At 41.2% G+C, this 288,358-nt stretch overlaps 1 protein-coding gene across 4 annotated transcripts; it reads right to left on the bottom strand.

The window, feature by feature from the left end:
- Positions 1–54,992: 54,992 nt before the first annotated feature.
- ADGRG6 (adhesion G protein-coupled receptor G6) lies at positions 54,993–251,034 on the bottom strand. Of its 4 annotated transcripts, XM_061624020.1 has the most exons (28): positions 250,356–251,034; positions 247,597–247,692; positions 230,842–230,939; positions 187,993–188,334; positions 172,965–173,588; positions 168,915–168,983; positions 166,536–166,616; positions 157,570–157,655; positions 155,157–155,209; positions 155,003–155,062; positions 153,088–153,183; positions 132,919–133,061; positions 131,632–131,746; positions 123,800–123,861; positions 122,453–122,660; positions 120,984–121,149; positions 119,352–119,492; positions 112,311–112,439; positions 105,986–106,031; positions 95,560–95,666; positions 88,110–88,237; positions 86,196–86,464; positions 79,440–79,539; positions 75,309–75,592; positions 72,452–72,553; positions 68,578–68,730; positions 65,672–65,718; positions 58,271–58,358 (listed from the first exon to the last, which is right to left on the bottom strand). In XM_061624020.1, the coding sequence occupies exons 2-27, from the start codon at positions 247,635–247,637 to the stop codon at positions 65,705–65,707; spliced, it is 3,717 nt and encodes a 1,238-aa protein (XP_061480004.1). In that variant the 5' UTR covers positions 247,638–247,692; positions 250,356–251,034; the 3' UTR covers positions 58,271–58,358; positions 65,672–65,704. The 4 variants fall into 4 exon arrangements, with proteins under 4 accessions (XP_061480001.1, XP_061480003.1, XP_061480002.1 ...); XM_061624017.1 differs by lacking the exon at positions 65,672–65,718 and having other exon boundaries at positions 54,993–58,358; positions 250,356–251,033; XM_061624019.1 differs by lacking the exons at positions 65,672–65,718; positions 153,088–153,183 and having other exon boundaries at positions 54,993–58,358; positions 250,356–251,033.
- Positions 251,035–288,358: the final 37,324 nt, after the last annotated feature.

The raw sequence follows: 288,358 nt of genomic DNA, 5'->3' as shown, positions 1-288,358 counted from the left end.
ATTTTGGTTAATGTCTGTGCCAAGGTATTGATAATCCTTGACAAGTTCAATGTCCTCATTGTCAGCTGTAAAGTTACATAAATCTTCTCTTGTCATTACTTTAGTCTTTTTGACATTCAGCTGCAGTCCTGCTTTTGTGCTTTCCTCTGAAACTTTCATCAGGATTCATTTCAAATCATTATTAGCTTCTGCTAGTAGTATGATATTATTTGCATATCTTAAATTACTGATATTTCTCCCTCCAGTTTTCACACCTCCTTCATCTTGGTCCAATCCTGCTTTCTGTATGATATGTTCTGCGTATAGATTAAATAAATAGGGTGATAAAATACACCCCTGTCTCACACCGTTTCCGAATGAAAACCAGTCGGTTTCTCCATATTCTGTCCTTACAGTAGCCTCTTGTCCAGAGTATAGGTTGCGTATCAGGACGATCAGATGCCGTGGCACCCCCATTTCTTTTAAAGCATTCCATAGTTTTTCATGATCTACACAGTCAAAGGCTTTACTGTAATTTATAAAGCACAGGGTGATTTTCTTCTGAAATTCCTTAGTCCGTTCTATTATCCAATGTATGTTTGCAATATGATCTCTGGTACCTCTTCCCTTTCTAAATCCAGCTTGGACGTCTGGCATTTCTCGCTCCATATATGGTAAGAGCCTTTGTTGTAGAATCTTGAGCATTACTTTACTTGCATGGGATATTAAGGCAATAGTTTGATAATTACTGCATTCTCTGGGATCCCCTTTCTTTGGAATTGGGATGTATATGGAACACTTCCAGTTTGTGGGCCATTGTTTAGTTTTCCATATTTCTTGACAGATTTTTGTCAAAATTTGGACAGATTCCGTCTCAGTAGCTTGTAGCAACTCTATTGGTATGCCATCTATTCCTGGTGATTTGTTTCTTCCAAGTATTTTAAGAGCAGCTTTCACCTCACATTCTAAAATTTCTGGTTCCTCATCATACAGTTCTTCCATGAATGAATCTGACATCCTGGCATCTCTTTTATAGAGTTCTTCAGTGTATTGCTTCCATCTTATTTCATCCCAATCAGTCAGTGTTGTTCCCCTGTTGATTGTTGAACATCCCTACTCTTGGTTTAAATTTCCCTTTCATTCCTCTAATCTTTTGGAACAGGGCTCTTGTTCTACCCTTTTTGTTGTCCTCTTCTATTTCTATACAGTAACTATTGTAATAGTTCTCTTTGTCCCTACATACTAGTCGCTGTATTGTTGCATTTAGGGTTCTGACCGTGTTTCTATCTCCTTTTGCTTTTGCTTTCCTTCTCTCTTTAACCATTTGAAGAGTTTCTTCAGTCATCCATTGAGGTCTTTCTCTCTTTTTAACTAGATGTATTGTCTTTTTGCATTCTTCCCTGATAATGTCTCTGACGTCATTCCATAGTTCTTCTGGTTCCCTGTCAACTAAGTTTAAAGTCTTACACCTGTTTCTTATTTGATCTTTATATGCTTCTGGTATGTTATTTAAATTGTATTTTGGTGTTATGATTACTTTGTTCTTCTTCTTTAGCTTTACTGTGGTTTTCGATATGACCAGTTTATGATCTGAACCGCAGTCTGCTCCTGGTCTTGTTTTTGCACAAAGTATGGAACTTCTCCATCTTCTGCTACCAATTATATAATCAATTTGATTCCTATATTGACCATTTGGTGATGTCCACGTGTACAGTCATCTTTTTGGTTGTTCAAAAAATGTGTTCACAAGAAACAAATTATTGGCTTCACAGAATTCAATATGTCTTTCTCCTGCTTCATTTCTGTCTCTGGAATTCCGTCCCCTTAAATATTAGACAGGCGCCATCTCTGCTATCTTTTCGGCATCTGTTGAAGACCTTCCCCTTTCAACAAGCCTTTTAGGTTGAGACCTTGTCCCAGTCTGCATCTGTGTTGGAATTGCTTTGTAATATGTTTTTAAACTTTTTTTTAATAAACAATATATTTACCCTTTTTTAAAAAAGATGTCTTGAAAGCTTTAAAAAATGTTTTTAAAGATGTTTTGTTTTAATGTATTTTAAAGTCTGTTTTTATGATGTTTTAAAGTGTTTTTTGTGCTTTTGTTGCCCCCCTTGGCTCCTGCTGGGAGGAAGGGTGGGATATAAATAAACAAACAATCAAAGAAACAAACAAATAAATAATTCTATCGAGACCTGGTCACACACACCCCGACTATGTTATCCATGAGTAACTGTGAGCAAGTGTAGCATAAAGCTTGTTGCAAACATCTGGAGGGTGAGGCAGCAGGATCAAGGAATACTTTCAAATGACTGAAAGATGCATTACCTCTGCGAAGAAGTGAGTGAAATGGTCACTGAGACACCTATGGCTATTGTCATGACAACTTGTCTAGAAGTAAGCAAGAACATATGTTCTTTTACCACTAAAATAGGGGTAGGGAATGTGGTGGACTACAACTCCCATTATCCCTCCCAGCATCACCATTGGTCATGCTGGATTGCGCTGACAACAACACTGAGTCCCAGGTCACACTCTCCCCCCATTCTAAAATAAGCCACTTTCACAATCACCTTCTGAAAGCTATGATTATTAGGAACGTCTATTTATGTTTAGATTTGAAAATTTAATCTCATTAAACAAGAAGTTTATAGGATATAGTCAGTAGTGTAGTGGCAAATTCAGAAGTGCAGGGTCCCTTCATGATAACTACAGCCATGCGCCCTCACAGCCACGCCCCTTCTAAGATTATACAACTTTCTACGATTATACAATAATTTGATCAGGCTTGAATTCCACTTTCTGCTTCTCTATCCTTGTTAATGCCTCCTCTCACAACAACAAATGTCCCTAGGAGCTAATCAGCATGAAAGGGGAGTGTGTTAGCTACTGAGAAAAGTCTTCTCAGTAGCTGACTCACATCCTTTCACTCTGATTGGCTCCTATCTAAGAAACACGATAGAACAGTCTTTTCAGTGGCCAACACACTCCCCTTTCATCCTGATTGGCTCATAAGATGCTAGAGACATAGGGACCCTGCTGGGATCTGGCTCCCCCAAAAGTAAAGGGTCTTAGACCCCCTGAGACACTGGATAACTACACCCCTGCTTACAAGCCCCACTGAACTCGTCAGTGGGACTCATTGTGGAGTCACTGGGACAGCTCATTGCCTTTCATCCCATTGTGCTTCTCTCAGCGCTTTCAAATGGGGGTATTGACTGGCCGTGAGTCCTTTCGCCCAACTTAATTCCCTTCACCCAACAAAACACGGCAGGTCTTCCACACTGGCCAAGAATAGGCAGGGAAGTGGCAGCAGGTGAAGCATCTTCGGGTGAGCTGCTTGAGTCACCAGCAGCTGTTTGACTAGTTTTAGGACACGTGTTTCCATTTTATGTTATGGTTGTATTGTTCAAATACCTTTTCATAAGCTGCGCTGCCAACACTGCTTGCAGCCATGCAATACAGAAATGTGGAAAGTAAAGGTTGTCCCTGCTGTCCAGGAGATCAGTTGGCAACAGTGGAACAACCAAGAAGAGCAAATGTGAATTCTTGTTCCCTAACGAAAGGCAGTGTGACCAAGTAGCCAAGAAACTGCAGCTGTGAGCAAGGAAGCCCCTGAATCGAATCTTTCCTCTGCCACCAATGTCCTAAATGGGCTTAAGTAAGCTACTGCTCTCTCAGCCCACCAGCTATGTGGGGGTTGACATTCCCTGACCTACTTTACGGGGTTGTTGTAACAATTCCTGTAATCATGTCTGTAAAAAGCACATTCAAAAGCAAGGAGGCTCTCTGCAGAGGTTGTTGGACTACAACTCCCATCATCCCTGACCATCAGCCATGCCGGCTAGGACGCAGGGGAGCTGGAGTGCCACAACATGTGGAGGGCACCACGTTGGCTAGACACAATGATTGCTTCATATTATTGTGTACACAGATTTCCTGCTTTAAGGTTTGGTAGGGCCCAGTCGCAATGGTTGTTGCCTTGACATCCTAGTGAGGCAATCCACACGATTGCCTTCATGCCTGAACTGCCTTGGCCTTCAGAGAGTCTGGTGGTTTGAGAACGAGGACAGAGACGGAGACACCCCCTCTTGGACAGCAAGAGCAGCTGGATCATTACCATACGACGGGGTCAGGGCATGTGCTTGCTCTCCCTGGTGGGAAGTTTGCAGGCAGGTGCTAGCCACTGCCAGCAATCTATTGCATCGAACAGGGCTTGGATGAGGTGGGTTTCCACGGCCCTCTGATTTGCTTTTGATGAGTCTCTCTCTTCCTCCGTGGGATTCAAGCTGAGTGGAGATGCTGAGGCCAGCTGGGCGGTCCTCTCCAACCACATCCAAAAAGGGGACAAAAGGCAACCACCAAGACCAGCCTTTTACTAACATCTGAAAGAAATGTCACACCCGGAAACTAGGAGCTGATCTGGGCTAAGTGGGGAGGGAAGCCATTTGGAAACTACTAGTCTGATTGATTTTTTTTTTAAAAGATGATTAATCAATAAGCCACTCTCTGGAGTAGCTCTCTTGGACTTCTCCCCATCCCCAACAATACTGAGGGGCTCCTCTGCACTCCTCAGTCAATCCTCAGGGGCCAGGCGAAGGAAGCCAGCCTGCACTGGCCACCACACAAGGCCACCCATCCCCAGCTGTGGAGGGGGAGATTTGTGCTACTGCTCCTTGTGATCCTCCTGCCTCCCTCCCCACCCCCTTCTTCTCCCCATTGGTAAGATCAGTGCTGAGTTAAGCCCCAGAGCTGGAGGAAAAAAGTTCCCGCCAGGACAGTAGCTCAGACTCTATGTGGTGTGGCACCTCCTCTTCCTTCTCCATGGTCTGAGTGTGCTCTGAGGCTGACGCAGAAGCCTCTGCTGTATCGATCAACTGGGGAGAGGCTGCTCCTCTCCTGCCTTCTCCTTCTCTGCGGTGTGGGGGTGGTAGATTGGAGGCGGCCAGCAGGGGGCTGCCTGCAGAAAAAGTAATGGGATGGCATCTCCCTGCATCCCCCCAGCAATACACACCTGAATCTATTATTTTAATAGTACTATGCTTCAATCTAATTTACTAAGAAAGCAATCCTAACTATGGGAAGCCAGCTTAAAGTAGACCAGATCCACACCCCGTTCAGGAGTGATGGTATTGCTGGCTGAGCCGGCCCAAGCCTGGCAGAGAAAAAGCAAACCTTTAAAATAGAGTTTGACTTACACCAACCTTTTTGCTGGTGTAAGTTCTGCCAGGTTGCCAGGTCACATGTCTGAGCTAAATAGAGTTAGGATCTAGCATGTGGATCACATCATACATTTAAATAATGTTTAGTGCACATTTAAAACACGTGACTTCTTCCAAAGAATCCTGGGTACTGTAGTTTGTTAATGATGCTGGGAGATGTAGTTCTATGAAGTGTAAACTATAACTCCCAGAATTCTTTAGGGTTTAAACGTGCATTAAATGTATGGGGTGGATGCGACGTAGGTTTTGTCCTGCCCAGTCCCACTCCTGCCACACCCCTTTGGGAGGTCTTGCCCTAGTCTCAGCTGATCCCTGGCTGACTTGAGGTCCTGATGCCGATGCATCTGTGGCTGAGCCAGAGTTAGGGACTTCCCTTGGCTGAGCCAGAGATCCACTAGATCCTAACTTGTTCATCCCACTGGATCTTGGGTTTGGATCACTTCTTAATCCTTTACATAATAACACAATACTGTGTTCTTCTTTACTTCTCAGTTTTTATATACTCAGTGTACAAGTAACTTGCATTAAAGTCTTGAGCTTGCTGCATAGTTATGTCTCTTAATTTCCTTGCTGTCTGGTGCAAATTCTATTTTTAACATTGCTAACATAGTTTCTTGGAACTGAGGAACTCATCTGTACAGCCAGATAAGTTGGGAGGGAGAAGGCAATTTCTGTTTTATGAGTGCATTTGAGAATTGGTATTTGCTCCACTCACCATTTCAGTATAAAATGTTCAGTTTGATTGAGCGCTATATAGAAATTGTACATTTCAGTAATTGGCCAGCTGGGACTCAACTTCATTCAGCCAAGTTTCTAGAACTAGTCACAAAAATGAATGGTTGATGAATTTCAAAATGTGTTTATTTCCAATGATCTAAAAAGCCACATGTTCAGAAATAACATGAAGTACAGGGTTTCTGAGAAGTAATAGTTCAGTCACCTGCTTGCATTCTGAATACATGATTAAATATACTGTCACATCAACCTGCTGCCTGTAGAAAACTAGTTTGTCAGGAGGAAAGGAACCAACCCAAATTTATTTATTTATTATACTTGTATACTGCCCCATAGCTGAAGCTCTCTGGGCGGTTTACAGTAACTAAAAACAAATACAATTTAAAATACATCTTTTAAAAAACAATTTAAAACACAATTTAAAAATTTTAAAACAATATAAAACACATGCTAAAATGCCTGGGAGAAGAGGAAAGTCTTGACCTGGCACCGAAAAGATAACAGTGTTGGCGCCAGGTGCACCTCGTCAGGGAGATCATTCCATAATTTGGGGGCCACCACTGAGAAGGCCCTCTCACTTGTTGCCAACCTCCGAGCTTCCCTTGGAGTAGGCACCCGGAGGAGGGCCTTTGATTTTGAACGTAGCGTACGGATGGGTTCGTATCGGGAGAGGCGTTCCATCAGGTGTTGTGGTCCCAAGCAGTGTAAGGCTTTATAGGTCAAAACCAGCACCTTGAATCGAGCTCGGAAACATACAGGCAGCCAGTGCAAGCGGGCCAGAATTGGTTTTATATGTTTGAAATTGTGTTTGCATTTTTACAGTTTGTAGGGCAGTACAGTATCTCAGAGAGGAGATCAGGTCTCCTGTTTCCCTGGTGCATTCACTATAGCCACCCAATTTCCCCGCTTTTAAAAGTTTGATAGAAAAACATCAGTTTGATAGAAAAACATTGATAGAAAAAACATTTTTTGCCTGTTAGTGAATGCAATTCTGCGAGGATTACTATATGGTATTTCTCAATGCGTAACTCAGATCTGCACCTGCTTTTGAAAAGGTTGTCTGGGTCTGATCTTCTCTCTGTAGAAAAGACAACAAATCTTGGACCCCCATTTTTAGTAGTATCCTGCACTGACATGTGCAAACACATGTTAACTATTGATGCAGCTGTAAGCAAGTTAAATTCACACAACACCAATAGCCATAACCATCAAAATGCCTTCATCTTCAGACAACATACTCTATGTACAGTTTAGCACAGGAGCTAACAGCATGAGCTAGAGGTTCCTCTTTCATATCTCATTTCAGCCATGAATGCACATCTTATTATAAGAAACATTTTAATGTATTTTACCTAAAGACACGAGACTACCTTCTGAGTAACCATGCACAGAGACATTTTACAAACAACATAAAATATTAAAAATTCATTTTTTTAAAAAAAACATTAATAATAATGATTGTTTTATTATATTGGTGCATCATTATAACTTACATTAAACTGACATTGTTAGGTGTCTTGGGTTCACTGAGGAAAGGCATTGTATACATGTTTTGAATAAATAATTAGCAGCAACATTTATCAGAGCAGCATGATGAGACATAAGGAGAGGTGGATGAATGCATTTCAGAGGCTTACACTGTTAGCCTCACCTGTTTCGTGATTTAGATGTTCAAATATTATCAATTCCCTCAGAACAACAACTGTGACCCATTCCTAATTTCTGCAACAGACATAAATAGGTGGGTTGGAACCACTACTTTTTAGGGAAGACTCCTCCCTCTATCAACTAGCGATGAGCTCAGTTTCTGCAATAATTGGATTTGCCATTGTATTATTATTTCTGAAATTCTCTGTCTTTGCAGAGAGAATTTTGAAGTAGCAACTCTCTGCGCCTGGTTTCCAATTAATTCTCCTTTTCCCTCCAATTCATTTAAAAAAAATTGCTTTGAAATCATCAGTAGTGTGAGCGATATCGATCTACTTTCTATGTGTGGTCTTCAAATGTGTATTCCTTTCGCTAATGTCAGTGATGTGTTGATTGTAACTGACAGACAGAAAGCAGCACAGGGAAATGAAGTGATTGTAAGCAGCAGGGGAGAAGACACAAACTTGATTACCTTAATCTGCTCTGCAAATGCATTTGAAAAGAACTGTAAACAGCCAATAATCTAATATTTCAGAGGAGATAGGAAAAAATGAAACGATATTGGAGGAAAAAAGAATCAAATAGTTAACAACCAGTAGGAGACCACACTTAAAAACTGAATGTAAAAAAGGAGAGGATTCCATCCTTACCATCAACAGAGTATGTGAAAAAAAAAACATGGCTAAAATTCAGAAGTTAGATTAACTCCAGTCCTATGCTTACTGTTTCTATGTATGGAATCCAAAGACCTCTTTTCTAAACTGCTGGAGCCTAACAGACCTAGAATATAGTAGGTGTGGGGGGTTTCCTATTTGTAAACCTAATGGCGTTCCTGCCTGAAGCGGGTGCGTGTTTGCCGCCACCTGACTTCTAGAAGGCTCGGGAACTTTTTAGTGATTTCCAAAGATGGTCAGCTGGGGTTTACTGACCAATGGGACATGAGGCAGGAGTGGGGTATAAAAGCCCACTCCTGCCTTTGAACCTTGACTCTTTTTGCCTTGCGGCACCCGCCCCCCCCTTGTTAGTATGGGCTTTGCTAGTCACCAGTTGGGGCTGAGTAGGATTTTTTTTTTAGGGATTTTGATTTCAGAATCCCTTTGGTTTTGCCTACTCCATACTGCTGGGTTGATTCGATTGGCTTTTTGGGGGGTTGTGGATGTCTGGATCCATTTCAATCGGCTTCAGGCCGGGACATGGGACTGAAACGGCCTTGGTCGCCTTGGTAGATGATATGAGGAGAGCGTTGGACAGGGGTGAATGCACCTTCCTTGTCCTCCTGGACCTCTCAGCGGCTTTTGATACCGTTGACCATGGTATCCTCCTGGGCCGCCTGAAGAGGTTAGGTATAGGGGGAACTGTATTACAGTGGTTCCGCTCCTTCCTCTCTGGGAGATACCAGAGAGTGGCACTGGGGGCTTTTGGGGTGGGTTAGGTTTTATTATTATTGGTTGAGATTTTTATATTTTAATGTAACTATATGTTTTAATTTTGTACATTGCCCAGAATGGCTGGATTGCCAGTCAGATGGGCAACTAATAAATAAATAAATAAAATAAATAAATAGCAAATGGCTGGAATGGAATTTGGGAAGGTGGGGACAAAGTAGGAGAAGGAGGCATGTTGTTAAAGGGCACTCCCTAGGGAACTACCAGTGCTGAATGACTGGTGGGGATCTGGGCGTGTCCTTGTGGGACCAGCTTGCGCAGAATGGTGAACACCTGTATGACAGGGCCAGGCTGCGGAGGTTGGAAACACATACTTGGCTCTTCTAGCAAGGAGGGACAAGTTTTCCTACATCCTTGGCTGGGGAGTCACAGTCTGTTGAGACTGATATGCCCAGGAGACTGGAAGGAATACTCCCTTTCAGTCAGGTTTATCCTCACCTGTCCAAAGTAAGTTCAATTTGGATATTTGGATGTAATTGGCTGAAGTTTAATATTTGTTATATTTTAATAAATATAACATTATTCCATTGCGGTGTCATGAGTCTTCTTTGGTGTAGTGGCAAAGGAGTCTTAAATTAAAGTGGGGAAATTTGTGACAGTACCCAGGAAAAGGGATGGAAGAATCTGTCAATTTCAGTCTGTTTCTCATTTTCCCCAAATCCTAAATTAAATTCTCTACATTTCTGCAGCAAGTTTTGGATTCTTTTTTAAAAAATCCTCATGAAATTTCTTTTAAATTTTAATGTGAATTTCTCCTAGTGAACACATTTTTGTATGCAGTTTATGTATGCATAAACAATTTTGCAAGTACTTTCTCTTACTAGAATTTTCATAAATATTGTTATGGGTTTGGGGTTGAGATGTATGATTTCTGTGGGTCCCCTTTCAGCCTCTGATTTCAAACCCTGCACCTGGGGGTGAGAAACCTGCTGTGCTGGCCAGATGAGTTTTCTGTGTCAGTCTAATAGAGTTGTCAGGTGAGTTAATGGGCCTATCAAGTGCCCATTAACTGGGCCAGGGAGATCCTATTGTTATTGGAACTCTTCAGGAGAGCCCTCCCCCCCTTCCTGAGGCCAAGGAGAGGTTTGTGTTTTTTTTAGTGGAGTCGGAGGAAAGGCTGGGGAATGGAGGCAGGCAGAGAGGCTGGCTCTCTGCACCATGACTTTGGGGTGCCTCCTGTAAGCCTGATGGAAAATGCAAGATCTGTTGGACTGCTGATGTCTTGAACCCCTCCATCCTAAGCTCAGGTTGGAATGTGTGTAAATAATAAACCATATTTCATAAAGACACCACAGTCTCCACTGACCTTCTTTCCAAGGAAACCAAACCCCTGGGTGAGCGCAGGGACCCCTGGAAATCTCTCACCACTTGGAGATTGGGGTGGCGCGCAATAATATATTCATTTTTATGCATATTACACACATGTTTGTAAACCTTGTGGTGTTGGGGTGTTGGTTATGACCTATAAGGCCCTATACGGTTTTGGTCCAGGCTATCTGAAGGACCGTATGACCCTGGTTGACTCTAAGATCTTCAGGGGAGGCCCTTCTCTTGATCCTGCCACCCACACAGGTATGTCTGGTGGGAATACAGGAGAGGGCCTTCTCGGTGGCTGCCCCAAGGCTCTGGAACTCCCTTCTCAGGGAGGTTAGACTGGCTCCATCTTTGCTGTTCTTCAGGTGAAAACCTTTCCATTCCAACAGGCTTCTGAGAACTGACTGCAAGGGGTTTAAATAGTGTGCTGTTCTACTTATCCTTATCTTTGGGTTTTTTTTAATAGATATGTTTTAAATGGCTTTAGTTCTATAGATAGTTTAATTATATTTTAACAGTAACTTTTTGTATGTTTTTAGCTATGTTTTTATCTGTATTTGTTTTAATTTTTGTAAGTTCACCTTCCCAGTTTTGGGAAAAAGGGATATAAATGAATAATAATAAATAAATAATAACTGCATCGCAAAATTTCGATAAGGGTGAATTTCAAAGGATTGCTGTGTTTCGGTTCTCGTATTGTTTCCAGAAAGTGCGAATTTGACAGATTCAGCTTCAAATGTGAACTGAATTGAATTTATGCACCATCCCTATCCACACAGCGTATAGTTATGAGTTTGGGCTGTCTTAATACTGTGAATTGGTTTCTATCACTATAATTTTTCCCAATATGTTACTTGGTGGCGATCAGGAATTTGACAAAATTACTTCATGCTTATCAATAACTATGAGTGCTTTCCTAAATGGGCAATTTACCTGCAATGATGGGGCTAGGAGCATTTGCTCAACAGCTGCATATGTGAGGAACAGTCAGCTTACAGACTGAATTTGATGAGGAGAGGAGTCCAGTGAAACTGGGGCAAGCTCTTGGGTAGGGTTGTGTGTGTATATAGAGTAAGTAGGTTTGCCTCCATATGTTTATATATAAATGATAATAATTAATAATTATAAAGCCACAAGAGTGGCTGTATACTATAGCCAGCGTGGATTTTTCACAATCCACAATGTTAAATTGAAAATACCCCCCATGCCATTCTGATGCTTCCCATAAGCTCATTTCAAAACAGAACCTTACAAAATTTGTAGTCCTGAACTCAGAAACACTTGCTTAACAATCCTCTAAATTTTCATGAATTAATTAAAAATCAGCCATGTTCACAGAGTACCTGTAATCCTATAACTTGCCCCATACTCTGAACTTCATCTTCTGCAGTTTAAAAGTTAAAAAAAATGCCTGGCTGATTTTTAATTAATTTAAGAAATTTTGCATTGAACTGAATGATAGTGTCGGGCATGCTCAGTAAGAACCAATTGTCAGTGTTCTAAAAGCCAGACCCACAGCTGCTTGGCTTGGCTAATCAGGGACCACACCCACAACAGACTTTGATTTCACTCCTGGGAAGTGTAGTTAGTGAAGGGTGCTGAGAGGAGACTCCTATTCCACTGACAGAGCTCCAGTGGCCAGAGTGGTTTAACAGTCAGCCACTCTGATTGAAGCTCTATGAGGGGAACACGGCATCTCCTAGCAACTCTCAGCACCCTTCATTAACTACACTTCCCAGGATTCTATGACAGAAGCCATGACTGTCCAAAGTGAAATAAAGGTCTGGTGTGGATGTGGCCAGGGACAGCTTTGGTTTAAATTTGAGTGGGAGGCTACATGTGCCTGTGGTAGAATAAAAAGGCTGGGGAAAAGCTGAAAAGCAATGATACTGTTCACAATGTTTTCCTTTTGGAAAGGAAAGGGGCTTCCCCTCTGCCCAGTGCCCACCCACCCAATCTCCTCTCCTCCCCCTCCATCTACCCTCCCTGCCCCTCCCCTGGGTCTGTGTTGGACTACAACCTGGGAGACCAAGGTTTGAATCCCCACACAGCCATGAAGCTCACTGGGTGACCTTGGGCCAGTCACTGCCTCTCAGCCTCAGAGGAAGGCAGTGGTAAAACCACCTCTGAATACTGTTTACCATGAAAACCCTATTCATAGAGTTGCCATAAGTTGGGATCAACTTGAAGGCAGTCCATTTCCATTTTCAAACATGATTACACAGAAATAAATCCCATTGAACTCAAAAAGTATGCAAATGAGCAAACCCACCCTCCCTTTTTCTCCCTTCTATCCCTCCCTCTTGCCCCTTCCCTCCCCCTTCCTTTACTCCTCCCTCCCCATCTCCATCCCTTTCCAATGCCCTCCTTCCCCTTCCCCCTCCTCCCTTCCCTTTCCTCCTCTCCATGGTCAGTTTTACTGATCTTAAGCATGATTGCACAGGAGTAAATATTATTGAACTCTATAAGCATGCAAATGATCAAATCTGCCCTCCCCTCCCCTTTCCTTTACACCCCTCCAATCCACTCCTTCCCCTTTCCCCTCTCCCTCCTCCCCCATGGTCAGTTTTCCTATCCTAACCATGATTGCATAGAAGTAAATCCCATTGAACTCAATAAGCATGCAAATGATCAGACCTGCCTTTCCCCTCCTTCCCCTCTCCTCTCCCTTCCTCCTCCCCTCTCCTCTTCTTTCTTCCTCCTCCCCTGCCCACTCCAGCCCTCCTTCCCTCCACCCCGGTCAGTTTTACCTATCCTAAGCATGATTGCATGGGAGTAAATCCCACTGAACTCAATAAACATGCAAATGATCAAACATGCCCTTCCCCTTCCCTCCTGCCTGCTCCCATCCCCCTCTTCCCCTCTGCCCTTCCTCCACTCCCTCCTCCTCCTTGTCCGCTCCCCATCCCCTGTGGTCAGTTTCACCTATCCTAAGCATGATTGCAGGGGAGTAAATCCCTCTGAACTCAATAAGCATGCAAACGATCAATCCATTCTCAGCAAACTTGCACAGGATCCCATTTCTTTCCTTCCAGATTAAAAAGCAGAGAAATTCACTAATAGGCAAAAAAACTTGCAGTTTAAGAACGTACCTATAGCTATTTCCATCAAATTTTAAAAACCAGGGAAATTGGGTGGCTATAGTGAATGCACCAGGGGAGCATGGGACCTGACCTCCTCTCTGAGATATTGTACCGCCCTACAAATTTGTCAAAATGCAAACACCATTTGGGTTGGTCTTTCACCGTCCAATCCACTTCCTGTGTAGCTTGGAAGAATTTGTTAACGTGCCTCTGAGCATATGGTGAGTGGTGGCAACACCTGCAATCAGCCCAAATAATAGAAAAAAGACATGTGCTGTGCTGATCTTGTTTTAGCAGGGAATAAGCAACATTATTAAAACAGTTGATATCGTTCCGATAGTCACTTTAAATATGTCTGATTATTTTGCAATTTTAGTGATGTTTCCTGTAGGAAATCATTTTCTTTTGTTTCTATTTCTGTGAATTTGTGATGTACAGCAACACTTTGCAAAATTTACAATAAAAAACTTCAAAAATAATTGTGGAATAATGGCACTGACTATTCTGCAAAATAATCTCCAGTATACACTTGGAGTGTCTCAGTTAGCACAAGATAAAACAGTGGGAGTTGAAATATATTCTAGCAAAACGCTAGGGGTGTGCTCTATGTTTTTAATTGACCATGCCCACCTTGCCTTAAATGAAGTGGTTTAAACTTAGCAGGCTGAAAATATGCATCCTCTTTTTTCCAACAGCTAGAGTTATTGCTGAAGTAGCAACATATTGTAATCAGTCTGATTTTACATCAAACTGCAGTCAGATTCAACTGTTAATGCACCCAAAATAGAAATAGAACATAACCTCCAACTTGAAACACAAAAGGCTGTCTTCACCATTATATCACATCAACCAATAAAGAGGCTTTGAAAATAATAAAAATAAATTTGACACAGATTTCTAGGATGAATAATGAGGGAAACAAAATTTTCTAGATTAGATTCTCTGTAGAAATATTAGTAACAGAGGAAAGAAGCAAAGTAAGAAGTACATCAACAAACATAAAAAATATAATTCTCCATCTTTGGAGATGGCAGGTGTTGCCACCACTCACCATATGCTCAGAGGCACATGTGACCAAATTCTTCCAAGCTACACAGGAAGTGGATTGGACTGTGAAAGATTAACCCAAATTGTGTTTACATTTTGACAAATTTGTAGGGCAGTACAATATCTCAGAGAGGAGGTCAGGACTCCTGTTCCCCTGGTGCATTCATTATAGCTGCCCAATTTCCCTGCTTTTTAAAGTTTGATAGAAATATCTGTGGGCTATAGGTATGTTCTTAAACTGCAAGGTTTTTTGCCTATTCATGAATATGTTTACAATTAATTCTAATTATATTTGTAATGAAAGCAGATATTACAAATAAATCACATAAGTTTCCATTGCCTTCTTCTTCAAAGGAAAGTAAAACCTGTATTGCTGCTCCTGGAATCTTCTTATCACCCACAGAAGTGGAGTTAACTAGACAGAAGTGTGGTACAAGCCGCACATCAGAATTGCTAACTACAGGTTACCTGGATGAGGCAGTGGGGTGATGAGGTCAGGGCCATGCGGACTTCCTCGCAGGAGTGCTGGCTTGGCTCTACCAGTATGTCCACACAGCCCTGACCCCAACCCTGTTTAAGTAAGCTGCAGCAACACAGGTGTCAGGAGGGCGGGTAACCACCAACAAACTGGTTGCTACATTGGAGTTGTCTTTCACACATTTTTTTTTAAAAAAAACCTTGGTCTGGGAGAACATATATTTCCTGTGGCAGCCAGGACTGTATCTATGCTTGCTGAATGCAAACTGGATTTACTAAATTTATACAAATAAAACCCTGAAAGAAGTAGGATTCTCCATACTCAAAATACTTCTAACAAATTACCTCATGCTATTTTTTACTTCAGGGAAAATTCCTTTCCAACTCCAGATGTGAATGAGGAAAGAGGGGGAAAGGGGGTCTGCCAAGCCTTCCCACACATTAGTTTAACCCATCCAAAATACCTTTTTCAAGCTGCAGCCTACAGCTTCAGAGGAAAGGAGGAAAGCCCAACATTTCCATGGTAAATGTTTTGCATTATAGTCATAGGTATATCTTGTATGTGTAAAGGAAGATAGCGTTGCTTGCTAATTGAAACGCACTTTCAGATTGGATGCAATGCTTAATTTGTATTATAACCACCTCTTTCAAAACAGCCAGTTTCCAAAAGAGAACTGTCTATATAGAAAGCATCTGCCACATTCTCATTCCTGTCTCTTTTGCCGGTGCTCTTGCACTAGCACGCTAATGAGCTCCTTAAATTCTGGCAAATTTTCTTTAAACTAGCAGAATGAGAAGCTGTTGTGTTTGTTGGCAGATTCTAAGCACATACATATTGTATCTTTATGCTGTAGGATGATGTCAGCCCCAGCACCCTCTGTAGCAAATGCAGTGGAGACAGTTAAATTTTGGTGCAACAGCACCATGGTGAATGTAGAACAGACGAAACTTTGGCTATGGCTTGGCCGCATGAAGATGCCATCTGGATGTCAGATCTCCTAAAGTTTGATATTATACAGCCACAAGAGTGGCTGTAGACTACAGCCAGCATGGAATTTTCACATTCTGCGATGTTAAATTGAAAATACCTCACTGTTTTATCTTGTGCAAACTGAGACACTCCTCATGTCCACAGACTATTCTGTGGAATAGTCAGTGCCATTACTCCACAATTGTTTTTGGAGAATTATTTTAGTATAAATTATGCAAAGTGTGGCTGTACTTCACATATTCACAGACACAGAAGCAAAAGAAAATGATTTACTATTTACTAAAACTTCAAAGTAAATCAAACATATTTAAAGTGACTATCTGAATTATATCAACTGTCTTAATATTGTTGCTTCCTCCCTGTTAAAACAAGATCAGCACATGGTTTGTTTCTGTTATTTGGGCTGATTGCAGGTGTTGCCACCATGGACCATATGCTCAGAGGCACATGTTCCCAAATTCTTCCAAACTACACAGGAAGTGAATTGGACTGTGAAACATCAACCCAAATAGTGTTTACATTTTTACAAAATTGTAGGGCAGTACAATATCTCAGAGAGGAGGTCAGGTCTTCTGTTTCCCTGGTGCATTCACTATAGGTGCCCAATTTCCCTGCTTTTAAAAGTTTGATAGAAATGTCTGTTGGCTATAGGTATGATCTTAAACCAGAACGGTTTTTTGCCTATTAGTGAATATTAATTAATTAAATCTAATCATGAAAGTAATTATTAATCTAGTCTTCAAAATAATAAGCCAAACAATAAAATACATTTGTGTTTTTTATATGGTACCATCAGGCATAGTTTTTCATTTTCAAAGCAATTAATCATGAAGGTTATATGCTGCCTCCAAGATAAAAGGCAGCATATCTTTGAATACCAGTTGCTGGGGCCATTTGATTACATGACCTCCTTGTGGGCTTCCTAGAGGCATTTGGCTGGCCACTAGATAGTCCTAAGAGCCCTGCTGGATCAGACCAACATTCTAAAAATGACCAGAAACTGCTATCAGGTTGTTTCATTCATTCATTCATTCATTCATTCATTCATTTATACATACATACATACATACATACATACATACATACCCCACCTTTCTTTTCATGACTGAAACCCAAGGTGGCTTACATATGGTTCCCAGGCGGACTCCCATCCAGGCACTGACCAGACCTGATCCTGCTTAGATTCAGCAGAGAGCTGGCCTTATGTGTCTTCAGACCATAGCCTGGGACCAAATGATTGGGACCAAATGATTTTTGAAATCATATATGGAAGATAAGAACATAAAAACATAAGAAGAGCCTGCTGGATCAGGCCAGTGGCCCATCTAGTCCAGCATCCTGTTCTCACAGTGGCCAACCAGGTGCCTGGGGGAAGCCCGCAAGCAGGACCTGAGTGCAAGAACACTCTCCCCTCCTGAGGCTTCCGGCAACTGGTTTTCAGAAGCATGCTGCCTCTGACTAGGGTGGCACAGCACAGCCATCATGGCTAGTAGCCATTGATAGCCCTGTCCTCCATGAATTTGTCTAATCTTCTTTTAAAGCCATCCAAGCTGGTGGCCATTACTGCATCTTGTGGGAGCAAATTCCATAGTTTAACTATGCGCTGAGTAAAGAAGTACTTCCTTTTGTCTGTCCTGAATCTTCCAACATTCAGCTTCTTTGAATGTCCACGAGTTCTAGTATTATGAGAGAGGGAGAAGAACTTTTCTCTATCCACTTTCTCAATGCCATGCATAATTTTATACACTTCTATCATGTCTCCTCTGACCCGCCTTTTCTCTAAACTAAAAAGCCCCAAATGCTGCAACCTTTCCTCGTAAGGGAGTCGCTCCATCCCCTTGATCATTCTGGTTGCCCTCTTCTGAACCTTTTCCAACTCTATAATATCCTTTTTGAGATGAGGCGACCAGAACTGTACACAGTATTCCAAATGCGGCCGCACCATAGATTTATACAACGGCATTATGATATCGGCTGTTTTATTTTCAATACCTTTCCTAATTATTGCTAGCATGGAATTTGCCTTTTTCAAAGCTGCCGCACACTGGGTCGACATTTTCATCATGCTGTCCACTACAACCCCGAGGTCTCTCTCCTGGTCGGTCACCGCCAGTTCAGACCCCATGAGCGTATATGTGAAATTAAGATTTTTTGCTCCAATATGCATAATTTTACACTTGTTTATATTGAATTGCATTTGCCATTTTTCTGCCCATTCACTCAGTTTGGAGAGGTCTTTTTGGAGCTCTTCGCAATCCCTTTTTGTTTTAACAACCCTGAACAATTTAGTGTCGTCAGCAAACTTGGCCACCTCACTGCTCACCCCTAATTCTAGGTCATTAATGAACAAGTTGAAAAGTACAGGTCCCAATACCGATCCTTGAGGGACTCCACTTTCTACAGCCCTCCATTGGGAGAACTGTCCGTTTATTCCTACTCTCTGCTTTCTGCTTCTTAACCAATTCCTTATCCACAAGAGGACCTCTCCTCTTATTCCATGACTGCTAAGCTTCCTCAGAAGCCTTTGGTGAGGTACCTTGTCAAACGCTTGTTGAAAGTCTAAGTACACTATGTCCACTGGATCACCTCTATCTATATGCTTGTTGACACTCTCAAAGAATTCTAATAGGTTACTGAGACAGGACTTTCCCTTGCAGAAGCCATGCTGGCTCTGCTTCAGCAAGGCTTGTTCTTCTATGTGCTTAGTTAATCTAGCTTTAATAATACTTTCTACCAGTTTTCCAGGGACAGAAGTTAAGCTAACTGGCCTGTAATTTCCGGGATCCCCTCTGGATCCCTTTTTGAAGATTGGCGTTACATTTGCCACTTTCCAGTCCTCAGGCACGGAGGAGGTCCCGAGGGACAAGTTACATATTTTAGTTAGCAGATCAGCAATTTCACCTTTGAGTTCTTTGAGAACTCTCGGGTGGATGCTATCCAGGCCCGGTGATTTGTCAGTTTTTATATTGTCCATTAAGCTTAGAACTTCCTCTCTCGTTACCACTATTTGTCTTAGTTCCTCAGAATCCCTTCCTGCAAATGTTAGTTCAGGTTCAGGGATCTGCCCTATATCTTCCACTGTGAAGACAGATGCAAAGAATTCATTTAGCTTCTCTGCAATCTCCTTATCGTTCTTTAGTACACCTTTGACTCCCTTATCATCCAAGGGTCCAATTGTCTCCCTAGATGGTCTCCTGCTTTGAATGTATTTATAGAATTTTTTGTTGTTGGTTTTTATGTTCTTAGCAATGTGCTCCTCGAATTCTTTTTTAGCATCCCTTATTGTCTTCTTGCATTTCTTTTGCCAGAGTTTGTGTTCTTTTTTATTTTCTTCATTCGGACAAGACTTCCATTTTCTGAAGGAAGACTTTTTGCCTCTAAGAGCTTCCTTGACTTTGCTCGTTAACCATGCTGGCATCCTCTTGGCCCTGGCGGTACCTTTTCTGATCTGCGGTATGCACTCCAGTTGAGCTTCTAATATAGTGTTTTTAAACAACTTCCAAGCATTTTCGAGTGATGTGACCCTCTGGACTTTGTTTTTCAGCTTTCTTTTTACCAATCCCCAAATTTTTGTGAAGTTTCCTCTTTTGAAGTCAAATGTGACCGTGTTGGATTTTCTTGGCAATTGGCCATTTACATGTATGTTTAATTTAATAGCACTGTGGTCACCGCTCCCAATCGTTTCAACAACACTTACATCTCACACCAGGTCCCGGTCCCCACTGACGATTAAGTCCAGGGTTGCCATCCCTGTGGTCGGTTCCATGACCAACTGGTCTAGGGCATAGTCATTTAGAATATCTAGAAACTTTGCTTCTTTGTCATGACTGGAACACATATGCGGCCAGTCTATGTCTGGGTAGTTGAAGTCACCCATTACTACCACATTTCCTAGTTTGGATGCTTCCTCAATTTCATATCTCATCTCAAGGTCTCCCTGAGCATTTTGATCAGGGGGACGATAGATCGTTCCCAGTATTAAGTCCCTCCTGGGGCACGGTATCACCACCCACAACGATTCTGTGGAGGAGTCTGCCTCTTTTGGGGTTTCGAGCTTGCTGGATTCAATGCCTTCTTTGACGTATAGAGCGACTCCGCCACCAATACGTCCTTCCCTGTCCTTCCGATATAGTTTATATCCAGGGATAACCGTATCCCACTGGTTTTCTCCATTCCACCAGGTCTCCGTTATGCTCACTATATCAATGCTCTTCTCTAAGACCAAGCACTCCAGTTCTCCCATCTTGGTTCGGAGGCTCCTAGCATTAGCGTACAGGCACTTGTAAGCAGTGTCTCTCTTCAAGTGTCTTTGGCACTTGTGGTTAGGCCTGTGGTAATTTTGCTCTTCTGAATTTATATCCTGTGCCCCTGCTCTCACAATGCCTACTTCTAGGCCTACCCCTTTTAAAATTTCATCATTTCTTTGGTTTTTATCCCAGGGGGGAGGTTTATTCCGAACTGGACCTTTCTCAGCTCCTGTTGGGTTTCCCCCCTCAGTCAGTTTAAAAGCTGCTCTACTACCTTTTTAATTTTAAGTGCCAGCAGTCTGGTTCCATTCTGGTTCAAGTGGAGCCCGTCCCTTTTGTACAGGCCCGGCTTGTCCCAAAATGTTCCCCAGTGCCTAACAAATCTGAACCCTTCCACCTGACACCATCGTCTCATCCACGCATTGAGACTGCGAAGCTGGGCCTGTCTGGCTGGTCCTGCGCGTGGAACTGGTAGCATTTCAGAGAAAGCCACCTTGGAGGTCCTGGCTTTCAGCATCCTACCTAGCAACCTAAATTTTGCTTCCAGGACCTCACGGCTGCATTTCCCCATGTCGTTGGTGCCAACGTGCACCACGACCACTGACTCCTTCCCAGCACTGTCTACCAAACTGGCGACATCCGCAACCTTCGCACCAGGCAGGCAAAACACCTTGCGGTCTACACGCCCATCACACACCCCACTGTCTATGTTCCTAATGATCGAATCACCCACTACAAGGATCCCTCCACCCCCTGGAGATATATCCTCGGCACGAGAGGATAGCTGCTCATCCCCCAAGGAATGGGTCCCTTCTAAGGGATCGTTTCCCTCTTCCTCAGCTGGATGCTCTCCTTCCCCGAGACCATTGTTCTCCATGATAGCAGGAGAGCTATCATCGTTGGAGTGGGACACAGCTATAACGTCCCTGAAGGCCTCCTCCACACACCTCTCTGCCTCTCTCAGCTTTTCCAGGTCCGCCACCTTGGCCTCAAGGAAATGAAGTCGTTCCCGGAGAGCCAGGAGCTCATTGCACCGAGAGCACACCCACGACTTCTGTCCAACAGGCAGATAGTCGTACATGCTGCAGGCGGTGCAAAACACTGGAAAGCCCCCACACCCCTGCTGGCTTCTTACCTGCATAGTTTTGTTTAAGGTTTATTACGTCAATGGGTTGGAGACTGCGGTTTAGTTGAGGTCAGGGAACAGACGGGCAGAGTGGGGGGCCCTGGCCTCCTCGCCCTGCTGCCGAACTCTCTCTGCTGCTTAACTCGCCTTGACGCTTTGTCAGCTGGGGCTCCCTCTAGCTCGTGGAGCAGGCTGCCTCGCTAGGGTGCTCTGACTTTATATGTGTGGCTGGTTCCTCCCAGCTACTGCTGCCACCCAATGATGTGTTACTTGAGGCTGATGGCTATCAGCTGGGGCTTAACTCTTTAGTATTCTCTCAGGATTCCTTCCTTCCTGAGCGAGGGGCGGGGCTGTTTAAGCTTTTGGCTGCTTTTAATCTAATCAAGGGGCTGCGCCTTCCAGGCAAGTCTTTTGTGTTTGTTGTTTTCCCACCTAGAACAGCCTGACCTTTCTTTAACCTAGAGAAATAGAGCTTCTGGTTGTGTATCAGGAAGGCTGAAGCTGCCCTTTTTAGCAAGGACTGAGCTGACTCTCTCCCTGTATGTGTCGGTGGAGTTTCCTTTTCCCCCTTCTCTCCGACTGGAATTTAGCCTTGTTTACAGTGTCCCCTGAAGCTTTCCTGCTAGGGTGGTGTTGAAAACTAGCTTTCTATGGGCTTCCTTCTCCTAGGATCTGTCTCCTAAGATATAGGTTCTTTCAGGATTTGGCTCCTAGCTCAGGGTGACCTTGGGCTGCCCTTATTACTTATTACTCTGAGCTGTTTTACTTCAATTAAATAATGGAATAAATGGGAGCTACTTACCCTGTTTTCGCTCTGCTGCTTAACTCGCCTTGACGCTTTGTCAGCTGGGGCCTTGACGCTTCGTCAGCTGGGGCTCCCTCTAGCTCGTGGAGCAGGCTCCCTCGCTAGGGTGCTCTGACTTTATCTCCCTTTCAGGATTTTTTAGACTGCTGTATTTTTTTAAAAAGTTCTCATTTGCACCCAGTGATGTTATAATATATTTTATTTATTTATTAATTAGATTTATATCCCACCCTTCCTCCCAGTAGGAGCCCAGGGTGGCAAACAAAAGCACTGAAAACACTCTAAAACACCATAAAAACAGACTTTAAAGTACATTAAAACAAAACACCCTTAAAAACATATTTAAACAAAACATCTTTAAAAACATCCTTTAAAAAAAAAAGCTTTAAAAACATCTTTTAAAAAAAACTTTAAAATGTATTAAAAAGCAATTCCAACACAGATACAGACTGGGATAAGGGTTTCTACTTAAAAGGCTTGTTGAAAGAGGAAGGTCTTCGGTAGGTATCAAAAAGATAACAGAGATGGTGCCTGTCTCATATTTAAAGAGAGGGAATTCCAAAAGTACCTCTACACTAAAGGTCAGCTTCCTAAGTTGTGTGGAACAGACCTCCTGATAAGATGGTGTCTGCAGGAGGCCCTCACCTGCAGAGCACAGTGATCAACTGGGTATATAAGGGGTAAGACAGTCTGTCAGGTATCCTGGTCCCAAGCTGTATAACATTTTGTACACCAAAACCAGCACCTCGAACTTAGCCCAGTAGCTAATAGGTAGCCAGTGCAATTCATTCAGCAGTAGGGTAACATGTTGGTCATATCCTGTACTAGTCAACAGCCTTGCCACTGCATTTTGCACCAGATGCAGCTTCCGGACCAACCTCAAGGGTAGCCCCACATAGAGCACATTACAGTAATCCTACCTGGAGGTTACCAGTGCATGGACAACAGTGGTCAGGCTTATCCTGGTCCAGAAAAGCCCGCAGCTGTCTTATCAGCTGAAGCTAGTAAAAGGTACTCCTAGCCACTGAAGTCACCTGGGCCTCTAGCAACAAAGATGGATCTAGGAGCACTGCTAGACTATGGACCTGCTCTTTCAGAGGGAGCACAACCCTATCCAAAGCAGGAAACTGACCAATTATCCAAACTTGGGAACCACCAACCCACAGTGTCTCCATCTTGCTAGGATTCAGATTCAGTTTATTGGCCCTCATCTAGCCCACCACCGAGTCCAGGCACTGGTCCAGGGCTTGCACAGTCTCACCCAATTCAGATATTATGGAGAAATAGAGCTGGGTATCGTCAGTGTACTGCTGACACCTTGCTCTTGATGACCGCTCCCAAGGGCTTCATATAGATGTTAAACAGCATGAGGGACAAGATGGATGGAATAGATGGATGGTTCTCCTGCTTTCTTTTACCCCCCCAAAATCTAGCAGAGCTGAGGGGGTCCTGAGCAGAGCTTGGAAGTAGCTAGCTACAAATAACAAGTTACTTGTAATTTATTACCTTTTTGAGTAACGAATGGGTAACTTCATTACATTTTGCTGGTAATAGAACGAGTAGTAATTTCATTACTTTTGAGCTGTAACTGTAATGTTTCCAGAGTTACTTTTGGGCATTACTTGGGGTGCGGGGGCAGGGGAAGTCTTCTGCTCCTCTGATCTGTGGATGAAAATCATGTGCTTCAAATTGGGCTTCTGTGCAGCATTGCTCTTCCCTCGTGCTCTTTGGGTGCTTAGGAGGCAATGAGATAGGAGGTGGAGAGTGAGACTGGGTGGAGAAAACAATTGTTTAAAAATGGACAGGAGTGGAAGGAGAAAAGAGTCAGAGAGCAAGGAGACTGTAGAAAAATGGACATGAGGAACTGGCTGCGGAGGTGAGAGACGATGATGACATGTGTGTCTGTGGGGCGCACAAAGCTCTAGGTGGCTTCTGCCTCCTTCCCCACCTCTCCTTTCTTACCAGCGGAGAGAGGCGAGAGCCAAAAACCAGGGCTTCAGGGTGAGCAAGGGACAGGCAGAAGTTGCAGCAGCAAGCAACCAGGGTCCTAAAGAGCTGCTGTTTCCAGTTTTCTTTCCTACCCTTCCCTTCTTGTGAGGAAGATATTTCCTGGAAGCTCTTTTGTGCAAATCCTCCTCCCCATGGCAAATGCAAAGAGTTTCAAACAGGCACTTGTTAAAAAAATTGTATAGCTGACTTACAGTACAATATATACAAGTCTATTCAGAAGTAAGTCTCTTTATGTTTAATGGAGCTTACTCCCATTTGCGAGAGAAAAAACATGACCCTTTATAGTACAAAGATGTATCAATCTGGTTAAGGCAAGTAAAATTTGATGCATGTAATACAAGGACTAATCTGCAATCCAGTACTTGTCTACATAGAAGTAAGTTCCATTGGCTTTAATGGGACTTACTCCCAGGCAAGTGTGTATTGTGTACACACTTACCTGGGAGTAAGTCCGATTGAACCCAATAAAGCTTACTTCTGAGTAGACATGTATTGCATTGCAGCCTTAGTTTCCTTATTTCCCATTTTAATTTTGCCTTCTGTATCCTCCCCTCTAGGATGCACACCTTAACGTGATGAGGGGGTTTGAGAGTGTTGAAGAAGCTAAGAGCAATGCCATCAGGAGTCTAGACCAAGAGGCTAGACTCCTAGCAGGGGCACTCAAGGCGGAATGGTCAAAGCTGAGACACCAGACTAAGATGCATCCAAACTCAGAGGAAGGCAATGGTAAACCACCTCTGAATACCTCTTACCACGCAAACCCTATGAACAGATTATCCAAAATACAACACGAGATAGTACTGGAGATGAGACCCCCAGGTCTGAAGGCACTCAACAAGCTACTGGGGAAGAACAAAGGACAAGTCCGAGTAGAGCTGTGATTAATGACTCCACTGGGCCAAAGCAGAAAAGAAATCCAGAAGTTGATGCACACAGATGTAAAAGGAGAGTCCGGAATTGTACAACGCACACAGTAGGAACATGGAACGTGAGAAGCATGAACCAGGGAAAGTTAGAAATTGTCAAGCAAGAAATGGAACGCATCAACATTACAATACTTCGCATGAGTGAATTACAATGAACAGAAATGGGACATTTTCAATCAGGCAACTACAAAATATTTTATGCAGGAAATGAGAAATTAAGAAGACATGGGGTTGCTTTGATAGTGAGAAGTGATGTAGCTAAAGCAATTACGAGCTACAACGCAAGGTCTGAGCGAGTGATATCAATGAGATTTAATGGAAAACCTATTATCATAACCATCATCCAAGACTATGCTCCAACGGCAAACACAGAAGAGGAATTGGAGATATTTTACGCAGAAGTACAGGAAGAAATTGATCACACACCAAAACAAGATGTGTTGATAATCATGTGGGACTGGAATGCAAAAGTAGGGAACAGAGAAGAACTAGGAATTGTGGGGAAATGGGGCTTAGGAGACAGAAATGAAGCAGGAGAAAGACTTAATGAATAGGTGCCGAAAACATAGCAGAGATGGCCCCTGTCTAATATTTAAGGGGACGGAACTCTAGAGGCAGAAATGAAGCAGGAGAAAGACTTATTGAATTCTGTGAAGCCAATAATTTGTTTCTTGCGAACACATTTTTTGAACAACCGAAAAGATGACTGTACACGTGGACATCACCAAATGGTCAATATAGGAAACAAATTGATTATATAATTGGTAGCAGAAGATGGAGAAGTTCCATACTTTCTGTGAAAACAAGACCAGGAGCAGACTGCGGTACAGATCATAAACTGGTCATATCGAAAACCAGAGTAAAGCTAAAGAAGAAGAACAAAGCAATCATAACACCAAAATACAATTTAAATAACATCCCAGAAGCATATAAAGATCAAATAAGGAACAGGTGTAAGATGAAGGAGGTGTAAAAATTGGAGGGAGAAATTTAAGATATGCAGATGATACCATACTACTAGCAGAAACCAGTAATGATTTGAAACGAATGCTGAGGAAAGTTAAAGAGGAAAGCACAAAAGCAGGATTACAGCTGAACGTCAAGAAGACTAAAGTAATGACAACAGAAGATTTATGTAACTTTAAAGTTGACAGTGAGGACATTGAACTTGTCAAGGATTATCAATACCTTGGTACAGTCATTAACCAAACTGGAGACAATAGTGAAGAAATCAGAAGGCTAGGACTGGGGAGGGCAGCTATGAGAGAACTAGAAAAGGTCCTCAAATGCAAAGATGTATCACTGAACACCAAAGTCAGGATCATTCAGACCATGGTATTCCTGATCTCTATGTATAGATGTGAAAGTTGGACAGTGAAAAAAGCAGATAAGAGGAAAAATCCACTCATTTGAAATGTGGTGTTGGAGGAGAGCTTCGCGCATACCATGGATTGCAAAAAAGACAAATAATTGGGAGTTAGAAGAAATTAAACCAGAAGTATCATTAGAAGCTAAAATGATGAAACTGAGGTTATTATACTTTGGACACATCATGAGAAGACATGATTCACTAGAAAGGACCATAATGTTGGGAAAAACAGAAGGGAGTAGAAAAAGAGGAAGACCAAATGAGAGATGGATTGATTCCATAAAGGAAGCTACAGACCTGAACTTACAAGATCTGAACAGGGTGGTTCATGACAGATAATAATAATAATAATAATAATAATAATAATAATAATAATAATAATAATAATAATTTTAATTTATAAGTCGCCTATCTGGCCAATGGCCACTCTAGGCGACGTACAACTCAATTAAAATACATCATAATAAATACAGTACAACAATAAAACAGTAAAACAGTGACAGTTCAGAGTAGCAGGCAATTAGTCAAAAAGATTAACCCTCCCCGGAAGTCCCGAAGGCCTGTCTGAAAAGCCAGGTCTTCAAGGCCTGGCGGAATACATTCAGGGAAGGAGCATGCCGAAGATCATATGGGAGGGAGTTCCAGAGAGTGGGGGCCGCCACTGAGAAGGCCCTCTCTCTAGTCCCCACCAGCCTAGCTGTTTTAGTTGGTGGGACTGAGAGAAGGCCCTGTGTGGCTGATCTTGTCGGGCGGCATAATTTGTGGCGTTGGAGGCGCTCCATCAGATAAACTGGGCCGAGACTGTGTAGGGCTTTAAAGGTTAATACCAACACCTTGAATTGGGCCCGGAAAACAACTGGGAGCCATTGCAGATCGAACAGCACTGGGGTGATGTGCTCCCGGCAACGACAGTTTGTAAGTAGTCGAGCTGCCGCATTTTGTATAAGTTGTAGTTTCCGGACCGTTTTCAAGGGTAGCCCCACGTAGAGCGCATTACAGTAGTCCAAACGAGAGGTGACCAGGGCATGTACCACCAATGGGAGCTGATGAACAGGGATGTAGGGTTGCAGTCTACTTATGAGGTGTAATTGATACCAAGCTGCCCGGCTCACTGCCGAAATCTGAGCCTCCATGGACAGCTTGGAATCAAGGACAACCCCTAGGCTGCGGACTTGGTCCTTTAGGGGCAGTTTCACCCCATCGAACATCAAGTCAATATCTCCCAACCTTCCCTTGTCCCCCACGAGTAGCACCTCGGTCTTATCAGGATTCAGCTTCAACCTGTTCCTTCCCATCCATCCACTGACGGATTCCAGACACTTGGACATGGTCTCCACAGCCAACTCTGGTGAGGATTTAAACGAGAGATAGAGCTGAGTGTCATCCGCATACTGGTGACACTGCAGCCCAAATCTCCTAATGATAGTCCCCAGCGGCTTCATATAGATATTAAATAGCATGGGAGAGAGGATAGAGCCCTGTGGCACACCACAATCGAGAGGCCAAGGGTCTGAAACCTCCTCCCCCAATGCTACCTGTTGATGCCTATCGGAGAGAAAGGAATGGAACCACTGCAATACAGTGCCTCCTATTCCCAATCCCTCCAGGCGATGTAGAAGGATACTGTGGTCAACAGTATCAAAAGCCGCTGAGAGATCGAGGAGGACAAGAAAGGTGAATTCTCCCCTATCTAATGCCCTCCTCATATCATCCACCAGAGCGACCAAGGCTGTTTCAGTTCCATGTCCAGTCCTGAAACCCGATTGGTATGGATCCAAATAATCCGTTTCATCCAAGTGTGTCGACAACTGATTAGCCACCACTCGCTCAATGACCTTGCCCAAGAATGGTAAATTCGAAATTGGGCGAAAGTTATTCAAAACCTGGGGATCCAAGGAGGACTTCTTTAAGATGGGCTTTACAATTGCCTCCTTGAGGGCTAATGGCATTACACCCTCCTTCAAGGATGCATTGACCACCGCCTTGATCCCCTCGCCCAGTTTTTATTTGCAGCTCACGAGGAGCCACAATGGACAAGGATCATTTAGACAGGTGGTAGGCTTCACAGTCGAGAGCACCTTGTCCACATCCTCAGAAGGGAGAGGCTGAAATCGATCCCATTTGACTGGCTTGCAACTGGCCAACTCTGATTCATTCACTGCATCCATGGCGTACGGGATCGAGCTCCGTAAATGTTTGATTTTGTCAGCAAAGTGCTTTGCTAATTTGTCACAGGAGGCCTTGGACTGTTTCAAGGGTTCCTGAGCAACTGGACCGACCAGGCTTCAGACCACTTGGAACAACCTCCTGGGACAGCACTCTGCTGACGCAATAGAGGCAGCAAAGAACCTCTTCTTTTCTGCCTTTATTGCCACTTGGTAGGCAGTTACTGCTGCTCTAACCTGTGTCCGGACATCTTCGGAACGGGATTTCCACCATCGGTGTTCTAGTCGTCTCACCTCCCATCTCAGATTACGCAACCGTGGTGTATACCATGGTGCTAACTGAGTTCTATTCAGGGGGAGAGGACGTTTCGGAGCCACCCGGTCCAATGCCCTGGTGATTCCCTCGTTCCACTCTATCACCAGGGCATCGACCGGGCGGCCTTCAGCAGGTTCCAATTCCCCAAGCGCAGTCAGGAATCCTCCAGATGCTACTGGAGGTCACTGATTCATAGGGTCACCATAAGTCAAAATCGACTGGAAGGCTCATAACAACAACAACTTCTGTATCTTCACAACAGCCCTGTGAAGAAGGTTAGGCTGAGAGTTAGGGATGGGCACAAGGCAATAAATAAGCAAAACCAATGATGAGTAAAAACACTTATGCTCAGAGTATTTTTGTCGCTCTTTGTCAAGGCTTTGTGTGTGGGTTTTTATGTCTACTGTCTCATAACTTCTTTTTGCCCGAGAATGTTGTATTTCATACTGTTACAGATGTTTTTTTTAAATGTCCAAATTCTGTGGTTGTTGTTTTTACTTGAGTTCTTTGCATGGTTTAGGGGTGGCATTGCAGGAGATCAGGCTCTTATGGACAGCCATGGGGCAGGTAGAAATTAAATGGAGTAAGCCTTTTTTTGTATGAAAATACTATTATGGGGAAAGCGTCACCTGTTAACATTCTGTCTGTCAGACTTCTTATTACTTGTGTGCGCCCGCCTCCCCAGATTTATTTTTGATTTGTGAATGCCATGACCATTGCCATTCCCTCCCCCGTTTATCTTTGCAACAACCCTGTGAGGTAGCTTAGGCTGAGACAATATATGTACATAAGCAGCAGTTGGTAGCTGTAGTTGGTACAGCATTAATAAAGTATAGCCCCTGAAATGCTGAAATGTATTCTGGTGGAGTCCAATCCTATATATGTCTACTCCAAATTAAGCCTCATTGAGTTAAATGGATAAGTATATAGGATTGCAGATTAATTTTCACCTCTGAAAGGAACGCACTGTCAGACATAGAATTGAAAAGACATGCTTTTGTGGATGTGTTTGAAACAGATGGGTAGCTGGGAAGGGCATTGTGTTAATCTAATTGAGTCTTCAACATAGTGCCCTCCAGCTGTTGTTGGACTACAACCCCCATCAGTCTCAGATAACATAACGACGCTGAAGTTGGTTCCTAGTTCCCAGTTCCTTATTTGCTTGAAAGTTAAAAACATTAAAAAAGACAAGTTCACAGCTGCAATAACTCCAAGCCAAAGTTAACATGTCTCTGAACCCCAAAATATGTGTTGGGGTACCCCATTTCATATATTGCTGTGATCTGGAGACTCTCCCCATCAACAATAACAATAAATTTATTCAGTCAAAATTATCAGGCTTCTGAAATGCTCATAAATGATTAATGGTATCATAAAATCATAAAAAAGAAGTAACTGGGTGTGCCTACCCCACAATCTGTTCTGAGCCAGGACAACTCATACACCCCAGGGAAGGAGAGGGTGTCCTCTACCAGATGCCAGTGTGTCCCGCCTGGCCCAGAGCTTTTGCTGGGTGCAGGGCAGGGATAAGGGCATCTATGCACAACCCAAAGCCACAAAAATATGCAGAAAACAATAAGAAACTGGTGGTGCCCACCCAAAAATCTGCACTGTGCCAGGCAATAGTGCAGTGGCAATTTCATAAGTGCAGGGTCCCTTCATGATAGTCTCAGCCAAAGCCAGACCTCCTTCCCTCCTTATTTTGCTCCTGGGTTGAGAATGACGTCCTTGTTAATGCCTTCTCCCACAACAACTGATGTCCCTAGGAAACAATGAGTATGAAAGGGGAGAGTATTAGCTACTGAAAAGAGTCTTCTCAGTGGGAGACTCACGTCCTTTCACTCTGATTGTTTCCAATCATCAGAAAAGGACAAGGAAGCATATTAGAAGACTCTTGTCAGTGGCTAACACACTCCCCTTTCATGCTGATCAGCTCATATGATGCTGGAGACGTAGGGACCCTGCTCCCAAAAAAGTAAGGGGTCTAGGACTCTCTGAGCCCCTGGACAACTACACTCCTGCTGCCAGGAGAAATTATACATCCTAAGATGCCAGTACTTCCCACCTGGCCTATAGTTTCTGCTGGGTGCTGGGCACTCATAAGGTCATATATGGAGAACTAAAATAATGAAGAGTAAGTAGAGAAAAATATGTAATTTGGGGTGACCACTCCAAAATCTGCTGTGGGCCATGAAACATCATTCACCTGAGCAAAGGGGAGAGTGTCCTCAATGAGATGCCACTGCATCCTGCCTGGAATGGATTTTCTTGTGGACACACGAAACAGATATGTGCATCTATGCACAACAAGCAATGTAGAATGTATATAAGGAACTGCGGGTTCCCACCCCAAAACATGCTTTGGCCTCTACAAGTCATACATACATGCATGCAGGAGAGGGTTCCCACCCAGTTCAGAGCTTCTTTTATATGTATGGAACAGGCAAGGACATATATGTATTAGAAAAATAGCAAATATGTAGAGGAAAGAAAATAAGAAACTGGAGTGCCCACCCTAAAAGATGATTTGGGGCACCACATATACTTCCATTCATCTGGGAGGGTGTGTTCTATGAGATGCCATCCATGCATACTTTGGAGTGTCATCTATGAAATTGCATCTTCTTCAAGAAATCATTGTTTGTTGACCCTGCCACAAGTCCTTCTGTCACCAACATCAATGGCTTTTAAAAATAAAAATTAAGGTATAACAAAGTAAGTAACAGGGAAGACCAATACAATTTTTAAAAAATCCACATAGATCATAAGCACTGGCCGTAAGCACTGGCATAGCATAGAGGACACCCTATCATTTTAAGAACATAAGAAGAGCCTGCTGGATCAGGCCAGTGGCCCATCTAGTCCAGCATCCTGTTCTCACAGTGGCCAACCAGGTGCCTGGGGGAAGCCCGCAAGCAGGACCCGAGTGCAAGAACACTCTCCCCTCCTGAGGCTTCCGGCAACTGGTTTTCAGAAGCATGCTGCCTCTGACTAGGGTGGCACAGCACAGCCATCATGGCTAGTAGCCATTGATAGCCCTGTCCTCCATGAATTTGTCTAATCTTCTTTTAAAGCCGTCCAAGCTGGTGGCCATTACTGCATCTTGTGGGAGCAAATTCCATAGTTTAACTATGCGCTGAGTAAAGAAGTACTTCCTTTTGTCTGTCCTGAATCTTCCAACATTCAGCTTCTTTGAATGTCCACGAGTTCTAGTATTATGAGAGAGGGAGAGGAACTTTTCTCTATCCACTTTCTCAATGCCATGCATACTTTTATACACTTCTATCATGTCTCCTCTGACCCGCCTTTTCTCTAAACTAAAAAGCCCCAAATGCTGCAACCTTTCCTCGTAAGGGAGTCGCTCCATCCCCTTGATCATTCTGGTTGCCCTCTTCTGAACCTTTTCCAACTCTATAATATCCTTTTTGAGATGAGGCGACCAGAACTGTACACAGTATTCCAAATGCGGCCGCACCATAGATTTATACAACGGCATTATGATATCGGCTGTTTTATTTTCAATACCTTTCCTAATTATTGCTAGCATGGAATTTGCCTTTTTCACAGCTGCCGCACACTGGGTCGACATTTTCATCGTGCTGTCCACTACAACCCCGAGGTCTCTCTCCTGGTCGGTCACCGCCAGTTCAGACCCCATGAGCGTATATGTGAAATTCATATTTTTTGCTCCAATATGCATAATTTTACACTTGTTTATATTGAATTGCATTTGCCATTTTTCCGCCCATTCACTCAGTTTGGAGAGGTCTTTTTGGAGCTCTTCGCAATCCCTTTTTGTTTTAACAACCCTGAACAATTTAGTGTCGTCAGCAAACTTGGCCACTTCACTGCTCACTCCTAATTCTAGGTCATTAATGAACAAGTTGAAAAGTACAGGTCCCAATACCGATCCTTGAGGGACTCCACTTTCTACAGCCCTCCATTGGGAGAACTGTCCGTTGATTCCTACTCTCTGCTTTCTGGTTCTTAACCAATTTCTTATCCCCAAGAGGACCTCTCCTCTTATTCCATGACTGCTAAGCTTCCTCAGAAGCCTTTTCTGGGGTGTCTGATTTGTCTTGGCCCAGAGAAGACTTTGTGGTGAACACTCCTGGATATTTATTCTTTTCTTTGCTTTTTGTCTCTTTTGGTTGTGCATAGATGCCCTTATACATTCCCTGAATCCAACAGAAACTCTGGGCCAGGTGGGAAGTATTGGCATCTTGTAGAAGATATCCTCCCCTTTCCTTGGGTTTATGATTTATCCTAACCCAGAGCAGATTGTGGGGTGGGCACCCTCAGTATCTTATTTTTTTTCTGTGTCTTTTTGTCAGTTTTGGTTGTGCATAGATGCCCTTATCCCTGCCCTGCGCCCAGCAAACATTGTGGGCCAGGCGGGAAGTACTGGCATCTCATAGAGGACACCCTCCCCTTTTCTGGGGTGTATGATTTGTCCTGGCCCAGAGCAGATTTTGCGGTGGGCACCCTCAGTTACTTATTTTTTTTATTTTATGACATCATTATGCATTTATTAACATTTCAGAAGCCTGATCATTTTGAATGAATAAATTTGTTGTTATTCTTGACAGGGAGAGTCCCCAGATCACAGCGCTATATGATATGGGGTACTCCAACATATATTTTAGGGTTCAGAGACATGTTAACTTTCCTATGGAGTTGCTGTAGCTGTGAACCTTTCTTGTTTTTTAGTGTTTTGATTTTTGAACTTTCAAGCAAATAAGGAACTGGGAACTAGGAACCAACTTCAGCATCGTGACAACATAACCAATTATCAGGGATGATGGAAATTGTAGTCCTACAGCATCTGGAGGGCACCACGTTGGCTGTCCCTGGTCAGTAAGGCCCCACAAGTAACTTTCTTTGTTGCAATACATACAAGAACATAAGAGCCTGCTGGATCCAACCAGTGGCCCATCTAGCCTAGCATCCTGTTCTCACAGTGGCCTGTCAGATGCCCTAAAGGGAAGCCCATAAGCAGGACCTGAGTGCACGAGGAGCACTCTCCTCACTTGTATTTCCAGCAACTGTTTTGTACACCGCCCAGAGAGCTACCACCTATGGGCGGTTTAAAAATGAAATGAAATAAAATGAAATGAAATAAATAAATAACTGATATTCAGAAGCATACTGTCTCTGACAGGGGAAGTAGAACAAAGCCATCATTGCTAGGTGCCGCTGATAGCTTTATCCTCCATGAATTTGTCTAATCCTCTTTTAAAGTCATCCAAGCTGGTGCCAATAACTGCTTCTTGTGGTAGTAAATTCCATAGTTTCATTATATGCTGGGCAAGACCACATTTTAATTGCAGGAGAAGGGATAACGTTTATGCTGGTGGATTACTTTTGATATGTGCATTTTCTGTTTATCTACGTTATGTCTCTTAAGTTCTGCTTCTGACAGTTCCATTGTTCATACATGTCTACCCAATGAGTTCAATGGGACTTACTTCCTGGTAAGCGTGTATATAATTAAGTTACCTCTCAGTTATACTGTTGACCAAAAAATTTACAAAGGCAACTAGTAAAGTACTAAAGTTTGCATTTTCTTTGATGATAAAGGATTGCCATATTGATCAAAATGTGTTTTAGTTGAAAGGGGTGCTGCGTTGTTTTTTGCAGCACAACACAGGCATACCTTCAAGCGCTGCAGTAGAATGCCTGTTCAGTACTGGTGGCGATGTAATCTGTAAAAAGACATTCCTTGTCTGACTTGCTCTTTGAGCATCCTGTTCTTTTGAGACATAACAGAAATGTATTGTAAAAGCAGCATTTCAAGGGTAAAATTTGATTTCAAGTAAATTATATGTGTGTTGGGGTATCACCATTGCTGGGGGTGGGGTGGGGGGATGTGAGATTCTGTTATGCTATTCTGTTAATCTTACAGATATTTTTTTTATTCTACTACATCTGTGTGTATGTTCTTATTTTTAATGTTGTTTTAAGCTACTTAGATGTGCAGCAGCCAAGGCCAGCACCTTGTAGGCAATTTTTTTAAAGTAACTAAAATTTAATTGTAGTGATTACTTTTGAGTAAAAGTAAAGTAATCAGTTACTTTCAGAGCAATTGTAATTGTAATGGTAATTACTCCTTTTTTGGGCCATGCAACTGTAACTGTAATTTATTACTTTTTACAAGTAATCTTCCAAGCTCTGGCCCTGCTATGAAACTTGGCTTTTTATATACTTTCTTTTCTACGGGAAGGTGTTTTCCCATGGTCTTTTCTCATGAATTCATTCCCACAGATTTGTCATAAACATTCTCATGGGACAGTCTTACAAACACCTTTCCATTCTAATAATTTTCTGTTTTATAAACATAGATGTTCTCAGAGATTAATATCAATTCATAGGCGAATTGGCCAGGTTACTGCCAGCCATTCAGAAAATCTTATTAAGGTTTTTCTTGTTCTCTTCATTGTTTATTTTCTAAATTAGACTTGTTTATTTTGCATCTACTATCTTGACTGTATGCCCAGACTTCCTGGAGAGGGAGAATGGGAAACACACTTGTCTTTTATAATGCTTTTTCTCCAACTGTGGGCAATTTCAAACTACTCCTGTTTTACTGTTTGGCTCCCATACCTATAACAGACTTCATACACTGGTTCAACAATTCCTAAGGATCTTCTAAGCAAATCCAAGCATGTGCAAATGATTTCAGCACATTATATGCATATTTTAAGCCATTATCTGGGTCTTTCCATTACAGGATGACAGTCCAAACAGTACTGCATGAAACTGGAAATGCAGCCCATTGTAGGCAAACCTCAGCCTTCCTGTGGCGAGGGTGGATAGGCACGTGAAAGTAGGTCTCTTTCACGTCATGGATGAAGGTGCCAATTTGGTGTGCATTAACGAGACCTAGGTGGGTGAGCTGGGAGGAGTTGATCTGACCCAACTTTGTCCACCTAGATAGTCTATGCAACACCAGCACAGACTGCAGGGATGGGGGAGGAGTTGCTGTGGTCTACAGAACGTCCATCTCTGTCACCAGGAAACCACTCTGTCTTGGAGCTAGTTGTGAGGGCCCGCACCTGGTGTTGGGCCAAGGAGACAATAAACTAGGGCTGCTGCTGGTGTACCATCCACCCTGCTGCCCAGCAGCTTCTCTGACTGAGCTGGTGGAGGCTGTCTCAGCTGTGGTATTGGAGGAGCCCAGAACAATAGTGCTGGGTGATTTCAATGTCCATGCTGAGGCTGCCTCTAGTGTTCCAGCTTGGGACTTCATGGCCTCCATGATGACCATGGGGCTGTCTCAAGTTGTCACCAGCCCTATGCATAGGGCAGGGCAAATCCTCAACTTGGTTTTTGCTCCAGATGGAGGAAGGGGTGGTCTGGAGATGAAAGGGGTAGATGTCACTCCATTCTCATGGTGAAACCACTTCCTGGTGAAGTTTAGACTTATGGCTCTGATCTTCCCCTACATAGATAAAGATGATGCACAGATAAAGATGGTCCACCTCCGGAGACTAATAGAATCCACTGGATTCCTGAATGTCCTGTAGGAGTTCTCAGTAGATAGAGCAGGTGACTCTGTTGAAGCCCTTGTCATTCTGTGGAACAGCAAATGATGTTGGCTCTTAACACAGTTGCTGCTGAGCACCCTCTCCAGCATTGTGGAGCCCAGTTTGCACCTTGGTACACCAGTGAACTAAGGGCAATGAAACAGTCTGGAAGATGGCTAGAGTGCAAGTGGCGAAAGATGTGCTGTGAAGCTGATTGGGCATGAGTAAAACATCATAACCATGCCTACTGTGCGGTGGTGAGGGAGACCAAGAAGGCCCACTTTGCTGCCACCATCACATTCTCAAGTAGCCTTCCAGTGGAGCTGTTCCATATTGTCAGGGATCTGTTGACATTAACTCCAGGAAATGGAGTTTTATACCCCTCAGACAATGAATTGTTTGCAAGGCACTTTGAGGGTAAAGTTGCTCACTTCCGTAGCAATCTTGATGCCTCATACATATCTACTGTAGTCCCCAGTGAGGTGTCCAGTGCAGCGTCTGCTGAAACTTCTTGGGAATGTTTTCAGTTGATGCAGCCTGATTATGTGGGCAAGGTGGTTGCAATGATACAACCAGCAATATGTTCTCTCCACCCTTGCTCTTCATAACTTATTAAAGTTTGCCGAGGGGGGTTGACCGAGTGGATCCAGGCTGTGGTTGACACATTGTTGCAGGAAGGAGTGGTTCCAGCCGCTCTGAAAGAGGCGGTGATCTGATTGCTCTTGAACAAGTCCATTGGTTTGTGATGACCACCGCCCTGTCGCAAGTACCCCCTTCTTAGGGAAGGTGATTAAGAGGGTTGTGTGCAGCAATTGCAAGTACTCTTGGATGAAACAGATTATCTTGACCCATTCCAGTTTAGGTTCAGGCCTGGTTAGGGGACTGAATTGGCCTTAGTCGCCCTGATGGATGACCTTTATCAGGAGAAAGACAGGGGGAGTCCGACCCTGTTATTATTACTTGATCTTTCAGTGGCTTTTGATACCATGGACCATGGTATCCTTCTGGGCCAACTTGGTGAGATGGGTATTGGAGGCACTGTTTTACAGTGGTTCCAGTCCTATCTCCAGGTTTTTTAAAAAAGAGAACAGCACTGGGTGATTGGGCAATTGTACTGTGGGGCGCCACAGGGTACCATCATGTCCCCCGTGCTGTTTAACATCTATATGAAGCCCTTGGGAGCGGTCATCAGGAGATTTGGGGCAAGGTGTCAGCAATACACTGATGATACCGAGCTCTACTTCTCTGTAACATCTGAATCAGGAGAGGCCATGCAAGCCCTGGACCACTGCCTAGACTCAGTGGTGAGCTGGATGAGGGCCAGTAAACTGAGTCTGAATCCTAGCAAGATGGAGACCCTGTGGGTTGTTAGTTCCCGAGTTTGGATAATTGGTCAGCTGCCTGCTTTGGATGGGGTCGTACTCCCTCTGAAAGAGCAGGTTTGTAGTCCAGGGGTGCTTCTGGATCTATCTCAGAGCTTGGAAAAGTTACTTTTTTGAACCACAACTCCCATCAGCCCCAGCCAGCATGGGCACTGGATTGGGCTGATGGGAGTTGTAGTTCAAAAAAGTAACTTTTCCAAGCTCTGATCTATCTTTGTCACTAAAGGCCCAGGTGACTTCAGTGGCTAGGTGTGCCTTTTACCAGCTTCAGCTGATAAGACAGCTCAGGGCTTTTCTGGACCGGGATAGCCTGACCATTGTTGTCCATGCACTGGTAACCTCCAGGCAAGTTTATTGTAATGTGCTCTATGTGGGGCTCCCTTGCGATTGGTCCAGAAGCTGCAGCAGTGGCAAGACTGCTGACTGGTGCAGGGTATTGACAACACATCACCCCAAAATAATTGCACTGGCTACCTATTCGCTACTGGGCTAATTTCAAGGTTCTAGTTTTGGTGTACAAAACCCTATATAGCTTTGGGTTAGGATACCTGAAAGACTGTCTTATTCCTTATATACCCAGTTGATCACTGTGCTCTGCAGGTGAGGGCCTCCCGCAGATACCATCTTATCAGGAGGTCTATTCTGCACAACATAGGAAATGGACTTTTAATGTAGTGGCACCTACCTTTTGGACTTGTCTCACTTTAAATATTAGACAGGCACCATCTCTGTTACCTTTTTGGCACCTACTGAAGACATTCCTCTTTCAACAAGCCTTTTAAGTACAGACCTTATCCCAGTTTGTGTCTGTGTTGGAAATGCTTTTTAATGTTTTTAACCTTTTTTAAAAAAAAGATAAATGATTTTAAAGCTTTTAAAAATGTTTTTAAAGATGTTTTGTTTCTAATGGTTGTTTTGTTTTAATATATTTTAAAGTCTGTTTTTATGATGTGTTAAAGTGTTTTTAGTGCTTTTGTTTGCCGCCCTGGGCTCCTACTGGGAGAGGGCGGGATATAAATGTGATAAATAATAAATAATATACAAAGTCAATTGATGCCAGGAATTCCTGAGGGTGGAGCATCTCCCTGATAGTTGCCAGGGACTCCACCTTGATCTTTCTGTAACTAACTTCTTGATGTATTTCAGGTGGAGGATAGCCCTCCATGGACTGTTGTACTTTGCAACCACGAAGAAGGTGGAGTAAATTCCTGAGAAGCGCTCCCTTGGAGGAACTGGCTCAATTGCTTGCATGTCCAGGAGATGTTGATCTGCTTCTGAGATGGTTGTCCGCTTGAGGAGCAATGCTAAACAGGAGAAGAAAGGAGCTGGTGGGCAGAGGTGACACAAAGTCGAAGTGGTAGCCAAACCAAAGGGACTGGTGTACCTAGCAGTCAGTGGTGAGGGATGACCAGGTCTCCAAAAACTGAAGAAATCTGGCTCCCACCAATGGCAGAATGCCATTGTTGCTGCTGCTGCTGCTGTTGCTTGCAACCAGGCTTGGAGGAGACAGAGGAAGAACAGAACTTCCCCATTGCCCCTGACCCAGAGTGTGGGTGGTATCTATTCCCTGACCAGCCATAACAGGAGGACTTGAATCTGGCCCCTCCTTGAGGAAAGGGCTGCTAAGAGAAATGAGGATATCAGTGATAGGATGGTTAAGGAGAAAAATGATGGTAGGTATGCCAGTCTGCCAATATTGGCTTCTGTTTCTCTTTTGGGTCCACCAGAACTTCCTTCAGGGCAACATCCTTGGACAACTGAGGACTTATGTAAAGCTTCATAGATAAATTGATCCACACTACAGTGTCCACATCCCAATGACAGAGCCATAAAATTCTATGGGCCACCAGGCCAGACTCCATTGAGCATGCTGAAAACTGGACTGAGTCAAGGGTAGTGTCAGCAATGAAAGTTGCTGCTCGATGGAGTTTGGACAGGATTTTCCAAATTCTATCTGGGCCCTGATGCAGGTCATCAAGGAAATCATTGATCCAGAGCATGGAAGCCCTCAAAAATACTGACACCACACATAAGGCATGGATACAGAGAGCTGTGGCTTCATGAGGTCTCTGAAGACCAAAGTCCATACGGTGCTCTGAAGAGTCTTTAAGATGTGCCTCGCCTTCCCTCGGAAGGAAAGACACAAGGTAAGCAATGGGGAAGTCAACCCCAGGGTCCTTCAGAAGAGCCATAAATGGCTCCTTAAGGTTGCAGAAACATTAAGCGAACAGCCTGACTACTGGGCAATAAAACTACTTCAGTCCAGTTTATTACACAACAGCCAACCAGGCTTTTTGCATATACATCAAAAGAAAGAGACACAGTAAAAGCATTAAAACAATGATTACAATAAATAAATAAATAAATAAATAATCCAGGAATATAAGCACATAACAGTACTGCAGAAATTGATAATTAACAATAATGATAAAATAGCTCTAACTCTAGGTATTATTATCCAAAGGTTAAAAGCGTTTCTCCTCACTAAAGCTAATTTAAAATACTTAGCAGCCTGATATGACAAATAATATTGCCTATGACACATAATGACATATGGCATAATATAATATTGCCACCCTGTGCTCCTACTGGGAGAAAGGGCAGGATATAAATAAATAAATGTCAGTTCTTGCTAATAAAAACACAATTTTGTTCTTCAAAGTATCATCACTGATATTAACAAGGGGATCAAGGTATCGATGTCTTAAATCTGAATATAATGAGCATTTTAGAAAAATGAATCAAATTGCTTCTTGGCCTTTTGGCTAAGATCGAGTGTAGTGAAATGAGAAGGAAGCGAGGAAGTTTGATGAGTATGGAGAGGGATATCCCATTTTGACTGCAGGACCTTCTTGAAAAGTCCTGGAACTGGAATCCCTGATGAAGAAGATTGAGGCTCCTTGAGAATGGGAGTGCTCCTAGAAAAAGGGGCCTGTGGATTCGAAGTTGAATCCGTGAGCTACAAGGACACAATGGAAGCAGGAGACAATGAACTGGCTCAAACAGGCGATGAGCAGAAGCTACTAGAGGGGTGGAGGAGGTAAGTTCTCATCATCACTCTATTTCCCTTCCTCCAAATCCTGATCAGGAGTCGAAAGATGAAGACCTGACTGGATGCAGGTGATGAAATACAAAGGGACTGTTGGAGGCAGTCCCAGAGGAACAGCAGGCACCTCATGTTGAAAGTGGCAAGACCGTATAACTGGTGGTGGCTGATGAGGTGGCACTGGTGGAGGCACCTGAGGCACAGGAGGATGGTGACCACAAGGGGTAGCTGATGGAGCTGAGGAAGGAGACAAATTAGGAAGAGGCTGTGGAACCAACACATGCTGGAGGGGTAGAATCAGTAGTCCTGGAAATAAGGTCCCCAGTAAAGCATCCCTAACTGGGACAAGAGGTCAAAGGGCTGAAGTTGCAGAGACAGTTGCAATGGTGCTGGAAGCTGCAAAACTGACCGTAGGGAGTATGGCCACCAAAGAAGTAGTATGTGGAGGTGGTGGTGCTGGGGGTGGGGATCAGACGATAGCTCAAAACCATGAATATCCCCTTCAGAAGCCACAGGGGAATCAAACAGTTCAATCAAATGGGGGTCTCCTGATGGTCATCCTCGGAAAGCTGTTGCTTGCTCCGTAGCACTTAGACAGTGAGGACAGGTTCTACCTACCATAGAGCAGTCCTCTCCTAGGCAATGTGCCCTCCTGGAGGCCCTTGCCTCCTTAGCTGTCATCTTGGTCTTGGCTTGTTCCTCAGTAGATGTTTAGTCTTTCTCTTTGCCTTCTTATGCTGCTCAGCTGCAGCTGCTGGCAGAGTGGGCACCACAGCCTGTTGAGCAGGGGTCGACGTAGGTGTAAACAACCTGGACTCCTTGGGAGGGGAGGTGGAAGCAGGAGCAACAGCAGCCATGAGCTCAACTCACGCTCACACACTGCCGGGGTGGGAAAAGAATATCAGGAAGAGCAAGTCCAGCTCAACACTCTCTCTTGCACACAGGTGGGATGTGGAGGAACAATATAGCAAAACAAAACAAAATTGGCAAGATAGGGTGCTGATTCGGCCTCAAACCCTACTTCACTTCCAAACCCGCATGTAGGGAAGATGGTAAGAAAGCAGAAAGAATAGAGAGATCAAAGGAAAAAAGGCAAAGTTATATTAATATATTGATCCAATTAACTTCCAATCAACTTATTCACTTAACTCATGATTAATATATGTATACAAATTCCGATTAATGGCCAATCAATATGTAAAATTTAATGCAATTAAATCACTTAACTAATATCCACAAAGAAGAAAAAGGGTGCAGACAGAGAGGACAAAAATCCAGAGAAGCAGAAGATCAGCAATGAGGTGGATGAGAGAAAAAACAAGCCTGCCAAAATCACTCGCCAAAATCCGCAGTTGCAGGGGGGAGGAGGGATAGAGAAAACAGAGAGGGGGAAGAAAAAAACCCAAGGCTAAAACAGGGAACAACACCTCATTTCCAGGCAAAGAAAAAAAAAACACAGGCTGTTGGAAAGGCAATGAAGGAGGGAACGGTGAGGAAAAAAAGCTCACTCTGACATCTGCTGAACGGCCACAGCTGCAGGTGTGTGTGTGTTTGTGTGTGAAAGAATGACAAAGAAGTTTAGAAAAAACAGTTGCAGGATGGCAAAAAGCAAAGAAACAACTGAAGGATGTTTTAGAGAACACTCATCAGATAAAAGATACTGGAAAAAATGGAAGCGGAATCAGTTCTAAAACAGTAGCAAGAGAGAGAATGAAGGAAGCACTGCCTGGTGGCAACAGGCTGGAAAGAAGGACTGGGGTTTCATGAGCCCATGCGAGAGTTTGGCTCCTTCCTCTGAAGTCCTGAATTTCCTGTCTGTGGCCACCAGGTGGCAGCCATGATCCATGTGAAGGGTCATCATCCTTAGAGAAAGCAGAAGTCATAAAAATGATGCCAAAGGTGGTGCAGATGTCAGGGGAAGCAACGGCACATAGCACAATAAAAAAGGGAGTAAATCACATTCTAAATGCTTAAAAAGAGTTAGTTGATACTATAAAAAAATTAAATTGGTTCATCTCTAATACAACACCCCCCCCCCCCGTGAATTGCCTCCACAATTGATGCCAGGGACTCAATTTTGAAATGCTGATACTTCACAAGTGTGTTCAGGAATTTGAGGTCTAAGATGGCCCTCCACAAGTGGACTTTCTTTGGCACCATGAATAAGATGGAGTGAACTCCTGAGTAATATTTGTTGGAGTTTATGGGCTCTATCACTGCTATATCCACAAGGTGATGAATGGCCTGGCCTCCATCACTGCCTGTCTCTCTGGAGAGCTGGACAGAGGAGAGAAGAGAAACCTGCATGGAGCAAGCTGTTGAAATTCTATGTTGCAACCATGAATCACTCTCACCCAGGAGTCCTTTGTTGTCTGTTGCCACGCCTCTGAAAAATGAAGTCTGCCACCTTCCAGAATGGTGTCAATATTGGCATTGCTGATGACACCCTCTTCCTGCAGCCAAAGACTGGCCTGAATGATATGCAGACTGGTTCTGGGAGCAGCCATGGAAATGCTGCTTATTCCAGAAACCTCTTGATGAATGGAAATCATGGCACCTCTCTCCGGGCCATGCTCCATGAAAGGGCTGGAAGGAGGAATACAGCATTAGCCTCAAAGAAGCCCTCCAATAATCTTTTTTAGTCTTCCACTTATCCTTAGCCTCCACCAACACAGCCTTGAGGACCTCAGCACCAAACAGCATGGTACCTGTGAATGGAGCTATCAAAAGGTTGTTGCGGGTCATATTGTCATCATCCCAATGATTGAGCCAAAGAGTCTGCCAAGCCACCAGTCCTGCAGACATGGCACGGGCGGCAAACTGAGTCACATCATGAGTACTATCAGCCATGAAGGCAGTTGTCCTGTGTCACTTCACCAAGGTTTTTCGCAATTTCACTGGGTCAGGTTGAGGATCACTGAGAAGTGTCAAGCCAGAGCATGGAAATTCTAGCAAACAAAGATGCAGCACATGAAGCCCCAATGGAGTTGGCAGTGGCATCATGAGTCGTCTGGAGAGCAAAAGCATCCTTGAATGGAGAGTCCCCTTCTTGGGGAAGCAGAGACTAAACTAGAAATTGATGCATCCACTGCTGGGACTTTCAACAGGCTCATGAACTCAGGATCCAATGATTATTTGTTGGCGAAGGCTGTCACTCAGTGGGCATTAAGTGGACGTGCCAATTTGTCCTTTGCCATCTTGTCCAGGGAAACAGGAACTGGAATTGAGTGAACAGAAGAGTTGAGTGCCTTCAAAACCTAGGCACCTTTTACTGGAAAAGACGATGGAAAGAATACTCCTCCTATTCAAACTCATCACTCCACTCATCATCATCTCCTGCAGGTGTGATAAAAGGATTGAGTGGGTCAGCCCCAACATCCAGGTTACAGAGGACTCTGCACCTGGGAACATAAAAAAGATTGGGAGAAGAAACCCTTCACTTGTCAGTCTGAGGAAGTGAGTGAACAGGCTGTAGTGGAGTGGGAGTGGGCCTCTTCAACTCTGAAGAAATTGAGCATAACAGTGTGTCTTTAAATTGAGAATATCCAAAGTTGAGAGGAGACCCAGATATGAAGCATAAACCAGAGGCAAGGAAGACTATCAAATTGAAAGATAGCCCTGGAATAGACAATGGTCCTGGCTGAACTGAGCAGAAAATGGCCGAGGCTGCTCAGGTTAGGTTGGAGGCTGGACAGGAAAATGTACAGGCATGGGTAATTCACAAGCTAGAAGCAAAGGAGCAAGTGGAGACTGGACTGAGAAGCCATCAAAATCTTCATCTGAGAAAACAGCATGTGAGTGGAAGAGAGCTACCAATCTCTCTGGGTGTGGTCATCAGGAGTTTTGGAGTGCGTTGTCATCAGTATGCTGATGACACGCAGCTCTACTTCTCCTGTTCATCTTTTTCAGGTGAGGCTGTCAAGGTGCTGAACCGATGCCTGGCTGCGGTAATGGACTGGATGAGAGCGAATAAATTGAAGCTCAATCCAGATAAGACTGAGATGCTGTTAGTGGGTGGTTCCCCTGCCCAGATGGGAGAGGCTCAACCTGCTCTGAACGGGGTTGCACTCCCCCTGAAGGAGCAGGTCCGTAGTTTGGGAGTTCTTTTACAACCATTCCTGTCACTAGAGGCACAAGTAGCCTTGGTGGCACGGAATGCTTTCTATCAACTTCGGTTGGTGGCCCAACTACGCCCCTATCTGGATAGGGAAAACCTTGCTTCAGTTGTCCATGCACTGGTAACCTCAAAATTGGACTACTGCAATGCACTCTACGTGGGGCTGCCTTTGAAGACAGTTCGGAAGCTGCAGCTCGTGCAAAATGCAGCAGCCAGATTGTTAACAGGGACTCGGAGGTGTGAACATATAACTCCGATTCTGGCTCGCTTGCACTGGCTGCCTATATGCTTCCGGGCTCAATTCAAAGTGCTGGTTTTGACTTATAAAGCCTTACACGACTTGGGACCACAATACCTGGTGGAACGCCTCTCCCGATATGAACCTACCCATACCCTGCGTTCAACATCGAAGGGTCTCCTTCGGGGGCCCACCCAGAGAGAAGCCCGGAAGGTAACAACAAGAAAACGGGCTTTCTCTGTGGTGGCCCCCAAACTATGGAACTCTCTCCCTGATGAGGTACGCCTGGTGCCAACATTGCTGTCCTTCCGGCGCCAGGTAAAACCCTTTTTGTTCTCCCAGGCATTTTAACAACATTTTTAACATTTATTTTTAACACCTACATTTGCACTTACACTCTTAATATTTTAGTAATTTTAATTACTTAACATCTTAACATCTTAATACTTTTAATTGATTTAATAAGCTTTTAATATTTTTAGGCTTGTGTTGTAGTTGTTTATATGTTTAATTATGTTCTACTACTTTTGATATACTGTTTTTAAGTTGTTTATATATGTTTTACCTGTATATTGGATGTTTTTATGTTGTGCACCGCCCAGAGAGCTACGGCTATTGGGCAGTATAGAAATAAATAAATAAATATCCTTCTCTGATAACAGTTCCTCTCCCTTGCAATCTCAGAAACAGGATTCCCCCCGTCCTGGGGTGCAAGAGTGCCCATATAGTGGGCCCGCCTGGCAGCAGTCTGCTTTGTAGAAAGTATAGACTTTGTGGTGCATTTAGAAGGCACTTGCTTAGATGTTTTTTGCTTGGTTACCTTGGGACCAGACATGGGGTCAGAAAGTAAGGTATGAGATGTTATAGGCTGAGTTTGAGATGTTGTAGGCTGTGCCGCTTTGCAGGACTATTCATTAAGAGTCAGAGGTTGAGCTGGACCAGCCATGGTATACAAGCACACAGTAGAAGGGTGTGGTATCCAAAAATCAACACACGCACAAGGATTGGGGGTGTGGTAGATGGATAGAGACCAAAGGTACATGCACACAGTGGAGGGTTGAGGTGATGACTCAAGTGATGGAGGAGCTTCTAAGACAAAATACTGGAAACTGCACCAGAATATAGGGTTGGTTTAACTATCACCCCTTGTCCAAGATAGGAAGGGGGGAAATGACTGTGGAATAGAAGGATATAAAAGCAAGCAAGCAAACAAACAAACATAGCCTGGAAGCTCTAGGAAAAAAGGCAGGGAAAAATTGAATTCAAAATGGTGGATGGAGGACAGACAGGACAGAAAGACAACACAAAATGGTGACCAGAACAAAAATAATGGCAAAACAGGGCTAAAGGGGGAGACAGAAGGGCGAGGGAAAGCCTCACAGACAGGAGAGAACTGGCTGCAAAGCTACTTTCGCCGACAGTTAAAAACTTTCTTATTTCAGCAAGCCTTTGATTCCGAAGGCGGCCAAGGATAGGCCCAAAAGGATGTTATATTGTTCTTGCCAGTTTATTTTTTAATTATTCTGATTTTATGATTGTTTTTTAATTATTAGAAACAGTTTAATGCTATTTTAAACTAGAGTTCATTTTTAATTATATCTGTTTATACTTATTCATTTATGTATTATATGCTTTTATTTTTGATAGGTTTTTAATTGTATGTGTCTTTTATCTGGAAGCCACCGTGAGTTCCAATTTGGAAAAATGGCGGGGTATAAAATAAAGTTGTTAATAATAATAACAATAATAATAATAATAATAATAATAATAATACTGGGGAACATGGAAGCTGCAGACATGAGCTTTGGATGAGATAGGAAGGAGCTGCAGTCACAAGATCTGCCAAAGCTTAGAGTAACAGCCATAAGGAAGGGAAGTTGCAGCTGTGAGCTTCAAGTGGGAAGGCAGGAGCTGCAGCTGTGAGCTTCAAGCAGGAAGACAGGAGTTGCAGCTGTGAGCTCTGCTGGTGAGAAAGGGCTGCAGCTGCAAGGGTAAGGAAGAGAGCCTCACACACACACAAGCACTCTCTCTCTCTCTGATAAAACAAGGCAGGAATCTTTTCTAACTGTATAGGTGCCAAAGAGAAAGCAGATACACTTATGTCCAAGGCAAACACAAGACAAGGAACACACTCAAATTGAATGAGGGCAGCTGAAGCAAAGGTAAGGAGAGGTAAGGGTGAGCAGATCCACCTCGGGCAAAGGCAGGAATAGACTGGAAGGAGCAACTTAAGTCTTGACTCTGGTGCATTCCTGCCTTTGGATGCTAGGTGGTGCTATGGCCCACCTGATGGCACGCTATTTGGGGAAAACGTGGGGCTCAATCTCATAAATATTGCCCTTAAACAAGTGACAACCACCTGCAATAAAAAAAATCTTCTCATCACAAAGTTGATCAAATTTTCAAATTTGAGGTAAAAATTCTGCATCAATGCCTATATTTTCAACATGAAATTTTGATAAATTTTGAAATATTTCAGAATCATTTTTCAACTCTGTTCTAAATTTCACCAGCTATTTGCCACATTTCCCAGCAATGCCAAGTAGTATTTATACTCTGTCATGTTACTTGCAGATCCCTAATAAACTTGGTTCCTGGTTCCAGAGACAATGCCAGTCCATGTATTTACCCTTTTGGATTCTTCCAGATAGCTGCATCATCATTTTCCTTGAGTTCTGGATTGTGGTAGAGACTAGGAAGATAATGCAGTGGTTCTATAGTGGAAAGTAATCAAGTAGGTGTGATCATTGTTATGGTATATGTTCTACAGCATACAATAAACTTGATGTGATCTTAACCATCATGTTTTGTATATCTTGTCATTTCTAGATAATGGGATGTATTCCACTAAGTCCCACTCAGAGTCATGTCTATTAACGTCAAGGGGTCTACACTGAGTAAGACTAGCATTGAATACCACCCTGTGCAGAAATAACCTTAAACAAATAGATAAATGTCAATATGGGGTGAAGGAGGCATAACATTTTTGGAGCAATTCTGGCACTGGAAGCATCCACATTGTGTCTAACCCAAACTTGTATTTCCATCCTAGGACTGATCTATAGAAAAACTCCAGTTCTGTAAGATTGAAGTTTGTTGTTGTTATGTGCCTTGAAGTCGATTACGACCCTATGAATCAGCAACCTCCAAGATCATCTGTTGTGAACCACCCTGTTCAGATCTTGTAAGTTCAGGTCTGTGGCTTCCTTTATGGAATCTCTCATTTGGCCTTCCTCTTTTTCTACTTCCTTCTGTTTTTCCCAGCATTATTGTCTTTTCTAGTCAATCATGTCTTCTCATTATGTGTCCAAATATGATAACATAAGTTTTATCATTTTAGCTTCCAATGATAGTTCTGGTTTAATTTGTTCTAACACCCAATTATTTGTCTTTTTCGCAGTCCATGGTATGCGCAAAGCTCTCCTCCAACACCTCATTTCAAATGAGTAGATTTTTCTCTTATCTGTTTTTTTCACTATCCAACTTTCACATCCATACACAGAGAGCGGAAATACCATGGTCTGAATGATCCTGACTTTAGTGTTCAGTGATAAATCTTTACATTTGAGGACCTTCTCTAGTTCTCTCATAGCTGCCCTCCCCAGTCCTATCCTTCTTCTGATTTCTCGACTATTGTCCCCATTTTGGTTAATGACTGTGCCAAGGTATTGATAATCCTTGACAAGTTCAATGTCCTCATTGTCAACGTTAAAGTTACATAAATCTTCTGTTGTCATTACTTTAGTCTTTTTGACGTTCATCTGTATTCCTGCTTTTGTGCTTTCCTCTTTAACTTTTATCAGCATTCATTTCAAATCATTACTGGTTTCTGCTAGTAGTATGGTATCATCTGCATATCTTAAATTATTGATATTTCTCCTCCAATTTTCACACCTCCATCTTGGTCCAGTCCTGCTTTCCGTATATTTTCTGTGTACAGATTAAACAAATAGGGTGATAAAATACATCTCTGTCTCACACCATATTCTGTCCTTACAGTAGCCTCTCGTCCAGAGTATAGGTTGTGCATCATTGTCCAGAGCATAGGTTGTCCAGAGTATAGGTTGTGCTGTGGCACCCCCATTTCTTTTAAGATTGAAGTAGGAGCTGGCTGTGCAGAGAGCTGACTGGCTGGTCCCTGTGATGTCACCAAGAAATCTCCCTCTCCATCCCTTCAGCAGTTTTGCATTGTAAAAAGAGTTCCCTCTAAATAAATAAATAAATAAGATGATGGATATGATCATTCATGCAGCACTTTCAAAAATAACAAAGAAAAGCCTACATTAGGGAGTGGAGAGAGACAAGATCCAACAGCTGAGCCAGTATTCAATTGCTGGTATACTTATCTATCATGTCAGCTGTAAAGCTGGGTTTACCCCATGGCTAAAAGCCACACTGTGAGTTTTTGTTCTTATCTTACACTTGTACCCCTGAAAATAATAATATAGTGCTCTACTGGTGGTCCCAAATGTCCAAACTCACACAAATGAATTCCAAAATAAGCATACAGAGTTAAAATTTGCTTTATGTTGTAGTGTACATTTAATGACATCTGAGTTCACAATCTGTTCACAATTTATAGTTGCATAAATAAAATAAACCAATTTTCTTGAATGTTACAGTGCTTTACAAACAGCAGCACCATACTGCCCTCTGATGGCTAGTTCTAGGCATGATAGCCAACTATGCTTCTTTCCCCTCTTTTTTCCTGAGGGAAGCATGTTGGGAACTACTGCTATGTAGGAATAGCCATATAGCCAATTGCTAAGATCACACCATGATTCTGAACTTGGGTGTGTGAGTGTGTGTGGAAGGAACAGATTTCTAAATACCATTATAATTATTAACTTGAGTAGTCAAAAACCAACTTTTAGTTCCATTTGGAAAGAAATAAACATTTAAGACGTTTCGGAAAAATGGAAAATACATGTTTTATGATGAAGGGCTGTTCAGACACGAGATGTTTGAGGTAGAGGTGTATCCATCCTGTTGCATGCCACAGCAATCTCCGAGTAGTGAGAGATCTCCCGGGATCCCTGCGCTTGTGCAAGGTTTGGTTTCCTTAGAAAGAAGGTCAGCGGAGACTCTGGTGTCTTTTAGGAAACAATGGTTTTTACATTTTATTTACACACATTCCAACCTGAGCTTAAGATGGAGGGGTTCATAGCATTTGCAGTCCTGTAGATCTTGCTCTTCCATCAGGCTTACAGGAGGCATGTTAAACCCATGGTGCATGGACCCAGCCTGTCTGCATGTCTGCAGTTCCCAGCCTTTCCTCAGCCTCAACTAAAAACACAAGCTTCCCTTTTGGCCCCAGGAGGAGGGGGCTCTCCTGAAAAGTTTCAATAACAATAGGATCTCCCTGGCCCATTTGCCAGTTAATAGGCACTTGATAGACCCATTAGCCCACCTGGCCACTCTACTAGACTAACAAAGGAGACTCATCTGACTAACAGAGCAGACCTCTCAGCCTCAGAGCCCATCTCCAGGTGCAGGGTTCCAAATCAGAGGCTGGAAAGGGGACTCGTAGAAATCATCCATCTCAACCCCAAACCTATAACACTACTATTGGGCTGTAGGATCATAGCAACATAAGAATTGCCTTAATGTATCAAACCAAAGGTCTACCTATTCCAGCATTCGGTCTCCAACAAAGGCAAGGCAAGAGCCTTTGGGAAGCTCACAAGTAGGAAATTAAGGTTATGATCATGACCTGCAGCTTGTCTTTAGAATCTGCACTAGGATGATGCACCAGGACGATAATGGCCCAGGCACCAATTTCCAGTGCACAAGCACTGACAGGCAGAGAAGGAGGGAGGAAGTGCCTAGTGGGTGCTGCCGCTGCTCTTGGCCGCGCTTGCTGGGCTACAGGAGTTGCTGGCAAGCAGCAGGCTTCTGAGGTGGGAAAGGAGGGGTGGGAAGAAGGGAGGCTTTCACTTGAACACCAGAAGAGGCACCAATGCTGCCTAGTGCAACACAGCATGCCACAACTCGCATGAGTAATGTGAGGTAAAGCGGGTGGGCACTCCCTAGTGCTGGGCAGTGGCAGCAGCAGCACCTCTTTCCTTCTCCTCAGATTTGCAAGCAAAAGCCTTCCTCCTTCCCCACCTTAGAGGCTTGTGGCCTGCTGGTAACTCCTGCAGGAGAAGGAAGAGGCATTGCCACTGCCTGGTGCAGCATGAGCGAGCACCCACCTCCTTTGCCTCGAGTCACTCACTCGAGTTGTGTTGTGCTAGGCAGAAGCAGCAGTGGCTTCTCTGCCTCTTCTTCCGGTGTGCAAGTGAAAGCCTCCCTCCTTCCCACCATGACAATATAAAAACTGACAAATCACCGGGCCCGGACGGCATCCACCCGAGAGTTCTCAAAGAACTCAAAGGTGAAATTGCTGATCTGCTAACTAAAATATGTAATTGTCCCTCGGGTCCTCCTCCGTGCCTGAGGACTGGAAAGTGGCAAATGTAACGCCAATCTTCAAAAAGGGATCCAGAGGAGATCCCGGAAATTACAGGCCAGTTAGCTTAACTTCTGTCCCTGGAAAACTGGTAGAAAGTATTATTAAAGCTAGATTAACTAAGCACATAGAAGAACAAGCCTTGCTGAAGCAGAGCCAGCATGGCTTCTGCAAGGGAAAGTCCTGTCTCAGTAACCTATTAGAATTCTTTGAGAGTGTCAACAAGCATATAGATAGAGGTGATCCAGTGGACATAGTGTACTTTTTCAAAAAGCGTTTGACAAGGTACCTCACCAAAGGCTTCTGAGGAAGCTTAGCAGTCATGGAATAAGAGGAGAGGTCCTCTTGTGGATAAGGAATTGGTTAAGAACCAGAAAGCAGAGAGTAGGAATCAACGGACAGTTCTCCCAATGGAGGGCTGTAGAAAGTGGAGTCCCTCAAGGATCGGTATTGCGACCTGTACTTTTCAACTTGTTCATTAATGACCTAGAATTAGGACTGAGCAGTGAAGTGGCCAAGTTTGCTGACGACACTAAATTGTTCAGGGTTGTTAAAACAAAAAGGGATTGCGAAGAGCTCCAAAAAGACCTCTCCAAACTGAGTGAATGGGTGGAAAAATGGCAAATGCAATTCAATATAAACAAGTGTAAAATTATGCATATTGGAGCAAAAAATATGAATTTCACATATACGCTCATGGGGTCTGAACTGGCAGTGACCGACCAGGAGAGAGACCTCGGGGTTGTAGTGGACAGCACGATGAAAATGCCGACCCAGTGTGCGGCAGCTGTGAAAAAGGCAAATTCCATGCTAGCGATAATTAGGAAAGGTATTGAAAATAAAACAGCCGATATCATAATGCCATTGTATAAATCTATGGTGCGGCCGCATTTGGAATACTGTGTACAGTTCTGGTCGCCTCATCTCAAAAAGGATATTATAGAGTTGGAAAAGGTTCAGAAGAGGGCAACCAGAATGATCAAGGGGATGGAGCGACTCCCTTACGAGGAAAGGTTGCAGCATTTGGGGCTTTTTAGTTTAAAGAAAAGGCGGGTCAGAGGAGACATGATAGAAGTGTATAAAATTATGCATGGCATTGAGAAAGTGGATAGAGAAAAGTTCTTCTCCCTCTCTCATAATACTAGAACTCGTGGACATTCAAAGAAGCTGAATGTTGGAAGATTCAGGACAGACAAAAGGAAGTACTTCTTTACGCAGCGCATAGTTAAACTATGGAATTTGCTCCCACAAGATGCAGTAATGGCCACCAGCTTGGACGGCTTTAAAAGATTAGACAAATTCATGGAGGACAGGGCTATCAATGGCTACTAGCCGTGATGGTCGTGCTCTGCCACCCTAGTCAGAGGCAGCATGCTTCTGAAAACCAGTTGCCGGAAGCCTCAGGAGGGGAGAGTGTTCTTGCACTCGGGTCCTGCTTGCGGGCTTCCCCCAGGCACCTGGTTGGCCACTGTGAGAACAGGATGCTGGACTAGATGGGCCACTGGCTTGATCCAGCAGGCTCTTCTTATGTTCTTATGTTTAACCTATCGTAGGGTGGGGGAAGAGAGGAGGAAGCTTGGCAGGAGGGGGAGGAGGAAGCTTGGTGACTCATTGTGGGAGACCTGTTTGGGAGTCCATGTGTGTGTTCGGGAGTCCGGGGGTGTGGGGAGCTGGAAGTCCCTGGGTGTTTATCTCTCTGCGTTGGGGCTGCTTGTGTGTGGGGAGGTGCCAGTGGTGTGGGGCGTTTGGAGGTGTTGGGGTGGGGTTGGTGCACAAAGTGCACAGGGGCAAAGCCCCGTGTGTGTGTGTGTGCCATTACTGGAGAAATAGCACTACTTACTTCCAGTGGTGCAGTTACGGCTAGATCTCAGGGCCAAAAAATTGGGCTCTGCAGCTCAGGGTCCGCTCAAATGATCTCTTAGAGAGCAGCGGATGATGGAGGCAGCAGCACACAGACTCACCATCTGCACCTAGGCAAACATGGGGATGCTGACACTGGTTGGTGCAGTATCTTTTCTTATTATTTTAAAGCACATTTTATAGTCTGGGTGGACAGCCATGTACATAGTTACAGATGGAATCCTGCTTGTATAAATTGTTTAAATTATTATTTCTGTAATTATTCTGTCATTTCTATTGTAATTTACATTGTAATGTGTTTGATGGGGGAAGTCTTTTGTCAGATCAAGTGAAAGGTGGTTTAACTGTACTGGGGGACTTTAACAGCTGAGGAGGGGTTGGAGATACAACTCTCAGTATGCAAAAGAAGGATAGAAGATAGGCATATCCTGGTTCATGGTTGCAGGTTTAGAATGCTTAGTTAGACAGTGTAGTTGACTGGACAGAGTAGTTGGCTGGGGTTAGACTGGGAGGACAGGCACAAAAAGTGAATAACTGGCTGGGCATTAGTCAGTCAGGGTCAGTCCATGTTGGTTGGTGCTTGCTGTTTGTGGACAGCCAGAAAAAGAAGGCAGCAGAGGAAGAGCGTCGAGGAAGAATAAGACCTGAGAGGAAGGCAGAGTGGCTTGGTGGCCAAAGACTTGCTGGGGTAGCTGACTCACTTGGCCTAGGCTGAAGAACCTATCTACAGTGCTGCAGGGGATGAAAGTGAGAGGAAAATTTGAATGCTAGGCTCTGGTGTCTGGTAGGAGAGCCAGAGAAAGATTCCAGGACAGGACAGCAGGAACAGACCTGCACTTCAGTAGGTCAGTAGGGGTTGAAAGGAAGGCTTCCAGAAAGTCTTCAGTTATAGTATTGCTGAGGCTTAACTGGAGTGGAGTAAATATAAGGGCAAACTGGAAAAACTTTTAATAGGGTAACTATAACTAACTGCTTCCTCAAAGCAGTCTTAGTTTCATAACAGTAGTGTATTTAAAGTAGTGTATTTAAAGCTGCTGGTATTTAAAGTGACAGTAATAAGTTACCAAAATGTATATCCATTTGGAGACAGAACTGTATTAAAGTAACCACATATGCTTGTGCACTAAATAATCTTGTAATAAACATTAATCCCTTTGTTAAATAGAGTAACTGTATCGGACTGACTTTGTACCATGCCTATATCCCACAGTTTTCAGGGTTATTGGTAAGTTAAGAATGCAAAGGGTATAAGTGATTAAGTGGTGGCAGCAATACAGGTTTAGGAAAACCACTGGAGCAGAAGTTGGATTTTGCTAATTTGCTCCCCAATTGTTCATTTTATTATTTTTATTTTAAAAATTATAATTTTCTTCAACAAGTAAATGTGTTTAGCATTGACAGCGGAAGCAAATCTAATTTTATTCCTGTAGTCATGATGGTGCCATAATTAAAGTAAAATTATACATGCTCAGAGTATTTTTTTTTTCAAAATCCGGGTTGACAAACATGACTAAGGCTTGCATAAGTTTCATGAATCTTGTATCATTATGCATTGTGCCTTTCTCCATCTCACTGTTACACATATGTTGCCAGTAAATAACAAACTTCCATTACTCAAAAATTAATAGGAAAAGCATTCATTTAATAAACAGGTTATTCTCCAGAATTCTATGAAACAATTTTGCTGCTTAGTTGCAAATAAACAAAGGCACTTAAAACTTTCAAACATTTTACTGTTTCGAGTACTAACATCTGGAATTCTTTTAAAATTCTATTTTGGTCAAACTCTAAATCCATCTCGCTAGTCCCTAATGACTAGTATTTGAAGTTACACCACCATTTCCTTCAAACTGCTAACAATATCATACACAATAAACTTTTCACATAGAAAATACAATACAGATATATGTATATTTGAGATGATTTTCTCCCTCTGATCATGAAACAAATGCATATAACAGATGCATATAATCACAAAGCCAGTATGAAGCAAAAACTATGTTGACATATTTTAAACCTCAAAAATAAATAATTATATACAAGGGAGGTAATGCTATGCTAACAACCATACCAAAGGCTTACACTGAAAAAACATGTGACAAAAAATAGCACTGGAAAATTTGTAACAGAGCAATTGAAATGCTGGGAAGCTGGTAGAAGAAGCGCTGGCTGAAGAGCCAGCAAAAAGCCCCACAGGGTCCACCTCCTACTCGGGAGCCACTGCCCCTGCTGAATGTTGCCTCCATTGGGAGCTGTGTGCACAAGGCAGCCAGGAAGCACCATCTCCCACAAACATAAGCTGTCCCCGTAGGGGCCCTTTACAATTCTTTACTGCACCGGCCTTTTGGCCGGCAGAATTTCGTGGCAGATCAGGACCCAGGGGAGGGCTCTGAACACAAGGAGAATCTGGAGTAAGTTCCCCTGTGGCTCCACCCCCACCATGCCCCCAGAACACCTCATTTTTGGGTCTTCCACCATCCCTCCATCTGCTGGGCTGTCCATCCCTGGCAGCGCCAGCAGGCTTCTGGTGGCACTGTGGCTCTGCCATGGCGGAGGGCTGCTGCCAACAGAGCTCAGCGGCATGTGGTGGCACTGGGAGCCTGCCAGCACAGCTGGGGGTCCATGGCATTCAACTCCCCCCAGCCCAGCGGAAAGGTAAGTTTATGATTACTACATGGTAGTAACAGCAAAGGATATTCTTAATTTAGTGAAAATATAGGCAAACCATACATTAATATTTTGGTCAGACAATATCTAGGACTCAGGAAAATTCTACTTTTTAATCTTATTGGACTATTGTATTTTATTAATTTTAATTCAGAAACATTTACTTTCCCTTCTTTTCATACCAATATCGTATCAAAGCTACTTTCTGAAAACTATTAAGAAACGGAGACAATCATATCCAAATTTGGCCAATGCTTACATACAAATTGTTCTTTTCCATGGTGAAGTTATTCAACCCCATTAGATTTCTAGCATCATTTATTATCACCAGGAATCATTTAGTTCACATTGTAAGGTGTTTAGGTCAATTTAATTCTAAATGGAGATTAAGTAATTTGTAATTCAAGTGACTTCAGCGTAACAAGTCTTGTCCTTAATACAAGTGAGGAAGAATAAAAGTGTTGTGATTCACTAAAGATATTTTGAAATTATATGGAAGATAAGCACTTAAATTGCTATTGTGCTGCATACATAGGGACAATAGCAGCAAATAATATGGCGGTTTCTCTGATTGACCACATGTAATGAGAGAAAAAAATAGGGACTGCAATCCTATAAAACTTACCTGAAAGTAAGTCACACTGCACTGGATCCAAGTTGTTTTTTGCTTTTCCTCTAATTTTTGTTACATTTGGCAAGTTTCTTTTAACCCAGGATGTTATCTAAATGATAAATATGATGAATATACTTACAATGAATGCTACCATATACTTATCAAGAATTAAACATACTGACTCCACTGGATCTAAGCATGGGTATTACAGCCATGGGCTGTAATTCAGAACACTTTACAAAAATGTGTGGAAGTAAAAATGTGAATGGTGATGTAGTGCTGGAAGATGGTATGAGCGCTTCTGTGGAAGAAAATAATGAAATTAAAAACTTGAGTATGACTACCTTAGTTGTTTTGGCAGATTGATACATCTTAATGCACATGGAATTCACTTGTGTAATCAGTCTTGTACATTGCTATTTGCATATAAGCAAAGTATGTAAATTTGAACAGGTTAACAACCATAGCTTTTGATACCTTCTCTGTGCGCAGGCTAATGAACACACAGAGTGCTCACAACTCTAATGACTTCAATAGCAGGGACAGATCTTGAGGCTGAACGCATTAATGGAGAAATATGTACACAGCTGCTCTTAACGTTAGAATCAATGGGGAAGCCCTTGTTCATGCTCCATGCTGGAGTTCCTATGTATGTAAGGAGCACCTGAATTAAGGCAAACTATGTGGAAAATGTTACATTTTAATCTATTATAGTAACAATAAAAATTTACACAGTGCCTAGCATGCAAACCCTCTCATTTGATAATGGAGAAGTGAGATTAGGAAAGGTGATATATTATGTGGACCAATTACTTTTGTTCCAGGACTATGCAAACAAAACTCTTAATTAAGCACCTCTAAAGGCAAAGAAGCAGTTCCTCAACTGATAGATACTTTTGCTATGCACAAAGTTATAAATATGGTCCAGAGTCCAGACTTTGCAAGCAAGATTAAGGATATCTTATCTGAGCAGTTTTGTTTTCTGTCATTATGCACAAGGGTTTATTGATTCACCCATAACAGGGTTTCCTTGCTTAGGGAAAAAATCTGTAACACACTATGCATTGAACACCCAGGAAGAAGGAATTAAAAATATATAATATCCATATTCCTTATAAATAACGACATAGAGAGGGAAAAAGTCTTCTAAAGTCACAAGCTTTCTTTTCGGGCTTTAGGATCTTCTTAATTTTTGCAAAGATACATAAGATACAGAATTGGATGTTATATTTCCATAACAATAGATGGGAGAAATAAATGATAACTCAACAAAGCATAAGACTTTGGTATTTATTTCCTTGTTCAGTAACCCAAGTCCTTATTCATTCCTAATCCTCATGCTGTTTATTGGATACTGTTGTTCCAGATGTCCAGAAATTCAGAATTTTGTACTATGGCTCAAGGAGTCTGACATGATAATGTTTTTGTAGAAGTTGTCTGAATGAGTACTGTAGTACCCCTTCACTTTGTCAATAACCTGGTGAACCGGGATAATTGAAGTCTGGTCTGTGTCCACTTGGATGTATTTTGGCGATGACTTGTCAAGAAAAACATTGTCTAACAAAAAGGAAAAGAAATAAAGTTAGTAATGTTGTGTCATTTTTTACTGCTGAGTTGTCAACCTACAGGCAACCCCTTAGCACAAACTGTAAGAGATATGTTAAAACTTCTGTTCTCTTTAATTTGATTAAAAAGGAATCTTATGAATAAGCTGACTTTATTCTGTAACATGAATTCAATTGTTGTTTCATCTTGCATAGCTGGAGAACTAGCTTTAGTTTTCAGTTCTTGGTTGAATCTAGTTCTTCATTATTCTTGTGCAGACTTATTGAAGGCAAATACAAAATCGCAACATTACTATGAGCGTTGCACCATCTCTTTGGTACAAAAATATAGGTAGGGGAGAATTGAGGGACCGATGTGCTCCCCACAGCTCTTCCCAATATTTACCTTTCTTCAGACCTGTTCACTAGCATTCACATCTTGGATGCTTCCACACTAGGGTTTTTATATTATTATTATTATTTCTTCTTACATTTATATCTCACCTTTACTCTGAGGAGCCCACGGTGATGTACATGGTTCTCCCCTTCCCATTTTCTCCTCAAAACAACCCTGTGAAGGCAGGTTAGGCTGAGACAGTGACTAGCCCAAGCTCACCAAGTGAGCTTCATGGCTGAGTGGGAATTTGAACTCTGGTCTCCCAAGTCACAGTCCAACACCCTAACCATTATACCACACTGGGGGCATTTAGTGTGGGATTGCCATGCTTCATTCACACAGGGCATCTACAATATGCCTCTATCTACTTGTTGTCATCCTGTATTTTCCCTGTGGTTGTTCTATCTTTTCTCAGACCACAGAAAGTCCACTTTTTTCAAAACAGAAAAGTAGCTCCATCTCCACAGGAGCAGATGTCCTTAGTGCTACTCTTGTACCTATTTTAACGTGTCTATAACCTCTGTGGTGGGTAACGTTTTATCATCCCATTAAATATTTCTGAAATACCACTTATATGAAAGAGTGTTATCATGCTATAACACTATAATGCATATAAATCCTTTCTGGGAGCAGACATTAACTACCTTGCTAAAATGGTGGTGACTGGAAAGTTGTGTTCTTGTTGTTTTTTAAAAATACTTTAATACTCTTTTATATAAGTAATATTTTACTAATATTTTAAAAATTATACCCAGGGAAGCATTTTAGCGCTAATTTAAAAACTGATTTAAACAAAGTAACGGGTAAAATGGTGCCTACCAGAAAGGCTACAGTGAATGTGTACTGAGCCTCACAGGTGAACTGGACCTTCCTCTTCTCCACCCACAGCAGCTATGTCATGCACATTGGTGTGGACAGAATATAGTGGGGTGTTCACATACAGAAAGTGCAATACTCTTGATAGTGTAGAAAGTAAATTGTAATTCTGCTTGCAGTGACTGGGTAGGATTAGCAGCCACACATCTGGAAGCAGCTATCTTCTCAGCTGTTACTTCCGTACCATCTTCTTTTCCTGGAATTGTGCTCCCGGTCAATTTGGGATCACGTTGTAAATGCAATGATATCATGATGCCATATAATTAGATTTGGCTATATGGCAACATCACAAAGGAAATTCAGAATGAAGGGAATGCTATTTGCCTCAACCTGAATTGGCTTCAGGATACTTCACGATTAGTTAACTTTGGCTAATGACAATGTCACAAACACATTTTAGAATAAGAACTGAAAACAATGGTCCTCTGAATAGGTGCTATAAAGGGGACTGTACTGGAAACACTTTTGCTCTGGTCATAGCCTAACAATTGTTGAAATGGGGGGAGGAGCATACTTTACAAGTGTGAAAGTGTTTGTAACATATGCCCCTCTTTTGGGCTCTGTACTGATTAAAGAGTACTACAGGATGACCTTGCATAAAGCGTGCTGTTGAATGTTCCTCAGAGAGCCAGTGGGGCATAGCAGTTAGTGTTGGACTACGACCTGGGAGACCAGGGTTCGAATCCCCACACAGCCATGAAGCTCACTGGTTGACTTTGGGCCAGTCACTGCCTCTCAGCCTCAGAGGAAGGAAATGGTAAACCACCTCTGAATACTGCTTACCATGAAAACCCTATTCATAGGGTCGCTATAAGTCGGAATCCAATTGCAGGCAGTCCATTTCCATTTTGAATGTTCCTATGGATTTCAATGGGTTTAAAAGAGCAGGTTTCCAATAGATAAACTGTGCCCATTTTACCCATTGTCCTTTCAAGGAGGACGAAGCATAGGGAGCAATGCAGAGGGTGTTGGATGTGCCTGAGTTTCACTAAAATCAATGACAATGTGCATGTTCAACCAATTTCAATTATTTTTAGGCTGACTTAACTTTCTTTAGATTGTACCCTTATGCCCTGATATAGGGATAGCAAAGTGCACCCCACTTGTAAGAGCAGAGATGGGAATTAGACCTCCAGATGTTGTTGGACTTCAACTGCCATTAGCACTAACAAGCATGGCTAATCAGGGATTATTGGAATTATAGTGCAACAATATTTGGAGGACCACAGGTTCCCCAGCCCTGTGTAAGGGCATCAACATTAATTTAAATTGGAAGGGAGGGATAAATCCTTGTTCCCAGTTCCTTTGCATATGCAGAATGTACACTTCCATTGAAATGAACTCTGGACTCCCCCACATTTTCTGGACATGTAGTGCCAGCAAGTATACATATGAGGATGAAATTACTTGCTAAAGAATATAGTCATCTACCACTGAAAATTACAGCCCAATGTTAAGTTCTCCACTGTTATATGCAGAATCACTTCTCCTGTGCTGTTTCATTGTGACATTGTGTGTTCTCTTATGCTATGCATTAGTAGCTATCAGTGACGTGCATGGGGAAATACACATCATGATGTCATGATTACAGATTCTTGTGGAATTCAATACTTGCAGATTTCAATAGCAACTGACCTGATCCTGCACCATCCATGTGTGGACCAGAACTTAGTTCTTTACTAGTGTTTGCATTTCCTGAATGTGCTGACAGAATTCTTGAATAAAAATGTATCAAAATATATTTAAAATGTTTTGTGAGAAAATACATTTTAAAACACAGATGTAAAAAGTATTTAAATGCACAGAATTTACGTTAGTAAATAGCTTTGCTAGTTTGAGTATGACCATTAGATGGAGCTCAAGTAATGAGCAATAATTTCCTTAGTTTAAAGCACAACATGTTTATGAACACCTAGCAAAAAAGACCAAACTTTATTTTCTATGGCCTAGCAAAAGGTTTCTGAAATATTTGCTATTTTTTTATTAACAGTGCTTAAATATTTTCTTCATGAAAACAATCAACTTGTATATTTGCAAGAAAACATTTTTAGTTTTCTTGCTGGTACAAGCAAGATTTCATATGAGGCAAACTAGTTACTAGTATAAACAAAAGGTAAATGGAATTCTCAAAAGAATTTATGATAATATTAAGTTATAATGAAGCAGGTTTAAAATAGGAATTGCATTGATCTGGAATAAAGAAAAATAACAGGTTGGAAATTTTTTTTTAAATCTCAAGGACAGAACAACATGCATGCCCAAGCATATTAGAGTAGTGATTTTTTTTAAAAAAAGCAGGTGAGAATGGATGCATAGCAGAAAACCTTTGCCCTCTATAAACATTCAAATATTGTATGTTCTTTTGGCTCATGATTTACTCTTGAGTTTCTCTCTGTTGCATTTGAAAAGCCTTGATGAGGACTTCTTGCATGTCACATTATTTGTGTTTGTTATATATCAAACTTGTATGCTCCATATATAAACATGTTTAACGATGAGAGCATTCTTTTGAAATCTACAAAAGATGTGAAATTGGTCATGACCTTCAGTGAAAGAAACAGGAAACTGAAGAAACAACACTACATCTGCAGCCAGTCCTTAATATTCAACTATTGAACTTAAGCACATTGGAGCTGTGCCACATAAAGTATACTGAACTTTTAAAAGCATTCTGTGATTTTGTATCCTAATCAATACCTGTTGGACTTACTTATACCCCACAATTTATCTATGTATATTACAAACAAAAATGAATTATATTTCATTCAGTTTGTAACTGAAAACTTTAAAAGGGCAAGAAAAAGCATCCAGTACTAGAGAATGCAGTTATTTCTTTTGCAGTATTTTAAAAAATTAAGTGATCTGTTTAATGGTGCCTTTTTCTCTTTGTCTTCATAACCATAGTGAATGCACCAGGTAGCAGGTGACCTGACCTCCTCTCTGAGATATTGTACTGCCCTACAAATTTGTAAAAATGCAAACAATTTGGGTGGGTTGGTCGTTCACAGTCCAATCCCCTCCCTGTGTAGCTTGGAAGAATTTGGTCACATGTGCCTCTGAGCATATGGTGAGTGGTGGCAACACCTGCCATCTCCAAAGATGGAGAATTACATTTTTGTATGTTTGTTAGTTTTCTTCTTACTTTGCTTCTTTCTTGTGTTACTACTGTTTCTACAGAGAATCTAATCTAGAAAATTATATTTCCCTCATTATTCGTCCTAGAAATCTGTGTCAAATTTATTTTTATTAATTTCAAAGCCTTTTTATTGGCCAATGTCATATGATGGTGAAGATAGCCTTCTGTGTTTCAAACTGGAGGTTATGTCCTATTTCTATTTTGGGTGTATTAACAGTTGAATATGAAACTGCAGTTTTGATTTAAAATTAGACTGATTACAATATGTTGCTACTTAAGCAATGAATCTAGCTGTTGGAAAAAACAAACTTGGCCTGTCCAACATGTTTTCAGCCTGCTATGCTTAAATCAGTCCACTTAAGGAAAGGTGGGCGTGGTTAATTAAAAACATAGAGCACACCTAGCATTTTGTTGGAATATATTTCAGCTCCCACTGTTTTATACTGTGCAAACTGAGACTTTCCTCATGTCCATTGGAAACTATTTTGCAGAATAGTCAGTGCCATTATTCCACAATTGTTTTTGGAATTTTTCTAGTGTTGCAACGTGTTGCTGTACATATTTACAGAAACAGAAGCAAAGGAGAATGATTTTCTATAGGAAACTTCACTAAAATTGCAAAGTAAATAAATCATATTTAAAGTGACTACCTGAACTGTATCTATTGTCTTCATATTTTTGCTTCCTCCCTGCTAAAACAAGATCAGCACAGCATGTCTTGTTTCTGTTATTTGGGCTGATTGCAGGATTTGCCACCACTCCCCATCCTGTTCCCCTGGAGGTAAAAAATGGGATCCTATGCAAGGTTGCTGAGAATAGATTGATCGTTTCCATACTTACTAAGTTCAATGGGATTTACTCCCCTGCAATCATGCTTACAATAGGTGACTGGGGGGAGAGAAGAGGGAAGGAGGGCTGGAGTGGACAGGGGAGGAGGAAGGAGAGGGGAGGGAGAGGGGGAAGGAGGGGAAAGGCAGGTCTGATCATTTGCATGTTACTGAATTCAATGGGATTTACTCCCGTGCAGATGCTTAGGATAGGTAAAACTGATCATGGGGAGGAGGAGGGGAAGGGGACGGAAGGAGGAAGGGAGAGGAGAGGAGAAGGGAGCAGAAGGAGGATGAGGGGGAAAGGGGGGATTGGAAGGGGAGGGACAAAGGAGGGGCAGGGAAAGGGCAAAAGGGAGGCGATGGGAGGGAGGAGGAGGGGAGGGCAGGTTTGATCATTTGCATGCTTATTGAGTTCAATGGGATTTACTCCTGTGCGGTCATGCTTAAGACAGGTAAAACTGACCATGGGAGAGGGTGAGGGGGGAGGAGGAGGGGGAAGGAGGGGATTGAAATGGGAGGGGGAGGGAGGGACAAAGAAAGGGGGAGAGAAGGGGCAAGAAGGAGGGGATAGGAGGGAGGAGGAGGAGAGAGCAGGTTTGATCATTTGCATGCTTATTGAGTTCAGTGGGATTTACTCCCATGCAATCATGCTTAAGTTAGGTAAAGCTGACCATGGGGGAGGAGGAGGGGGAAGGGAAGGAGGGGGAGCAGGAGCGGATTGAAATGGGAGGGGTGGAGAGGGAGAAGCAAAGGAAGGGAGAGAGAACAAAGGTTTGATCATTTGCATGTTTTTTGAGTTCAATGGGATTTACTCCTGTGCAATCATGCTTAGGATAGGGGGAGTGGCAGGTAGGGGGAAGAGGGAGGAAAGGGAAGGGAGGGAGGAGGGGGGGATTCAGTGGGCACTGGGAAAGCCTCCTTCCTTTCCAAAAAGGAACAGTATCATTCTTTTTCAGTGTTTCCCCCACCTTTTTACTCTATAGCAGGCGCATATAGTCTCCCACCCAAATTTAAACCAAAGCTGTCCCTGGCCACATCCACACCAGACCTTTATTTCACTTTAGGCAGTCATGGCTTCTCCCAAAGAATCCTGGAAAGTGTAGTTAGTGAAGGATGCTGGAAATTGCTAGGAGATGCCCTGTTCCCCTCACAGTGCTTCAATCAGAGTGGCTGACTATTAAACCACTCTGGCCACTGGATTTCTGTCAGGGGAACAGGAGTCTCCTAACAACTCTCAACACCCTTCACTAACTACACTTCCCAGGATTCTTTGGGAGAAGCCATGACTGTCTAAAGTGGAATAACGGTCTCGCGTGGGTGTGGCCATCTGATCAGGCAAGCTGAGAAGCTGTGAGTCTGGCTTTTAAGAACACTGACAGTTGGTTGTTACTAAGCATGCCCGGCCTTATCATTGACTTCAATACTACATTTCTTAAATTAATTAAAAATCAGCTAGGCATATTTTTATATTTTGAACTGCAGAAGAGGAAGGTCAGAGTATGGGGCAAGGTCAGTAATAGGATTACAGGTACTCTGTGAACATGGCTGATTTTTAATGAATTTCCAGAAATTATGAGAACTCTGACAGAAAAAAGTGCAACAGAAAGAAGCCTGGATTTTCTCTCTCTCTTTTTACACTTTGAACTCTTGATTCTCTCTGTTTTGTGTATCACCATGAAAATTTAAAGGGTTGTTAAGCAAGCGTTTCTGAGTTCAGGACTATAAGTTTTGTAAGGTTTGGTTTTGAAATGAGCTTATGGGAAACATTAGAATGGCATGGGGGGTAAATCCATGCTGGCTATAGTATACATGTATAACAAAACAGCCTTGTGCTTGATTTCAGCCACCTCTTAATTATCCCTGGAGTATCTCATTCCCATATGTTTGATAGCTAACCAGAATCTGAAGCATTATTGTATGTTGAATCACAGTCACTCAGAATTAATGACAGAGGAAGTTGCATAGTATAAAATGAAGCAGTATGTATGATTAGCAAGTCCTTTGTGCCATAAATTGGAATTTCATGCAAGTGTCATCACACCAGCTTTTGGAAACCATGCATTCAGCAAAAGTGATGCACACTTTACCTTGAATGTTCCACCTCTGATGGTTAAATGTTCTTAGAAGACATTATCTATACCATAAACATATGAGTTTCTGAGTCAATTCCAGGGAATAACCACCAGTATAATAACTGCTATGCAAATATGCACCTACTATATCATTCATCAAAAATGTGGTTAAAAATTAGGCTTAAAGCACCAACACGGATAGATGCACAAAGATAATAATCTAACAGGTAAAAACTAGGTTCAGATGAAACGAAAAAATATAAACAAACTGAATATTTCAAAAGTTGCATCTAAAATTAATCATAAAATATTAGGTATTAACTCCCATCAGTCCCAGCAAGCATGGCCAATAGTCAGGGTTGATGGGAGTTGGAGTCCAGTAACATCATGAGGGCCACAGGTTTACCACCCCTGCCTACCACCTAGACCAGCCTTTCCCAACCAGTGTGCCTCCAGATGTTGTTGGACCACAATTCCCATCTTTCCTGACCATTGGCGATGCTGGCTGAGGCTGATGGGAGTTGTGGTCCAACATCATCTGGAGGCACACTGGTTGGGAAAGGCTGACCTAGACAAAGAAAACATGTAACGCATGCTTTAGTATGTCTGTGCCTAGGAGCTTTGACTCATAATAATCCATTGGATACAACACTCAAGGTGATACATAAATGCTGCACATGGTTTTTAACAACCTACCTGCAATTACCGATATGTAGCAATATGTCAATAATTCTGACTTTTGCCCTCTGGCAGAGAAAGCTCTAATGAACTTTGTAACAAAATAGCATCTCATATATTAGATACAAAGTGATAAGCAAGAAAGTAAAAGGAGCAATTAGTAATGCTCCACTGAAAAAGCCAATGACATCACATCTTGTTTTGTTTCAGTTGTGGTTAACCCTCAGTTCTTGGAAACTTTAAAGGTAAAAAACATAATTAGTATCAAAGAGGCCTGGATGCGACACTTCACTCATAGATGGACTGCATCAGGGGAACTTTTATTACAAGAGAAGAAATAGCAGTGTGAAGAAAACCTTCTAGAATTTAATGGAAGGCAAGGGGATACTGGAGGTTTTCGTCATCAGTTTCAGAATCCAATTGTTTTTCAATGGAATGCCTGCTCTGCACTTAATTTTCTGCTTTAGGCAGAATTCAGCTGTAAGAAACTATATTGTAAGGTGCTGTTTTTACAAATGTCTGAAATATTAAATACAAGGTAATGACTGGCCCCATTACAGGTCTCCCTAGTTTTACAGTGCCTACTATTCATGCCACATGACTTGCCCGGAAGGTGCTCTTTACAGGAATGACAGCAGATTCATATGCAAATGCCAGACTAGCTTATGGAACAACCTTGAAAACGGGTAAAAAGACCTTTATGTGGAAAGCCTTGCCAGGTTATGACTTTGGATCAACTCTGGGATAGGAAGGATGAATTCAAATCATTCCATACATTACAAGAGGAATTTGGCTTTGCAAAACAAACAAACAAACTAATTGGCTGTTTCTCCTATTTAAACACATTTACACATCCAGAGAAAATGGATGTCTGCCTGTGCTGCATCTGTAGCCCCAGAGGTCCTGGAAGATCTGATTGGGTTACCTGGTCAGCCACGGTCAGTAGACTGCTTATATAGATAGTTCCCACGTAGATTTCAGATGGATATATCACACATCCATGAGGAATGGAATAGGGAGCTGAAAGTAGTCCATAACACTCTCACCTATCAAAAAGTCCTCCCTTGATCTGAGGGTGTGACTCATAAAAAACTGATGTTCCAGGTTTATTGGATGCCACAGAGGCTCTACTACAAATTGTTTCCTCTATCCCTGAGTTTTTGGTCATGTGGGGCAGAAATTGGGTCCCTTATCTGCTGCCCAGTTATAAACCCCTTTTGGGGTAGATTAATATAATTACCATGATTAATTTAGTCCTGGAAACCTCACTATATTTCCAAGATATACAGATTGTGCTGAACTGCATTTTCACTATTTGTAATTTACCACCGCTAAACTATGGGTCACATGTGCACTAGCATCAGTCAAACACATGGTGCTTCAACACTGGAAGAACTCATTGCTTTCCGTATAACAATAGATTAAGGACGGGCAATTCTTGTTCTTATTTGAGCTGGTAGTGTATTGATATAAGCACAAAGGACAAAAACATGAGAATACTGGGTCGACCTTTCTTGAGACTTATGCATTCATATTTGGCAATCCATTATGTTTGCATTAACAATTTATATGGTCAAAACAGCTTAACCCATGTTTCCCTGCCCTATTTTGACTTTTTGCTTGCATATTTCTTTAACTGTATTGTTCAAAAACTAATACAAACCTCAGTTAAAATAAAAGGAAACATAAGGTGATGATTAGGGAAGTCATATTTCTCCACTGATTTTGTTATTTTCATTCAAACCTCAAATCCATTTGCAACAGATTGGATCCTAGGATTGGTTAAGTCATGCAGGCACTTGTGCTGCCCAAACGTCCTCTCTGGGAGTCAGCTGGCTATCCTGAAGAATGTGGAATGGGGCACAGGGGGATTGTGGCCAGGGGAATCACTCCTCCTGAACAATGTGGGATGGGACATGGGAGTTATTGGGTATAGGAATTTCCTATCCATTCCTTCCTGCTGCAGTCACCTACATCTTCTGAAAAACCTATCTGAAGAGTGTGTGACTGAACAAGGTGGGATGGGACACAGAATACTGCTGAAGAAATGATTTTCGCTCCCTGAGCATTGCCCCCATTCCACATCCCACTTTTTTCAAGAAAGGGAGTGGGAGTTTCCTTCATTAAGTTAACTAAGGTTAACTTAAGCTAAACTTAGCTAAAGTGAACCTAAGCTAAGGTTCCAAACCAATATAGATACTGTAGCTTAAAGATGGTGCTTTTACATTGTAGACATGACTCACCAGAATGGCTGTTCCTTTTAAGGTAGGTATTAGATGTGGATTTTGATTTAGAAGTCAGATAGGTTGAGTTAGAACCAATGGAACTGGAAGATAAGGATTTCCCCAGATTGTCAGAGCTCTTCTTAATTATATTAGTTGCTGTTTTACTCCAATCTGAAAATAAATGAAAATGTAAACTGTCTTATACATTTAAAATAATTCAGGTCCTACATGCAAGTGGAGATAGAGAAAGCACAGGTCACTTTCACTTCTTCCTTGTATACTTATTTTTAACATGCAAAGCAGGAACTCATGCATCTTCCCTGTGGTGAGATGTGGAACTTCCACATGTATAGGGATATGCCCATGACCCAGCCTTGCATGTTACACTAGATGCATGAGTGACCCGTACTTACCCTAGCATCACTTATGTAATACATCCGAAGCTCTCCTCCACTGCTACTAATATAACATACTATGACTGGGCCAAAATTAACCTTGCTGCTGGCTGGTAAAATAGGAAGTTTAAGAAAAACAAAGGGGGAAAAAAGGGGAGTGACGGGAAGCAAAAAATAGTTATGGAACACCCTTTCTAAATTAGCTCTCCTGGCATCATCCTTGTGGTCTTTTCAGCACTAAATCAAGCCCTTTTTATACACCCAGGACTTTGAACAATTTGTGTATTAAATCTGGGCTGCTCATAGTTGATTCATGCTTTATTATACATCTGCCAGGGAAATCAATTTTAATGCTGCTTTTATTGTTTTGTACTGAAGTTTTAGTATTGTACTTTATTCTTTTAATTTTTGTGAGCTGCCCAGAGAAAGTGTTATTGGGTAGCCATCCAAATAAAGTAAGTAAGTAACATAAAGCATCAAAAAGATGCTGAAAGATCAGTCTTTGTGAATAGTAATAATCTTCGGGAACAACAACGCCCAATATGTTTCAGCAAATAACAACCTTCCGTAAGGGTACAAGATTAAGGCTGTCCTATCAATTCAGCATTTATTTGCCTCTTTTTTTCTTTTTATGAAAAACAAACCAAAGCAAACACAAAACCTTATTGTGAACTTAAAAGTGGCATGAATGTCATTGTGTAGACTTCAACCAGATGTTTGTTTGCTTTTTAAAATTATTATTATTATTATTCTCTGGGCGGTGAACATAAAATAGCATAAAAATACAATGAACAACAAAATAATACTAAAATACAATCAACAATCCAATACAATAAACATTTTTAAAATTAAATCAGTGTAACTTAAAATGCTTCAGAGAATAGGAAGGTTTTGACCTGGCGCCGGAAGGAGAGCAGAGTCGGCGCCAGGCGTACTTCCTCGGGGAGACTGTTCCATAGTTCGGGGGCCACCACTGAGAAGGCCCTAGATCTTGTCATCACCCTCCGGGCCTCCCTGTGAGTTGGAACCCGGAGGAGGGCCTTCGTAGCAGAACGTAGTGCACGGGCCGGTTCATATCGGAAGAGGCGTTCCGCAAGGTATCGTGGTCCCGCACCGTATAAGGCTTTATAGGTTAATACCAACACTTTGAATCTAGCCCGGAAACATATTGGCAACCAGTGCAAGCTGGCCAGAACAGGTGTTATATGCTCGGACCGCTTGGTCCTTGTCAGCAATCTGGCCGCCGCATTTTGCACTAGTTGTAGCTTCTGAACTGTCTTCAAAGGTAGCCCTACGTAAAGCGCATTACAGTAATCCAAACGTGAGGTTACCAGAGCATGTACCACTGATGTAAGGTCCTCTTTACTCAAATAGGGACGTAGCTGGGCTACCAACCGAAGTTGGTAAAACGCATTCCTAACCACCGAGGCTACTTGAGCCTCAAGTGAGAGGGAAGAGTCTAAAAAGACTCCCAGACTACGAACCCGGTCCTTTAGGGGGAGTGTAACCCCGTCCAGGACAGGGTATATATCCACCATCCGATCAGAGAACCCGTCCACCAACAGCATCTCAGTCTTGTCTGGATTGAGCTTCAGTTTGTTAACTCTCATCCAGTCCATTGTCGAGGCCAGGCAACGGTTCAGCAAATCGACAGCCTCACCTGAAGAAGATGAAAAGGAGAAGTAGAGCTGCGTGTCATCAGCATACTGATGACAACGCACTCCAAAACTCCTGATGACCTCTCCCAACGGCTTCATGTAGATATTAAAAAGCAGGGGGGACAAAACTGACCCCTGCGGGACCCCATATTGGAGAGCCCGCTGTGTCGAGCAATGTTCCCAAAGCACTACCTTCTGGAGACGACCCACCAAGTAGGAGCGGAACCACTGCCAAGCACTACCTCCAACTCCCAACTCCGCGAGCCTCTCCAGAAGGATACCATGGTCGATGGTATCAAAAGCCGCTGAGAGATCAAGGAGAATCAACAGAGTTACACTCCCTCTGTCTCTTTCCCGACATAGGTCATCGTACAGGGCGACCAAGGCTGTCTCAGTGCCAAAACCGGGCCTAAAACCCGATTGAAATGGATCTAGATAATCAGTTTCATCCAATAGCACCTGGAGTTGGCCAGCAACCACCCGTTCCAAGACCTTGCCCAGGAATGGAACATTCGCCACTGGCCTGTAGCTGTTAAAATTGTCTGGGTCCAAGGAAGGCTTTTTCAGGAGTGGTCTCACCACTGCCTCTTTCAGACAGCCCGGGACCACTCCCTCGCGTAAAGAGGCATTTATCACTTCCTTGGCCCAGCTACCTGTTCCATTCCTACTAGTTTTTATCAGCCAGGAGGGGCAAGGATCCAGTACCGAAGTGGTTGCACGTACCTGTCCAAGCACCTTGTCCACGTCCTCGAGTTGAACCAACTGAAGCTCATCCAACAAAACAGGACAAGACTGTGCTCCGGACATCTCACTAGGATCTACTGCTATAACTTGAGAGTCTAGGTCCCGACGGATACATGAGATCTTATTCTGGAAGTGATCGGCAAACTGATTACAGCGGGCCTCCGATGATTCCACCATGTCCGGAGGGTTTGAATGGAGAAGCCCCCGGACAACTCGAAAGAGCTCCGCTGGGCGGCAAAGAGATGATTTAATAGTGGCAGCAAAATGATGTTAAAGAAGACACTTTATAGCCAAATTATGTTTTCAACTCTTTTATGCAAAGCCATACTAAAGGATATGGGGATTTTTTATAAAAACTATTCCAAGATCCCTTATGCCTCTGATTCATAAGTCACATTCCTTCTTTTGCCAACATTCAAACATGCAAAAGAAGCCATTCAACCACACAAAAACAAGTTAGAGAAAGTCTCCATCTGCCCCAATATTCATACAGGATAGAAAACATGAATGTTTCTCATTCTGGGCACAGCAGGCAGGCTCAGAGTATTGAAACATTCCAGTGTTGGGAACATGGCTATTGACATCCCTCCACTGTATGAGGGCACAAGCAGCACATCTGAGCCACATGGACAGTTTTTAAGACATGGAGCAGAAGAAGCATAAAGTTATGCAGAACTTCCTGGTACTACTAATACAGTGGGTCCTGTTAATTTTGCTTACTTCTAAAAGTTCATCCATTCTGAGAATAATCTATAAAACAGTTCTAGCAGCTAGTAGAACTGGGCTTAGTTAATAACAAACAATGAAAAGATTACTATTGGATACAGGGAGGAACTTCTGCATTCTCCACGCAATCATCTAATGAGAATTTTGTTGCAGACTTAAAAGCTAGGACTCAGATTACAAACAATGCAAAGAAACAAAATTCCTGGAAATAATATAATTTCCAGACCATCAGCCATATATTGTGGCTAATTAGTCAATTATTTCCACTTGCTGAAGTTGAGCAGATCTCTGTCTGGTCACTGCCAAGATGAGTGGCCACCTGGATACCCTATGTAAGCAGCTTTGGTGGAAGAAAGGTGGGATATTTACCCGAGTTGTCTGCAAGCCTGAATCTACCACAGCAGAGATGTCGTCTCCATTGTTTTTGCACGTTTTCTTTCATGGCACAGTGGAATATAAATATAAATAACCCTGAAAGCAGAGCCCAAAGAAAGAAAGAATTAAACACTCTTAATTGTCAGAGAGAGAAACCATGTTACAGATAATGATTTTCTGGTTTTCACTGTTGTAGTGCAATACAAATAATGCTTTACTGTATTTTTAAGGTATAGAGCATTATGAAGTTTCTACTTCTTAGATATTTGCTTCCTTTAGGTTTCCCCAGCAGATGGGTGGGGTTTTCACAGTGAACCAACAGTCTGTCAGCAGATATAAAGCAGGAACATTGCATCCAGTGGGACTAAAGCTTTTAACCTGTAGCATTATGGGACTTTTGAATGTCTGGATGCTGACTCGCTTCATGATTTTGCTCCTCAGTGCTGTCAGAGATAAAATCAGCATATTCCTTTGTAAAGCCTCTCCCAAGTGACACATTTCCTGAGGAAATCCATCCTTCCACCCTTATTGATGCATTGAGCTCTCTGGCTGGGGAGAACTGAGATATCAAGCTTTGCAGATTCAGTAGCAGCTGCTTGGATGTAAATTATCAACCAGTCTGTCTCTGACTAAAACTTTAATTGGGGAGTTTATGGAATCTGTCCAATAGAAGGGCCAGCCCTGACCATTCAGAAGAGTATGGAAGAAGACGACCCTTTTTGGAATATGTTGTCTTGCTCTGAAAGTTCACATGTTGAATGTTGATATTCATAAGTTAAGCTACTTCTGTAACATGTTTTGGGTTTTTTCTTCTGCTATGGCAAATCCCAGGCTTGGCTTAATTTCAGCTCTGTTTAGCTCACAAAAGCATAACTGCAATTAGTGGCCAAAAGGGTAATGTTGCAGGCTCTTAATTACACTAAAGGGGCAGTGGCACAAAAGTACCAGAATACAATTTTTTATAATGGGCAAGATTAATGCAACTTGATTTGTTACATTTGCATGCTAGTACTGAAAATAGAATATAAAGAAAAACAAACATTGTACAAAAAAAATAGGAAATTATTCATCTATGGTTATCCAGCACTTAGGGCAGTGGTGAAGGTCATATTACCTTCTTCATTTGAGGCTGCCAAGCCCCAGCTTCACAAAACTGCACAATGTAATTTGTACAGTATTCAAATTATTTATGAATATATAAGCATATTAATGAGTATTTCCCAAAAGGTATCTTACTTGTGTATTTACTAGGGAAATATTTATTTATAATTTTTTTACTGCTTTAATAAAAATATCAAAGAGGTTGACAACAATTATAAATATATTATATATATACACACAATAAAACCATTTAAAAATTGAAACTCAGAAATATTGCAGAAAGATATCTTCTTAATTTCCTGCATAAGCCTGGTGGCAGAGAAAAGTTTTCAGCTGGTGTTTAAAAACAAGGTGTCTGCTGAATATCTATTGAGAACTCTGCTGAGCTAGCACTTAGTTTGGTTTGGACATAGTAGCAGGCACATCCCTACAATGTTGCAACATATGGCATTGTGCTAGCCTTCTAGGTATACATAACATGGTAACACAACTGTTTTAAGTTTTAGATACCTATGGTAGAATGGTATCTTTTAACAATATCACAGTATAAATTTGCTCACCCGTTAAATATTTTATGTCACTATTCACAAAGTTAGAGAAGTTTTCATCTACTTTAGTTCTGCTTAACTAGCTGAATTAACACACACTGCTAGGATAAGCTGTTAAACTGGAAACATATTTCTTCCTAAGGGTACTGGATTCTTTGGAAAAGCTGAAAATGTTAAATTTGTTTTGGAGCCACCACTGGATTTTCAGTGCACATCCTCTAATAATTCTATTGAGTTTTGGACTGGAATCCAGATTCCTTCACCCTTCCCCATAAACACTCCATGAGTAACTCCATGAAAATCAAGCCTCTGGATAGCTTTGATTAATAGTTTTTGCTCTGTGGCTTATTTGAATGCAATATGTTTTGCAGATCAGTGTTTTAGCATGAAAATCTGTCTGACTCAAATTCCATCTTATGTATCAGAAGTGTTCCTGTGACAATAACATAGAAATAAAGGTATATAATCAAAATTCAATGAAAAAAATAGCTTGCATTAAGTATAGTGGGTCCAAGTGTGTGGGAATCCCTCCCAACTGAGATTAGACAGGCACCCTCCTTATTGAACTTCAGGTACATGATTAACCTTTTTTTAAAATTCCAGCAGGCATTTTAAGGAAGTGTTTGGTTTCATGATGATTTTGTTTTATTTTATGTATGGCTTGTTTTTATGTGCACTGCTTAGAAATGTGAATGATTAAGTGGTAGATAAATGTCTTAAATGAAATAAAACATAGTGAAATAGCGGTTTCTTGGATAAATATGTTAGAAAATGAATACAAGAAAGGGGAGCTGAGACAGTGGAAGAGAGATAGCACAACAACAGCTGAAATGAGGGATGTTGGAAATTATCTGTCCAGACAAATAGCTTAGCATGTCTAAGTAGGCTACATTACAGCCAGAACTTACAGTACCTGCCCCAACATCTTTCCACCCTCTATTTAGGCAATCAAGAGGTATTATCATATAGACACATTCTAATCAGGCAGGACCAGGCATTGAGCAAGGGTGGTGAAAAATATGGCCTGGGGAGATAAGTCATGGCCTGGGGCAAGTCCTAAGGGATGAACAGAGAGATCTGGAAGGCTGCATTTGGGTTCTGGGCCACAGGCTGCCCACCCTAAAGTGTAACAAGACTTTCTGTATTCACTATCTCTAGGTTATTGCTCATTTTGTTTTTTTTCCAAGTGGAACTCCACGTACCTTGCAAGGAGTTGAAAATACAGAAGAGGTACACAAAAGGGAGATGTAATGGCCCCCAGGGAAAAAAAGCGAAGCCCCATGTCATGCCTAGTAGGAAGGTCAAGCTAATAACACTACGAAGGTTCCTTAGAATCTCTTCCCGCATAGTCCGATTGCTTCGTTTTCCATTTCTCCCGCAGATTTGCATCATCACCACAACAAACATGGCAATGTTCAGGAGAAACATGATTCCAAAGTAGCCAACACAGGTCACATAAAACACACTACGGTTCTCAATCCAGCAGCTGTAAAGAAAACATCTATTGTTAAATCTTGACATATTACAAAATTGGCTGCCCATTTTATTTTTGTTTGGGCTGATCCATGCATAACTACTGTGGTGTGATCACTACTTCCTCATGACTGCATCCTCAGATGAGAGTTTGGGAAGTAAACTTTTTATTCATCTGTTACATGTGGTTTCTGTATGCAGGTATCACTGCTACAATATGGGAACCAACCACCTGGAAGCAGTGAACACATTGCAATAACATGAATTTGGACATGATAAACTTCAGGATCAATGACTCAATTCTACATTTCAAGATGCTATAAAATTGCTCTCCCCCCCACCTCAATGAACACTGTGAGTTATCCTGATAACATTTGATAGCATCTGAAATCTTTTGATTCTTAATTTTAAAAAAGGCAGTCCATTCTGGACAGTTACTTTACTTGATTATGCAAATAAAGGAATTATACAGCCACAAGAGTGGCTGTATACTATAGCCAGCATGGATTTTTCACGTTCCACAATGTTAAATTGAAAATACCCCCATGACATTGTGATGCTTCCCATAAGCTGATTTCAAAACAAAACCTTACAAAATTTATAGTCCTGAACTCAAAAACGCTTGCTTAACAACCCTCTCAATGTTCATGGTGATACACAACACAGTCAGAGAGAACTGAGAGTTCAAAAAGAGAGGGAAAAAAACCAGACCCCTTTTGGACTTTTTTCTGTCAGACTTCTCATTATCTGTTGAAATTAAAAATCAGCCATCTTCACAGAGTACCTGTAATCCTATTACTGACCTTGCCCCATACTCTGATCTTCATTTTCTATAGTTTAAAAGTTTAAAAAATGCCTGTCTGATCTTTAATTAATTTAAGAAATTTTGCCTTGAACTCAAATATAATCTCGGGCATGCTCAGTAAGAACCAAATATCAGTGTTCTAAAAGCCAGACTCCCAGCTGCTGGGCTTGCCTAATCAGGGGGCCACACCCACACCAGACTTTGATTTCACTTGAGACAGTCATGGCTTCCCCCAAAGAATCCTGGGAAGTGTAGTTAGTGAAGGGTGCTGAGAGGAGACTCCTATTCCACTGACAGAGCTCCAGTGGCCAGAGTGGTTTAACAGTCTGCCACTCTGACTGAAGCTCTGTACGGGGAACAGGGCATCTCCTAGCAACTCTCAGCACCCTTCACTAACTACACTTCCCAGGATTCTTTGGGAGAAGCCATGACTGCCTAAAGTAAAATAAAGGTCTGGTGTGGATGTGGCCAGGGACAGCTTTGGTTTAAATTTGGGTGGGAGGCTACATGTGCCTGCTGTAGAATAGAAAGGTGGGGAAAACCCTGAAAAGCAATGATACTGTTCACAATGTTTTCCTTTTGGAAAGGAGGGAGGCTTTCCCTTTGCCCAGTGCCCACCCATCCAATCTCCTCTCCCTGGTCAGTTTTACCTATCTTAAGCATGACTGCATGAGAGTAAATACCACTGAACTCAATAAGCATGCATATGAACAAACCTGCCCACCCTTTGCCCCTCCATCTCCAATCCTATCCTTCCCCCTCCCCCTCCTTCTGCTCCCCTCTCCGCTCTCTTTCTCCTTCCGTCTCCTCTCCCCTCCCCCTCCTCCAACTCCATGGTCAGTTTTACCTATCCTAACCATGATTGCATAGAAGTAAATCCCATTGAACTCAATAAGCATGCAAATGATCAGACCTGCCTTTCCTCTCCTTCCCCTTTCCTCTCCCTTCCTCCTCCCCTCCTCTCTTCCTTCTTCCTCCTCCCCTGCCCACTTCAGTCCTCTCTCCCTCCCCCCCGGTCAGTTTTACCTATCCTAAGCATGATTGCACGGGAGTAAATCCCACTGAACTCAATAAACATGCAAATGATCAAGCCTGTCCTTTTCCTCCCCTCCCCCTTCTGCTTGTTCCCATTCCCCTCTTCCCTCCCTCCCCTCTCTCCTCTGCCTCCTCCCTTCCCCATTCCCTGTGGTCAGTTCCACCTATCCTAAGCATGATTGCAGGGGAGTAAACCCCACTGAACTCAATAAGCATGCAAATGATCAATCCATTCTCAGCAAATTTGCACAGGGTCCTATTTCTTACCTCCTGGATTAAAAAACAGAGAAATTCATTAATAAGCAAAAAAGCTTACAGTTTAAGAATGTACCTATAGCCCACAGATATTTCTATCAAACTTTAAAAAGCAGGGAAACTGGGCAGCTATAGTGAATGCACCAGGGGAGCAGGAGACCTGACTTCCTCTCTGAGATATTGGACTGCCCTACAAATTTGACAAAATGCAAACACAAGTTGGGTTGGTCTTTCACAGTCCAATCAACTTCCTGTGTAGCTTGGAAGAATCTGGTAACATGTGCCTCTGAACATATGGTGAGTTGTGGCAACAGCTGCAATCAGCCCAAATAATAGAAAGAAGACATGTGCTGTGCTGATCTTCTTTTAGGAGGGAGGAAGCAACATAAGACAGTTGATATTGTTCAGATAGTCACTTTAAATATGTCTGATCTACTTTGCAATTTTAGTGAAATTTCCTATAGGAAATCATTTTCTTTTGTTTCTATTTCTGTGACTTTGGGAACTACAGCAACACTGTGCAAAATTTACACTAAAAAAACTCCAAAAATAATTGTGGAATAATGGCACTGACTATTCTGCAAAATAGTCTCCAGTGTACACTTGGAGTGTCTCAGTTTGCACAAGATAAAACAGTGGGAGGTGAAATATATTCTAGCAAAATGCTAGGGGTGTGCTCTATGTTTTTAATTGACCATGCCCACCTTGCCTTAAATGAAGTGGTTTAAACTTAGCAGGCTGAAAACATGCATCTTGGGCAAGCTAAGTTTGTTCTTTCCAATAGTTAGAGTCACTGCTTAAATAGCAACATATTTTAATCCGTCTGATTTTACATCAAACTGCAGTTTCAGATTCAACTGTTAATGCACCCAAAATAGAACATAACCTTCAATTTGAAATGCAGAAGGCTGTCTTCACCATCATATGACATTGACCAATAAAAAGGATTTGAAATTAATAAAAATTAAGTTTGACACAGGTTTCTAGGACGAATAATGAGGGAAATATAATTTTCTAGATTAGATTCTCTGTAGAAACAACAGTAATACAGGAAAGAATCAGAGTAAGAAGAACACCAACAAACATACAAAAATATAATTCTCCATCTTTGGAGATGGCAGGTGTTGCCACCACTCACCATATGCTCAGAGGCACATGTTACCAAATTCTTCCAAGCTACACAGGAAGTGGATTGGACTGTGAAAGACCAACCCAAATTGTGTTTGCATTTTGACAAATTTGTAAGGCAGTCCAATATCTCAGAGAGGAGGTCATGTCTCCTGCTTCTCTGGTGCATTCACTATGGCTGCCCAGTCGCCCTGCTTTTTCAAGTTTGATAGAAATATCTATGGGCCAGAGCTTGGAAAAGTTACTTTGTTGAACTACAATTCCCATCAGCCCAATCCAGTGGCCATGCTGGCTGGGGCTGATGGGAGTTGTAGTTCAAAAAAGTAACTTTTCCAAGCTCTGCTATGGGCTATAGGTACGTTCTTAAACTGCAAGTTTTTTTTGCCTATTAGTGAATACTTTCTAATGTCCTGAATTTTGCCCTGTCAAATCCACTGATTAGATGACTGGCATCCCAATTATAAACATTGCTGCTGGCATCACCTCCAGTTCCATTCCAACATCAATGTCACATGAAACTTCTTTTTAGGCCTTCAGTTTGTACCTATGAGAGCAAAAAGGTGAATGGGAGCAAGTGTGTACATGCCAGCCCAGGTTCAGTGTCCTGGATCACAGTCATTCGATACAAAATACTTACAAGTCATCTGCACCTCGCCCCTTAGTATCTTTGCTGTAAATACTATTTGCATTTGTATTTGTGCTTGCTAGAACAATGATTACCACCATGGCAGGTAAGCCTGTAACAAAACAAAAAAAACCACATTACTATGTAAGTTTTAAGAACATAAGAGCTGCCATACAAGGTCAGAGCAGCAATCCATTTAATAGTACAGATTAATGATACAGTAATAGGTTTTAAAATTCTGTTTGTAATGCTGTTTTCTACCTCTGTTTGTGTACATTTTGAACAGTCACTGGTGTATCCCATTTTTGAAGCATGCCCAAAATTTGCATGTCAGCATTCATCCCATTTCATACATCCATCATAACAGCAAAGTTGTATAGTAGCTACTATATGATTCACTAGCAATAGGCAAAAGTCTACTAAAAATAATGAACTTAGGGGGTCACTGTTGAATAATTTACATCAATCTTAATTACTTGTTTCTGTCCCATTTCTAAAACAGCGTAATTGTACATGAGAGAATAAGCTGCCTAAAATCATATTAATTTTTGATACCATGTTGCTCCACTAACGTCAGTGGTTTACACTAAATAGGTGCAATGCTAACTCTTAAGTAGTGACTACTATATGTAATTCGCTAGAGGTAGACAAGAGGTATACCAAAAGATAACTGTTACAGAGCTTGGAAAAGTTACTTTTTTGAACTACAACTCCCATCAGCCCCAGCCAGCATGTGCTGGCTCGGGCTGATGGGAGTTGCAGTTCAAAAAAGTAACTTTTCCAAGCTCTGAACTGTTATAAGGTGGAGAAAGATAGCAGCTGTATATAAAGTACTCTGGATATTAATATCAAATGGGGACTGGGTATGCAGAGACTACTGCTTTGTCTGTGGGTGGCCCTGGCCCTATTTCTATGCTATGGCAACAGACACCAGACCACCCAAGTTCAATATTAGAAGGAATGATAAGCCTTTGAGACATGTTTAACCACTACATAATATTATAGAAAATTACATTTATGTGTACCTTGGGCCTGAGATATGCAGATTAAAACAATTGTTAGTGAAATGTTGCCTACCATTATAGAATATTGCTTGAGCTTTTAGCAAAACATCTAGTAATGGGATTCAATGATGGAGACAATTATAATTATGTGAAGTTTGCTTTCAAATTGCTGCTGTACCCATTTGGTTTATGGCCTTGTGCTGCTTTGCATGAATTTGCACACAACAACTGTATTCAAGCCTTTTTCCAGAAGCCAAAAGTTTCAGATGCAGAAAAAAAGTGAATAGGTACCTTGTTTCATGAATTGTAGAGTTATCTATCAGAACTGTCCTTCACAAGATGGCTTAACAGTAGCATAGTAGTCCCTTCATGATAGTCATGCCACACCCATCACAGCCATACCCGTTTCCACTTTCCTGTGTCTCCCTTGTTCTCCCTTTCGTCTTGAGAGTCTACACTCTTCAACAGATGTCCCTAAGAGCCATCAGCATGAAAAGGGAGGCTGTGTGTTAGCTACTGAGAAGAGTCTTCTCAGTGGCTGACTCATCTCTTTTCACTCTGAATGGCTCCAATCAGCATGAAAGGACAAGGACTCTTCTCAGTGGCTTTTCATGATGATTGGCTCATATATGGAGACCTGGCTAGGACCTTGCTTCCAAACAAGTACTGGGTCTATGACCCCCCCCCCCGCAACCCTGGATGACTATACCCCCGTGACTTAATAACGAAGATCAGATCATCATTGCAACCTGAAACAGTGTTATCATAACCATTTTCTAAACTCAAGCACAGTGATCAAGAAATGGAATAAAAAACTATGTATAAATAATCTGGTGTTTTTACATGTGCATAGCAAATACTCTTCAGATCCAAAACGCTTAGTCATATTTTCAACTTATTTCTTTATGTGTTAAGAATGAATTCATTTCCATGGCTGCATAGTTAACTTTTCCTTTAGTGATGGAAAGGTTACCAATGAAGAATATAGCATTAATGACTATGTTACAGAAGTATGGATCTTAAGACTGCCTTGAAACCAAGGTTGCATGCCATGTGTTCCTTGTGCCCAGGGAATGACAGTGACAAAATACAAAGATAGCCGATGCACATGTAAAATGGGCTGATATGTTGGAAGTGGGGCAAGAGCATCTCCTGTTTTGTTCTTTTGTTTATGTTCCAGAAGGGAGATAGAGTTAGGGTCCTCCAGATGGATAGGCTTGGCTACCTTTACCTGTGATGCTCTGACTGACTTCCTTCCTTCGCAGACTGATATACTTAGGGAAGCTTATCTGCCTCTCCTCCCTCTGTCCTTTCCTTCCTCTCTTCTTTGACTGTCTAAGAGAGAGGAGACACCTTTGTCTCTGTTCTCTCCCTTCTGAGCCATAAGGGCCATTCCCAAACCTGGGCATTGCGCCTCCAACTTACTTACCTAGTTAGTTAGAACTAGGTATGCCTTTCCTATCTACTATGTATTTCTATAAATAAAGAAGCTTTTCTTATTTTACTGAGTCTTAAGTCTCAGTGATCTCACTGCAGGGTAAAAGCCTGCTACTTACGTAAACGCACACACTGGCACACACGCATCTCAGACAGTTGACAATCTCTGCTAATATCTATACAAATTTACATAACATGATATACATTACTTGGTCTCTGAATGACAGTCAGTTTAGACAGCCTACCTCCTTCTCTGACTCAGAATATCAACTTTAGAAAATTCTTTCCTCTGCTCTCCATCAAGGTGAATTTATTTCTTCTCAAGTATTTTTATTAATTTGTTAAACAATACAAACAGTATCTCACATAAATGCATATTACAACAGATGCTTATGGCATATATCCAAAAATCTTGCTGCAGAGATCCTGACTTCCTCCATCTTCATTCTTCCATGTTTGACTTCTGAGGCCTGGGGACTCTTCTTCTGGGGGAACTGTGTGTGTGTGTGAGAGAGAGAAATCGATGACTTCCTCTTCATGCCTGGAAGTGCTTTCTATTCGTTCAGTAGGATCTTTGGATCTAAGTTTATAAGCTCCCCCCCTAAATTGCTTATAGCTATTTTATTACTTTCTCTTTAATTGCTGAAAGATCAAGTGATTCCAACCAGCTTTAAATATCTGGAACTAAGTGAAATTTCCAGTGCCTTAAAATTATACGTTGAGCAATCAAAAAAATTCTGTGCAACCATCCCCGCTGGCCCTTTATCAAATTCTCGTGTATTGGGAAAATAAGTCAGAATTGTATGAATAAATGTAAAAACAAACTGCACCCAAACTCAAATTGTTGTGTTCATCTGTCCTGCCAAAAAGTAATCAGAGCAATCCCAATGTTATGAGTAAGGGTTTTCCCTGGAGTACATATATCTGAAGGAATCACATTTCTTCTAGCTGAACAAACATGAATCCAATATGCTCTGTTCTTTTTGTTGCTGTTGGTTAAATATCAACTATATATTGAATGTAATTTGCCATGAAAAGGATGAATAAATACTCCCACTAAAGTAAAGTCAAGTCCTACTACAGAATCCAAGGATGAAGCTTGGCATGATTTTAATATCTTATTAACCACTCTAATTCTTTTGTAATTAGATCAATACGATCCCAAGAAACTGAGATATCAGGAACTATAATATTTCAGAAGTGTCAAGTCCAAAGAGATGTATACAATTCATACTACAATGCCAATTCTTATAGCTCATATGCTTATTGAATCCTGGGAATCCTACTAATTTTTACTTTAGGCTTAAAATGTATATGGTGATCTAGTCAGTTTTGCTCTAACAACAGACTATGATTTGATACATCACCATTCCATACTGTTCAGGGAGCTTTTTGACATTGTACAAATTAACATGGCAATGGGTGACAAACTGCACATGATTAATTCATGAGATATTAAGCCTGAACTGAAAACAAGCAGTTTCAATACAAAATACAAGAAATTGTGTGACTCTACCACGAGTCATTATGTAGCAAATAGCATCTTGTAGGATGGGGTGAATGAAATTTATGGTTGCTGCTGCTAAATCCCAACAAAGGAAGAGAGGCTTCATACTTTTTCTCAAGGGTGTCACTTGGTGGCAGTGGCAGTAAGTGTTGGATGAAGCAGTACTGTGCAGTTGTTGTCCACCAGGACCTAATTTGAGCCAATTATTTAGTTAGTTATATCCTGTCCCTCTGCCTGAAAACAGGCCTCCAAGACATCTGGCAATAAATGAAAATATATGACACAATAATAACCCTATTTTAAAAGGCAATATGATGATTCATGAAGGCTCTGTGAGGACAATGAAGGAAAATGTCCTCTCCCCATGATGTATACACAAGCTGTGTATTCCGGACACGGTACATAGTTAAACTATGGAATTTGCTCCCACAAGAGGCAGTGATAGCCACCAACTTGGATGGCTTTAGAAGAGGATTAGACAAATGCATGGAGGATAAGGCTACCAGTTCTTTGGGCTGACTGCAGGTGTTGCCACCACTCACCATATGCTAAGAGGCACATGTTACGAAATTCTTCCAAGCTACACAGGAAGTGGATTGGACTGTGAAAGACCAACCCAACTTGTGTTTGCATTTTGACAAATTTGTAGGGCAGTACAATATCTCAGAGAGGAGGTCAGGTCTCCTGCTCCCCTGGTACATTCACTATAGCTGCCCAATTTCCCTGCTTTTTAAAGTTTGATAGAAATATCTGTTGGCTAGGACTGGAGAGCGCAGCTATGAGAACTAGAAAAGGTCCTGAAATGAAAAGATGTATCACTGAACACTAAAATCAGGATCATTCAGAACATGGTATTCCTTATCTCTATGTATGGATGTGAAAGTTGGACAGTGAAAAAAGCAGGTAAGAAAAAAATCAACTCATTTGAAATGTATTGGAGGAGAGCTTTGCAGATACCATGGACCACGCAAAGGACAAACCAGAACTGTCATTAGAAGCTAAAATGATGAAACTGAGGTTATCATACTTTGGACACATAATGAGAAGGCATGATTCACTAAAAAGACAATAATGCTGGAAAAAACAGAAGGGAATAGAAAACGAGGAAGACCAAAATAGAGATGGATTGATTCCATAAAGGAAGCCACAGACCTGAACTTTATAAGATCTGAACAGGGTAGTTTATAACAGATGCTATTGGAAGTTGCTGATTCATAGGGTCGCCATAAGTCATAATCGGCTTGAAGGCACATAACAACAATAGGTACATTCTTAAACTGCAAGGTTTTTGCCCATTAGTGAATACTACCAAATACCAGTGGTTGAGGTCCTGCTTATGGGTTTCCCATAGGCAACTGGTTGGCTACTGTGAGAACAGGATGCTGGACTAGATTGGTCATTGGCCCAATCCAGCAGGTTCTTTTTATGTTCTTATGTGCCTATTTTAACTGCTGCTCTTCAAAGATTCCATGAAGATCATAGGGGAGAACAGCATAACCACAACCAGCCAGGTTGCTGCAGATTCTATAGCTGCCTTTGTGAAAAAATGCCTCATCCTCTCAGGGACTATAGTAGCTGGTACAACCTGGCCCTAGATGGCCAAAAATACCAATTTTTGCCAATCTTGGGGCAGGTTGTACCAGATATTTTAGAGGATAAGACATTTTCTCACAAAGGAAGCTGCAGAGTCTGCCACTACTGGCTCTTCCCGGTAACAGGGGTTCCTGGTGAAAGGTCTGGGTGGAGGATGATGGAAAGAAGCCACTCCAGAGGCCTTAGGTTTTGTTGTTGTTGCTGCTGCTAGTGCGGCTTGTATCCGCACTAGATACTCCTGGCTATTCAACAGTTTAGTGCCTACATAGTGCTGTCCTGCTGCTTTCCTCACTGCTACCACCAAACACTTCCAGTAAAAGCATGATTACTCCATCTCTTCACCCACTCTTCAGCAGACGTAAACACATACTTCTACAACAGCTGCCACTACATGTTTATTTATTTATTTATTATTTGATTTATATCCTGCCCTTCCTCCCAGCAGGAGCTCACTTTATGAGTTAATGACATATCAGTATTTTTTACCAACCCTGGGTAAATAGATGGTAATCCAGAGGCATCCAAGGTGCTATGATCTGCCTTCCTTGCACAAGAAGAGTTCTTGTTTAGGATTTAGAGATAGAGGGAATAATGCACTAGAGTTAAATAAAGCAGTGGGGGGAAATCCTCCATCTTTCAAATGCTACAATATAAACTGTATGTTGCAGCAAAAAGAAAATTGTGGAGAGGGGGAGAGATCTAAGGCCCTCCTCCGAGTACCATCCCATCGAGAAGCTCGGAGGGTGGTGACTAGAAATAGGGCCTTTTCGGTTGAGGCTCCCAAACTATGGAATGGTTTCTCCGATGAGGTGCGCCTGGCGCCGACGCTGCTATCTTTTCGGCGCCAGGTGAAAACCTTTTTATATTCCCAGGCATTTTAATGCGTATTATTATATGTATTGTTGTATTTTGCTACTGTTTGATTATTTTTGTTTACCTTTGTTGGTTTGATTCTATTGTTTTATTGTATTTATATATTCCTGATTGCTTTATTTTATGTACACCGCCCAGAGAGCCCTTGGGCTTAGGGCGGTATATAAATTAAATTAAATAAATTAAATAAAATAAAGGAAAGGAGAGATGGTTACAATAATTCATCTAAACATAAATTTACCTTAGTCCTCTAATAGCTCCAGTCTTGATTTGAGCAGGATGTCTAAGTAATAGTGAAATGTAACCAAATCAGATCACTAATTTAAAAGTATAGACTGTAAAAATATTACTTACCCCACCCAATGATGCAAAATTTTAGGATGTATCGGCGAATGTAGGTATTGAATACTTTCACTAGAGCTATATACATATGAACAGCTTCCAAACCCATCCATGTAAAGGTTGCCAGAAGGAAATAATGCAATAGGGCAGCAACAGTGATGCAGAGGGCTTGTATGTCAAATGATGCAATCCAGCCATCAAGGAGAAAGACCAGATTTAGACAAAGCAAGGCTGTGCTCAAATTCATTAGGATTTTGGAGGGATAATCTCTTCGCAATTTTCTGGAGATAAATAGACAACAAATAATAGTATAACAAAGTGTGGATTCCAATTTATAAAAATTATTTTGATAATTTTTTTAAAAGTCTGAACTGCTGAGACCACAACTGAATAGGTGCACACATGTTCACTAAAAAGGATTAAGTTTATAGGATAGTTTGCTTAACTCTATGTTGGTTTGTGACCTGTGTGCTTTGCAGCAGTTTTTATCCATCTGCAACTCCCACAAAGAACAAAATATTTGTTCCTGAATGATGGTCTACCACTGGAATTCAACAGACTTCCAAAGTCCATAAATATCCATAAATTAACACAGTTCACTTCACAGCAGGGCCCTACTTAGGCATGCTATAGTTCAGGAGTGGCTAACCTTTTTTGAGATGAGGGTCAGATTGCTCTACAGTCAATATTCCAGAGGCTTTATGTCAAAGTGGCAGAGCTTAGAAAAGTTACTTTTTAAAACTATAATTCCCATCATCCCCAGCCAGCATGGCCACTGGAATGGGCTGATGGGAGTTGTAGTTCAAAAAAGTACTTTTCCAAGCTCTGCAAAGTAGGCATAGCTTAAGTGTTAAAGTGGCTATGGTAATTGTCTTATTTAAAAAGGATACATTTGTGGGGGTCTTGACTGGGTCACAAAAACGTTTTGGCATAATAAAATCACAGCAGGGGTCTCACATTAGTGGTCAGTAACAAGATATTTATATATTTATACAGTTGCCAGCATTATTCTTGTTCTTGGCTTGTGGACAAGTATTTAAAGTAACACTTGCTCAATAATTTGCTTTTAATAATGTTATTTGTTATTTAATTTTGAGAATTATATTATTTTATTGATGTATTATGTTCTATTGATGTATTGTTATATTTATGTTTTTTTGTAAGCCGCCTTGAGGGCCTTTTGGCCATAAGGCGGGGTATAAATTTAATAAATAATAATAATAATATATATAAATGGGGGGCTTGGAGGGCCACAAAAACGTTTTGGCATCATGGAGGGGGGACCTACAGCTGCAGTCAGAAATCCTTTTTTATAGAAAAAGTTTAAAAAATTTAAATGAAAAACGTCGGGAGCCTTGCAGGAAGTGTCTATATGCAATCCATGGGCTAAGGGTTAGCCACCTTTGCTGTAAACATACAACTGTGCTTTTTATGGTTACTAATTAAACACAACTGGGTTACTACCATATGAAAACAACATATTGCTGATAATTAGTAACAATGATTTCTTAGTAGCTAGTTTTTGCTTGGGTTTGAACCTATTTATCCAAAGAAACTTAAACAGATTACTAGGAAAACACACTACTATATCTGAATGCCTAAAGTGGCTGTTGTATCATATGAACCTGTGTTTCATATTGTGTGCACAATTAGAATAGCATCTCTGTAACACTGGCATAATGCCACAAATATGTCTCATTGTCCTATCATAACGTCTAAAATCTGGCACAACAGATTTTAAGATTAGTCTGGACACCATTTAAACTTATGGTGCATGAAATAACTTCAATTTGTCATGTTCCTGGACTGTAATCTGTCTTTTAAATCTGCTCCTGATATTCTGTCCTAGAAAGATTTTGGAGAGAAACTGATGATACTGAAACATATCAGTGTAATTAAAAATAATTATTTGACCTGAGTACTTACTCAAAAGCAATGTATGTCAGAAGAGTTGCAGCTGAAAATATGGCAGAAATTCCACAACCAATGTATGTTATGAAAGTAAGGACTTTGGTGTTTTCAGGATCTATTTGTAAAGCAGTTCCTGGCAGGTCCTATATATAAGGTGAAAAAGAGATATAAACTGTTGGAAATAGATTTTTTTGAGAAGCATGAGTATTTTTCTCTTGTGATAGCAATGTAGGTAAATTCCAGAGAATGTTGGCTAGAAACACTGCACTTGACATATTTAGTACACAGCTGTCACACATCTGATTTCCTTTCTATAGCTTCTGAGAAAAAAAATCAGAGGGCATATAGTGTAACAGATGGAAACAACAGCATCGATATACAAACCTCTATTGTTCGTATCATTTCATTACGCAGATCTCAAGAACTGTTTTGTGGGAAATCCTTCCACTTGCAATATCCCATTTCCTTAAAACTCCATAAATCCAGGATTTCCTCCCTTGTGAATAGCGTGAACAGGATATTTGTTTTTTATTTAAAGTCTAGAAACTCTCTCAAACAGCCCTTTCACACATGACATTTTCCTACATGAAGATTATCTCCATGTCTAAAAACACTATGAGTTGCTTGTAAACAGCAGCCAACTATTATGTCGCATCTGTACAGATTGGGAAGCCAATGTTTCCTACATAGAAATAATCTTTGTGTAAGAAAAATGGTGTGCAAGAGACAGGGGATGATGCATGTTTACAATATCCCAGGTGAGAGATGGGGTGGAATGCCTGTAAAAGAAGTTCAGTTACATGGTATGAATTGTTATGATGTGTGTCATTTTAGTGTGTATAGTGAGTCTGTGCTTGGATTGTTTGTTTGAGCATCTTTGACGATCTTGGAGCAAGTGGATTGTAAACAGAATGTGCCTGGGGGGAACAAAGGGGCCACAGCAGAACCGCCTATCTCAGTGATCAAAGGAAGGAGCAGGCATGGCCAGAGGAAGTTGTGTTAGAGGGGAGACTACAGGTGCTTGCTGGCTATGCTCTTCACCAGCCTCCCACCTATTGCTCTACTACTCTGCTCAATAGTCTAGTGATGTTACTGTTAAACACCAGGTCCATTCATCCTAAGAACATGATGATCCACTTTTTAACTGTGGATGAGCTGGCCACCCTGGTATGTATTACTGAGACCTGGCCCGGGTGGGGGAGCTGGATGGCTCAGACTTAACTCAGCTCTGCTTGGCTGGGTACTCAGTGCAGCATCAAGCCACACTAGCAGGGCCGTGGAGAGGGGAGAGTTAATGTGATCCACCACTCTCCATCATCATGAAGCCCTTCCTCCTTTCAGTGGGACTGGAAGGCCTGCACCTGGCACTGGGCAAAAGAAATAGACTAGGGATTGCTGCTGCCCAACAGTCTCCCTGACCAAGCTGGTCTTTTATGTGGTGCCAGAGGACCCACGATGGTGGTTCTGAGTGACTTCATCCATGCTGAGGATGCCTTGAGTCTGGCTCAGGATTTCATGGCCTCCATGGCAACCATGGGTCTGTTTCAAATGGTCATCAGGCCTACCCTCAATTTGGTCTTTACTCCAAGTGGGGAGGGGAGTGGTCTGGAAGTAGGCAGGGTGGATACTACCCTATTGTCATGATCAGACCACATGCTGGTAAAGTTTGGCTTGCAGTGATTATTCCCACCTCCAAGTGTAGGGGACCACTCAGAATAGTCTGATGAACTCTAATAGATTTCTGATGGCCCTGGGGATAGAGCAAATCATTCTGTTGAGGCTCTAGTTTCACTGTGAAACAGACTGATTGATCATGATCAACATGGTAATTCCAAAGGGTTGTCTCTATCACCATTGAGATCACATTGCTCTTTGGTCTTCTGAGGAACTATGGTTGATGAAGTGGGCAAGATGAAGACTGGAATGCAAGTGGCAGAAATCTGGCTTTGAAACCAAACAAAAATGTGTTAGGACACATAACTGTGTCTACCATGTGGCGGTGAAGGGAGTGAAAAAGTATTCACTGTGTCCATCACATCCTTGAGGAATTAGCTAGCAGAGTTGTTCCATATGGTCCAGAGACTGGTTAACCCAGATATGGGGGGTGTACCCTTGGAACACAAGGTGACTAGCTGTGAGCAGTTTGTGAGACACTTCAAGGAGAAGTAAATGCAAGCAGACGATAAGGGATGCTAAGAAAGATCTGAGTGGCACATTGCTAAAAAAAATATAGACGAAGAACAATTTTTTATAAAAAATATTAAAAGCAGGAGACTTTCTAGGGAGGTGATTGGACCCTTGGATGACAAAGGAGTCAAAGAAGTGCTAAAGAAGAATAAGGAGATTGCAGCTAGTGCAGAAATCAATGGCTAGACTGCCAACAGCATGTGACTTTTGCTAAAACGTCTGCGCCGGCTGCCCATATGATACTGGGCCAGGTTCAAAGCTCTTGTGATGATACATAAAACCCTGAACAACTTGATGCAGGGTACCTGAAGGACCACCTGAGCCTTTATATTCCAGCTCAATCACTGAGATTGTCTGGACGAACATTGTTAGTTGTCCCCCATGTTAACAGGGGCCTGGCTGGCCTTAACTAGAAGTTATGCATTTTGTGTTGCCAGTCCTGTGCTGTGGAACACACTTCCAGCAGAAATTCACCAGGTATCTTTGCTCATGAAGAATTTTTATGATGACAGAACTATGGAGCTGTTTGAAGCTTTTTTAATTGGACAGTCATTTTAATAATTGGTTTGTGGTGTTTTTAATTCTACTTTATGTTTTATTATTGTACATTGCCCTGATATTGCAATATATACATGGCAGTATATATATACTTTTATAAAAATAAAATATAAATGTGTGAAGGAGCCCAAAGCTCCAATACTTGGAGAATATTTTCCCACTCAAATGAATCTGCCTGTGTTACTTTCCATTCGGTGGGGTTCCAATCACATATTGAGGTAGATAAACATGCAACTGGAACCCTGTGGAGGGAAGAACAATCTGGAATGATGGTCAAGGACATATTTAAACTAGGAATGGAATCCTCTCCTCCTTTACTTTTTGTTTTTAAATGTGGCCCCCTGGTGGTCGTTAATGATCCGATTCCTTTTTCCTCTGACATCTTCATTTTTCTGATCTCCTTCAGGGTTGTTTTTTTTTTTGCTTTGCAGAGAATTATTGATATTATAATTGCTATTTATTCACTAGTCTCTATTGGTATCGATCTTTATTCTGAACTCTGTAAAGATTGCCTGTTTACATTCCCTTTCAAGTTCACAGCAGACAGATTAAGGCAGATAATCAAGTCAGTGTCTTTCCTCCTGCTGCTTACAGTCAACACTTCATTTTCCTTCTGCTTTCTGTCTGTGAGTTACAATCAACACCTCATTGACATCAGTGAAAGGGAATACACATTTGAAGAGCTCACACAGAAAGTAGATCAATAAAAGTATCATTCACATTATCAATTATTTCAAAGCGAGTATTTTTTAAAAAATGAATTGGAAAAAAAGAATGAATCAGAAACCAGGTGTGGAGAGTTGCTACTTCAAAATTCTCTCCACAAAGACAGAGAATATCAGAAATAATAATTAATCCAATGGCAAATATGATTACTGCAAAATGAAGCCTATCACTAATTTAAACACTTATTTCCTCCACTCTAAAGAGCTAACTCTAAACTCCTCACACCCAAAGCAGCTGTCAGGATTTAAAACCCACACATGTATGTACAAAATGACCAGTTTTGCCCTTAAGTTGTGTGGAAGCGTGGAAGTAGGAGCAGTGTCTTAAATCATGTGGACAGCAAAAAGGGAGAACCACTGCCTATTTTGGATTTGCTAACAATGACAACTGCAGACTTCCCCATGCCTTAGCCTAGGGTTAATACCCCTTAGGGCCAATGTGTAGGATAGGCACTCAATATGATTAGCTTCTAGGTGACCTTTCCATTTTTCACAGCAGCAGATCTCTTCTGGAACCCAACGTTCCACCAGGATTAAACTGCCAAGGATCAGGCTTGTCATCTCCTTCCTTTAAGCTTTCAGAGATCTTGTGGCTTCTTGATAGAGCTCTTCAAGAGTTTTATTATCTAACTGTGACCCACATAGCTCTCACCCAGCACTTCTGTGACAGGGAATATTCCCATTTGTCTTTATTGTCCCTAAAGATTGCTAACAGAGAACTTGGTTCTCATAACATAAAGATATCTTATATCATCATAGAATAGCATAGTTCATGGGGCCTATAGGGCCATCAAGTCCAACGCCCTGCTCAATGCAGGAATCCAAGTCAAAGCATAACTGACAGATGGCTGTCCAGCTGCCTCTTGAATGCCTCCAGTGTTGACCTACAAACTACCTTGTAATTACCATTTCATGAAATATTAAAACTAAGGGGTCTTTCTGCTTCCCATTTTGCCATTCCCCCTTCTCATTGAAATTACTGTCTAGTACAGCCTTTCCCAACTAGTGTGCCTCCAGATGTTGTTGGACCACAACTCCCATCAGCCTCAGCCAGCAGGAAAGATGGGAATTTTGGTCCAACAACATCTGGAGGCACACTGGTTGGGAAAGGCTGGTCTAGTAGCTCTAAAACGCCCAAGCGATAGCAACAGCATGATTTGATTTACTTAAATACAGAAAATTGGGAAATTACAGCATTATGAGATTCACCGAATATTGAAAGTAATCTTACAATATCATGAAGTCCAACCCCCTGCTTAATAACTTTTGAGTAAGTGCTGTTGAAGTCTGACATTTCACATGCCTTGCATATATAACAAACTGTTGCAAGAGTATGCATGCCATCACTTACTTAAGAAATGTTATTTTTATCCAGAGACTAATTAAAGTCAGTGGCAGTCCTTGTGCACAGTAATTAATGGCACATTCACTTCCCCATTGCCTACAATACTAATTGCCTGTTGTAGGAAAAGGAAAGCATACCTGCACTGAAACAAATTTGAAAGAGGTGAATGGATCCATGTGGTAGTGTACACCATTGCACCATAATTTCCATGAGTGTATCATATGTTGGTATAGATTAAGAAGTTGCATACATTTCTGCACACCATAGTCCTTGCTAGAGTGGTGCTATTATATGTAAATCCAAATGTGAACTCTGGAAGAAAAGAACTGGCAATTTACAATGCCAGAAAACATTATAATTCTCACACTGGAACACTGCCAGGATTCCTGTGACTTTCTCCTCACTTCCGAATCTCCCACAAAAGCACTCACAGAAGGAGAAAGGACACATTGAATTTAAGAATGCCCCCTTTCCTCACAAATATGCAAAAGTAGAACAGAACAAACCTGAAAAGGGAACAGAAAGGCTTGTGATTTTTTCATATTTAAATTCAAGCAAGATGTGAAAAGAGCCAATATATTGCTAGGCCTGTGGAAGCCAGATATTAAACCTTTTTTTGGCTCTAATGTGCTATAAGTCATATGCAGGGAGTGAAAGAAAATCATTCTTGCACTTCGTCTCTTAGTCTTTTAAAGACCTATTTAAATCAGCTAAATCAAATCAGATGTACCTGCTTAATTTTATTCTCAACACTGAAAAATACCGTAGAAACCAGTTGCTAAAAATAACCAGACTTTAATTTTTTTTTTATTTAATACACTTCTTTTCTGTTTCTTTACCATAGTTACAGGTACCTCAATGGGGCAATATTTTTTTTTGAAGTTCATCCAAGGAAGCTGAACCACTCTGGCAGTAATATACACTTTGACAGCTGCATCTCTTTGCCATAAACACCTTGACTGTTTCCATCCTCTGGCCTCAAACAGTGTCATGCCCACTTTCTAGGCCATGTACAATTCCCAGGATTGCCTGCTCAAAACCATCTATCAATCAGAGCCTACCTGGGTCAAGAGTCCTCAAAAACTGAATGTTGGCAATATTCCTGTCTCTCGTCGTCTCTCCTCATCCATTTGACCAAGATGTTATGTTACTTATAAGGAGAATATATGCCTATGTGTAAGTAGCCACATAGGCAGATCGGGGTAGCTGACATGGTGCTGTCCTTTGTGGATTTCAACTCCTACTGCCTGCAGCCAGCATGGCCAATAGCTAGGGATGGTGTAGTTCAAAACATCTGGAGTGCATCATGTTGGCTATTCCTGGGGTTAGCTTAATTTTTTTCAACATACTATTCAGCCTTTCTCCTTTTGCTTTTCTTAAAACTTAATCTTAATGAACTCTCCAGCTGCTGCAGTCTGATCTGCATTTGTGACTGTTCATGAGAGATTGTGCTCCTCGCACTGTGCCCAGATCTTTTTGATCCATGCTACTCATTTGTGTCTAGGGAGAATTTGAGGAAAGCTTCCTGGAAGGGAAGTGGTTGTGGGCTGGATGCTCCCTCATTTCCATAACTAATACCAATCACTCATAGCCTTGAGAATTTACTCCTATTTCAAGGTCAGAGGGAAAGAAGGAGCTGGTATCAATGGAACCTGAAATACTCCAGAGGCAGTATGCTTCTGAATACCAGTTGCTGGAAACTGCAGGAGGGGAGAATGTTGTTTTGCTCAGGTCCTGCTTGTGGGCTTCCCATAGGCATTTGGTTGGCCACTGTGAGAACAGGATTCTGGACTAGATGGGCCACTGGCCTGATCCGGCAGGTTCTTCTTAGGTACCCCTGCTCCCAAGCATTCAGTATGTGGAGTAGGGATGAGGTTTGCTGCCTAGTTCTGATCTGCTTGCATTCCTATAGTCCATTGTTCCATCCCAATCTGTCCTTTTTTTGTTCCCACTTGCTTTGGTCCTTGCCGATTTGATAAGCTGTTGGGTTTTTTTGGTTGTGAAAAAGATTGCATAATTTTTAACATAAATGCCTATGTAAATTATCATGGTGTTTCTCGTGGTTTATTTTTTCCTATTTATCACACCCACACACTGTAATGAATGCATCAACTTAGAGGATATTACGAAGATAATTATGTAAAATTTGGAAAAAAATTGGGGGAAAATCTGTTGATTACAGCCACGGCCTGCCTCAAGAAATCAGTGCTGGTCCAAAAATATAGCAGACTGTTGAATTCAGTCAGAATCCAGTACTAAGTCCGATTTAGCAGATATTCTCCCCCATTCCTAATATGGAGTGTTACATGAAAATGCTCACAAAATCCAGTACTTCTGCTGAAGAAGCTCAGTCCCTTTAAGGAAAATTATGAAGTTAACTCAAGGAAGACAAGAAGTTCAACATATTTTCCTCACTTTCTTAATTTCCAGTGGATATCCTAGGTAAGCATATTTCATAATTGTGGTGCCACTACTGAAATATCTTTGCCTCCCTGCCTGTCTAACTTCATGTAAGGGTGAGACCACAGGAAGAGTCTCTGATGCTGACCTTAAAGTGGGGTGGGATGGGGGAGGATCATGTTTAGGCTGGTAGCAACTACTCCCATCTGCAGCAGTTGCAAAAGAGAAGGTGTGGTGAACAAGCACTTACCATCAGTACCCCAAAGTGAGTAAGATGATTGCACAAGCAAACAGTCTCATTTTCATTTGATTCTGCTTGCAGTAAGCAGCCTGTACGATTCCACCCACCTTGGCCCTCTAGAGAAATCAAGAAATGCAGAAGATTATTATTTATTATCATTATTATTTTCATCATCATCATCATACCAATTTCATAACATAATCAGTGCCTTACAATAACTATAAAAATATAAATAAAATAGATATGCAATACAATCATAAAAATGCAATAAAAGCAGATGCTTAAAAAAACCAGTAACCAAATTAAAAGTAGAGAACAGTAATTAGGAGACTAAAATTGAATATTAAATATTTAAAAACACACTAAAATAAAAAGGGTATTACAAACTGCATGACTAAAAGAGAAAGGTCTCAGTGGATAATGAAGGGAGGAATATTTCATAATTGTGATGCCACCACTGAAAAGACTTTGTCTCAAGTACCTGCCTGTCTAATTTCATGTAAGAACGGGACCAGGAGTAGAGCATCTGATCTTAACTAGGGAGTAAACTTGTTTAGGTTGGCAGCAATACTGCCCTATTTGGATGGTGTGCCCTCAGAAGCTAAAATATAGTTTTCTGAGAGCCCTTTGGAAGTTTCCAGCTAGCATGAATGATGCTCCGTTCAAAGTCCTAGTTTCCCTATGGAACGCAGGAATGGCTTGGACAGTTGTTACTTTTATATCTCACCTTTCCTTCAAGGAGCTCAAGATACATGGTTCTCCCCCTCCCCATTTCATCTTCGCAACCACCCTACGAGATAGCTTAAGCTGAGAGATCATCCCTAAGCGCCATCTCCCACAGTGGCTCTCTCGTTTACTTGGGGTGATTAAGCAGACTGGGAGACAAATAGAATGCAAGTGGTTACACACCAAAAATGATCAAACACAGGTAAGAAGTCATTATTATGCATATTCTCCTGTAGCGATGATGGCAAAGAGACAATACTTCTCTACCATGACATCCTCAGACTTTCATCCAGCAGAGTTGTTGGATCAGGATCTCCTTCTCCTTGGCATGTGTTTCAGGAACCCTTGGATGCTCATTGTAACATGTTTGCTAAACACTTTGAGGATAAAATTGCTCTCTTTCTGAGTACTTCACCTTAAATGTAGAAGTTCAGTTTGAGGTTGTCTCCAGAGCAATGTCTGATTTTGAGGGATTAATTTTAGCTGTTGAGGCCTAAGGATGTAGACAAGAGGTAGTATCCAATGTTGGGCCTACTTGGAACAGACCCATTGAAACTGATAGTCATGACTTACTTATGTATGATAATTTCAATGGATCTACTGTTAGTAGAACTTAGTTGGATACAACCAATGGTGCTTAAAGAGGCATTACTACCTCATATCTCTTTGAACTTTATCCTTCCACAAGCTCCTTGTGTTGGCCAGAATGTAAGAGATCTCTCACTATTCAAAACAGATCCACTGGGTGACCCTTTATAGATACAGCGGAAGTTGAAATTATCACTGCTACCACTGCCACAAAGCAGGCTCATGAGCTCTAACTTGTGGTCAGTTGGATGCTTTTCAGATTTTCCACCAACTGCCTTCTAATCATCATTCCAACAATTGCATTGCAACCAGCTCCTCAGAAAACCAAGTTGCTGGATGGATTCTACAGTATGGGGAAAGTCAAATCGATTGTACAGTTTAGTCTATTTTTCCATTCCAGAGGTTGAACAGAGCATCAACAGGAGTGCCAGCAGGAAAATCCCAAAATGATCTCTGGAAACTGTTAGGAAGCCCCCAGAAATTGAACATCTTAAAGGGTTCCCCACCCATGCTCTTCTGGTATTTTAAAACTACAGGTAATGATCTATCCATGACAATGGAGTCAGTTCAGATCCCCTGGCTCACAGGCCACCTTCTGCCTGTGCTGAACAAAACTACAAAGCAGGCATATTTCCTGCAGAATGTGTTGGAACAGATACCAACTGAGAAAGGCTCATTGCATTAATTGCAATGACAAATTAGCAATGTGCCACAATTCGCTCTCTCTAAAATGCAGTTTTATAATAACTAGAGGCTCTCAAGGTATGTTCTGAAGGCAAACAAGGCAGCCATTTTGCTGAAATTAAGCAGCTTTTGTCAGTGCCTGGATAAGTGACTGCCTGGGAACCACATGTATGCCACGTTGGGTTCCATGATGGAAGAAAGGCAGGACATAAACACAGAAAAATAATGATTTCCCAAGTGATAACAACTGAATGGGAAGAGTGTATTTATTTGCAGCCCTGCAAGTCCTCAAAGGTAGTTAATTTTTCCATTCAAAGTTGAACCTAAATGCATGAACAAAAGTATGTCATAATAAATTTAAGTCTCACTGAAATCAATGGGATTTGCTCAAAATATATATGCCCTTTAGCAATATAAACTCATTTTTATTGCAGAAATTGCATAACCCATTTACTATGTGTATGTTGGAAATATGAAAGAAGTGGCAATGACACCTATCTCTGTTATGTTCTCCTCTGGCTCCTCTAGGGTACCATCCTGAATTGATAGATATGGCATTATGGAATATAATTTTATCCTGGGAAAAGAAATGCTTGTTTTGTTTATGTGATATATACCACAATGAAAATCCAATATTGTATGAACAACTTAAGAGTAGATATAGGCGATCCAGGCCTAAGCTGATTACAGATCCATCAATTTAATCATTTTCTAAAAAAGACAAATTTGAGAACTCAAGCTAACTCAAACTTTACTAGATTTGAAACAACAATGTTGAAAGGGTAATAAAGGGAAGGGATTGGTATCCACTCTACAAATAACTGTTAGATATCTCAACTGGTCCTCTTGCAGGTCTTAAAACTCAATGGGAGATAGCTATGTGTACTGATATAAGTGAAGCTAAATGGAAAAAAGTATGGTCCTCTAAACCATACAAATCAGCATCTGCTTTTGTGAGGGAAAGCTTTTTAAAAGATCTCACACAGGTGTCTTGCACACAGGTACAAATATGACTGAAGGGCTGGCACTGGATTGTTGGCGCAGGTGTGGTGCCAGGAGCACATGCTTCCATTTATGATGGGAGTGTCCATAAATTATGGACTGATGTATTTCAGGAGATTGCTAAGATTATTAAGACAGATATTCAAATGACCCCACAATTATTATGAATAATGCTGGATTAGCAGGCAGGAAGTATCAGTTCAAAGGAATTATTAATGTAGCTGTTGGCAGCTACTCAAATTTCTATTTCTCAAAAAATGGAAGACATTACATGATTTACAATTGTATTTATGGTATAATAATGTTTGGAATCTGGCGATATCTGAGAAAATAACACACAATCTAAGTCTCTCGAAAGGATTTGAAGGCCCCGATTATTTCAGTGCCATTTGTGGGGAATTTATCATTTATGGTACTGCAAATGATCTGCATAGTTTGTTGTCTGTACCAGTGTGTGAAATTTGGACCTCATAATTGTGATTTATAAAAATTATGTTCCTCTGTTGATCTTAAGTAACTGTTAATACTAGATGAATGGTTCTGTAATGAAAAACATTTTTAAAAATGTGTATCTCCTAACTGAACTGGAAAAAAAAGACAGTAGTCAGAGAACTAGGGGGCTAGGTGTATAGTAACACTCTGGTACAAATGGCCCAATTATGTATCTGTTAACTATGATTGTGGCCTCTTTTAAAGCATTGTTTTCCCCAGGTAGCATGCCATCACGTGGGTTATAACGCCATCTAGCATCCGAAGGCAAGAATATACTGAAGTCAAGACTTGTGGCGAGTGTGCCTCTCCCACTCCAGCTCATTCTTGCCTTCATCCGAGGCTGTTCATATCTCCGTAGCATAAGGCTTTAGTGTAGGAGTTAGTATTCAGAGTGTGCGTTTGTGAAGTGTGTGTGTGTGTGAGAGAGAGAGAGAGAGTGCGTCGGGACTGGAGATTTTGCTGGGGTTTTTCCTTTTTTCCAGCCTTTTCGTTTTCCCCTGCCTCCCTCTCTCTTATAGCTTATGTGGCATGGTTGTTTGCAGTGATTTTTTCTCCCCCCCTTCCCTGGCCCTTCTTGACTTTGAGACAGCCGGGTCTGCTGCCCTACCTGGCCCTGCTGCCCCCTGCTTAGCAGCGGCACCACCACCCCTCCTCCAGGCGGTTGAAGCGTTGAGTCGAGGGCGCCTTGACTCAGCAGCTACCGACTTGCAGTCCGCTTCAGGCAGCGCTGCTTTAGATCCCCCTGTGCTCAGCTGTGGCTCCCTCTGGCCCCCCCATCACTGCCACGGCTTGCTACTGTGACCACTTGGAGCTCACAGTGCCAGCTCCCTGGGCCTGCTCCTCAGGAACTCCTGGAGCGGCCTGCTTTACGCGGTGCTGCTTCTGATCTCGCTGCGAGGCACTGAGATGCCTTGTACGATCGGCAGCTCCTTTTCGTTCGCTCCTGACGGCAGTTTGTGGGGGAGGCTCACTTTAGCTGTCTCTCCCAGGCGGCTATTTTTTCTCTGGGGCTTGCAGTTGCGGCCCCTTTCCCTCCACCACTGGTGGCTGTGTTAGCGGGGATGCTCATTTTGGCTGACCCCCCCAGATGGCTTGCTTGCTCCTGGGCAGCTGTGAGCTAGGCAACCGCCATTTTGTTCTTTTAATTTTCTCACCTTTTTTATCGCCCTCCATTTTAGTTTGTCTCACTTCCTCCTTTTTTATCCTTCTCATGCTACCTCATCTGTTTTAGGCTGAGGAGTAGGTAGTTTAGCTTTCCTAACTCTATTTAAAAAATAAATAAAAATCAACACTAAAGGGTCACAGAGGTGACTGGAACTACAGTGCACAGGAGCAGTACCATACCCCTCCCTCTGTGGGCATGTACTGAGATTTATTTCCTTGTATAGTGCACAGGAGCAGTAGCGCACATTCTCCCTCTGTGGGCGTGTACTGAGATTTATTTGCACAGGAGCAGTATTGTACCTCCCCCTCTGTGTGCGTGTATCTCAGCTCTTTCTTTGTCATATTGCATCACAACTACTGGACTTGGCGCTCCTTTAGCCCCAGGACGTGCACTGTTGCCCCTACCCACACAGCATCCCTCACCCTAGTGCATGATAGTTACCACACCTCTTGCCTTTGTGTGTGTATATAATGGCAGATCAGCGACTTGAGGCAGACCTAGCTACAGGAGCAAATCAGAGGTGCACGCCTCTGTCGCACCACAAAGCCACAAAGCACAAGCACTCCAAGCTCCACTCCAAGGCTGTCACTAAAACCAAACACCTCTCTACCCATAGTGCTGCCAAGCGAGCACGATACATGTCAGTCCCAGCTTCAGAGGATCCTGGCCTGGAGGTGTTGACAGCACTTTTTCACTCACCTACTGGGTCATCAGGGGACAAGTTTGAAGGGTTTCCTAGCCAACCAACTCTGGACTATCCATCTCATTCGATGACAACGGCGTCTCGCCAGTCTGATACACCTCTGGCACCTCTGCTTCAACCAGTACACCACATCTGCCTCAACAAGGGCAGACTCTGCCCTCGGATCCTCAGGCAGCCGTGCCTGATCCTTTCCTGGGGTTACAGCTGACTCCTGAATTTCTTTCCCACTTGAAGGACATACTGGCGTTCTTCTCTCAAGTACAGTCACTTTCACAGGCTAATCCATTGGCTCAGCAAGGTGCACAGTGGCACTCCATCACAATGGGGCATCACATCTGCAATTATGATGTTCCACCTCCTTCTCCAAACCCCTTCAATGTCGCCAGAGGCAGAATTGGAGGTGAGGCGTCCAGGTTGAAGAAGATGAGTGGAGTGGGGACTCAGAACTGGAGGAGGACTCGTCCTATCGGCATTTTGATTCGGCTGACTATCCCCCACTCTGCTGTAGAGTTCTGGACAGTCTGGGTCTCCAATCTTTGCCACCCCAATCTAACACCCCTCCTGTGGAGGGGGCCAGGGTCCTCAAATCTCCCAGATCAGTGGATCACTTCCTTCCTGTGCCAGACCCCATCAACAAGCTGGCCAAAGAGGAATGGGCTCAGCCGCGCCCACGTCGCTTCTCAGCCCTGGCCAGAAGACATTACGCTTTGGCTCCTGAGTTCACGAATCACCTGAATGTCCCAGGGGTTGATCAGCCAATCTCTTACTTGGTGTCCAGGTCTCTCCTCCCAAAAGAAGGAGATTCCCAGCTTAAGGATCCATCAGAATGGTGGCTAGACTTCACCCTGTGTAAGAAGCATGAGGCTACCACCTACTCCATTCAGGCCTCTGCTGCAGCCTCCATTTTCTCAAGAGCCTCTATGATGTGGCTGGATGAGCTCTTGGATGATCCTACTCTGGATCTGGTCAAACTCAGAAGGGGCCTGGTCAAGTTACACAAAGCGGCTGCATTTGTAGCTGACGCCACTTTGGATGCAACTCATCAAGGAGCACAGGCACTGGCTGTGGAAGTAGTGGCTCGGCGAAATCTCTGGCTCCAACACTGGGACACGGATACCACAGCCAGGATCAACTTGTCTACAGCCCCATGCTCAGGGCTGTTGCTGTTTGGCGAAGAAGCCCTTAAAGCAGTCTTGGTAGATCCTAAAGATGACCAAAAGCCTGCTTTGGCCATGGTCAAGAAAGATGACCACATGACTTTTAGAAGGTTTGCTCCATACTGCTCTTTCCAGACCTTTTGAGCAGTGTGGCCTGGGGGGCAGGGCTCAATTTTCGATGTACCGACTTCCGTGCTTCCAGGGAAACCTGGCACAAACAGTGATTCCAGGGCAAAGCTTAGTACCAGGGATGACAGGGCCCTTTGTCTTCATCATATGGACGGGGAACGCGTCAGCGTAGGCAATTCTGATGCCATCCCTATTGGAGGCAGGCTGCTCCACTATGCAAGACTCTGGCTTGGTCTAACACAGGTCTCTTGGGTCAGAGATACCTTCTCTCACGGTTACAACATAGAGTTTTGGTTGACCCCCCCCCGGACAGATTCCTTCTCTCTCTCATTCCCAAAACTCAGGAATGGCGAAGGGTCATGCAGGAAGCAATAGGACATCTGCTTGACATAGCAGCAATAGAACCAGTACCACCAGCAGAGAAATCAGAGGGTGTTTACTCCATCCTGTTTGCAGTCACCAAGTGAGATTTGTCATGGAGGGCGGTATTAGACCTCAAGTTCATCAACTGCTTTGTGAAGTATCAATGGTTCAAAATGGAGTCCCTCACTTCAATTATAGAAGTCCTGCAGCAGGGGGACTTTTTGGCCTCCATCGACCTAAAGGAGGCATACCACCATGTCCCAACCTGCCCTGCCCACAGACAGTTCCTGAGGTTCGCTTTTGGCCAGCATCATTTTCAATACCGGGCCATGCCGTTTGCACTCGCTTTGACCCCAAGGGTATTCACCAAAGTGATGGTTACCCTGGTGGCTCACCTCCGCCTCCAGGAGGTCCATATTTACCCCTACTTGGATGAATTACTGCTTCAGGCGGACTCCAGCAGCCAGGCACACGACCAGGTTCGCTGCACCCTCAAGGTTCTGAGGACCCACGGTTGGCTAGTCAACATCAACAAGAGTCAACTAGAGCCAACTCAGCGACTACAGCATCTAGGAGCAATATTGGACATAGTGCAGGCCATGGTCTTCCAGTCACCAGAGCACATTGCAACCATCAGAGATATGGCACTGCTTCTGACATGTTGTTCGAAGGCAGATGTGATGTTTCTGGCAAAAGCTCTGAGGACGTTTGTGTCCACCATTCACATCATTCTGTGGGCTCAGTATCATACTCAACCACTCCAGTGGGCCTTATTACCCTTTCAGGTGGACATTGCCAACTCCAACCTTCGCGAAATTCACCTGGATCCCTCCCTGCAGGCTTCCTTCCGATGGTGGGTGACAATTTGAAACCTCAGCAGGGGAACTCCATTCTGAGAACCGGACAGAACTGTAATTACTACGGATGCCAGCCTAACCGGCTGGGGGGGAAAGTCACTGCAACTCCCACTTTGTCCAAGGGTGTGTGGTCCAGATCGGAACAGCATCAGAGCATCAACTGGCTGGAACTACGAACTGTCCATCTGGCTCTCCGACACTTTCAACCAATCTTCCAGTTGGAACATGTACTGATCTGAACAAACAACACCTGTGTAAAATCACATCTGAACAGGCAAGGGGGAACCAGGTCACAAATTCTCCAGGCAGAAGCAAACCGGATCTTCGATTGGGCCAAAAGTCATCTGATGACGCTGAGGGCAGAACATCTCAGTGGGGTTCTGACTGTGATGGCCGACTGGCTCAGCAGACAGCAGGTGATTCTGGGAGAGTGGAAACTTCACCCAGTGGTGTTCAATCTCCCCCAGCACCGGTTCGGCAACTTCTCGGTGGACCTCTTTGCTTCGAGTCACAATTGCCAGCTGCCCGATTACTTCTCGAGATATCTGGAAACGACCGCAGAGTCAGTAGATGCACTGTTACCACTGTGGCCGGACAGTCTTCTATACGCCTTTCCTCTGATACCTCTACTGGGCAGGACACTGAAAAAATTGCGACGCGAAAAGGCTCAACTGGTCCTGCTAGCTCCATACTGATGTTGCCGCCCATGGTTCTTGGACCTGCTTTCACTATCAGTAACAGATCCTTGGAGGTTGCCAATCAGGCCAGATCTTTCACAGGGACTGATCTGGCACCCAGATCCTGACTGGCTGAGTCTTACAGCTTGGTATTTGAACAGAGGCAGTTGATTAGCACAGGTCTATCTCAAGGGGTTGTTGATACAATTCTGGCATCTAGAAGGCCGTTGACAAATCACATCTACCAGAGTACTTGGCTCACTTTTTCCAAGTGGTGTACATTACAAGGCTGCCAACCCTCTCAAGCCACTGTACAACAAGTTTTGCAATTCCTATATAGAGGCCTGAAAATGGGACTAAAAGCTAACCCCTTGCGCCATCACACCTCCACTATCTCATCAATCCTGTCCGTCTCCTCTTCTGCCATCCCCATGGGTTCACATCTGCTCATCAGACCGCCTTTCTCTGGCGGTGTGCCACCATTTCCCTTCCTGGAGTCTACCAAAGGCCCTGCAAGCCCTGCAGCATCTTCCCTTTCAACTCCTTGGTCAGTGCCATTGCAACTGTTAACGTTTCTGGTGGCGACCACCTGGGCGAGAAGAGTTTCAGAGCTGGGGGCATTGTCATCAGCCTGCCATCTCTGCATCTTCCATAAGGACTCAGTGGTGTTGCGCCCAGACCCATCCTTTGGTCCCAAGGTTAACTCAGTTTTCCACTGTAACCAAGACATTGTTCTTCCTTCCTTCTGTCCAAAGCCCGCCCATCCAGGCCTGGCACTCACTAGATGTCCGGAGGGCCAATCTACCTGTCTCGAACCCAGGATATAAGATTAACAGAGTCATTATTTGTATCCTTTTACCCAAGGACTCTGGGGGAAAAGGTCTCTAAATCCACTTTGTCTTGTTGGTTGCGCACTTTCATTGCACTGCCGTATGAGTCGCTTAAGCTCCCAGTGCCTGGTAAGATAATGGCGCATTCCACCAGGTCAGCTGCCACTACAGCAGCTTTCGCAACCAACACACCTCTTGCAGACAACTGCAAGGCGGATGTATGGTCTACTCCAGACTCCTTCATCAAGCATTATAAGATAGACCACTACGCCTCTGCCTCTTTTGGGAGGTGTGTTCTGCAACAGGTCCTTTCTCATGAGTAACCAGTGAGTGGTCCCTCCCTGTTGGGCTGCTTTGGTACATCCCACATGATAGCATGCTACCTGGGGAAAATGGACCATTGGTCTCACCTGAAGGGTGGTTTTCCCAGGTATCATGCCATCACGGCCCTCCCGGTTGGAGGATACCTGGGTGCGGGTGCCACCTTCCAAATGGTTACTGTTCAAAGTTGTATTGTTTTAGTTCATAGAATTAAATCAGAACCTCTACATCTTTTAGGAATGAATGTAGTTTTGCCCTACTGGGCCAGTATTTGTATCTTCTTTGCTTGCAGGCCTGTTGGCCGTTGCATCTTCTCAGATATCTCACTTCAGACTCGTCGCAAATGAACTGGAGTGGGAGGGGCATGCTCGCCACAGGTCTTGACTTCAGTACATTCTTTCCTTCAGACACTAGATGCCGCTATAACCCATGTGATGGCATGATACCTGGGAAAACCACCCTTCTGGTGAGACCAATGGTCCGTTTTCTTTTACTGTTTTTCAGCACAGATCCTGTCAAGTTTCATCTAGTGACCTTGTAGGGTTGCATAACTGTACACATACCAAAATGTAGTGAGCACCTAAGTTTAATGTTTTGTACATTTCCTCTCAGTATTGTACTGTTCTGGGAAAAAAACCTGGAATATTTCTAACTATACTAGATAGATTGCAAACATCAGAAAAATAATTGTATTAGTTTTCCAATATGAGAAATGATTTTTTTTTTTTAAAAAAAACTTACTGTTTTTGTTCATGTCCCAAAAGACACAGGTAGGTTTAGGAGCCTTCTAAATATTTACACATGCAAAATAAAAATAAAAATAGCATTGATAAACATTGTATATCTATTATCAAAGTCTCCACATTGAAACATGAAGTCTTATGAAATTTTACTATTAATGTACCCAGAGCTGAAATTCTCTATTGGAATGTCTTAGTGTCCAATCCTGTGAACTGAGGATGAGAGAATGGGAGCAAAACTAAACAATGGTTGGTGCAGATTTTTAAAATGCAAATTGCATCACCTGGTGACAATGATAAGCAGCAGACCAGGCAGAGAGGCAGAATTTAACTATTTTCTCCTCTACTGCAGAACTGAGGAAGATCCTGTTTCTGAAACTAACATCTGCTTGGGAGTGGGGAAATCGCTCATCAGTGTACAGGCACATTTAATTGCAAGTCTAACTCAGCCCTGTGTTGCAGTGGGCTACTTTGTAAGGGCAGAATTACATGTTGTCTCAGCTAACTACTGGTCCCATCTCCATAACGTGGGGAGAATGGGAATGCAGAGGCAGATAGCACATGCAGGGAAGGGCCAAAACTCAATAGTAGAGCCTCTGCATTGCATGTAGAAGCTTCCAGGTTCAATCTCCAGTATCTTCAGGTAGGGCTGGGAGAAACATCTGCCTGAAACCCTGGAGAGCCACTGTCAGCCAATGTAGACAATACTGAGCTAGAACACTGATCTGATTAGGTATAAGGCACATTGCTATGTTCCATGAGATAATGTAGCGTTGCATACTGTGAGTTAGGATGTGGTTTGGCAAGAGGGAAGGTGATCCCTGATTCTTAATATGTTTTCAAAATACGCTGCAGTATTTTACACTTCTGGGGATTTTATTGTTTTATATTGTATTGTAGTTTTTAAAAGTTTCACTGTATGTGTGTATAGTAAAAAAAATGATGTACTCATACCATGATAAAAGTGCTGTGGGTGCCAGCACAAAATGGTTGTCATGGCCAGTAAAAAAGTTCCATTGGTACTTACCTGAAGGGTAGTTCTCCATTGCCTGTAGAAGCTCATCAGGTTGGGTAACACCTCCACCTTGTGGTCAAAGGCAGGAATAGAACTTGAGGGAAGTAGGCAACTCCCGTAATTCAGTTCATGGACTCACCAAGCTCAAACAGGCCATCAAGGAATAATACACCAACAAGTAAAGGAATAAAAAGTATCTACTTCGCTATCTAAGAACAAATGCTACATATATGTGTCAAGAATGCTTGAATGTAACATGGCTCTTGTGCAAAGAACTGTGGAATTTCATCTTGTCCAGAAATGAGACCTCTGTGTGAGAACAAAGATTTTTGCAGTTTCATTTCTCAGTTGCAGCTAATTAGGAGGCCCAAGTGGGAACAGCGGCTTATCTGTTGAGAGCCTGGTACCCAAGGTCAGCTTGGCTTGGAAATGGTGGGTGTACATGCCAGTTAGGTGCAAAGACTAGAAGAAGTATTACATCATAAGAAAGCCTCCTGATTAGCTAATTAGTTCTGGACTCTTACAAGGGACTTTCCTTAAGTATAGGAGTGAAATCTTTAGCCTTTGTTCCCCTGGGTTCCATGTTGCCTATAGGTGGGTACCTGTGTGGTTTCCACTATCATCTACTACCCAAGCTGTGCATATCTGAGGAGATGTGGGACTTTACAACAACTATCTCTTCTGTAAGTAGATAATAGGTTAGTTAGTTTTCTTGTTTTGTTTTGTGACTGAACTCTCTGTCTGTATTTTACCTGTCCCCTTTTAGGGTGTGGATTTTAAGGAACCATTTTGCTGCTATTAATTGTGCACTTATATTTTATTCAGTAAAGCTACTTCTTATTTACCAGTGGGTGTTCATTGCAGGGGGAAATTATTTGGGTTTGCCTGAGGCTCCAGGACAAGGAGTGCACTTCTGGCTCTTGTCTTTTGGAATCCCTGGCAGGTTTATTTCTGGGCTCTGGGTTTCCCCTTGACTCAGAGTGGTTACCAGTTTAAGGAGTGGTGGCAGTCTACCTACCTTGCAGGATTGTTGTTGGATATTTTCCCATGATCAATTGCCCTGGGTGAGAAGCTGAGTTCTGGGATTGCACAGAGTGCCAGGCTGGTGGCATGCATGCATGACAATATGTAAAAAGTTAAAATAAGACCTATCCCAGGGAAAAAACATGCAAAGTTGGCACCTGTAACAGAAAACTAGGATGAGGTCCCAATGACCTTCTAGAGACATTGGAGAACTACCCTTCAGGTAAGTACTGATGGGACTTTCTCCATTGCCAGTGAAGGTCACAGGGTTGGGGCATACAACAGCTTGAGATACATGGCTGCAAAATAAATTACTAAGGAAGAACCTACTGTAAGACCCTTCTTCTGAACACCACTTCAGCTGAAGCATAGGTGTTGAGGCCCAGGTAGCTGCTCTACACAGTTCTTCTAGAAGGGCATTGGTGGAATAGGCTGCTGAAGTAGCTGATGCCCTGTTTGAATGTGTGGTCAATTTGGCTGGGAATTGAAGTTTTGGTGATTCATAAGCTAGAGAAATGCAACCATGGATCCAAATGAATAAGGCTGAATTAGTTACTCTTTTACCCAGGGAAGCTAGATGAAAAGACACAAACAAGAAATCTGTCTGTCTAATATCTTGAGTCCTATGTATGTATACCTTAAGTGCTCTATAAACATTTAAAGAGTGCCAGGCCTGCTCCAGAGCATGAACTGGGTCTGGGCAAAAGGTGGGTAGGACTAATTCCTGCTGACTATGTAATTTAGATAAAACTTTGAGCATGAAAGCTAAATCAGTCCATAGTATCATCCCGTCTTTATGAAAGACACATAAATGTTTTGCTAAAAAAAGGGTATTTAGTTCTGACACCCTGCGAGTGGAGGTGATAGCTACTAGAAAAAGGACTTTCTGGGATAAAAGCCTTGTCTCAAAGGGCAGCCTTTGCAGGGCTGAGAGAACCTTCTCCAAATCCCATGAAGGGAATCTATAGATCAATGGAGGACACTAACACAGCCCCACACAAAAAATGCTTCAGAAGGGGGTGTTCAGAAATCAGAGTAGAAGCTGGCTGAGAAGGGACAGATGAGATAGTTGACCCCTGCCTCTTTAGAGTGTTAGGCTTCAGATTCTTCTGTAGCCCATCCTGGAGAAAGGACAGAATGTCTAAAAAAGTCACTTTCTGGGACCTGATGTCTCGAGAGAAGCATGAAAAAGTAAACACCTTCCAAGTAAACTGATAGATGTGTATGTTGGAAGGGCTTTGAGAAGCTAAAATGATATTGATCACCTCAGAGAATAAGCCCTTCTTTTCTAGACACCTCCGGTCAAGAGCCAGGCAGTCAGATGCAGGCAGTCCAGATTAGGGTGTAGAAATGGGTCCTGTGAGATGATATCTAGACAACATGGAAGTTACCATGGAGGAAGTTCACCAGACAAATGTGTGACACCAACAGATGTCAAAGCAAGAACAGGGCTATGAGAGCCACTGTCAGACAGGACATGGTAAGTTGTAGATCTTGTTCATGGAAGGAGTGGATGAGAAGGTTGTCCAGGTAGGGATATATATGGATGCCCTAGAGGTGGAGAGGGGCCATCAGGGCAACCATAATCTTGGTAAAGGGCCAAGGGGCTAATGCCAACCTCAAAGGAAGGACACGGTACTGACCAAAGCTGAACTTCAGGATCTTTGGGTGGGAGAAATGGATGGCAATGTGAAGATATGCCTCCTGAAGATCTATGGATCTAAGAAAGTCATATGTCTGATGTGGTTCTTTGATGGAGGATAGGGTCTCCATCCTGAACGTCTTGTAAATGACCCATTGATTTTAGGAACTTCAAACTGAGCACAGCCCACCAGAATTTTCCATTCTTCTCTGGCACCATGACATAGTTTGATTAGATACTACAGAAGATCTCTCCTGGTGGGACTGGCTCCATGGCTGCCATGTCCAGAAGATACATAATTGCACCACAAATTATTTTTCTCTTGATTGGGCAGTTGGAGACTTTCAAGGGAAGAAAGCTTGATTGAGGAAGAGATGCATACTTGATCTTGTAGCCCGAAGAATTCAGCACACAATAGTCCAATATTGTTGTATACCATGTGCTGTGGAAGGACTGGAGTCTGTCTCCCACCTGCTGAGGGTTGGTATCATTGTTGATGCTGCTGCTGGCCTCCCCTAGAGGATCTAGAAGCACCATAACTTTGAATCTTGTTGGGGTCTTGAGGAGAATCAAGGCTTGTTCCATGTAGACTTGTTACCTCTATAGTCACAAAATCTGCCGTGGGGCCAAAAACCACAAAAGGCCTGATTCGGTTGATATGGGCTGTAGCATTGTGAGAAGTGCCTATTGTCTCTGTAAAAGGACACAAGGACTCTTCTCTTGTTCTGGGACTCCACAATGAGATCTTTTAGGGCTTCATTCCCAAACAGCTTCCCACCCACATATGAGCACTAGTCAAGCTGATGTGTACTGAAGTGTCAACATCCCAATGTTTAAGCCATAGGGTCCTTCTTGTAACCACATCTGCAACAAGGGAGTGAGCGGAAAACTGTAACATCAAGGCAGCCATTCTGGAATATCTTGAGGAGTATAATTCATACTCAATATGGGTCCTGGTAAGGGTTACCAAGGAGCACATGCAGCCATAGAAGAGAAGACTGAGTGAACACAAGGTGCAGCTGCTACCCAACCCAATGATTTTCACAGGCAATGGGAAAAAAGAAGTAACGGTAATCGGTCATACTGATGACCACTGTCACAAAAAAGATGTGTGTTATTTTTTTGTAAATGGCTTAAAGATTGTTTTAGCATTAAATGGCATATATATATATATAATAAATAATCAGGAGGTGGCAGAGCAATGACTTATCCCCTCCTGCATCTGCTGATTCTGGGGGGTCTCAGTGGAGGAAAATTGGCCTCAAGTGAGCATTTACAGGGGAGAACTGATGGGTGGGGTAGAGGTTAAGAACTACCTTCCATCCACTGGTTCTCTCTTGCAAATGCAAGTCCCTATAGCCTGAGTTTATGCTTGAACAAAGATGTGAATCTGGATCTCTCAGGCCAAGCACCAAATGGTCTCTTCACACCCATTCTCATTAAAGGTCAATTCTTGTAAAACCTGAGATTAATTCTACCAAGGCCTGTGGTTGAGCAAGGGACCTTTTTTGAAAGGAGAAAACCTGATTTTTGATACTTTCTTTGTGTTGGACCTAAATGTACTTGTTATGCCACTAACCAGACCAGCTGTTTTGCCTCTAGAACTTTCCCCATCTGATCCTCCTTGCAAGTTCCTGCATGTTCAGACAGTAATTTAGAACCCTGATCCTGATAAACATGCTAAAACTAAAATAAACCTCAAGCCCCTTTAAACTATACTCACTGAAACTACAAATTGTGTTTGCTGTGAGTACACTTGTGTTTTTTGCAGCAACCACGTAAAGCAGAGATGAGGAAGTAGTGAATTCTTATCTTTCGAACCACCGCAGGTCAGGTTTGACAGATTAGCAGGGCCACCCACCTGATGTCACAATGACATTACATGACCCATTTTTGCTTACGTGACCATCAGCTGATTGCAAAGTGCTCTACACAGGACTTTACAGGTGCATGCAAACCCCCTTTGGCCCAACTGTGTCTTTACCTGTCCCACAACTGACATCTGAGAGGTACTTGATGGAGCTAGTCTTTGACGTTGCAAATGCAAGCAGACTGATCAAATGCTTGAGAGTTGAATTGGAGTGACCCTGCACACAACTTGCTGGTTGCCTGTGAACTACCACCTCCCCTTCCACAAGATAAAACTTAATTTTTGGCAGATAAAGGCAGAGGCTGTTGTACGTCCCCAGCACAGAACCTTTTATCACTGGGGATATGACTGGGAGTCTAGACACATTCCCAGCATGAAAAGATGGCCTGCTGGAGATTGAGGCTCATACAGTTACTGCATTTCCATTTATCTACCAGATGGTGAATTTATTTTGTTTTGAGGCAGGGGAAGGTGAAAGCAGCATAATGTACTTCTTGAGAGTCTTCAAAATATTTGTGCACTTGAATCATGTGCAAAGCCCTGCCCTCTTTTGAGGCAGACATAGGGATGCTTGCGCATCTATAGCAAACACAGTAACTGTAAGGAATTGCCCTTAAAGAAGTTAAGAGAATGCTAACAGATTTAATAGAATACTTCATCTGTGCAAGAAAAATGTCTGTCTATGAAATCCACATTTCTAGTTTCCTTTAATTTCATTTGGCCTTGGATGCCATTACCAATCTTTTAAGGCAAAACAGAAGATTCATTTCTCTTACCTGGATTTTATCATGCTTAATTGTATGCTTAATTTTAATCTTCACAGCATCCTGAAGATCATGGATGGTAATATTGCCAATACTGCATGCCACTACGTAACTGGTTAAATTGGTGTGAGCATCCACATCCTTTGGAAAATTAATTTAAACATTTATAGCAAAAACTATTTTTCTGAGCCCTCAAATTACCTTGGTACATAGATTTATTTCTTCGCATTGCCAGAATAAGTTGTCAGCACATTAACACTTAACATCACTCATTATAAGAACATCCTGTTTATAACATTAAATTGTTGCTTTTCCTCACACAACCTTTGCCATTTCCCTTATTATTGCAACATATAGTGTTATAAGGACAGCTTGTACGGTAATTTCCAGAAAAAGTTTCTCCCTCAGTCACTTTCTTCTGAGGCTAACCAGAGTTAATCCTCAAACAACGCTGACTGATATCCAGTTCTGATGTAATTAACTCACTTCCCAAACCAAGAACACAATATTCTTCTTATCTTATTAACAAAACAGTCTCCAGGGGAAGGAGGTAGTCTTTATTTTTGGCAATAAAGATGCTTGTAACATAATGTATTTATTCCTTGCAATGGTATATGCTACCATATAATGAATGCCTAAGAGATAATTGAGACAAGATTTCCCAGTCCTGCCCCATGAGGGTCCCTATTCATCTGTTTATCTATTACATTTATATACCGCCCCATAGCTGAAGCTCTCTGGGCGGTTTACAGCAATTAAAAACAATAGAAACAAATCTATACATTTCAATCCAGTTTCAGATGATTAACATAATATTAAAATCACAGTAACAGCAGAAACAGAAAAACTAATACATATACTGTGTTTCAATAGTAAATTGAAAACTCAGCAATCCATTATCCAAGAACAAATATAAAACTTCATTCATCAACTCAATGCCTTCTTGAATAAATATATTTTACACCTGTGCCTTGGATGGATATTTCTAAAATATCTTATCTATGTAGATCAGATATTACTTTCAATACCTCATCTATATAAATCAGATATTACTTTTAGCATAATAAAGTGCTGAGAAAAGTTGCATGGTTTCAAAAGTCTCTCTCCCTGCCAGGGCCAGATTAAGCTGAGGAGGGCCCCTAGGCTGATTGGTGTTTGGGTCCCCCTTCTCTTCCTAGGCAATATTTTTCTCAAACCCCTTACCCTGCGATCCGCGGAAACAGCTGCAGGAGAGATTGCAGGACAGAAGCTTCAGAAGCTTCTGAGCCGCCTGCCATCCCATCCCATCCCATCTCCCCTGCTTCACCTACCTTTCCGCTTTTTTTGCGGCTGCACACACTGCACGCACAGGTTTGCCATCAATCAAGATGGCGGCTGAGGTTTCCCTAAGGGACTGAAGCCTCTGCCGCCATCTTGGTTGATGGCAGCAATGAGCTCGTGTAGCACGCATGCGTGCCATTAAACGAAGATGGCGGCAGAGGCTTCAGCCCCTTAGGGAAACCTCAGCCGCTATCTTGATTGATGGCAAACCGAAAAAAACAGTGGAGGAAAAGGTAAATGAAGCGGGAAGATTTTTTTTAGCTTATGCATGGGCCCCCAAGAGTTCCAGGCCCCTAGGCTTCAGCCTACTAAGCCTAATGGATAATCTGGCCCTGCTCCCTGCCACACAGTTCTAAAGGTAAAAAACGGAAATGGACTGCCTTCAAGTCAATTCCGACTTATGGCAACCCTATGAATAGGGTTTTCATGGTAATTAGTATTCAGAGGGGGTTTATCATTGCCATCCTCTGAGGCTGAGAGGCAGTGACTGGCCCAAGGTCACCCAGTGAGCTTCATGGTTGTGGGGATTTAAACCCTAGTCTCCCAGGTCATATCCAACACTCTAACCATTAAGACACACTGGCTCTCTGAGTAACATTCAAAAGCACGCTTCAAACATCTATGGCAGGGAAGGCAGATGGAACTTATAACTACACAAAAGAACCACTCAAAATAACAACAGATGCAGGTAAGCAGCTTTGTTAGCTGTGGTCTCTGTGCAGTATCTCATCAGGAAAATATGAAAAAACTGGGATATTACTGCAACCTTGGATGACTGCACATACTGTTTCACAAAAGTCAGGACTGATGTTCACATCACTGTTGTACACACTTCTGAGATGGGGCTCCACTTGCTGAATGCACATGCAAGTTTAGTGTTCTGAGAAATCAGACCAAATTATAATATAATATAGGGGATGTTTGCAATCCATTCCAAGGAAGACCCAGCTTCACTTGTCTTTTGTTCTCTAAAACATATTAATGTGGTATTTTTCTTGTAGACAAGCCCATCCTATTCAGAAAGATGAAAAGAGCTCCTGTAACATCCCACACATTAATTATTCTTTCCTGGTCATCATTTGAGTATGATAAAAAGAAAAGGCAGAATTGTGCCCTTGTTAATGTTAAATGGATAGAGCCCTTTTCAAGCCATCTGGAAATACACTGAAAGTTATATAGGGATGTGCTAGCCTTTGCCAGCTCAGTCTGTACTTCTAAAGTACTCTAGTCAAATGTTTGAAAATCTTCAAGGAATTTAGAGAATTATGTATTAAAAATTTGAAAAGCCCAGTTAATTTTCCTGTTGCTGCCTCTCTTCCTTGAAAATCCTCCTACCTTCTCCAAGTAAAATAAAAATACGTCCTTCTTTTGGGGAAGCGGAGGGCATATAGATGATAGAGGATTTACCTCAACAAATGAAAGGCCATGCTTTAAGAGAGTCCTCTGGCTTTTGTTACTGTTTTTTCCTTCTACAAGGTGAAGCACTTTTTGCTTAGGAAAGGTGGAGGAGCACTAGCAGAGGAGTGGCAAAGGCAGGATGTGGTTATTTGAGAAGGAGGATTATGCATTTTGAGCTTCCCCTTTTGACGTTGCTTCTCATCGCTATTATTTTGCAGGGTTCTCAATTGCACATACCAAGCTTATACTTATACAGCTTGTACATACATAAGCCCTGCTCACAAAAGAACAATGGAGTGGTGGTCAGGGAGAAGGGGTGATCTTGCTCCCCCTCCATGTTGTCAAGGTATGGGCTTCCAGCTGTGTGAAAAGGACTGACATGTACAGTTCAAACTGAAGGATCACTTTTTCCTTATGAAACCTAAGGTATCCATTTGTTTCAAACCTGAGCACCAGACTCACTCCAAGAAAACCAGGTGTCACTAGGAACAGTGCTTCTGCTGAGAGAAGCACCTCTGGGGTGGAGGGAGAACTTCATTTTTAAAAAGTTATTTCCACTAAAGAGATTTGCTTTGGAAATGGTAGGAGGCCTTTGGTTGCTCTGCAGACTATTTCTAGTACTGTTTTGGATCACTGCCAGGATCCAATGATAATCTGGAATTTGGAATTGTACTTGGGCAGATGAACTCTTCATGTACTCAGCTTTTTCTTCTTCAGGACCTTCATCAGGACTGTGCTAAAGTGTTTTCAGAAGCTCTAATAACTCTACTTTTGCATATGGCCAAACAGTTTTGCACATCCCTGAAGATGATGGGTTAGGGACTGAGGGAGAGAAGCCAAGATTTCATAGACTAATTTGATCCACAGAGGTCTGAATAGATGCCCTACACGCTAACATCAAACATGAAAAACTGGTTACCACTATATTCTTTCCTTCAATGAAGCCTTGCATATGGATAACTGACCATTCCAAGTGTACAGTCCTCTACATTATGTGGGATTTATTGGAATAAAAAGATAACTACAGACTTGCTGTCAGCATCATTTCCTCCTCATTTGACGTTACAGGTATACATATGCTTGATCCTCTTTGTGCTATACAGTTATTTACCCAATTAATTTATTCAACTATCATGAGCATCTTCTGAGGATGCTCTGCACTCAGATGAAACCTGCTTTGTCATAAGTGCACATTGCCTTGTAAATTCTATGCAGCTTACTCGCTTGTTCTATTGAACAAACGGAGCTTACTTCTGAGTAGGGATGTTGAAGAATACTGCTGGAAACAGAAGGGAAAATCCAAACTGATATGATAACGTAACTGATGAGACTGTATTGTCTTGAGTACACATAGTGTACCTTTCCTGTGTTATAACTGGTCTTGGATCAGTTCCACATGTGGAATGATTCTCCCATTTCACATATAATTCTAAGTCATAGTTTAGTGCTGTCTGTACATTCAGCAGAAAGCCTTGGATTCATGTTGCCCCCTTCCCAATTATCCTCTGACATAGCCACAGAGAGATAGCAATCATCCACTTCTACTACTAAACTAACTTGTTCCCCATTAGGTCCAAACTGGGAGGCTCTGATTACTTTAAACTATGATTTGTTATTAGATAATAAAATAAGGATTGGTACTGACTAGTTTAGACAATCCATAGGTTAAACTAGCCCGAGCTCCCCCAAGTTGGGACTAAAAGAGGAACACTAGTTAGTTTAAAAATGGAAGTGAATGCATGGCCATGCTTGAGGAAGCAAGGGAAGAGAGTGTGATCCTGAGGGTTAGTGCTGTTCAGACTTGTAGGGCTCATCTATAGTTTAGAGAAGGTCTCCCCAACCATTCTCAGCCCCAGGAGCATATCTGGAAATCTAAGAAACAGTCAGGGGCACCACAAAATGTCCACTTCACAAAACGAAAACTGGTGATGCTCAGAACCCCCCCCCCCAAAAAAAAAACCACACAGGGAGAGGAAAACCTACCCCCCCCAAAAAAAAACAGACGAACAAGCAGGCTACCTCTCACAAAAACCATCAAACTTTAATTTTTTTAAAAAGGGAAATTGGGAAGGTCAAGGAGCCGTGGCAGACCCAAAGGAGGCTGTCTGAGACTGCTGTGCTCGAGAACCCTAAGTTTAGAGTTACATGTGAAATTAACTCCAGACAAGACACAATAATTTAAAAGGACACAGGCAGGAGAATATCATCCATTTGTTCGTGTACTGATATCTCATTTATAGTTCACTCTTAGTGCTGCCTGGAAGCACAACTGGCATGGAGAAACACTGAAGCCAATCTTGTGCCAAACAGAATAGGACAGCTGAGAAGACCAAGACGTATCCCTCACAGAACTGACTTTAAAATACTGTGCAGTAAGATTGATTTCATGATGAATTAATTCCGTAAGCATGGCATCACTCTATAAAAATGTGGAGAATACTTAACCTTCTATTGCTCAAACTTCTAATTCTATTTATTAGTAATTGGAGAATTTGAAATAAAACAACATTTCTTTTCGTTTACTCACTCAATGATATATATCAGGAGGCTAAGGCTTATCAGTTATGAGGGTGTAGTGTGTCAGGGCTGTTACTTTAATCATTTACTGAAACTTGTAATTATTACCAAAAACAGATATGAAGAAACTAGAGCCATTCATAAATAGCACAGGTTGTATTAAATAAAGGTCAGTCATTGGCTTGCAATCCAATGGTCCCTAGGAGGGTATCCCTGGGGCAATAGAATGCATCAGATCTCCCTCTCAAAAGGCAGGGAGACAGACCAGACCTCAGACAGAAAGATTCTTTATCAGATGTCCTCTCCACACCACTGTGGAAAATTCCATGGTCCATGCATTACCAAAGTTGGCAGGGCTGAAGGGGGGGAATGATGGGGGCAGACTGGGGGATTGTTGCGAGAAAGCATGGATATAAAGGATCAATACTTTCCCAGTTTACTGACATGCCCCCAAATCAAAGAGAAAAAAAATGCTAGCCCTGAAGCTGGTACCATGACATAATAACACATTTCCCAACAGTTATAGACTTATATTAGAGAGTTATATTGTGCTGTTCACCATAAGCTTCTTTGTTGTCATTACAAAGGATTTTTTAGAATGCAGAGACAAAAGATTCTACAGATATTGTTAGTGTATTTAGGAAGTCAGTGGTTCATGGTGATCTGCAAAGCTAGATTATGCTTAATATCTAGCCACAGTGCCAATAAAAAGTATAATATATGCCAGCACAATGCTCCAGAGTTCTGCGGATGCACTGGAGGCAAAGGTCATTTGAAATGATTTAAAGGAAACAAGCTGCTCATTTAAAAGCAAAGCTTCTTTCTTGAGCATAGCTTTATTGCAGTGTAAAAGGCTATTTTGCTGAGACTTTTCTAAAACTCAGAAATTCTTATCTGCATTTAGAAGAAAACAGAACTGAGGTAATTAATATACCTTCCAAATCATGTATTTTAAGAACATTCTGTTCTTCAAACTCTAATAATTAAACTGAATTCAATGGCAACAGAGCTCTATATTATTATTTTTATTATTATTGGTTCCCAATGGATACACAAAAGGTTGAATCCAACTAAGTCATACTTGGAACAAACCCACTGAAATCAATTGACATAATTAGCTAAAATCCTATGATTTCTGGGGGTCTACTTTGAGTATAACTTAGTTGGATATAATACATAAACCCTATTCCGATGTTGTATGAATACATGGGAGAGAGCAACTGATGTGTGTCCAACCTCATTACAAGGTCGAAGGAACAAACTATATGTGATGTTCATTACCTAAATAAATGCAATTACATATAGGTTTTTAACAAAGATTTAGTTTTTTAAAAGTCATGTTTGTAGATCCCTGGAATTCAGTGGGATTTAAGTTAGTAAATAGAGCCTGCAGGGAGGGATTTCTTTTTGTAAGGATCACTGGTGGAGGTGGGGTGAGGGGAAGATTAAATTCATCCCCTCCACTTCTTGCAGTCATCTGCAAGTGGCCATCTGCAAGTGCACCTTTTTACCCTGGTCTGTTTACATTTTATACCTCTTTACACTTGAGATGTATATTTTTAGGACCCACCCTATTCTTGTGATTGTAATTTGTTCTAAACTGTTTTTAATGTTATATTTTAAATTGTTGAGACCTGTCCTGGAACTTGAGGCTGAAGGGCAGGTAATCCAATCAATATAATAATAACATTTACATTGTTGAAAACCTGCATATTAATTGCATTCACACAATTAATATCACATATACTCTTTATATTTTTAAACAACTGTTTTGACTTGATGACAAAGAAGTCATTAATTTGGAATGTTCATGCTTACCTGGAAGAGTCCATTTTTATTGAAAAAAGTAAACTGAGCTCTGGATATAGCTTCAAGTTCTTCTGCACTTAAATTCGTTAGTAAGCTTGGGGGTAAAGCAACTGAAGCCAGGGAATTTTCTTGGTTTTTGTCAAAATCAATCTGGAATAAAAATCAGAATAGTTATAATATCTTTTCAAATACACTGGTTACCAGTGACTTACCGAGCCCAATTCAAGGTGTTGGTGTTGACCTTTAAAACCCTATACAGTTCCGGCCCAGTTTATCTGAAGGACCGCCTCCAGTATCACCAAATAGGCCGCCTTACAAGATCAGCCACACAGGATTTTCTCTCGGTCCCACCAGTCAAAACAGCTAGGCTGGTGCGGACCAGAGAGAGAGCGTTCTCGGTGGTGGCCCCCACCCTCTGGAATTCTCTCCCCTACAATCTCCGACATGCCTCCTCCCTGATGAGTTTTTGCCGAGCCTTAAAGACCTGGCTATTCAGGCAGGCCTATAAGAATGTTGGGGTGGAGTAGTTTTTTGTATCTTTTAATTGCTGTTTTTGTGATGTTAGATTGATTGTTGAATATGTCGTTTTTATATTGTATTTTAAAATGTTATGTAAGTCGCCTAGAGTGTTTGTTCAGTCAAACAGATAGGCGACTAACAAATAAAATTATTATTTATTATTATCCATAATTATTTCAGCAATAACAAATTTAGAAGAGAATCATAATAATTCATTTCCCTACCAATGCTGAATGATGAAGTGCTTTAATTTTTATAACTTAAATTTGAAAATTAATATTTTATATTAATTAATTCTAATTAATATTTAGTTCTAATATAAAAAATGGAAATTTTGACTGTGTGCTGCTTAGGTTCTCTTGTTTTAGTCTGTTTCATGTGTTTTACTATTACACTTTTTTAATACTGTTCCTCATTAGCTGCTGTGGAGAAAAGTAGAGTGTACATTTTATTAAACAAACAAAATCTATTTTTCTTTACAAGGCTATTCCCTACTAACATAAGTGGCAACCTGCATAAATAGCATGAATAGTGCCCTACAAACCATTCTAACACATTTGGGTAGTTAGATTTCATTCCAGCTAACAAAAAGAATCTAAAAATATTAACATCTCTATGTTAATATATATACACACACACACACATATATGCACTTTAATTTTTACATTGGGTTGTTTCTAAGTCATACTCAGAATAGACCCACTGAAAGAAATGCACTTTCATTTAGCTGCCTGTACATAACTCATAACTTTAAAATTCTATGTTTGATTTTTGGATATTGCTTATATCACATAATGTGTAGAAACAATTGTTCTATTTTTTATTATTTCTCCCCGAGAAGGATTTAAGTTTCTTTGGTAGCAAGCCTGGGGAATAACCAAAAGGATATGAAGTGGTTCCAAGACAGTCCATCTCATAAAACCCTCTCCCTGTGAAGCAACAGGATGGAGTTTTAACACCAAGCTTAACAAGGAGTCTAAACTGGGAAGTTTAATTGTGATGGTCTAAGCTGAACTCTTTCTGCATTGGCCATTATAACTTGGATGCTTTCTGTAGTCACATTCTGTAGTCACATTGTAGTCACAAAATATATGTTTTTGTATGTACATGTGTGACCTGTACCTGAAAGTCTGAAGCATTATTTTGGGGACCAACACTGAAAGAGGAGCCAGTGAACAAAGCTGAATTCAAAGATGAAACAGCAAGTGCCAAGTTCCGTGTTGAGATGCTTATGGAGGGACCTGTAAACTGAATCTTCAATGACAAGGCATCAATGGTCTTTATAGCTCTAAAATCAAACAGAGCATCATTATTTGTCTACAAAAATCATTATAATTAGAATAACAAGACTACCTCAAGAAAATATTTTTGTCTTTGCATTTCAAGCAAGCAACCAGTATGAGATTAATATTGTTCTTCCATTCATTTGTCAAAATGCCAATGAAACCTGAAAGGTAGGCTATCTAAATAACCACAAGTTTCCAGTTGTATCCTGGGGCAGTCATCTTGGGCCAGCCACTCAAAACTTGCATTTTAGATGTGGAGTGAAGGGGGTTCAAAGGCATCCTTGTCCTGCTCCTGATTTCCCTGTTCCTTTAGTGCCAGGAGAGGGAGCAGAGCTGTCTCCTTCTCAACAGATTCACCCCTCTTTTTCAACCTGATATGATAGGTGTTTTGAATAAATGTATGGACCATTTATATGCATCGTAGTTTCTTAGTACAGTTTTGTCTTTAAAAAAAAAAAAAAACTTGTTATGATGCTGACATTTTGTAAAAATGTAACTAAAAATGACTGACTCCTGTGAGATGTCTGGGGCCCTATGTACTGTTGTTGCTCCATTAATCTAACCATGCCTAATCTCAAAAGTGATCATCTCTTTACCTGCACCCTGTTTCCCTTCAGGGTTCATGGTGGCATTGGTTCCTTCTGCCTAAATTTCCATTTAGTTGATATAATTTTAGCTAATGAGTTACAGAGAATACTTCATTTTTCTTAATTATGCTGCTTTGCATTTGTCTTCTATATTTGACTTATAATTGTAATCTTTTTTTAAATTATTTTGTGATGTTTTGTTTGATGCTTTAATCTAGATTGCAAACGGCATTTAAATGTAAAGCAGAATAGAAATGACTCAAATAAATAAATTTAATTCAGTTTAAACTAAGCACTTTTGTGTTTCAATGGATGATACTACTACAATACATTACCATATTCATCTTTGTCTTTATTTCTTCTTCTTTTAACTGTTACATTTCCAGGCAAATTCTCTTTTAACATCAACATAATGGATTTACTGAAAGGCCCATGAATCTCCATGGTTGTATATTAATTATGCTGCTCTGAATGTGTCTCTTATGTTTGACTGACATTTGTGATTTTAAAAAATAATAATTTGTGATGTATTTTGTGTCACTTCACTTGGGAGAGTTATTTCCACAATGGAAAGAAATGATTATACTGATTATAGGATGTGACCTTTGTGCACTACCAAACTGTGAAAGACAAGTATCCTTGAAAGAACTTTTTTCCATTAAGTAGCTAAATATTCTTATAAACCATTCTTTTCTCCCATCTTTCAAGAAACACTTACTCAGAAGATGATGCTGCCAAAACCCTATCAGAACTGGTTAGAATATTAGAAAATATGGTGACCACAGTAGAACCCAGGGATTCATTGATTTCTTCATCATTCACAATTTTTTTTAGCTTCTGGATGACATCATTGACTTTGTCTGAAGTCAACTGCTGTCCTTCTCCTGTTAGATTCAGAAGCTGATTGGCTATATCAGCTGCATTTTCTGAAAAGATACACGCAAAATAAAATCCTAATTAAAGTCCCAGAAAAAGAATATTTGAAAGTGGTTTAAAATATAAAGCATTCTACTAGGGATTATAAGATTATAAGAGAATATGACATACAGGAAGTGATATGTATTAAGTATTGATCCTGTTCTAGGTTGTGAATCTAGATCTATAGGTGCTTAAGTTGAAATGAGTGTGAGTGAAGCTATTGAAATCAATTAGATTAAGCACACCTAACTCTGTGCTGAATTATAGCCTTAGGCCAGGGGTGGGGAACCAGTGGCCCATGGGCTGGATAAGGGCAGAAGCATCTATTCCTCATCCCAACCCCATGTAGATGTTAGGCGTTAAAAACTAGTGGGGCCAGTGGCTTGAAAAGACTTCTATTTGTGCCAATCAAAGGTCATGTTCTGTTTTGTGCAACAGCTTCAGCAGCAAGCCAAATGCAAGGCCTAAATGGCAGTCTAGACTTCTCCATGCAGGGCTCAGGCTGGAGACTTCACAACAGCATAGCTCAGATGTTGTTTCAGTAGCAGTTATCTCAAACTAAGTCTTAAATACGAGCTGCAGGTTTATCTTGGTAGCTACCTCTGCCTTCTGTAAGAGGAGCCTCTTAATTTAGTTGTCTAGTCTGCTTTACCTGTTGTTGACTCCAACAGAACAGGATAGGACTGTGGCTCCACTTCAACTTCTCAGACAGAGTCCTCTGAGTCAGAAGGCAATGCGGCCTCTTTAGGGTGAAGAGGCACTTGCACAATGGGTTCCTTTTGCACCAGTGCCTCTGGTTCAAGTATACACATGGGTCTGGCCCTAAGGACAATTCCATCTCTCACTGAGTCTAAGTGTGCATGTGAATATGTACAGTATATACTATATATGAATTTGTATATGGTGTATCTGTGGGTGAGAGAGTGTGGGGTGGCCCCATCCACTCATTGGCAAGTAGATCCCTCAGGGAGGCCAAGAGGGATTGTGGCCCTTGGGTTGAAAAAGGCACCACCCCTGCCTTAGACTTTAAGAAAACACTCCATACTTCTTAAGCAAAGCATTTCAAAAAGCCAGAGAACCTAGTAACCAAGATCTATAATAATGTTTCAAAATTATTTTATTATGTGATAAATACCAAAACACTTGCCTGTGCAGTTTCTAAGGTCAGGAGCACCCCAATATGAAGTGTAATTATCAAGGTTTAGCAAGCTAAGAAAAATAAAAATAAAACAAGCATTATAATTGTAACAATGTTGTTCAGAATAATAGAGTACAGAGGTTCTACATTTTCTATATCTTCCGCATTTTGCTCTTTAAAATTTTAATTGGATATGTGTCCTGATTCTGTGCACCCTCACTTAATTGCTTCTCTTTCATATCACTTCACATACTACTTCAGATAACTACCATTCACAGACCATTAGGCCATTCCTTTACCTTCTATTATCCTTTTCAACACTTTGGGAAATCTTCATGCAAAAATCTTGAAGTTCTATATGCTGGTGTTCCACACTGGCTTAGGCCCATATTGGGGAGGGGAAACCAGATGTTGATGTTCCTATTAAGGATTACTATGAAACATTATCCTGGTAGGAACTCAGCTGATGAAAATCAAATACATGTTTCTGGACTCAGGAAATTGTAAACAATAGTTCCATTAATCAAGATTATTAACTGTAATGAAATTTGTTAATTATAAATTAATTTAAATTCCAACTTTGTCACAATTCAGCACAACATAGCTTTATTTCTTGTATATCAGGGTAGGGAGCCTTTTTCAAAATAAAGGACATATTCTCTTGTGGCAAAACCTCAGGGCTGCATGCCAGTGGTGGATGGGGCCAAAATGGGTTAGTCAGTGCTAGTATACACACAAAACACACTATCCACACACAGCACATTCTTGCATAACTACACACATACAGCAAAATCATACATACAAACACACATAAAGCATGAAGTGCACACACATATAGTACATACATACTTTCTCACTTGCACACTCCCCTTTACATTTAGGATTGAGAAAGGATTTTAGTTTTCTCCCCAAGCTTTAATGATGGAAGGAGGTAATAGAGGCAATCCAGTTGACATAGTGTACTTGGACTTTCAGTAAGGTACCTCACCAAAGATTCTTTAGTAAGCCTAGCAGCCATGGAATAAGAGGAGAGGTCCTCTTGTGGATCAGGAACTGTTTAAGTAAAAGAATGCGAAGACCAGGAATAAATGTTCCTCCATTAACAGTTTTCTCAATGGAGGAAGGTAGAAAGTAGAGTCCCCCAAGGGGACCTGTGCTTTGAACTTCTGCATGAATGATCTACAGTTAGGGGTGAGCAATAAGGTGTCCAGGTTTGCTGATGATACTAAATTGTTCAGGGAAGTTTCAACAAAAAATATTGTGAACAGCTCCAAAAGGACCTCTCCAAACAAAGTATAGTATAATGGCAAATACAATTCAATGTAAACAAGTGTAAAGTTATGGCCGAGGTGCTGGAGGTGGTCTCGGCTGTGTGTGTACAGTCCCCAAACCTGCTGGTATTGGGGGACTTCAATGTACATTCAGAGGCCATCCTTACTGGGGCGCCTCGGGACTTCATGGAAACCATGGTTTCCTGGGAGCTGCACCTTATTACAATGGGGCCCACCCATGTAGCCGGTCACGCACTCGACCTTATGTTTGTCTCGGGAGAGGAGGGGAGTGATCTGAAAATTGGGGGTACATCCATCACCCCCTTGTCATGGTCAGACCACTACTTGGTGAGGATGGACTTTTCGGTGCCACAAACCCTCCGTGGGGGTGGAGGACCTATTCCGTGCGCTGTGGACACAGTGAGCAAGCCAGAGGTGACCAGTGGTGCTCTGGTGGTGTGGGATCGGTTCCAGCTTCTTCCATCTGATGAAGTGGACAAGGTGCTTTCAACCTTAAAGCCAACCACTTGCTTACTCGATCCTTGCCTGTCGTGGCTCATTATGAGCTGCAAAGATAGACTGGGTGAGGGGATCAAGATGGTGGTAAATACATCTCTCGAAGAGGGAGTAATGCCATCAGCGCTCAAGGAGGGAGTAATAAAACCAATCTTAAAGAAGCCCTCCTTGAATCCCCAAGATCTGAACAACTTTCGCCCAGTCTCAAATTTGCCATTCTTAGGCAAGGCGGTTGAGCGGGTGGTGGCAAAGCAGTTGCAAGCGCACTTGGAGGAAGCAGATTATCTGGATCCATTTCAATCGGGCTTCAGGCCTGGACATGGGACTGAAACAGCCTTGGTCGCCTTGGTAGATGATATGAGGAGGGCGTGGGATAGGGGCGAATGCACCTTCCTTGTCCTCCTTGATCTCTCAGCGGCTTTCGATACCGTTGACCACGTTATCCTCCTGGACCGCCTGAAGAGGTTAGGCATGGGGGGCACTGTATTGCAGTGGTTCCATTCCTTCCTCTCTGGTAGGTACCAAAGAGTGGCATTGGAGGATGAGGTCTCGGATCCTTGGCCTCTCACTTGTGGGGTGCCACAGGGTTCCATCCTCTCCCCGATGCTGTTCAACAACTATATAAAGCCACTGGGGGCAATCATCAGGAGATTTGGGCTGCAATGTCATCAGTATGCGGATGACACGCAGCTCTATCTCTCATTTAAATCTGCACCGAGGTTGGCTGTAGAAACCCTGTCCAAGTGCCTGGAGTCAGTGAGTGGCTGGATGGGAAGGAATAAGCTGAAGCTGAACCCTGACAAAACCAAGGTACTGTTTGTGGGAGACAAGGGAAGGCTGGGGGATGTGGACCTGGTGCTCAATGGGGTACGATTGCCCCTGAAAGACCAGGTCCGCAGCCTGGGGGTCATCCTTGACTCCCAGCTGTCCATGGAGGCTCAAGTCTCGGCTGTGAGCCGGGCGGCGCTGTATCAACTCCATCTGATATGGAGGCTGCGCCCCTACCTTCCCAACCATCTGCTCCCACCGGTAGTACATGCCCTGGTCACCTCTCGCCTAGACTACTGTAATGCGCTCTACATGGGGTTACCCTTGAAAACGCTCCGGAAGCTGCAACTGGTACAGAATGCGGCGGCTCGTCTGATTAAAGGCAGCCGCCGACAAGATCACATCACTCCAGTGCTGAAGGAGTTGCACTGGCTACCGGTTGTTTACCGGGCCCAATTCAAGGTGTTGGTTTTGACCTTTAAAACCCTATACGGTTTTAGCCCAGTCTATCTGAAGGAGCGCCTCCATGCCGCTCAACAAGATCAGCCTCAGAAGACCTTCTCTCGATCCCACCGGTTAAAACAGCTAGACTGGTGAGGACTAGAGAAAGGGCTTTTTCAATAGTGGCCCCACCCTGTGGAACTCTCTCCCAAATGATCTCCGCCATGCCCCTTCTAGGATCAGCTTCCGCCGGGCCTTGAAGACCTGGCTCCTCAGGCAGGCTTTTGGGGTGGGTTAGGTTTTTACTGTTATGGTTTTAAATTTTAATGTTTTTTTTTTTATCTTGTACGTTGCCCAGAGTGGCTGGACAACCAGCCAGATGGGCGACTAAGAAATTTAATAAATAAATAAATAAATAAATAAATAAATATTGGAGCAAAAAACCTTAATTTCACATAGACACTCATGAGGTCTGAACTGGCAGTGACTGATTAGGAATGAGACCTTGGGGTCATAGTGGATAACTCAATGAAAATGTTGACCCACTGTGAAAAAGGCAAATTCCATGCTAGGGATCATTAGGAAAGGAACTGAAAATAAAACTCTCTCTTTTTTTTTACAATAATTTTTATTCAAATTTTCATAAAACATACAAAACAAAATCATAAAACATTCAAAGACAAAAAACAAAACAAAACAAAAATGATTAAACAAAAAAATAAAATGTTGACTTCCCATTTGTCGCAGATCAAATCAGTTATAGGTCTACAATATATAACAATCCTGTCTCTTAAATTATATTATAAAATCACTTTCCTCCAGTAGTTATCTTAATTAATCATCAAATCTCATAAACATTACTTTATTCTTTCCACAAAAAGTCAGAGAGGTTTCAATTCTTTAAGAAATATATCTATCAATTTTTCTCCAAATAAACATGTTGATTAATCCATCTCGTTAATAATAATAATAATCTTATTGTCATAACCATAGTCCAAATAAACATATCGATTAATCCATCTCATCAAAATCTGTTAGGTCCAATAATTTCAATAGCCATTATTCCATTATCCATATTAATTCCATCTTCCATCTTCAATAGTCCTGTTAAGTCCAGTAATTTCAGTGTCCAATCTTCCATTATCAGTATTCCATAATAATCTTGCTGTCATAGCCATAGTCATATAATAAGAGTCTGATGGGAATTTCCTCTATCCCAAATATTTTCTTGCCATCAATTCTGAATAAGTTGCTGAAATATTGTTGTAAAGTCATATCTCTGTTCTTCTTTTTTACAGAATGCACTGGCTCATCTCTTGAGAGTTTTTCCATTGTCACATGGCTGCAGTTAATTCCATAGATTTTCTCTATATCAAGCTCCATCACGTCATTCCAGTCCAGAAGATTATCCAAGCCATTGATAACTTTATCTCTAATATCTTCATTAATTTCTTCAGAGATAACGTTAAATTCCAAACAGTAGATTTTATTTCTAATATCCATAAACTCCAGATCTTTTTCCAATTCCACATTTGTTCCAATCTCCAGGGCTTGTATCTTCCCTTTATTTTTTCTTTTCTCATCTCTGATCTCATTCTCCTCTCTCACAGGATCCCCTATTTCTTTAAGCTCCTGTGTCATTTTGCGCAGTTCCATTTTCAGCTCCTTACTGCCCTGTCGCAGGGTTTGTTTCGTTATCTCAATCTCATCCATTATTTTCTGAAACATAATTACTTCCAGATTCTCAGCCACTTTCTTGATTGCCATTTTTAAAACCACGAAAACAAAACAAAACAAAAATAAAGAAGAACCACTTCTTATTTCAGCAACAATTGGGTTAATATTCCAGGCTTGATGACATCACAGTATAAACAGAGCAGCCTGCCTTATCTCTCTATGTTCAAGAACACAAAACAAATTTAGTTCCCAGCATCAAAACAGTTAGTGGCGTCGTGAAGAAGCAGATTCGTCAAAATAAAATAGACCAAAAAGAGAATAGTCCCAGACAATATAATGTTCCTCGGAATAGAAATCCCTCTTCTGTTTATATCTTTAGAATGCACTTCCAGGACAGCTTTTTGCAATAGAAACAGAGATAAGCTGTTAATTTCATGAATAACAGAGAAGAGTTATAGCTCACCCAGAAGTTCTTTAAAGCTGATTCATTTGACAAATCTCTTTTTGCTGCAACAATTTAAACCAAGTAAAAAAAATAATAGAAAGAAGGGTGCTTGCCTGTTAGTCCGTTTTCTCTTTGAAGAAAAGATAAACGTATCGCATTAATCAGATAGAGCTTGTTCGGAAGTCCGTCCGGCATTGCTGGCTGGACCTTTTCTCATAAATTAATGAAATCCAGTCCTCCCAACAAAAACAGGCTTTTGAGGTTGATCTCTACATTTCTCCCTGCCCGGGAGAAATTTCATCAGTCAAAAAAAAAATGTTCTGACTGATTTATATCTGAATAAGCTCCTTTTGAGGCAGGAGCCCGTCTCAAAAGCAGGCACAAGCGAAGTCACCCTTCCCGGAAGTCCCTGAAAATATTTATTTTCTGAAAATAAAACTCTCAATATCACAATGCGATTAGTGCAACCACATTTGGAATAGTGTGTACACATCTGGATAGATAACAGCCTGAGGACATTTTGGAAGGCCTAATAGCTGAATAATATTAATATATTTGTGAGTATGGCATATTTGATATATTATAGTAAAGTTGTTGTTTTATGCTATAGTTTTAATTTATATTTTAAAATCTTTTTTATTATCCTAAGGTCCAAATTGGAAAGATAGTTTCAGGATGCCCACAAAGTTGGATAGCATTTTCTACATAGGGTGTGGCATTCAAAAACTTTATAGGTATTGTTTCTCACAATTCCAGTTGGTGAGTTTTATACGTTATATTTTACAGACCTCCCCAATTAGTACTACTATTATTTTTTTAAGTACCCAACAGCAGTTTTTATTTCTATACTTTTCAGGTGTAATTTTTTAATTGCACTAGTGTGTATATGTTTTCTGGATTGCATTTCTGTTTAATCTATATTATTTGACCACTAAAGAACGTGTTTGTCATAACTTTTGAATCTACTTCTATTGTCAAGATTTTGCTGATTAACACTTACATATTTGGTATTCGTTATTTTGTTATCATACATATTGTTTTTATGTTGCCTTCTAGATTTTGTTACTAGTTACTACACTAATTTTTGTTGTTGTTCAGTCCTTCAAGATTTGGTTATCAGTATACGTATAGTTTGTTTTTATTTTTTTTCTAAATGCCCCATAAAGTGCTTGTATACATTATTCAAGGTAGTCATCAAGAGTTCTTTCTAGTCCCCAATTCTTCTTTTCACAGTTCTGGTCACCTCACCTCACCAAGGTTATTGTAGAGTTGAAAACGTTCAGAAAAGGGCAACCAGAATGATCAAGGGAATGGAGGAACTCCCTCATGAAGAAAGGTTGCAGCATTTGGGGCTTTTTAGTTTAGAGAAAAGGCAAGTAAGAGGAGACATGATAGAAGTGTATAAAATTATTTTAAAAACTGCCACCCTGAGCTCCTTCTGGGAGGAATGGTGGGATATAAATTTAATAAATAAATAAATAAATAAAATTGTACGTGGCATGAAGAAAGTGAATACAGAGAATTTTTTCTCCCTCACACATAACACTATAACTCATGGACATCCAATGAAGCTGAATGTTGGAAGATTCAAGGCAGATAAAGTACGTCTTCAGACAGTCCTTAGTTAAACTATGTAATTCACTCCTGTGAGAGGCAGTGACGGCCACCAACTTGGATGGGCTTAAAATGGATGGGATTAGAGTAGACAAATTCATGGAGGATAAAACTACCACGATGTCTATGCTCTACCTCCACAGTCAGAGGCAATATGCTTCCAAATACCAGTTGCTGGAGACTGCAGAAGGGGAGAGTGCTCTTGTGCTTAGGTCCTGCTTGTGGGGTTTCCCATAGGTATTTGGTTGGACACTGTGAGAACTGGATGCAGGAATAGATGAGCCATTGGTCTGATCCAAAATACTCTTCTTATTTTCTTATGTTTATGTTTATCTTCATAAAGACAACAGAGTTAACCATCCCACCACAACTGCAGTCTTCACGAAGACTGCACAGCAGCTGAGCTTGAAAACATTTTCCTACTGGCTCCAAAGTAAGGCTGTATAAAGCCTATAACATGCATGTTGTGTGGGTCGGTGGGGATTTCCACTGTGTGGAAATTCCTCAGAAATGCCCCCATGCCATTTTGCCTTGAAAAGTCTAATTACAGAGAACATGAGGCTGGAGGCCAGATTGGAAGACCCACAGGCTGCATCCAGCCCATGGGACAGCAATTCCCTATGCCTGTACAATTTAATAAACTGTAAACCATATATCTTAGTAGCTTTGTCCATATGCATTACATAAAATCAATGAACAACAATATTACATAACAATATATAGGACGCAGGTAAAACATACATTTATCCTAGACCTAAAAAAGTATCACCTTATTTTCTTCCACAGTTATTTTTAGGCATCTAGTCATTTAAAGACTATACATCTACATCCAATACAATGTGTGGTATTCAATGAAATACTTGCACCAGCACAAGCATTAGCACTAGTGCAATGGAATTTCCCCTGCTCGTTCCCCAGCACCATTCCAAATCTGCTCCAGAGGGTTGAGGGGAAACCCCAGAACAAATTAAGCAAGGAGGTGCAGGGACAGAACATTCCGTTGCACAAGGAGAAATCTTTGAGGAAATGTTCACCTTAGAACTATGTTGAATACAACCCAATACATCTTTCTTTCACTACTACTCATCTCATGAACTTTGAGCTCTTACCATATTCTTGATGCATTCTGAGTAGAGCTGCCATGGCAAGGTGTAATGTCAGTCACTGTTGGTCTGGTATCTGTCCACAAGTAATTTATAGGGTATTCTTGACTCTCACATTTTTCTACAAAAAAAAAAAAAAAACAGTGGAGAACAAAAAAAAAGGCTTGCTCTCTGAGTAAATGTTGTTTAAATTAGGCTCATTTGAAACACTCTTAATTCTTTTATACCATCATTTTTACCTACAAAAGGCTACCCAAATCATTAAATATGCAGATATCTGTGTTTACAGATTTTGCAGAATATAAGCTCTGCACTTTTCCCATTAGAGAGTGACATAATATAAAGCCCATGAAAAATAAATATCTGTATGTTAGAATTCTCCCATGCATTTAAAGCTAATCTAGATTCTGACAAATATCACTCGTGGATTTTTTAAATAAAATTTGAAGTTCATTAAATAATTTTCAATTTACTTATTCTTGAATTGGTACTGTGCAATATTCAAAATGTTCTGATTGGAGTGCATTAATTTAAAGAAAAATAACTGGTGACTGACAGACTGTGTAACTCAGTTGTGCCCAGCTATTCCTGAACTAACAAAGGCCTTAGTCACATGGATGGCCAACTTTATTCACTTAATGCAATACTGGGATTGCTCATTCCAATCCTGTCCCTAGCAGTATTACCTCCTTGAGTTCACTATAATGTACACCTGTGCATATAATCCAACACGGATAAACCTAATAATCTGCAATTCTCACCCTTCAAAATCATGGAAGAAATGCCTAGACATGCATATGCAGATTCCACCCATCATTCCAAATTCATACATATACATGCTAGAATTGTCCAAAGTATCGCTGCTCTCTCCTCTTTCACTCCATAGCACCTATGTATTAATTTACTGATTCTCTGTTCAAAAAGCAGATATTGTTGAATAAACATCTCCCTAGCAATGCAATTTTATTTTTTAAAATATTTCCTTGGGCTGAAGAGTGCTAATTCCAGCATTTTAAATATAAAATTGATCCTATAAAAATATTATCTTACTTGCTCTTTGTTTCTGTTTTATGATATTAATAGTGATACTATGAACTAATTTATTTGTAAAAGTTCATAACTTAAAAGACATTTTCAATAAAAGCACAGTCCGAAATACCACTTTCAAAATATTTTTACTGTTTCAAAAAATAAACTTTTCTTACATTGTAAAGAGAAACATGTTGGAATATGAGTAATTTTTATTACGCAAACAAAATACACAGAAAGCAAAGGTGAAGCTTTTGGACTTACCAACTGGATTAACATCCACTTTATGGAGTTTCAAGCCACTCCCCATAGTCTCATTGCTGCTTATAAGTTTATTCTCTATCATTTGTTTTTCCAAACTTATATTGTTGGTAGAATTGTAAACCAAAAGAGCCCGGACATCAAAGCTGCAAAGAACATCGTCCAGTTGCTGAATCAGAATAAAAACTAGCAACAGGACATCTTAAATATGGAACAAGAGCTTAGCATCTGCTTTATATCAATCACCAAACAGAACAGAACAAACTATTTCCTCAATGAAATCACCAGTACAGAGAAATTATATAAATTACAATTCATCACGTTGGAAATGTCATTTTTGCAACTCCTACCTTCATTTTTAGGATTTCACCTACTCTCCTGGGAAACAATCATAAAAAGGCTTGCCAAAAAAAGTCTCAGGAAAGAAATGAAATGTCGGAAAGTAGGAAGAAGATAAATGGTACAAGTCAAATTTTCCAGAAAAGGCAATGTATTATTTATGCATTTCTAGCCAACCTTTCCATAAAAATATACATAAGGGGGCAACCAAAACAAGCACAAACGTGAAAACAATATACCCAAAATTAACAATCAAGCTAGATTCACAGTCAATATAGCACAGTCAATATCCAAAGAATCAGCATTAATTTTTTTTAAAAAAAACAACCTGATGAAAGAGGCAAGTCTTAATGGGCTACTAAAAAGAATCAGCAATGGCACCAGGCAAACCTCCTTGAGAAAGGTGTTCAATTGGGCTGTTCAGATATAATACTGTTCCATAGTTTATCATTTGGGGATTAACCCAGGCAAGCTTTGGTCTTGCACATTCCGTCTAACTCCTCAGATGAAGCCATGAAGAAGAATTTGGAAGTTTAGATTAACCACAGCTTAATGTTTTGTTTGAACTGGACAAACTGATAAAAATCTTAACTATGGTTAGTAGAAACAAGTCAACCAAGCCATCGTTTATTAAGTTGGTTTGTTTTCATTAACCATAATTAAGATTAACCACTGTTCATGGATAAAATTAATCACAGTGACCACATAACACTGGCCCTAAATCATAGTTAGGCAAATTGCCCTGTGCTTATGCTATTTTTCTCAAAAATCAAACATCTATTTCCAGCCTCTACTATATTGCTACTGAAACAGTCAAGAAACTGGTGGTAAAACTTGTTAAATCTGTTACATTTTACGATCTCACAAGCAGTGATGCCTAAAAATGTATATACTCAGATTGAATAAAGCTGAAACTGTATAAATACAATGATTACTGACAGAAATGTATGCATTACATCCCCAGAAGAACATAACCTTGTTCTGCTTCTGATGAGATCAGATTCCATAATATGCAATTAGAGAAAGTTGTTTGGGAATGGCGTTCCCGCCTGAAGTGGGAGCGTGTTTGACGCCACCCGACCTCTAGAAGGCTCGGGAACATTTTTGTGATTTCCAAAGATGGTCAGCTGGGGTTTCCTGACCAATGAGACGTGAGGCAGGAGTGGGTTTAAAAGCCTACTCCTGCCTTTAAATCTTGCCTCTTTTCGCCTTACAGCAGCAGTGGTATACCTGGTCCCATCCAGAATATCTTCTTCCTGTTCATTGTCAGGGTTGTCGGGGCGAGTTTGGGTCTTGCGCGACCTGCTTAGCGGCTGCTTTGCGCTTCGCTGGCTGCTTGCTTGCCCTGGCCCACCTGTGACCATGTGGTTTGCTGTGTCATGGGAGGAGGAGGCGGTCTTCCCAGGGCACCTGGCCACATTGGGGCTTTAGCCTGATCAGCTGTTTTGCAGGTCCGGTCGAGGCTGTCCTTGCCTTGTCGGCCTGAGTGGTTTCCCGGGTGTCCTTGTGTGAGCCTTGGACCTGCCGGTTGAGAGACGGTTTGAGCCCCTCTCAGTGTGGTTTGCAGCTTTGTGGGGGGAGGTGGTTGGCATCGGCCTTCCTGGGCCTTTCTGCGGTGAGTTTCGCTGGCGCGCATTTGGGCAAGCGGCTGCAGTTGCACTTCGGCATTGAACTGCCCTCCCTCTTTTGCATCATGAGGAGCTTGATCATAAGAGCAGGTTTACCTTGCTCCTTATTTTTATTTATTTATTAAATTTATTAGTCGCCCATCTGGCTGGCAATCCAGCCACTCTGGGTGACGTACAAAATTAAAACATATAGTTTCATTAAAATATTAAAATCTCAACCAATAGTAATAAAACCTAACCCACCCCAAAAGCCTGTTTGAAGCGCCAGGTCTTCAAGGCCCGGCGAAAGCTCATCATAGAGAGGGCATGACGGAGATCATCCTTCCAGTTTATATGTGTACTTGGGTTTTGTTTTAGGTTGCCCCCCCTTAGTTGATAACCCCTAAGCCCCTTCACCTTCTTCCATTTCGTTATTGCTCCCCCTCCTTCCCCTGGCTTCTCTCGCGTGTTTCTGAGGCGCGTTTGCGTAAGTTCCTCCCCCCGCTCAGCTTGTGGGGGGTGTCTTTTCACCCACCTCTTTGGTTGCCCTCCCCAAAATGTCATTTGTTAATGCTTTCACCTATATTGCAAGTCAGTGGGGGGGGGAGGTGCAAGTTGCTTGCGGGGAGGGGCGTCTTAATGGTTTTGCCTATAAATATATAAATAAATATATTATATACTGCCTTCAAGGCGATGCTGACTTATGGCAACCCTATGAATAGGGTTTTCATGGTAAGCAGTATTCAGAGGGGGTTTACCATTGCCTTCCTCTGAGGCTGAGAGGCAGTGACTGGCCCAAGGTCACCCAGTGAGCTTCATGGCTGTGTGGGGATTTGAACCCTGGTCTCCCAGGTCATAGTCCAACACTCTAACCACTATGCCACACAAATGGATTAAAATAATTAAATAAAAATGGATGAAATAACTAATTAATTAAGTAAATAAATGAATGAATTAAGTAATATTATATATTTACATAGGATATATAAAGATTATTTTGGTGCCACTGCATGGTTATAGGTTTTAGTTCAATCTTAGTTAGCTATGCTTCACATATATGTCTGGCAGTACTTGTTTATATCATTCGAAGAAGAACCTTCGGTGTAAAGTCTGCATAGGTTGTGTGGCCATTTGCATCATGGCCAGGCCGGCATCTAAATCCCAACCACTTCTCCGCGATTGTACATCTACTGCCGGCCAGGGGTATGAGTAATTGAATATCTGCTCATTTGTCACATCCAATTCATCCTCTTTTAGGCCCAGCGTGGTCCTTGCAATTTTTGGCTGGCTAAATCCACTGCGCACAAGCGCTCTCGCAGACAGTGACAGGCTTTTATGTTGCTACTTCAAATACTTATTGTAATATTTGCAAGAGTTGAAATGAATCACAAATATTCGTTAGAAGGAACAAACTTTACTTAACAGTCTGTTGCAGCATAACCAAGAACCAAGAGCTCTACTTTCGTTTTCCTACTGGTCCCACCCCCAACTGATTCCCCATACAACTACTTCTAATTCACTTGAGTTCCTACTCACATTACATCTCCCTTTTTATTTTTAAGAAAAAGACAGAAACTACTGTCTATATCGAATTGGTTTTCTGATCACTCTGCCTCTTGATGTAGTAACAGGTAACTCAGAGTCCAAAATCTTTTCTGGTATATCACTGGCACTTTGTGCTACAGCTGTTCCACTTTTGTTGTCTTGAGACTCTAATAGGTCTACCTCTGATGGAGGTGCAGTTGCAGTCTCAGTAGTCTCATCCATTTTTGGTTCACAACTTGGAGTGCTTTGAAGATCTCTTCTGTTCCTTCTGTAGACAGCTAAATCATCAGTCTGAACCAAATATGATCTTGGAGTCATGTTTTGTCCAGTCACTCTCGCTGGTTTCCATACTCCATCTTGCCGAACATTAACAGAATCACCAACCTGCAAAGGTGGTAAAGGCTTTGAACCTTTGTCAAAGTAAAGCTTCTGTTTTTCTTGTCTTCTCTTCAGATGTGTCTGTATGTCACCTTTTACCTGCTGAGGTAGTAATAACAGTGCTGAGGTAGGCAACCTGGTTCTTAAATGTCTCCCCATTAAAAGTTGTGCAGGTGAGGCTGTATCTACTGTAGGCGTATTTCTGTAATCCAATAAACTAAGATAAGGATCTGTGTTATTCAGACTATATTTCTTAAGAATCCTCTTTACTGTTTGGATCGCCCTTTCTGCCATTCCATTTGACTGAGGAAATAGTGGACTGGATGTTGTGTGAACAAAGTCCCAATCTTTGGCAAACATTTTAAAGTCTCTAGAGCAAAACTGAGGGCCATTATCACTGACAACCTCTTCAGGTATACCATGTCTTGCAAATATAGATTTGTAGTGTAAAATTACTGATCTACTTGTAGTGTCTTCAAGCAAACATATTTCCACATATTTTGAATAATAATCAACCAAAAGTAGATAGTTCTTTCTTTCAAATTCAAACAAGTCCATTCCTAGCTTCTGCCAAGGTCTTCTTGGAATTTCATGAGGTAACATTGCTTCTTTTTGGTTTTTATTTCTGAAGGTGTGACATGTGGTACATGACAGTACCAATTCTTCAATTTGGGCACACATACCTGGCCAATATACAGCTACTTGTGCCTGCTTTTTACATAATTCAACACCCAGATGGCTCTCATGTATAATATTCAATATCTCTTTGCTCAAATCTTGTGGTACAACGATTCTGTCACTTTTAAAAATGAGTAAATCATGAACACTTAATTCCTTTCTGTAATTCCAATAAACACATATACACTCTGGAACTTCTACTCTTCTATCTGGCCACCCCTGCAAAATGGCATTTTTCAGGATTTGCAAAATGCTATTATTTTCAGTAGCCACCTGAAATTCTTTCAGTTTTGATTTGGGGATTGGTAAAAAGATAATATGAGGTTAACAGCAACCTTGGCTTCTTCAGAACTTATTCCTTCACCCTGTTCAAGATATGCCCTGGACAGGGTATCAGCAATTATTAATTCTTTGCCTGGTCTATAGTGCACTTGTAATTGATATTTCTGCAGTGTTAACTGCCATCTTTGGATTCTTGGAGGTGCAGTATGCAAAGGTTTTCTGAAAATTGCCTCCAATGGTTTGTAGTCCGTTTCCACAGTCACTTTTTTGCCATAAAGAAATTGATGGAATCTTGTGCATCCAAACACTATTGCCAACATTTCCTTTTCTATTTGGGCATAGTTCTGTTGGGCCGCAGTCATTGCTTTAGAAGCATATGCAACAGGTGCACCTCTTTGCAACAGTACAGCACCTAAGCTTGTAGAACTAGCATCCACTGACAGAGTTACAGGTTCTTTCACATTATAATATTTCAAAACAGGAGCTTTTGTTAATAGTTCTTTCAACTGTGTGAATGCTGTTTCATGAACTGACATCCAGCAAAATTCAACATCTTGGGCCAACAGCTGTCTAGAAATCTTTGAAGATCAGCTTTGTTACTTGGACTGGGCATATCAGTGATGGCCTCTATTTTAGATGAATCAGGTTTTAGTCCTTCTTTGGTTAAGATGTGTCCTAGATATTTTATTTCAGTCATGGCAAATTTGCATTTCACTTTGTTCAGTTTCAGATTCCTCTCTCAGCACCTGTTCAGAACTCTCTTCATTCTCTCATCATGTTCCTGTTTGGTCTTCCCCCAAACCAGGATATCATCTATGTAGCATGTGACCCCATCAATACCCTCAAATGTCTGTTGGATCATCCTCTGATAGACCTCAGGAGCTGAAGAGATACCAAATGGCATTCTTGTAAATCGGTACCTGCCAAAAGGTGTATTAAATGTGCATAGCCTGGAACTGTTGTCATCTAGCTGAATTTGCCAGAATCCACTACTGGCATCAAGAACCATAAACAATTCTGCTTCTGCTACCTTACTGGTAATTTCTTCTACAGTAGGCAATTGAAAATGTTCTCTTAAAATTGCTCTGTTCATATCTCTTGGATCTAAACATATTCTTATCTGGTCCCAGCCAGGCTTGTCTACAACCACAATTGAATTCATCCACTCTGTAGGTTCTTCTACCTTAACTATGACTTTTAATTGCTCCATACGAGTCAGTTCCATTTGGACTTTATCCCTTAGTGCCACTGGAACCTTCCAAGGTGCATGAATTACAGGTGGAACCTGTGGGTTGATTTTGATGGCGTATTTCTCTGGTAAGCAACCTAAGCCTTCAAATACATCTTTGTATTCAACTGCAACATCCCATTGATCTACTGGAGCTCTTTTCATTAAATTAACTCTTTGCACCAAATTTAAATTAGTCACAGCCCGGAGACCGAGTACAGCTTGTGCATCAAAGTCTACTATGTGAAATTCCAACTCAGCTCTTTGATCTTTATATTTGCAATCCAGGTTACATTTACCAGACACATGTAGTCGTTCTCCAGAGTAGGTTATTAATCTGGTATTTGAATGCTGAAATGGTTCAGCTTGCAAGGCTTTGTATGTTTTTAAAGACATTGCATTAGCCTGTGATAGATAGATAATTTATTGCGGTCATTGACCAATAAAAAACATACAGTATTACAACATATATTTAACAAAATCCAACATCAAATACTCTTAAAAGATTCTTTTAAGTTAAAATTACTGGTTGAGTACCCCTTTTGTCGACACATTGTTTCCTGCGACGAATGGCTAGATCGCAGTATTTCGCAACTTTTTCGGTTACATCAGGAGAGTGATCATCCAGTAAAAATTCTGCATAAAAAATATCCTTTCTACCTGGTATTTGATCTATAATGGGAACAATTATCTGCTGTCTAAGATCAGAGTAAAATGGGCAATATAATAAAACATGTATAACTGTTTCGACCTCCTCCTTATCACATGGGCATTTTCTGTCCTGATATGGGACTTTATTGAATTTGCCAGCAAGTAAAGGCGATGGCAGGACATTAAATCTTGCTAGAGTAAAAGCTCTTTGCCTTTTTGGTTGGGTGAGATTCGATAAATAAGCCATAGATGTCAATGGTTAACTATTATATCTTGTCTTTTTCACTAGCATTAATTGATGCTGATAATCAATATCTCTAATTCTCTGAAGAATACTCTGTTTAGCCTTTTCATATCCCATAGCTAATATTGTTGTTGGTGAAAAACCTATTGTTAAAATTTTTTCTATGATTAGTTTTTTCCATGGTGACTCAAAATTATCCTTTAAGGTGTGGGGTGCTAATCCAACCGGGTTGAAAACTAGCTTTAGCCAATATGAGATTCTTAAGCTCCAGATCCGAGATTCTATGGATGGCAATCCCGTTTCTAGTCTAATTATGCAGTTTGGTACACAAGACGGGACAGCTAAGATCGATCTTATAAAGGTGTTTTGAACCACCTCAAGCGCTGTGAAATTTGTACATGTGCTAATTTGAGTACCGAATATTAACTGCGGTATAACTTTCGCTACAAATAATTTAATAGCTGCTGGTATGAGCTGGCCTTTATTATAAAAAAAGGATAATATCGCTTTCGATGTTCTCTTTGCATTCGTTATTAGCATTTTCGTATGTGACTGCCATGATTTATTAGACTGAAAAGTTATCCCCAAATATTTGAACACATGAACTTGTTCTATAAACTGCCCACTGAGTCGCCAGAGATGACTTGACCTTTTCCTCTTAGATCTAAAAATCATAATTTTTGATTTCTCATTATTTATTATGAGTTGTTCCTTTGTACATATTATCGCCAAATTAGCCAATAATCGCTTTAGGCCTATAGGGGTTCTTGAAAATAGTACCAGGTCATCCGCGTACATAAGGATAGATCTTGGGGTATCCATTAATCTTGGGGGGTGAGAAGAAACTGAAGCTAAAGTTGTAGCAACTTCATTTATATAAATATTAAACAATATTGGTGCTAGTATGCATCCTTGCTTTACACCCTTAAAGGTTGGTATAGGTTTAGTCAAATGTCCTTTATTATTACATCTAACCTGCAAGTGTGTATTTTCATGAAGTCCTCGTATTAAGGCCAGCAAGCGACCATCAATATTAGAATTGTGCAGTTTTTCCCAAAGTTTATTTCTAGATATTGAATCAAAAGCATTTTTTAGATCTATAAATGCCGAATACAAGGAACCACCAGATTTTGTTGAATATTTTTCACACAAATGGTGTAGTACCAAGGCCTGATCGTAAATCGAGCGTCCTACCCGGAAACCTGCCTGTTCTTGCGCCAAATTTTTTCTGATTCTACCCATAAACTTAATTTACTTTGTAAATGGGCAGCATATAATTTCCCAATAATATTTAATAGGCTTATTGGTCTAAAATTAGTTGGATTTAACATTGAGCCTTTTTTATGTATTGGGACAATTATAGCCCTTCCCCAGTCAGTTGGTACTCTCATTGTATGATCGATATGCAAGAACAGAATTGCAAGAACTGGTGCCCACCATGGCGCATTTACTTTAAAAATTTCTGCTGGGGTATTATCTGGACCCGGGGCCTTATTAGCTTTCAAGTTAGTTATTAATTCTAGAACTTCCTCTGTTGTTACGGGTTCCCATTCCGGAATATTCTGATGTTTGTCCACAGGCTTTAAGTGCTGATTCAAATCATCTCTATATAAATTTAAGAAATGATTTTCCCATACCTGAGGGGAAATTTGGCAATCTAAATTATTATAAAATTTTGGCCAATTATTAGTTATTATTTTCCAGAACAGATTAGGATTTTTTTCTTTAGAAGCATAAATAAGGCGCTGCCATAGGTCTTGGGTCGCTAATTTCTTTTTCTTATTGATTAGGAGTTTATACTGGCTTCTTACTTCACAGTAGGATTTCAATGATTCCATTGACCTATTTTGTTTATAACATTTAAAGGTGACTATCAAAGATTTTTTTTTTTCAACACACTCGTGATCAAACCAAGGCTTAGAGTACTGGAATTTATTTACCAATTTATAATTACATTCATTTTTTTCCTTCAGGGACATCTGCAATACGTTTATTAATTGTTGGAAATATGGGTATGGATCACTTGTTGAATCATTCAAAAGAATAGACTCCCTAAGGGCAAGGCAATCATGAGCATTTAATGTATCTAATACCTTCTTTTGTACTTTAGGTATCCATTTGAGTCTTCTAGATAGAATCTCACAATCAGAGATATTAAATGTTTGGGGCTCTAAGCAAAATTGTCCATCTCCACAGTTTAACACTATATTAATAGGTGAGTGATCACTTTCTGGGCGATCTATAATCTTAAAACTATTGATATACTGATAAAGTTCTTGGGAGACAATCCCCAGATCTATGATAGAGGCTCCCCTAGATGATAGATATGTAAAATTCCCTTCCCTATCACCTTCTGTACGACCATTCAGCATAATCAAATTTAATTTAAATATCAATTGCATTAAGGATAGACCCGCATGATTAATACCTCCGTCTTTTGCTTGTCTTAGAGGTGCAAGGGTTGGCCCATCCAGATCGGGAACTAACATTTTATATTTTTTAAAAAGAACATCATCCGATGTCCCAATTCTTGCATTAAAATCTCCAGCTAGCATTAAATATGATTCCAGGTTAATAGCTAACAAGGAGACTATATATCTTTCAAGTTCAGCAATCTTATTCAATCCTGTATTTTTGTCTCTCGACGGTGGTATATATACATTTAAGAAAAGAATAGTATAATATGGAAATTTCAAAACTATTGCTGTAGCCATCTCTAATAACGGATCACACCCAATAACAGGAATATTAAGTGCAGTTGATATAAATAAACATAGTCCACCTTTTGGACGACCCCCCCTAGAACTTGGGGAGGCTTCCAATTGATATGCTGAATAGCCATCAAGTCCCATCTGATTCACTGACCAAGTTTCTTGTAGCAGTATGATATATTGTTCCAAGAATTTCATGCAGGCCATATCACATAATTTACTTGCCCAACCTGCGATGTTCCACGATAAAATATTTAAGTTAGTTGATTTTTTCTTAACATCATGTCAATTTCTTCTTTGACGAGGGGAAGTTAATCCCATCATTACCATCGTTACCTTCTCCGCTGGACTCGAAATAATATGATCTGAGCTGATTGTCTGATGTTTTAAATCTTTTTCCTCCGTTAACATCTTAAATCCATTTATACCAGAGATTATATCTGGACCACTTTTGTGAGCGATTTCTTTCTGTTTATCTTCATTATTTTCCATTTCTTTTAAAGTTATAATTAATTTTTCAAGCTTAGTCATAATTTTGAACCTTGCTTCGTAGGGTAAAGAAACGAAGTTATCTAATAAGGTTAGTTCTTCGGGTAAAAATTGAAATTTATTGCACAGATACTCATCATTTATGATTGACATATTCTTATTCATTTCTCGAACTTGATCGTTTGGCAATGGTAAAGCTTCGTATTTGTTTGGATAAAGAGCCACTAGGTTTTTCGGGGGATTTAGATCTTCAAATACTCTTACAATATAAATATCTTGTGATCGAAACAGATCTTTCTTGTTATAAAAATGAATTGTTTTTTCTTTTGACTGGAATAATACCATGGCTCTCGCTTTGGCGTAGTTGTAAAAAAGATATTCAATTTTTTCAATATCTCCTACTTGAATAAGTCCTGGAGATAATTCGTTTATAATTTTATTAAGTGCTTCTTTCTTTCAATCTGGGATAGATGACCTTTCGGTTTAGGAAAGTTTATTAATGCCAGCTTTCTTTGACATAGCATTAACTTCCAACAATTAGGATTTGATGTTATAATTGAGGCTTTAGGATTGATCACATCACATTTTGGCAGTTCATAGATAATTCCTTCTTTTATTTGTACAACCGGATTCAAATTATTTGTACAGTCCTCAGTCATTTCTTGAGTATTCTGTTGTATAAATGTATTAGGTTTTTCAACTAAAGTAGGCAAATTATTTTTTTCTTTCTTTTCCTCACTCGTCTCTTTTTCTTTTTGATATTATTAACTTCTTTTGATGTATCTAGAAGTTTAAACAATTTTCCAAAGTTCATTTTCTCTTTTTGATGGATCTTTCTAGATTTAATGTTTTTACTCTTTTTGGTTGGTTGGGTTACTTGTGTTACAGATTTTAAACTTTTCTTTTTTCCCCCCACTAGATGGTGTTCCAATCTTTGGACTGTCTGGGTTGCCTGCGTATTTGTTACTACAACCAGTGACTCATTTGAGTTATAATATCCTTTTTTTATTGTAAATTCTATTAAAGTTGTTAACAACACATTTGCCTCAGCAACAAAATTTGCTATTTGGGTAAGTGATTGTGATACAGCATGACACCAATCATCTTTTCCTCCAGGTTCTTGTGGGAAGATCAGATCATGTTTCTTTAAATCCTCTGTTGAGATGGAAATGGAAGCAAGTCTCTGGCCAGGCTCCTCAAAAATCTCCGATGATTCCAATGGAGGCATAGAGTCCTCTTCTCCACTTGGCATTAGACCAACCTCATCCTCAAGCCAAGGCATCTCCTGGAACATACCAGCCTCCTCAATTTCCTGGGCCAAACTCTTCCAATTACAACTCCTCACCAGATTCGAATGCCAAATAGGTATTCCATTCACATCCCAGTCTGTTTTATCGTTACACAACAGGTTTTTTTGGTCAATTTCCGGCTCATGCTTTGGTAAGTTTATATCCTCATTTATTTGGTAATAGGAGGTAATCTTTGTTTGAATTCCTCTGTTTATTGTTTGAAAATCTTCTTTAACTGGGGAGAGACCAAGGGCTTTACATTGTTGCCTCGTTAATACCATAGTGTTTGGTATGAGTATATCATTAGCCCCAAGGCATATGCAGTCAGACTTTCTCTATTTAGTCCAAATACAGCAAACACTCTAATCACTTTTCTAAATTCAGTCTCTTCAGTCTCCTCCGCTTTCAACAGTTAGGATCCCACTTTGATTTTAACTTTAACTTTCTCCTACTTCCTATCATAGGTTTCGCAGCAGTCTTCCTTCGTTATCTATGTTTTTAAATTGATAGCTTCAACTAACTCGTTCCAGCTGTCAGCCTTCTCAGGGCAAGGCGTATTCCCATAAACAAAGATACCAGTATAAAAATTAAAAGTTTAAAAATAGCTTCAGTCAACAATATACTGACTTTAGAATTGAAGGTTAAATCTAGGCAGCAGAGCGTCTTTCCTGCCCGTCCTGGTCCGCGGCCATCTCAAACAGACTCGCATTAGCCTGTGCTCCTGTGTCAATCTTAAAGGTCACATACTTGTGATCATTTATGAGAAGATCCACACACCATTCATCTTCCAGAGCTGTAGAATTCAATGTGCCAATGAAGAAATCATGAGCATTTTTAGCTGTATCTGCTACTGAGAACATTTGTCTGCGTTGAAGTTTTCTATCTCTAATTTTACACATTTTAGCAAAATGATTAAGTTTGCCACATCTTCTGCATTCCTTCCCATATGCAGGACAAGCATTTATGTCATGATGACTGATACCACACTTGTAGCAGGCCTTTGCTGCTACTACAGGCTTCTGTGGCATTTCCTTTTCTTGGGGGTTGGTAGTAGTGCCAAGGCTCCATTTGCATTGAGGCTGGCTTACTTTTGGCTTTTCAAAGGTACTTTTGCCCTGTAAGGCATCCATTTGTTTTTCTGTTGCCCCAAAATCTTTCATCTGTTTTGCAGCCACTTCTTCTGCCCTGCATATATTCACTGCACACTCAAGGGTTAAATCACTCTCTCTCAGTAACTTGGCTCTCAATCTGTCTTTCTGAATGCCACACACTGTGCGATCCTTAATAAGAGAATCACACAGCTCCCCAAATTCACAGGTCTGAGCCAAAAGCTTCAACTCAGTCACATATTGGTCTATACTTTCTCCTTCCCTCTGTATTCTAGTGAAGAACCTGTGCCTTTCATAAGTAACATTTCTTCTGGGCACACAATATGCTTCAAATTTATTTATCAAAACTTGAATTTTATATTTATCTGCATCATCATCAAACTGGAAAGTATTAAATACCTCTCTTGCTTCTTCACCTGCCACATGCAGAAATAATGCTGACTGGAGTCTCTCATCTTTCTTATCTGCTTCACTTGCAATGCAGTACAATTCAAACCCTTGCTTCCATCTTTTCCAATTCTCTGCTGCATTTCCTTCAAACACCAACTTTCCTGGAGGCTTCAGCTGGTCCATTTTTCACTGCCTTATGTTTTTAGGTAGTCTTCTGACACCATGTAATATTTGCAAGAGTTGAAATGAATCACAAATACTCGTTAGAAGGAACAAATTTTACTTAACAGTCTGTTGCTGCATAACCAAGAGCTCTACTTTCGTTTTCCTACTGGTCCCACCTCCAACTGATTCCCCATACAACTACTTCTAATTCACTTGAGTTCCTAATCACATTACACTTATTTAGAGGACTTTATATTCCCATGCTTAAATGCGGATCCAGTGCATCTTGTCATGGTCCTATGCTCACCTTTCTTCTATTTCAGGAGTTGCTTGGTCACTTAGTTTTTGCCTATAAGGTCATTTTCTCCCAACAGAGCATTTCTTCAGTGTCTTTGTGATGGCATGAAAGGGGTGTGTTCCTCTTTTTTCAAATCATTAGAGTCTCAGATAGGAGGCGGGAGGATTTCCTCATGTGGCTCACCTTTTTGAATGATTTCAACGGCTGCTCTTTGGAAGAAGAGGACTTGCTTGTACAGGCTGAATAGTAGGTAAACTCTGATGTAGCCGGTGGTTGGTTTGGGTGTCAATTTTAGGGACCTTTGTGTGCTGAGCAAAAGCTAGCTGCCTTGCGTGGCATGGGGCTCACTCCTGACTTTATTTCCTTGAGCTATTTTCTGACAGTGCTTGTGGTACATATTTGCCTTCTGCCTGATTAACCGCATGGCACATCTTCGGTTCAGCACCTGGCTTGGATGTGTGGTAAATCCCCAAACATTCACCTCTTCTTGAGCGATGCACCTTGTGTGTGCATTTGTTCTGCAATGTATGTTTTTTCATATTGTGATCGTAGCTCGGCATGTTCCAGGTTTGCAGAATGATGTGGCTGTGCCATCTTCATATGCCCTACCTCGGGCATGGCCAATATCAGTTTTACACCTTTGCAGTTCATGCTCTCCTAAAGGGGGCAGGGTAAGAAATATATCTGGCCACCTTTCTGCCCTGGCCTTTAATTTCCAGGCCAAGCGCATTCAGGAACCCATTTTATGGAAATAAAGGGGTTGGTTGCATTCCACCCTAAGGCCGCCTGGTCCTATGTGACCATTCACCCCGATGTACTAATAATGCTCCTGCCTTCAACTAGCATTTGTGCTTCCCTCCTTACAAGGTAAAGTTATCCCAGGCTGTGGCCTTAACAGCTATTTAGAGAGCCTTTTGTCCTGTAAAGGCTTAGCTTTCCAGGCAAGCCACGTCATGTTGAGCCCTGCGCTTACATTTCTGTGATGTTTCAGTGCATATGCCTATGATGGACCAGAGGGGTAGTAGCTGGGTGGTGAAGCTAAGGGGCTACCCATTGCCCACTCTGTGTATGGTTTTGTTATAAAGGAACTTTCTGTTAGGCCAGCGGGCCAGCGCTATCTTTTCACATGCATCGATGGCTATGCAGTGACTTAATTTTAATTATTGGTAGGTTGTTCGCAGGACCATAAGGGCCTGTGGGTGAGATCCCTGAGTGTAGGGATTACATTTGTCCCACATAGGAGCGGCTGCGGCCACCGCCCTCATGAGCATGTGTTCTGGAAGCATTCAGATCATACAAGTCAGCGTTACCTGTTCATACATCTTGACGGATCCGCCCTGACCCAATTGCAATGCTGGTCTGACATTCGGGGGGCCCTTACAGGCCTGTGGGGAGATTCAGGAGAGTATGAGTTACATTCCTTTAAATTGGAGCGGGAGCGGCCGCCGCCCTCGTGGGCATGCATTCTGGCAGCATTCAGACCATACTGGCCAGCATTACCTGTTCATATACATTGCCGGATCTGCCCTGACACAATTACAATATTCTATGGCCAACGCTCATAAAACCTGCTCTCCATCCTATTTTGGCTTAAATTTCCTTTTTCCCAACCATGCGACCTATTTGGATGATTTGTTCATTCCTCGCTATCGGAACTTATATGCCAAGGCAAGATTTAATTGCCTTCCGTTGGCGATGTTAGAAGGCCGCTTTAATGGTGTCCCATATGAAAGCCGTTTTTGTATTTGTACATTGAGAGAGATTGAAACAATTGCACATATTCTTTTCACCTGTGATATGTATAAGGATGTCCAAACTAGACTTATTTTACCAATTATTAAAACTTTTCCTGGTAGATCTACCGATTGGCTTTTAAAGCATTTTCTATCTGACACAGATAAAGCCACTACTAAATCTGTTGCAAAAATTTTATATGTAGCTCAGTCCATACATAAAAGGATATCTGATATTAGTTTGCCTGTTTTAGAAGGACTGACAAACTGCTAATACTGTATCTGATTGTTTTTAGTTGTTTCTTTCTGTTTTTAAATCTGACTGTCCAACCAACTGTATATTGGGTCTATGACTGTAAATAAACATTACTACTTACTACAATTACAATGCTTGTATGTTGTTCAAGGGGGGAGGGCTTTACAGGTCTGCAGCGAGATTCAGGGGAATATGAGCTACATTCCTTTCAAATTGGAGTGGCAGTGGCCACCGCCCTCATAGGTATGCATTCAGATTGTACTCAGGTCACACCAGCCAGCATTACCTCTTCATACATCTCAACAGATCCACCCTGACCCAATTACAGCTCGAGGGGGGCCCTACTGGCCTGTGGGCGAGATTCATGAGAGTATGAGTTAAAAAGTTCCACCCCTAGGTCACCTGATCGTATGTAGCCACTCATGCCTGATGTACTCATGTTGCTCCCGCCTGCGCTTAGCACTTTGCATTCCTCCTTATGAGTTAAAGTCATGCCAGGCGATGGCTGTAATGACCTTTTTTTTAGGGAGCCTTTGCCCTAGGGAAGTATCTGCGTCTTCCAGGAAGGACACGTCAGGTCAAGCACTGTGCTTGGGCAATTGCACACTCTGCCTCCTGTGTGGCCGATACCAGTTTTCATCTGCTGCAGTCTATAGATTAAAAGGGGGGCAGGGTAATTCAGTGACCTTTATTTATGGCCACCTTTTCGTTCTGGCCTTTATCTCCAAGGCTGATTGCCTCCAGGATCATACTGTAAAACCTAGGGTCAGGAAGGTCCTTGTGGGTTGGTCGCGTTCCACTCTCAGGTCCCCTGACCGTAGGAGGCCATTCACTTTTAATGTCCTGCAGATCCTGCACCTATTTTGCTAGTTATGCTCCTCTCTTTACAAGACACCTTATTGGCGCAGCTGCTTTAATGGCATTTTATGGTGCCTTTCGCCAAGGTGAAGTTTTAGTCTCTCTCAAGACCTGCGGGGCTTATCTAGCCCAGTGCTCCAGCCATGGTGTGCTGGGCGAAGATTCTGTCATGCTCTCTTTGCATATCTCCATGACTGAACAGAAGGGTCATGGCTGAAGTGTGACATGGCAGGCGTGCCAGCGTTATCTGGTCATACCTTGACGGATCCGCCATGCGTTGTCTGTTGTTTGGAGGGCCTTGTTGGCCAGTGGGCGAGATTCTGGAGTGTACGGAACATTCCTTCCCAATTGGGCGGCTACAGCCACTGCCCTAGTGGGTATGCGTGTGGAAACCATCTGGGCAAATGGCAGATGGTAATCTGCCACCTTTAAAAACCTATGTATGGTCATGATTCTAATGTTGGTTGTTTCTTGTTCTCCCCAGGTCTTCGGATCCTCCCAGTTCCTGCGAGGATGGTCCTGCGGGGTCATTCCATTCGGTTCTGGGCCCACAGGAGGGCTTCTTCTTCAGTGGCAGGGAAGCAATTGTTACTTGCTGTCTGGGAGTCACTGTGTTGGGGGACTGGGAGGGCCATGCTATGGGGGAAGCTGTTGTCATTGGCCTGTTGGATCATGTCTTCAGCTTACCAGCCTCATGGGTTAGTGGTGCACTTGGGCATGGGCGACTTTGTGCAGGGTCCGGAAACGGATTTCCTGCTCAGGGTTACTCATGATTTCACGAGGATTAGGAGTTCATATTCGGACCTATTTATTGTTTAATCGCATATCTTCGAGCACAAGGGGGTGCTCTTCATCCCAATAGAATCAACAGGTCCCGGTGGAGGGTCAATAAAAGGTGGGATAAGTGGTTCTGACCTTTGGGGGGCATTTATTCCCATGATAGGATCCAGTTCCATAGCCTGCACCTCTTCCGAGATGATGGGTACAATCGCTTGGAGAGGTGGTGCGATTTGTTTTGGGAAGATCTTAGGTGGGGTTTTGAGCGCTTTGTTTTCTTTGGGTAGAGGGGACCAAGCATCAGCTGATCCCCCTCTTGTGGCATGGAATTCGGGAAGGTGAGGAAGGTGGGGACAAAGTAGGAGAAGGAGGCAGGTGTTAACGGGCACTCCCTAGGGAACTACCAGTGCTGAATGACTGGTGGGGATCTGGGCGTGTCCTTGTGGGACCAGCTTGCGCAGAATGGTGAACACCCGTACGACAGGGCCAGGCTGCGGAGGTTGGAAACACATACTTGGCTCTCCTAGCAAGGAGGGACATGTTTTCCCACATCCTTGGCTGGGGAGTCACAGTCCGTTGAGACTGATATGCCCAGGAGACTGGAGGGAATACTCCCTTTCAGTCAGGTTTATCCTCACCTGTCTGAAGTAAGTTCAATTTGGATATTTGGATGTAATTGGCTGAAGTTTAATATTTGTTATATTTTAATAAATATAACATTAATCCATTGCGGTGTCACGAGTCTTCTTTGGTGTGGTGGCAATGTTCATACCAAATGTATCTTTCCTTTCTTTGACTGATGTTTGAGTGGTACAAATTCAAAAGTCATTTTACAGACCATTTCCACTGAATACCTGCCATACTGTCTTAACTAGTACTTAGTAAAAGAATGCCACCAATAGATTCTAGCACCCTCATGTGGGGGTGAAAAATAGGTAGGGGGCTCCTTATTGCCCCAATTTTAGCAAACTCATGTCCTGCATAGCCTTCTAAAAACAGTAGCTAAGGGGCCCATCACAAAAGATAAGGGGGATGGAACCCCCCTTCTAGTATTCTGAGCATAAATAGGTTCACTGGATATTGTATGTTTTGTATTGTACTGCAATGGAGATCTCAAAAAAAATGAAGCAATAACAAGTAATGTCTGTCACATCCTCTTCCCTTTCTTAAGTACTTAGGCAATACTTTTCTCAAAAAGCTCAACTACAGGTCATACTAAATACAATGGCACGAACCCTACATTTCTATGAGCACAGATCTGTTCATGGTTTGTTCCTGCTCAGAGAAGGATGGGGAGGCAATTTTTCTGATCTCACCCCCTTGTGGCCCTCAGAAATCTGATTTAGTTAGTTTCCAAATTGCATGAAGTATTGGTTCCCCTCTACTCGACATTGGTTAGACCTCATCTTGGGTACTGCGTCTAGTTCTGGACACCACAGTTTAAGAAGGATGCAGACAAACTCGAACGGGTTCACAGGAGGGCAACAAGGATGATCAGGGGACTGGAAATAAAGCCCTATGAGGAGAGACTGAAAGAACTGGGCATGTTTAGCCTGGAGAAGAGAAGACTGAAGTGAGATATGATAGCACCCTTCAAGTACTTGAAAGGATGCCACACAAAGGAGGGCCAGGATCTCTTCTTGATCATCCTAAAGTGTAGGACATGGGAAAATGGGCTCAACTTGCAGGAAGCCAGATTTCAACTGAATATCAAGAAAAACCTCCTAACTGTTAGAGCAGTATGACAATGGAACCAATTACCTAGGGAGGTGGTGGGCTCTCCAACACTGGAGGCATTCAAGAGGCAGCTGGACAACCACCTGTCAGGTATGCTTTAATTTGGATTCCTGCACTGAGCAGGGGTTTGGACTCAGAGGCCTTATAGGCCCCTTCCAACACTATGATTTTATGATCTGGAGGGTAGAAATCACCTCCCTCTCTTGTGCCAGTTGGAATCTCTGATGGATCCAAGCCCTTTCTGTGAATAAAAATAAAATTTTCATTTATAGAAGAGCAACTCAAGTTCCAAGCCAATGGGCTGGAACTAGGCTAAATTGGTTTCATTAAGAGCAGCACACTCAGAATAAAAACAAATATAACTCCAGATTAAAAACCTAAAAGAGAACACTGAAAAGGCCAAAGAAAATAAAAAGGTCTTCAGCTAGCACTGGAAAGATAGCAATGCTGGCACCAGACAATCTTCTCTGGGAAGAACATTCCACAACCAGAGTGCCACAACAGAATAGGCCCTTTTCCCAGTCACCACCTGCCTCACTTCAAAAGGTGGGGGAACTCAGAGGATGGCCTGCAAAGAGGATCTTAGTAACTGAGCAGGTTCATAGGGGAGAAGGTGATCCTTCAGATACCTAGTTCCTAAGCAATTTAGGCTTGAAAGGAAAGAACCAACACTTTGAATTGTGACTGAAGGGTCATATCTAACTCTCTAAGGCTTTCCCTAGGAAAAGCTTTTCTCCCTTGTCCCCTGAATGTCCAGACTATGCATGAGTTGCTACATGACAGCAGTGTCCAGCCATAGTACTAGCCTGAACATACCACACTCATCCATGGGTTATGATATGAAGCTGGCTGAGATTATTTTAAATCAAGATCTCTGGTTTGAATGTAACAGTAGGTTGTGATTCTGTAAAAGCCAACCTACGGTCTGCTGAAGTCTTCCTCCTAGCCGCACAGAGTTAGGAGAAGAAGAGCAGGAGGAGCATGCAAGCCCAATACTTGACTTACGTTTATTCAGACTGAACCACATATAGCTAAATCATGGGTTAGAATTATGTGCAAACGCAGCCAATTACACCATAATTAATTATCTTTGCTTTCCCATTCATTATTTTACTTTGAAGTATAAACTTTTAGAAATTTGTTCTTCAATAGCTTGTTAATTGTGATTGGTGGTTTTATCTGAGAGGGCTGCTGGTTAATCAGTAGTAATAACACAGTTCATTGTAGTACGATTAAACACAGATTACGGTCCTAAAATATTATAATCAAGTAGGGTAGTTGCAGCAAGCACATGTTTATTGAGCTGATAAGTAACAACAAATCTGAAAGACTGCAAAGCTCTTTGCAAAATAAAATGGGGAATCTACACAGGGAAACAAAGGAGCCCTTGGGAAGATGCATCTCTTACCCATGTGACCCAATCTTGGTCATATGGCTACACCTAGGATCTGTAGGATCTTTCAGGGAAAAGCAGCAGCAGCAGGAACAGAAATGTGTGGCATTACTGTGATTTCAAAAAGGGCATGACATCAATGAATTAAACCAATACATATGCATATAATATTTGTGTGTGAAAGTGTAGAGCCAAAAAACTACCAGAAACACAAGCCCTGGTCATTATTTAAATCATCCTCTCAACTCTGCTCTACAGTTGAACCATCTAATGGGAAACAAAGAGCTACTGAGATGGGAAAATTAAACATATACATTAAAATAAAAATCATCAAAATATTGCCCTTTTATTTAGTTAATAATTAACTAAAATTTGTGTTGTCACACTATTGCTGTCCAAATAGCTTTTTACACTACACCAGGTGCTGATAAAAAATGCAGTTTAGGACTGAGCAAGCATACATCTGTCAATACAATGTGAACAGTATGTATTTTGGATCACTTTGGTGTAGATTACTAAGTGATGTAAGACGAGCAAGCATTTCTATATTTCATTTTTCCTTTGCTCTTCCTGAACATGTAATGTTTTATGTCAGCTCTCCGACTATCACAGTGTTTGAAAAAAAAAATCCATTTCTAGTGATACAGGTTTTCTTACTGAGAGGATGAATTGATGGGGCTATTTTGAAGCTAGCAGTGAACTGGAAGAGGACAAAGCAACAACAACAAAAGTTTGAAAGGATAAAGGAACTTTAACCTTACATATTAGACAGAGATATAGACTCAACTGGCATTCCTCTGCCAGCAGTGTGAGAGCTACTTCACATTCACTCTTTTCAGCTTGGTCTAGGACCTCCAGATGAAACACACTCTGTTGCACTGAAGGTCCCTCATTATGTAATCCCATCCTGCTGGACAGTATATGTAAATATCAAAACTCCTGCTCCTGCTGGGAGGAAGGTGTTGGAATAAGCAAACTTGCATGTTCCCTTTGGGAAATATCCCATGTACCTGTTTACCAGTGATGTAACTTCCTAAAGGGTGAGGTTACCTGGCTTTCTCTTCCTCCTCCTTTGTCAGGGATTTTTGCATATTCTCTATTAAGCTTGAGGAGAGAGAAGCATCCACATGGCTTCTCTTCCAAGATGACCATTATTATGGACTGAGACTCCTTTTATTTCATCTAAGCTAGTGCCTATGTTTCCTGAACATATGAAAAGTCGTAAGTAAACATTCTTTTATCTTTTACTTAAGAAGATTGTGTCTGTTACTATTTGTGTCTGAGGGAAAGGGTGGACTGGTTGATTCTCATCCCGCTGCTTGCATTTATATCTCTGCTAAGAAATAGGACCAAGAAACTATTGCTATTTAATATATTTTTAAAATACCCAACAGAAGGGTGGGATATAAATAAAATAATAAATAAATAAAAGTATATGAGCCTCATACTACATGGATCATTCCTACCCAATTGTTGACCTTCTTGCAGGATGCCAACTGAAGTCAGTATGGGTAGGAAAGTTCCACATGAATTGTCTCTTATATTTGATTGAACTATTTACACACATTCTCGAGTGGTGTGGGATTATACAATGGAGAAGCAATTCCCATGCTGCTGCCACTGCTTGCATGTGTGTGTGGGTCACTGGATACAGGAATCACATGGATGGGACAAAATGTATGCTTCTATCCGACATGAATGCTGCTTTCTATCCTTCTAATCCAGGAAGTAATAAAGAATCACACACTTGGCTCCACCCACTTCATTCCCCTGCACCCAAATAGTCCCAGAATAGCTTGAGAAGAAGCCATGGGAAGTACATCTCATCTTGCTGCTGCAAGGTAAGTGTAAATTGTCCAACATATTAAAAGTAATTATCTAAGCATCTGAAATTAACAAATTTATCTGAATTAATCTCTTACAATTTTACCTTTGATGATCTGTGCTTCTCTTTTCTCTTACTCCTTCTTTCACAGTAGAATGAATAATACTACAAAGACAAGAGACAAATGTAAAAGTTAGGAAAAAAGCATCTGCCACAAGGGATGAAAATTGTCTTTTGTTTCACTCATATCAAGCATTACCTTATATTGACCACATATACAGTGTAATTCCAATTCTGAAAGGTGTGATTCAGCTGGGAATAGAAGAACAACAATGTATTTATTTAATTTACTAAAGTATTTATAAGCCTCACTTTCCACAGAATGACATCAAGGTGGTTTACAACATACAGAGAAAACCAATAAAGACATCATTAAAAACAATAATAAAAACATTGATAAATACTGCATTGGTTGAAAAAAAAATATTAAAAGGCCTGTCTAAAAAGTTCAGTTTTCAAGAGATGTCTGAAAGAAAGGAAGAATAGCTCCTGCCAAACCTCTATTGGTAGGAAATTTCACAAGGTAGGGCATGCCATGCTAAAGGCTCAGTCCCTAGTGGTGGCCAAACAAATCTTAGGGGCATAAGGAACCATCAAGAGTGCCCTATGAGAAGATCTCGGTGATCAAGATGGAACATAGGGAGTCAGGAGGTCCTTAAGGTACTCTGGGCCCAAGTTGTTTAGGGCTTTGTGAATTAACACAATTACCTTCAACCTGGCCTGATAGCAAATTGGCAACCAACATGTTACCAATAATCTGCTCTTGTGAGCAGTCTGGCCACAGCATTCTGCACTAGTTGCAGCTCTGGACCAGATACAAGGACAGTCCCAAACAAAGTGTTACAGTAATTGAGTCTGGAGGTTACCAATGCATGGACCACCGGAGTCAGGCTATCACAGTCCAGGAACAGTTGCAGCTGGCATACCAGCCAAATCTGACAGAAAGTACAACTGGTTACAGAGCTCACTTCGACTTCTAGTGACAGAGATGGATCAAGGATTACCCCCAGACTGTGTATCTGCCCCTTCAGAGGGAGTGCAGCCCCATCCAGGACAGGGCAATTGACTGACTTTCAGACATGGGAACCGCCACCCAAAAGGCCTCCGTCTTTCCAGGATTCAAGCTCAGTTTATTGAACCTCATCCAATAGAAGTTGAAAGACATATATTATATAGCAGAAATGTGCATCTTGCTTTGCCTTCACTTTAACATTACACTGATATGTGACAAAAAATTGTGCCCGTTTCTTTAATGTATGACCTTATGTGAACACTCTCAGAGAAGATCACATTTTTGCCTTGAGATATGGCTCAAAAATAGCAAAAAGCCATGCTGTAAAAGTAAGGCACAGATATCAATGCTTGACAAACACAGCAAGACAACAGTGATGAAAATCAGAAGCTTATATTGGACTCAGGGGTAGCATGTAGGGACTGGTGTACAAGACCTTATCCTGTCTGTACCTTCAGTATTGCCATAAAATACTAGTTTAAATCTAGTTGAGAGAAGACATCTCAGACTTCATAACACAGTCATAGACACAGAAGTTCATTGTCACCTCCCACCTTTTGAACAACCTGTATGGAGCCTCTTATCCCACAAAGGCAATTGACGATACAGAGAAACACAGTGCCCATGAACAGAGAAACAGGGAAGATGTTAACATAGAGATTCTTCACATATAATTCTTTAATGGACTTTGCACAAGGATGGTTTATGTATTTATTAAGATCATTTTAATCCTTCCTTTCTGCCTCAGTATGAAGCAATCAAGTAGGCTCATATCCAATCTCAAACCAACAATACAAAATAATCAAATACAAAATATGAAACTGTTTGTATTCCAGCTATTGGGGCTTGCTTTGCAACAGGGAACTTTCTGCACCTCTGCAGTTACAGCGAAAGGTTAATCTGTGGCCCTCTAGATGTTGCTGTACTGTAACTCCCATAATCTCGAAGCACTGATCATGATGGCCTTACACGGCCTTACACGGCGCGGGACCACAGTACCTGGCGGAACGCCTCTCCCGATACGAACCTACCCGTTCACTACGTTCAACATCAAAGGCCCTCCTCCGAGTTCCGACCCATAGAGAGGCTCGGAGGGTTGTAACAAGATCTAGGGCCTTTTCAGTGGTGGCCCCCGAATTATGGAACAGTCTCCCCGACGAGGTACGCCTGGCGCCTACACTTCTATCTTTCCGGCGCCAGGTCAAAACCTTTTTATTTTCCCAGGCATTTTAATATATGTTATTAGCTTTTAATGTGTACCAGATTGTTTAATTGTTTAATATGTTTGCCTTTTAGTGTTTTTTATGTGATTTTATTGTATTTTACTTACTGTTGTGCACCGCCCAGAGAGCCTTCTGGCTGTGGGCGGTATAAAAATTGAATAAAATAAAATAAAAATAAATAAATAAATGGCTGGGGCTAATAGGGGTTGGAATCCAACAACATCTGGATGGCCACAGATTAGCCTTCCCTGCATTACAGTTTGCTTTGCAAAAACGCCTCTCCAAGTCCTAATGTACATATTTGTAATACTCAGTTCAAATGATAACAAGCTCATTTATAAAGTATAGAAAGAGGCTTACGTAAAATCCTAACTTACCCATTCTGCAACTGAATTCTGAACATTTGATTCCGAGTCAAGTTTGTAAGTATAGACAGTAATGGAAATCCTGTAGAACAGTCCTCCTATGCATTACAAAAACATTTGTAAAGATCAGAATTATGGTATATGTGTTACAGCAGCCTACAAAATCCTATTTCAAAGCGTAATAAAAGTATAGGGTTGTACCCAATGACATCATCCCAGTTGTGCTGGAAAGGAGATGCAGGGGAAGTTCTGTTTTGCAAGTGGATGTCCTTGTGCAAATTGACAATTTCATTGGATACAACCTACTGTTTACCCTCAGACTATACAAAAACTCCTGAAAGACCGTTCTCACCCCTTATATGCTCAGTCAATCAATGCGCTCCACCGGTGAGGGCCTCCTGCAGATATCATCCTATTAGGAGGTCCATTCCGTACAACATAGGAAAAGGACCTTTAGTGTTGTGGCACTTACCCTTTGGAATTCCGTCCCCTTGACAGGCATCATCTGTTATTTTTTCAGCAGCTGCTGAAGACCTTTCTCTATCAACAAGCCTTTTAAGTACAGTAGGGCCCCGCTTTCCAGCGTTCCGCTGATGCAGCGGCTTTCAATCAGGGGAAATTCCTCATTTTAAAGCCGAGTTTGCTGTTTTGCAGCATTTTCGCACGACACAACCCATTAAAGTCAATGGGTTCTGCTTTACGGCGATTTCTTCTTTACGGCGGGGGCCGGGGCCCTACTGTAGAGACAATATCCCAGTCTGCAGCTATTTTGGAATTGCTTTTAAAGATGTTTAAATATTTTTTAAAATATGTTTTTAAGATGTTTTGTTTTTGAGATGTTTTAAGGTATTTTTAGTGTTTTGTCCTTTGTCACCCTGGGCTCCTTTTGGGAGAAAGTGGGATACAAGTTTAATTAATAATAATAACAATAATAATCCTCAAGGTGAGCAGAGGTATTTTGGGTGTACAAAGGCTGCAATCCAGTATCAGCAGACACAGTTGGCATACTAGTAAAATGACCAATCAACTGACCACCATCAAATATTGTCAAATATTCCATGAAGTCTTGATGTTGATGATAATTGAAAAAGTAGATGGCTGCTACTTAGCCCAACTAAGTTTAAAAACTAAATTTTGTTTTTTAATAGTTGTCACCTGGCTTTAATTTCATTCTTAATCATTTGTAACTAGAGGTGTAGCCTGGTTTTGCACAATAAAATCTAAAGAGGATTGCATTATTCAGGTTAAAGAATAGCTAACATTGTTATAATTAATAGTTATATTAATTAGTTACCATTTTTATGTTTCACATTAACAGTTAACTAAACATGAACTAATGTTTTGTAATTCACCTTAAGTATCAAATCTGTTGATGATTAACAGAACAATCCAAATGCCAGGGAGGCGGCAGAAGGAGGGCTAGCAGAAGCGGAGCTGGTAGAAAGCTCAGTGGGATCCTCCTTTTGCTTGTGAGCCACCATCCCAGCTGAATCCTGGCTCCATTGGGAGCTGCACGCACATGCTGGCCGGGAAGTGCCGGGTGCCATGAATTGGCTCCCTGTAGAGGTCCATTACAATTTTTTATTCTGCCAGCAGAGTTTCCAGGTGGAGCGGTACCTGGGGGAGGGCTCTGAATGCGGCTCCTCCCCCACCCCACCCCAAACAACCTGTTTTCGGGGCTTCTGCCCGCTCTCCATCCGTCAAGCTGGCCATCTCTGGCAGACCCCCGGTGGTGCTGGCAGGCTCCTGGTGGCGCCATAGCTCAGCCACAGCAGAGGGCTGTTGCCGGTAGAGCCGAGCCTGCTGGCATCACCAAGGATCCATGGCTGTGGGCTCCATCTGGGAGGAAGGGCGGGATATAAATTTAATAAATAAATAAATAAATAAGTAAGTAAACTCACCCCAGCCCAGTGGAAAGATGAGTTGGATTGCTCACTAGATTATCTTTTTTATTGTACTAATAGATAATGCTTTATATATATTGGACCATTATTAGCCATTATTAATTGATCAACCCATCAGTAAAAACATTAAAACTGGAATTTAAAAGATGATCACTTAAATTACAAATACCTCCTTTGGTAGAACCATGTATGCCACTTTGAGTTCATCGGAGGACAGGTGGGATATAAATATAAGAAACAAACAAAATCTCTTTCCACAAACTAGGCTGGCTGTGTGGCATCTATACTGTCTGTTACTGATTCAGTTTTTGTGGCCATTTTTCTCACCATGAAGTTAATGCAGCAGCTTTATATTACAGATAAATGAAGACCTCTCCAATTGATTCACACCATTTTCCTGAATTTAAAACCTTTTAAAAATCAATAATTATACTGAGCTATTAATTAATTAGCTATGTTTTGTATTTTTAGCACTATTGGTTTGATCCTACAGCACAGGGAAATTGTGGTCCAGTAACATCTGGAGGGCCACAGATTTTCCATCCTTGGGCATGGACACATATATGAATTCTAAGTGACATATGAACCAATTCCTGTAATAAAATCCCACTTCCATTTCAGTGAAAAACACTTTTGCAATTAAGTTAGGGAGAAATACTGAAATGTATTTTAAAGCAAATATAATTTAATGGGAAAGATCTAATAAACTATCTACAAAGCAGAGCTCAACAAACTAGATGATGAGTTCATTGAGGTTAGTTTAGAAGACCATAACATTCTTGTCACTCTCAGGAGACTATCAAATGACAAAATAAAAGATTCAAAATTTTCTCTTTGAAATTATGTTTAGTTTTTCTTTTAGAGAAGGTCAATATGTAATTGCTGGGGTTTTATTTCCCTTGCTCATACTGTTGAATTTTTCCCCAATTATTCAACAATATTCTGGTAGTATACAAAATAAAACCAGAAAAAGCTAAAAGGAGTTTGAAAGAGAGGTGTGTTTGTGTAGTAGCACCCGTGAATTTCTACTCTCTCTCTTCCTCTACTCCCACTCCATCACTAGGAGAAAGGAGAAGGGAGAAAAACACAAAGATCAGCTCCCTGCAACACAGCCCTGGATCCAGCAATCCAGAAACTGGATGGGTAGTTTCTGGACGCCTCTTGTATTCATGCAGGGAATGATTTTCACAAGCATCCCCCTCATTTGATCAAATTGTATTTATTTTCTTTAGTTATAAAATGTATGTCTGTGTCAATGACACACAAAGAAGACAGGCAAAAACAATGTGCATGGACAGAATAGGTGAATCAAATATCTTTGATTGTCACAGTAGTCTCCTCAAAGTTCTTGTAGTTAGTAGATGCATGATAGTGATTATAATTACATACTAAACATCTACACTATGATCATCTGCTTTTTAAAATGTATAAGTGCACTCTTAATCAAGTTCACTCAGGCTCCATTCCTATACTGATTTACTTGGGAGTAAGCTCCACTGAACTCAATGGGACTTACTTCTGAGTAGACATGTATAGGATTGCACTGCTAAAGGTTTATAGTACTATGCATAAAGTCTAATCTAGTCCTAGGTATTCTAAATCAATTTCTACAAGGTCTAGCAGATGGGGTGATTTTTTTTTCTACATTCTAGTTTTATGTTTGACATACTGTGCTTGATCTCAGGTCCACACGGGCAGCCCCAGTCAATGAAGGAGTTACATAAAAAACAAGACAAAATAGATTTGAGAGAGCTGGTGCTAGGACTCGGTGTTGTGCTGGAAATGATACTTTGGTTTGCTCCAGATACCACGTTGGTCAAAGGAGTTTCATGAGCCAACACTTCCATTGAACTTTGGGTTTGTGAGTTATGATGATGGAGTGTCATTCCAATTGTTATCTTTGAACTGTTTGAAGTATTTTCATTAAAATGGTTAATAGATTCATAAAATCGAGAGAACTGAGCTATCACATCAGTTACTAAGGAAATTGTTGGTTCCAAAAAGTAATAATTGTTTGCTGTTTTTTCATAATCTAGGAAGTCTTCAAAAGATGGGGAAACCGTCCATATGGACAAATCAGTAGCATAAATGTTACTAGGATTTAAGAAGGACAATATTTTGTTTGCAGAACTATAGTGCATGCTAGACTGATGTACCTTCCAAATTGATTCCTCCTCTGAAATGGTAGCTTCTACATTAGATTTAATACTTCTATGATCCACATCACCAACACCCATGTCTACATGATCTAGCTGAGGAAAAGGGATAAGCTTGTTTTCTGAATCTTCTGCAGATTGTTTTTTATTGACAGTTAGATGGATTTCATTTGGTGGCTTTGTTTGTACATTTATCTTTTCATTCCATGAGTAGTCCAAGCCAGGAGGATTTAGATCAAGGTTACTTAGAAAACTTTGTGAGATTAAAGGTGTTGACATCATAAATGCTGCTGAGTGGCTGTCAAATTGCACTTGCACACTACCTCTGATTTGGTGTTTATGAGTATGAGTATGTAATATTTCCAAAGAAGCTGTTACTGTGAACAGGTTAGACCTCTGTGGATTTTGCTTTCCTAGAAAAACGTTGTTGATAAGTGAGTATCCTTTATTTTTTATATAATCAGAATCACTTATGAAATGATTACTCAGTATGTCCATATACATAGTCTGAAACTCTGGTAGTCCCTCAGCATTTCTTGGACTCTGCAATGAAACTGTACAAGCATCTACTGTGCATGGAGACTTAAAAGATGGTGTTAATATACTAGTATGATAAGGGAGAGTATTTATTATGTAGCCAACTTGTGTTTCATCCAAAATTTGTTGCACTGCTAAACTGGCAGTATTTTTCAATTTTACATATAATATATCAGAAGTACTTATTTGTAAATGTAAGGAAGGCTGAATCACAGGTATTTCTAATGAAGTCAAAGGAAAGTGAAGTGGAGATTCATCATTTATGGCCACACTTATGCTAAGAGGAAGGCTTCTTTCTGTTTCCAGTGGCGATGCTCTTTCTATCGTTTCTGAAATCCCTGAGACTATTGGAACAATTGTACTAAACTTCTCTCTATTCTTTTCTGACACAGAAGTAGAAGTATTTATTTGTTCAGCTCCATGGTCTACTGTGCTATTATAAGAGGTAGTTTGCATGGTGATGTAATCTGTTTCTGTGGCAGGCATCAATACTCCCTCTGTTAGTGATGAAACTGACTGACTCAATAACAGCCACCACCTTTCTGTAGATTCCTTAGAAGGCACTAGAGGATCTTGCACCAAAGTCCAATTACTTCTTGATGAAAACAGACTATCTATATATTGTGTTGGAAGATGAAAATCACCAGGCTTCCAGGACTCACTGATTTTATCCATGCTTTGGGAATCAACAATGTGAAGAGCAACACCATTATGTGGGTTATCAGATTTATTGTTTTCTACATATCCAGGTCCTGGCAGCTTCTTTGGCTTTAACATGTTTTCCAAGGGAATTAAGGAATGGGACCCATCATTGGTATAAGAAAGAAATGTATTTAGGAGTTCAAATTCATCTTCTAGAGATGAGGCTTTCTCCTCCTCTGGCTGTTCTAGCTGTTCGAATAGAGGTCTAAATGTAAATGTGCCACCTTTTAAAGAAGCGGTGTTGAAGGTTCCATGATACAATGATGAAACAGAAACTGTCTGTTGAATTCCTGAACTTGTGTCTCTTGTTTTTAGTAAAACAGCTGACAAACTTTGCAATTCTGTTTTGTATTCCACTGGCATGAAAACCTCTGTTGGCTGAATTAAGGGTATAGCATCTGGAAACCAGGCTTTCATGTTCTGTAAGGAGCCAGAGGGATTTGCACTCTGTTTAAAAACTTGTTTTTTAAAATGTACTGAATTGTAGTCTTTGATGTAATTAAATGTTGTAGGCTGTAGTTCACCAAACATATAAAAACCATTCCTAACAGAATCCTGTTGTAGAATTCTCTTAGTGGGCTCCAGGTAAACATTTTCAAGTGAATTTTTTTCTAGCAAGTCCAGCCTTGTTTCTTGAAATAAATGCTTATGATGTGTATAAGATGATTGGATATAAAAAGGCAGAAGTGTTTCTTCTGGAATATCAGAAATGGCTTGATTGTATGTTGCAACTTCATTCCATACACTCAAAGACTGTAAGAAACTGTAAGCATATTTATAAGCAGAAGAGAATGTATAACTGTCTGGTGATAACAACCACTGACTATCTTCTGCAGGTTGATAAAGGATGCTCTTGCTCACCAGGGAAGGGAATAAAGAATCTGATTTAGGATCTTCTAAATGAGATGCCCAAGTCCTTATTGGTCCTCTGTCAATACTTTCACTCTCTTGAAGAGGAAGTACCATGTTCCTGATATGATCAAGAGGGATAGCTGGTATTTCTCTTGGATTACCACTCTCACTTGGTAAGCTATTAGAGTGCCCTGAAACATTATTAAAGACTGAGTTCTTCATGGAAGAATTATTGTTAATGTTAACTTGTTCTGTAAAAGGACCCAAGATATTAGTTTGAGATATTAACTGTTCCCCAGGAGCAGGTGATGTGACCTCTGGGATTGTCAGGATGAAATGACTGGGTGCATTCTTTCTCTCTGGACTTTGCTCCATCTTTGATGCAGATTTACTGGCATGAAGAGGCCTCTGCTTCACAGGCCAAACTATTGGGGTTGAAATAATTCCTATATTTTTGATGCCTCTGATCTTAGAATCTTCCTGCCCTTGCAGTACTGGCTGAGAGGAATCAGCTGAATTTCTCTTGATTCTGAGGAACACTGTAGCAGGAGCTTTCATTTCCTGCAGGTCTGCATATAGTAAGCCATAAAGTTAATAGTGTATAGTAAACCATAAAGTTTATGGAAACTGACTACCTCTCAGATCAGGTTCAGAGTCTGAATAAAGAAATTCTCACTTATTTCAGTGGAAACTGCATTGATTTATACCATGTTTGTCTACTATGATATGCAGAGACATCAAAAAAATAAAAGGGGCTTTGAACAGTTCATCCTTACTCTGCTCATTGTGAACATCTGCAGTTCTCATTCATCAACATAAATAATTCAACAACATTCATACCTTGGCACTATGATTTTAGGATTAGTTATACACATCCTGCAAATCTTGTTATCATATGTACAAGAGTAGTTGTATATTAAGAAATATACATTTGTTAAAAACATAACCACAATTTTAATCAATGCTAAAAAGTAAAATCAAAATTAAAAGCAGAGTATAGCTTTTGCAAAGGTTTATGAGGTTTTGCAGAAAAAGACTCAAAGTTCATGACAATTTTATTAACACAGTTTGCTTGACAAAAATGTAATAAATGACCATTTATTATTCACATCAATCTGCTATCTCCTGGACAGTTTTCTCAAATCAGAAGTGCTCAAAAACTGCACTAGCATTGTAAAAGCAGCCCTTTACTAGTCTTTCATCATGAAATGGCCATGGCTGATTTAGCACCCTTGCGCTTTACTTCAGTTTGAGCACCTAGAAAGAGATGGTGCAGATTTCTATCAAATATTGCTCTTGCATAAATACCTTGATTTGCTTTTGATGGACTATCTTACATATAACCTTTCTTTTTTTAAATTGTCTCATCTATAGTCTTCTGTTATGTTTTGGTCCTTATTCCACATTTCAGATATAGATCTCACTGAGAGTCTCCAGCTCATGCTCTATCCTACTTCTTTTTAAGGTCTCAGCCATCCACTTACTCCAAATCATTGTCTTTCTCCTAATTCTGATTTCTATCCCATCTTTCCATAGTCTGACTCTGAAATTCAGAAAACTCTTCTGGTACCTGACAATGATTAAGAGTAACTCTTGATCACAGCAATCTTTTAAAGATGTGGAGTCTTGCGATATGGCTATTTGCTTTTACTTTTCCTGTAACTTCTTTCATGCTGTTTTATATTCTTTTTATATATTTATTGTTAATTTGATCTTAATTTTGTTAGCCACACTGGAAGTTTTTACTTAAAATAAAATAAAGATATGGATTGCTTTTTCTTTATCTTAGAATGCTTCATACTATGGCTTTAGAACCTAGTTTACCAATGTCATCTACTTCTTAACCACAGTCTACATTTGGGATCCAAGAAATATGACATTTTCCGAGTTTATCATACAAATTAAGTGATTCAAAATAAAGGCAATGCTTTCTTTCAATGAGATTTGCTTTACTCCTAATATTTCTACTTTTGTGAATCTTACAGATGGATCTGAGCTTTCCTGACTCTTCTGTAACCATAATAAAGCTCCTATGAGCAACAGTATTAAAGTAAGGCTGCATATGCATCATACATTTAAAATCATATCCCCCCCCAAATCCTGGGAACTGTAGTTAGTTAAGGGTGATGGGAACTGTAACTCTGTATGGGTTAAAATACAGTTCCCAGGATTCTTTTGGGAGGAATGTAATTTAAATGTAAGGTGTGTACACAATCTAAGTATCAGATTAATTTTTAAAACATTGGGCATAATTTAATTTTGCACAAGAGGACTTCACCTCACACAATGAGACTTCACCTTCCTCTCCTCCCCACAGCAGCTCCATATGTGCCCCCCAAATATCCTCTGGGGGGTTTCCCAGCCCTCCAAAGAAGATTTTATTGGTGCACAGAGGGCTGCAGGAGAGAAGAGAGGAAGATGAAGTCTCACTGAGTGAGCAAAAATCCTTTCCATTTGTGTACAGGCAGCACTGGATGCAACACACTGTTCTTGGCATCTAGCATTTGAAAATTAATAAATCAATAATTCCAGTAATGTTATAAATGTCTGAAAAAATATTTTCCCTATATAGGAAATAAGCTTAATTTCTCTTCTCCAAGATTTACACTAATTTGACCCAAATCATGACTCAGGATAGTTTACAGGAGATTTGACATATATAATACCACAATTATACTTACAAGACAAAGTATCTTATAGTGTAATCCTATACATGTCTACCTAAAAAGTAGTCCCACTGAGTTCAGTGGGGCTCACTCCAGGTAAATTGGCATAACATTGCAGCCTCAGTCACATAACAAAGTAAAGATAACACTGAATTTCTTACCATTGTTTTGTTTATCGGTTCTATTAGTATCAGGCATGTTAGTGGTAACAGTGGGTGATGTAGTGATGGAATTTACAGTAGCTGGTAACAAAGATGAGAAATAAGTGAACTTGCATGGAACATTAATGTTAATGAGGTCAGGGAATAATGCATGAAAACGTAAATAGGGAATGGAGGGAGCTCCTTCTTAAACTAATGAACAAGTTACACAATTCACACACACACACACACACACACACACACTTTGGTTAAAGTATAAATGAATTAAAGAGCCAGCATGGCTTCCTGAACTTGGGTTTAAATATCAACTCAACAACCATATATCTTCCAAATAACCTTGATCAAGCTTCATTTGTTCACCTGTAAAATGGAAGTAACATGTATCTCCTCCCACAGGGTTTTGTGAGGTAAACAAGATAAAGACATTATTTATAGGTAGCTCTAAATCTCACACTGCAGTCCTAAACAGGTTTGCACTAGAAGTGTATTTAGGCTCGGGATGTAAACAGACAAAATAACCAAATGAACCTCAGACCTGTGTTTAGCAAAATGTCATTTGCTGAAGTTAACAGCTGCAATATCAGCCTTTCTGTGCATACGCAAATTCTGAATAATCCTCTCTTAAGGCCCTTAAACAAGAACACTTGTTTACAAACTGCATAAAAATAGCCTCTACAGGATACCCATGTAAGGATCTAATTAAATCTTCTAAGCTCTGGATAAAGAACAGATTTAAAATAATAAATGGATATATTTGTAAAGGACACATTTTCAAAGTGTTGTCTGGGATTTCAGCTGTTTAATTCCCACTGACATTCAGAAATGCACCACATATAAAGATTGAAAAGTTACCACAAAGGAAACATTCAGAAAGTGATACATTTTTGAGCCAACACAGAGAAGAATATTCTTAATAGCTTGTCATTTTGGAAGGTTGGTGGATAGAAACATTTTCATCAAATCAACTAACGATGGTATCACTAAATTGGGGGGGGAGGGGTGTCTTAAAGATTGACTCAGTCCAGCAACTGAAAGTAATTCAAACATGGTAACCTCAAAGGCAGAACAATATTCAGCAATTTCTCAATGCTATTATGTAAGTTCTTTAACTCCTAAGCCCTGCTGTTATGCAGCTGCCATTTACTGTACAGAATCTGCACAGTTTGGCTTGATGGACTGCCCGAAGGGTTTTGACAAAGTCCTCTTTGCATATGTTTACCTAAAATGTCCTTCTTTTAAAACAAACTTTTTATTTTTAAATATGCATACATACAAAAAAGCAATAATGTTGTTACACAAATTAAGATGCCAAAAACGGAATCACACATAAATACAAGCTGATCTAAGATAATATCTAATATCTGTACTTAATTAGTTTCTTCTCTTTTTCAACCCCTTTAAATATTTAATTTAGGGAGGTAGTCAAACACTAGCATCAAGTTTGGGGCCTGTTTTGTTTGTTTGTTTCTTCCCCTTCTCTTCAATTCAGTGGCTGTGCGTATTTGGGCTTCTTAATCTGCTTTCTTTGTGAATGGGAGTGGCGGTGGAATGTGGATGGATGTGTGTGAATGGGATGTGTATCTGGCTCTAGCCTTGTCCACTTTGGGCTTTGGCCAGGTCCACCACTGGCATGCAGCCCCTGGTAATGGCCCACAAGGAAATGTGGCCCTTGAGTTGAAAAGGTTCCCCACACCTGGCTCTGGGAGATAAAACAAACAAAACCCTCAGTTTCAAAGTGTGATATTAGTTAATAAAGAATTTTACATACATTATTATTATTTGACTTGTAAACCATACATTTTCTTTTCTCTAAGAAAAGTGGTAATCCTAAAACTAAAAGTCTGTTCGTTTTTCTACATTGCACATGATAAAGTGTTTATAACAAAGTACCACAAAGAGTCACATTGGGGTATCTTGAGAGAAAAGAGATCAGTTTTTCTCCTAGTATCCAGTCAGAGACTACAAAACTGCCATTTGCATAATCCCTAAGAAGAGTGCTGTGATCAATAACATTGTTTTCCCATTTGTTCTAGATCTGCAGACAACCCCATACTTGAATAAAAACTTTTGCAATATACAACCAGGGATGGGGTGGCAAGGATGAGATCAAGGAAAAAAATAAGTTAGACCTTTTTTCTATAGAAACTGTTGGTTAGGTTTTAGAATATTTTTTTATATAGAAATGGTGCTATCAAGTGAGTTGTTACATTCATTCCGCATATCCTATGTCCAGTATACCCACATTTTTGTTAAGCCTACAACATTTTTCTCTTTGGTGATATTCCTTTTTGGCCTTAGCCTTACAATCTATAAAAATGTAATTAAAGCAAACAAACTATGGAGATATAGTCCAAACATACAAAGCTGTTGGTTTCTTACCTTGGCAAAGACTCCCCAGGTTTGCACAGCTAGTTGGTTCAATTGTAGGTAGGGGAATGAGATACGAGCCTTTTTTTAAAAAAAGGAGAGATACTATAAGCAATACTTCTGTTATTTAGAAACGGTTATAAATGAGGGGGCTGAAGAAGAGTGGCTTATTAAGTATTCACATAAACACAATTACAGAAGGCTAGACTAAGGACAAAGTGGATAAGAGAAAAATCAACTCATTTGAAATCTGGTGTCGGAGGAGAGCTTTGCACATACCATGGACTGCGAAAAAGACAAATAATTGGGTGTTAGAACAAATTAAACCAGAACTATCACTAGCAGCTAAAATGATGATACAGGTTATCATACTTTGGACATATAATGAGAAAACATGATTCATTAGAAAAGACAATACTGGGACTGATGGCATGTGAAGAGCTGATCCCTTGCTGTGGCAGGCAGGACAGAGAAGGGAGGAAAGTAGGTCCCCAAAAGTTAAAAATCCATTCCTGTCCTAATAATCAAGGGACAAGAGGAGCCTCTCCAGGGAGGAGGAGACACCTGAACTTGGCTATTCAGTGCACAAGCAGATCACAGATTGACCAGTTAATCTGGCCAGGTGTTGTACTCAATATCTGTTGCCAGCTGTTACAATGGGCAAGGTGATTAGGCTCAACCGTAAGCATGATACCCAAGAGACATATGTAGCATGGGCAGCCAGACTAGCTCTAGGGTAGAGATTGGGGAATATGCTCCTCTTTGCCCCTTTGCCCAGATTCAAAATTCCCAGGTGAGTTTATATAGATATTAACCTTGGCAACAACATTTCAATGTTGTCTGCTTCTTCATTGCCATTGCAATATGCAGTCTACCTTGGAATCAAATGCCTTGGAGAGAGATTAGCTGTAGTCATGGATAGAGAACCTAGTATACACTTCTTCATTTCGTGTGCTCCATGAAAGAGAAAGTGTAGCAGAAAAAGTTGCAAAAGTGAAGGAAAGAAGGTGATCAGCGGCAGCCAGGGAGAAAACCTTTTAGAGACTTCTTTACCACACTTGTACCTCAGGAAGGACTTAATGGGTAGGAATGTCACCCTACAGCTGGTGTACCAGAGACACAGGCTCCAATAGTGGGAATAATCCAAAAAAGGCAGTAGAATCACCTGCCACTGATACTTTGCTTATATAAAAAGTAGAGAAAGTGTATAAGTGACAGAGGTGATGGACAGAAAGAGACTTACGGGTACCCCTACACCACCTACTGTAGGCTGCTGTCCTCAGGTGTGGTGGAGGATACTGTCCCGTTGCCACTCTCAAAATAAGACTGAACTGCTAGTCCAGTCCCCATCTGTATTTGGAATGAAGGGAATACCTCTTGCCCCTTTGCTTTATGCAGCAAAATCTCTAGACCAGGCCTGCCACTGGAACATGGTCTTTTACTGCAGCTGATATTTGAAAAGTGGAGGGGAATGCATGTCTAGTTTTCCCACTTGCAGGGTACTAACAAGTTATTTTCAGGTCAGTGAATAAGTCCACAAAAGCCTAACTAAAGCCAATCTAAACAGCTAGGAATCAATTTCAAACCGCATATCAAACCAGGTGGAGACACTGTTCTCTCAAGAGGATTATCTCTGCCAATATGTTAATGCACTTATGTGCAATAAGTCCATTAGCCAGAAAAATCAGTAACTATGAGAAAATCAAAGCTATTTGCTGACAAGTGAGATAATAGTAGTGACATTCATATGCAAATAGGAAGGTCCTTTTATTGTCTGTCATATCTTATTGCAATGACTGTCACAGGATGGCTTTCTTTCTTTAATCGTCAAAAAAAAAGATTAATCAGAACAGATAATTGCTGTAATGCTCTTAGTATTTTATTTCTAATCCATTATGTGTTTTATCATTTTTGGTTCCAAAGGGTATATTTAAAATAAATTATTTACATTTCCCAACAAGATAAGGGAAGCAGAAAATCTCCCCTATACATCATCCGTAGTTCAAACTCAATCTTTTGTTAGTAGTTGTATACAATCAATTCATTTTGGAATATGACACTATTTTTTCTTACAGAAATTGTGTGATGTTGAAATGGGGTGAATGGGCAGAGGGAGAGGGGATGAAGGAAATTATTCATTAATATACAGCCAATAACGAAGAAATGTGTTAATTTCTCCCTTAGCAGTTCTATGGGATTGGCCATGATCTAGCACTGATAGATTGATCATTGTAACAAAAAGGAGGGAAAAAATCCCAAAATGCTGTGAGAAAATTTATTTCTTAGGCAAGCCCTATTCCTTTTGGCCTCTACTATATTGGGCCTTGATCAGGGGATAAAATTAAAGCTGCCTTTAGAGAATTCTAATAGCAAATATGCTTTAATATTTAATAACAACTCAAACCTTTTTTTACCTTTACCTTTTTAATCCTTTAACAAGATTTATATACCATTTAATGAAAAGCCTCTCTCAGCTGTTTACATAGAATGCAAACTATTCATTAAAAAAGAGATAAAAACTGATTTTAAATATAGTAAACGTAATAAAATTACTAAAATACAGATAAGATCAACAGCTTTAAAAACAACTGATCCACCAGGGCTCTTATGTTGTTATGCCAATATCGTATTTTCTCATGGTCCTTGATTAACAATATGATTGGCAATAACATCTGGCTGATTGACTAAAGGACCAATATCATATGCCTAGATAGATTTGCCAGATACAAAGTGAGTACAATATAGGTCAAAAAAACCTGGGAAGTTATATCTGACACCTCTTGACCCTGTTATCATTTCCACAGACCAAAAGTGACTGTGCATCCTCAGGTTGTTGAAAAGGCTTATAAATAAAATAAATGCCTGAATTAATTTTTTCAGGCAATAAATAATAACAATAATAATAATCCAGACAGCATGTCATATATTAATATTTTCATTCAAAATATTTTCATATTGATTATGGAATGTTCACCTATCTTTAGTCAAACACCTTGTGTGGACATGTGGCTAGAATACTGGCACTGGGATAAAGTACTAAACATTTTAAGGCTATGTCTAATATTTCCCCTGACTGTTGGTGAAGTCAACCTGTAATTCCATGCCCTATTCTGATCAACTCTATGGTTTTTTAGTGGTACTGTTAGATTCTCCCACAAATACAAAACTTAACCCCACATTCATCAATCTACAGCTAAGTATCTTTTTAACCCATCCCCTTTGTACTCACATCTTACTTTGTAAACCCACAGCTACAGCGCAAAAAAGGGATCCTTTTTCCTATAGACACAGTTGGCAGTGTTTACAGGGGACGTAGCTGTTTCAGCACAAACCTATTTTATTGTAAAGCCTTAAGCCTATCAAAAAATAAAATAAAACTGATGGTGAAGGGACAAGACTACTGGACCAGATTCCTCATCTGACTGGCAGAACAGAGAAGACATTTGAGATTTGATGGAGGGAAGGGGAAGCTTCATACCACCTTTGTGTTTGATGGTGCAATTGTGGAAAAGAAAGTTTCCTTAATTATAACTAAAAATTAAATAAAACTGTACCTTAGGGTCAAACTAAATATGTAGAGCAACTGCATGTATCTTAAGCATGCACCTAGGCCCATTCACACAGCAGTGTTACACAAAAAGGAGCGTGCAGGGTAGGAGAGTGAAACACATCTCCTTTTGTGTCTAACTTTGCTCCATATAGCTCTGAGTGTTTTTTCCCTGTCCAGTATCAAAGCCAAGCAGAGAAAACTGCTTAAAACTGATAGTTATAATGGTTCTTGCTTATATAATATAGTCAAATAAACATTAGAGTAACAAATCTTGCTAGCCATCTTTTGAAATGCCTGAACTCTAAGTATCACAATGTGACTGTGAATGCACCAAAAGAACAAACATACACAGAAGCAACACACATATTTTATGAGAAGAGTCAACAAGCCCAGAAAAGGTGAGGCAACTCTGTGGGAAACTTAGCTCATTTTCATTATAAACACAGCTTTTTCTGATATGTGACACCTTCACAGTTATGCCAGAGAGGAAAAAATCAATAAAAGATGCTTACCACAACTCAGGTTATTCTCTGCTTTTAGTGATGACGTAGGGATGCTCCAAAAGTCATTTTCCCAGTCTACAATATTGCCCTTCAGATCGCAGCTGAGGTTGGAAAGTATTTGGGAGCTCATTGTGAAATTCCAAAGCCGGAAGTTGTAAATATCCCCATTGAGAGGACTTGTGTCATTTCTATTAGAGCCCAGAACCAACTTCCCATTACCAGGAATGACCTTCCTGTAAGTAGCTGAACAGTATACTGTTTTGTATGTGTGTTTGACATTTATTCCTAAAGTGCCTGAGAAGCTATCCCATATAATGCAGATCTGTTCAAAGGTTTCTGTGAAGAAGTCTCCATCAGAATTGGTGTCAAGTGCATCATCTAACAAACATTCTGTGCCTGAAATAAAAATAAAGTGGCCCTTTTTTGTCTTTCCAAAACTGAAGAATTCTGTAGAAGAAGAATCACCATAGGAGAAAATCTTCCATTCACGGCCATTACTGCTGTTTCCCTTTGCTTCAAAGCACAATGTGAACTGATTAAGTTCTGGTACTTGGATAGAATTTGCCACAGACACAGAATCAACATCCAGGAACTGTGGGATGATAACTTTTTGATTCCTCAAAGACACAGCAACTAGAACATGGAAAGAAAATGTTTTCAGAACAGACCATCATTCAACTTTCATGAAACTCACATGACACCTTTTCTCATAGTATAAGTAGTGGCAAATGCATTATATTCAAAATACATTCAAAGTAATTTTAACATTATCATCAACTACTAGGATATCTTATATTGTGAATATAACATGGCAATTGGCTCCTAAAAAGCTGCAATCAGACATTTGCAAAACTAAATTGTATTTTTACCTGTTTATATTAGACAATGCAATAGACCAGTAACTTGAAAAGAACTGTTGGTTCCCTACCTAAAAGGTAGTTCTGTGTTGCTGAACAGAAACTCATCAGCTTGTGTTATGGCTTGTGGTCACAGGGAGGAAAAACAATGAGGGAAGTAGAGCACTCCCAGCATTCCTCAGTTCACATCCTCGCCAAGCTCGAATAGGTCAAAGGAAAAATCTACTTCCCTTAAGTTAGGATTACATGAGAAACCGGGGGGGGGGGGAGGAAGGACAGCCACAAGGATGGGGCTGATGAACTTCTGTCCAGCAATACAGAACTACCTTTCAAGTAGGGGACCAACAGTTCTTTCTCGTGTTGCTTGTGAAATTCATCAGCTTGGGATGTTCCAAACTTTCCCATGTAGGGAGGGTCATATGTAAAGGTCTGTCCATCGAACAGAGTGAACCTGCTGTAGGACCCTTCGGCCAAAGGCCACCTCTGCTGAAGTGTATATGTCAATTTTATAGTGCTTGGTGAATGATCTGGGTGATGCCCGAGTGGCCTCTCTGCAGATCTCCTCCAATGGAGCATTGGCTGACAGCGCAGCAGAGGTGGCAGCAGCTCTCACATAATGGCCAGTAATTCTAGTTGGGGCTGGCAATTTTTGTGTCTCATAGGTAAGTGCTATACATGCCCTAATCCACCTTGAGAGAGTAGGGGAGGTGACCCTCTTCCCCAAGGAGGCCGGGTGGAAAGAGATAAAGAGAGAGTCCATTTGTCTAAAGGCTTTTGTTCTAGCAATGTAAATTTTGAGGGCTCTCCTAAAGCCAAGTGAATATCACACTCTTTCAACGGGGTGGGACGGATTAGGGCAAAAAGTGGGAAGGATTAACCCTTGCTGCCTATGGAATCTAGTAAGTACCTTAGGGAGAAAGGAGGGGTTCGTACAGAGGATCACGCTGTCTGAATGAAATATACAGAGGTGCTTAGCCACTGATAGTGCATTTAATTCTGAAATCCTATGGACAGATGCTATCGCCACAAGAAAAAGGACTTCAGTGACAGAGGTCTAAGGGAAACCTTGCTGAGGGGCTCAAAGGGTGGTTTCTGTAATGCCCTGAGCACCTTATGGAGGCCCCAAGATAGAATCATAGAATAGTAGAGTTGGAAGGGGCCTATAAGGCCATCGAGTCCAACCCCGTGCTCAACGCAGGAATCCAAATTAAATCATACCCAACAGGTGGCTGTCCAGCCACCTCTTGAATGCCTTCAGTGTTGGAGAGCCTCACTAGGTAATTGGTTCTATTGCCATACAGCTCTAGCAGTTAGGAAGTTTTTTCTGATGTTCAGTTGAAATCAAGCTTCCTGTAACTTGAGCCCATTATTCCATGTCCTGCACTCTGGGACGATAGAGAAAAGATCCCGGCCCTCCTCTGTGTGACAACCTTTCAAGTACTTGAAGAGTGCTATTATATGTCCCCTCAGTCTTCTCTTCTCAAGGCTAAACGTGCCCAGTTCTTTCAGTCTCTCCTCATAGGGCTTCGTTTTAAGTCCCCTGATTGTTGCCCTCCTCTGAACTCATTCCAGTTTGTCTGCATCTTTCTAAAAATGTGGTGTCCAGAACTGGACGCAGTACTCAAGGCCTAACCAGTGCCAAATAGAGGGGAACCAATACTTCACACAATTTGGAAACTGTACTTCTGTTAATGCAGCCTAAAATAGCATTTGCCTTTTTTGCAGCCACATCACATTTTTGGTTTATGCTCAACTTGTGATCAACAGCAATCCCAAGATCCTTCTCAAATGTAGTATTGCTGAGCCAAGTATCTCCCATCTTATAACTGTGCATTTGGTTTCTTTTTCCTAGGTGTAGAACTTGGCACTTCTCCCTGATAAATTTAATTCTGTTGTTTTCAGCCCAGTGCTCCAGCCTATAAAGATCCCTTCAAATTTGGTTTCTGTCTTCCAAGGTATTAGCTATCCCTCCCAATTTTGTATCATCTGCAAATTTAACAAGCAATCCCTGCACATCCAAGTCAATAATAAAAATGTTAAAGAGCACTGGGTCTAGGACCTGTGGTACCCCTCATTACCTCCCCCCAGTTTGAGAAGGAACCACTGATAACCACTCCAGTACGATTCTATAGCCAACTGTGGATCCACCTGATAGTTGTTCCATTCAGCCCACATTTAGCTAGCATGCTAATCAGAATATCATGGGGCACTTTGTCAAAAGCTTTGTTGAAGTCAAGATATATTATGTTCACAGTATTCCCATAGTCTACCAGAGAGGTTACCCAATCAAAAACTGAGATAAGATTAGTCTGGCAGGATTTGCCCATGTTGGCTTCTAGTAATCACTACATTGGTTTCAAGGTGCTTACAGAATGACCACTTTATAATCTGCTCCAGAATTTTCCCAAGGATCAATGTCAGGCTGATTTGTCTGTAGTTCCCAGGTTCCTCCTTTTTGCCCTTTTTGAAGATAGGAACAACATTAGCCCTCTTCCAGTCATCCAGCACTTCATCCATCCTCCACGATTTCACAAAGATAATACAGTGGTTCTGAGAGTTCTTCAGCCAGTTCCTTCAATATCCTACGATGCAGTTCATTGCGCCCTGGAGATTTGAACTCATTCAAAGTGATTAGGTATTCCTTGACCATTTGTCTATCAAACTCAAGCTGCAATCCTGCTGCTTTAACTTCACGTTTCTCAGGAGGGTCATGGACCCTGTTTTGGGAGAAGACTGAGCCACAGTAGGAATTGAGTACTTCTGCCTTTTCTTTGTCATCTGCTATCATTGAGTAGCTGTACCACCATTTATTTTTTCTGTCTTTTACTATGGATGTACCTGAAGAAGACTTTTTTGTTGCTTTTGGCATCTCTCACTAACCTCAGCTCATTCTTAGCTTTAGCCTTTCTCACACCATCCCTGCAATTCCATGCTACCTGTCTGTACTCTTCCTTTGTACTCTGGCCTTCCTTCCACCTCCTATATGTGTCCTTTTTGACTTCTTCTGCTATCTTTTCCCTTTTTTCCTTGATGGAATTGTTTGCTACTGTGCCATTAGAATTTCCTCTTTTAGAAACTCCCACCCATCTTGGACTCCTTTTCTCATTAGGGACGCTTGCCTACCTTACTACCTTACTACCATTTTCCTGAGTTTATTAAAATCAGCTTTCTTGAAGTCCAGGTTACATGTATGGCTATGCGTATGGGTACCTGTGCACTGCAGGAGCACATTTAAGAGTTGCCCCCCTAAGGAATCTCTTCACTAGAGGGTGTTGGGAGATGGGAGATACTGAGGGCAAGGGAGCTAGAAAGAATATAGCTGCAGCCTGCTTCTTCAGGATATGGGCTGGATACCCTTTGAGAGTCCAGCCTGGAGGAATGCTAGAACAGTAGAAATTTTGGGGTTGCATACAGAGAGCACCAGGATACGAAGGTCTTCCATGTAGATGAGTAGATGAGGACTGTGGAAAGTTAACTGGATGCTAAGATGGTGTTGATCATGTCTGCCTTGAGACCACGTTTTGTTAGACGCCTCCGCTCAAGAACCAGGCTGTCAGCTGGAACTATTTGGGATCTGGATGATGTAGATATCAGATCCAAATGTTGTGGTAGCCTCCACAGAGGGAACACCACCATGTCCAGAAAATCCAATATCCGAAATCCAAGGATGCCAAGGCCAGAATGGTGCCACAAGAATCACTGTGTCCTGGCCTTGTCCTCCTTGATCTTTCGAAGCACTCGAGAAAGAATTGGGATTGGAGGAAATGCATATAGCAGCCCTGGAGGCCAAGGAGGCGATAGAGCCTGCATTGCTTCCGCTTTGGGAGAGTGAAACTTTGAGAAGAACCTTTTGAGTTGTTGATTCTCCAGAGAGGCAAAGAGGCCCACTAACATGGGAGAGGTGGAGTCGAGGTACGAAGAACCGCAGGGAAATATATGCCACCCTAAGCCTGAGCAAGTTGATACTCTTCCTTTTTTTGGCCAGAGACCAGTGATCTTGGATGATGTGGCTTTGGCAGTGGGCATCTCCCCCTAGGAGACTGGCACCTGTGGTGAGAGAAACCCGCGTTGGATCTCTGAAAGGACAGCCATTCTTCAGTTGCCATTGCTTTTTGGAGGCCTGGAGAAATACGAATCTGGATATTTTGCTTGGCAGCAATGGCATCCTGAAAGGGTAGGAGAGCCTACTGTAACTTGTGATAATGGTGCTTGGCCCATGGCGTCACTTGTGAGGCTGATACCAGGAGGCCCAACACCCTTGCAAGAAACATGAGGTCTGCATGTTTGGAGTGTGATAGGAGTTGGGCCACCTCCCTGATGCTTAAATTCTGTTGTGTGACAGCGAGATTGTGCCCTCAGTGGTGTCCAGATAGGCACCCAGATGAGTCAGAGTTTGAGTTGGATGCAAATGACTTTTCTGAAAATTCACTAGGAAATCATGGTCTTGAAGGTAATCCAGTGTAATTTGTAGATCTCAAAGAGCCCTCTGTCTGGATGGGGAGCAAATTAGTAAATCCTCCAGGTAGGGGTAAATATGGATGCCCTGGAGGCGGAGATGTGCTACCAGGGCAACCATGATCTTTGTAAATGCCAACCCAAAGGGAAGGACCCAAAACTGAAAGTGTTGTCCATTGTACAAAAACCAGAGAAATTTCTGATGCTCTGGATAAATGGGCACATGAAGATAAGCCTCCCTCAGGTTTACTGAAGTGAGAAAGTCTTGCAGATGTAGAGCCTCCCTGATGGAGGCCAATGTTTCCATCCTGAGCTTCTTGTACACAACCCATTGGTTAAGAAATCTGAGGTCGAGGCCAGCCCTCCAGGCATTTCAGTCCTTCTTCTCAGGAGAGTTGGACACTGAGGAACAAATTGGGAGAGCAGCCAGGCACAGAGATCCAGTATGTAGCCCTGAAGGATGGTGTTTAGAACACATTTGTTGGTGGTTGAAGACTCCCATGCTGGGGAAAAATGCTGTAGTCTGCCCTGACTTCTGGGACTGTGGCGTCATTGTGATTGCTGATTCCATCCACCTTCAGAGGAGGTAGAAGGCTTGGAATTTTGCCAAAAATGTGGAGAAAAGCAGGATCTGTTCCAGTTGCCTCTGCTTGGTCTGGTATGCTTATATCGTGATGGTACACAGGAGCCACAAAAGGAATTACTCAACTGGTATGATGAGTACCTCTGAGGAAAATGCCTGTCATCTCTATGCGAGGAGACCAAAACCTTTATCTTATCCCACGATTCCACCAGAACATCTTTCAATGCCTCTTCACCGAAGAGCTTTCCTCCTGTATAAGGAGCTGTGGAAAGGTTGACTCTGGAGATGGTGTCTGTGTCCCGGTGCTTCAGTCATAAGGTCCTCCTGGTCACCACATCTGCTACAAAGGACAGTGCTGCAAATTGGGTGGCACCCAGAGTTGCATCTGCCAAATAGGCAGCCACCCTAGAAATTTTCAGCAGGATCTTGTGTAAACGATCTGGATCCTGGTTGAGATTTTCAATTAAATCATCAAGCCAAACTAAGGATGCACGAGTGAAGGCAGAAGCAGCACAGAATGCACACATGGTCAAAGCTGTGGCTTCATGCGCTCTGTGTATGGAATAATCCAACCACCTCTCATTAGGATCTTTGAGATGAGCATCCCCATCTTTTGGCAGGACATTTTTGGCCATGAGAGCTGAAACAGGGTGGTCAATGGCTGAAATTTTAAGTAAGTCTGTAAACTCAGAGTCCAAATTATAAAGTTTATTGGCTAAAGAAACAGATTTTCTGTACTGAAGGGGGGTATCCCATTCAGCTTTAGTAATATCCTTAAAGGAGTTAGGCACTGGAATACATTTGATTGACACTTTGGGTTCAGGTAGCACCGCCATGACTTTAGACTGGGCTGGAGGAGGGTCAGTAGGAGGAAAATTAAGTTACAGAGCGGTCAGTACTTTGTGCAGCAGTGGAGCAAAATAAGAGTCATGGAACAGGTGATGGTGTGTGTGATCTTCCCCCATGAAGCCCTCACTCCATTCCCCTCCCTCTAACCAGGGATCTCCAAAAGGGCCAAGAGGATCTGCATTCATAGAAAAGGTGACCTAGTAATCCCTGAGGGAGGTGACCCTGGTTGTACCCCGATCTGAAGCAAAGGGGTTGTGAGAGCTAGAGGTATCTTCCGTGGAAGTATGTGCTTGCCTATGGTTAGAGCAATTAGTGTGCACAAGCAAATGTCTAGGAGGCCCAGCATGCAATGAGTAAGGCGCACCAGCATCTGTGGAAGCATGAGGCACATTGTGCTGTTGTTCACAAGCGGGAGAAGTGGAGGAGCAGCCCTTAACTTTGCTGATAATTCCCCCATTAAGGCTGCTTTAATTTGTCTCAGTATGTTGGCACTCTTGGACAGCGTCATCAGATCCCTGTGTATAGAATGGAGGCTGTCTGACTCCAGATAAGGCTGGGGGAGTCTGCTGGGCTAGTGGAGAAGATTCCGGAAAGCCCAGAAAATCTTCCTATCCGAAGGTATGAGATGGAAACCACTGTTATTGAACTTGAGCCCCCATATCACCATGGCGGTGGGAAAGGCACCACTCCCTTTCTTTGCTTTGGGGTCACAAGGCATGGGGAAATTGCTGTTTATGGCACAAGACAGATGGCTCCATGGTGTGCAGTGTCTTTGCCCCCAGGGTTTGTTTTGGCCATGAGGAGTCTTCAAATGTCTGCACTTCTGCTTGGCCTTGTGGGCTGCAGGGAGCGTGGTAGCTGGTAACTGACCGATGGGTGCCATTCCCATGGTCCTGGCTGAGGCAAAGGAGACAAGCGGTGTACAACACACTTGCCTGACACGAAGGCGCAGTGGATTCAGGCACAAAGAATTGGTTGTTTGTGAAGGGGAGATACGACCGTTTCGTTCTCCCCCCCACACACACACACCAAACAGGGCTGAGATAGGAGCAGAAAGCAAAAAAAAGGAAAAGGGCAGGAAAGACAGATAACTTTTTTAGGGTTTTTTTTTAGGAAAAAACAGTCACTAGAACAGTGTAGCAGGAGGAAAGGAAGGAAGAAAAGGCTTTAGAAAGAGGCAATGATAGTTAATAAGAAAGAACCTGAGGGAAAATGGGAGCAAAGTCAGAATGTGACCAGTCCAATGGAGGCAGGAAAGCAAATTGAGGAATGCTGGGAGTGACCCACTTTCCTCAACTTGCCTTTCCTGCCTGGGACCAGAAGGTGGAGCCATAACCCAAGCTGATGAGTTTCACAAGCAACACAAGAACAACCTTTTTCTTTTCCTTAAGTATTATTATTATTATTATTATTATTATTATTATTATTATTATTATTATTATTATTAACCCCCTCTAGGATGCACACTTTAACATGGTGAAGGGGTTTGAGAGTGTCAAAGAAGCTAAGAGCAATGCCGTCAGGAGTCCAGACCAAGAGGCTAGACTCCTAGCAGGGGCACCCAAGGCAGAATGGTCAAAGCTGAGAGACCACACTAAGATGCATCCAAACTCAGAGGAAGACAATGGTAAACCACCTCTGAATACGTCTTACCACGAAAACCCTATGAACAGAGCATCCAAAATGCAACACAAGACAGTACTGGAAGATGAGACTCCTGGGTCAGAAGGCACTCAATGAGCTACTGGGGAAGAACAACTGTTCATACAAGTAGCACTGTGACTAATGATGCAGCTGGGTCAAAGCTGAAAGGAAGCCCCGAGACTGATGCGCATAGATGTGAAAGGAGAGTCCGGAGTCGTACAATGCACACAATAGGAACATGGAATTTGAGAAGTATGAACCAGGGAAAGTTAGGAATTGTCAAGCAAGAAATTGAACATATCAACATTATAATACTTTGCGTGAGTGAATTAAACAGATGGGAATGGGACATTTTCAATCAGGCAACTACAAAATATTTTATGCAGGAAATGAGAAATTAAGACGTTGCTTTAATAGTGAGAAGTGATGTAGCAAAAGCAATTAGGAACTATAAGGCAAAGTCTGAGTGAGTGATATCAATGAGATTTAACGAGATACCGATTAACATAACCATCATCCAAGTCTACGCTCCAATGGCAAACGCAGAAGAGGAGGAATTGGAGAGATTTTACGCAGAAGCATAGGAAGAAACTGATCACACACCAAAACAAGATGAGCTGATAATCATGGGGAACTGAAATGCAAAAGTAGGGAACAGAGGAGAACTAGGAATTGTGGGGAAATGGGGCTTAGGAGATAGAAATGAAGTAGGAGAGAGACTTATTGAATTCTGTGAAGCCAGTAATTTTCTTGCAAACACACTTTTTGAGCAACCAAAAAGACGACTGTACATGTGGACATCACCAAATGGTCAATATAGGAATCAAATTGATTATAGAAATGGAAGCAGAAGATGAAGAAGGTCCATACTTTCTGTGAAAACAAGACCAGGAGCAGACTGCGCTACAGATTATGAACTGCTTGTATTGAAAATCAGAGTAAAGCTAAAGAAGAACAACAAAGCAATCATAATGCCAAAATACAATTTAAATAACATCCCAGAAGAATATAAAGATCAAATAAGAAACAGATTTGAGGCTTTAAACTTAGCTGACAGAGAACCAGAAGACCAATGGAGTGAAGTCAGGGACATTATCAGAAAGAATGCAAACAGACAATACCTCTAGTTAAAAAGAGAAAAAGACCTCAACGGATGACTGAAGAAACTCTTAAAACGGTTAAAGAGAGAAGGAAAGCAAAAGGAGATAGAAACAGTTAGAACCTTAAATGCAATAATACAGCGACTAGTACGTAGGGACAAAGAGAACTATTACAATAGTTATTGTATAGAAATAGGACAACAAAAAGGGTAGAACAAGAGCTCTAGTCCAAAAGATTAGAGAAATGAAAGGGAAATTTAAACAAACAGTAGGGAAGGAAACACACTGCCTGGCCGAGATAAAATAAAAGGAAGATGGAAGCAATACAATGAAGAACTCTATAAAAGAGATGCAAGGATGACAGATTCATTCATGGAGGAACCGTATGATGAAGAACCAGACATTTTAGAATGTGAGGTTAAAGCTGCTCTTAAAATACTTGGAAGAAACAAATCACTGGGCATAGATGACATGTGGCATAGTGTTGCTACAAGCTACTGAGATTTTGATAAACATTTTGATAAATTTTGATAAGTTTTGATAAACATTTGCCAAGAAATATGGAAAAATAAACAATGACCTACAGACTGGAAGTATTCAATATACATCTCAATTCCAATTGCGGTCGATGGGCAAAATAATACGCAGACAACAGCAGCTATGGTTGAACAAAGGGCCACTTTATTAAACTACAACCAAACTTTAAAGCGACCTGCAGAGGTGAAAACTAAGTGCGGGAACTAACTATAGGCAAGCAGCTTGCCCTACAGCTTTAGGGCGACCAGCCCCTGCTGGGTCAAAGGGCAAGCCCCTTTTGCTTACCCCTTGCCCCGGCCACACCTTCCCACATCACCAACCCCGAGGCCGTAGAACCCTCGGGTGGATGAGGTAAGAATGGCCCCAAAAGCAGCCCATATCCTGCCCTCGGGCCGTAAAACCCTGAGGACAGGCCTCCGAAACCACCAATCACCTCCAAAGGTGCCTAAGAGGGCCACCTAGCTGTCTTTACCTATTCCCCTTCCCACACTTTACCGAATCTGGTCCCCAACTTGCCCAGTAGGCATCGATTTAAAACCAAATTAGCCAAATTAACCTATTAATCACGACACCCCCTAACCCAATTCCCTCCGTCTTCCAGAGTGTGGAGCAGGCAAAAAACCTGCCCGTCAACAAGGGTGGGCAGGATAAAAATTCCTACTCGGCCCCGAAGCGACCCCGTAGGCACACCATAAAAGAGGGAGGGCGGGGTGGGCGTCGCGAGCCAAGAGGAAGGAGGAGGGGGCAGCACTGGCTTAAATACGCCCTTGACGCTCCGCCCCCTCCATGCAGGACGTCACACGTCAGTTTAGCGTGACGCGCGACCCTGCCCTTCCCCAACATGGCTTCTGCAGCTTCGCTCTCGGCCGCAATTGAGCCCTGCTCGCCCAGGTAAGCGGAGCTGTATAGAAAGGGGATCCCAGGGAATGCAGTAATTACTGAACTATTCCCTTAATATCCCATGCTAGTAAAGTAACGCTCAAGCTTCTACAACAAAGGCTCTTAACCATCTATGGAGTGAGAAATGCCAGACGTCCAAGCTGGATTTAGAAAGGGAAGAGGTACCAGAGATTGGATTGCAAGGAATTTCAGAAGGAAATCACCCTGTGCTTTATAGATTACAGCAAAGCTTTGATTGTGTAGATCATGAAAAACTATGGAATGCTTTAAAAGAAATGGGGTGCCACAGCATCTGATTGTCCTGATGCGCAACCTATACTCTGGACAAGAGGCTACTGTAAGGACAGAATATGGAGAAAACGATTGGTTCCCCATCAGAAAGGGTGTGAGACAGGGGTGTATTTTATCACTCTATTTGTTTAATCTACGTGCAGAACATATCATACGGAAAGCAGGATTGGACCAAGAAAAAGGAGGTGTGAAAATTGGAGGAAGAAATATCAATAATTTAAGATATGCAGATGATACCATACTACTAGCAGAAACCAGTAATGATTTGAAACGAATGCTGATGAAAGTTAAAGAGGAAAGCACAAAAGCAGGACTACAGCTGAACGTCAAGAAGACTAAAGTAATGACAACAGAAGATTTATGTAGCTTTAAAGTTGACAATGAGGACACTGAACTTGTCAAGGATTATCAATACCTCGGCACAGTCATTAACCAAAATGGAGACAATAGTCAAGAAATCAGAAGAAGGCTAGGACTGGGGAGGGCAGCTATGAGAGAACAGGAAAAGGTCCTCAAATGCGAAGATGTATCACTGAACACTAAAGTCAGGATCATTCAGATCATGGAATTCAAGAGATGGATTGGAGGAGAGCTTTGAGCATACCATGAACTGCGAAAAAGACAAATAACTGGGTGTTAGAACAAACTGTGTTGATCGTCGTGCACTGATCTCCCCATATAAAACCAATTCACGCAGAGGTGTCTTCCAACCAAACCACACCAAAAGTCCCATGGCGATTGGCGAATGATGACGGGGGCAGGACTGTGAAATCTGGAAGCCCCTAGTCATGGACTGGCACATGGGCGGTGGATACAGTCTCAGTCGTCCTGGCTCAAGGACCAAGGCAGTTGAGTAGTTCGGCAGCTATATCCATGACTGAGCAGTCCTATTCAGGATCCACTCTGCTCACCCCGTATGGGGAGGGGGCTAGAAAAGGTGCCCTAAACATAGTCTGCCTCATCTCTCTCCTTCACTGGATTACCGCATCCAGTGGGGTCACCACTTAGCAGTCGCAAAAGACAATTGAACTTTGGAACATGGAATATATGGACATTGCTGGACAATACAAATAGTGAACATCCTGAACTCAGGACTGCCATCATCGCAAGGGAGTTGAGACATTTTAATATTGACATAGAAGCACTCCAAGCAACTTAAAGAGCAGGAGAAGGACAACTGAAGGAAGAAAAAGGTTATGCCATCTTCTGGACTTTGGACACATAATAAGACATGATTCATTAGAAAAGATAATAATGCTGGGAAAAACAGAAGGGGGTAGAAAAAGAGGAAGGCCAAACAAGAGATGGATTGATTCCATAAAGGAAGCCACGGACCTGAACTTACAAGATCTGAACAGGGTGGTTCATGATAGAAGCTATTGGAGGTCACTGATTCATAGGGTTGCCATAAGTCGTAATTGAGTTGAAGGCACATTACAACAACAAATGGATATGACTAGATATGAGGGATATGAGAACAGTATTTCATTTCTTACTGTTTTGCAGAAATGAAAAGATGGGGGGGATCCTATCTAAATGTTATGTTAGCTTTCCACAACTGTTTTTAACATGAAAATGCAGAATACAGTTATGGAGCAAGGTAAATTAGGTTGCAATCCTATACACACTAACTTGGCAGTAAATCCCATTTGCATCTGAGGAGACTAAAGATGGGGAAGAAACTCAATTCAGTTTGAATCTAAAGCCAAATCAGATTCACACTTTCCAAAACAATATGAGAACATGGCCATCTTTCGAAACTCGCACTTCTCTCAATGTTGCAATGCAGCTCTCCAACCAAAATGTTTACAAAAATGCATATATCAGGGGAAGGTGTGCATAAAAATGAATATATTTGTGAAAACATACAAAATTTCATATGAAATTGCTTGCAAAAATGTGTACATTAGTCAAAACTGTATACAAAAATGTGTTAATTAGGAGAAATTCACATTAAAATGGTGAAGAACTTTCATGAAGATTTTTTATTTAAAAATTTGCAAATTTCTGCAATAATGTGGAGAACTGAATTTAAGGATGGAAAAATGAGAAACTGAGAGATTTGAAACTGATAGATCTTCCCATCCCTAGAGGAGACTTGCATCTCATATAGGATTTGCATCTGAGTACACATGTAGATTGCACTGATCTGTGCTGGAGGAAAGAGTTAAGATAAGGTGTAGGTGACCTTTTGCTGGCTTCTACTGAGGGCTCCACCACGCCCAGTAGGATGGGAAACTACTGCTGCTGGCTCTTCTGCCAGTGGTAGACTGTGGAAACACCCCACACTGGGTATGTCAGACAGCTTTAGATCCAAAAGATCTTGGATCCCTAAGGGGCCCAATCTTTAGGCAGCAAAAAAAAAAAGAAAAGCAAAAATACCACCCCCACTTTCCAATCTGGCCAGTGAAAGCAGCAGACTTGGAATGCGATGGCTTATCCACCTCCATGCTATGTTGCTCCCCAGCCAGGTTTAGGATTGCTCTGTTATCCATGCTCTTAAAACAGAGATGTATTGTGTTTTGTTTGCTATAATACCTCTATGTTGTATCAACTGCAAATTATATACAAAATCCTTCAATAAAAAGCATTTTTTTAAAAAAGGATTGTTCTGCTAGTCTTGCTTTCCCAACTTGCCTACCATCTTTGGAATAAGGTTGCAAGTGTTTTTCCTAATAATTGTCACTTTTTTATTAGAGCAAAATGTCTCCTGTTATGAAAAATACATATTTTAAAGATCAATGTAATGTAATAAGTTGTTGAGTAATCACCACGAAAATCTTTTTGCATGAAATTAAGTAGTTAGTGGCCAAATACTTAGAATTTAATACATTAATCTGATGTGAAGACAAAAAATGCACGTTTAAATAACCATTTTGTTATGTCTTTTGAATCTTGCATACATGAAATGGGAAACTTACTCCACGCATTTGTTTTCTCCATTTATGGAAAAATGACCACATATATATTCATGTCATGTACAGTTTTCATGTTACACTGAATATACATACAGGAGACACTGATATTTTGGCTAGTTAGTGTCACAGATTAACCATACCATGTTTCTGTTTGGTAGAAGGTATGTCATACAACTTTTGCATATCTTGCATTTATATCATACTATAGACTGTTCAGAGTGTTTCACATTAGTGGTGTCACAAGAAATTAAATAGGGTGCTTACATAGTTAAAACTCCCTGATGAAATTCTCCATGCAGAATCCAAGCAGGCAGCACAACCAACCCCAAGCGGACTGCCCACTTGATTGTGCTTGCACACACACAAAACCCTATCCTGATTTTCAAGGATAGGACAGGATAGCAAGTGGTAGTTTCTTCAAAGACAGAAGAGTCCAGTGGGCATCTTCTAGCATTCTTTTGAACATCACACCTACCCAACTCTTTAGGGGCTTTAATGTTCAACTTAAATACTGGAAGGCATCTGTTCTTCACTAGGGTAGGCAGGGTTCTGTTTGCCTTTCCCTATCTGTAATCCTTAGAACCATATAAAGGTAGGTCAGTATTATTATCCTGTTATTTTAGATTAAGGGGCTGAGTTCATGACAAGAGATTTGAACCAGGAACCAGTCTCTTACCTGCTGTGTAACACCAGCTCCTCGTCTTACTTACTGCAGAGTATCTCTATTAAAATAAGTAAAGCAACTCCTATATAATGGGTTACGAATACTTTAGCTCATGCAATGAATGAGATGTGTCAAAATTATACTTCTATGTTTCAGCACAGATGTGCTTTTTAACATAAATTCTGAAAGCTTACAGGAAGAGTCAAGAAACAAATTAAAGATGTCTTACGTACACCTACCTCTGGTATAGCTGGCATTGAATCCTCTCTTTTGGATGCTAAAATCACTTGTAAAAGATACAATCATTTCATTTCCAGTTGAGTTAAATGATAAGCCTTTGGCAGTGACACCACAAAGAGGAACTTTTTTCTCTCCAGTGTCCAAGGTTAGAAAATCATAAATGCAGTTGGGTGCTTCTTCGATCTCAAAATCAACAAATGTTATCTGAATTATGAATCCAGAAGGAGCCCTGATGGTCCACTTGCATGCTTGACTGTTAGGATAAACACTAGGGAAGCAGGGAGAAGTGAAAATTCCTGTGGGGCTGGAAAGCACCATACGACACTCAGAGCATCCAAGAGCTATGGAACAAACAAAAGAGAAAGATTTAAGGCATAAGATACATTTCAAAACAGGAGAATTTAGGGTGCATACACATTATGATGTACCATGCAGAATTACTACTAGGTAGCATTTTTCACTACATTTTACTAAGATAATTTGGTTCCCTTAAGACATGAACAGCTTCATACATGAGAGCTGCTTCTTGGATGTATGTAATTCCACACACAATTAGCATGTGAACAGCACAAACCAGAGTAGATAAGTTTAAATTAAAGTGATTTGAATCACCAGTAAAAAAATCTGATTTAAATAATTTTAGGTAAAGTTTCACTTATTGTCCTTCAATGCATTTTCAGAATAGGCATGGTGGTTAGAACAAGTAAAAATATTGCTTTATTTCTATTTTTATAATCTGTTATCTATTTTTTTCTTATACCCTGCTTTTCTATTTCAAAAGCCGCTTCAAAGTCCCAATGAACCAAAAAAGTAGATCATCATGTTAAAATAAAACTAATTTAATATTTCAGAATTTTGGCAGTAGTAAAACCAACAGAAATTAAAAATGCAGATAATAGCCCCCATATAACATCACAACAATCCAGTTCTTGGAATAAACTGATTGGTTTAACAAAGTTCAAAAAACTAGTTCAAAAATCTTTGAACGACACATGAAAATAGTTCCCATAATTGCCAGGTAAACTGAATGTGAATTAAGTTTGCTTTGGGGCAGAACTTTGAATGATATCTTGTTGGTGGTGTTATGTACCTTCAAGACAATAACGACTTATGGCGACCCTATGAATCAGCAACCTCCAATAGCATCTGTCATGAACCACTCTGTTCAGATCTTGTACGTTCAGGTCTGTGGCTTCTTTTACGGAATCAATCCATCACTTGTTTGGACTTCCTCTTTTTCTGCTCCCTTCTGTTTTTCCCAGCATGATCATCTTTTCTAGTGAATCATGTCTTCTCATTATGTCTCCAAAGTAAGACAACTTGTCCATTGTTCTTCCCCAGTAGCTCAGTGAGTGCTTTCTGACCTGGGAGTCTCATCTTCCAGCACTATCTCGTGTTGCATTTTGGATATTCTGTTCATAGGGTTTTCGTGGTAAGATATATTCAGAGGTTGTTTACCATTGCCTTCCTCTGAGTTTGGATGCATCTTAGTCTGGTGTCTCAGCTTTGACCATTCAGCCTTGGGTGCCCCTGCTAGGAGTCTAGCCTCTTGGTCTGGACTCCTGATGGCATTGCTCTTAGCTTCTCCAACACTCTCAAACCCCCTCACCACATTAAGGTGTGCATCCTAGAGTCACTGCTTTTCTGCAAATAGTTGGAAGCAGAATCAATATGGAGATTCCACTTAACACTTAAATATAGTGCTATATTATTAAGGCATATAGAGTTTCTCTTCTCCCTCCCCCCCTCCCCAAATTCTACATATTTTTCCCCAAATTGTGGTCTGTGGACCAGCTTCATTCAGGTGGTCTGCAATGTGTCTGTAAAATACAAGTAAAAATCATGCAGCATCTAGCACAGTGGCTTATAATTGCTACAACAGACAAAAAATCATTAAGTGGTCCACCAAAACCCTTAGCAATGTTCAAGTGGTCCATGGGGAGGGGGGTTGGTACCACTGACTGTGAGTAACCTTCAGTTTAATTGTGGCACGCTTAAGTAATATAATGGCAACAGAAGAATGAAATCATTCCATGCCATTAAACGTGCATTTTCCCATAAACATACTGATACATAAATGCAAAGTGCAGATTCAAAACAACATTCCACTGAAGCCATGAATGGTCTCAATAAATAATTTTCTACCTTTCTGTACTGTTTATACTCCAAAGACTGCCCCTTTTCTATTTATTTATCTTGAACAAAATCCAGCTGATCCTACCAGCACTGTTATTCTAGCAGAGGCACCCAGTAACACAGGAGGAAGGGAAGCCATTTTTGCCAGTTTCACCCACACACCCACAATCCATAGCACAGAGGGCAGGGGACACTGGTAAAAATTTTCTCCCTTCTCTTCAGTTAGCAGATGTCTCCTGCTGAATTAAAAGACCTTCCGCTTGCACATGAGCACCAACTAGATGGAGCTCGTTAAAGCCCAAGCTTTTAAACCTTACCCTTAAATGTTTGGTAGCATTTTTAGTTGTTTCCCTTCACTTTATCCACATAGTAATACTCCCATAACCAGGAATCATGTAAAGCCTTCATATCCTAGACTAGAAAAAGTGCACAAACCTACTGATATGTTTTATAATTCAATGAAAGGCCAGATTGTGCTCAGACAAATTATTCAACAATTGGTTTTTGGCCACTGATGCCAGGAAACAAAGAGAGTATTATATCACCAGTCCTATCAACTTGCTTTATGTCTTCATTTGCTGATACTTTGTGTCTTGGAGAGAATTCGTCCTATGGTTGAACTGGTTGGTGCACATAACAGTGAATGAATCAATCGAAAGACCACCAGAGAGTTTAATAGCTATGCCCTTTTATGCTTAAGTATCACCATAGATAGCACAATGAATTCTTATATATGATTTGTGTAGCACTAATCTACTATTGTTAGCAGTGCAGTCATTATTAGGGAGAAGAAACAGAATTACAGTGTTAAAGAATTCTCAGCAAAAATCTCCAAGCTCAATTTTCAGCAAAAAAAAAACACAGAGCTTAATTGTCCCAATACCATGTTGTTTTTAAAGACTTGGAAGTGAGAAGTGAATATTTAAAACAGAGGAAAATTTACATGGGAATAACTTGAGGCAAAAAAGTGACAGCTCTACTTCTATTTAAAATCAACAAATTTCCCCCCAGTAATACTGGAAAGAAGTTGTACTTAGCAGACCAGAACATGAGACACTGTAAATGTGCAAAGCCATATTTTAAGGCTGTTCAGTAGAAGACATGGCTTTCAAAATAGATATATGTGACATATAGAAAGACTTAGTTTTCAGTCGGAGCAATTTGAGATGCCTTTGTTTTTAGAGTTACTTACAACCATTTTCAAGGTAACTTAGATACAAATCCAGTAATACCATTTTGTCCTATATATGGATTTCTTGCCAAGTTTAATTCAAAACAGATATCACCAGTCAGCACTGGAATCTGTTTGCAATTGCCCATCCCAAGAATAGATGAAGGGATATTAAAGAGGAGCCACTGGAAATATGTAAACTGCACTTTTCACTTCATTTTGTAGGTCTGAATGTTCTATAGACATGCAAGACTAAGAATATAATTTCTGGGTCAGAGGATATAGCTTCCAGGCACATTGGAGCACTAGCACATCTTATTTTTCAAATTAAGTTCTGGTTCTGTGATCCATATAGCAGAAAACTCATGTTACCTGCAGCAGGAAAACATACATTTTTTTCCTGGAAAACAAGCTAAATGCCAACTATGGATGCCAAACATGCAATTTACTTCTTCCTTAAATATGCCCAAATATCTTACCTTAAAAGCAAGTTATTTGTAAAGAATATATGCCCTGGGTGATGTCCAATTTTAGTTATAATCAGAATAGACCCACTGAAATCAATGAACTTAAATATCAACTCTAAATATTACTTAGTTGGATATTATTCCATAAGTATGTTATAAAAATATATATTAAAAGTTGAAATGGTAGCAAAAGTTAAATTACAGTGAAAACTAATGATATGACTGATAGGAGTTCAATTGCCCTTTGTCTTTCTTGACTCCTTTTCTTCCCGCACTACTTTCCCCCTTCTTCTGTTCTTGTGCCATTTTTGTTACTGTAACCCTATTGTGATTTACATAGGATTTCAGTCTACTCTTACACAATTGAAGGAGTTGCATAATTCATCAAAAAGTCTTTACATAGCATTTCAAAACCTGAAAACAAATCAGTATTTTTCTTTTATATTTTCTACTGATTCAGACATCGTATTTCTAAAAACAAATAATCACTGAGAGGAAAGCAGGTAGGAGTTTGGATCCTTTTCAATTCTGTTTCTAACCCGGAAGAGCAACAGAGGTCAGCATTGATCTTCCCCCTCCTTTGTGCTCTTCAGGCAAGGCTGCTTGTTGTCTCCTTTGCCTTGCTTGTAAATAAACTATTATTTGTGTGCCGGCCTTTATTCACACCCACTTTAGGACGCACACCTTAATGTGGTGAGGGGGTTTGAGAGTGTTGAAGAAGCAGAGAGCAATGCCGTCAGGAGTCTAGACCAAGAGGCTAAACTCCTAGCAGTGGCACCCAAGGCGGAATGGTCAAAGCTGAGACACCAGACTAAGATGCACCCAAACTCAGAGGAAGGCATGGTAAACCACCTCTGAGTATCTCTTACCACGAAAACCCTATGAACAGAATATCAAAAATACAACACGAGAGTGCTAGAAGATGAGACCCCCAGGTCAGAAGGCACTCACTGAGCTACTGGAGAAGAACAATGGACAAGTACGAGTGACTAATGATGCAGCTGGGTCAAAGCTGAAATGAAGCCCGGAGGCCGATGCGCACAGATGCGAAAGGAGAGTCCAGAGTTATATGACGCACACAATAGGAACTCAGAATGTGAGAAGCATGAACCAGGGAAAGTTAGAAATAGTCAAGCAAGAAATGGAACGCATCAACATTACAATACTTGGTGTGAGTGAATTAAAATGAACAGGAATGGGACATTTTCAATCAGGCAACTACAAAGTATTTTATGCAGGAAATGAGAAATCAAGAAGAAAAAGGGTTCCTTTAATAGTGAGAAGTGATGTAGCAAAAGCAATTAGGAGCTACAACGCAAGGTCTGAGCGAGTTATATCAATGAGATTAAACGGGAAACCTATTAACATAACCATAATCCAAGTTTATACTCCAACGGCAAACACAGAAGAAGAAGAATTGGAGAGATTTTACGCAGTAGTACAGTAAGGTCTATAAGAGCTCCATCTCTCTCTGCAAGCACCCTGTCCATGTGACTACTGGTCTGGAGTGTTTGCACCTTATGTTGGGTCAACGGGACAGACTGGGGATTCTGTTGGTGTACCGGCCACCCCGCTGCCCAACAGACTCCCTAGCTGAGCTGACGGAGGTGGTCTCGGGTGTACTGTTGAGATCCCCCAGACTGTTGGTTCTGGGGGATGTCAACATTCATGCCGAGGCCACCTTATCCGGGCAGCTCAGGATTTCATGGTTTCCATGACAACCATGGGACTGTCCCAATACACCATTGGCCCAACACATGTAGCAGGGCATACTCTAGATCTGGTTTTTGCAACTGGACATGGAGTTGGTGATCTGAATGTGGAGGGCCTTACATCAGTCCCTCTGTCATGGACAGATTACTGCTTGCTGAAGTTTAGACTTGCAGCAGCTTTTCCCCTCTGCAAGGATGGGAGACCTATTAAGTTGGTCTGCCCCCAGAGACTAATGGATCTGGATGGTTTCTAAAGGGCTCTGGGGAGTTTTCCGGCTGATAGGGCTGACTCCTGTCGAAACCCTGGTTGAACTGTGGAATACAGAAATGACCTGGACGGTTGACATGATTGCTCCTGTGTAGCGCTCGTACGGCTCCATGGTATACGCCAGAGCTGAGAGTGATGAAATAACATCGGAAATGGCTTGAATGCAGATGGAGACGAACTCCTAGTGGATGCAATTATACACTGGTAAGTGCCTATGGTAAGCTGTATTTAGGGGCAGTAAGGGCAGCAAAAAAACAATACTTTGCTGCCACTATCGAATCATCACTTTGCGCCCAGTGGAGCTCTTCAGAAATGTCCGGGGGCTATTACACTCTGGCCCCAGGGACAAGGTAGAACCATCTGAGGCCCGCTGTAATGAATTTCCTAGGCACTTCCAGGATAAAATCTTTAGCATCCGCCAGGACTTAGACTCCAGTGTTATAGCAGATGAATCAAGCAAGGTATCCAGAGCACAGCCTTGTCCCGATTTCTTGGATGAGTTTCACTTGGTGCAGCTTGAGGACGTTGACAAGGTGCTTGGACAGGTTCATGCAACCACTTCTGTGCTGGATCCTTGCCCTTCTTGGCTAATAAAAGCTAGCAGGGATGGAACAGCTGGCTGGGCCAGGGAGGTGATTAATGCCTCTCTGCAAGAGGGGCTGGTCCCTGGCTGCCTGAAAGAGGCAGTAGTGAGACCACTCCTGAAGAGACCCTCCCTGGACCCAGAAAATCTTAATAACTATAGGCCGGTAGCAAATGTTCCATTCCTGGGAAAGGTCCTTGAATGAGTGGTTGCGGGCCAGCTCCAGACACTCTTGGATGAGACTGATTATCTGGATCCATTTCAGTCGGGTTTCAGGCCTGGTTTTGGCACAGAAACAGCCTTGGTCGCCCTGTATGATGACCTTTGTCGGGAGAGAGACAGGGGGAGTGTGACTGCTGATTCTCCTTGATCTCTCAGCTTTCGATACCATCGACCATGGCATCCTTCTGGGTAAACTGGCTGAGTTGGGAGTGGGAGGTACTGCATTGCAGTGGTTCCGCTCCTACTTGGCAGGTCGCCTCCAGAAGGTGGTGCTTGGGGAACATTGCTCGGCACCCTGGACTCTCCAGTATGGGGTTCCGCAGGGGTCAGTTCTGTCCCCCATGCTGTTCAACATCTACATGAAACCGTTGGGTGCGGTCATCCGGAGCTTTGGAGTGCGTTGCCATCAGTATGCTTCTCCCTGGCCTCTTCTCCCAGGCATTTTAGCATGTGTTTTATACTGTTTAAATTTTTTAATTGTCTTTTAAATTGTTTTTATAAGATCTGTTTTAAATTGTATTTGTTTTAATGTTTTTAGTTACTGCAAACAGCCCAGAGAGCTTCGGCTATGGGGTGGTATACAAGTATAATAAAAATAAAAATAAATAAATAAGAAATTGATCACACACCAAAACAAGATGTGATGATAATCATGGGGGACTGGAATGCAAAAGTAGGGAACAGAGAAGAACTAGGAATTGTGGGGAAATGGGGCTTAGGAGACAAAAATGAAGCAGCAGAAAGACTTATTGAATTCTGTGAAGCCAATAATTTTCTAGCAAACACACTTTTTGAGCAACCAAAAAGATGACTGTACATGTGGACATCACCAAATGGTTAATATAGGAATCAAATTGATTATAGAAATGGAAGCAGAAGATGGAGAAGGTCCATACTTTCTGTGAAAAAAAGACCAGGAGCAGACTGTGGTACAGATCATGAACTGGTAGTATCGAAAATCAGAGTAAAGCTAAAGAACAACAAAGCAATCATAATGCCAAAATATAATTTAAATAACATCCCAAAGAATATAAAGATCAAATAAGGAACAGATTTGAGGCTTTAAACTTAGCTGACAGAGAGCCAGAAGAACTATGGAATGAAGTCAGAGACATTATCAGGGAAGAATGTAAAAAGACAATACCTCTAGCTCAAAAGAGAGAAAGACCTCAATGGATGACTGAAGAAACACTTCAAATGGTTAAAGAGAGAAGGAAAGCAAAAGCAAAAGGAGATAGAAACACGGTCAGAACCCTAAATGCAACACTACAGCGACTAGTACATAGAGACAAAGGGAACTGTTACAATAGTTATTGTATAGAAATAGAAGAGGACAACAAAAAGCGAAGAACAAGAGCTCTATTCCAAAAGATTAGAGAAATTTTAGCATTTAGTTTATTACCAGGGCCAAAGGCCAACAGCATTAGACAAGAAAAGAGACAAAGACACAAAATAAATACAAAATCTGTACAAACCAACTTACAAAATTAAGATAGTATGTATTAAAACTGTGGGGATAAAATTACTGCAGGACTCAAAACAAAAGGGCACATTATTAAAATATAACTATAGATTTGCTCCATTGTTATCAGAAGCAAGTAATAAAGATCTTTTGAAATTAGCCCTTAAATTTCGGGCAGCTATAGTAAACAACGAGACATTATACGTAATCTCGGGATTAGTATCGGACATTAAAATTTTTATTTTTTCTTCCATAGAGGTCGACCAATCATAATACAGCCCGTTCCTGAGAAATCTAATACGGGGATTATTATATATTGGACAAAAGAATAATATATGGGGGAGATCTTCTGGCTCGGAAGAGCCACAGATGCACAGCCTTTGAACTTTAGGGGAATCAGAAAGCCAACCTTCTCTGGCTGCATTAGGCAGCAAGAAAAAACGTAGGGCTGTAAAGGCGTGACTTAAGGCTAGAGGGAGTGGAGATAAAAGATAGAGTGAAATTTTGGCAGTTAGTTAAATTTGGAACCTCTTTTGCTAATAAAGCTAATGCTGCACAGATTAGAGAAATGAAAGGGAAATTTAAACCAGGAGTAGGGATGTTGAATAATCAACAGGGGACCACACTGACTGAACAAGATGAAATAAAAGGAAGATGAAAGCAATACACTGAAGAACTCTATAAAAGAGATGCCAGGATGACAGACTCATTCATGGAGGAACCGTATGATGAAGAACCAGAAATTTTAGAATGTGAAGTGAAAGCTGCTCTTAAAATACTTGGAAGAAATCACCAGGCATAGATGACATACCAATAGAGTTGCTACAAGCTACTGAGACTGAATCTGTCCAAATTTTGACAAAAATCTGTCAAGAAATATGGAAAACTAAACAATGGCCTGCAGACTGGAAGCATTCCATATACATCCCAATTCCAAAGAAAGGGGATCCCATTGAATGCAGTAATTATCGCACTATTACCTTAGTATCCCATGCAAGTAAAGTAATGCTCAAGATTCTACAACAAAGGCTCTTACCATATATGGAGCGAGAAATGCCAGATGTTCAAGCTGGATTTAGAAAATCGCAAACATACGTTGGATAATGGAACGGAGCAAGGAATTTCAGAAGAAAATCACCCTGAGCTTTATAGATTACAGCAAAGCCTTTGACTGTGTAGATCATGAAAAACTATGGAATGCTTTAAAAGAAATGGGGGTGCCACAGCATCTGATTGTCCTGATGCGCAACCTATACTCTGCACAAGAGTATATGGAGAAACTGATTGGTTCCCCATTGGAAAGGGTGTGAGACAGGGGTGTATCTTATCACCCTATTTGTTTAATCTGTATGCAGAACATATCATACGGAAAGTGGGATGGGACAAAGATGAAGGAGATGTGAAAATTGGAGGGAGAAATATCAATAATTTATGCAGAAGATACCATACTACTAGCAGAAACCAGTAATGATTTGAAATGAATGCTGATGAAAGTTAAAGAAGAAAGCAGAAAAGTAGGACTATAGCTGAACATCAAAAAGGCTAAAGTAATGACAACAGAAGATTTATGTAACTTTACAGTTGACAATGAGGACACTGAACTTCTCAATACCTTGGCACAGTCATTAACCAAAATGGAGACAATAGTCAAGAAATCAAGAAGCCGGCTAGGACTGGGGAGGGCACCTATGAGAGAAGTAGAAAAGGTCCTCAAATGCAAAGTTGTATCACTGAACACAAAAGTCAGGATCATTCAGATAATGGAATTCCCGATCTCTATGTATGGATGTAAAAGTTGGACAGTGAAAAAAGCGGGTAAGAGAAAAATCAACTCATTTGAAATGTGGTGTTGAAGGAAAGCTTTGTGCATACCATGGACTGCAAAAAAGACAAATAATTGGGTGTTACAACAAATTAAACCAGAACTGTCACTAGAAGCTAAAATGATGAAACTGAGACTATCATACTTTGGACACATCATGAGAAGACATGATTCACTATAAAAGACAATAATGCTGGGAAAAACATTAGAGTGTAGAAAAAGAGGAAGGCCAAACAAGAGATGGATTGATTCCGTAAAGGAAGCCACAGACCTGAACTTACAAGATCTGAACATGGTGGTTCATGACAGATGCTCTTGGAGGTCGCTGATTCATAGGGTCGCCATAAGTCGTAATCGACTTGAAGGAACATAACAACAATTTTATTCACAAGCACATTATTGTTCACAAGGAAATCTCTCTCAGGGTCAAGGGAACCGGCTGATGGGAGGGGCCAAATGTTCACTGTCTCGACGATAGGAGAATTGCTTCCCCTGTGGCTCCACCTCAGTTGTCTCTGTCTTCTTCCTCTCCCTCCCATATCATGCACCCTGCTTCTACCACTGGGAGATTAGGGAGGATGGGGGATGCCCTCTGAATCCCCTTATGAATATGTCAAAGATAATGTTTGTTTAAGAGTGAAGTTTCATACATACACACACTCTATAGTTGTATAAAAAGGGCTGCAAATGTTTGCCATGATTATAGAATATGTATATTTATTCAGTCTTCTGCCAGTTATCCAGTTATACCTTTAGTAAGTTTAGATTAAAAAGGAACCAGATAGAAAAGAAGAAAATATTTTCTGAAACTGAGTTGGGGCCCTGCCCTGCCCATTTCCCCTTGGTATTTTGGTTTTGCGCCAGTGAAAATTCAAGTAGAAGTTAAACCCATTGACGGCCTCAATGCACAATTTGTGAAGAGGTCACACTGCAAGCAAAGTTATGGATTTCCCTTAGAGGAAGGGGTAGTGTGAAAATCCTGTGTTACACCCAATGTAACTTAAGAATATTTTCATTGGCAATCTTGCAAGAAGCTTATACAAATAACAAAATTGACTTGGTAGTACTGACCTTAGTTTCATTTTTGTAAAATAACCATAAGTTGGTAGACCAAAGGACATTGTAAAATCTGCAGCCTAGCAGTGTTTTATTGAATAGGTACCAGTAAAAGTTGTGGTCCGTTCTGGATCACAGCCCCACCTTTATTTCATTCTCTTTGTCTAGCCTCAAATTCATAAGAGCCTGCTAGATCAGTCCCATTTAGTCCAGAATCCTGATCTCACAGTGGCCAGTCACATGCCTATAGGAAGCCCGCAAGAAGGATCTAATCACAAGAGCACTCTCCTCTCCTGTATTTTCTAGCAACACGTTTGGAAGCATACTGCCTCAGACTATGGAGGCAGAGCATAAGCACTGTTGGCATTATCCTCTATGAATTTGTCTAAAGTAGAGGTTCCCAAACTGTGGACCACGAGCTTCCTTCAGGTGGTCCACAGCATGTCTGTAAAAATGCAGTTAAAAATAATACAGTATGTAACACAACACATTACAATTCCTACAACAGGTAGAAAAAATATTAAGTGGCTAGCCAAGACCCTCAGCAATCTCCAAGTGGTCCATGGGGGAAAAAGATTGGGAACCACTGGCCTAAACATCTTTTAAAGCAATCCAAGTTGGTGGCCATCACTGACTCCTGTGGGAGTGAATTTGATAGCTTAACTATGCGCAGTGTGAAAAAAGTACTTTCTTTAGTCTGTCCTGGTCTTCCAACATTCAGTCTTGTTGGATGTCCACAAGTTCTGGTGTTACGAGATAATTTTGTACAATTCTATAATGTCTCCTCTTACTCACCTTTTCTCTAAACTAAAAAGCCCCAAATGCTTTAACCTTCCTCCTCATAGGGGAGCTCCTTTATCTCCTTGATCATTTTGGTTGTCCTTTTCTGAACCTTGTCCAACTCTACAATATCTTCTTTTGAGGTGAGGTGACCAGAACTGTCCACAGTATTTCTGATGCAGTCGCACCATAATTTGTATAATGACATTATGATTTTGGCAGTTTTATTTTCAATTTCTTTCCCAATGATCCCTAGCAAGGAATTTGCCTTTTTCACAGCTGCTGCACATGGGGTCGACATCTTGTTCCTGTTAAGTCACTGCCAGTTCACATCCCATACCTGTATATGTGAAATGCCCATTCACTCAGTTTGGAAATCCTTTCACAACTCTTCCCATTTCCTTTTTGTTTTAACAACCCAAAACAATTTAGTGTCATCAACATGGCTACATCACTGTTCACTCCTAACTCAAGATCATCCATGAACAAGTTAAAAAGCACAGGACCCATTATCAATCCTTGGGGAGCTCTACTTTCTACATCTCCCCATTAGGAGAATTGTCAGTTTATTCCAACTCTGCTTCCCATTACTTGGCCAATTCCTGATCCACAAGAGAACCTCTCCTCTTATTCCATGACTGCTAAGCTTACTCGGAGTCTTTGGTGAGGTACCTTGTCAAAGGCTTTCTGAAAAGTCCAAGTATACTATTTCAGCTGGTTCACCTCTATCTATATGCTTGTTGACACTGTCAAAGAACTCTAATGGGTTAGTGAGATGGGACTTACCCTTGCAGAAGGCATGCTGGTCTACTTCAGCAAAGCTTGTTCTTTTATGTGCTTGGTTATTTTATCTTTAACAATACTTTCTAGCAGTTTTTCCAGAAGAGACATTAAGCTAACTGGCCTATAATTTCCAGGTTTCCCCCACTCTGGATCCCTTTTTAAAAACTGATATTACAATGGCCACTTTCCAGTTCTCAGGTAAGGAGGCAGATCTGAGGGACAAGTTATGTATTTTTGATAGATCAGCAATTTCACATTTGAGTTCAATGGGAGCTCTCAGGTGGATGCCATATGGACCCAGTGATTTGTCAGTTTTAATTTTGCCTAATAGCCCTAGAGCTTCTCTCCTCACCACCATCTGCCTCAGTTCCTCATACTCCTTTCCTGCAAAAATTACTTCAGGCTCAGGGATCTGCCCTATATGCTCCAATGTAAAAAGCATTCATTCAGCTTCTTTGCAATTAACTTATCCTCCATTAGCACACCTTTAACTTACCTTTCATCCAACCGCCTCCTGCTACTAATGTATTTAAATATTTTTGTTGTTGTTCGTCTTTATGTTTTTAGCAATATTCTCCACAAATTCTTTTTAGCATCCATTTCTGCCTGCTAGCAATTCTTTTGCCAAAATGTGTGTTCCTTTTTGTTCTTGTTTGAACAAGACTTCCATTTTCTGATGAAAGCCTTCTTGCCTCTAATAACGCTTTTGACTCTGCTTGTTAATTATGCTGGCATCCTCTTGGCCTATTTCAATAGTAATGCAGTTTCTTCTTCCAAGAACCACAAAAAGCTGTGATTTACTTACAACTCCTCTGACAAAATACCCAGGCCCAGCTTAGATTACCTGTTGGAGTAGTGTGGTTTCTTGTGGAGAGTGAAAAAAGCATGTTGTGATGCTCGTGTAGCATAATTTTATTACAGGATCAATAGCATACAAGAAAAACAAGCACCACAATCATTTCAAATGAAACGTTGTCATGGTAAAACATGTTTCCTCTCTACAATGCCACTGTGTACCTGAAGATACCTGACAAATCTGTGTCCATGTGGAGATGCATAACATTTTTAACTGTGTTTTTAACTGTAAATGTTTTTAGAAAGCTTTTTTTATTGTTTTGTTGATGTGTTGGCTGCTCTGTGTTCCTCCAGGAGGAAGAGTGGGATACAAATTCAATAAATAATCATAAATAATTATCATCACTAAGAATTTTTTGTAGGACATACCGAAGTAGGAGTAGTAAGAGACATTATTAAAGTAACAGCTTCAGTCATGATGTGTTGTCAGCTGAAACTTGATTACTGAATTCAAGTCCACTCAGGCGTTCCCATATTAACAGATTTTTTACAGTGACATACAGCTTCTTAACAGGGCTCCTAACCAGGCCTAGTCTACAGAAGAGGGGGGGGCGGAAATCTGGAGTCTGGGCTGTACTTAAGGGAATAGTGCACTATGTTTCGACCTGACTTTTTAAAATTATTATTTTGGATAGCCATATATTTTAGGAACACAGGAAACTACCATATTTTAAGTGAGACCACTGGTCTATCTAGCTCAGTATTGTCCATACTGATTGGCAGTGGTTCTCCAGCATTTCAGACAGGGATCACACCCAGCCATATCTGGAGATGCTGGGGATTGAACCTGGGACCTTTTGCATGCAAAGCAGATACTCTACCACTGAGCTACAGTCCTTCTCCCTATCTGCTCCAAAATACACAGAAATTATTTGGAATCTCTGCACTGCCTTCAGTAACCTTTTGGATTCTACCACTTCTGTTAGGAAAATTATTCCATTCAATAATAGATTACATAGTAAGGTTGAACTTTATCTGGTTTTTCTCCAAGTTGTCAGTGGAGATTCCAGACATCCAGATTTGGCTTGGACAGTGCAGGAATTGGCCCTCTATCCTAGCTTCCAGGTCAAACCCTCAAATTACACATACAAATTCCAGGATTAAAATAGTTACTCTGTGAATTGGTCTCTGGGCTCTCAGCCTTCCCCCCCCCTTTTGGTCAGGGAAGCTAGACCATTATAACACAGACAGGGGTGAGAAGAAATCTCAGTTCTCTTCCTTAATTATCCCTTGATCTTCTCTCCAGTTGTGTCTAATCCACAGCTCCAAAATGATGGCTTCAAGAGAAGAATGACTATTGATATCAACAAATGTAATACAGTATGAGAATATGCAATAATGTTTTAAGTAGTTATTGAATATGCTATTGCCTTCCATGTCAGTGTGTTTGGTAAATTTTATTCTAAGCAGCCCTTGGGTCTAAAAATGTATTTTGGAATTGAGCTGCCTACCATAAAACTGACTTTATTAACTTTTGTTCTGACATGTAGGTTTTTCTTTTTTTCCTGTCAAGGAATGGTCCAAGAAAGATGGTTCCACTTCCACATCACTCACCACATACATAATTATCGCATGTGAAACTAAAATGCAGAAAATTTGTAGACTTACAAAAGAAATAGGAAACAGTGCAATAGCCTCTCTGAATACACACATTTAAGGTCAGAAATAAAAAGTGGATGTAAGGTTGAGGTAAGCATTGCCTAAACTGGTGCCTGGAGACTGTGAAGGGCTAGATGTAGGCTAACAAACTGAAACTTAATCCAGACAAGATGGAAGTGTTACTGGTCAAGGGGACAACTGCGCCAGGGATAGGGTTGCAACCAATTTTGGATAGGGTTGCACTCCCCTTGAAGGAGCAGGTCCGCAGTTTGGGAGTCTTCCTGGATCCTACCCTGCTGCTAGAATATCAGGTGCCTGCAGTAGCCAGGAGTGCTTTTGGCCAGCTCAAACTGGTCTACCAGCTATGTCCATTCCTGGAAGCAGTTGACTTGGCCACAGTGACACATGTATTGGTGACATTGAGGCTTGATTACTGTAACACACTATGTGGGGCTGCCTTTGAAAATAGTTTGGAAATTACACTTGGTTCAAAATGCAGCAGCCAGAATGTTAACTGAAGCATGGCACAGGGAGCATATCACTCCTGTGCTTTATCAACTCCACTGGCTCCCAATTTGTTTCCGGGACAATTCACGATGCTGGTTCTGACCGTTAAAGTCCTATATGGCCTCGGACCAATGTTCCTGAGGGACCGCTTATGCCCGTATGTACCTGCCCGGGATTTAAGATCATCTGCCTCTAGTCTCCTCTGTGTGCCTGGAATGAAAGATGTTAGACTGACAGGCACACGGGAGAGAGCCTTTTTAGCTGTGGCCCCCAAGCTTTGGAATACCTGCTCTGCTCCTTCCCTGATGGTTTTCCAGAGACTTCTGAAAATGATCTTGTTCCAGAGAGCTTTTGGGAGGGACTGAGGGTAGAGCCTGATTCTGATTTTATGCCTTCTATGTTAATTTTTACATCTGTAGTCCCTTCAGTACCGCTCCTCATAGATGTGTGTATGTGTGTGTATATATCTATCTATTTTATGTATTTTAATTGCCCTCTATTTATTTTATTTTAATGGTTTTGTGATTTTTATTGTGTACAATTTTTATTATGTACATGTTCGGTTTTATTGTAAGCCACCCTGACTGCCCTATTATGGGGTAGAAGGGCGAGATAGAAATATTTTAAATAAATAAATTGCTAAAAAAAAGTAACTTGCTATTACCAAGAATCCCAAACAATTCAGTTACACAAGATGTAGAGGAAAAAACATGCTGTTGCAAATGCGCTTGTTTAAATGTCTGACCTACTGCTGCACTTTGAATTACCCTCTGAAACTGCCAAGCTTTACAATTGACTTGCTTTACAAATTCTGAAACCAAATCAAGCACATTAGCCAAAAGGAAATCTCTCTCATGATTATGTATTTAAAAGTAATACAGACAGGAAAATGGTATTTTGTTATCTCTGGAGACATACTTTAAAGAGGCTTGAAAAGATTTATGAAGCAGGATGACAACAGCACAGATTCTTGAAGTGAGTTGGGAAGTGACTTAAGGCAATCTTAATGTCTTTTTTTAATGAAGCCTACTGAACAAATTGTTTATGTCTATGTTTGTAATTAAGTGTATAGTTTGTCTTGAACTTTAACACAATGTACAGGATCAGAATTTACTACCGGTGCCTATGCCCAAGCATTATTTCTATAAATTTATAAACAGTCCCTCAGACATAAAAGGCCTTGTCTGGTTTGGTAAATCAGACAGTTGACTAGTTTTTTTAGGTCCCGTCTTACATTTCTGGCTGATTTGTATTTATAGCGACACACACCAATATGGCATTTATGTATATTAATTATAAGTGAATCATAAATGCAATTTAGACACTATCAAAATGATGAAATTGAGGTTATCATACTTTGGACACATAATGAGAAGACATGATTCATTAGAAAATATAATAATGCTGGGAAAAACAGAAGGGAGTAGAAGAAGAGGAAGGCCGAACAGGAGATGGATTGATTCCATAAAGGAAGCCACAGACCTGAACATACAAGATCTGAAGAGGGTGGTTCATGACAGATGCTCTTGAAGGTCGCTGATTCATAGGGTCGCCATAAGTCGCAGTCGACTTGAAGGCACATAACAATATCTCCTTGGGGTTTGGGCCAATTTTTCCATGGATCCTGGAGACCAGAGACATATTGGGGAACCCTTGCTCAATTACATATGTGACTAAATTCCACATATGCAATTGAGCAGGAGTTCCCAGCACATTGCCTAGATCCTCAGCAATTTTCAAATAGTCTGTGGGGAAAAAGGTTTGGGAGCCACAGTAACAGAACTTGTAAGTTAAATAATTAACGTTGTTTTGTTTTAATGTATTTAACTTCTGTTTTTATGATGTTTTAAAGTGTTTTTAGCATTTCTGTTTGCCGCCCTGGGATCCTGCTGGGAGGAAGGATGGGATATAAATCAAATAATAAATAGATAAATCAGGAGCACTAACCAGCAGCCCACTTTGCAGAATGCAGCTGGGGAAAGGGGGTCCTCTGGGCACTTCACCCTCCAATCTCTCCTCAGAGCAGCTCTCCGTAAATAAGTAGGTGCTGGCAACAAGGGAGAGGGCCTTCTCAGTGGTGGCCCCCAAATTATAGAATGATCTCCCTGACAAGGTGCGCCTGGCCCCAACAGTTATCTTTTTGGCACCAGGTCAAGATTTTCCTCTTCTCCCAGGCATTTTTAACAGCATTTGAATAGCATGTGTTTTAACTTGCCTATCGGTTTTTATGGGTTTTAATTTGGTACGGTTTAAATTTGTACACTTGTTTTTAATCTTTTTAATTGTTGCAAACTGCCCAGAGAGCTTTAGCTATGAGGCAGTATATAAATGCAATAAATAAATCATAGGGTGAAACTTGCTTTTTACATGTGTGTAAGCATTCAACAACAATCTCTCCCGATTAGGAGTGGAACATAGGAAGTTGCCTCATACCGAGCCAGAACATTAGTTCACATGGTTCAGTATTGTTTACAGTGTCTGGTGGCAGCTTTTTCAGTCAGGGAACATTCCCAGCCTTTCTTGGAGATGCTGGGGATTGAACCAGGAACCTTCTGCATGCAAAGCAAGTGTTTCTACCACTAATTGACATTAAAGGGATATGGAAATAGTTTCAGAATTAGAGCGTTAGTTTACAACATCACTAGCATCATTATAGAAGAGCCACTGGTAGAACAGAACATTATTTACTACATTTGTGGAATGTTACAAGAGATTTCAGTTTTTGTCAGCATTTAAAGAGCAAAAACCTGCCAATTCACACAGTAAAATATGGACCATAGTAATTCCATACACCATAGATCAATATTAGTAATATGTCATATGTATCTGTGTGTATAGTTTTAGGGTTATAATTTTAGGAATAATTCAGATTGGTGCTTTGGTTATTAGATATACCTTTCTACTTTTAATTTTTTTTAAAACCTACTGGTATGAAACCTGAATGGATAAAATGTAGTGCACTCTTAATACTAGTGATTATAAGATAATTCATGCCAACATGTCAAGAACATTCTATAAAAGTAGTAATTCATGTTCTGTTTCGCCAATTGCTCTTTCAGACAGTTCTACCTCTCATGATAGCACAAGGTTTAATGTTAATGGAATACATAAATAATTATTTATATTCAAGTTGTATAGGCTTGGGTGTGTAATTTGATTTCCTATTCTAAGAAACATTCACTTTTCAGGAAATAATATTAAAAAGTTCTTGGCACAACTACAAATGTCATTATTAAACAAAAATCTTCCAATAACTATTACAGAAAATTCACAAAGAACAGGAAACTCAAAGTGCAATCTGAAGCAAGTCCCAATGGCCTGCTTCCCACATCACATTAAACCATAGTTAAAAACAAACTATGGTTTAATGTGAATGAGGAGTGTGCTAATGCACACTGCTCAAAGGTTGTCCTCGCTCACTCCTGTCATCCTGCCAAGAAACAAGACAGAGTCTGGCTTGTCATAAGGTCCAAATCCAAGCTCGTAGTTTGTTTCCCCCAAACAAACTACAATCAATAAGCCAAGAACAAACCTTGGTTACTGCTCATGATTTGTTTGGAGAAAAACAAACCACACTCCCAGGTTCGCATATCATAACAAACCAGACTCTGGCTTGCTACTGAGTGGCACAGCAGCAGGAGGAGTGTGGGAGGAGCACAGCACTAGCTTTTCAATGCTGCTCATTAAAGAACAGTTTATTTTTAACTGTGGCTTAATGTGATGTGCAAACCAGGCTTCTTTGTCCAATGGAACTTACTGCTTAGTAAGTGCACTCACGATTGCAGCCTTAAAAGAGTGGAAAACAGTAATACCTCAGTTAACGAAGTACATGCATTCCTGGACATTACTTCTTTAACAGAAACTTTGGTACCAGAGGTAAGAATAACATGGAAAGAACAGGTATGGGTTCCTGCCCCACAAAAAAGAAAAACAGTTCAACATACAGTAGGGCCCCACTCATACGGCGGGTTATGTTCCAGACCCCCACTGTAAAGCGAATACCGCTGTAAAGCAGAACCCACTGAATAGAATGGCGCGTGAGGCCTGAAAACCGCTGTAAAAGCAGAATAAGCGCCGTATGAGTGGGGCTTTAGTCTAATTGCGTCTAATAGAGACCGCTGTGTTAGCAAATTGCTGTAAAGCGAAGCCCTACTGTATTTCAACAAACTTTTTATTCAAAACTAACAATACACAGGTCTGAAATGAAACAACCAGGTCAGCTAGGCCTTGCATACAGATGAAGGCTTCTTCCAAAATGCATTCAGGAATGCCTGCCTTGCCTTTTTTCTTTTATCATGTAGCATCTTGCTATAGCACTCTGAAGCTCTGAGCACAGTTCTCCTCTCTGTACACTCAAGCAGGCAGGCAAGGGGCAGCCGCCGCCGCCGCCACCCTGTGCTTGCTTGCTCTCTCTCTCTCTCTGCCATTTCCCCTATACTCAAGCAGCCTGTGTCTGCAGCAAACAGTGCTTCCAGGGAACCCAAAGCACTGTTTACTGTAGAGGCGCCTGCACCACTGGGCAAGAAGAGCCATTCCAGCCATGCATGAGAGAGCTCCCTGCAGCAGCTGCATGAAAAAAGACTTTGTTAAAAGGAGCTTCTTTTCTGGAGGATTTGTTAATTGAGGTATTACTATATTCAAAAGGAAAAAGTACAAGATGCCTTTTTTTTTTTAGAATTACCAGAAAGGAGGGAAAGCTACTCATTTTAATGGATTCAGTAAAATACATGCAGTGCACTTGTCCACTGGCAGTGCTTGGCATTGAGGTTGACCCATAGAGAGTTAAGTACATTTTGAATGGTGGCTATGAGCCTATGCACACTTAGACTACAGTTTGCTGAGGTTAACACATGCATTGAATTGTGAGATTAAAAGCCAACAGGTTGTATATTCTTTATTTGTATATATATTCATCCTCTGTGACCCGGGTTTGGGATTGTTGTTTTTGTTTGAATGTTGTTCTTCTTTTTGTTTTGTAAGTATATTTTCAATTTTCAATAAAAATATAATTTTTAAAAAAAAGCCAGCAGGTCACATCTTATCTAATTTTGTGGAAGTGGCAACCATGACCAAAATAATCAGCTGAAACACTTATTCCTGGGAAAGTTATAGTACCAGAATTTCACATGTTTTTGATACGGCAGGTTTGCTAATTTTTGATATTTATTTATTTAAAAGCATTCTAAACCACTTAACATTTAAAATCTCTATGTGATGTACAAAAACACAAACATAAAAACAGTAAAATAGTATAATAAATACAGAGATAAAAACAGAAATCTAGTAATAACAGAATCCAATCTTATGGGTCAGGGAAAGCCTGGGCAAAACAATATGTCTGTACATGACACTGAAGCAACTGATGGGTGATGCTTCATATAAGGCAGAAAGAAGGGCATTCTAGAGTGTGTGGGCAATAGCAATATTCTGTAATACCATGAGTAAAATTTTCCGAGGTGATCTAAGTGATCATACAGGTCTATACAGGGTGAGGCAATTCTTCAGGTAATCTGCTTCTGAGTTGTTCGGGCTTTAAATGTTAGTAATACGACCTTGAACATAGCCTGGTAGCTAATTGGCAGTCAGTGCAATTACTTCAGCACAGGTGTACAATGTGCACACCAAGTACAGTAAAACCTCAATCCTTCAGGAAGCAAGCTCCTTTTAAGGAAGGCTTTTTAAAAAACCAAACCATCAGCTTTCCTTTGCTATGGATAAACTTTCAAGCCTGTGCCATTGCTTTGCTAGGGATAAACTTTGAAACCTGTGCCTTTTGCTTTGCTAGGGTGAAACTAACAAGCCTGTGTGTTTGCTTTGCATTAAAGACATCTCTTGCTTTCTCCCTGGGCTAGTGAGGGAAGGATTCAATACATTCAGAGGAGGAGGAGGAGAGCAGGGAGAAGGGGGAGTTGGTGGGTGCTAGATAGGCACCCTTTAAAGTCCCTGTTGAAGCTGCCCCCACCATCTATGAGCAGGTGTAGGAACCTATCCATATTCTTTCCATGTTATTCCTACCTCTGGTACCAAAGTTTCTGTTACAGAAGTAACGTCCAGGAACGCATCTACTTTGTTCAATGAGGTATTACTGTACTCCACTCAACAACCTGGCTACAGCATTCTGCACTAGCTCTAACTTCCATACCAGTCTCTATGGAAGCCCCTTATAGAGCACATTGCAGTAGTCCAATTATGAGGCTACCAATACAAGAATTACAGTGACAAAGTTATCCCTGTCCAGGAAAGGGTGTAGTTGATGTTCTGGCCTATGTTGATAATAGGTATTTCTCACCACAGAGGTTAAATGGGCCCACCAGTAACAAAGATGGATCTAGAGGCACCCCAAAACTACAAAACTACTCAATACCTGTTCCTTCAGCGAGAGTGCAACCCTGTCCAGAAGTGGTAAAGTCCCCAACTCTCTTGATTCAGATGTAACAGATAAATAGAGCTGGATGTTATCAGCATACTGTGCCCTAAAGCTCCCAGTACCTTCATAGTATAATTAATAGCACTGGAGACAAAATAATGCCCTGCAGCACTCCACAGCACAACTGCCAGGGGCAGACACAATTTCTCAAATGCTATTCTCTGAACCTAGCCCCATAAGTAGAACAAGATCAAATGACTATTGTAAAATATTAAACAGGTTAGTACCCCAAACACCACAAACAGTCCTTTCATGCCACCAGACATCATTTAAGACACAACATATTTTACATGTTCAGCTGTGAATTAGAAGCCCAGATTGGTAGTCATTATCTGACTTTTTAATTGTTTGCTTGAATTATATAAACTGTTTCCATGCGACCAGTAGTAGATAATCTTGACAGTACCTTGAATTGCATAGAAAAGTCTCACACAATTCAAGAAAACCATAGCCTTGTGCAGATGTTCAATGTTATTCTAAACTATACACAGAGGGACTGGGAGAGATAGTGAATGTGGCAAGCCCTACTACCCCATGCCGTTGATCAAGTGTACAGCAGAATGTTTGCACAGGGGCAATATGACTTCTTGTAAAGTAATATGTTTAAGCTGATAACTTGTATTTAAAAGGTATTCTTAATATTTCAGTTCTACTCAGATTAGAGAATCACTTCCTGTTTATGTGTTAAATCACATGATAATTGCTTAGAAAGAATTCTTAGATCTAAACGAAATTCTTATATCAAACATGAAGTGTTTACAGTGAAAACCTCATTCTTTTTGAAGATGTTGAACTTAAAGGTGTTAAGGAAGTAGAAAATCTTGGCATTACTTCTTAGCTTTGTAACTAGGCTCTTTCATCTGGATGAATACCTTCACATCAAAGGTATCATATTGTGGGGCTTATTAGAACACACAAACATCCATATGTAAGCTCCAGGAACCCTGCCATTCAGTTAGTATAAAATGAAAGAATAAAGCCACCCTATTATGATTTTATTTTCAGTGATACTTCCCTATATCCCAATTAGGAAAGATCTAGTGACTTCCAAAAAGATGAATCTTGGGTGGGGGATTAAATATAATAGATCATTTAAAAACCACAAAGTGACTACAAATTTATTATGGCAAGGTAAGTTTTTATGGACTTGAGTTTATTTAACCAGATGTAGTCTCTAGTCCATGAAAATGTATGCCGTAAGAAATTATTTAAGGTGCCACAAGACACTTTATTGTTTTGGCTGCAACACTGAAACTGGTACAATGGAAGAACATTTAAAATTATAACATTTAATATTCCCAATAAATTTAAACTGAGGGAGCAAATATACCCAGTATATTTCCCTTATATACCCAGTTGATCACTGCGCTCTGCAGGTGAGGGCCTCCTGCAGATACTATCACATCAGGAGGTCTGTTCCACACAACATAGGAAATGGACCTTTAGTGTAGTGGCACCTACCCTTTGGAATTCCCTTCCCTTAAATATTAGATAGGTGCCATCTTTGTTATCTTTTTGGCACCTACTGAAGACCTTTCTCTTTCAAAAAACCTTTTAAGTAGAGACTTTATCCTAGTCTGCGTCTGTGTTGGAATTGCTTTTTAATATGTTTTAAAGCTTTCCTTTTTTAAAAAAGAAAGATTTTTTAAAGCTTTAAAGATCTTTTGTTTTAATATGTTTTTAACGATGTTTTGTTTTAATATATTTTAAAGTATGTTTTTATGATGTTTTAAAATATTTTAATGCTTTTGTTTGCTGCCCTGGGCTCCTACTGGTAGGAGGGGCAGGATATAAATGAATAAATAAATAAATAATTCAGTTTCACTATGCCCCTAAAAACAAGGAAAACAGCAATGATTAAGGAGCAACAATTGATGGAAAGGGCTTCCAATTACTTAATTTCTATGGGACAAACTAAATGTCAGTATGGTACAATGGATCAAGTACATGTTAGCACATTTATAATGCCTGGAATTAAGGTCATGTTAAAGTCATTGTTATGATTAATACAAAATAACAATATCAGTTTGAACAAAATTAAGATCCTCCTTTCAGTTTTGGCAGAATTAGTGATAAATATAATCATGGTCTCATATTATCCTTTAAAGCAAATTCTTCAAACTGAGACAACAAACATGTCCAATGAAAAAGAAGTTGAATTGTTGAATCATTAAGAGTTTTATTTTCTTCAGTAATGTGCTTTGCTTCCTGCTGGGTGCAAGATGTCCGTGGAGCATTTCATGTATCTAGAGTGAACAAAAGCAGTAGCTGATTATTTAAGATAAGAAGTGTTCCATGCTACGTATCTGAGATTAGAATTTGGCCTAGATAGTGGTACTCCTATTGCTGGGAGCCAGCACATCACAGTAAATTGATTGTAAAGCAACATAAATCTTTCACTACACTGTGAATAAAAATAACTGATGTTCAAGAAAACATTTTTTCCTCTTTGAGGTTGGATTAAAAACATCCAGATTATGGATAGGTAGGTAACAACATGGACTGTTAAGCAGACACCGTTTACTGCTTTATTGGCTCTGCAAGTTACTTAACAGTGGCCAGTAAAATCCTTTAAAGCTTACTTTGAAGGAAGGAAAGATTATAGGAACCAGAAAGTTAATTTGTACATTACCAGATTCAGTGTGAGAAATACACTTGTCAAGCAAATATGGAAAGAAAACAAATGCCCATTCTTATTTTTGGCCTGATTAATAGAGTTTCCAAGCCAACATCAGCCCCATGGTCACCCAGTGAGCTTCATGGCTGTGTGGGGATTCGAACCCTGGTCTCCCAGGTTGTAGTCCAATACCTTAACTGGCTTAAGTGGCACTTTATTGTTATCCTATGACATGGTGATTAAACAGACAAAAAGCAGACTTTGAAAATCCCTTCTCCTTTCAAGCACTGTAACTAAAAAAATCACAATAAACTACACGGGAAAAAAACCAAATGGCAATACATTGCACTGCCAAATGTGCACATTTTTTCTGTTCACATCCTCTAAGCTTTAAACATTAGGAAAATTGAACAGCAACACAACTAGTGAAACAACTAGGCCCTTTACAGATATGTAAGAGAGGATTTTTCCCCCTTCTGATGTTTTCCCAAATGATGTTGGCAAGAAACAAGATATACCCTCTTACTGGATTTAGGGAGAACTTTTTTTTCCAAAAGAGCTCTTTTTCAACACTGTTTCCAATGAAGTTGGTGATGAATCAGGAAAGAGTCAAGTCAACATTGAAGACTTGTGAGTGTCAGCACTTGCTCATAATAGATTTAAGCCTATTTTCACTTCTTGACACTATGAAGTGCTGATTAGCAACTCTTTTTTAATTTAACAGTACTCGCTATCTTGGTAGAATGCAGGTTTTGCTGCAAAAGGAAAATGTAGCATCCATATGATTTTGTTTCATTTCTAGAATTTACATTTCTAAACAGTCACATTAGTTATCTTATACAATACTATAACATTACCTGATTATTCATCTTCATCATCCTTCATCTTCCCTGCTGTCATGCTAATCAACAGCTCCCACTGAGGTCCTCTGAGGCAAGAGAGTTGGGCTGAACAGCTGAAATTCACTCAGCCCAACTCCGGTATAGTTTTTCTTGGCTGGCAGTCCCTTACCTCCTGCAGTACTACTTGTTTCAATACCAGTTCCTGCTGCCATACTCATTTGTGCACTGTGAGATGTTTTGCATTGTACTTTTCTAACATGAAGACCAAGAAGTGGCAGTGGATGACAATGTCCAGAGTGTGTATTGAATCAGGATCAGTAGTGGGGAAAATACTTTTCATGTCTGCATCTGTGTTGGAATTGCTTTTTAATATGTTCTTCAACTTTCTTTTTAAAAATGTTTTTAATCTTAGAAGATGTTTTGATAGCTTTTTTAAGTAATGTTTTTTGAAGATGTTTTGTTTTAATGTGTTTTAAAGTTTGTTTTTATGTTGTTTTAATGTTTTTAGTGCTTTTGTTGCTGCCATGGGCTTCTGCTGGGAGGAAGGGCGGGATATAAATCAAATGATAATAATGATAACCAGTTCTAAAAAGAGGTTTTAATGATATGCATTCCTGCTTCCATTTCTTTCTTTTTTCAATATACATCACAGGTAAGTGTCTTAACTAGAACATATTTATACAAAGTGAAAAACATGTATCTGAGTAAAAATCCTATGTCCATTCATCCAATAATTAGGTAATTTTTTAATCATATCCCATCCTATTATAAAATTGGGTTATTCAGTTTTATTTTCACAACAATCCTCTGAGATTGACAGGAACTGAACAAAAGTCACACTGATTCAAAGGCCTACATTATTCCTATACAGTAATAATACTGGCAAACTCAGAAATGTAAATTATTACATGTTGGTCTTTTCAAGTAATCTTGCACAAAACTAGCTTCCTGTTACTTAAATTATTTGTGGTCTTAACCGCATTGCAGCATCTGTGGTAATTAAGCAACTGTATGTGACTTCAGGAGCCACTGTTTCTGGAACTTCATTGCTAAAGTCTCTCTCAAACTACATAGCCCTCTGAGGATTCTTAGCAATGTTCCCTTCAGGTACTGATAAGAACATAATGAGAGTCCTGCTGGATCAGGCAAAAGACCCGTTCAGTGTCTTCATGGTGAACATAAGGAGAGCAGTGGCCCATCTAGTCCAGCAGTGGCCAACAAGATGCTTATGGAAGCCTGCAGGCAGGATTTCAGTGTAACAGTACTCTGGCCAGTGATTTTTTTAAAAAAACACTGGTTTTCAGAGGCATGTTGCTTCCAACAGTGGAGATAAAACACACCCATCATAGACATCCTTCATGAATTTGTCTAAACCTCTGTTATAGTCATCCAAGTTGGTGGCCAACTCTACCTCTAGTGGGAGTGAATTCCATGTGCTGCACGAAGAAGTACTTTCTTTTGTCTGAGCGGAATCTTCCAACATATAGTTTCATTGGATGTCCTCAAATTCTAGTATTATGAGAAGAAACTTTTCTTTATCCACTTTTTCCATACCATGCCTGATTTTATACACCTCTGTCATATCCTCTCTTGCTCACCTTTTCTCTAATCCACAAAATCCAAACTGTTGTAACATTTCGTCACAGGGAAGTTGCTCCATCCCCTTGATCATTTTGGTTGCTCTTTTCTCAGCTCTTTCTAGCTCTACAATAACCTTCTAGAGGTGAGGCAACTAGAAATGTACACAGTTTTGCAAGTGCAGTCACACCATAGATTTGTCTAACAGCATTATGATATTGGTAGTTTTATTTTCAGTCCTTTTCCTAATGATCCCTTATACAGAATTCACCTTTTTTGCAGCTGCCACATACTGGGTTGACACCACTGAGATATCTACTATGATAGCTCTAGTTCCTGGTCAATCACTGCTAGGTTCAGATCAGAATATTTTTCTTCCAACATTTAATTGCATTTTCCATTTTACTGTCCAGTCACCCTGTTTGGAACTATTTCCTTGCAATCTTTTTTTGTTTTAACCATACTGAACAATTTGGAATCATCAGCAAACGTGGCTACCTCACTAATCACCTGTAACTATGGAACAATTATGAACAAGTCAAAAAGCACAGATCCCAATATCGATCCTTGGGAGACTCTACTTTTTACATCCCTCCATTGGGAAAACTGTTCATATATTCCTCCCAGTTACAGATCCATAAAAGGGTATCTCCTCTTATTCCATGACTGCTAAGCTTATTCAGGAGTCTTTGATGAGGTACTTTGTCAAAAGCTTTTTTTCCAGTGTCTTCATGGTGAACGTAAGAACCACCTGCTGGATCAGGCCAGTGGCCCAGCAGGATCCTATTCTCACAGTGGCCAACTGGATGCCTATGGGAAGCATGCCAGCAGGTGCATGAGTGCAACAGGTATCTCCCCTGCTATGGTTTCCAGCAAATGGTGTTCAGAATCATACTGCCTTTGACAGTGGAAGAAGAACATAGGCATCTTAGTAGCCACTGATAGCCGTATCCCCTCCATGGATTTGTCTAATCCAGGTTGTGGGAGCAAATGCCATAGTTTAGCTATGTGCTGTGAGAAGAAGTACATTTTTGGGCTGTCCTGAATCTTCCAACATTCAGCCTCATTGGATGTCCACAAGGTCTAGTTATGAGAAAGGAAGAAAAGAAATTCTCTATTTCTTTTCTCCATGCCATGCATAATTTTATACACATCTATCATGTAGCCTCTTACTTGTCCTTTCTCTAAACTAATAAAGCCCAACATTTTTCAGCCTTTCCTCATAGGAGAATTGCTCCATCCACCTGATCATTTTGGTTGCTAGAACTGTACGCAGTATTCCAAGTCCAGTCACACTTAATTTGTATATCAGCATTACGATATCGATACCATAATACCTGAGTTAATGAAGTACACGCATTCCTGGACATTACTTCCTTAACAGAAACATCAATACCAGAGGTAGGAATGACATGAAAACAATAGTATTAGGTTCCTACACTACAAAAAAGAAGAGCAGTTCAACATATCTCAGCAAACTTTCTATTCAAAATAACAATACGCAGGTCTGAAATGAAACAACCAGGTCAGGTAAGCCTTGCATACAGATGAAGACTTCTTCCAAAATGCATCCAGGGATGCCTGCCTTGCCTTTTTTCTTTTATCATGTAGCATCTTGCTATAGCAATCTAAAGCTCTGAGCACAGTTCTCCTCTCTGTACACTCAAGCAGGCAGGCAAGGGGCAGCCACCACCACCCCGTGCTTTGTCTCTTTCTCTCTCTCTCTTTCTGCCATCCTCCTCTACATTTGACCAGACACATCTGCAGTAAACAGTGCTTCCCAGGCACCTGAAGCAGAAGCACTGTTAACTGCAGAAGTGCCTGCACCACCTGGCAACGAGCACCATGCATGTGAGAGCTACCTGCAGTAGCCGCAATCCAGTAGACAAGAAGCCACATTCCGACTATGTCAGAGTGTGCACCCCCCGTGCCCTACACACCCAAAAAAGACTTCGTTAGAAGAAGTTTATTTCCTGGAGGATTTGTTAACTGAGGTATTACTATACTTTTATTTTCTATTATTTTCCTAATGATCCCCAGCAGAGATTTTTTTCACACACTGGGTTGACATCTTCAATGAGTTATCCACTGTGACAACAAGTTCTCATTCGTGGTCTGTCACAACCAGTTCAGACTCCATGAGCATATATGTGAAATTAAGATGTTTTGCCTCGGCGGACATCACTTTACACTTGCTTACATTGAACTGCATTTGGCTTTGTACTGCCCATTCACTCAGTTTAGAGAGATCCTTCTGGAGCTCTTTGCACTCCCTTTTTCTTTTAACCACCCTGAACAATTTAGTATCATCAGCAAATTGGTTATCTCACTGATCAACCCAAATTCTGGATTGTTCATGAACAAGTTAAAAAGCACAGGACCCAGAGACTTTCTACATTCGTCCACTGGGGATAGGAATGAGAGAATCATCCTTTTATTCCTACTCACATCTTCCTGTTACCTAACCAGTTGTTGATCCATAAGAGGATCTCTTATCTTGTCCCATGACTGCTAATCTTACCCAGGAGTCTTTGATACTTGTCAAAAACCTTTTGACAGTCCAAGTACACTATGTCAACTGGATCACCTCTATGTATATACTTTATACTCTCAAAGAACTCTAACAGGTTAGTGAGACAGGATGTACCCTGACAGAAGCCAGGGTGAAGTAGAGATGTAACATTTTCACAAATTTTGAAGGCATGGGAAAAATGTGGGGGGGGGGAGAGAAAAAAACAGAAATTTTGGGGAAAAGTGAAAAATATGTAATACTATTTTGACCACCCTTTACAGGTCGAAAGTCACTTCGTTACTTGAGCAACATAAAATGTTTAAATTGTGTAACTTGGTTTGCCCACAAAATTATTATGTTTATTATAATTATTATTCAAGCAATAACAAACTGAATTTACTTTTTTCCAGTTTTTGTTACAAATGGAGCTATAAGCTGATATAAGGAAGCTAGCATCCCATTGTTTTTGCCATTTTATCAGGAGCAGGAAAAAGCAAAAAAACAAAAAAGCATTGTACTAAAACAAACAAAAAGTATGTATTCTGAAAATTATTAGGTCTCCTCCAGTACTCCACAGTGTCAAGCACTCATTTCAATAGAAAGAGCTGGGGGGGGACAAGAATCAACAAATCCTACATGAAATTGAATCAGTCCCATTTTCTGAGCTAACATGATCAGTTCTGCTTCTTTGTGTTGCTCTGTATTTTCTTCCACTCCCAGACTCCCAGTCCTTTTAGGCCTAGTCAAAAGGACAGAAACAGATCCAACTATGCCAACAAGAAGACGACCACAAGCAAAGAAGGCACTGAATCCTTCTTCCTTCAATGGCAATGGCAGTGATTCCTAGAGGCAGAAATGCCTTCCATTCTCTATATTCTTCTAAAAAAGAAGTACCAAGGTTCCTGTTACTTCCCATAAATTCCTCTGTGATAACTTAAGCCATGAGCTATTTTTCTCCACCTAATAATTACTTTATGATAAAAGATGACTTCAGACTGATAGTATGAGCTTGTCATTGCACCATTAATTAGGGAAATAGGAACACTGAACAGTCAGGGCTAATATTTGAACAAAACCAACTCTGTTCAAGGAGTATTGCAACAGCTAGCCTGAACACTCATCTCAAACTGAGTTCATAGTCAATAAAGATCAACTGCATTCATCTTCCTACAGTCCTTCTGTAGTTTCAAATCTATACAAATTATTTGTTAGTGTACTTTATATGAGTTAGAATGTAAAACCATATGAAGAGCTCTGTTTGATCAGACCAAAGGGTGATTTAGTTCTGTTCTCACAGTTGCCCCAATGTGCATCATGTGGGCAATCCTAGTGACAAATTCCTTTTTTAAAAAAAGATCAGATGGTGAATGTCTACTGGACCTGGTGTTTTCAGTATGGCCTAGAACTTTGCCTCTTGGCAACACTATTTGCCTCAGACTCCTTTCCTGAACAAATTAGTTCAGGCACAGGGATCTGCCCTGCATTTTCCACTGTGAAGCCAGATGCAAATAATTCATTCCGCTTCTCTGCAATCTTCTATTCCTCCTTTAGCATACCTTTGAACCTCTTGTCACTCAAAAGGCCCAACTGCCTCCTTAGCAGGTTCCTGCTTCTATTCCTCCCCCCATCTCTTATAGTCTGCTTGCATTTATTTATTTATTTTGCCAAAGTTTGTGTTCCTTTTTGTTCTCCCTATTGGGACAAGACTTCCATTTTCTAAAGCAAACCGTTTGGCCTCTAATAGCTTCTTTGACTCTGCTCAACCATGCTGGCATCCTCTTGGTCTTGGTAGTACCTTTCCTGATCTTCAGAATACAGCTGAGTTCCTATTATTGTGGAGCATTCTAAAGATATTTGACCTTCTTGACTTCAACTTCCTTTTTACCAATCCCATTATTTTTCATACTTTCCTTTTCTGAAGCCAAATGTGGCTCTGTCAAACTTTCTTGCCAATTGTCCACTGACACATATGATGCTTTGATCCCTGATGTTTAATTTATGTTTCACATTTTGTATATTGTATATTTTTATTTTGTAAGCTACTTTGGGACCCAGAAGGCAAAAAGCAGGTTATAATTTTTTTAAAAAAATTAAGTAAAAATAAATAAATAGCTAGTCCTGATGCCATAAACATGCTTCCTCTTCCAACCAGGCTTCCAAAAATTCTGGCCAATAATCACTAAGTGCTGAAATTGACAAACATATTTCAGAGGTCAATACGGGAATAATACTATTATGATTAGGAGAAGGAAATGGAAATCATATTATAGTGACTCCATCACTGTTCATGAATTGCTTGCTCCATTTCACTAATACATTGCCAGTCAAACCAGAGACTTTTCTCTCAATGGAGTGGAACAGAAAAAAGATAGGACAATAGGATTATATTTACAAGGTATTGACTGTCCTCCACAATTACGTAATTAACTTATTTTGTTAGAATTAACATAATCTAGGAAGTTGATTAGGCATACACTGAATGGAAAGCCTGGAATCCCAGAAAGACCCAGCTGTCCAGATAATACAATATAGCAATTATTGTCTTTGCCTAGTTCTTCCTGTTCAGACAAAAAGAATTCAATAATTCTATATCTTTTATAGTCTAATGTTTCAACACAGAGAGTGAAATAAGGTCAGAGCTATCCACATGGTATGTAATTGTTTCCATTGGAAATATAAAATTTAGTTCAGTAAATATAGAATATTCAACTGACAACAGTCTAGAAATGTTGTCATACACTTAGAATAAATAGTTTTGAACTATGGCTTTTAAATTCAGTGCTTTGAATTAACTAGAAGTTCGAGTGGCTGTGAAGAGTTATAAAAATCATGTGAGAGGAAATGTGCACAATAGAAAGGCAAGGAACAGTGCTTATCGGTATCAAACAACCACTAACTAAGCTGTCCCACACAGCTGAAAATCCTTGTAAACATACCATTCAACCTGCTGAAAGGTCTCAAATAAGGGACTGAAATAAGAACATAGAATGGGGCCTTTCTGGTTGAGACCAAAAGTCAATGTAGTCCAGCATCCTGTTTTACACATTGGCCAATCAGATGTTACTGGAAAGCCCACAAGCAAAGCATGAAGATAATAACTACTGTTTAGCATTTTATTTGACACTGTAACTGATATTCCTAGCTCTACCACGAAAATACTTAATCTCATTTTCTGTTTTCCATCAGTCTTTTTCTATCAATCATGCCTGAGCCAGCTATGCACTGCAGTTACTTTTTTTTTGTCACTCTGCATGTGTAACAAATTATCAAGAGTGAGGACCAGTTATCAGATGAAACTTCTGAACTATTCCATTATTAATAAGACTATTCTGTTTGGGACAGAAACAAACTAATTCACGATACAGATACGCATAACAAAATTTGCCTTGCTCACTTTGCAGAATAGGTGTGTGCTTCTCCTTATTTAACAGAATATACTTTCAGCAAGTTCTTCAAAAAACTAACCAGTCTTCCTGAATGATACTGTCATCTCTTGGTTCATTTATATAAACATATATTTTCTGTGAAGTTCACATTGAAAAAAGAAAGTACAAGATGGATTAAATCATTACCAAAGAAGGAGCAGTTTCAGGTGCTCTGAAACTACAGAGCTGAAGGGCAGCATACTCTGGCCTCTGCCAAGGGCCCTGGGATGCTACCCCTCTACCATCCCAGGAAGAACTTCATGGCAAGAGTGAGACCAACCTGGTCCCATCCTTTGGCTAAAGGAGCAGCAGCTGCAGGAAACTTGCTTTCCCCTCCTTGCCAGAAAGACCACATATTAGAACTTTGTGATGAAGAGCTAGCACTGAATTAGGTTTTTTTTCTCCCTCACAATCCTTGTTCCTTTTGTGTCCTGGACTGTAAACAAGGGCACTTTAAGCTGCTCTGAGAGCCTTTTTGGCTTAAGAATGGGTAAAAAAAACCAACCCTTTAAATCTGCTATATTTTGGAAAGTTGATCGTTCACTATGCATTTGAACACCTTTTCAGATATTGTAACCAAATTTTGCGTTGTGGCACCAGAGATCAAGCAGCAGGTTTTCATCTATGCTTGGATATAACTGAACACCAATTGCAATCAAGATGGTGGAGTGAACCTTTTAAAACTACACTGGTTTTAACCACTGATTTTCAAACTTTGCTTTTGTTTTTGGTTTCTTAGAATGGATGTGTAATGCCAAGTACCAGACTGCTGGTAATAAATAAGACCCAGGTACAACCAGACAATTGCAAAAAGACAATACCTCTTGTTAAAAAGAGAGAAAGACCTCAATGGATGACTGAAGAAACTCTTCAAATGGTTAAAGAGAGAAGGAAAGCAAAACCAAGAGGAGATAGAAACACGGTCAGAACCCTAAATGCAACTATACAATGACTAGTACGTAGGGACAAAGAAAACTATTACAATAGTTATTGTATAGAAATAGAAAAGGACAACAAAATGAGAAGAACAAGAGCCCTATTCCAAAAGATTAGAGAAATGAAAGCGAAATTTAAACCACAAGTAGGGATGTTGAATAATCAACAGGGAAACACACTGACTGACCGAGATGAAATAAAAGGAAGATGGAAGCAATACACTGAAGAACTCTATAAAAGAGATGCAAGGATGACAGATTCATTCACGGAGGAACCATATGATGAAGAACCAGAAATTTTAGAAGGCGAGGTGAAAGCTGCTCTTAAAATTCTTGGAAGAAACAAATCACCAGGCACAGATGGCATACCAATGGAGCTGCTACAAGCTACTGAGACTGAATCTGTCCACATTTTGACAAAAATCTGTCAAGAAATATAGAAAACTAAACAATGGCCCACAGACTGGAAGAGTTCAATATATATCCCACTTCCAAAGAAAGGGGATACTAGAGAATGCAGTAATTATCGAACTATTGCCTTAATATCCCATGCAAGTAAAGTAATGCTCAAGATTCTACAACAAAGTCTCTTAACCATATATGGAGCGAGAAATGCCAGACTTCCAAGCTGGATTTAGAAAGAACATTGCTAAGAACATAAAAACCAACAACAAAAAATTCTATAAATACATTCAAAGCAGGAGACCATCTAGGGAGGCAATTGGACCCTTGGATGATAAGGGAGTCAAAGGTGTACTAAAGAACGATAAGGAGATTGCAGAGAAGCTAAATGAATTCTTTGCATATGTCTTCACAGTGGAAGATATAGGGCAGATCCCTGAACATGAACTAACATTTGCAGGAAGGGATTCTGAGGAACTGAGACAAATAGTGGTAACGAGAGAGGAAGTTCTAGGCTTAATGGACAATATAAAAACTGACAAATCACCAGGCCCGGATGGCATCCACCCGAGAGTTCTCAAAGAACTCAAAGGTGAAATTGCTGATCTGCTAACTAAAATATGTAACTTGTCCCTCGGGTCCTCCTCCATGCCTGAGGACTGGAAAGTGGCAAATGTAACACCAATCTTCAAAAAGGGATCCAGAGGGGATCCCGGAAATTACAGGCCAGTTAGCTTAACTTCTGTCCCTGGAAAACTGGTAGAAAGTATTATTAAAGCTAGATTAACTGAGCACATAGAAGAACAAGCCTTGCTGAGGCACAGCCAGCATGGCTTCTGCAGGGGAAAGTCCTGTCTCAGTAACCTATTAGAATTCTTTGAGAGTGTCAACAAGCATATAGATAGAGGTGATCCAGTGGACATAGTGTACTTAGACTTTCAAAAAGCGTTTGACAAGGTACCTCACCAAAGACTTCTGAGGAAGCTTAGCAGTCATGGAATAAGAGGAGAGGTCCTCTTGTGGATAAGGAATTGGTTAAGAAGCAGAAAGCAGAGAGTAGGAATCAACGGACAGTTCTCCCAATGGAGGGCTGTAGAAAGTGGAGTCCCTCAAGGATCGGTATTGGGACCTGTACTTTTCAACTTGTTCATTAATGACCTAGAATTAGGAGTGAGCAGTGAAGTGGCCAAGTTTGCTGACGACACTAAATTGTTCAGGGTTGTTAAAACAAAAAGGGATTGCGAAGAGCTCCAAAAAGACCTCTCCAAACTGAGTGAATGGGCGGAAAAATGGCAAATGCAATTCAATATAAACAAGTGTAAAATTATGCATATTGGAGCAAAAAATCTGAATTTCACATATACTCTCATGGGGTCTGAACTGGCGGTGACCGACCAGGAGGGAGACCTCGGGGTTGTAGTGGACAGCACGATGAAAATGTCGACCCAGTGTGCGGCAGCTGTGAAAAAGGCAAATTCCATGCTAGCGATAATTAGGAAAGGTATTGAAAATAAAACAGCCGATATCATCATGCCGTTGTATAAATCTATGGTGCGGCCGCATTTGGAATACTGTGTACAGTTCTGGTCGCCTCATCTCAAAAAGAATATTATAGAGTTGGAAAAGGTTCAGAAGAGGGCAACCAGAATGATCAAGGGGATGGGGCGACTCCCTTACGAGAAAAGGTTGCAGCATTTGGGGCTTTTTAGTTTAGAGAAAAGGCGGGTCAGAGGAGACATGATAGAAGTGTATAAAATTATGCATGGCATTGAGAAAGTGGATAGAGAAAAGTTCTTCTCCCTCTCTCATAATACTAGAACTCGTGGACATTCAAAGAAGCTGAATGTTGGAAGATTCAGGACAGACAAAAGGAAGTACTTCTTTACTCAGCGCATAGTTAAACTATGGAATTTGCTCCCACAAGATGCGGTAATGGCCACCAGCTTGGATGGCTTTAAAAGAAGATTAGACAAGTTCATGGGGGACAGGGCTATCAATGGCTACTAGCCGTGATGGCTGTGCTCTGCCACCCTAGTCAGAGGCAGCATGCTTCTGAAAACCAGTTGCCGGAAGCCTCAGGAGGGGAGTGTTCTTGCACTCGGGTCCTGCTTGCGGGCTTCCCCCAGGTACCTGGTTGGCCACTGTGAGAACAGGATGCTGGACTAGATGGGCCACTGGCCTGATCCAGCAGGCTCTTCTTATGTTCTTAAGAGGCACAAGAGATCATATCGCAAAAATACGTTGGATAATGGAACGGAGCAAGGAATTTCAGAAGAAAATCGCCCTGAGCTTTATAGACTACAGCAAAGTCTATGACTATGTAGATCATGAAAAACTATGGAATGCTTTAAAAGAAATGGGGATGCCACAGCATCTGATTGCCCTGATGTGCAACCTATACTCTGGACAAGAGGCTAGTGTAAGGACAGAACATGGAGAAACCGATTGGTTCCCCATTGGAAAGGGTGTGAGACTGGGGTGTATTTTATCACCCTATTTGTTTAATCTGTATGCAGAACATATCATACGGAAAGCAGGACTGGACCAAGATGAAGGAGGTGTGAAAACTGGAGGGAGAAACATCAGTCATTTAAGATATGCAGACGATACCATACTCTTAGCAGAAACCAGTAATTATTTGAAACGAATGCTGATGAGTTAGAGCAAAGCACAAAAGCAGGACTACAGCTGAACGTCAAAAAGACTAAAGTAATGATAACAGAAGATTTATGTAACTTTACAGTTGACAATGAGGGCATTGAACTTGTCAAAGATTATCAATACCTCGGCACAGTCATTAGCCAAAATGGAGACAATAGTCAAGAAATCAGAAGAAGGCTAGGACTGGGGAGGGCAGCAGTGAGAGAACTAGAAAAGGTCTTCAAATGCAATGATGTATCACTGAACACCAAAGTAAGGATCATTCAGACCATGGTATTCCCGATCTCTATGTATGGATGTGAAAGGTGGACAGTGAAAAAGGTGGATAAGAGAAAAATCAACTCATTTGAAATGTGGTGTTGGAAGAGAGCTTTGTGCATACCATGGACTGCAAAAAAGACAAATAATTGGGTGTTAGAATAAATTAAACCAGAACTGTCACTAGAAGCTAAAATGATGAAACTGAGGTTATCATACTTTGTACACATAATGAGAAGACATGATTCACTAGAAAAGACAATAATGCTGGGGAAAACAGCAGGGAGTAGAAAAGGAGGAAGGCCAAACAAGAGATGGATTGATTCCATAAAGGAAGCCACAGATCTGAACAGGGTGGTTCATGACAGATGCTCTTGGAGGTTGCTGATTCACAGGGTCGCGTAAGTCGTAATCGACTTGAAGGCACATAACAACAACAACAACAACCAGACACTATCATTGGTAATTTAGTTTGGAAATTGTTCCACGTTCCATTTCATTACAGTTTCTGTAAGGCAGCCTTATACTCAGGGCCAGCTCCAGGAACGCCGGGGCCCTTGGGCATCAGCCTGCCATGGGCCCCTCCGCTCCTCTTCCACGATCTGTGGCACGAGCCGCACCACGGATCGCAAGACAAGAGCTTCCGAGCCACCACCCGCCACCATCCCCCCGCTTCACCTACCTTTCTCTGCTGTATTTTGCAGCTGCGCGCACTGCACACAGGGTTGCCATCAATCAGGATGGCGGCCAAGGTTTCCGTAAGGGGGGTTGTGTGTGTGCATACGCTGCTCTGTCTTCTGTTCCACTCTTATTCTCCAAGTGCACGCTAACCAAGATCAGTTCTGATTATCATCCCAAGGCCTAAAAGCACTAACCCCCCTCCTCAATCTATCCACCCTTTTGTCTTCACAATCTAGCATCCCCATAACTACCACATTGCTGCATTATTGTTGTTGTTGCTGTTACTTTAAAAAGCTCAACAGATTGACTGAGGTCCTCATACTGCAACTAGGGTTGTCAGGCCAGAAGCAACCCAAACCCTGAGATTTTGGGGGCAGGCCCTAGTGATTCATAGGAGCATGCCTGAGTGATATCATGGGGGCAGGCCTAAGTGATGTCATTAAGCATGATACATTAAGCATCAACCACAGTTGCTTGGCAGACACGATTCAAACAAAAACATTTCTCTTAGCTAAAAGATGGAGCCTGGATAGGGAACATTTAATCTAGCCAACTTGCTTCTGGCAAAAAGGATTTATGTGCCCTCAGGCCAGGCCAGTCACCAGAAGGCCATTGTAGGAAGAAAGCAACCTAGTGCTGTGAAGATGTTAGATGGGAGCACTCAGGAGTAAAGATGGATGCCCCCGAAGGCTGCAATTCTAAACACACTTACTAAGGGATTAAGCCCCATAGAACTCAACAGGACTTCTCAGTAGATATGGTTTGGATGTGTTGTTGGTAAAGATGACTAGGGATCCTCTGCAAAGATATCCATATCCTAGCAGGGTTGGCAACCCCCTGCCTGGAATGCCCTGCCCCTACGTTGTAACATGGCTGCTCCAAATTTCTTAACAGATTTGACCCTTCACTTCAGAAGGTGTCTGAGAAATGAGTAAGAGTAAGAAGATTCTCTATTCTTTTCTGTCTACCATGTGGGCTGCTATAAACTCACTTTGACAGCCAACCCAATTCCAGTGAATAATAATTGACAGAGAGAAAACACACATGGTTTTGTCTACCTTCATAGGCAGCAGCTTGGGAACAACAACAATTGCAGCCACGCAATTGGACAAGAAACAAATTGTCATACAAACAACAAGGTGCATCATCAGTGGGTTTAAAGGGGTTCAGCAGAGCGCATGGAACCACTGTTGTTGCTTCTATGGATAAAAAGGAGTGAGGATAAAGGTAAATGAAATGCAAATAGAAAAAGAAAAAAAAGACAGTGATGATTTCCTAAATGCAGTACCATACCAACCACAACAAGATTCCTATGAGTAAGGCAGAAAACTCAGCATCCCACATCCAAGTCAGGATTCCTAACCAAAAATCAAAACTAAAAAAATCCTGGCAGCCCGTTAGCCATGGTCACAGAAATCCCCATGCAGCACAACCTGACTCAGGGGCTGCAGTTAGTGCAAATGCTGCAGCACGATTGCTGACATGAGTGAGACCCTGTCAGCACATAAGACCTCTGCTCTGAAATCTGCACTGGTTGCTGATTTGCTACCAGGCCAGGTTCAAGGTGTGCTTTCCATGTTACGGGTGCCACATAGTACTTGTTCTGCTCTTGTAAGAAATCAATCCTTTCGTGTGGCAGGACTTATGCTTTGGAGCTCCCTGCCTATTGACATTAGCAAGTACCTTCATCGTACTCATTTTGGCACCTGCTACAACATTTTTGTTTAGGTAAGCCAACTCAGGAATGTAGAAGCTATTATGTTTTTTATCTGTTTTTAACTCATTGTTGGTTTTATTATTTTGAATGTTTTTAAATACCTGTCTTTAACTGTTTTAGCCAATGATTTTATTGTTTCTATAAACCACTTTGAGGTTTTTTACAATAAAGCAGTATATAAATGTTGTAAATAAAATATATAAATAGATTTCTGAGTCATTGTGGCCCTTGGGTCTCTTTCCTCTTTGATACTGAGTATGGCCATTTGGTACCATCTAGCTCAGTACTGATGACATGGACTAGCATTGGCTCTCCAGGATTCCAAGCAATAGTCTCTTCCAGAGATTGGATTTTGGATCTTTGCATGCAAAGCATGTGCCCTACACCACTGAGCTACAGCCCTGTTTAAAAAAGTATATTTTAAAATTGTTCTTTTCATTTCACTAATAAATGCACAGCATATTAGGGCAGATCCAAATAATACATTTAAAGCACATGTATTCCACCACAGAATCCTGGGAATTTGTTAAGCTTGTTAAGGGTGGTGAGAATTATAACTGTAAACTACACTTCCCAGGATTCTTTAGGGTAAGTCATGTGCTTTATATGTGGGTTGGATGTGCTTTAAATGTATTCCGTGCATCTGCATTACTTCATAAACTTTGCCTGCATATAGATCATTTTAATTAAATTTTAAAATGGAAATAAGATACAAAATTTTCTGGGAGACCATGGGCTACGCACCATCTCTCAGCCTAATCTGCCTCTCCGGGTGAAAACAACAGAGGGGGACCATGACCACCCCAAGGTGCAATCCTATGCATATTTACTCAGAAGCAAGTTCCAATGTATTCAATGGGGCTTACTCAGACAGGGAAGCATGAACAGGACTGCAATTCAGTGATAGAGAACTTCACTCACCCAATCCAAAATTCAGAATCATGCCTCTTTAAGATGTTTTGCAACAGTTTTATACTAGTTTTATGGTTATTGGATTTTAAACGGCTTTATTTCTTTTGAGCTGCCTTGATTTCCAATCCTAACTCACAGGGTTGTTGGAAAGACTCCATAAACACACGCACTGGAGATGTAAAAATACATACACCCCATATAATAGTTATTGTCAAAACCAGTTGGCCATTGTAGAACATTTTTTTTAAAAAAAATAAGTATTAGTTTCCTGCCAAATAAAAGCAGTGACACCTAAGTAAGCCCTGCCTAACTGCTTAAAAAAGGGAATTGGAGGGGGGAAGATTTACAACACAATCCTTTTCTATGTTTATTCATAAAGTCCTATTGATTTTCAGCAAAATCCTAACCATGTTTACTCAAAAGTAAGTCCTACTGAATTCAATGGGGTTAGCTCCCAGGTATGTGGAATTAGCACTGCAACTTTACTCCCAGAAAAGCGTCATATTGGGAAGGTTTTCAAAACAGTTTATGAATAAAACAAATAAACTGCTGTATTCCAGTAAAATTTAAACTTATTTGACTCCTTAATTAGAAAAGTATATCACTGCAGCATGTACATTTTTTAAAACCTCTTTTCAAAACATATTTTAAAGATAAATTGTATAATATGCTATTTTTGCAAGTAATTAAAAACCCTGCATGTACACTTTTATGCCTACCAAGATCCTGTTGTGATCTTCCGTTGTAGTGCAATCCTATGCATGTTTACTCAAAAGCAAGTCCCAATCCTTTACAGAGAAAGTACTCTTTATGCTGCTGAAAGCTATATATTTACTCCTTTTGTGAGACAAACAGGAAAAGCAAACTGTGAGTTTAGCTATTGCCTGTGGATCAACAAATCTTGTCAATCACAACCCTGACTTCACTTATTGGCTAAAAACTTAAAAGGGCAGGGATTAGAACAGCAGGTAGTAACAGAAGTTGGGGGGAGGGCGTCGGCAGACATTTTGGTTTATAGTGTTTGAACCAGACCATCTAGAAACTTTTTTTAAAATGAAAGCTAAGAGTCCGAAGATTAAGGTGACTCGCCCAGAGAACCGGAGAGGACTCCCAAAAACTGGAGTCTCTGGGTAAAAAGTGAACACCTGGCAACCATAGGCTTCAGTGATGCTTGGAGTGATGCTGTTTCAAAAAGGTCACTTTGGACTGTATTCTTGAATCATTTTGAGTGTTTTGTTTACGGGCACCTTCTGCGGTACACCTGCTCTTTAGCTTCACCGTTTCTAATACTTGCTGCAAATTGCATAGGATGGTGAATGGATTCTATATAAGACTTAAATTTCCAAATTGCAGTGCACTCATTGTTTCAACCCTAGCTATCTAGCGACACAATTTACTTGTTCATTTATTCTTAAGAATCCATGCACTCCTCTTCTAAATTAGATGTCACCTCATTTTTTCAATGGCTGGTTTTTACAGATTTTTGCAGCTTCAATGTAATTTCAGTGCATTTCTTTCAGATGTGAACTGTCACTGTTTACTTAGCTGGAGGAGTGGTTTATATCTTATACTTATCTCCATTACTTGACCACCTTTTCAACATTTTGTTATCCAATCATCTACTTCCCTGGTATGGAACTCCTGGAATTAAACTGTTGCAAGTTCCACTTTATTTTCAAACTAAATTAAGTTAAAATGAACAAGAGATTTCCAATTCCACCCTAACAGGAAAGCTTCAGTTGAAGGGTGAAAGCGTTGTCAATGTCACATTTTAAAAATTAAAATACATTGTTCACAGTCCTCCTTCCCAAAGGAACTGTGATGCTAGGAGCAATTTATGGGGAAAGCGGTAAATATGTAGCATAGTTATTCCCACACACCACCACCACCACAGAAGGCTACCACTGCTCAATTAGAACTGAACAGGGCTAACAAAAACCTATAGTGAATACTGCTAGCAACAGCAACAAAAACTAGACACACAGGGAAGTTCAGAAGGTGTCAACAATGGTATGAACCACTCACAATGAGTTTCAGGCAGTTCTTCACTATCAAAAATGTTAGCCTAATAGCAAATAAATGTGCTCATATAAAGCAATCCGACTGTCAGAATTACCATTTCCTTAGTACAAAATGGATAAGTGAAATTTAACTAAAAATTATAAAGCGTATGTATTACTGGGTAATGAAAAAGAAGTTGTAATTCTATAGAAACACCAAAGCATCTAAGTATATCTGTACACAAGACAAGGTGTGCACTGATACAACAATATGTAGGGAACACAAATCATGAACTCAGTTACATTCCTTATCAGTATTCGCACAATCACCTCAAAATATGTTCTATCCAACACAAGTAAAATAAACACAATTATGTTCTTCTACAATTCTCACCCATTTTAGCAGGGTTCACCAAAGGTGTTCTCAGCAGATTATAAGAAGAAAATGTTTTTCTTACCTGAATATTTTACACACATAAGATACAGAATGAATAGGAACAGCAAATGCAGCTTCCATTTCCATTGGTAGCACCACACTGGGCTCTCATAAGACATCCTATGAAATAAGAAATTAAACGTTTGAGAAAATTTAAGTTATGGTTATGGTGGACCCATCTGCTTACCAATCTCATGGCCAATAGCCAGAGCTTGGAAGTAACTAGTTACAAGTAACGAATTACTTGTAATTCATTGAGCAACGAGTGGGTAATTCCTTTACATTTTGATTGTAATAGAACTAGGAGTAATTTTACTACTTTTGTGAAGTAATTGTAACGTTTCCAGAATTACTTTTGGGCATTACTTGGTGGGGGGGAGCAGGGGAAGTCTTCTGCTCATCTGATTTGTGGATGAAAATCATGTGCCTCAAACTGGGCTTCTGTGCAGTGTCACTCTTTCCTCATGCTCTGTGGATGGGTAGGAGGCGACGAGGGAGGAGGCGCAGAGTGAGATGGGGTGGAGTGGAAAAAACAATGATTTAAAAAAATGGATAGTGGTGGTGAAGAATGAAGAGGAGGGAAAAAGGATCCGGAGGTCAAGAACATGGATAAAGGAGGAGAAGGAGGCAGCAGCAGAATGGAGATGAAGAACTGTGGAGGTGAAAGATGACGTGTGTATGTGTGTGTGTGCATGTGTGAGTGTGAGTGAGTGAGAGAGAGAGAGAGAGAGAATACTGTGTTTGCACTTGGCACACAAACTGGCCTCCACCACCCTCTCTGGCTACTGTGCTGCATTTGCAGTATTTAAACTTTTTTGCATCTCAGGAGAAAATGTGTGCTTGAGTGAGTGTTCCTTAGTTGGTGGCAGGGCAGGGTCTGGGAGGTGGTTAAGTGAGAGAGATTATGCTGGCTGGCTAAGTGGGGGGGTGCACTTGGTTTGACATGCAAAGATCTGAGTAGTGTCCTCAGCCTCCCTCCCCCCCACCCTTACCAGCAGGGGGAACACCATTGCTATCTTATGAATAAAAATAATTATTCTACTACCTCTGTGTTTGATTATTTTTAATGTTGTTTTAGGCTACTTAGATGTGCAGCAGCCAAGGCCAGCACCTTGTAGGTGTTTTTTTCCTAAGTAACTGAAATGTAATTGTAGTGATTACTTTGGAGGAAAAGTAAAGTAATCAGTTACTTTCAGAGCTATTGTAGTTGTAACGGTAATTACTACTTTTTGGGCCATGTAACTGTAACTGTAATTTATTACTTTTTAAAAGTAATCTTCCAAGCTCTGCCAATAGCTGGAGTAGCCAAGGTGGTGCTCTCCAGGTGTTATTGGATTACAGCTCCCATCAGTTCCAGTGAGCATGGTCAAGGATGATTGAGTTAGTCTGACAACATAGTACAAGTAATCTGATATTACTAATACAAGTGCAGCCACTAACAAATACAGCGTTCCTTTAAAGGGCCAATAGGATGCATTGTTGTAATAAACTAGCAGTATACTAGAAGAGATTAAACTAGCATTCTGGTGGAGCACAGTTGTATCTAAATCTATCAGGCTCAATTTAAGCATGCTAATGTATTCCTAGGTTCATTCACAGCTGGTCTCAAAACCGTGACAGTCTATTCTAGAATGTATTAATTACAAATAATTTTCGTTTGCCAAACCACTTCCATAACCTCCCATAACCTCTTTTGGTAAACCACAATGAAGGTCATGATCACAAGAGCTACTTCTGAACTGCCCAAGTGCTTGAGCACACTCAGCACAACCTCTTTCCCGTAATCATCATTTTCTTTTGTTTTGTAATACAGTGCCTTGCAAAAGTAATCAGACCCCTGACCAACACTCTCATATTACTGAATTACAAATGGTACGTTGTAATTTCATTCTGTATGATATTTTATTTTGAAACACTGAAACTCAAAATCAATTATTATAAGGTAACATTGGTTTTATGTTGGGGAAATGTTTGTAAGAAATCTAAAAAAATGAAACATGTTGATTGCATAAGTATTCAACCCCCACATATTTGGTAGAGCCACTTTTCTCTGCAATAACAGCTTTAAGTCTTTTGGGGTAAGTATATACCAGCATTGCACACAGCGTCGGAGGAATTTTCGCCCATTCTTTTTGGCAGATTTGCTCCAGGTCATTCAGGTTGGTTGGACGTCACTTGTGGACCACAATTTTCAAAGAGCACCACAAACTCTCAATGGGATTGAGATCAGGACTTTGATTGGGCCACTGTAGGACATTCACCCTTTTTTTTTCTTGAGCCACTCCAATGTTGCTTTGGCCTTGTTCTTGGGATCGTTGTCCTGCTGAAAAGTGGATTTCCTCTCAAGCCTCAGTTTTTTAGTGGACTGAAGCAAGTTCTCTTGCAGTATTTCCCTGTATTTTGCTACATCCATTCTTCCTTTGATTTTAACAAGATGCCCAGTCCCTTTTAATGGAAGCATCCCCACAGCATGAAGCTGCCACCACCATACTTCACTGTAGGGATGCTGTATCTTGAGGCATGGGCAGTGTTAGGTTTACGCCACACATAGCGCTTTGAGTTTTGGCCAAAAAGCTCTATCATGGTCTCATCTGACCACAAAACCTTTTTCCCACATCACAGCTGGGGTACTCTCATGATTTCTGGAAAATTCCAGACATGCTTTCAGATGGTACTTTTTGAGTAACGGCTTCTTTCTTGCAACCCTCCCATACAAGCTAGTGTTATGCACAGCTCTTGATATGGTTGACAAGTGCACCATTATTCCACTCCCAGCCACTGAAATCTAGCTCCTTCAAAGTGATTGTTGGCCTCTCTGTGGCTTCTCTCACAAGTCTCCTTCTTGTTTGAGGGCTGAGTTTTAAAAGACAGCTTTTTCTTGGTGTTATACAGCTTCCACTTCCTGGTTATTGATCCAACTGGTTTTTGCAACTGGACACAGAGCTAGTGATCTGAATGTGGGGGGTCTTGCATCAGTCCCTCTGTCATGGACAGATCACTGCTTGCTGAAGTTTAGACTTACAGCGGCTTTTCCCCTCTGCAAGGGTGGGAGACCTATTAAGTTGGTCCGCACCCATAGACTAATGGATCTGGATGGTTTCCAAAAGGCTCTGGGGAGTTTTCCGGCTGATAAGGCTGGCGCTCCCGTCGAAACCCTGGTTGAACTGTGGAATACAGAAATGACCCGGGCATTTGACATGATTGCTCCTGAGCGCCCTCTCCTGTGTACAGCTCGTACGGCTCCATGGTATACCCCAGAGCTGAGAGCTATGAAACAATATAGAAGACGACTTCAGTGCAGATGGAGACGAACTCCTAGTGGATGCAATTATACACTGGTAAGTGCCTATGGTAATCTGTATTTAGGGGCAGTGAGGGTAGCAAAAAAAAAAAATCTTGCTGCCGCTATCAAATCATCACTCTGCCGCCCAGCAGAGCTCTTCAGAATTGTCCGGGGGCTATTACACTCTGGCCCCAGGGACATGGTAGAACCATCTGAGGCCTGCTGTAATGAATTTCCTAGGCACTTCCAGGATAAAATCTTTAGCATCCGCCAGGACTTAGACTCCAGTGTTATAGCAGGTGAATCAAGCAAGGTATCCAGAGCACAGCCTTGTCCCGATTTCTTGGATGAGTTTCAGTTGGTGCAGCTTGAGGACGTTGACAAGGTGCTTGGACAGGTTCGTGCAACCACTTCTGTGCTGGATCCTTGCCCCTCTTGGCTAATAAAAGCTAGCAGGGATGGAACAGCTGGCTGGGCCAGGGAAGTGATTAATGCTTCTCTGCGAGAGGGGATGGTCCCTGGCTGCCTGAAAGAGGCAGTAGTGAGACCACTCCTAAAGAGACCCTCCTTGGACCCAGAAAATCTTAATAACTATAGGCCAGTAGTAAATGTTCCATTCCTGGGCAAGGTCCTTGAACGAGTGGTTGCGGGCCTGCTCCAGACAATCTTGGATGAGACCGATTATTGGATCCATTTCAGTCAGATTTCAGGCCTGGTTTTGGCACAGAAACAGCCTTGGTCGCCCTGTATGATGACCTTTGTCGGGAGAGATACAGGGGGAGTGTGACTCTGCTGATTCTCCTTGATCTCTCAGCGGCTTTCAATACCATCGACCATGGTATCCTTCTGGGAAGACTGGCTGAGTTGGGAGTGGGAGTGACTGCATGGCAGTGGTTCCGCTCCTACTTGGTAGGTCAGCTCCAGAAGGTGGTGCTTGGGGAACATTGCTCGGCACCCTGGACTCTCTAGTATGGGGTTCCACAGGGGTCAGTTCTGTCCCCCATGCTGTTCAACATCTACATGAAACTGCTGGGTGCGGTCATCTGGAGCTTTGGAGTGTGTTGCCATCAGTATGCTGATGACATGCAGCTCTATTTCTCCTTTTCATCTTCTTCAGGTGAGGCGACAATGGACTGGATGAGGGCTAATAACCTGAGGCTCGATCCAGACAAGACTGAGATGCTGCTAGTGGGTGGTTCTTCTGACCGGATGGTGGATGTCCAACCTGTCCTGGATGGGGTTGCACTCCCCCTGAAGGAGCAGGTTCGCAGCTTGGGGGTTCTCTTAGAACCATCTTTGTCACTTGAGGCTCAGGTAGCCTCGGTGGCACAGAGTGGCTTCTACCAACTTTGGTTGGTGGTCCAGCTGCGCCCCTATCTGGACAGGGATAACCTGGCTTCAGTTGTCCATGCTCTGGTAACCTCCAAATTAGATTACTGCAATGCACTCTACCTGGGGCTGCTTTTGAAGACGGTTTGGAAGCTGCAGCTTGTGCAAAATGCAGCGGCCAGATTGGTAACAGGGACCAGATGGTCCGAACATATAAAACCAATTCTGGCCCGCTTGCATTGGCTGCCTGTATGTTTCCGAGCTCGATTCAAGGTGCTGGTTTTAACCTATAAAGCCTTACACGGCTTGGGACCACAATACCTGATGGAACGCCTCTCCCGATACAAACCCACCCATACACTACGCTCAACATCTAAGGCTCTCCTCCGGGTGCCTACTCCGAGGGAAGCTCGGAGGGTGGCAACAAGGGAGAGGGCATTCTCAGTGGTAGCCCCCAAATTATGGAATGATTTCTCTGATGAGGTGCGCCTGGCGCCATCACTGTTATCTTTTCTGCGCCAGGTCAAGACTTTCCTCTTCTCCCAGGCATTTTAGCATGTGTTTTTAAATTGTTTTAAATTTTTTAAATTGTGTTTTAAATTGTTTTTAAAAGATGTGTTTTAAATTTGTATATTTGTTTTTAATGTTTTTAGTTACTGTAAACCGCCCACAGAGCTTTGGCTATGGGGCAGTATACAAATACAATAAATAAATAAATAAACTGTGCTCACTGGGATATCCAAACATTTGGGTATTATTTTGTACCCTTTTCCTAATCTATGCATTTGTATTACATTATCTCCCACTTCTGTAGAATGCTCTTTGATATTAATTTTCCTTCAGATCCACAGCCTGACCAATGATCCTTCAACAATGGAGTTTTTATCCTGACAGTGTGATAGCAACTTTAATGGTTCACAGGTGGAGGCCAATGGTAAGGTAATTGTGTCCTCGATAGGGCAATTTATTTCATCTGTGTAAACTGGTAGCTTCCACAGCACAGTTTCAGTGTTTCAAAATAAAGTATCATACAGAACGAAATTACAATGTACCATTTGTAATTCAGTAATATGAGAGCATTGGTCAGGGGTCTGATTACTTTTGCAAGGCACTGTATTACAAAACAAAAGAAAATGATGATTAGGGGAAAGAGGTTGTGCTGAGTGTGCATAAGCACTTGGGCAGTTCAAAAGTAGCTCTTATTTGTTTGTTTGTTTATTTATTTATTTATTTATTTTATTTGTATCCCGCCCTTCCTCCCAGCAGGAGCCCAGGGCAGCAAACAAAGCACTAAAACACTTTAAAACATCATAGAAACAGAACTTAAAATACATTAACAAAACAGCATTAAAAACATTTAAAAAAAAAAAACTTTAAAAAAGGGTTAAAAACATTATTAAAAAACTTATTAAACAATTCTGACACAGATGCAGACTGGGATAGGTCTTAACTTTAAACGCTTGTTGAAAGAGGAAAGTGTCCAAAATGCACCGAAAAGATAGCAGATGTGGCGCCTGCCTAATATTCAAAGGGAGGGAATTCCACAGGGTAGGTGCCGCCACACTAAAGGTCCGTTTCCTATATTGTGCAGAATGAAGCTCCTGATAAGATGGTATCTGCAGGAAGCCCTCACCTGCAGAGCGCAGTGATCGACTGGGTATATAAGGGGTAAGACGGTCTTTCAGGTATCCTGGTCCCGAGCTGTATAGGGCTTTGTACACCAAAACTAGAACCTTGAACTTGGCTCGGTAGCAAATGGGCAGCCAGTGCAATTCTTTCAGTATCGGGGTGACATGTTGGCGATACCCTGCTCCAGTGAGCAGTCTCGCCGCCACATTTTACACCAGCTGCAGCTTCTGGACCAACCTCAAGGGCAGCCCCACATAGAGCACATTACAGTAATCCAACCTACAGGTTACCAGTGCATGAATAACAGTGGTCAGGCTATCCCAGTCCAGAAACGGCCACAGCTGTCTCACCAGCCGAAGCTGGTAAAAGGCACTCCTAGCCACTGAGGTCACCTGGGCCTCTAGCGACAAAGATGGATCCAGGAGCACCCCCAGGCTATGGACCTGCTTTTTCAGAGGGAGTATGACCCTGTCCAAAGCAGGCAACTGACCAGTTATTCGAACTTGGGAACCACCAACCCACAGTGCCTCTGTCTTGCTAGGATTCATACTCAGTTTATTGGCCCTCATCCAGCCCACCACCAAGTCCAGGCAGTGGTCCAGGGTTTGAACGGCCTCTCCTGATTCAGATGTTACAGAGAAATAAAGCTGGGTATCATCAGCATACTGCTGACATCTTGCCCCATATCTCCTGATGACTGCTCCCAAGGGCTTCATATAGATGTTAAACAGCATGGGGGACAAGATGGTACCCTGCGGCACCCCACAGCACAGCTGCCAGGGGGCCGAAAGACAGTCACCCAATGCTATTCTCTGAGAACGACCCTGGAGATAGGATCGGAACCACTGTAAAACAGTGCCTCCAATATCCATCCCACCAAGTTGTCCCAGAAGGATACCATGGTCAATGGTATCAAAAGCAGCTGAGAGATCAAGTAAGAATAACAGGGTCGCACTCCCCCTGTCTTTCTCCCGATAAAGGTTATCCATTAGGGCGATCAAGGCTGATTCAGTCCCATAACCAGGCCTGAACCCAGACCGGGATGGGTCAAGATAATCTGTTTCATCCAAGAGTACTTGCAATTGCTGAGCCACATCCCTCTCAATCACCTTCCCTAAAAAGGGGGTATTTGCAACCGGTTGGTAGTTGTCACAAACCAATGGGTCCAGGGTGGGTTTTTCAGGAGTGGTCAAATCACCGCCTCTTTCAAGGTGGCTGGAACCACTCCCTCTCACAATGATGCGTTGACCACACCCTGGATCCACTTGGTCAGACCCCCTCGGCAAGCTTTAATAAGCCAAGAAGGGCAAGGGTCGAGAGGACACGTTGCTGGCCGCATCATAGCTAGCACCTTGTCCACGTCATCAGGTCACATCAGCTGAAACCATTCCCAAAAAGTTGCAGCAGACGTTGCACTGGACAGCTCATTGGGGACTACAGTAGATGTGGATGGGGCATCAAGACTGCTATGGAGGCGAGCAACTATATTATTATTATTATTATTATTATTATTATTATTATTATTATTATTATTAAATTTATTTATACCCCGCCGTTTTTCCAAATTGGAACTCACGGCGGCTTCCAGATAAAAAACAGATACAATTAAAACCTACCAAAGTTAAAAGTGTATAATACAGAAACAAATAAATATAGACAGATATAATTAAAAAATGAACTCTAATTTAAAATAGCATTAAACTGTTTCTGATAATAAAAAACTGTACTCATATGCTTTACCCTCAAAGTGCCTTGCAAACAATTCACAGTGGGCCTCCGAAGGGTGTAAGACTCCATTTCCTGGAATTGATGTCAATATGGAAAAGCTCCACTGGACGGCTACTTGAGGATGCGAAGGAGGCAGAGAAGTGGGCCTTCTTCGCCGCCCTCACCGCCACACAGTAGGCACAGTTATGATGTTTTACTCATGCCCGATCAGCCTCACAGCACGTCTTTCGCCACTTGCGCTCTAGCCATCATCCAGCCTGTTTCATTGCCCTTAGCTCACTAGTGCACCAAGGTGCAAGCCGGGCTCCACAGTGCCGGAGAGGGCACTCGGGGGCAACCGTGTCGAGAGCCCAACGCGCCTCACCGTTCCACAGTGTGGCAAGGGCTTCAACAGGGTCACCTGCTCTATCTACTGGGAACTCCCCCAGGGCATTCAGGAATCCTGTGGATTCCAGTAGGCTCTGGGGGCGGACCATCTTAATCTGTCCACCACCCCTTCAGGGACGGATCAGAGCCATAAGTCTAGACTTCACCAGGAAGTGATCTGACCATGACAATGGGGTGACATCCACCCCCGCTATCTCCAGACCACCCCTTCCTCCATCTGGAGGAAAAACCAAGTCGAGGGTGTGCCCTGCCCTATGTGTTGGGCCAGTAAGAAGTTGAGACAGCCCCATGGTCATCATGGAGTCCATGAATTTCCGAGCCGGAACACTAGAGGCAGCCTCAGCATGAACATTGAAATCACCCAGCACTATCGTTCCGGGCTCCTCCAACACCACAGCCGAGATGACCTCCACCAGCTCGGTCAGACAAGCTGCCGGGCAGCAGGGTGGACGGTACACCAGCAGCAACCCTAGTTTCCTGTCTCCTCAGCCCAACACCAGATGCAGGCCCTCACAGCCAGCTCCAAGACAGAGTGGTTTCCTGGTGACAGAAATGGAAGTTCTGTAGACCACAGCAACTCCTCCCCCCCGTCCCTGCAGCCTGTGCTGGTGCTGCAGCAAGAATCCAGGTGGGCAAAGCTGGGTCAGATCAACCCCTCCAAGCTCAGCCACCTTAGTAATACACACCAAATCGGCACCTTCATTCACAATCAAGTCATGGATGAGAGTGGTCTTATTATGTACCAATCTGGTGTTAAACAACAACACACACAGGCCAGCGGGCACAGCAGATGAGCAACGAGGAACCAATCCATGAGAGGAATGGCAGCAAGGAACAAAATGCAGATAGCCTTGCCTTCGCCTTCTCAGGTAATTCACCACCTCCCCATGGCTATATTTCCCTCTGCCCGTAATCACTGAAATTGGGGTGTACTAAGACTCCTCCTACGACCCTCCACGGCGCAGAGTGGTAAGCGGCGGTAACGCAGCCGAACCTCTGCTCACGGCCGGAGTTCGATTCCAACAGAAGGAGGAAGTCGAATCTCCAATAAAAGGGGTCAAGGTCCACTCAGCCTTCCATCCATCCGTGGTCGGTAAAATTAGTACCCAGCATATGCTGGGGGTTAAAGAAAGGCCGGGGAAGGAACTGGCAATCCCACCCCATATATACAGTCTGCCTAGTAAACGTTGCAAGACATCACCCTAAGAGTCGGAAACAACTCGCACTATAAGTGCGGGGACACCTTTACCTTTTTAAGACTCCTCCTAAACACCTAATACGGGCCCAACGCGAGTCCAGCAACAAAGCCTGCCAGAGCAAATTATCCCAGTAGGCCTCTGTGAGGATTGGGAACAGTCACACCCATTCAAACTTTTTCACACAGGGCCCATTTACTCCCCCTCCTGTCTCACACCCAGGGAGGGCCAGCCTTTTGCCAGTTACAGACTCTCACTCTGAAGGCATCTGGCGACTTTCTCCTTTCATTCAGTTCACTGCACAGGCTCCCACCCTGTGCAGCAACTACACATGCACCACATGCCCTCCCCACCACCTATCTCCTCTAGACTGGTTTAACAGAAAACAATTTTTTTTAAAAAGTAATAGAAAAATAGAAGAGGGTAGCACCCTCGCCCTCAGGACTCCCTAAGGGGCTCCCCAAGGGCAGCTGGGCTTTTATGCCTCCTGCCCCAGCCAGCAGCTGTTGCAAGGGGCTGCGAGATTAACTGCAGCCTCTCTCTGGAGCAAGGGCCAGGCAGAGGGTCCCAGTCCTTGCAGTACTTACCAGGGACTTCAGCTGTCTGGACAGACAGCAGCCCAAAGGAGCTAGTAACAGGCACCCAGATGCCAGATACTCACTCCCAGTGCAGGTCTTCCTCAGTCCCCTCGTGCTACAGCTGTTGTGATCGTGACCTTCACTGTGGTTTACCAAAAGAGGTTATGGAAGTGGTTTGGCAAACCAATACTATTTGTGATTAATACATTCTAGAATAGACTGTCACCGTTTTGAGACCAGCTGTGAATGAACCTGATTATTTTTGCAAAGCACTGTATATGGAGAAATTTTGCTTTCTACTTTTTTCACAAACAAACAAACATTATAATATAAAAAAATATCATGAGATAAGTTTGAGATCTGTCAATGTAAAGGATTTGGTCCATGATGGAGTCAAGGTAAAACTGTATCATCCAGATCTATTAATGCATGCATATCCACCATGACTTTTTATTGTGTGGTTTTTTTGGAACAACAGGCTGCTTTTGAAAGTGCACCAAGTTTCAAAACTGTTTTGCAGTATAGTGAGGGAAAACTGCTATTCATGAAACATGAAGTACAACTAGTTATGCAAAGCTTGTTTCATGGTTTCCTGGACTGTAATCAGTAAGGAAGCAAACAGAATGTCATTTTAATGCAGAAATTCTGAAGGAAGTTACACTGCACACTTTTAAATACTTATCACTGGAATTATTCTGTTTGTTTTGAAGAGGTTACTCCAAGATTAGTATAAAGATAACAGCTTAATTGTGCAATCCTACATTTGAGTTCTACTGGCTGAGAGTCTACAGCAGGTGTGGAGAACGTTTGGCCTTTCAGACATGCTGAACCAGAAGTCCTGTGATCTCTAACAATTGGCCATGCTTTCTGGGGTTGGTGGATCAGCAACTTCTGGGGGCCAAAGTTTCCACACCTCTGGGCTATAGGATTTGGCAGAAGCCCGGCTACACCAGTGGAAGTTGAGCCACTGGTGGGCCCATCTCCTGCATCTCAACCTCATGCTCAATAGCTGTAGCCAAGGTGGTGCCCTCCAGGTGTTATTGGATTACAACTCCCATCAGCTCCGGTCAGCATGGTCAAGGATAATGGGAGTTGTAGTCTGACAACATCTGGAGGACACGACTTTGGTTGGAAGTTGCCACTGTTAGTATGTGTCTGTCATTGCCTTTGTTGCATGCCCTGGCCTCTTCCTTTGACTGCTAGGCAAGTATATTTTCTTTCCTGGGTGAATCTTGAACCCTTGTGCCAAGAACATTGTGTGTGTTGTGGGTGTGGTCTTTCCTTCTTCCCCCTTGTGTGCTGTAGTCCAAAACAGTGCTGTTGATGAACATACAGGATTAAAATCCCTGTCTGTAGAGATGCCTGGAAATTTGCAGTCCTGGGATTGTTTCTGGTTTGCCACTGAATTGGCTAACTATTGGAAGTGCTGTGGCATTGTTTTGCATGTGTGATAATGCAGGGGTGGGTCCTTGTCATTGTTAAGTTCAATGGCTCCCTCCATTTGTGACTGTATGTGAGAATCAGTACATTTCCTGACTGATAGGCTTTGGCAGTGTTTCCAGGATGGTAATGATGTGTCTGCCATTTTTATACAACTTTGAGAATTTCAGATATGTGTGTTTTCCTCTACCTACCCAGCTGAGCACATATAGGATATTATTTATTTAAGTATATTCTGTTTAATGCCAAAATAGGCTTCTAAGTAGTTTACATAGAGTAAACATCAGTTACATTAACATCCATAATAAAAATACATGATAAAACAATTCCATTAAAAGAACACAGCAGTTAAAAAAGAAGGCTCAGGTGGAGAGTTCAAGGGAAACGGGCGTCTTCAAAAGCCGCAGAATCCCAGTACAGATGGGGCCTCTCATTTCAGCAGGAAGTACATTCCACAACACTGATGCTAACAGTGAAAAGGCCCACTTTTGTGTTACTACTGGATTCGAACTGCTTTTATGTATGTGTTGTTTATATATTTTATATAATTTGAATTTAAAATTGTTTTTATATATGCAATTTTTTTCACTGTTTTTAATATACGTAACTGTTTCATAAAAAAGTTATTATACTGTAAATTGCATCAGGGAAATCCCTCTGGGAAGTGATTAATAAATAAAATTAATAATAACCAGGCTGTGGCAAGACAAACTGGGTTCCATTTTTTTAACTTACTGCCCTTACCAGTCAATGGAGGGGAAGTTGGTCCAGAGCTGTTTAAGACTTTATATGTGAATAAGAAAACCTTAAAACTGGCTCAGGCTAATAGACAGTAAATGCAAGTCCGTCGGCACTGGTACGATATAAGCCTGATAATAGACACTGCCCAGGCCACAGCATTCTGCATTAGCTGCAACCTCAGGGCCAGCCATAAGGGAAGCCCCACATGCAGTGCTTTACAAAATTCTAAATGTGAGGTACCACTGCAAGAGCCACAGTGGCTAAGCTAACCTTGTCCCAGAAAGGTTGTTAATGCACCAGCAGACGCTGGTGATAGGCTTTCTTTGCCATAGAAGCCACCTGGGCCTCTACAGAGAAAGATAGTTCCAAGAGCATCCCTACACTGCATAACTGATCCTTCTGAGGAAGTGTAACCCCATCGAGACCAGGCAAAAATCCCCAATTCTCAGACCTGGGAACCACTCACCCAGTTTCAGTTTCAATTTATTGGTCTTCATCCAGCCCACCACTGCTTTCAGGCACTGGTTTAGCTTGTGCAGTCTCTCTCCTGACTTAGATTTAACAGAGACATAGAACTGGGTGTCATCAACACACCAGGGACACTGCATCCCAAATCCCCTTAAGACTGTTCCCAATAGCTTCATGTAGATGTTAAATAGCACTGGGGATAAAACAGCACTTTGTGATACCTTCAAACTGAGTTGCCAGCGTATGGACACTAAGTCCTCTAAAACTATTCTCTGTGATCATCTATGCAAGTAGGAGTGGAACCACCATACACAGTGCTTCCAACCCACAACTCACACAAGCAATCCAGGAGAATACCATTAATTGTATCAAAAGCCACTGAAAGATCTAACAATTGTAAATGGGATGCACTCCGTCTCTCCTGGGGAAAAGGTCATCCATCACAGAGACCAAGGCTGATTCTATGCCAAAACCAGGCCTGAACCCATACTGGATATGGTAGCCATTCCGCCAATGCAGTAGCAACTTATCTTCCCGTGCCCCTGCAAAATTAAAGTACAGGATTCCTCTGTAATTGTCTCTAGATCACAACCACAAGGTATGTTTTAAAGACAAAGCAGCCTGCATTTCAAAGGTACACTGCATTTCATGGAAATTGACCATGCAGTCCTATACATGTTTACTCAGAAGTAAGTCCCATTACTTCTTATTCTTCAGAAATAAATACGTAGCTGATTATGAAACATTTTTCTTCACTGAAGGTTGCTTTAAATTATGAAGCTGAAATTATGACTTAACTTTCTGACATGCTGTAAAATTAAACTTAATAGCACTGAAGATGATCATACACTACTTGTGACTTTGGAACATAAAAAGCTCTTTGACAAAGCCAGACACTCTAAAATAACCAAATTAGCACACAACAAAATACTTGTTCTGCAACTTCATACAATTGCAACTAAAATGGACATGGACTGCCTTCTAGCCGATCCCGACTTATGGCGACCCTATGAATGGGGTGTTCATAGTAAGTGGTATTCAGAGGGAGTTTACCATTGCCTCTTCTGAGGCTAGTCCTCCCCAGCTGGCTAGGGCCTGCTCAGCTTGCCAGAGCTGCACAAGCCAGCCCCTTCCTTGTCCGCAACTGCCAGCTGGGGGACAACTGGGCTCCTTGGGACTATGCAGCTTGCCCATGGCTGCACAGGTGGCAGGGCACATAACCCCTGAGTCACTTACTGTGGGGGTGACCTTTAGCTGGCCCTTTACACCCAGGAGACATCAGCGGGGATTTGAACTCACAGACTCTGGACTCCCAGCCAGGCTCTCCTCCCCAATGTGCTATACCAGCTGTTTTAAATTGCAACTAAATCCTTACTAAAATCTCTGAAAATGGAATGCCAGAAATCAGTAATCAATAGCTGATAAATGTACAAATATGCTGGGTTCTTTATTAGACCTAGAAAATTGCCTCCAGTTCCTTAGCCCCAGTTGTCTACATGTAACAATAGCTAAATCCCCTCTCCCTAGTTTCTGTGAGCAGAATGCATATATCTCATCTCCAAGCATTAAGGGCAGACTATGATTTGAACCTGATTTTTACACAAAACCATCTTATCTGCCCAAGTACTCCAGTAAATTATCTACAGCTACAACTATGGGCTAAACTGATGTGGGTAAATACAGATTACACCATGAATATCGTAGAGTGAAAGCTAAGCTTCCATATTCAGTCAAGTTTACCTTAACAGATTATTATTTCACTCTGAAAAAGACATAAGAGATTAGAATTTATTCTCACTTCTATGTATCCTGATGTGTCTGTAAGATATGCCTTAAATATGTCACAACACATATGCAGAAAACCTAACAAAACAATTGAACTCCATTTTATAATTATTTAGACCTCGTTATCTTAAATCAATTGCTCTAGTTGAATTTACATCCTGCCCTTCCGCCCAAAGGAGCCCAATTATGTCTACTTTATTCTTTTTTTGACAGCTGGTATAGCACAGTGGGGAGCAGAGCCTGGCTGGGAGTCCAGAGTCTGTGAGTTCAAATCCCCGCTCATGTCTTCTGGGTGTAAAGATCAACCCCACAGGGAGTGGCTCAGGGGTTACATGCCTTGCCACCTGTGCAGCCGTGGGCAAGCTGCATAGTCCCAAGGAGCCCAGTTGCCCCTCAGCTGGCAGTTGCGGACAAGGAAGGGGCTGGCTTGTGCAGCTGTGGCAAGCTGAGCAGGCCCTAGCCAGCTGGGAAGGACTAGCCTCAGAGGGAGGCAATGGTAAACCCTGTCTGAATACCGCTTACCATGAAAACCCTATTCGTAGGGTCGCCAGAAGTCAGGATCGACTTGAAGACAGTCAATTTTTTATTCTTTTTTTATATAGACCTTTATAACTCAGCATGTGTCTGGAACTACTCCAGACGCACAACAAAAGCTAACATTAATAATACAGTATCACTTATTTTTGTCCCACCTACCCCCATAAGAATCTTCTGCATTAGCATAGGTGGAGAAAAAGGAAGATGGCCAGAATGCACTCTGGCCAGAAATAGCTATTGGAATAATATATGACTTGTGCTGTAAAAATGGAGTGAAAAATCCTCTTAATTTGAACAGACTGGCTACTACAGGCCCAAGACATTACATAACAGACCTTGTCAAATTTATTTTCTGGAGTGGGAGCCTACTGGTCTTCATAGTTCGTAGTTTGGGGGTTCTTCTTGACTCTTCCTTGTCTCTCGAGGCCCAAGTGGCCTCGGTGGCACGGAATGCGTTTTACCATCTTCGTCTGGTAGCCCAACTACGCCCCTATCTGGACAGGGACGACCTCGCCTCCGTTGTCCATGCTCTGGTAACTTCAAGATTGGATTACTGTAATGCGCTCTACGTAGGGCTGCCCTTGAAGACAGTTCGGAAGCTTCAGCTGGTGCAGAACGCAGCTGCCAGATTATTGACGAGGACCAGTTGGTCTTCACATATAACACCTGTCCTGGCGCGTCTGCACTGGCTTCCTATTTGCTTCCGGGCGAGATTCAAGGTGCTGGTTTTGACCTATAAAGCCTTACACGGCGTGGGACCTCAATACCTTGTGGAACGCCTCTCTCACTATGAACCTACCCGTTCACTTCGTTCAGAATCTAAGGTCCTCCTCCGGGTACCAACCCATCGGGAAGCCCGGAGGGTGGTTACGAGATCTAGGGCCTTTTCTGTGGTGGCCCCTGAGTTGTGGAACAGCCTCCCCAAAGAGGTACGCCTGGCGCCTACACTTCCATCTTTTCGGCGCCAGGTAAAGACCTTTTTATGCTCCCAGGCATTTTAATCTTCTTAACTTTTTTAATCTTTTAATCTGTATTTTAATTTTTGTAGTATTTATTTTGTTTTTGCTGTGCTTTTCGTTGTTTGTTTGTATATGTTTTTGTATTTTTATTATGATATATTGTATTTTATTTTGTTTGTTCACCGCCCTGAGAGCTATTTCGCTAAGGGCGGTATATAAATTGAAATAATAAATAAATAAATAAATAGCATCCTCTCAAACACCCTTATTTGTTCTTTTTTCCTGCTAGTACTGACTGCAGTGCATGCTTCTCTTGCACCAGTCATTAACAATGGCCACTGTATTGTAATGTTACCTCACATGCACACACATATAGGTTGTTAAAAGACTCACTTAATGTAAACAAACACGGTGGCATCTAGAAAAGAATCATTACCGATTCCTTGGTTTAGTTTACATAGTTAGAAGTTGAAAGTGACTATAGGTCATGTAGTCTAAACCCTGCACAAAGTAGACTATTCTACTACCAGCCCTCCACATAGCAGTTTATGCACTCAAGGTCCAAATGTATCATAAAACATTGCCACAGATGCTACATAAAAATCAGTGCAGAGAGGGAGACAAACCACATGTGAGGCAAAAATTAATGCAGAACAGGAGGCAAAATCCACATATAGCATTCAATCAGATACTTAGTACAAGCCAAACCTCATTTACCAAATCATCCCCGAAGAAAACGATGTTAGGTGAAATTCCATGCCACTTGGTCAGTAGTTATTTCAGTCCCCAATGTGAGACTCCTGTTCTTGCTACCTGCACGGGACCAGAAAAACACTGTGTCAAGCCATGGTACACGGTTAGTGATCATGCCATGCTGAACATAGCCCACCAACCATGTATTTTGGCCTGAAACCCTTCCCTAATTTTGGAGTCCCAGTCAGGCAGCAAAAACAGAAGATTTATTGAGACCCTGTTGAACTGCTATATGTGACTGACATACTGTATTTGGCTTGGTAGGTCACAAGATAATTTTTTTAAAAAGCTTCCACATTTTTTGACCAAAGAACTTTCCTGAGCCCAGTGACTTATATTTAAACCATCAATAGAAAACATATCCTTTATGAAGTGATCAATTCTGCTTTGAGCTTCTAATCTCTCAGTCATACAAGAAAGGGTATGTGAAATATATTTCATGTAATTTTGACACTGTTTCCGAGACACTACAAACACGGGGGCCTCAGTTAGGAAGACTGCATGCAGAACTACAAAAAGATGGCTGTTGCCTCTTGCTCAGACTCAGTCTGGAACTAGTCATGAGTACTGGCAAAATACCAAAATCAAGGAAGAGAGGCCCAGAAGCTTGTTAAATTGTATAAGAACAACAACAACATAAACATAAACTCTTCCATCTAAGGTATTTGGAAAAATAACTTATAGCCTGGGCCATATGTAGGTTTACTTTGTCTATCACTGCTTTCATGACAGCTGCATAATTTTGTCTTTATTTCAAAAGCCAAACTCCCTTGTTGTCTGATGCGCAATCCAATTAAAATGAAGTGTCGTTTTAAGATTGAAGAATGACATCAGTTGAACTGAATCAACCATCTCAAATCCAACTACTTTACTTTACATACATGAACTGTGGATTAATAAGGCAGCAGACCATATTATAACAAGCAAAATCATTCACAGAGAAAAGGATTGCCAAGAACTGCTTAGCACTGTTGTGATATGTACATAATGTATTGAACAAAGAACTCAGTATGACCTCCAAAACTGAATGCTACAAAGCCCGACTTTGGTTAGAGTAATGAATAGAATGAGTACAGAATTTCCTTGGTTTCATTCATATAATTGAGATCCTGCATGATTATCCACCAGAAGTAGAATTTCAAATTCTGACCTAAAGGGAAATTCCATCTGATGTGTAAGTTTACAAGAGAGATCATGCATACAAGTTTCCTCTTGAAGACTAATTTTTGCTGATGTTGTACAATAGCTCTAGGAGATATTGCTGTCTCAGATGCTTTTTTTTTTTTTAAGGATAATTTCCAGGCTACTTTGGAACAGTTCAACAACAAACAAAACCAAATATTACCGCTACAATGTGATTATAAAAGATTTTAACTGCTAAATATTAATGTAAATTTAAATTATAAACTGATCATTTTATCCAACCAAGGTATTACTAGTTTTATAACATTAACATTTGGGATGAAATTAATTATAATGCAAAATGTTTGCAACACATGTTGTTCATGACACAGATATCTTCCCAACAACCTAAGGGTTCAGTGTCTATTACAATGCAATGTTATTTAGTTTTACCATTACAGTAATCTACACTGAACTACCGTCTCCCACATTTAAAGCCAGAACTTTATGTACTGCACCACCATTCAGTAGACTAAAGGTCTACACTTAACCTAGGCATTATAACCAAAATGGAAGGATTTATTCAGGAACATTTTGAAAGCAATTTCCTTTATTCTTCACCTTCTTGCCCAAAATTATTGAGTGTGAAAAAAACGACACTCTCTTGTCTGATTATTTAGGCAGACTATCAAGTGCCACCAAAGGAGGTGAGCCTGTTGGTTATTGTGCTTGAGCGTAATAACAAGGACACCCACTAGGAGAGTTAACAAATACATAACTTCCCAAACTGAACAATGTAATATTCTGTCTCTCAAAAAATAGCAAAAAATAGCCTAGCAGACAAAGAGAAAGGATGAAAGTACAAAGGAGTTGAATACCTTCTGTTCCATGAACCTCCTCACTCTCCCCCCTTTTGGAGGGGGGCAGAACACCTTTCTGGTTAGAAATAGCTCCTTTACAAATCTGATATCAAAATCTCACTCCCACTTTCACTCAGATAAAATCTGGGATTTAAAACTAAGCCGTTACAAAGATAAGCCATAGCCATACAGAATGTGAAAGCATAGATCAAGTTCTATCCAAAAACCACAAGCGTGTACCTATTCTCGTGGCCCTCCTAGCACACCTATGATATTCAAAAACTAGTAACGATTTCCAAATTAAACAATTATCAAACATCAAAGGTGAATTTGGGGCCTCTTTAAAATACAAATAAAAACTTTCACCACTAGCATTCCATAATCCAAAAGCAACAAAATGCCATCATTCGCTACCTGGCTGCCATATTTTTTAAAAAACGAGATCCTGGTAAAATCAGGTTCAGGACTTTTGGCATTGGTGCAAAGTCTCTTACCTGCTCTCCAGGAAATAGGCTCCCCCCCCCCTTTCTGGCCCTGGCTACCTTTCTGCTCAGAAGAGTCGGGGGGGGGATGATATTGTCTGTTTCCTGGAAGAAAATCGTGTGTAGACGAAAGCTAAACGAGTTTATTTGTTTCCCAAGGGCTGGCAAGGCATCAGAGAGAGAATCATTCACAAGGCTAGAAGAAGAAGAGGAAAGCATAGCGTGTTCCTTTTCAACTGATAAGCGCTGAGAAACTTACATGTTCACATTACTTTGTCCGAGCAACCATCCTCTCCTGCGGGCTGGCTGGTACTCTTCTTCCTCTTTCTCCTCCTCCTCCACTTCGTCCTTTTCTACCTCACGGGGCTCCGTGGAGAAGTTCACCAGCGCAGGTCCATCACCTCAGGGAGGAGTTCCCCCCACCCAGTCCATGCGCGAAGTTGGAAGTACTGGTTTACTGCCTTTCCCGTTTGAGGGAAAGGTAAAGGGGGGGGGAAGCAGCGTGTCCCAAACCCAAAACACCCTCTTCAAAACGTTAAGCGCCGCTCCTGAGGCGGCAGCAGTAGCAGCTCCCTGAGGGCGAAGGAGTCACACAACGAGGCGAAAAGGCTTCTTCGCTCCTTTGCGCCACGTTCCCGCCCAGCTCGGCGATTCCCGTGCCGAGGGAGGGCCTAGATCTGCACTGGACTTTCAGGTGGCTCCACCGCCTCAAAATAGCCTCTGTGAATCCCCGGCTGGCCGCCTCTCGCTTCGGCAGGCCGGGATACGACGCTCAGCCCCACCCTGTACCGACGGGGGGGGGGGGGAGAGACCCAACAGTTGTTGAAACACGAACGCCACAAAACTTCACACACGCGAGCGAGCGCGCACTCGTAGAGTCGTTAACGTCGGCTAGTCTCTTTCTCCAACCGCGCTAGTTTCAGTAATAAGCACGTGCTGAAAACTGGCGGCGGGGAGGGGGGGAAGAGAGAGAGAGAGAGTCTGTTGCTTCTATCAAAGGTTCATTGCCCTGAGTTCAAATGTTAAAACTCCCTTAAGAGGAAGCTGCACCTGTTGAAATTCTGTATTTGTTCTGGGTATAAATCGGACCCAGTACGATTAAAATATTAAAATATGTGAATTTGCATGTTTTTTCATCATAGCTCATGAGCTGCACCATAAACATGGACCTGGCACTTTCCAGCGCTTCCATAGCACAAAAGTATAGACCTAAGAGAGGGATCCTCATGGATTCTTTTGATTTTTACTCGGGGTCCTCCCAAATCACAATCAAATCACAGAGTGTCCGTGGACTGGACCATCAAATTACAAATCTGGAGCTTTCCACTCTGCCATGACGCAAAAACCCAAATCCAATTATGGTAGATTTTAGGGGTTCTGAATATACTTGTGAGGATCCATGCTTATAATCTATGCTTTTTTGCATTATGATGGCAGCATGAATTGCTAGATCTATGGGGTTTTTTGCATGGGTGTGGATATGAAGTTTAATTTCATGGTAAAGTTGGGGGGTTCTATGTAAAAATCAAGAGGATCCATGTAGATCCAATGTTCCCTTTTTCCTTCTGTTTCTCATAAGTTACTCAAGAAGGCACAAAATTACTGTCAGAAAAAAGTGATAATTCCATTCAAAGATGACACTTACCATACACTTCCCTTTAGTCTTAGTAGGGTTATTTCAAACCTGCATCTTCTTAAGTGATGATTTCCATGTGTAAAACAATCATCAGACATTTAACATCACTGAGTTTTATATCATCTCTAACCTTACTGTACACTGTTTGTGGACTACAGTGTTAAGTGGTATATTAATGGTTGAAATAAATAAATCACACTTTTCAATGGAAGAATTTAACACACATGCACACACCTACAAGCCACTAAGTGATGAAATATCAAGCACTCAACATAGATGTGTAATCAGCATGATTAATTTGTTTCACAGTAACGACATAATGGCAGCTGTAGTAACTCAGGTTTAGCAACTTTCAGCCCAGATTAAAGGACAGATGTTGCCCCAGACACACACATACACAGTTCCTGGAAATAGAAAGCTGACTGCAGGTTGACTCACCACATCCTGGTCCTAAGGGCATGGTGCATACCACATGCTGTTTAAGAAGCCATTCGTAGGATACTGTGCTGAGCTAGAAGAATTTCATAACTAATATTCCAAACTAAAAAATATAAAATGGAAAATCCATGATATATGAACACTGTGCCAGCCTTCCCCCTATTCATTATAACTCAAACCTATCACTGCTATATCTATACACACAAAAACCCACTATGTATAGTGTATACTGGACTGAATATTCCTGTTGATTACTGCTATTGCTGATTGTTGTTATTTATTAATTTTATTATTATAGTATAGTTTTTAATTTATTATTGTTTGTAAATTATTTATTGGAAGGTCTAACCCTAAAAGGTGGCCTATAAATATTTTAAATACATAAATACAGGCTGCACATATTCCTGTTAATACCTGTGCATTTCAATAGCATGACCTTCAGTTCCTTAGCTGTAGATTTGGATTGATTTAGTCTGTTCTTTATCTAGCAAAGATTATCTGTTTCCAAGACAGATTTAACTGTGAACTAGCTCGCTTCTACCAGGCAATAATCATATTTTCAGTCGTATCAGCAAATGTACAAAGTACAAGCCAGTACAAGAGGAGGTGTTTTTTTTCTTCCCTGCTCTTTCATAGCAAGACTATAGGACACTTGGCCTTGCTAATCAATGGCTGTTGCATTTTCTTTATTTTTTAAAAAAAGGAGAGAAAGGAAAAGAACAAAGTAATTACAGATTTACTGAAACCAGAATAATCTCACAAGTATCAAAACACAATGGAATCATCATGCTTTAAATTAAAAAGAGATAAATTCACCCTACGAAGACAACACAGGAGCTGCCTTTTGTATGTCACCTAAGTAAACAGTTATCACCTAAGTAAATAGTTATATTTTCAGACCTGGAACCCACTTTTAGTGCCAACCTACAACATGACAACCATTCTGTCTCTCATTTTCTTCCTCTCTCTTTCTTTCCTAATTTTTCCATCTTTCCACCTCTTCAGGTGTTATAACACCCGCGCCACAAGTAGCATTGTGTGGGGGAGAGCGAGGACAAGAGCACTAAGCAAAGTCCCCCTCCATCGCTGTCCTGGAATACCAGGGTTTTAAACTGTGTAGACAAGCATCACTGAGTACCAGAGACTCCCTGGTTCAGAAGTTTGTCCTCCAGCTTGTGGAGTTTAGTGTTCTTATAAGAACATATAAGTGTTCCTATACTCCATTCAAGCACTGATACCACTATAACTAATTATTGTGCCTTGATTGCAGAGGTGACATCCTAGTTCTGTTCCCTGTGTTTTATTTTCAAAGTGGAGTGATGTGTGCTGGAGGGGGACAGCAATCACTCTTCATAGAGCTCAAGACATTCCTCCAGGAAGAAGCAATAGCCTTGCTAATGTATTGTTCAAAGTACTAGATGAGTATCCCGCCCTCACATGGTACTACTGTGTGTGTACTGCACTGTTGTTCAAGTGATGGGTCAGGAGACCCACTGTTGGGTCATGGTGGGTTGCAGCAGCAACACTACCACCATACAAATATATGGTGTAAAATTAAAAAGTGAATTCGCAAATGTATGTTTGAGCTAAAGGCAGATCCTTGGCCTGAAAAGATTAAAGACTACTGGTGCACTGGATGCCACAGAGTTTTCAACTCTTTGACATTTTTCTTTTTAATCAGGCTTATGAACCCTCCGGGACATTTTGGCTGCTGTGAGTTTTGTTGCTTGTTATTGTTGTGTACTCTTTTTAATGCATGCTACTTTGACCTCCTTAGGGAGGAAGAGCAGCATATTAATTATTTTATTAAATAAATAAAATGCCATGAGGCTGCCCACTACTTATACTTGTCTGGCAGGAAACAAGTCACACTCTCAGTTATCTGTTGCTGACTGTAGCTGGAAACTTAGAAATCTAAAGTTCCTCTACTACCAAATGTTTGGCATAACAATATGCTGGACATAGTGGTTAAAGACCTCGTGCATTTGTTAAGGTGTGAGTTGCCTGCCTAAAGCATTAGATGATCTTGTGTTTGTTCCTGGAAACTGGAACACTGTGTCAAGAGTTGGCAACCATCCATCTATGTAGGATGGGTTTACAGCATTCTTCTGGGTCTCTTCTTGGTCTGCTGCAAAAATACGTGCACTGATACAGAGATTCAGACTTTCCAAGCAGCTACTTTTTTAAATAATTAAAAAAAAAACATTCACATGAGTAGTCTACTCATGTAAACAGTGTAAAGTAAGTAAAGTAACCTAGGACAATGAATTGTCACCTTTAGAATTTTGAGAGAATGCTGAGGGTGCCAATCACAAATGGCTGTTATAAGGGTATGGCATAACACAAAATGGCTATCATGGAGGGCATGACATAACACAAAATTAGAGATTAAAGTAATTTCTGCTTATTCCCGTTAGCCCCTCCACCTCATGTTTACCATGGGAAGTCATTTATGTCCTACTGGTCCTGATTGTTGAAATACAGCTGTTAAAAGCACAAGAACGCTGATTTTCCCAATCCCAATCTTTAGCCAAAATCTGGGCTGCCATCCTGAACCCACTGTGCTCACTCATTGGCTAAAATCACTGACAGACTGGAGAAGCTAGAAATCAGAGTGAAAGCAAAGTTTCACACATGGAGATATCATATGATGTTTGCTTGGTTTCCCACTATTACTTTATTATTTTATGGCCTCTTTGTAAAAGTATAGGACAAGTTTTGTGTTAAAGGGAAAAAAGGGCTTTCATCCATTCACCACATTCAACTGCTTTTCATTATAGCCAACACAAATATTGTTATTCACAATATATATCTCTTGAACATTTTTGTTGTTTTCTTTCTCCTGCTGAGCTTTGTTTCCATACATCTTTTAAGTCTGTGAAATGTGGGAAATGGCTACATACTTATAGGATGATCCCATAGCCACATTCACTGATATCAGCAGGTATTGGATCAATATATCATGGAGGGATAGGTCTGGAGGGACCAGGAGCTGTCATCTGATCCACTCTCCAGTCCTCAGACAGGATTCTCCCAAGCCACAAAAACTCAACGTAATAAAGTGCATCCAGTGAAGAGCTGGAGAGTCTGAGCAGCAATCATAACTTTTCTTAAATCAATGGGGGAAATTCCCATCAGTTCCAATGGATTGAAAATACTTCATAAGAGAGTTATTCATTCTGATGGCACACACTGCCAACTGGGATTTACTTTAGGAATCCAAACTATCTACTTCTTTTGCCTTCAGGATGAAGTACTGTGAGTCAGAAGGCTTTGGTACATCTTGATTCTTTTTTCTTCTATGTTAACATGTGGCATTTAGTTTCTAACTTTACTACAGAAAAGTAGATGATGCAGATGATGATCCATTGCCTTGAAATCTATTGACTGCAACTGACCTGTAAATATAACTTTCTTTGCCACCCCGGAACTAGACTTTTACCACTGTATGTGGGTAAAAGCAAAAGACACAAAAAATATAGCAACAACCTTCAAAGGTTTTAGAGTTTAGTTTTGGTTTGAATATTCATCCAAATATGGAGATGCTCATTAAAATTTATCCAGACTTTCCAAACTTCTCAAGCCTGCTAAACTGGGCTGAAAACACAGAGCTGAGAAGACTTTTCCTCATGAGGTTTCCAGTGCTTCTGTTAATGTACCCCTGATGGAAATATTTTGAGGTCAGCCTTCCCTGCATATTTCTAGACTTCCACATCTGTTCAGAAAATGGAAAATAAGAAAAGTCAATGCAGAAAATGGACTGCATGAACCATTCAGTAATACATCTAATGCCTGATTTTTAAAATGTGCAAAGATTGACTGGCTTTTTACCTCTTTTTTCAGACTATTTCTGTAGAGCTTAGAAACAAAAACAATGTAAACATACTTCATTTCGGAATTATTACAGAATCCAGTTAACTTACATAAACGGCAGTGTCACACTTAAGTCCCAGTTCATGTGTTCAGCTGGGGAGTCACAGCAAAAACGTAGAGGAAGAGTGGCACAAACCCCTGCCCTAAACCTTACAGATAGAGTGTGCTTGCTGTGTGAATGCCCAAAACTTGTGAAGGTCAGGTTTACATTATCACAGTCCACACAATCCACGCTGCTAACCCATCTGCTAAATAATTATATGGTGGTCTCAACTGCAGTCTATATCCCACCCTTCCTCCCAGAGAGAGGATGGAGTGGAGGGGATTGTGCAGCTGGTACCCCATGCTCTTCTTGCACAGCTGTCCTGTGTGTGTGTTATGTGCCTTTAAGTTGATCACGACTTATGGTGACCCTATGAATCAGTGACCTCCAGTAGCATCTGTCGTGAACCACTCTGTTCAGAGCTTGTAAGTTCTGGTCTGTGGCTTCTTTTTTGGAATCAATCCATCTCTTGTTTGACCTTCCCCTTTTTCTACTCCCTTCTGCTTTTCCCAACATTATTGTCTTTTCTAATGAATCATGTCTTCTCATGATGTGTCCAAAGTATGATAACCTCAGTTTCATCATTTTAGCTTCTAATGATAGTTCTGGTTTAATATGTTCTAATACACTGAGGTTTTTATTAAACCTGGTATAGTGAAGCTGGTAGGAATCAAAAGTAATGTAGGAAGCAAATGAGTCACATTTCTTAAGTGCAAATGCTGCACTAGAGTTCGTGACTTAAATGCCATATAAGGACAGTTAGTGATCTCATTTTCATTTTCTTTATAGCAGTGGTTTTCAAACTTTCTATATTCAAGGAACACTTTCTGCCTAAACTTGTCTATTACAGAACTCCAGTACTGGAAAATATTCTAGGCATGTTCTAGAACACATCCTCAGTTCATGCATGATGGTCAATCTTCCTGTGTTTCACTGTTAGCTCATGTGAACTGATAGTGCACCCTAACAAAAATCTTACATTCAACTGAGGGTGCACATTGCAGAGAAAGATCAGTAGTGATGGCAAAGCTATCTCTAAGGAATTATTGATACACGAACCTTGTTGATGAATCTCAATCTATCCAAGAAAACACCTTAAATGACACCTTACAAACTACTGCTTTATTGTGCACATCTCAATCTCTGGGTCTGGGGTTGCCAACATGTTGCTCACGAGTGCCATGGCTGTTGTTGACACCTCCAGGCAGGCCCGAGTCTGAGCTCTAATTTAGAAAAAAGTGAACTTGTTGCCCTCCTAGAAAGGGAGTTATGCAATAAAATATGCATGCACCCCTCTAAATAATTTCTGTGAAATGAACCTACCTGGCTGTTCCCTCTTGTCAGTGTTTTCAGCCAATGAGTGAAGTTAGAGCTGTTAAGGGAGTTGTTTGGATACCAGGCAGTAGGAATCCCTGGGGTCCTAAAGAGCTTCTGTTTCCCCTTCCCTTTAGCGCAGTTTTCCTGCTTCTGCCTTTTCCTAGTAGTCCTTGGAATCTCCTTCCTTTTTATCTAGTAACCAGGACACATCTTTCCTGTGATGAGTTTGCCTGACATTAGGTACTCCCGAAAAGTTATTTTCTGCAAATACTACTACACAATAATCTGGATTCAGAACTAGTTTCGGAACAGAATCAGCCTTGGTAGCCCTGAAGGGCTGGCCTTTATCGTGAGAGAGACAGGGGGAGTGTGACCCTATTACTTCTGCTTGATTTCTCAGCAGTATTTGATAGCATTGACTGTGGAATCCTTCTGCACTGACTCAGTGGGATGGGTATTGGAGACACTATATCACAGTAGTTCTGCACTTACCTTCAGGGTGTGGAAGACTCTGTGTTTGGAAGGACTCTGTGTGCTGCTGCAGCAGCTGTGGCCACTTACTCCACAACTCTGCCATCCAGTTTTTTCTCTGCTCCAGGAGAGGGAGCTGCCTGAAGCTGGGTGTGTTAGATCGATGCTAGATTGCTGCAATGCGCTCTGTGTGGGGCTCTGTGATGCCCCTGTAAATGTTGTACAGTAATTATGGTAAATGTATTTATTTATTTTATTTTATTCGATTTATATACCGCCCACAGCCCGAAGGCTCTCAGGGCGGTGCACAACATAGGATAAAATACAATAAAATCACAAAAACAGTAGAGCATAAATATTAAACAATAAACAACCTAATATACGTTAAAGCTTAAAAGATAGATTAAAATGCCTGGGAGAATAAAAAGGTTTTCACCTGGCGCCGAAAAGTTAGAAGTGTAGGCGCCAGGCTGACCTCATCGGGGAGACTGTTCCATAATTCGGGGGCAGCCACTGAAAAGGCCCTAGATCTTGTTACAACCCTCCGAGCCTCTCTGTGAGTCAGAACTCGGAGGAGGGCCTTAGATGTTGAACGTAGTGAACGGGTAGGTTCATATCGGGAGAGGCGTTCCGCTAGGTATTGTGGTCCCGCGCCGTGTAAGGCTTTATAAGTCAAAACTAGCACTTTGAATTTAGCCCGGAAACGGATAGGTAGCCAGTGCAAACGAGCCAGAGCAGGTGTTATATGTGCGGACCGCCTAGTCCTCGTCAGCAGTCTAGCAGCTGCATTTTGCACTAGCTGTAGTTTCCGAACTGTCTTCAAAGGCAGCCCCACATAGAGCGCATTGCAGTAATCCAATCTAGAGGTTACCAGAGCATACACAACTGAGGCGAGGTCGTCGCTTTCCAGATAGGGACGTAGCTGGGCTACCAACCGAAGGTGGTAGAACGCATTCCGTGCCACCGAGGCCACCTGCGCCTCGAGAGACAGGAATGGATCGAAAAAAACCCCCAAGCTACAAACCTGTTCCTTCAGGGGGAGTGTAACCCCATCTAGAACAGGTTGAACATCCACCATCTGGTCATACACTCACTCACAAGTGTCTCAGTCTTGTCAGGATTGAGCCCCAGTTTATTAGCTCTCATCCAGTCCATTATCGCGGCCAGGCAGTGGTTCAGCACATTAACAGCCTCACCTGAAGAAGATGAAAAGGAGAAATAGAGTTGCGTGTCATCAGCATACTGGTGACAACGCACTCCAAAACTCCTGATGACCGCACCCAGCAGCTTCATGTAGATGTTAAAAAGCATAGGGGACAAGACCGATCCCTGCGGGATTCCACAATGGAGAGTCCAGGGTATCGATCCATGCTCCCCAAGCCCTACCCTCTGGAGACGATCCACCAAGTAGGAGCGGAGCCACTGCCAAGCAGTACCTCCAACTCCCAACTCCGTGAGCCTCTCCAGAAGGATACCATGGTCGATGGTATCAAAAGCAGCTGAGAGATCAAGGAGAATCAACAGAGTAACACTCCCTCTGTCCCTCTCCCGACATAGGTCATCATACAGGGCGACCAAGGCTGTTTCAGTGCCAAAACCGGGCCTAAAACCGGATTGAAACAGATCTAGATAATCGGTTTCATCCAAGAGAACCTGGAGCTGGCTGGCAACCACCCGTTCTAAGACCTTGCCCAGGAATGGAACATTCGCTACCGGTCTATAGTTGTTCAAATTATCTGGGTCCAGGGAAGGTTTCTTCAGGAGTGGTCTCACTACCCCCTCTTTTAAGCAACTAGGGACCACTCCATCTCTCAAGGAGGCATTTATCACTTCCCTGGCCCAACCGGCTGTTCCAACCCTGCCAGCTTTCACTAGCCAAGAGGGGCAAGGATCCAGTACAGAGGTGGTTGCACGCACCAGTCCAAGCACCTTGTCAACGTCCTCAAGCTGTACCAACTGAAACTCATCCAATAAATGAGGACAAGACCGTGCTCCAGATACCTCATTAGGTTCAACTGCCATAATACTGGAGTCTAAGTCCCAGCGGATGCAAGAGATTTTATCTTGGAAGTGCCCAGCGAACTCGTTACAGCGGGATTCTGAAGGTTCTATAATATCCTGAGGGCTAGGATGTAAAAGCCCTCGGACAATTTTAAAGAGCTCCGCTGGGTGGTTGAGAGATGATTTAATAGTGTCAGCAAAGTATCGCTTTTTCGCTGCCCTCACCGCTTCTGTATACAACTTAGTGGAGGCACTTACCAAGGCATAGTTGCATCCGTCAGGAGTACGCCTCCATCTGCACTCAAGCCTTCTCCTCTCTTGCTTCATCGCTCTCAGCTCCGGGGTATACCACGGGGCTGCATGAGCTCTGCATGGGATAGGGCGTGCAGGAGCGATCGTGTCCACGGCCCAGGTCATTTCCGTATTCCACAGTTCGACCAGGGCTTCGACAGGAGCGCCTGTCTTATCAGCTGGAAAATCCCCCAGAGCCCTTTGGAAACCCAAAGGATCCATTAGTCTCCGAGGGCAGACCAACTTAATAGGTCCTCCACCCTTGCGGAGGGAAAGGGTGGCTGTAAGCCTAAACTTCAGCAAGCGGTGATCTGTCCATGACAATGGGGTCGATAAAAAACTCCCCACCTCCAGATCACCATCTCCATGTCCAGTGGCAAAGATCAAATCAAGAGTGTGCCCTGGTGTTGGGCCAGTGGCAAATTGAGACAGCCCCATGGTTGCCATGGAGGCCATGAAGTCCTGAGCCGCCCCAGATAAAGCAGCCTCGGCATGGATGTTAAAGTCTCCCAGTACTAATAGTCTGGGGGACCTCAACAGTACCTCCGAGACTACCTCTGACAGCTCAGTTAGGGAAGCTGTTGGGCAGCAGGGTGGACGGTACACCAACAAAATTCCCAGTCTGTCTCTTTGACCCAACACAAGGTGGAGGCATTCCAAGCCAGTCGTCACCTGGACAGGGTGCTTGATGAGCGAGAGAGAACTCCTATAGGCCACAGCCACCCCACCTCCCGACCCTCGGATCTACCACAGTGCTGAACCGTATACCCAGGTGGGCAGAGCTGGGAAAGAGTAACTCCTCCCTGATCACCCACCCAGGTCTCGGTTATGCATGCCAGGTCGGCCCCTTCATCAACAATTAAGTCATGGATGAGGGAGATCTTATTATGTACCGACCTGGCGTTTAGAAGCAGCACTTGGAGATCCGAGAGCTGGCTGATAGGACAACCAACAGTCCTGTGGGTGTGAGAAGGACCGGAACAAGGTACAGACACAACTTGTCTGGGACGAGTTCCCCTTACCTGGCATGTTCTTCTCACAACACCATACCTCCCATTACCCATCACTACGTTAATTGGGGCCCCTGAAAGTCCCCCCGGTCGAACTCTCTCTCCCAGGCACATGACAAAACACACATAAATTCACGCTCATGCACTCACACACTCACTCAGTCCCATTCACACCAAACACGAACCACAAATCAGCCACACAGAAACCCAGACAACACATTCATACAAAGACTCAAACTCATCCACACCAAACAGTCTCAGCTGAAACAACAGCAGCAGACGTCAAAACATTCAACATTCAGGCAGGCGGGACGACAGTGGCCGTCTTGGCCGATCCACAGCCAAGCAGCAGCGGCGGCGGCAAAATGTCAGTTTTGTAGGGTAAATGTGGTAAGTAGAGTGAGTGAGAGGGGGGAGTACATGGGTTGGAATGTTGACGTGTGCTGAGTTGTGATTGAAAGTATAAATGAGAGAATGACAGCTGGAGAGGGGGTTGGTGGTGGTGGTTCTGGGTTTTGGAGGAGTGGATTTGTGTTTAGGGGGTAGTGAGGCAGGTTTTAGGACTAAGAGATATAAAGAGAAAACTATTATATGTAACCATACGCATGTTGACTGAACTTAAAGTAATCTTGTTTATTCTTTGTGTTATTAAATAAATAGTTTTGGTTTAACAACATGCCTGATCCTTGGCTGGGATATTACAGATCAGAAGGGTGGGCAGAGCAAATACCAAAGCTGGGAACAGTATCAATGGTGGCAGCGGTGAAGGGATAGTGTAACAGAAGCAGGTATCCAAAAGCAACCCAGGGCTGTAATCTTTAAAGGCAGAAAGATACAGGGGGGTTGCGGCCTGTAAGTGCAGTCAGACATTATGTAGCAATCTGAGGAGGAGACTAAGGCACAGTCTCAGGGCAGTATTGCGTTACAGAGTGTCAGGTGGTGGCGCCTAGTAGTGGAATCATGAGACACCTGTGCTAGGGCCAGTGTGAGAGATCCATTATGAGACCAGACCCGGAGTAGGGGTCTGACAGGCTCCTCTTGGCCCTGGTTCAGAAGCTCCAGCTGGCGCAAAATGCAGTGGCCAAAATACTGATGGGAACATATGGCCGACAACATGTACCACTTTTAAAATATCTGCACTGGCTGCCCATCTGCTACCAAGCCAGGTTCAAGGTCCTTGTATTAATTTACAAAGCCCTAAACAACTGAAGTCCAGGGTATCTTAGGGACCGCCTGAACCCTTATATCCCAGCTTGATCACTGAGAACTTCTGTGGGAGCTGCTCTGGTTGTCCCTTGAGGTGGCAAGGCTCATTTAACATTGACACAAAATTGAGCGTTCAGTGTCATTAGCTCAGTTCTCTGGAATGCTCTGCCAACAGAGATTCAGCCGGTGCTTTCTGTTTTAACTTTTAAGCACCTGCTGACAACCTTTCTGTTTCACCAGGCTTATGCAGGCAATTAAGAACATGCTTTTTTCGCAACAATTGACCTTTGTTTTGATTGTATTTTTAATTCTTTTCATTCTTCTGTTGTTATTGTTTTAAGCATGTTGTAAACCGCTTTGATGTTGTTAACGAAATAATGGTATACAAATATATTTATTATATAGCCACTATAGTCAGCATGGATTTTTCACATTCAGCAATGTTAAATTGAAAATACCCTCCACATGCCATTCTGATGCTTCCCATAAGCTCATTTCAAAACAAAACCTTACAAAACTTATAGTCCTGAACTCAGAAACGCTTGCTTAACCACCCTCTAAATTTTCATGGTGATACACAAAACAGTGTGAGTGAATCGAGAGTTCAAAGTGTAAAAAGAGGGGGGAAATCCACACCCCTTTTGGACTTTTTTCTGTCAGAGTTCTCATAATCTGTTGAAATTAATTAAAAATCAGCCATGTTCACAGAGTACCTGTAATCCTATTACTGACCTTGCCTCATACTCTGACCTTCATCTTCTGCAGTTTAAAAGTTAAAAAAATGCCTGGCTGATTTTTAATTAATTTAAAAGGACCTGACCTCCTCTCTGAGATATTGTACTGCCCTACAAATTTATCAAAATGCAAACACAATTTGGGTTGGTCTTTCACAGTCCAATCCACATTCTGTGGAGCTTGGAAGAATTTGGTAACATGTGCCTCTGAGCATATGGGGAGTGGTGGCAACACCTGCAATCAGCCCAAATTACAGAAACAAAACATGTGCTGCGCCGGTCTTGTTTTAGCAGGGAGAAAGCAACAATATTAAAACAGTTGATATAGTTCAGATAGTAACTTTAAATATGTTTGATTTACTTTGCGATTTTAGTGTACTGTAGGGCCCCGCTTCCCGGCGCTTCGCTTACCAGCATTCCGCTAATGCGGCAGCTTTAATTCCCCCTTTTAAAGCCGATTTTTGCAATTCTGCGGCATTTTTGCATCATTTTCACGCGACATGCCCCATTATAATCAATGGGGTTCCTCTTTATGGCGATTTTCACTTTACAGCGGGGGTCTGGAACGGAACCTGCCGTATAAGCGGGGCCCGCCTGTAGTTTCCTATAGTAAATCATGTTCTTTTGCTTTGGTTTCTGTGAATATTTGAAGTACCGCAACACTTTGCAACACTAAGAAAAAGCTCCAAAAACAAGTGTGGAATAATGACACTGACTGTTCTGCAGAATAGTGTCCAATGGGCATGAGGAGTGTCTCAGTTTGCACAAGATAAAACAGTGGGAGGTGAAATATATTCTAGCAAAATTCTAGGTGTGCTCTATGTTTTTAATTGACCATGCCCACCTTTCCTTAAGTGGAGTAGTTTAACAATAGCAAGCTGAAAACATGCATCTTGGACAGGCCAAGTTTGTTTTTTCCAACAGCTAGAATCATTGCTTAAGTAGCAACAAATTGTAACCAGTCTGATTTTACATCAAACTGCAGTTTCAGATTCAAATGAATGCGCCCAAAATAGAAATAGAGCATAACCTCCAGTTTGAAACACAAAAGGCTATATTCACCATCATATGACACTGACCAATAAAAAGGCTTTGAAATTAATAAAAATAAATTTGACACAGATTTCTAGAATGAATGAAAGAAATATATAGGTTAGATTCTCTGTAGAAACATTGGGAACACAGAAAAGAAGCAAAGTAAGAAGAAACCAACAAACATACAAAAATGTAATTCTCCATCTTTGGAGATGGCAGGTGTTGCCAACCACTCTCCATATGCTCAGAGGGACATGTTACCAAATTCTTCCAAGCTCCATAGGAAGTGGATTGGACTGTGAAAGACCAACCCAAATTGTGTTTGCATGTGTACAAATTTGTAGGGCAGTACAATATCTCAGAGACGAGGTCAGGTCTCCTGCTCCCCTGGTGCATTCACTATAGCTGCCCAATTTCCTTGCTTTTTAAAGTTGGATAAAAATATTTGTTGGCTATAGGTACCTTCTTAAACCGCAAGGTTTTTTGCCTATTAATGAATAAATAAATAAGTATGGGTTGGATGTTAAAGAAACTTTTTGAAGAGGCTTAGGCATATCTCCTGCTGTGCAGGAGCCGATGTCGAGGCACTCGTTAAAATTTCACTTTTATAGTTAACTTACAGTACAATGGTACATATTCTACTTCAGAAGTAAGTCTCTGTATTTAATTGGCCTTACTCCCAAGTATGTGGGTACAACTCATTATTTCAGTGCAAGCAGAATTCCACTGAGTACAGGTTGGATCCAACTCAAAGTAGATCAAGAAAACATCTGGAATATTTTGAATGCTTGAACATATAAATTATTTTGGCAGGGTTTGCTAATATTGTATCTGGAATGTAGGGAAATGTTCTCTCTCAAATAGTCAGATTTTGAATTTTCAGGTGGAAGCTTCTATCTCCAGATCTTAACTTTAAAATTTTACCAGAGTTAGTAAAATCTTATTGTTGAAATATGTTTAGCAGCCATACCTTGTATCTTTGTCATTTAAGACAGTCATTTGTCATTCATCATGAGTTTGTCAGGGTTTCACACCCTTGCATATTGGTTTCAGTTCAAATCTCATTTAAATTAATAGGAAAACTTCAGTTGTATTTTGTTGTTCTGGACATTGTGACAGCTTATTTTTCGTTTCATTGATTTTGGGTCAGTGATCCACCATCAGCACTTCAGACTGCATGAAGATCACCTTTCACCCTCAACCTGTTGGCATTTGGAATATGGTACAGGAGATAACTCTCGAATAGTCTTCTATATAATTTCAATTTTATTGCAGAACAGAAATCTGTTCTCAGATATACATATTGTGCCATATAGAATATTTCAGCAGCAAAATGTTTCTTTGTCTGAGGGAAGAGAACATAAGCAGCTTTTGAGATGAAAATGTTAAATATTAGGTATTCGTTTATTTAACAAATATATATCCCACCTTTCTTGGCCATTCAAATTGGTGGCGGCGGCTGCTGCTGGTGCTGGTGCTGGTGATACAATGAAACATGGGGTTTTGCAATCTAATACTTCATTTGTAGTAAGATTTAGGGCTATTTCAGACAGGAACCTTCTGGTGAAGGGCAGGTAATAAATTTAACCACCACCACCACAATAATACATGGCAACAAGGTTTACTATACACCAAGTACTCAGTTGATAGCTCTACTGCCTATTAATAATTTGTCAATCTGGTGTGAAAAATACTACTGTGTTCTGCTAGATACTACAGACGTATGCTTGACTTCTGTTATTGCATATCTCATCTTGGCTCTAGCCTAAAGCTTCCCTAGAGCCTAATACAATTGTATGGACTACAACGTAGAGAAATGCCAGACAACTATATTGTTTTCCATATACCAGATTATTGTTCTGATATTACCTCCATTGTTCTTGGCTGAGATGCCAGGTATTCCTGACCCACACCCCTCAATCTTGTATTCTCAGGTAAAATATTTTTGTTGGACTAAAATGTAACAAAAATACTTTTTGATGGATTCTAAATCACATGACATGTGTTATGATCTTACCTGAATCCCCAGGGACTTCTGTTCTAAATAAAAGAGCATCCTGCTATGTGGCTTCTTGCTTGCATGCACAGAGGGGTATCTCTGGATAGTTTGAACAATTGTCCATAAGCTCGTAAGGCATTACTTCCAGACCTTAGAAAACTGAAACTTTCCTGTACCAGATACTAGATTCTGTCATTTCATTGCAAGCTCTTAAATTCTGAGAACATAGATATATTGAGTTCTACTGCATTTAACTTCATATTGCAAAGAAATTTATATCTTCCAAGGGCAAGAAAGGAGGTTTTTTGTTGTTGTTATTGAACATATACTTTTTGTTACTAGATTTTTCTGAATTCTTATCAAACTGAGAAAATGCTGTGGAGATTCAGTGCATTTTACATAATCACAGCTAGGGCCATAAAAACACAATCTTTCTCTGTTTTAGAATATGAAAACAACAATAAAAAGTCTTGTGGCACCTTAAAAACTATCAAATTTATTATGATGTAAGGTTTTGTGGGCTGCAATTCACTTCATCAGATGCATGGAGAGTCATCCTAGTTACACACACACATGGGGTTTTCTAGGGGGGATTGTAAGCAGTGATGTCAGAGGAACATGAAATACCTTTTACCAATCTTAAAGAAGTTATGTGGTTTCTTGCGTGCTTTCTATGCCAACACCTTGAGCTATGTCGGAACAACCTCCTACAAGAACATAATAACTACTTGATTTAGAAATTCAACAAAACAAACATAAACAGCCAATACCATTCTCAACCATTCTCTTTTAATATGAATTTTCTTTTCCAACCAATGCAGTACTTATGGATGCTTTTTTTACTGTTTTTAATGATGTTTCTATTGGTTTTTAATTCTATCATGTTTTTGTATGTTGTAATGCCGCCTTGATATATTTTAATGAAAAGTGTGGCTTATAAATATTTCAATTAATTAAAAAATAGTCCTCAACAGGGCTGTGGAGTCAGAGTCTTAGAGTCGGAAGCAATTTTGGGTGGAGTCAGAGTCGGTAGAAATGTATTGACTCCAACTTCAAAACAAAATTAATATTTTAATATTATTATTAACATTAATAATAATAATAAAATTTTATTTCTAGGCTGCCTATCTGGCCGCACCAGCGGCCACTCTAGGCAGCGTACAAAATCAAGTAAAATACAGCATATAAAATACACATATAAACCAAGAATCTAATATAAAATTAAACTAACCCCCCCACATTAATATACATTTGCCATTTATGACGGAGTCAGAGTCGGAGTCAGACAGTAGAAAAATTAATATACATTTGCCATTTATGAAGGAGTCGGAGTCAGACAGTAGAAACATAGAGGAGTCGGAGTCAGGCAGTAGAAAAATAGAGGAGTCAGAGTCAAAGGTTTGACATACCGATTCCACAGCCCTGGTCCTCACACAGTGAATTTACACTTTTTCACGAACCCAGCCACACCTTAAACTTTAGCTCTGTAACCTCCTGCCTCCAGGCCTAAATTGCTGGAAGGGGGTGATCTTCATGGAGATTGCAGCTGGAGAAAGGAGGGTTAACCCTTCTCTCCCCAGTAAACCGTACACAAAGCCCCACCTCCTTCAGCAATTAGGCTTGAAAACATCCTACACTGCACAGTTTTCAAGCCAAATTGTGGTGGGGTACATGGAGGGGGGGAGGTTACAGCACACAAGGAGGGTTACCTCTTACCTTCCCAACCATAACCCTCCCAAAAACATACCCATGCTACAATTTAAGTCTTTTAAGTGGAGTTCTTTATCCCAGTCTGCAGGGCCGGCTAAAGGTTTCTGGGGGTGCGCAGTGGGCCCTTGTTGCCCCCCTTTCCCCCTTAAACCACATTCCTCCTTTTTGTGGCCCCACCCCTTTCAAAGAAAACAAATCTTCGCCAATATTGCAAATATTGTAAAACAAAAATACAAAATTTTGATTTATTTTAATTTGCCTTAGGCTGCAATTCTAACTACATTTACCTGGGATTACTTGGGAGGAAGCCCTTCCTGAAACTCAGGACAGACCAGGGCATCTCCTTAGTAATAGCAGAATAGCAATAGCAGAAAAGGAAGGCCCACAGGACACATCCAGCCCATGGTCCACTGGTTCCTCGCTCCTGTCCAAAAGGAAGAAAAGAATTGAACTTATAACAAATTTTTATTGCCCATTTCTGAAAATGAATGATTACAGAGCAGCTTGGATGAATAGACAGGGAGGCTTAAATTGACATCCAGTTGAATATGGGATTATTTTGGACCAAAGCTTGAAAGGCAAAGATGATGATGAGACAGCAGACCACTATTGGTGGCAATAGAACTACTCTGGAAACCTGGTTTCTTCTTTCTTCTTTTTTTCCTTTCTTTTTTTCCACTGAAAACATTTTTTGTCTTATAATTACCTTAAACATCCTTTATAAATTCTTCTTGAATTATTAGTATGGAAAACTGGAGAAGAGAGGTGGACAAGAATAATAATTGAAGGTGCTCCTTGATTGTCAGTAGATGAACTCTTTTGAAAGCGTGCAATTTATTATCCTGCCCAGTTTTTCCAGAGCTCACTTTGTTGTGTTCCAGACAGTTGTTTCCATTTATTAAATTAAGGCAGAGATTGAATAATTGTAACATCCTGAACTCAGCTTTTGTGCTGGACCAAAAAGCACACTTAAAAAGCTTAACTTTATCTGGATATTTTTATCATATATTTAATCATATACTTTATCATATATTTAATCAGGATCTCACTATCTTAATCAATTTTTATTTTGCATAATGTTCCTCATTATTTACTACTGCTGATAAAACAAAAACCTATGGATGATTTAAATGTTCCTTTGAGTCTGAAGTAAATATTTTATATCTTCAAAAGAAAACTGCAGAGAGGAAGAAAAATGTTTATAGATGCAAACTGCTCTGATTTTGTTTACAGAACACATTGATCAAAATTCATTTTATCCAGTGAATGAGGTCAAGTAGCCTTAGGGTGGTTTTGCATGTAACTTCACCACAGAAAAGTTTGTGGCTTTTTGTATGCATGGTGTTCTCCACAGTTTAGCATGGATATCAAAGGCATTTTTTCCAGTAAAAGTCTCTCTAAACTGTAAGAGAAAAGAAGTCATGTTATATCAGTAAGTGTGTTACTGGAAAAGACTCATAAGGATCCTTTCATACATATATGATATAGGTTGATGGTATTGAAAGCCACTGAGAGGTCCAGGAAAAGCAACAGGGATTTGCTCCTCCTGTTTGTTTCCTGGCATAGATCATCTACCAATGAGACCAAAGGATCCAACTAATCCCGTTTCAACCAAGGAAGTTTGGAGTTGAATTACTACAACTGAATCTAGAGGTAAGAAATGGCAAATTTGATACCAGTTGTTATCTAAAAGCACAGGCTCCAATGAGTTTTTTTTTTCCAGCAAAGGTCTCACTGTGCTTTAGGGTTGCCAGGTCAGAAGCGTCCCAAAACATGAGATTTTAGGGGCAGGCCCAAGTGATATCATAGGGGCGGACCCAAATGATGTCATTAAGCACGATACATTAAGCATCAATCACAGTTGCTTGGAGCATACAATTAAAAAAAATCTGATTGGAAATTAAGCTAGAAATCTTAGCTAAAAGATGGAGCCTGGGTAGAGAACATTCAATCTAGCCTACTTGATTTCGGCAAGAACGGTTTAAGTGCCGCCAGGCCAGGCCAGGCCAGTCACCAGAAGGCCACTGTAGGAAGAAAGGAGCCTAGTGTTGTGGAGATGTTAGATGGGAGCATTCAGGAGTGAAGATGGATGCCCCTCAAGGCTTCAATTCTAAACACACTTACTAAGGGACTAAGCCCCATAGAACTCAAGAGGAGTTACTTCTGAGTAGATATAGTTTGGATTGTGCTGTTGGTAAAGCTTGACTAGGAATCCTCTGCAAAGACATCCATATCCAAGCAGGGTTGGCAACCCCCTGCCTGGAATGACCTGCCCTTATCTTTTAACGTGGCTGCTCCAAACTCTTTACAGATTTGACCCTTCACTTCAGAAAGAGGTCTGAGAAATGAGTAAGAGTAAAAAGATTCTCTACTCTTTCTGTCTACGCTGTGGGCTGCTATAAACTCACTTTGATAGCCAACCCAATTCCAGTGAGTAATAACTGACAGAGGGAAAACACGCATGGTTTGGTCTACTTTCACAGGCAGCAGCTTGGGAACAACAACTGCAGCCACACTTTCAAATATGTGAATTCTCTTTTACCACTATTGGGCAAGAAACAAACTGCCATGAAACCAACAAGGTGCATCATCAGCGGTTTTAGGGAGTTGAGCTGAGCACATGCAACCACTGCTGTTGCTTCTATGGATGTAAGGGAGCGAGGTTAAAGGTAAATGAAATGCAAACAAAAAATGAAAAACAAAATACAGTGATGCTTTCCTAAATGCAATACCATACCAAATACAAGATTCCTATGAGTAAGGCAGACAACTTAGCATCCCACAACCAGTCAGGATTCATAACCAAAAACCAAATCTAAAAAAATCCTTGCAGCCAGTCAGTTAATGCAGAATGCTGTGGCATGATTGCTGACATGAGTGAGATCCTATCAGCACATAATACCTCTGCTCTGAAATCCGCATTGGTTGCCGATTTGCTACCAGGCCAAGTTCAAGCTGTGCTTTCCATGTTACGGGTGCCACATAGTACAGTACTTGTTCAGCTCTTGTAAGAAATCAGTCCTGTAAAGTGGCAGTATTTTGGATACTCTGTTGATAGGGTTTTCGTGGTAAGAGTATTCAGAGGTGGTTTACCATTGCCTTCCTCTGACTTTGAACACATACCATACTTTGGACACATAATGAGAAGACATGATTCACTAGAAAGGACAATACAGAAAAACAGAAGGGAGTAGAAAAAGAGGAAGACCAAACAAGAGATGGATTGTTTCCATAAAGGAACCCACAGACCTGAACTTATAAGACCTGAGCAGGGTGGTTCATGACAGGTGCTATTGGAGGTCACTGATTCATAGGGTCACCATCAGTCAAAATTGACCTGAAGGCACATAACAACAACCAAGTGGCAGCACCTATGCTTTGGAACTCCTTGCCTATTGACATTAGGCAGATGCCTCTTTTCAGCACCTGCTAAAATCATTTTTGTTTAGGCAAGCCTATCCATGCATGTAGAAGCTATTGTGTTTTTAAATCTATTTTTAACTCATTGTTGGTATAATTAATTTGAATGTTTTTCAATACATGTCTTTAACTGTTTTTGCCAATAATTTTATTGTTTTAATTCTTTCTGTAAACTGCTTTGAGATTTTTTACAATAAAGCAGTATATAACTGTTGTAAATAAAATACATAAATAAATTTTGGAGTCACAGCTTTTAAAAATGTTTTTAAAGATGTTTTGTTTTAATATATTTTAAAGTCTGTTTTAAAATGTTTTTAGTACTTTTGTTTGTCGCCCTGGGCTCCTACTGAGAGGAAGGGTGGATATAAATCAAATAATAAATAAAAATAAATAAATAAACTTCATTCACCCAACCCAAAATTCAGAATCATACCACTTTAAGCTGTTTTGCAACTGTTTATACTTGTTTTATGGTTATTGGTTTTTAAAGGGATTTATTTCTTATTGTGAGCTGCCTTGTTTTCAAGTCACCAACCCTACCTCACAGAGTTGTTGGAAAGACTCCATACACACACACACTTGTAAAAATACACCCCATATAATAGTTTATTGTCAAACCAGTTGGTCATTGCAGATCATTTTTTTTTAAATCAGTATAAATTTCCTACATAATAAAAAATGTGATACTTAGGTAAACCCTGCCTAATTGCTTTAAAATAGGATTGGAGAGGGAGAGAAAGATTTACAACACAAACACAATTCTTTGTTATGTTTACTCAAAAGTCCCATTAATTACAACCCAATCCTAACTATGTCTACTCAAAATTCAGTCCTAATGAATTCAAAGGGGTTTACTCCAGGTACATGGGATTAGCATTGCTTTACTCCCAGAAAAGCCATATTCTTACTTACTCAAACTGAAACTCTCAAAGCCACCATTTCCTGACGTTGCAATTAAGTGTAGGCACTTCCTTGGTCAACAAATCGCAACCCTGGCTTCACTTATTGGCTACAATCCTGAACGGGTGGGGTTAGAGCCAGAGCTTAGGAAAGTTATTTTTTTGAACTACAACTCCCACCAGCCCAATCCAGTGGCCATCCTGGCTGGGGCTGATGGGAGTTGTAGTTTTAAAAAAGTAACTTTTCCAAGCTCTGCTAGGAGCTACTATAACAGATCCATTAAACAGATTTAACAGTCGTGGGGGGCGGCTGATGTTTTGGCATATATCTTGGGAACCAGACCACCTAGAAACTTAATCTTTCTTTTAAATTGAAGCGGAGAGTCCGGAGATTAAGGTGGGTCAGCCGGAGAGCCGGAGGGGGCCCACAGAAACCAGAGAACTGGCAACCCTACTGTGCTTCCTTTAAAGTTGATGGTACCATGCATTCTACAAGAAAGGCATTAATGATCCTTTGTATCTAATCAGACAGGCCTCTGATCAGCTAGGATAGGCAATAGTCAGGTGGTCACATGGTCAGTCTCAAACCTCTAAGCACCTTGTCCCCATCTTCAGACTGAATAAGCTTAAATCTTTTCATCAAGAGTATAGATCCTGACGTAAATATGAATAGAAGTCTAAGCTGGATGCAAGCAACTTTATCATCAAATTAATTTGGAAATTGGTCATAATGCTTGACAGCTGCTCAAACATGAAATAGATACTGTGTTGTTAGAGTTTTCACCATGCTGGGGTTATTTAGAACTCCTTGTGCCTTGGATAGAGATGAAAGGATCTGTTAATTTCAGTTCTCTTGGTTTCTCATTTTTTCAAATTTAAATTCAATTCTCCATATTTCTGCAACAATTTCTGGTTTTTTAAAAAAATCTTCATGAAAATTCTTTGGTATTTTAGTGTGAATTTCTGTGATTTTCACTAATATATTCATTTTTCTGCATACTTTTACCTAATACCTTCATTTTTGTAAACTTTGGTTGGTTGAAGAACTGCATCACAAAATAAGTGTGAATTTCAAAGGATGGTTGTGTTTCAGTTCTCATATTATTTCAAAAAGGTGTGAATTTGATAAATTGTCCTTGAAATGCGAATGGAATCTTATTTCTCCCCCATCCCTAGCCTTGAACATGCATTGTTTAATTTCCCACCATTCCCTGTACATAGGGTTAAATTAACCTTGTGAAATCCTCAAATTAAAGGAAAAAAACAATAGAAGTTGATGTCTTTTTTTTAAAGGGAACACTTCAAGTATGAGGTAGCACAGGTCAGGGGAGAAAGTTTGGCATTGTTTTATAATCCCAAAGAATGAGAGAGCTAATCAAAGTTAAAGCTACCTAACATTAGCTTTCAGTTCATGTAGCGCAAGTGGTTTCTGAGAATGAGAAACATATCGGTTGAGGATGCTATCCCATGATTTGTTCATTCAAATATTTATTTAGCCCTCCGTCCCACATGATGAATATGGATGTTAATTTACCAATGCCCAAAATGATAAACGGGTACACAGGAAAAATGACACATTACTTGGAAGAAAACATAGTCAGCAGGCAGAGTGACTGTTTACAAAGAGGATTACTGACAACTGTTTGCTGAATTTTAAAACATATCTGCAATGCACACCATTCATGTTGCACTTCCTTCTCTGAGGGGAGCCACACAAATGTAGCTCTAGGGACTTCCATGATTCCCAGGAATATAGGACAAAGGTTCGTTTACTTTCAAAAACAGTGCATGCTACTCATTTTTCCTTTGCCTTTGAATCATTTTGATTGAATTTAGAAAAGGATTTTTTTTTAAGTCTCCAGAAAAATATTGCAGATAAACAGAATAGGCAAAGCCCTTATTTTTTGTGATTGAAATGTAAACACAGTTTGCTTTAAACTTATGAAAGTTTTTTTTAAGTGATAGAATATATCGGGCATCTCATAAGCGTAATGAATTTGACAGTTTGGTGCCCTGAACAAGCCAAACGCAATATTTGCCCAATTTTACAAGTCTGTCCCTTTCTAGGTGATGAGAACTGGCACGGTAACCATCAAGTCTTGTGCTGGATCTCCAAGTTCTCTAACTAATTTGTTTGTGAGAATGTAACATTTTTTGTTGCTGTGCAGATCCCTGGTTTTCTTCTTTCTTTCTTCGCCAAATAGCCACTCTTCCGGCAAAAACAAGGGGAAGCGTATGACTTTTTCTTTTTTGTGCACAAGGAAGAACAGTACAGGTTGGGTGGTCAGCACAAAAGGGCCCTCTCCATGGAAACGACAGCAAGTGTGAAACATCCTTATAGAAAATGTCACCATCCACAACACAAGATCTTGACCAACAGCTAACTGTTAAGTCTTTTGGAACGATGGCAGATTTTGCAGTTGTGCAATTCCAGGGCTGGAAAAGGAACAGCAAGGAAACAAAATATTGATGAAAAACAATGGTTAATGCTGTAAATGATTCATAATTAGCTCCATTATATTTGATGCCTGTTGATGCCTCTTTCTGAGCGGTATAGCGACAGGGGGAGCAAATGAGGGCATTGCCGCAGCCCCAATTATACTTCTGCTCCCCCCAAGTGAAATTTTCCTTCAGTTTCCACATTTCTAGCGTTGCAGTAACTTAAAACTTCACTTGAACTTTTACAAATACAGTTTAGGCTTCCAAAGAGAGGGATAGGGCAAAGTTACTAAGGGAAAGCAAACCCATATTCTGTTCATAATAATTTTGAGTTTAAAAAATTTGTCTTGACCAGGGACCAGTAGTTGAGGGGAGGAACTGGGAGGAGAGGAAGAAGGGGCAGGAGGGATTAGGCCAAGAATGGGACTGGAAGTGATCAGTAAAGTTCTCCTCAAGAATCCACAGTATTTTTGTCTCATGGATAAAAGGGGGTAGATACCAAACACAGCAAATATAAGTGCTGAAAGTGTGAATGAGGTAAACACAACTCTTGATGGATGGGGAAGCAAGTTGGCAAACCTAAGGGTTTGCAATTGGAAGAAGGCAAGGTGGAAAGGGCAGCATTGTTATGCATTGCAAAGTATTTTCCCCATTCTCGCCAATTTAATGATTTTCCCTCTAAAATCTAGTGTTTCTAGGCACAATTTTTTCTGTTTAATGGCTAGCGGGAAATCTAGTGGATATCAAACATTTTATGGACAGAATCTGGCCAAATACTTCAATTTCATCCCCCTGTTATGTTTTTCATGAAACTGTCTAGCCAAACTCTATCTTTTTTTTTTTAAAAAAATCTACTTTTGGATATTTTCTTGTATTTTTCATTGTTTGCATTTCTGTTCCTATGTACAGTCTCTAAAGTCCTCTTTAACTATTGTTTCATTTCTGCTGTAAGCCATGACTAGTTTGACTGAAAGGATCAAACCCCTTTGATTGAAAGGATACCAGAGTAATTTACCTAACACAACACAGTGAACCAGTAACAGAAAATAATGATTTTTAAGTCAAGTCTGGTTGTTTTTTAAAGGTATAAAGGCAAGGAGGTTCTTGCCAATTGGCTGACTGAGAAGGAAAATGTGCTGCCAATATTCTACCCAATCAAAATGTGATGCAGCCTAAGCACCACCAAAGCAGACATAATGATTAGGAACTATAAGCCTTAGAAATAAATGGGCTGAGCATGCACAGAGTGCACTTGCCTCACCAATGAGGAATCTCTGTTTGTATTTAATAAGGCAACTCCACAACACATATCCTTCATATAAACTGTACATCTTATACTCATCATAGGAAGAACCTGCTGTATCAGGCAAAGGCCCATCTAGTCCATCATCTTGTTCTTTGAATAGCCAACCAAACACACACACACACAGAGCAAGCATTTTTTAAACCTAAAAAAAACAGGAATGTAAAACCTCCATCCTTCTCTCAGATCTATAAAACACACACACACATATTTACATCTGCAGCTCCAAACTTAAATACAACACACCAATGGTTGCTAGTACTATCCATCTTGTTAAGCAATTCCTCATAACAGTGTTTCACAATAACGCAAACATGTTATGAAACATGGTATCTAGAGGGTTATGGTCAGATTTTGGTGGATTTGGGGCGTGAGTCTAGTGGGGAAAAAAATTCTTGTTGCCAACACTGATACCCCCTCCTCTGTAGTGCTTAGGCAGCTCTGTAGGTGGTGGGTGCTTTTAGTGCATCCAGGGCAGGACTTGAAAAGAAGCAGAAAAGTGATTGATCTGGCTCTCGAAGGCCCAGGAAGCCTAATGAGACCTTACTAAGTACAGGCAATGGGGAGGTGAAATATTGTGTTTGCAGGCATGTCTGGGGGGCTTTTCTTTCCTAGTTGTTAAAAAAAAGTTGACAAAGATATCCTTTCAATCCTTTCAAGCTGGTTCCATTTCAAAATGGTTTTGAAGAGTATAATGTGGCTAGAGCCTTCGTTGCTCTAGGTTTAGACCTCTACTCAACTGTGCAAATTGTTATAAATAATTCACCTTATTTAACTTTTCTCATGTGAACTTATATACTACCAAAATAGGGTGTGTGACATTTGCTGGTAGAGCCATCAGAAGCAGTGTTAGCTGGCTGGCCCAGGGCCTATCTGCAGAACAGAGATTGTGTGCTTGTACAGTTAATTCTAGCACCTGTAGTTCAGAGAGACATATAGTTCTTATGTGATGCTGTCAAGCATTTCCTTATGAAAAGTTGCCTCAGGCAACTGATTTTGTAACAAAACTGTTACAAAAAGGTAGCAAAATGTTGTTTGTTTAATTAATATTATAATTAGTATTATTTAATTTTTAATGCTAGGGAGGGGTGCTTGTGGGATTTTCTTTCTCAGTACTATGCACTTGACTTGAGAATGTCATGACCCTGGGATCGGATTTCCCTTCTGCAGGGTGTGATGTCATCCACAAGATGAGTCTTTGGTGCCAGTGACCCTCCAGCCTGAGGATATCACATTCCTGTCTTCTGACTCAAAGGACTCCATTGCAGAAACCCCAGAACAATCAAAAGTCTGCCCCAGTCGGAGTAGGTTGTGCTCCTTTAACTGAAGAGGCACCACTCAGTAAACATGAAGTTTGGAACTGAGATAGAAGTTCTGGTCCTGTATAATGTTCAGTCTAGGGCTAACTGCGGCTAAAGCTACATTAGGGGTCTGCTTTCATTTAGACTGAACCATGCGCCTGATGAGGTCAACATCATAAAGGGAGAGGGACACAATTTGCTGTTCCACCTCAAGCAGTGAATTGTTTTGTGCTGGCCCTGACTAGAGTGGAACTTTCTAATGTTTACTGTATATAACTTATGACACATTTGTCCATAAGTTGGTCATCACTGTTCCGGGCACTGAACCAATGCATGGGTTGCTTTGCCCCTCCTTGTCTGTGGTGTTGTGGGGATGCCGGAAAACAACAGATCAGGTTAGAATCATTAGATTAGAGGTGGTTAACCTGTGGTCTTCCACATGTTAGGAACATAGGAAGCCCCCTTATACTGAGGCAAATCATTAGTCCCTCTAACTCAGTATTATCTACACTGACTGGCAGTGATTGTCTTGGATTTCAGACCAGAGTTGTGTCCAACACCTCCCAGCCCAAACCAGCATAACCAATGGTCAAGGATGATGGGAGTTGTAGCCCACCAACATCTGCAGGGCCACAGATTAGCCAGCCCTACTATTTACAAAACAAATTCCTTTTGATGATGAATATGATGATTTTATTTGTGTTTTTTTAATACCTATGTTTGTGTTTTTATTTCCAGCTACTTTCAGCATGAATAACATTGTACAGGGTACAATTTGTGACAATGTCAGAAGGACATCCCTATAGGTTTATTTATGTGTAAATTTTACAATGAAAAGTGCACCAGGGTTCAAATTTACCCCAAACGTCAGGATGAAGAGGTGCAAGATTTGTGTAGCAAAGCCATTATTTTAGAAAATAATGGAATTTGTGGGCAGAAACAGATGAGTATCGACTAGTAAATGGAAAACATTATGGGCCTATGGGGAAAAAATCATTCAAATGTATCACATATCCACTGTGACATTTATGGGGAAGTTATAAGGGGGAAAACAGTTTCATTGCAGACTGGATCAGGCTAGGCTTGGGGGCTGACTTCCAAGGACTTTGCAGTCTGGTGAATGCCTGATGATCTTTACTTTTGAATACCGTTCTTTCTGATCGTGGGACACCCAGACTGTGCATGTTGGTAGAATCTGTGTCTTTTCCTTCCAGCCTTTTTTGCAGAACTAGAATCATAGAATCATAGAGTTGGAAGGGGCCTTGTAGGCCATCGAGTCCAACCCCCTGCTCACAGCAGGAAATCCACAGCTAGAGCATCTCCCGCAGATAGCTGTCCAGCCTCTGCTTGAAGACATCCAGCGAAGGGGATCCCACCACCTCCCTAGGCAGTCGGTTCCATTGCCGAACTGCCCTTACTGTCAAGAAGTTCCTTCTAATGTCCAATCTGAATTTACGCTCCTGCAACTTAAAACCATTAGACCTAGTCCTACCCTCTGGGGCAGCAGAGAACAAATCTGTACCCTCCTCTATGTGACAGCCTTTCAGGTACTTAAAGAGTGCAATCATGTCGGCCCTCAGCCTTCTCTTCACCAGACTGAACATGCCAAGTTCCTTCAACCTTTCCTCATAAGACTTGTTCTCCATACCAGCTATCATCCTCGTCGCCCTCTTCTGAACCCGCTCTAACTTGTCTATATCTTTCTTACAATGAGGCGCCCAGAACTGAACGCAGTATTCCAGATGAGGCCTGACCAATGCAGAATATAGTGGGACTATTACTTCCCTCGACCTGGAAACTATAGCTCTGTTTATGCAGCCCAAAACCATGTTTGCCTTTTTTGCCACAGCATCACACTGCTGGGTCATGTTCAACTTGCGATCCACTACAATTCCAAGGTCCTTCTCACACGCACTACTGCTAAGGTGATAAGAGATGAAGATCAGGAACATTATCTGATGTGGCATTGCCTTAAGCAGAAATGTCAGATACAGTGGCTCTCTTGTCAGCATCCAGTACTCTGCAGCACACTTCAGAGTTGTTCAAAGAGCTCTGCAGGCATCTGTTGGTCTTACATATGTTAATTTCTAGTGCTGTTCTGATTATGATTGCAGCTCTTGGCTAGCCAAGTGGGAATTTTCTTACAGTGTAATGTCAGTATCATTACCATATTTCCTCCTACAATTATTTCTGCTTCTCTTTGCATCAAGTCATATATCACAGAAAAGTTAGAGGCATAATCCATTCAAATTTAAGTTGTTGGAAAGGTCCCCCCCCCCAGTGGAAGAGTCTGAAGCTGTGATCTTATGCACATTTACTTGGAAGTAATCCCCAATGAACTTAATGTGATATACCCAGAGTGAATGTGCCCAGATTGCACTGTTAAGCATGCCCTTTAACCATTTACATCAATTAATTTCAAAGTGTTTGATTTTGGATTATGCCCTAGAATTGCAAACAAGCCTAGCTAGGAAAAGGAAAACAGAAAAGGAAGAATAATTAGTACAAAGTTAGAAACTTCCCACCCAGTATAATGGATCAGCTTTGTTTGTATCAGGGCTAGCAATTATTTGCACCATTGCAGATAATTTTGGACCCTGTTCCTACCAAGTGGGGTAAAGCTGCTGGCTCTGGTTGGCCATGAATCCTCCATCCTTCATATGGCTGGCACACATATCTTTTAAAATATATTTTACATTTTTATTTTGTTCTTCCTTCAAGTTGCTCAGTCTTGTACACGAGTCTCCCTTCCCCGTTTTATCATCACACCATCAGTGTGAAATAAATTAGAGGAAGTGATTAGCCCAGGATCACTTAAAGAGCTTCATAGATGAGAAGGGATTATGCTGGCCTTCCTAGTCTAACCCCTCTGTAGCTCCTGTTACAGGCCAAAAAGGCATATAGGGTAGCAGTGAGATGGTCCGTACCTAATTGGCTGTTTATGGCCATTGCACCACAGTGAGATTTATTTATTTTTCTTTTTTCTTTTTTGAAAAGTACATCCCAACTTGTTTCCAAAAGAAATTCAAGGCAGCCAATAAATAATAAATAAACAAAAACAAATAAAACAGTCATACCATACTAGATACCAACAACATTAAATAACACCGAGGGACTATGTAGTAGTAAAAAGGGGGGGAACCAACTTTAAAAAAATACACCTTGGGAGAAATATTCAGCCAAAGGCCTTTTTAAATGATGACATTTTCAAAAGCCCCTTAAAACAAAAGGGAAATGAGGCTTGGCAACTCTCAGTTGGCAGAACGTTCCAAAAGGGGGCACAACTACAAAGAAAGCTGTGCCCCTGGGAACTGCCCATTGTTAAGGGATCCAAAGTAGACACCTGGGTGATAAATGGAAGGTGTGGGAGGTGGGGATAGAAGCCATATGGAAAATGCCAGTCTTTAAGGTACTCCGGTCCCAAGCCTTTGGGGGCTTTAAAGCTTAGAACCAACACATTGAATTGAGCCCAGAAAAAGACTGGCAATCAGTGAAAGTGAAACAAGACAGGGCAGGTGTGATGTGATCAAAGCACTTGGCTCCAAGCTACAGCCTGGCCATCACTAGTTTTGGTTTCCAAATGCTTTTCAAGGGCAGACCTATATAGAGCACACTACAGTGGTCTAGTCTGAAGATAACTAATGGATGACTGTGGCATGATCTGACTTCTTCAGGAAGGCTTATAGTTGGGGAACCAGCTGAAGCTCAGAAAAGGTGCCTGTTGCTACTGATGCTATCTGTATATCTAACAGGGACGTGGGTTCAAGAAACAACCCCAAACTATGGTGCTGGTCCTTTAGGAGGAGTTCATCCCCATCCAAGACAGGCTGCACATCCAGACCCAAGTCAGATAGTTCACCTACCAATAGTTTCAGTTTGTTCTCCACCTTCCAGTCCATTACAGCAAGAGCAGAAGCTAACTATCATCCGCATCCCACAGCTGAAAGCTGATGTTGATGTACATGTTGAATAGCACAGGGGAAAAGATGGAAGCCTGTGACATAGGCCACTCGCCAAGGGTAAGAATACTTGTCCCCCAATACCATCTTCTATTTTTCAGGAATGAATGAATCCACTTTGGCACAGTGACCCCTTAATCACCATCCCCTAGAGGAAACTGCAGGGGACTGCTGAGTGCAGGAGTGTTGCTGGATGCTCCTTTGATAAGACTTTAACACATATTCTGGCATAAAGGCATCATTTGTCACCTTGCAATGGTACTGGAATCATGGGGTACAATCTAAGCAAAGTTAAGTATCCTACAAACCCATTGATTTAAGGGGACAGAAATAACTGCATGGGTACCACTGCCCCAGCGCAAACAATAAGACTTTAAAATTTTTGCTGGGTTGTACTGAATTGTTTCCAATTATTTGCTTCAAATTTGGAAGCATTCCACAGTGCCCATTCTAAAACGTACTCCCGCAGAAAAAGTGACGTATGTGATTGGGCTGTGACTAGTGATTTTGTGAAGAGGGAAAAGGGATTTTGTGACCCCTTTGAACGCCTCCAAAAGTTCCTCCACAAAATGAATGAACTATAGAAAAATGCTCAAATGGGCATACTACTGCCTTGATTTTACTACTGCTAGTCTTATGAGGATCTGATTTATTTCACAAGGTTTTACAAACAAAACTGTTTGTTCCTTGTGCCATGTCAAGATTCTCAGCAAGGATGCATTTGGATGATGACACTGACGACGAGGAGGAGGATTTGAAATTTATATCCTGCCCTTCCCTCCAATGGTGGTAAACACACAAATGATAAAACAAAGCATCTAAAAACATCTAAAAATATTCCAATGCAGTTGTAGATTGAGAAAGATGTCTACTTAAAAGGCTTGTTGAAAGAGGAAGGTCTGCAGTAGGTGCCAAACAGTAGTGTAGTGGCAAAGTGCACAGTCCCTTCATGTTAGTCACACCCACACCCCCTTTTTTTGCTGCTGGGTTGAGAATCAGACCCTTGTTAATTTGGATTCCTGCATTGAGCAGGGGGTTGGACTTGATGGCCCTATAGGCCCCTTCCAACTCTATGATTCTATGAATTCCTTTTCCCACAGGACCACATATATGCCTAGGAGCCATTAAACACGAAAGGGGGGATTGTTAGCTGTGAAGAAGAGTTTTCTCAGTAGCATACTCACCTCTTTTCATTCTGATTGGCTCCAGTCAGCTGGGAAGGACAGGGAAATATGTCAGAAGACTCTTCTCAGTGGCTGACTACTCTTCTTTCATGCTGATTGTCTCATAGGATGCTGGAGACATACAGTAGGGGCACCGCTGGGACCTTGCTCTCAAAAAGGTAAGGGGTCTAAGACACCCCCCCCGAGACCCCAGATGACTAACCCTTGGTGTCAAAAAGACAACAAAAATAGTGCCTGTCTAATATTTAACAGGAGGGAATTCCAAAGGGCAGGTGCCACATCACTAAAGGTCTGCATCCCATATTGTGTGGAATGAACCTCCTGATAAGGTGCCTGCAGGAGGCCCACATCTTTAGAGTGCAGTGATCAGTTGGGCAAAGAAGGGGTGAAACAATCAGGTATACTCCAAAATCAACATCTAGAACGTAGCATTGTAGCTAATTGGAGGCAGTGCAATTCTTTCAGCAGTGGCACAACGTAGGGCCCATCTGCATTACATATTTAAAGCAGTATCATACCACGATAAAAAGTCATAGGTGCTGAGAGTTGTTAGGAAACCCCGTTCACCTCACAGAGCTACAATTCCCAGAGTTCCCTGGCAAGAGGGATTAACTGTGAAACCACTCTGGGAATTCTAGTCCTGTGAGGGGGAATCAGGTGGCCACCACAATTTTTCACTAGGTGCATCTTTGGGACCAACGTCAAGGGCAGCCTTGCATAGAGCACATTGTAACAATATATTAAAGTTTAAATTGCAAAAAGACAGGACATGTTACTCGCATTTGCTATGGTACTTTTTGTAGCTCATAATAACCAAAAATATAGGTATTCCTTCAGAATAATATGTTTCAGGGCTGGGCTCCTTTGTGAGGAAGGATATAAATTTAATAAATAAAAATGTGGTCCATGTTCAATAGAAGTTGCATCATTCTCAACAGATGACTGCTCAACATGCCTAAATTAATATGGCCACGCTTTCAGTGGGACAGTAATAATATTCCCCGCTGAAATAAAGGAGCATTAAAAGTGCTTAACTGTGGCTGGATCATTGTGTTTTAAAAAAGGAACCGATGGTTTGAGGTGCCAAATGTAACATTCAAGAAGACAGTCATGTGGGTGTGGGAACAATCCAATTTCTTTGAACAACTCAGCATGGTAACAGTCAACATTAGTGGATATTTTTGAGTATTTCAAATTTATAGACCTTGACCAGTCTTTTTTAGCCCCTGTCTTAGACACAATTGTATAGTCACCCCCTAGTTGTATAGTCATTATCTTTTTCATGCTTCTTATACTCCCCCCTTTTTTAAATGAAGGATTCACCCGCCCCATCTCCAATCGGTTCCAACAGATGATCTGTGTCTTCAGCCTTCTACTTTCCTATCCCTCTGGCTCTGCTCTTTTAAAAGAAGGATCGTCATTCTTCAACTGCTGGCTCATCTCGTGTCAGTGTCAGACAAAACTTCTTACAGTATCTGTACTTTGCAAAGGAGTCGGCACCGTCTGTCCATCCCGGAGATACATTCCATCATTGGACGGGAAGCAAATGTAAGCCTTTCGTATATTACATTTAATTGGGACACAGCCTTGGAAAAGCAGCAGGCTGAAACCTCAAAATCCTGATGTGAAGCATTGCTGGGGATATGTTGCAAAGAGTGTGAATATTTTCTCATAATCCCTTGAACACCTCTCACAAGTGATAGACTGCAAGGCTAATCCTATTTCTGCAGCACCACAGGGGTTCAGGGCAGAACTGGACCAAGAGCTGTTGTACCATGCAGTGCTGTAAATTGTTGCTGCCATTTAGGAGCTACTCTACAGACTTTTGCAATTGCCCCTGCAGTTCAGGGGAGCGGTTCATTTGGCCTTCCTACCTCTGTTCAAAGGCTCTGGCGACCTTCCTGCTGTGGATCGCTCCCCAAGTCTCTCTATAGCCAGGGTGAGAAGCGTCAGGCCTGGGGATCAAATGCAGCCCTCTAGGGCTCTCTTTCTGCCCCCTGGGACTCTCTCAGGTCACACCCCTCCCCGATCATGCTTCACACATCCTTGAGTGTTTTTGCCTGGCTGAAAAGTGTTGTTGAACTCAGATAATGGCTTTGCTTGCCTGGATGAAGGGTAGGGAGGGGTACGTGAGCAAGTGTAGAAACTAGCCTATTGTACAAAGGTTAAATATATAAGAATTGCTCTGCCCACTTTCACCTCTCACCCCGCCCACCACAGGTATGTGGACCCCAGAAAATTGCCCAGAAGAGAATGTGGCCCTCGGTCCGAAACAAGTTTCTTACCCTTGCTGTCATAACGATGTTCCTGGCTGGTCTCCACCTTTGCATTACTTTGTTTTCTCAGTCTGTCTATCCAGATGTACCCACATTTAGTGCTTTACAGAGAGAGCCCAACTCTTACCTTTTGTGACCCCCCTGTGATGCATCTAGAAAGCTATGAGATGGGGGGGGGGTAAGAAGCATAGTTTTGCTAAAATATGGAAGAGTCATGCGTGGAACTTGTGACTTTCATTCCTTCCATAATTTGAATCCTGCACAACTGGGTTACCATTCATGAACAGTGATTATTTTGTAGCCAGGGAGAAGGGGAGTTTCAGGCAGTGTGTGAGCTTCGCCAGCTTATAAGAGAATACACTTAGTGGACAATTGATCTGTAACATGGATTCATATTCTCTTTTGGCTGATCAAGAAAAAATGATGTTACTAGCTAGATGTTTGTTTTTCTTTGCTCCACCCCCAAAAAGCTAGATTTCCACAGCTGACCCACAAGACATCTTTGACTTAATTTTCATCACTGGTACGCAGGGGTGTAGTTGTCCAGGGTCTTGGGGGTCTTAGACACCTTACTTTTTTGACAGCAGGGTCCCAGCAGGATCTCTAAGCCTCCAGCATCCTATGAGCCAATCAGTAGGAAAAGGGAGTGTGTTGGCCACTGAGAAGAGTCTTCTAACATGCTTCCTTGTCCTTACCTGCTGATTGGAGACAATCGGAGTGAAAGGAGGCAAGTCAACCACTGAGAAGGTTCTTCTCAGTAGCTAACACACTCCCCTTTCATGCTCATTTAAGGTTGTATAATCTTAGAAGGGGTGTGGCTATGAGGGGACATGGCTGTGAAAATCATAAAGGGACCCTGCACTTCTGAATTTGCCACTACACTACTGCTGATAGGATATCATAGTTTTGTCTCCTTTCTCTCTCTACAGTATGTTAAAGGGGATCTTCCATTCTGGGTAAAAAATGTTGTTGTTTCTGAATTGGTTTAAAACCTGTAAAGGCTATTTAAGGTCATGGGAAAGTGATATCTTCAAAAATCCCTAATGCAAAGATGTCCACATTTCGGAGAAAAAGTGGTTACGCATGTGTCTCTCACAGAAGGAAGGAGGGAGAGAATGTTCACGACAGTTCCTCTCCCCTCCCTGCCTCCAACCTCTAGTTCATCTTTATGCATACCAGCTGACCCTCCTGGCACAATATTTAATAACTGCAGCTTCCTTTGGAAATACAGTGTTTATTCTAGGTCATTGCTGCAGTACATACCACTCTGTTCTTAGAACTCATTTGGTTCACTATTGCCCCTTGCCAGTTCTCAAGAAACCTGTAACTTCCACACACAAACACATTGCCAAGAATGCCTGACTGCAATTTATTTCATCGTCGTCATCATTTTTTTTAAAAAAAGTTGTCAAATGTTTTCCCCAAGCAGAAGAAGTTTTATGATGGAAATTTTACCTTAATTATTTTAGCTTGTGTTCAATTAAATCCTACTAAGAGTACACCAACTGAAATTAATGAACTTTAAATTAGTCATGTTTATTAACTTCAAAAGGTCTACTCTGAGTAGGAATAACATTGAATACTACCCTTTGGGAGCTATCAAGCTGTAGTTAAGTGCCTAGGAGGCTGTAGTCCTCGTCATAATAATTTGGGAGGTACAAACATTTAAATCAGTGGAACAAGCTATCAACAAACATGATTGAGATCAGATTGCAGGCCCTACTGATTTCAACTGCAGAGTTAAGTGCTTGCATAAATATTTCCAGGAGAAGTCAGTGGAACTTAAAATTGCTTAACTTTGCCTGGATATGTCCCTTTGTTAATTTCATCAAGGTCTTTGGGGACCAAATGAAGAATATGTACCTTCCCTTTGCCCTGCTCTCAGATTTGCAATCGAAAAGATGCAACACAACGGGAAAATGTATTGGGAAAGAGGAAGAAGAAGCAAACTCAGGCCCTAGTTCTTATTACAAAGTTATTATAAATGAGCAGCTGGAATAGAAAGCCTAACCTACCTCACAGGATTGTTGTGAAGATTAAAAAACATGTTTGTACGCCACCTTGTGCTCTGTGGAAGAAAGGTGGGAAATAAATGTCATAATAAATAAACTAAAATAAATGAAAGTTCATGGAGAGGAGGTCTCCCAGCTAAGCCAATGGAGTGTCCCTCCTTCCTCCCTCCACTACCCCCTGATGTAATGGCTGCTGCCAGGTGACAGTCAGTGGAAAGAGGAGCCTGATGGGGTTGGCTTTTCGGTAGAGCTGATGGTGGCCCTGCCTCCTTTACATGGAAGGAAGTCCTTTTGAACACTGAGATTTACTTCTAAGGAAACATGCAGAAGATTCCCAAACCCACGCCTTGCTTCATGAGCTGAGTGTAGCTGGCGAGTCTGGTCTCTTGGGAGACAGAGAGAACTGAAATGAATTTGCTCCTCAAAACACACTGTTCTGAGGATGAACAACACCTTGGCAGAGGCACAGTTTAATAACAACAGATGCCTGACAATTGTTTGCAATCTCACATGCATTCACTTATTTACTTATTACAATCACTCAAGAATTATTTAATGCCAATAAGGGTGCAGAAAAGACACTTGGTAGTGGCATACAGCTCTCACCCAAAAAATCACACTGTCTGTATTAGACATTTTAAAAACATGGGGGAAAGGAGTCAGGAAACCATTGTGAAACAAGTGGTGGTGATAGCTTCTAAATGTTTCTAGAGGTGTATAAATTTTAAAATGGGTTAGATAGTTTTCAATTGTTTTAATTATGTATTTATTTTTCTGTTTGCTGTTTTTGCTACATAAGCAATGGCACCCACAACCTGAACATCAGAAATCGAGGGAATGATGGTAAAGGTTGACCGTATGTAATTAACAAGCTGTCCTATAAATCTAAGGCTGCAAGAAGGAGTATGCCTCACTTAACTTTGCTTAAAATGTGCAAAGGTTCAAACAATACAGCATTCACATTTTAATAAATACTACACTCAAAATCTGATTTCAAATTTGGAAATATTGTCAGATTTCATCCCCACCCCACCCCTTATTCCTGCTAGAGCAGATATGAATGTAGCTGTAGGCACATTCTGTTCTGGGCAAGGGATGAAAGCTGCTGTGCAATCAAAGGTTAGGCTCAAAGACCGGCCATATCCAACTGTCTTTGTGTCACCAAACTGCTGTGGAGATCAGTTCCCAGTTCTGCCTTGAATCTGCCCAAGTCTTGCTAAGCAACAGATTGCCAAAATGCCTCTGCGCCTTACCTGGCAAGGGAAGCTGGGGCCAATGCAGCTCTGCCCACAAGATATGCTAGATTAGGGATGGGAAACTTGCCACCCTCCAGATGTTATTGGACTCCACTACCCCACCCCACATCAGCCTCAACCAGCATAACCAATGGTCAGGGATAATGGGAGTTGTAATCCAACATCTGGAGAGCACAGGTTTCCTATTCCTGCCCTAGATTAATGCACTATGCTGCAATAACACTGGGTAGCATTTGTTGACCTTCATCAACGGCAACGTTTGTGTTCCTCCATGTAAAATTTCTACTGCCTCTGGTTCACCAACTTTAAAATCAGGAAAAAGCTACTCTCTCAATGCAGATGCAATTCATCCAGTAGTGTAAGAAACGTGGTTTTCCTTAAGGGAAAAACCCCCTATGAGACCCCAAAAATGGTCTCCTGTGGAAGACCCACGACAGAGACAAGTGTGA

The sequence above is a fragment of the Rhineura floridana genome, chromosome 4, assembly GCF_030035675.1.
Source record: "Rhineura floridana isolate rRhiFlo1 chromosome 4, rRhiFlo1.hap2, whole genome shotgun sequence".
Lineage (NCBI taxonomy): Eukaryota > Metazoa > Chordata > Lepidosauria > Squamata > Rhineuridae > Rhineura > Rhineura floridana.
Note: the sequence above shows the minus strand (reverse complement) of the source record. Positions and strands in the feature narration are given on the sequence as shown.

Coding starts and splice junctions, on each gene's coding strand:
- ADGRG6 (XM_061624017.1), bottom strand. CDS start 247,637: ATGGAATTTCACCTAACATCGTTTTCTTCGGGGATGATTTG. Junction 230,940..247,596: donor TTTTCTTCGGGGATGATTTG/GTAAATGAGGTT, acceptor CTTATTTCATAG/GATGTCTTATGAGAGCCCAG. Junction 123,862..131,631: donor CAGAATGCATCAAGAATATG/GTAAGAGCTCAA, acceptor TATTTTTCTTAG/CTTGCTAAACCTTGATAATT.